This window comes from Hemiscyllium ocellatum, chromosome 28, assembly GCF_020745735.1.
Source record: "Hemiscyllium ocellatum isolate sHemOce1 chromosome 28, sHemOce1.pat.X.cur, whole genome shotgun sequence".
NCBI classification, from domain to species: domain Eukaryota; kingdom Metazoa; phylum Chordata; class Chondrichthyes; order Orectolobiformes; family Hemiscylliidae; genus Hemiscyllium; species Hemiscyllium ocellatum.
In genome coordinates this window covers 46,221,675-46,442,126 of record NC_083428.1, presented here as the reverse complement: position 1 = coordinate 46,442,126, position 220,452 = coordinate 46,221,675, and the positions used below count along the sequence as shown (strand labels likewise).

Below are 220,452 nucleotides of genomic sequence, written 5' to 3'. Positions count from 1 at the left end.
AGTGGGTTGAATCTTCTTCTAGGTGCATCAGTTTGCATTGCAGTTCCTTTGCTAGTCTATACGTCGGGTGTTTCGGGAGGTGAGACTATGGGTCTGAGGGGGGGCCCTTCTTTATATACCTTTGGTAATCCGTGGAAACAGGTATGTTGAATCCTTCAGGTTTCATTCTTTGGGAGGTCTGTCTTGTTATTTTCACCTGTCTTATGAAGTTTCCTCAGGGTATGCTGCAGTATAATTTTCTAGCTGTGGAGTTGGGTCCATCGCCACCTGTTGGTAGGTATCTACAAGTAATGTTTTGTATCGTGTTCTGTTCTGTTCAGGGTGACTGTCTTGCACACCCTTTGTCTGCTGGTAGGGTTCCGATATTTCGGTCTTTTGAGTCCTTCCTGGGTTTTCCTTTCCAGTGTGTAGAGGGTGTTTCCTGCTTTCTGCTTACGGTTGGTGCTACTGTCTGTCTAATGGCATGCTAGATTTCTTCCGGAAGTCCATTGTCTTTCAGGGTGGATTCCAGTGCTGCTCAGAAGTCCTTTTTGTCCATGTCCATGTCCATGTGGTTGAAATTTTTCCCTCGTATTAGGATGGCCTTTTCAGTGTCTGTGGGCGGTTGATCTGACAGGTTCTTAATCCAAGTCTCAAGTTGTCCATGTTATTGCTGTGTTTAAACTTGACCAGTTTTTCATGTAGGGCTAGTCTTTTCTTTGTCTTGGTGCATTGCTGTTTAGTGTTGGTGGCTCTTCCTAGCATATTTGTCCATTCATGGTCAGTTACATCAGAGTTTTTGGTGCAAAATTTCTTGTTTGTGTTTGTGAAGTCAATTATGGGCATCACTTATCATTTCTCATAGCATCCTGCAGCCATTCAGTTCTGCTGTTCTTCCGTTTTGTGGGGTGTTGAGAGGTGGTTTGTATTTGACGCATAATGGTAGTACCTGTTTCCTGAGGCATTCATGTACGAAGGTAAAAAAGGTATTCCTGATGAAGGGCTTTTGCCCGAAACGCCGATTTTACTGCTCCTTGGATGCTGCCTGACCTGAACTACCATGCTTTTCCACCACTAATCCAGTTCATGTATGAAGTAGTGGTTGGTGGGTGGCGCTCAATCGGATGGCATTGGTTTCCCATCTTTGGTCTAATTTGAGCGTGTTGTACTCGTAGGTGTTTACAATCTTGGAGAAGATTTGTAGCTCAGGTTGCAGATAAGGTTCTAAGTTTGCTCACCCAGGTTGCAGCATGGAAAATTCAGATATTTGGATAAAGAACCTGTCAGACCAATCACACTCAGATACAGAGAAAGTTGTCCTCAGCCACAGGCATGTGGACAAAAAGAACTTCCTAGCAGCACTGAAATCCACCCTGAAAGGCAACGGACTTCGGGAAGAAATCCAATAGGCCATTAGTCAGACAGTAGCTCCAACTGTAACCAGAAAGAAGGGAATACCCTCAACACACTGGAAAGAAAAATTCAGGAAGGACTCAGAAAAAGCAAATATCGTATCCTACCAGCAGACAAAAAGGCACATGAACAGAACACAATACATTGAAAAAACAAGCATTACTTTACAGATGGCGATACCTACCAACAAATGGTGATGGACTCGACTCCATAGCCAGAAAACCAGGAAACTTCACAAGATAGGTGAAACTAACAAGACAGACCCCCAAAGAATGAAAACCGAAGAATCCAGCACTCCTGTTTCTAAGGATTACTAAAAGGCATATAAACAAGGGCTCCACCCCCTAAGACCCATAGTCTCACCTCCCAGTACACAGACATACAGACTAGCAAAGGAACCACAATACAAACTGATGCACTAGACGACAACTCAATCCACTCTATGTCACGGTAGAACGTAAAGCCAATGGAGAGCTACAGACCATTTTCAGGAAAGCCATACACGCTTTCCATAACAAACTGTAACATTAATTTGGACCCAATTTACCAACCTCTGAGAAAAAGAACCGGAAGTGATATCACCCACCACAACAGACCAAAACGCTAACATGGTGACGAAACGTCCAAGAACAAATCTACCAGCTCAGCAAGCAAACTTACAACCTGATTCACAACCTGAGTCAGAAATCTTCTCAAATTGTAAAGAGTATTTTTAGATATATGTAGGACAAGAGAGAGACACGAGTGGACATTGGGCCACTGGAAAATCATGTTGGAGAGAAAGTGAGAAACAAAGAAATGGCTGAGGAACGGAATAATTACTTTGCGTCAGTTTTCATGGTGGAAGATACAAGTAATATCCCAAAAATTCAAGATAGTGAGGGGGCAGAGCTGAGTGTGGTGGCCATCACCAAGGAGAAAGTGCTCGAAAAACTGAATGGTCTGAAGGTGGATAAATCACTTGGACCAGATGGATTACAGCCCAGAGTTCAAAGGAAGATAGCTGAAGAGAGATCACCACAGAAGCATTTGTGGTGATCTTTCAGGAATTGCTAAAATCAGGAAAGGTCCCAGTGGACTGGAAAATCGCTAATGAGACACGTTGTATAAAAATGGAGCAAGACAAAAGACGAAAAATTACAGATCAGTTATAGCTTAACCTCAGTCATGGCTAAGATCCTGGAATCCATTGTGAAGGACAAGATTTTGGAATACTTGGAAGTATATAGTAAAATAGAGAAAAGTCAGCATGGTTTCATCAAGGGGAGATTAAGCCTAACAAATCTGCTAGAATTCTTTGAGGAAGTAATGAGCAGGTTAGAACAAGGAGAGCCAATGGGCGTTATCTATCTATCTGGACTTCATGAAGGCCTTTGAGAATGTGTCACACAGGTGACTATGAAGAAAGATAAGGGCCCATGGTGTCAGAGGCAAGGTGCTACCATGGATAGAAGATTGGCTGTCTGGCAGAAAGCAGAGAGTGGGGATAAAAGGTCCTTCTCACAATGGCAACCAATGACAAGTGGTGTTCCGCAAGGCTCAGAAATGGGACCACAACCTTTCACTTTACACAATCTAGATGAAGGAACTAGGCATTGTGGCTAGGTTTGCAGATGATACAAAGATAGGTAGAGGAACTGGTCGCATTGAAGAGGCAAGGAAGCTGCAGAAGGATTGGAATATAAAAACAGGTATATACTTCTGAGGCTAAAAGGCTCTGGTTAGACCACATTTGGAGTATTGTGCATAATCTTGGGGCCCTTCTCTCAGAAAAGATGTACTGGCCCTGGAGCTTGTTCAGAGGTGGTTCACGAGAATGATTGCAGGAATGAAAAACTGAACACACGAGGACCATTTGAGCACACTGGGTTTAAAGTTGATAGAGTTTAGAAGGATGGGGGGTGGGGGCGGGGGAAGAGATATCTAATAGAAACATTCAGAATACTGAATGGCCTGGACAGAGTAGATGTTGGGAAGTTGTTCCCATTGGTAGGAGAGACTTGGACCCGCAGACATGGCCTTAGAGTAAAGGGAAGACTTTTGGAATGGAGATAAGGAGAAACTTCTTAGCCAGAGTGGTGAATCTATGGAATTCATTGCCACAGAAGGCTTTGGAAGCCAAGGCATAGAGTACATTTGAGACAGAGACAGATAGGTTCTTGATTGTTAAGGGGATCAAAGGTTACGTGGAGAATGGGATTGAGAAACTTAGCAGCGATGATCGAATGGCAGAGCAGACTTGATGGGGTGACTAGCCTAATTTCTGCCCCTATGTCTTATGATGTCTTCCATCCACAACCTTGGCTTTTTTTAAAAACCTGATCACCAATGAAATATTGAACAGTTTTCTTGCTACCTTTGTCATGTATATTCCTCTATTATCATTAAGTTAAAAACCACAGCACCAGGTTATAGTCCAACAGGTTTATTTGAAAGCATTAGCTTTTGGAGGCCTGCTCCTTCATCAGGTTGTTGTGGAGCAGGACCATAGGACAGAATTTATAGCACGAGATTACAGTATCATGCAACTAAAATGATATATTGAACAAACTTCGATTGCTGTTAAGTCTTGCATCTTTTAGAATGAGTTGCAGGTTTCGGTTCATTAATATGTAAATCCCAGAACTTCTTTTCAGTCACATTCTCGAGATAACTCCAGGTTTTATGTAAAAAAATAACAGCTCAGGCAATACATGAAAGGTGAGAGGTTCGAGTCTGTCTGTATCTCAATCTTGAGTCAGACTGGTTCTATTTCCAAAGTGGAATTTATAAAATATTACGTGGATTGACTGCCTGCAGATTGTATGCTTTTTGAACAAAATAGATCGTATCTGCAAATATAATTCTGCAAATGCAAATTGACCCCATAGACTTGTGTGCACGTGCATGAGAGCGCGTGAGTGTGTGTTTGTATGCTTGGTAAAGTGTGTGCATACATGTGTGTGATGGAGTGAGATGTCACCTTTTATTTATAAAACCCTTAAGTTATCTCAAGAATGTGACTTAAAAGTAGTTCTGGGATTTACATATTAATGACGCGAAACCTGCAACCCATTCTAAAAGATGAGAGACTGAAGAGCATTCTAGGTTTGTTTAATATATCAGTTCAGTTGCTTGACACTGCAATCTTGGGCTATAAATTCCATGTCTTATGGTCCTGCGCCACAGCTAACTGATGAAGGAGCACTCCGAAAGCTAGTGCTCCCAAATAAGCCTGTTGGATTGTAACCTGGTGTTGAGAGATTTTTAATTGTGTCCACTCCATTCCAACACCGACTCTTTCACAGCATGTTATCCTTAAGTTCAACTCTTATTATGGGTTCATATTAGAGAAATTCTTCCTCTGATCCCTCTCAAACTTCTATAATCTTACTTTCAATCCATGCCCAAAGATACCCTGACACTACCAACTCACTTTATGCTTGTATCAAAGGTTCACAGCCAATCAATTCAAGAGGAATTGGGACAGATATATCCCTCAATCCAAAGAAGCTCAAATTCAAATGCAAAATACTGCAGTTGCTGTAGACCTGAAGTGAAATAATGTACAAGAGAAACTCAACATGCCTAGCAACTTCTGTGCAGAAAGGAGCAGATAACATTTCTTTGAAACTGGAGAGAAATCGAAACGTGATGCATTGTATGCTGTTTAAAAACTGATCGGGGGAGAAAACAAGTGGAATTGAAGGGAAGCTCAGAATGCCTAGAAGGGAAAGGAGATTAAAAATCAAAAATATTATACAAGCAGCAGCAAAAAGGAAGCAGTAATATTTACTGAGAAAAGTGATAATCCAAAGATGCAGAGTTATCATAAATAGCAGAATAAACAGTCAGATGTCTGAAATCATATTCATGAAATTAAGACACATACTCTTGTTGGCGAAGAAACAAAGTGTCAAAATTGACGTAGTTCAAGGTCTGATCTTGTTGGACTCCATGTTGAGTCCAGAAAGCTGCCAAACTGGAAAATGAGGTACACTGTTCCTCTAAAATGGGTTGGGATTCACTGGAACATTGCAATAGGTTTAAGATTGAAATGTGAGCATGACCTCAAGATGGTGTATATAAGCGGCAAGTGACCAGAATGTTGAAGTCAAGCTGTGCACTGAGCAGAGATATTCCACAAAGCAGTCACCAGCTCTACTTTTTGTTGATCCACTGACAGATTGCATGTGAGTAGTGAATGTAATGAAGTCACTGTAGCCCGATCAGACCATAGGGCACCTCTCTCTCTCTCTCTCTCTCTCTCTCGAGATGACTGATGATAATTTAACAGGAGGATTACCACAACTCGGGTGAGGGGAAAGGTTGTGAAGGAGTTGCCTTCATGGTAGCCTCAGTGGCATGGGAACATAGTAGACTAGACTGAAAATAGTACAAGTAAATTGTTGCTTCACCTGGAAGGTGAGTCTGAGGTCTTAGATAATGAGGAGAGAGCAAGAGGTAAAGATCACACCTCCAGCAATTGCATTGGAAGGCGATACAAGGATGGAGAGAAGTGTTGGAGACGATGGGGTGTTGGTGGGGGGGGGGGGGGGGGGGGGGGGAGAGACATGTTTGATAATAATCCCAAGATAGGAAGCAGTAAGTTCAGGACAACAGAATGGTTCTGAAGAAAGGTCACTAGACCTTAAAAGTGAACTTTACTTTTTCTTGATAAACACTGCTATATCTGCGGGATTTTTCCAGGAATTTCTGATTTTGACACTCAAATGATTGGTCTGTCAGAGAAGAGCTCCAGGTGAACTGTGAACATTGGAGATGGGTGAAAGAGGTGATGGCAATTAACTGTCATCTTTAACTGCAATCCATTTGGTGGAGGCAGACCCATAATGATGAGAGTTCCAGGATTTTGACGAAGTAAACCAATCCAGAAGCTTGTGCACAACAACATTTAAATGAATGTCACTAAAATTCTTCCAGGTTTGGGAAAGGATAAGCAAGCTCTCTGCTGGAAAGCACAAGAAAAGAGTTAAGTAACTGCCAGACTCTGGTTCGATAATTGCAAGTCAACTGAATTATTTGTATCTCTTAGTATAAGTAAAGGCTGGAGTGCAGCACTATTAAACAAGGGGTTTAGTAAAAGAGGGAGTGTTTCTGAAACTTTCAGCAGTTTGTCAAGTTCTAGGCAAGCAGATGGTTAAAACCTGCATGAGGTATGACAGAGCACCTTCTGGAAGTCAGCTGTGAAACCCTCTGATCACATTTCAAAAGATTAAAGGTGATCACAAGACAAAGTGATTGGTCGATGAATATTTTGCTGATATCTAGGAAATTCATTAATTATAAGCCTTTCTTTGCATTATTAGAGCACACTATTAATAATAGAGCTTGTTGGGAAAAGTAGGGTTTGATAATTATAAATTAATCAAAATAAAAGCACAAGAAAGATAGCAGAGCAAGTATTGTACTGCATTTGCAGGATTAGAGAGCTGAAAGACACCACTGTGATCCAAAACTAACACATTTGCAGCCCAAAGAACTTCAGCTCAGAGTTCATGAACTGGTAGCCAAGGCAGTGTACTTTGAATATATCAGGAGGGAAAAAGTTATCATTTATTCTAGAAGGTGGGCACATCCTTTAGAATAAAATCTTCTGATTTGCACATTTGTCAGAGACAAAAGTGTGAGACTGTGAACAAGGCAGATATGGGCCCCAAAATATGGAGATGTAGGGGACTCTGTCCAATAAGTTCAAGGTCCTTGCAGCCTGTATGGATGAAAGCAGTTGGATTATCAGAGCATTGAGAGACATGAAGCCATTCAAATAAAGGAACTTAATAGGAATTTAATGGTAGTAATGAACAGCATATTGTGACGATATTATGGTTTTAAGAGGTATATTTTGTTCTGTTTCTTTATGGAGAGGTTGAGACAGAGGTAACAAGCAGTTTGCTTCAAGCCAATAAGTGACAGCACGTGAAGCCTTGGGCTTTTAAAAAAAGTTGGAACAATAGCAGCAGCATGAATGGGTGGGGCCAAGCTCTCTCAGAACCAGGATCTTTAGCTTTCAGCACCAGCTGCTGGGCTCCTGAAGATGGATGTGGAACCTCTTTGTTATAGCTAAAAGTTCCAGTTCTTTATCTGCAGCTAGAACAGCATGAGAGACAATCCATGTTTCTGAATTTGCCTTTGCCAAGGATGTCCTTATGGGATATTACTGTAATAGAAGAGTTTGAGTAGTTTATTCTTCTCTTAATTATTTCAATTAAGCGAATTTTTAAAAATCTTAAGTATAGCATATAAAGTGTTTTGATTCAAACTTGATAGTTTGACCAATCAAACTGTATCTGGAATGCAATGCCTGGCACTTGCCTTTAGAATAAGAGAAAGTTGGGTCTAGGCTATCTCCTTGACATGTTTCGAGGGGGTTTGGTGTGGGCCGTAATATTCAATGAAATATAGCTCTCTGCAGCGAACAGAATTCAGATGGTTGTTTTGTCAGGTTTTAAGACCTCTTTCCCTGGGCTACAGAGGATCTCATAAATGGAAAGGGGAAGGATCTAGTTGTCAGGGTCCACATAGATACCAATGACATAGGTAAAATTATCACAGAGATTCTGAAGGAGCATGTACAGCTAAGGTCTTAAATTGAAGAATAAAATCTCAAAGATAATCTCTGGATTATTAACTGAACATGAGCAAATAGGTTTAGGAAAGAAGATTAGAGAAATACATAGATGGCTCAAAGACTGGTAGGAAAGAAAGTGTTAACGAGATATTGGGATGAGTACTCAGGCAAATGGGAGTTGCACCTTTGGGATGTATCAAGATCTCTGTTCCGAAAGATCATTTTATGAGGGCAGTAGAGAAGGTTTTAAATGTATTTGTTGAAGGGAGGTGTGGTGAAGTGAATAAAAGTAATGATTATCAGAGTGTGTCAGGAAGGGACAGAACATACACATATTGAAGTTCATTCCCACATTAAGATCAAAGATTGTAAAGATGGTTAAAAGATTTAGGGCTTGTAGAGAGATAAATATAACCTGGTAACTAAGAATCGATTCTTACAGAAGTATATTCTAAAGCCAACCAGGTCTAACCAAAATGTAGTATTGTATAATGAGACCGGAAGGAGTCTTAAGGTGACAGTGATCAAACAGAATCTCATGTTCAGGGTGAAAAGAAAACACCTGGGTCCAGGACTACTGTTTTAAATCAAAGTAGAAAATAATTGTAAGGATATTAAGGCAGAGCTGGCTAACATGAACTGGAAAGTCAAGTTAAAAAGTAGGACAATAGAGTTGCACTGGCAGACTTTTAAGGATATTTACTTGTACTCAATAACTATCTATCCCAATGGGGGGGAAAAAAGGCACTTTGAGGAAGATGCATTATCCATGACCAAATAAAGTAGTTAAGGATGGTATTAAATTGAAAGAAACACTGTATATATGTGTAAATATTACTGGTAAATCAAGAGTTTAGTCAGAATTTGTGATCTAACCAAGTATTAGGAGAAAGTGATGATTGCAGATGCTTGAGAGTCAGAGTCAAAAAGTGTGGCGCTGGAAAAAGTACAGGTCAGGCAGCATCCGAGGGGCAGGACAGTTGATGTTTCGAGCATTAGCCCTTCATCAGGGCTATTACTTGAAACGTCAACTCTCCTGCTCCTCGGATGCTGCCTGGTCTACTGTGCTTTCAGTGCCATGTTTTTCGATCCAATGAAGAATGTCTAACAAGATCAGAGGCAGAAGGAAGGGTATGAGAGAAAGCTAGCTCATAACATCATAACAGATCAAATTGAAACACTTGTTGAAAAGTTAAGTAAAGCTAGAGTTGGTTCTCTAGTCTGTCTGAGGAATCAATCATGGAACTCAAAAAAGATAGCAGAGGCTTTCACCAGATATGTTGTGTCCACCTTCACAGACTTAGAAAATCTTCCAAAGATAACTGAATGTTGGTTCATAGTGAAGGATGAACTTCGAACAATCACCAGGGAAAGAATGCTAGGAAAAATAGTGGACTGAAAGGCATGTGTCCCAAGATCTTTGATGTGGTGGCATCACAGATAGCATAGGCCATAATCTTCCAAAGTTCTTTCAATGCTGGAAGGGTACCAGTAAATTGGAAAAATAGCAAATCTAAAACCTTTATTCAAAAAGAGAGGCAGAAAGAAAAATAGGTTAGCCTAGCACCTGTCACGGAAAAAGCATCAGAATTCATTATTAAGGATGTTACAGTTAGGCACTGAAAACATCACAATGCGATCAGGCACAGCAAACATTATTGTGAAAAATCAGTGAAACTATTTCTCTATTAAAGTTTTACTGACAAACATCCCAGTAACATCCAACAGCACTAGTTGATACCTGGGAGCAGATACAGTCACAGAGATGTACAGCTTGGAAACAGACTCTTCAGTCCAACCCATCCATGCCGACCAGATATCCCAACTCAATCTAGTCCCACCTGCCAGCACCCAGCCCATTTCCCTCCAAACCCTTCTTATTCATATACCCATCCAAATGCCTCTTAAATGTCACAATTGTACCAGCCTCCACCATTTCCTCTGGCAGCTCATTCCATACACGTACCACTCTCAGAGAAACAGTTGCCCCTTAGGTCTATTTTGTATCTTTCCCCCTCACCCTAAACCTATACCCTGGACTCCCTGACCCCAGGGAAAAGGCTTTGCCTATTTACCCTATCCATGCACCTCAATTTTGTAAACCTCTACATGGTCATCCCTCAGCCTCCGACGCCCCAGGGAAAACAGCCCCAGCCTGTTCAGCCTCTCCCTATAGCTCAAATCCTCCAACTGTGGCAACACCCTTGTAAATCTTTTCTGAACCCTTTCAATTTTCACATCTTTCCGATAGGAAGGAGACCAGAATTGCACGCAATATTCCAACAGTGGACTAACCAATGTCCTATACAGCCGCAACATGACCTCCCAACTCCTGTACTCAATACTCTGACCAATAAAGGAAAGCATATCAAACGCCGCCTTCACTATCCTATCTACCTGCGATTCCACTTTCAAGGAGCTATGAACCTGCACTCCAAGGTCTCTTTGTTCAGCAACACTCCCGAGGACCTTACCATTAAGTCCTGCTAAGATTTGCTTTCCTGCCCATCCACAGATCATAATAGCTCAAGAAAACTCAAGTTTAAAACAGAAGATATCACAAAAAGAAAACCACCATACATCTTTATTCACACAGCACGAACTTTTCAGCTGCCTCAGTGTCATGCAGGACACACTTCCAATGGGTCTTTGGTGATTCACCTAAATTTTCTTTGTTAACAAACCTGGTCAGACAGCTTCTAACTGGGGAGTGAAACCAGATACACCAACAGACGTCAGTGGTGGGTAAGCTGTTGGAGGGGAACCTTAAGGATAGGATTCACATGCATTTGGAAAGGAGAGGACAGATGACATATAATCAACATGACTCTGTGCATGGAAAATCATGCCTCACTAACTTGATTGTCACTTCTTCAAAAAAAAAACTCAAAGAAAATTGATGAAGGCAGAGCAGTGGACATTGTCTATATGGACTTCAGCAAGGCACTCGCCAAGGTTGTGAATGTGAACTGGTCAGCAAGGTTGGATTGCATGGAATCAAGGGAAGCTAGCCACTTGGACATAAAATTGGCTTGAAGGTAGTAAAGGAGGGCTTTTTTGGGACTGGAGACCTGTGACCAGCGGTGTTCTCCAAGTATCAGTGCTGGGTCCACTGCTTTTTGTCATTTATACAAATGATTTCGATGTGAGTAGAGGAGGAATGGTTAGTAAGTTTGCAGATGACACTATTGTGTAGTGGATGTGAAGGAAGTTCTCTCAGAGTACAATGCGATCTTAATCGGATAGGCCAAGGAGTGGCTGATGGAGTTTAATTTAGATAATGTGAGGTGCTGTATTTTGGCAAGGCAAACCAGGGCAGGACATAATAGTTTTTGGTTGGGAATGTTGCCGAACAGAGATCTAGGGGTGCAGGTGCACAGTTCCTCAAAAGTGGTGTCACAGGTACATAGCATGATAAAGGTGGTGTTTGGCACGCTTCCCTTCATTGGCCAATGCACTGAGTATAGGAGTATGGGATGTTATGTTGCAGCTGTGCAAGAATTGGTGAGGCCACTTTTAGAATACCACGTTCAATTCTGATCTCCCTGCTATAAAAAAAATCTCTATGCAACATCTATAGAATGATAGGAAACAGCCATGGTAATTTTCCTAGAGTAGGGGTGTCCAAAACTAGAGGACATAGGTTTAAGGGGAGGGTGTGGCAGGATTTAAAAGGGACCTGAGGGACAATGCTTTCATGCAGATAGTGGTGGGTTTATGAAACGAGCTGCCAGAGGCTGATATAATTACAACATTTAATAAGGCATGTGGATGGGTACATGAATAGCAAGGATTTTGCTGGATTGGCTCAAATGCTAGCAAATGGGACTAGATCAGTTTAGGATATCTGGTTGGCAGAGATAGTTTGGACCAAAGGCTCTGTTTCCATGCTATATAACTCTTGACACTAAACAGAATTAAAATAGGTACCCAGTTCAATAAATCTCTGCCTTGCTCAAGGCCATAGGGACCAATCGTGCACTCACTGCCGATATTCCTTGATGGAAGAAAACTGCAAATTTCTGGCCAATCATTCAGCACCACTCAGGTCAGGGCACATATTTGTTGAACCAGCAAGTGGGATGTGATATATGAAAGTTTGAAACCAGAACAAGGGAAATGCAATTCTAATTCAAACCATATCAAAGTAAACTATTGTACTCATAACCATGGATGAATATACATGAATGGAGATCAGTGAAAGAATTCACTTCTGAATTAAATGTTAAAGGATCATTTCACTTGCAGTTTAAACATGTGATTTTGTACTAATTTCTAAGCCGTGCAATTGGTCAGACAATTAAAAGGGAAACAAATTCACTGTAGATGTTTCTTTTTGAATAAAAGGCAACAATTGTTTTGTGCAAATTTTTTATTGTTTCCACATTTATATCACAACGTGTCCACTTAAAAGGACCAAATAGCAAAGTCATTCCTTCTGCATTGTGAGAAACACAGAAGTCTAATTTCTGTACATTCACTAAGGCTTCTTGTTTTTGCGGTTGTGGTAATGATGGATTCCATAAGGCAAACAATATCTAAAGGAATGGTAACAAGTATATCTCCAGCATACAAACAGATTCCTTTTGAAATTTTTTTGAATTTTTTTTAAATCAACTTCTCACAGTACAAAGTTGCAAACTAGTAGCACCCTCTTTTTTTTTCCACTTTGGGATTTTGAGAAGTGAGAACGAATGTGGAGATCAAGCAAGAGAGCAAAGCAAAGAACAAAATTATCAAGTTAAAGTTTGAATTTTGACCGGTGGCAGGAAAAGAAAAAAAAAGCACAACCCAAATCTTTGACTTCCTAAAACAGCTTTTTAAACAGTTTTCAACCTAGATTATGAATACCCAAGGGTTTTATCTCCTGTTTAAGTAGAAGATGACAGTAACTCCCAACATGTGAAGACCTATGGAATGTTTGGTATGACATTGTGCTGTGCAAATGTTCACAGCCTGTCATGATTTCTTATTTTAAAATTATGTCCCAAAGAATAAGAGATGTGTGATGTAAATAAGAGAGAGATCTACAGTTTTTGCACATTTGTCTCACATATCTCATTGCCAAATTAAAGTTTTTTTTAAAAAAAAGAAATCAAATCAAATAAATAGATGCATACTTTTTGAAGTAACATTATTCATTTTGTTTTGATGCCACATAAAGCTCCTGTACCTGCCCTAAGACCATATCCAGCTGACTGTAAAGTGCTGGATCCTTTAATAAGCCTCGATTCTCTCCCACTGACAAACCGCTCTATGCCAGGCTTGATGACCCCCGGTTATGACCTGTAATCTGTGTGGCGAGTTGCTTATGTGACATAATCAAGCACCCCTCACTTTTATTTCCCACGGAACCTTTTTTTGTTCTCCTTTCCCTCCTTTGCAATTTTGATTGAAACACTGATAGCAGCAAACTGCAGAAGAGAGGGGTTTGGGTGGGGACCTACACAGATAGGCTGAGAAACAGAACCTTCAAACCTTAACCTGCATCTCAGAGGCTTTTGATCATTTCCAGTAAGTGGGAGCCACTTGTTTGCTGTCAGCTGACTTTAAACCTCAAAGCACACCAAAAGGACATTATCACTCAGTCTAAACAGACGTATGGCAGTATGTGCAATTGTCCCTGATCACCATGAGGGTCCAAAGATATGCCCTGCGTCCAATCATACCATTTGCCGTGGTTGTCCATGCAACCGTTCACACCTGCCCAATGTTCTTGGTGTATTCGGTGAACATCAGAGTCTCTGATCTCCCTAGTGACCCCAGGAAGTTCTGAGGGAGAGTCAGTAGGGACTAATATATGGACCTCACGGACTTCTGTGCTAGTGCTATACCTGTGGCTTTCATGCTGTAGAAACTCAACAATATGACCGCCTGGTGGCTGGACTCCCGAGGATGAAAGAAGGCAGCTTTGCCGTGATAAGTATGACTGAATAATTTCATTTTTGGATAACTCCTTCCAGTTTGTTTGATCTAAAGTACTTTGCAAGTTTACCCTCTGTTCCTGTACAATTTCAGTGGTTCGATGAGGCTCAGGTGGAACTGGGCTTTCAGCCTGAGATGAATCCTTGTGTGTTAAAGGTTTGATCTGCCCTGTAGCAGGATCAAATGTAATTCTACGCTCTTTCAATCGTACAGGTTTCACACTTTCATCAATAACTTGTCCGTCTAAGTTCACTTGATAGTCTCTAGACCTGTACTTTTTCTTAGATGACTTTTTACTATCGCAGCCAAAAGAGGCACACTCACTGGAGGACAACTCTCCCATTGCTGCATCCAACTCATGACTGTGTAAGGATTCTCCAAGATGTGAAACTGATGAATTGGGGCTGAGGGGAGGATATGGGGAGTCCTGCTGCTGTAGTGTTGTTGAAGAATGGTGCTGCACTTGGTTTTCACCAACAGTCTCTAAATTAGATACGTGTTCCAACCGATCGAACTGGTGTTCAGTCTCGGGTGGATGCAAGCCTTTTGCTTGGGTTGGTTGAGGTGATGTTGTGGCTAGCTGCAATGCAGGCACAGGGGATGGTACCTGTACATTGTTCTTAGGTAAGTGAGATGTCTTTTCTGAATCAGAAATTTCTTGAGCAGGTGTTCCTGTAAAGCTCTGAGATGGGCTAGATACGGAGCCTTTGGGTGCATATGTCATGGAGGGTTTCCATGTTGTTTCATGCTTAAGAGTTCTTGGGCTGAATGATTGACATCGGGGACTACTGGGTCGATAACGCACGCCAGTGTCATCTGTTTTGCCATGTTGCTGAAGAATAGCCGTCTTTAGTAATGAGGAAGTGCTTGGGTTTCTTACAAGTCCTGGAGAACTGGTATGAGGTTTCACAGCATTAACTGGTATCTTGCTGTGTTTATCATTTTCATATGGGGTCTGGTGCTCTGGTTTGCTTTTGCCTGGGATGGTGTGTATAGTTGTGGATGTCATGTCTGGAGGACTTGGGAAATTTTCAGGACTGCCACGGATTCCGTTGGAAGGTGGTGGTGTGGAGTTCTGCAGCTGTTCATTAGCTTTTGGGACTTTGGACGGCGGCCCTTTTGTACCGTCCCGAAGCTCTCCTTTCCTCTTCCGATTGCCCTGCTTGTCAGCAAGCAGAGAGAAGGAGTTATGCACGTCATTCTTGCTTTTCAGATCCAGGGCGGGCTTGCCTCCTCCAGCTCCAGTGCTGGTGGCCAGAGATGGCAAATCAAGCTTAAAGGCATGAGCTCCACCATTGGCTGAGCCAGGGGAAGTAGGCAACGCCCTGGGTACAGACTCAATTTGGCCAACTGGCTCGACCAGCAACTTTTGCCAACTCCGCAGAAGTTTTTTGGCGCGTTTTGCAAGTTCCTCATTCTTTGTTTTCTTCCGAACATCATTGATGAGCTTCCCGAGCCTCGTTTCCTGGAACGATAAAGAATGGAATGTTAGATACACTGGTTTTAAATAACTTTGTAGACAGGTGATTCTATCATCCCAATCCATAATCCCCATCTCTATCTTTTTCCCCCTAACCAGCCTTCCTAGCTTGCTGAATCAAGAATGGTCAGTATCAAATATCACAAGGCACTTAAGCAACATTTGCAGCACAAGGTCTCAATAATGTGCAATCATACAGCACTATTAATGCAGAAAATATTTCAGTTTCAAAAGTTAATCAAGAAAATAAAAATCTAATCTAGTCAGCTAGTCCTTGTGGTTAATCTTAGTCTCTCAAATTTATCATATGCTGATCTTGAATTTTGGTATCCTCTTAATTTATCTACCTGTTCAAAGACATTAACATGTAAAAACCAAAAGAACTGCAGATGCTGGAAATCAAAAGCATAAACAGAAACTGCTAGAAACACTCAGCAGGTCTGGCAGCATCTGTGGAGACAAATCGGAGTTAATGATTCGGGTTGAGTGACTCTGCCTTAGAACTTAAGGGTGAGGAAGGGTCACTCAAGCTGAAACATTAACTCTGATTCCTCTCCACAGATGCTGTAATATCTGCTGAGTGTCTCCTGCAATTAATGTTCTGTGATGATATCCCTGTAATCATTTTCTATTGAAAGATTAACACGTTTTACGTAAAACTTGACATTAAGGGGAGGTTGGACACATGTTTGAGGGAATAAATAGTCATGATAATAGATTGAGGAGGAGGAAAGGATATGAAGAGGCACAAAGAATATTGTATGTAATGCTGGTCTTCCTCATATAGGAAGGATATTGTCAAACGTGAATGGGTTCAGCAAAGATTTACAAGGATGTTGCCAGGGCTTGAGCTAGGGAAGAGGCAGAATAGGCTGGGATTGTTTTCCCAAGAGCATCAGAGGCTGAGGGGTGACTTTTCAAGGTTTTTAAAATAATGAGCAGAATGAATAGGATAAATAGACAAGGTATTTTCCCTGAGGTAGGGGGAGTCCAGAACTAGAGCGTATAGATTTGTGGTGGTGGTGGGGTGGGTGGGTAGAGAAGAGATTTAAAAGGGACCGAAGGGACAACTTTTTCACACAGTGGGCGGTGCATGGACGGAACAAGATGCCAGAGGAAGTGGTGGTGGCTGGTACAATTACAACATTTAGAGGCCAGTTGGATGGGTACATGAATGGGAAGGGTTTAGAGGGATATGGGCCAAGTGCTGGCAAATGGGACTAGATTAATTTAAGGTATCTGGTTGGCATGGATGAGTTGGACCGAAGGGTTTGTTTCCATGCTGTACATCTCTATGACTCCAAGTAGAGCATGAACGCTCGTATGGATTGGTTGTGCCTAGTAACTTGTTTCCATGCCTCAATCAGTTCTCAATTAAAATTGTGGCAGTGCCCCTAAGTGGACCTTGGATTTCACAAGGTGGACCCGGGTTCGATTCCAGCCTCAGGCGACTGTCTGTGTGGAGTTTGCAGATTCTCTCTATGTCTGCATGGGTTTCCTCCGGGTGCTCCAATTTCCTCCCACAATCCAAAGATGTGCAGGCCAGATGAATTGGGCCATGCTAAATTGTCCACAATGATAGGAGTGAATATAGGGTAGGGGAATGGCTCTGGGTGGGTTACTCTTCAGAAGGTCAGTGTGGACTTGTTGGACTGAAGGGCCTGTTTCCATACTGTAAGGAATCTATAAACTAATTCAACACTGCAGCCAGGGTTAGGCTCACCCTGAGAAACCATAGTACAGTATTTCAACTTGTACAATCATGAATAGCACTGCACATTACCTGCTGAAACAACTTGCACAATAAAACATGACACAAAATAACTCATTTATACTTTTAGATTGACCAGGCTCCAGCTCGTGATAGAAGTTCTGAGACTATCTATACTAATCAATTTCAGTCACTAGGTGGAGCCCAAGACTTAATGTGAGCTCAGCTTGGGAAGAATCAGCCAGGAGCAGACAAGACTTAAGAGGCTAAAATAAGAAGAGGGTAGGAGTGGAGCGATATTAGTCAAACAAAATTAAACAAACTTAATGTTAAATGGATATAAGGACACATGATGTTAAACTGAAATAATGTTGTGCATTGAGATGAAGTGAATATTTGTGACCCTTTTCATATAATCCTACACTTTGTTGCCATACTCAGCATCAATTGCATCGTGTCTGCATTTTTAGGTGAGTGGAAATGTCCCAAGGTACCAGAGCAATGCTTTTGTTAAACATAGCAAATTGCTATGGTGACACTAGATGATGTGTTGTTTTACACATTTTCATTCGTATAAGGGATTCTCACTTCAACGTTGAACAATTCTAATTCATGCTCCTGAAATTCATTTAGTTAAATGAAGTGTGTTCTGACAATTACTACATACTTTATTTCAAATACAATAGAAAGCAGTGCAAATTAACACTGTGATAGACATGAAATGTGCAATAACACATAGCATGCATTGGTATTAACACACATAAGAGGTCAATGCAAATCATCCACTGTACATCAGACAGTAAAACAGTTGACTTTCGGACACTTTTCAAGTGCCAAAGCCCACACAAAGCAGAAGACAATATTTCATGCATTTTCTCACTGTCTCTTAAAAGGGGTTGAAACTCCATTGCTGGAAATTTTATAAAAGGCAGCACCCTCATCCCATGAATGAATAAAGAAAAAAAATTCACAATTAACAAGCAGCAACAAATGATACCATTCACCTTGCAGTGGTTTTTTTATATTTAACTCCTCTGACTGAATTGCATAAAATGATTACATATCAAATGATAAAGAAACCCATCTTCACGGCTAACCTGTTCTGTTCATCATAGCTTTTAATGGCATTGGTCATTTAATTTATAAGTACAAAGGATAATACAGTTAAGCTCTCTTTAACAATGTAGAGAGAGATTTCTGAACTACCAGAAATAACTGTTGCACACTATACACTGAAAGCAGTGCTGGCATAATTCTTCTCTATGATGACGGAAATGGTTTGTGAATTGCTATGCGCCAGTTCTTTTGAAACATAACAGGAATAATCCACAATACATTGCATTTTGTTGTAAGTCTGGCCACAAAAACAAAAGGTGAAGTGACAGTGTTTATATACAAGTTGGTTAGAATTCTTATGACAGTCTATTGTTTAGTTTTTTTAAAAAAGCTATGGTGCAAATGGCTGCTTATTCTTTACTTTCTTTTAAAAAAAGATGTTTATATGTTAGGGTGCAGGTTCTCCAACTTGAGAGTTAAGCATTGACTTTAAAGATTCATGTGGTTTGCAACCTCATCTCTACAAAACAGTATTCTTGAGAAACTATTATTTGTAGGTATCCCTGGAAATCAAGATATGTGAACTGTTTGAGTTACTTCATCAGTTTTACTTGTGCTCCTTTATACCTTTGGCTTTTGATTACTGCCATCAGAATTCATAAGCTGAGAAATCCTCAGAGTTTCTCCCATTTTGCTGGTAATAATTTGCTAGATTTGTGACAGAACGTTTACTTATGTATTGAAATAAGGTACTGTGCAGTAGAAGCAGCACATGAAAAGCAGGAGCCTCCAAGCAACAACCACAGACAGTGTGGCAATGTAAGCAATTCCACTGACAGGAAACGATAAACCACTGTCTATGTGATGGGAGCGTTCCCACTGCAGGTGAACATATTGCTATAGCATGATCTGTAGCTGGTCCACAGTAAGATAATTTACGACAAGAACAAGGAAGAATCAATCATTGGAGATGAAATATGTTTATTTACTGTGAACATCAAGATGCCGTTATTAATTTATGACTCCAAGCTGGTTATTAAATCTAAGCAGGACAATATGAAGTTTGCAGAAAGGTGCGGTACACTGAGCAGAGTAATTATTGAAACAGCTTTGCTTTCTTAAAAGAAAACAAATGTCTACTTACCTAATTTGTTTCAATAGATCATGAGACCTTTGCTGCAGCAAATAACTCTCAAAAGAGCTGCAGCATTTAAAAAGGCAACAAACTTCTCTATTTCTCAATGGAAGCAGGGATTGGGGCTCATGTGCATTTCCAAAGAGGTAAAATTTCTTTGGATCGAGTGCAAATTCGGAGGAAGTAATTGTTGGGAGCAAACTGAATGCATGCAGTGCATAGTGTGCAAACAGTCCAGTTACAGAGTGTATTTTTCTAAGACAATCAGTAGACTGTGTTCGACCAGAAACACTCAGTTTCAACATCCATCAGCTTTCAAATAGACATGGATTTTTTTAAATTTCAAAAATATACTATATAGAAAATAAATCTTTGATATGTGAACAGTTAATTAACCCCTCAGATCTATACTCTTTTTACTTACAGATGACAAAGTCAGTCTTTGATGTCCACCATACTCTAGATTTACAGACAACCTCTTGACCAATAGCTTAAGTGACAGCGGGCCCCAAATACTGAACGGGCCCCCCCTTTATTCTTCAGCAAAGGGACCTTACACAGTGATCTTTGCCCACTGTGCCTTGAAGGCTGCTGCCCCAAGCTTTAGCGCGTCTCTTAGCATGTAGTCCTGGCCCTTGGAATGTGGCAGTTGCAACACTCAGTCGGGGACATGGGTACAAAAGCTAAAAGCTAGAGTACAAGACATGTTATAAGACAGGAGCTAAAGTACAGCGGGGCTCTTAAAACATGGTCAAGTGGAAATTCTGCCAATGACTGGAACCATATGGGCGGCACGGTGGCACAGTGGTTAGCACTGCTGCCTCACAGCACCTGAGACCCGGGTTCAATTCCCGACTCAGGTGACTGACTGTGTGGAGTTTGCACGTTCTCCCCGTGTCTGCGTGGGTTTCCTCCGGGTGCTCCGGTTTCCTCCCACAGTCCAAAGATGTGCGGGTCAGGTGAATTGGCCATGCTAAATTGCCCGTAGTGTTAGGTAAGGGGTAAATGTAGGGGTATGGGTGGGTTTCGCTTCGGCGGGTCGGTGTGGACTTGTTGGGCCGAAGGGCCTGTTTCCACACTGTAAGTCTAATCTAATCTAATCATATCTAATACACTAAATGGTTGCAATTGGTGGAAGTCAATAATTACAGCCCCAAGACATGGCTACCTGAGTTCCACAGGGCAGCACAAGTGGTCAAACTACTGTAACTTAGTTGATTACTATAGCCTTGAGTCAAGGTGTTAACACAAAAACCAAGGGTGACTCTTGTGCGGTACAGAAATTGTTACACCATGGGAGGTGCTGTCTCCTGAATGTGTACTAAACAGGCTGTCTGTGCTCTTAGGCAGATGTAAAAGAACCCACAACACTTTTCCACATACTGTAAGGGAATATTAGTTTCAATCATCACAAAAAGATGCTCTGGTAATTTTACTGTAACAGTGGTAACAGTTCAAAGTAACTTCATTTGGTTTCAGACACTTTTTGATAATGAAATACACAACAGAAATTAATGTCTTTCTTCTGAATTACTATTAAATGTGCATTACTATCTTTTCTGATTGTACTGGGGTTATTTGTGGCCTATTTCATCATATTAAACTCCATCTACAATTCCTGAAGTAATAAAATGAAATTTATCTGGCAGTACTTGGATAAAATTCAAGAGACAATAACATTTGCATTACAAGTGCCAGACATTGATTTTCTTGTTTAAGGTGGTAAACATCTTCAAAACCAGTGCCAGGACCACCACAATGAATATTTCTTTTACATTTGGGCACTGGTTTCATTGGTACATGGAAATAACAGGCTCACCACTGATTCTTCAAAACATCAACATCTACACGACTTCCAGTTGCAAGTAAGTATCCCATCTTCATCAGCAACCTTAATAGGATAATCAGAGCAGGATAGCAGATTGGACAGGGTTTTCTACTTAACTGTGCCTTGGCAAGATGAACTTCGTCTTCCTACATGACCAGCGTGGGACTGACTTTAGCTACAGTCTAAACTATATACAGATATACTGCAGTGACATACCATGGCTACCTTACAACACCATGACTTCTACCCTCTAGGAAGAGGAATCTCTCCTAATTTTCTACCAATTCACCAGCTGAAAAGGAACATAATTAAAAAAAAGGTCAAATTCCTGGTTTTCTCTATTATAGATATGTATAAATACTGCCTGTCCTTCATTCTTAAAATGTGGGAGGATTAAAAAAAGTCAAACATAATTAGTTCAATAACTAAACCTTTAGTTATGACCAAGATGAAACGCTCAAGAAATTTTGTACACAGTGGAAAAAAAACACCGGAATCAGAATCAATGAAATCTTTTAAACAAGTGGTTAACTATTTGGGGAGAAAGAAGTATAAATAAAGTTAGCTGGGCAACTGCTTGAGAACTGGCCTCTGCGCTACAAATTTATGACTAAGAAAAATTGATTCCAACAGTATGCATTTCTTCTTCCCAAACCCTTTCCTCCCAAATTATTATACTGTTTCTGGTTTTTTGTTGGCACTTTAACTGAAAATTTTGGGTGCATCTTTTCCGACTTTTATTTCGCACAGTTGCACAATAAGCCCATAATACATAGATGAAATTAGGCCATTCAGTCCATCAAGTTGTTCCACCATGCAATCATAACTGATAGGTTTAAAATCTGATTGAAGATTTGTAGCTCGGGTATCCATTGTTGTGGTTCTGCTCGCCGAGCTGGAAGTTTTTGCTGCAAACGTTTCGTTCCCTGGCTAGGGAACATCATCAGTGCTGTTGGAGCCTCGTGTGAAGCGCTGCTTTGATGATTCTTCCGGTATTTATATTGGTTTGTTCTTGCCGCTTCCGGGTGTCAGTTTCAGCTGCAGTGATTTGTATGTGGGGTCCAGGTCGATGTGTCTGTTGATGGATGTTCTTGCCGTTTCCAGGTGTCAGTTTCAGCTATAGTGGTTTGTATATGGTGTCCAGGTCACTGTGTCTGTTGATGGAGTTTGGGGATGAATGCCATGCTTCTAGGAATTCTCTGGCTGTTCTTGGTCTGGCTTGTCCTATGATAGTGGTGTTTTCCCAGTCAAATTCATGTTGCTGGTTGTCTGAGTGTATGGCTACTAGAGATAGCTGGTCGTGTCGTTTTGTGGCTAGCTGATGTTCATGGATGCGGATTGTTAGCTGTCTTCCTGTTTGTCCTATATAGTGTTTTGTGCAGTCCTTGCATGGTATTTTGTAAACTACGTTAGTTTGGCTCATGCTGGGTATTGGGTCCTTTGTTCTAGTGAGTTGTTGTCTGAGCGTTTCTCAACCTCATTCTCCCGCTTTCTCCCTGTAACCTTTGACAACTAAGAACCTATCTCAGTCTTAAATATACTCAACGACCTGTTCTCTGGCTGAAGTTTCTCCTGATCTCCATTCTAAAAGGCCATGCCTTCAGGTCCTAGTCTGTCCAACCAACGGAAACATCTTCCCAACATCTACTTGGTCCAGGCCAGGCCATTCAGTACTCTGTACTCTTCAATTAGATCATGCTACATCGTTCTAAACTCCATCAAGTATGAACCCAGAGTCCTCAAATGGTCCTCATGGCGTAAGCTTTTGATTCCTGGGACCATTCTTGTGAACCTCCTCTGAACATACTCCAGGACCAATACATCCTGCCAGAGGTATAGGGTCTAAAACTGCACCCAATACTCCAAATGTGGTCTGACCAGAGCCTTATGGAGTCTCAGGAGTACATCCTGCTTTTATATTCAAGTCCTCTCAAAATAAATGCCATCATTGCATTTGCCTTCCTAACTACTGACTCAACCTGTTTATTTTGACAGAATCCTGGACTAGAACTCCCAAGTCTCTTTGCACTTCAGACTTCTGAATTTTCTCCCCATTTAGAAAACAGCCATGCCTCTATTCTTCCTACCAAAGTCGAGTTAGATAACATCCATTGGCTCCTCTTCATCTAATCTGCTCATGGCTTCCTCAAAGGATTCTAGCAAACTTGTCAGGCTAGACGTTCCCTTGATGAATCCATGCTGATTTTGCCCTAATTTATCATATAATTCCATGTATTCAGAAATCTCATCCTTTACAATGGATTCCAGGATCTTACCCACAACTGAGGTTAGGCTAACTGGTATATAATTTTGCATCTTCTCCCTTCCTCCTTTTTAAACAGGGATATCATGTTTTCCAATTTTTCAGCGATTTTCCAGTCCTTTGGTACCCTGATTCCAGCAATTCCTGGAAGATCACCACTAATACCTGTGCTATCTCTTCAGCTATTTCCCCTTCGGACTGTGGGGTCTAGTCCATCTGGTCCAGGTGATCTATCCACCTTGAGACCATTGTGTTTCAAGCACCTTCTCCTTGGTCTTGGCTACCATAATCAAATCTGTCCCCTCACTCTTGATATTACTTATGTCTTCCACCATGAAGACTAATGCAAAGTAATTCTGTTCTTCAGCCATTTCTTTATTTCCCACTATCTCTCCAGCATCATTTTCCAGTGGCTCAACGTCCGCTTTTGCCTCTCTCATGCCCTTTATACATCTAAATAAACTCTTAGCCTTCCTTAACATTACTGGCATGCTTACCCTCATATTTAATCTTCTCCCTCCTTATTTCTTTTATCGCAACCCTCTATTGGTCTTTGTATGCTTTTGAGGAGCAGCAAAATCGACATTTCGGGCAAAAGCCCTTCATCAGAAATCCCCTCCTGTGAATCCTCTTGCAAGGATGCCTGCCTTAAAGAAGTTTTCCTCCTCTCTCTACATTAAATCCAGTATTGCCTGTTCCCGAATGGGCTCCACCTCAAGCTGCTCCAAAACGCCATCTTGTAGACATTCCACAAATTCCTGTTCTTGCAATCCACTTCCAATCTAGTTTTCCCTGTCCACCTGCACAATGAAATCCCCTATGATCACTGTAACCTTGCCTTTCCTACACATCTTTTATATCTCCTGTTGTATCTTGCGCCCCAGCTCCTGACTACTGTCTGAAGGTCTGTACACAACTCAACTATGGCTTTTTAAAAAAATCTTTTTGGTTTCTCAATTCTACACCATCTGACCTGCTTTGTTTCTTACTACTGATTTAATTTCATTTCTTACTAATAAGGTAGTCCCACCCCTCTGCCCACCCCCCTATCTTGTATATCCTTGCAGCCTCGTCTCTGTGGTGTCTAACCCACCATAACTGCCAATTTCTTTCTGCGCCATAAGCTCTTTTACCTTATTTCTTATACCGTGTGCTTTCAGATATAACACCTTCAGTCCTGTATTAACTGTCCCTTTTCTCATTGCCATTCATTTGTCCAGTGTGCGTCAAGTTTGTTGCTAACCCTTTCTATACACACTGTCTGTGCTGCAGATTTTGATAACCTCTCCCGAGTTTTGCGCTCTTACCTGCTCCTTTAATTCAGATGTTCTAATCGCCCCTATAACTGAATCTTCCCCCAACTATTTAGTTTAAAGTCCTATCTACAGCCCTGGTTATGTGATTCGCTAGGAATCTGGTGCCAGCATGGTTCAGATGAAAACTGTCCCTTCCCCAGTACTGGTGCCAACGTCCTATGAATTCAAACCTATTTCTCTCCCAATCTTTGAGACACGCAATTACCTGCTTAATCTTATTGACTCAAGTAAGAGAGATTACCACCTTTCTGGTTCTGCTTTTTAAATTCAGTTCCTAGCCCTTCATACTCCCTTAGCAGAACCTCTGCCTGAGTTTCATCTATATTGTTGGTATCTATGTGGACCACGACCACTGAATCTTATCCTCCCACTCCAAATTCCTCCGCAACACAGATGAGATACCCAAACCCAAGAATCCAAGGCAGGCAACACTCAATCCTGGTCACTGAGAACAATGTCTATGCCTCTAACTATACTATCCCCAATTACAACATATCTCTTCTCTCACCCCCCTACTTGGATGGCTCCCTGCACTACAGTGCTGTGGTCAGTTGGCTCATCTGCCCTGTAATCCCCATTCCTGTATATAGGGAGCAAAGCTCTTGAACCTGTTGGACAAGGACAGGGGTTGAGGTTCCTGCAAAACTACCACTTGGATCCTTCCACCTGCCTCACTCATAGCCACACCCTCCCGTGCCTGACCAGTGGCTGAATTCGAGTTAGTCTATCTAAAGGGTGTGACTGTCTCCTGAAACACAGCATCCAGTGACCATCCCTGATGTGTCAGTGTTTGAAGCTCACAATCCAGCTCATCGGCTCTGAGCCGGAGTTCTTCCAGCAACCAACATTTACTACAGACATGGTCGCTAGGAACCACAATTGGGTCCGCCAGCTCCCACATCATGCAGAAACAACTTGAATAATATCATGGGCTTGTGTGCAGCACCAATAACCAATGGTTTCATACTAAGGAAATGGTATCCTTGCTGGTGATTCCTACAGGTTCCTTCTCAAATTGTTTCATGAAGGTTCACAGAATCTTTCTGAGGCATCTTTCTACAGTGCATACTGTGTTCAGTATTCAGCTTTCCAAACCTTTTAAATAGTTTAGGATATGGGGGACAAGGAGATTGACACTAGGTAACACTGAAGAGCTGACAGAAGTATGACAGACTAAATGCCCTTTTTCTGAACTTTAATACTTCTGTGATTCAGTCCATTGGTGGTGGAAGAGACAGAATGCTCATTTGTCAAGTGAGTGTGTAAGGGAGATGTAAATGGTGGAAGGTGTATTTAAGAGAGAGCTATTTTGGGGATAGATATAGCTCTGATGTCACATGGACTTGTGAGCAGAATAGCTTAGAATCTTGAAGGACATAAGATCCTGAGGTGGTACTCAAAGTTTCTGTAAAAATGTGCAATGCAATAAAGCACCCTGTTAACTATAAGAGACTCTTCAGGTTAGACAACAGTGGTTTTTCTCTACAATACTAGATGCAGCATGGTCTTTAATTTTCTACACTTAAATAGAATGGAGACAGTAACATACTGTATAGTGAGCTAACATATCCATACAACAACGCTTAGTTTTGATGGACAAAACAATGCCCACAAGTGGATTGGGTCAGTAACAAGAGAATGCATTTAGATAAATCACTGAAAACAGGGGTGAGTTAATCCTTTTTGATAAATCAGTGAATAATAATAAATCAAGACTTCAGTGCTTGAAAGGGTTGTCAAAACAAAATCAAGAAACTTTCAAAAAGGTATTGGATCTCTCAAAAAAGATTGCAAGGAAACAAAACAGAAAAGTGAGAATATTTATAATTTTGGAACTAGTAAAGGGATCGAGTGAGATATTAAAGCGTTAATTTGCTCTACTGACCTGCAAGAAATTGAATGCCCCAGGGGTAAGAACATAGAACAATACAGCGTAGAACAGGCCCTTCGGTTCTCAAAGTTGCACTGACGTGTGAACTAATCTAAGCCCATCCCGCTACACTATCCCATCATCGGTGGCACAGTGGTTAGCACTGATACCTCAGCGCCGGAGACCGGAGTTCAATTCCCACCTCAAGCAACTGTCTGTGTGGAGTTTACACATTCTCCCCGTGTCTGCGTGCTCCTGTTTCCTCCCACAGTCCAAAGTTGTGCAGGTAAGGTGAATTGGCCATGCTAAACTGCCCGTAGTGTTAGGTGAAAGGGTAGATGTAGGGGTCTGGGTGGGTTGCTCTTCGGAGGGTTGGTGTGGACTTGTTGGGCCAAAGGGCCTGTTTCCACACTGAGTAATCTAAATAATCTAATCTAATCATCCATGTTCTTATCCAAGGACTGTTTAACTTCCCCTAATGTGGTTGAGTCAACTACGTTGGCAGGCAGGGCATTCCACACCCTTTCCACTCTGAGTAAAGAACCTGCCTCTGACATTTGTCTTAAATCTATCACCTCTCAATTTGCAACTATGCCTCCTCGCACAAGCTGACGGCGTCATCCTTGGGAAAAAAAGACTCTCACTGTCCACTCTCTCATCCTCTGATCATCTTGCATGCCTCGATTAAATCCCTTCTTAGCCTACTTCTCTCCAATGAGAACAGACCCGAGCCCCTCAGCCTTTCCTCCCTAAGACCTTCTCTCCAGACCAGGCAACATCCTGGTAAATTTTCTCTGCATCTTTTCCAATGCTTCCACATCCTCCCTGTAATGGGGCGACCACAAGTGAGGCTACACTCGCGTTTTCTACAGTTGCAGCATGACATCACAGTTCTGGAACTCAATCCCTCTACCAATAAAGCCTAATACACTGTATGCCTGAACAGCACTATCAACCTGGGTGGCAACTTTTAGGGATCCATATTCATGAACTCCAAGATCCCTCTGCACATCCACACTACCAAAAATCTTTCCATTGACCCAGCATTCTGCCTTCCTGTTATTTTTCCAAAGTGAATCACCTCACATTTATCTGCATTGAACTCCATTTGCCACTTCTCAGCCCAATTCTGCAGTTTATCCAAGTCCCCCTGCAACCTGCAACGTTCTTCCACACTGTCCACTATTCCACTAACTTTAGTGTCACCTGCAAACTTATTAACTCATCCACCTATGCCTGCGTCTAAGTCATTTATAAAAATGACAAATAGCAGTGGTCCGAAATCAGATCCTTGTGGCACACACTAGTAAATAGACTCCAGGCTGAATATTTTCCAATAACCGCCTTCTTACAGAAAGCCAGTTTCTAATCCAAATTGCTAAATCACCCTCGATCCCATGCCTCGGCATTTTCTCCAAAGGCCTACCATGTGGAACCTTATTGAATGCTTTACTGAAATCCATGTACACCACGTCAAATACCCTACCCTCATCTACGTGCTTGGTCACCTTCTCCAAAAACTCAGAGGTTTGAGAGACATAGAAATTATAGACCAGTTAGTCTGACCTCAGTGGTGGGAAAGATGAAGGATGAAATTACGACATCTGGATAGTAGTAACAGGATAGGTCAGAGTCAGCATGGATTTATGAAGGGGAAATCATGCTTGACTAATCTTCTGGAGTTTTTTGAGGATGTAACTCTGAAGATGGAGGGAGATCCAGTAGATGTAGTGTACCTGGACCTTCAGAAAGCTTTTGATAAAGTCCGGCATAGGAGGTTAGTGAGCAAAATTAGGGCACATGGTATTGGGGTCAAAGTACTAACTTGGATTGAAAGTTGGTTGGCTGACAGGAAACAAAGAGTAGTGATAAATGGCTCCATTTCGGAATGGCAGACGGTGACCAGTGGGGTATCACAGGGTTCAGTGCTGGGACGCAGCTTTTAACAATATATATTAATGATATAGAAGATGGTATTAATAATAACATTAGCAAATTTGCTGATGATACTAAGCTGGGTGGCAGGGTGAAATGTGATGAGGATGTTAGGAGATTACAGGGTGACCTGGACAGGTTAGGCGAGTGGTCAGATGTATGGCAGATGCAGTTTAACATGGATACATGTATGGTTATCCACTTTGGTGGAAAGAACAGGAAGGCAGATTACTATTCAATGGAATCAATTTAGGTAAAGGGCAATACAGAGAGATCTGGGTGTTCTTGTCCACCAGTCAATCAAGGTAAGCAGGTCGTGAAGCCGGCTAATAGCATGCTGGCCTTCATTACAAGAGGGATTGAGTATAGAAGCAAAGAGGTTCTTCTGCAGCTGTACAGGGCCCTGGGTGAGACCACACCTGGAGTACTGTGTGCAGTTCTGGTCTCCAAATTTGAGGATAGACATTCTGGGTATTGAGGGGGTGCAGCGTAGGTTCACGAGGTCAATTCCTGGAATGGCGGGACTACCTTACACTGAAAGACTGGAGCGACTGGACTTGTATACCCTTGTGTTTAGAAGACAGAGGGGATCTGATTGAGACATATACGATTATTAAAGGATTGGACAGTCTGGAGGCTGGAAACATGTTTCCGCTGATGGGTGAGTGCCGAACCAGAGGACACAGCTTAAAAATACGGGGTAGACCATTTAGGATAGAGATGAGGCGAAACTTCTTCAACCAGAGAGTGGTGGCTGTGTGGAATGCTCTGCCCCAGAGGGCAGTGGAGGCCCAGTCTCTGGATTCATTTAAGAAAGAGTTGGATAGTGCTTTCAAGGATAGTGGAATCAAGGGTTATGGAGATAAGGCAGGAACAGGATACTAATTAAGGATGATCAGCCATGATCATATTGAATGGTGGTGTAGACTTGAAGGGCAAAATGGCCTACTCCTGCACCTATTGTCTATTGACCTGTCCTTGACAAAACCATGTTGACTATCTCCAATCAAATTGTTGCTTGTTGGATGATAATAAATCCTCCCTCTCATAATCCTTTCCAAAACTTTTCCTAAGACTCACTGGTCTATAATTACATAAGCTGCCAGAGGATGTGGTGGAGGCTGGTACAACTGCAACATTTAAGAGGCGTTTGGATGGGTATATGAATGGGAAGGGTTTGGAGGAATATGGGCCATATGCTGGCAGGTGGGACTATATTGGGTTGGGATATCTGGTCGGCATGGACATGTTGGACCGAAGGGTCTGTTTCCATGCTGTACATCTCTATGACCTGGGTCATCTCTATTGCACTTCTTGAACAAGGGCACAACATGTGCAATCCTCCAGTCCTCTGGTACTAAACCTAAGACAATGACGACTCAAAGACCAAAAGCTCCGCCATTTCCTCCCTAGCTTCACAGAAAATCCTCAGACAAATCTCATTTTGCCCAGAGGACGTAGCTACTTACACACCTTCTAGAATTGATAACACTTCCTCCTTACTAACCTCAATCCTTTCTAGTCTAATGGCCCATATCTCAGTTTTCTCCTCGACAATATTCTCCCTTTTCCTGAGTGAAAAGGGATGAGAAATATTAATTTAGCATCTCTGATCTCCACAGGCTCCACACACAGCTTCCCACTTCGGTCTTTGACTGGCCCTATTCGTACCCTAGTTATCCTTTTATTCCTTACATACCTATAGAAAGCTTTTGGGTTCTCCTTTATTTTACCTGCTAAAGACTGCTTATGACCCCTCCTTGCTCTTCTTAACTCTCTCTTTAAATCCTAATATCTGTAACTCTCCATCGCCTCATCTGAACTTTCTCACCTAAACGGCACATAAGACTCCCTCTTCCGCTTAACAAGAGATACAATTTCTGTAATAAACCAGTTCCCTTACCTTATCACTTTCTCCTTGCCTGACAGGGTCGGACACACAACATCTGTTCCCTAAACCAGTTCCACATTTCAATTGTCCCCACCCCTGCATTTTGCTACCCCATTCCATGCCTCGTAAGTGTTGCCTAATTGCATCACAATTGCCCTTGCCCCATCGATAACTCTTGCCCTGTGGCATGTGCCTATCCTTTTCCATCACTAAACTAAACATAACCGAATTATGGTCACTCGCTCTAAAGTGCTCACTTATCACTAAATCAACACTTGGCCTGGCTCATTATCATGTACTGGATCTAGTGTGACCTCCCCTCATCAACCCTTTGACATACTTTGTCAGGAAACCCTCCTGCACACACTGGACAAAAACTGATCCATCCAACATACTAGAGTTATAGCATTTCCACAGTCAACATTAGGGAAGTTGCAGGCCCCCAATAATGACCACCCTGTTCCTTTCACTCCTACACAGAATAGTTTCACCAATCCACTCCTCCATATCCTTGCAACTTTGCGGAGGTCAATAAGAAACTCCCAGCAGTGTGACCTCTCCATTCCTGTTTCTAACCTCAGCCCACACCACCTCGGTAGACGAGTCCTCATCAAAAGTTCTTTCAACCACCGCTATACTGTCCTTGACTAACAAAGCCACACCTCCCCCTTTTTAAAACCAATATCCCTGATCTTAATGAAAGACCTAAACCCTGGAATCTGCACTATCCATTCCTGACCTTGCTCTATCCATGTCTCCAAAATGGCCATAACATTGAAGTCACAGGTACCTATCCATGCTACAAGCTTACCTACCTTATTCCGGATACGGAGCTGGTGTTAAAGTAAACACACTTCAAACTAGCTTGATATCTGCCAGCACAATCCTGTGACTGTAAAATCCTGTCCATGTCCTCTGTATTCACATCGCCCTGTGCGCTGGAACTACACCACAGGTTCCCATCCCCTGGCTGAGCTAGTTTAAACCCACCCAAATAGCATTAGCAAATTTCCCATTCAGGATATCAGTACCCCTCTGATTCAAGTGAAGACTGTCCCTGTTTGTAGAGGTCCAACCTTCCCCAGAATGAGTCCCTATTATCCATATACCTAAAACCCGCCCCCCTGCACCATCTCTGCAGCCAAATGTTCAGCTGATAACTCTCCCTGTTCCTCACCTCACTATCATGTGGCACAGGTAACAGACCAGAGTTGTTAACTCTGTTCCAACTCTCAGCTTTCACCCAAGCTCCCTGAAATCCTGCCTTACATCCCTAGCACTCTTTCTACCTATTTTGTTGATAGGTATGTGGACCACAACTTGATGTTGGTCACCATCTCCTTTCAGGACCCCAAAGACACAGTCCGAGACATCTCACACCTTGGCACCTGGGAGGCAACACACCAACCGTGAGTCTCTTTCCTTCCCTACAAATCTTCTATCTGACCCTCTAAGAATTGAGTTCCCAATGACTAACACTCTCCTCCTTTCCCACTTTCGACTCTGTGCCACAGGGACAGACTCTGTGCCACAGGGACAGACTCTGTGCCACAGGGACAGACTCTGTGCCACAGGGACAGACTCTGTGCCACAGGGACAGACTCTGTGCCACAGGGACAGACTCTGTGCCACAGGGACAGACTCTGTGCCACAGGGACAGACTCTGTGCCACAGGGACAGACTCTGTGCCACAGACCTGCATCTTAATGCATGCCCCTGGTAAGTCATCCTCACCAATAATATCCAAAATAGTATGCTTTTGTTTTGGGGAATGACCACAGAGGATCCCTGCACTGACTGTTTGTTTTCCCCCCTTCTAACAGTAATGCAGCTTTCTTCATGCTTGGAGTAACCACTTCCCTGTAACTCTTATCTATCACAGACTCTGCCTCCCAAATGATCCGGAGTTCATCCAGCTCCTGCCCCAGTTCCCTATTGTGCCTTGGAGGAGCAAAAATTGGGTGCACTTCTGCAGATGTACTTGGATGGAACACTAATGGTGTCCCTCACCTCAAACATCATGCAGGAGGAACCTTCCTCTCTCTGCACTGCCATCCCAGCTAGTCCCCTTATCAGAAAGTTAAAAAGGAAGAGAAGCTTACCTGATCTGTCCCTGGTATTTACAGTTAGAGGAGGTGGATGGGTGGGAGGCGCTACAAGGGTAGGGTCTCAGGTTTAGAAAACACTCACTTACATAGCTGAGGGAAAAAAAAACAAAGTCCCTCCTTTCCCAGAAACCTCTGCTCTCTGATGTCAGATGTAAAGATTTAAATTAGTGACTCACCTTTCCCGGCAGGTCCCTGGTCCAGGATCCCGCTCTTCCTGCTGCTGAAAACAGAAATGGAGGGCTCTGACGCTCGAGGTAAGTTTTTAAAGATTTAAATTAGTGACTCACTTTTCCTGGCAGACCCCAGGTCCAAGCTCCCACTCTTCCTGCTGCTAAATGTGCTGTGGTAAGCTGGTGTATCTTTGTCTTATAGATGGAATGTGGGAGGTTTACACAGCCATTTCCTTGCCATTCAGGGTTGATTTAGATTTTCATCCAGAAATCAAGAATAACATTGCAGTTGGAATTTGACAACTCCCTTAGTTACAAAAATCTATTTGCAACAGATTTGACCAATAAGGGATGATTTGCACTTCATTGTTTCTGGAGACACTGTGGTCACTGCATTGTATCTTGAGTGGCATGTGACTGTGAAGGAGTGGCTGGGGGTTGTCTTGTGAGCAGTACTAACTGTGATGTTGAGAGATTGGTATAAAGTAAAGACTGCTTCCTTTGTTCAGTGAGAGCTTTTGCCACGACCCCATAAACTCTGAGGCATGTGTTAAAGATTCCTCCAGAAGGCTTGTTCTGTACTGTGCTTAATAAATTTGGTTGCTTGTTCACAGAAGTTGATGTGTTGAAGTTGCATCAAATGTGTAAGAATCTCAAAAGTAAAAGAACCTAACATGAGCCAATAGGCCACCTTCTTCTTCACTGTATAATCCTACGGCAGCAGAGTTGCAAGATAGTGAACAGTTGAAGAGTGGATTCCATTTAACCTACCACCTTGGGAGGGGAGAAGTGTTGGTCAGGGAAGGAAATCAGGTGGTAACAGTAGAGCTTAATGTGATCAAGGGATCGGACTCATGGACAATGATTTGGAAAGGAAACCAGGGAGGACAGGATAGGAAATAGAGAAGGGTGAATATATCAGGGTAAGTAGATAGGATGAAACAATCTAAATTTGGTTATAAAGTTCTCAGCTATTCCCTTTCGTTGTTAAGACATGATGCACACTTGAGGGCAACATGAGCATCGAATCTTTCATGATTGACCCAGTAATTAATCAACAAGCAGTGTCAAAACATGACTTGCTGTGTTCTGGGCCACTGATGAACTGTGACTTTTTATTGCTTAAGGTCAAAGGAAAGAAAAAATAATCAATAAGTTCGGGTATTGTATTATAAGTACATACGGGAAAAGAAATAAGATTTAATTGAAGAGAGTGAACTAAACTGAAAACAGAAAGAGAAACAGGTAAGACAACCTTTGAGTAACAATAAAAATGTGTCAACGGCATTGGGTAAACTTCTTTGCTTTGATAAACAATTTTCTAACAGACAATTTAGAATTGAGTACATGGCACATTTCATTGATGAAAAAGAAAGTTGCCTTGCACCATAACAGCTACCAATACTAAATCAATGACAGGAAAATATAAAATATGAAACAAGTGCATCGGGGCAGTAATGAGTAATCTGAGTGACTCGAATACCAATGCAACTTGAAAGTATTCATCGCTGACTCTAAACTTCAAAGAACAGGATTTTAACAGACAACCTTACAGAAGAGTGGTTGGCCAGAACTGCCACAGACCTGACAGTTGACTACATCTCAAGTTCGAGATGGTCCCATTGCTGGACCAGGGTAGGCTGCAAAGGCACAAGCATCATTCCTAATGAAGGGCTTTTGCCCGGAATGTCGATTTACCTGCTCCTCAGATGCTGCCTGACCTGCTGTGCTTTTCCAGCACCACTCTAAACTAGATTCTGGTTTCCAGCATCTGCAGTCCTTGTTTTTACCTGCAAAGGCACAAGCAGTATACATGCATCCCAACCCTCCAGAAAGTTTCACAATTCTTTGCTGGGGTTACCTCAAGTTTGAAGATAAATACTTGAGTAATATTCAGCTTTAATGAAACCAGTATGTCTTTGGACATATGTTTCTAGTTTCAATCATCAGTCCAGTTGAAACATCAAAGGGGACTGCCCCAGAAATCCATTCAAGGCTTTGAAATTTGCAGACAGAAGTCCCAACCCATTTTCTGTCATTTGAATGATTTCCAACACTTAATCCCCTATCATTTCATTTACACCAGCTTTCTACTCCTTCATCCTTCAATGGGATAAGTGCCATGCCTTTTTTCTTCCTCAACAATGGTCAACCATGTCATATTCCTCCACTTTGTTGCATTTATCATCTTAGGAACTTCTGATTTGCTCTTACTTTCTCTGGGTTAAGAATGTCATGGGAACCTGTTCCAGCCTCAGCTATCTCTATGTTGCTAGATATCGTGTAAGGGTTTCATATTTAATGTTTCTCTAAGGTCTCAAGTTTTGAAGGGATTGTAGAAAAAAATCATTTATTTCAAACTCTGTGCACATTTTCTTAAAAAAAAAGACATAGTAATTGAAAACACATTGGAACTTTTTGAAAAGGGCTCAGGAAAATCTCATGACTTCAGCTAATTAGATCGGTTCACTTCACAGAAATCATCTGCCTATGTGTTTTGTAATTGCCTTGGTTGGAAGTTGCTTCGTTTCAGTTTTTATTCAGTTCCAGGGCAGCAATGCTAAGTCAGCATTTGTTGCCCATCCCTAACTGTCCAGAGAGCAGATAAGAGTTAACCACATTGCTGTGGATGGCAGATTTTCTTCCCTGAAACACATTGGTGGATGAGATGGGATTTTCCAACAGTTGAAGAAATGGGAATTCATGGTCACATTTAGACTTTGAGTTCCATATTTTTACTGAAAATAAATTCCACCACTCTACTCTGATTGGATTTGAATCCATGACCTGCGAATATTATCTGAGTCTCTAGATGAATAGTCCTGTGATAATACCACTATGCCATCACTTTTCTTATTTGGGACAACACTGCAAAGGGCTTCTCAGCTCATCTCTCCACCTTTCTGAAACATTCTGAATGTGAGTTTAGTGTGAAGTCTGATTTTCCTCTTAATGGAATGCTTGGAATACATTTTGATATTGTTTACTGAGCAAGCTGTATCTGCCAAAACCCCAGACTCCATTGTCCACATCTAGTGACGTGCCTGGGCATGAATAGATCACCAAATCAGCCATATTCCACAGCTTATCCTTTTTTCCTTCAAGAACTAATCTTTATTAACTAAAACAGCTCCCCCAATTCAGGAATTGCTGCAATAACAAAATGTCCTTCTCTAAACCTTGTTCCGCACATCTGTGTGGGTGGGAGTGCGTGCGCATTTTGGGTTGTTTAGAGGAATAACTATTGCTATAATTTGACTGTAAATTCCATATTTTTACTTAATTCAAATTCCATCAATCTGCTGTTATTATTAACCATAAACTTTAACCAGCTCTGCCTCTTTGAGATAACTGTATTACAGGTACACAATCCTTTAACCAAAATCCAAAAAGCTCCTAAATCTTAGAGTTTCTCGTGAAGTTTTCTTCGACATAACAAGGTTGTTTGGCGTACGAACAGGTGACCCAACTCCACACCCACTCAAACCACGTCACTCAGATGTGATGTTGCAGTGTGACCCAGCATTGGCAGGCATCAATTGTCTCTCAGCGCTTGTACTAGTCACATGTGGGCTTGCTGTTCGGTAACTTTTTTATTTCACTGTGAAAACTCCATTTGTCCTGAAATCTGAAAAATTCCAAATTCCGAAAAACAACTGGCCCAAAGGATTTCAGATAAAGGATTGTGTACCTGTACATTAAAAACAATAAGTATGCATATTTCTGGAAAATACATTTTACTAAAGCTTTTTATCTTGTAATCATCAGGACAATAATTTTGGGTCGCAACCCATGAAGCAGAGACAAAGTCCACTCCCCACTCCTCTACCCTAAAAATGCAGAACACAAAACTACTGGGCCTTGACAAGCCCTCTCAGTTGTTAATTGACTATGGTGCTGACCCTACACTTGCTCAGCCTGGATAATTGAATTAACAATGCACCTAATTACTCTCTCAATCATACATCAACCTTTCATAAGTCAGCCTCTTGATTATGCCTCATCTTGTCCAAACTCCACATGCTGTTTCCAAAATGTCCATCCAATTTCGCAGTCATAATTTCAGTGATTCACAAAAATAATTTCCCAGAAATCAAAACAAAAACACCACGAAATTTTTATCAGGTCACACAGCACCTGTGGAGAAAATGTCAATTAAGGTTCAGGTTTATGAGAGACTTTCATGAAAACTTAAAATTTCTACCTTTAGTTAAGATATGGATGAGCGGAAGGGGCAGGACAAACAAACAGGAGTTCCCATATGAAGAAAGATTAAACAACAAAGTGGTAGAAGCAGAGTACTTTTAAGGCAGAGGTGGATATATCATTGTTAAGTTTGGAGCCGGGTATGGGGGGGGGGGGGGGAAGAGGTCATCAGATGTTAATGCAAATTTGAGGTTACAATCAGATGAGCCATTATCATCTTAAATGGTAAAGTAAGTTCAAAAGGCTGAATGGCCATCCCTTGTTTTAAGTTAGTAAAAAATTTCATAATGCCACAACTAAGGACACTGCTAATGGATATAGTAAAGGAAGGAAGAAAGCAAGAAAGAAAGGTTGCTCTTAAATGACATATGAAAGGCTATACAACAAACATCTGAACATAACAAGAGATAAGACCAGACAAACACAGCCAAATAAAAATTAAAAGAAAACATCAAGCAGAGGCTAAACTCAGATGTTCTAGCCATAGAGCGGTGGTGTGTCAGGTTTAAAGATAAGGTGCTGCCCTCAAGTTTGTGTTGAGCTTGGCTGGTGCACTATAGTAAGTCAAATGCAGAAAGGTCAGCATGGGAGCAAGCTCCAGTGTTTTACTTCAGATTCCAGGCATAACAATTTTGCTTTTGCGTTAGTGCTCATTTTTCAGGACTCTGATGAGTAAGATTCAATACTCTACAATAAGGAAAGTCGAACAATGGTCTGTGCAGCATCTCATTGTGACATCTTTTAGAATAATGGAATGACTACAGCACATAAACAGCACACCCAGCCCTCTCGTCTCAACCCAGACCCCTCAAATCATTTTGCTGTTGGTTTCCAAGTACTTAATCTAAGTTCTAATTTCTTTTTAAAAGTCATGGAAAAGCTGTCTTTACCACCTTTTCAGATAGTATGCTCTAGGTCGTAACAATTCATGTAACTTTTGGTTCTTTCATCAATCACTTTAAAAAACATTCCAGGCTTCCACAACTGGAATAATTTCTCTACTGGCTACAGACTTCAAGATTTTAGACATCCCACCAATTTTTCTCTTAAAAACCGAAAGAACGGCAGATGCTGTAAATCAGACACAACAATAGAAATTGCTGGAAAATCTGAGGACAGTGTAACCTTTCCTCTGCTCCTCTGTTAGGCTTTGCTGCTCTAAAGACAACTGTAAATACTCAAATCTATACCCATGTAACAGAATTTTATTACCAGTAGAAACAATGATAACCTTTTCTGCATCCTCAGAAAGGCCTGTACATTTTTCCCAAAATGGGACATACTCCAGTTTTGGCCAAACCAGTCTTTGATTTCGTATTTATACATCTATTCAAAAAACCTTTCAACAAATGCTTTAACACATTTTTTAAACTTACCCTGCCATCTTCATGGATTTGAGCAAACACATCATTTTCTTGCATTCCCTTTACCATTGTAGTTTATATTTTCTTTTCTCATTTTGTCTATCATATCACTTTTCTAATTAGTGTACCCATTTTACTATCCTATCTTTTATAAGTTCACCTCAATGTTCACAACACTTTTGTGGTATCTTCAAATTTGAAATTGCGCCCTATACACCCGAGTCCAAGTCATTTATAGTATTAAAAAGCAGTGGTCCTAGCGCACAACACCAGGGAATCTGACTTGCTTTATCTAATGTGAAAAACAACCATGCACCACTGATATTTTCTCTGACTTAGCCAAATTTATAACCACACTGCCATCTCTCTCATTTCATAGCTTGCGCAAAGATTATTGTGCAACACCTCTTCAAATAAATGTAGGAAGTCCACACATACCGTACCAACAAATTGCCCTAACCAATCTCCTCTTGTCTCTTCAAAAACATTTTGCATTCACATTACAGAATTTGCATTTCAATGTTGGTATTTCCCAATCTGATTTGGGCCCCACATCTGAGGAAGGATGTACTGGGCATGGATGGGACCCACAGGAGATTTATAAAGATGATCTCAGGGATGAAGGGCTTGCCATATGAGGATTAGTCAAGGATTCAGATGTTCTCAAACTACTTTAGGGAGGCATTTCACCACTGCCATCTCAGGGCAACTTGAGATGCAGAGTAAATAGTGGCCTTGCTAATGGATCCACAACTCAAAAATGATAGGAAAAATATATTAATGGAACAGCATTACATTTGGTTTGCAGTATATGGAAATACATAAAGGAAGGTTGGGCCTAAATGTGGGAGGAAGTAAATGGACAGGTGTTACAGTGTGATATGAAATATGAGTATGTTCCTGTTAGGGTGAACGGCAAGGCTAGTAGGTGTAGGGAATGCTAGATGACTAGACAAAATGAAGTTTTGGTCAGGAAAAATAAAGCATATGTCAGGTATAGATAGCAGAGATTGAGTGAACCCTGACAAGATATAATGGCAGGAGGAGTATATTTAAGAGGAAAATCAGGGGGCCAAAAACCCAGATGTGACATAGCTTTGGCAAACAGGGTTAAGGGAAATCTAAAGGGATTTTATAAATACATTACGGACAAAAGGATAACTAAGGAGAGAATAGGCAGCCTATGCGTGGAGCCGCAGGAGATGGGGGAGATACTAAACAAGTATTTTGCATCAGTGTTTACTGTGGAGGAGGACATGGAAGATATGGAATGTGGGGAAATAGATGGTGACATCTTGAAAAATGTCTACATTATAGAGGTGGTGCTGCTGAATGTCTTAAATGCATAAAAGGAAAATAAATCCACAGGACCTGATCAGGTGTACCCTAGAACTCTGTGGGAAGCTAGGGAAGTGATTGCTGGGTCCCTTGCAGAGATATTTGTATCAATAGTCACAGGTGAAATGTTGGAGGACTGGAGGTTGGCTAATGTGTGCCACTGTTTAAGAAAGGTGGTAAGGAAAAGCCATGGATCTATAGACCACTGAGCCTGACATGAGCGGTAGGCAAGTTCTTGGAAAGAATCCTGAGGGACAGGAATTTACATGTATTTGGATAGACAAGGACTCTTTAGGGATAGCCAACATGGCTGTGTGGGGGAGAAATCATGTCGCAATAACTTGATTGTTACTTCTTCAAAAAAACTTGGATGATTGCTGAGGGCAGAGCAGTGTATGTGATCTTTAGTTAGGCATTCAACAAGGTGGAAGTGAGGATGGTAGACTGGTTAGCAAGGTTGGATCTCATGGGATACAGGGAGAACTAGCCACTTGGATACAGAACTGGCTTAAAAGTAGAGGACAGAAAGGGTGGTGAAACATTGCTTTTCAGACTGGAAGCCTGTTTTTCGTCATTTATATAAATGATTTTGATGTGAACATAGGAGTTATGGTTAGTAAGCTTGCAGATGACACCAAAATGGGAAGTGTCGGGGGGACAGTGAAGGTGGTTACCTCAGATTACAATGGCATCTTGATCAGATGGACCAATGGGCCCAAGATATGGCAGATGCAGTTTAATTTAGACCATTGTGAGGCACTGCATTTCAGTAGGGCAAATCAGGGCAGGACTTATACACTTAATGGTAGAGTCCTAGGGAGAGTTGCTGAACAAAGAGACCTTGTGGTGCAGGTTCATAGCTCCTTGCAGTGGAGTCACAGGTAGATAGGAATGAAGGTGTTTGGTATGCTTTGCCTTTATTGGTCAGAGTATTGAGTGCAGGAATTGGGCAGTAATGTTGCCACCATATGGGACATTGGTTAGGCGACTTTTGGAACACTGTGCAATTCTAGTCTCCTTCCTATCAGAAGGATGTTGTGAAACTTGAAAGGATTCAGAAAAGATTTACAAGGACATTGCCAGGATTGGACACGTTGAGCTATAGGGAGAGGCTGAATAGACTGGGGCTATTTTCCCTGGAGCGTCAGAGACTGAGGGTGACCTTAGAGAGATTTATAAAATCACGAGGCATGAATAGGGCTGGGTGAGGGAGTCCAAAATTGGAGGGCAAAGGCTTAAGATGAGAGGGGAAAGATTTAAAAGGGACCTAAGGGTCAACTTTTTCACACAAAGGATGGTGTTTGTATGGAATGAACTCCCAGAGGAAGTGGAGGAGACTAGTACAATTGCAATTGTTAAAAGGCATCTGGATGGTTATTTGAATAGGAAGGGTTTAAGATGGATATGAGCCAAATGCTAGCAATTGAAACTAGATTAATTTAAGATATCTAATCGACATGGATGAGTTGGACCAAAAGGGTCTGTTTCCATGCTGTACATCTCTACAATTCTATGTAATAAATATACGTATAAGTAATAGACCCTGGGAAGACAGCAGAGTAACTGGAAATATGATGATGATGTAGATGTGCTCGGCAAAACATTGCACTGTAGCTAAATGAATATGGTAAATGCTGGTGAGATGGCAGGTGAAGATAAGCAGGCAGAAGGGCTGGATTATCAAACTCAAAACTCAAAAAAACATTGAAGTGTAAGAAGAAGAAAAGGGGGACATATTTCAAATATTCATTTGATAATACAAATGAGAACCAAAAAGGGCATGGACAGCTCAGAGATCAAGTGAAAATGGAAATGAGAGAATCAACCAATAGCCAACATGAAATTAACCCACATGTCTATGATCATAGAGAGGGGAGACAATTTGAGAGAGGAGGCATTAGAACCAGAATCAATTTAGAACCAGAAGGGCTTTGCTGAAGTACTAAATGAGTACAGAGGAACCTTGATTACCCAGTATTCGATTAACCGAATATCAGATTATCCTGCAAGATCGCAAGGTCCTGATGCTTAGCTAAACTATGTTATCTGGCACTCAATTATCTGGAATTCGATTAACTGAACAAAAAACAATTCCCTGCCTGTGTCCAGCAGATACTCGAAATTCCTCTGTACTTGCCAAGGAAGTGGTTATGCCTGAAGTGAAAGAGGTGGTAACCGATAAAAACTGATAAAACGGTTAGTGGAAAGACTTGTCGTACTTAAAGTTGCCAAGTCACCAAATTCTGTTGGGATGCATCCTGAGGGAACTAATTACATAAATTTTGGATTAATGATCATCCTTGAATACGGAGGTGGTGTTAAAGATAAACCCAATGATTGCAGGGCTTTCAGTTTAACTTCTGTGATTGAAATGCTTTTAGAAATAAAATCCTTGGATAATATTAACAATCACTTGGACAAATGTAGACCACAAGACCATAAAATATAGGAGCAGAATCTGGCCATTCGGCCCATTTAGTCTGGCCCACCATTTGATGATGGCTGATATTCTCCTGCAATGTTTCATCACATTACTAATCAAGAACTTATCGCTGTTTTAAGTATACTCAGTGACTTGGCCTCCACAGCCTTCTGCAGCATTCAGTCCCACAGTTTAACCACTCTTTGGCTGAAGAAATCCCTCCTCACCTCAGGCTGTACCTTCATTTTCAAGTTGTGCCTACGGGTCCTCACTTCTCCTATTTATGGAAAAGTCTTCTCCACATGCACTCTATCCAGATCCTCCGTATTCTGAATTTCAAAAGGGTCTCGCCTCACCTTCTAAATTCCATTGAGTACAGAGTCCAATCATTCTCTTGGTCTTTGGATTATTTATTGTGTAACCTAACTGCCTAATTGTACCCTGCACATTGGCCTCCTCCACTGCCATTACCACCTGACACTGGGACGAGGAACGCCCCATATTCTGCCTTGGGACCCTGCAACCACATGGGATAAATGTGGATTTCAATAACTTTCTTATTTCCACACCCCCCCCCCCCGACACCACCACCACATTATCCTGGTCCAAAGCCTCCAACTCGGCACAGCCCTCCGGACCTGTCCATCACTGCCCCCTTTGACTTATCACCTTCTCCCTCACCTTCATCCACCTGCCACTTTCCCAGCTGCCTCCCCCCAAACCCTCCCATTTATCGCTCAGCTCCAACCCACAAGCCTCATTCTGAATGAAGGGCTTATGCCTGAAAGGCCAATTCTCCTGCTCTTGACCAGTTGGTCTTTTCCAGCACTATACTCTCGATTCTGATCTCCAGCATTTGCAGTTCTCACTTTCTCCTGCACCTTGTACATTGTGAGACATTGATTTTCCTGCAGCCTGCCACATTGAAGGGGTAACTGAAAAGCTCAATGAGGGTAACATTGTTGTGGCATACACAGATTTCCAGAAGGATACACTGCCACACAACAGACTCTAAGGAAAAGTTATAGATCATGGCACAAAAGGAACAATAGCAACAAGGATACAAAATTGGCTGAAAGGAAATTATAAAATATTGGTCAATGGATACTTTTCAGACTGGAGTAAGGTTTGTAATGGAGTTTCCCAAGCTTTGTTATTGGAACCACCATTGCTTTTCCTGATAACATATTCATGATTTGGATCTTGGTATGCAGGAGTCAATTTCAAAGTTGGCAGATAACACTAAACTTCGAAGAACTCAACTGTGGAATTCCAAAAGGATCTTGACAAGTTGGAGGAGTGGGTGGATAGGTGGCAGATAAGGTTCAATGCAGAGAAGTGAGAGGTGGTCCCCTGAGGTCAGAAGAACATTGAAAGATAACAAATCAAAACAAAGAGGGTATAATTCTAAAGGGGCAAGCAGCAGCAGTGAATGTATGCAGAGCACATGGAAAACAGGACAGGTAGCTGCAGCTCAGTGAACAGGGTTCTCTGCTTTTTGAACTGAGGCATAAAAGAGAATAGCAAAGAGGTGATGTTGAACCTGTAACCATTATTTGTAAAACCTCAGGTGGAATATTGTGTACATCTCCAGGCACCACATTATAGGAAATATGTAAAAGGAATTTGAGTGCACAAGTGATTCATAAGAATGGTGGCAGGACTGAGAAACTTCAGATAAGAGGTTAGACTGTTCAGCTTGGTGGTTCAGTGATTAGCACTGCTGCCTCAGTGCCAGGGACACAGGTTCAATTCCAGCCTCAGGGTCAGGGTGGATTACCTTTCGGAGGATCAATGTGGGCTTGTGGGGCTGAAGGGCCTGTTTCCATACTGCAGGGATTCTATTCTATTCCTAGAGAGAAAAGCGACTGAGCGCAGATTCAATGAAGATGATGAAGGCTTTCAAAATCGTGAGCCACCTGGGAAGAACAGATACGGAGAAGCTGCTCCTTCTTGAAAAAGAAAAACAGAATGAGGCGCCATGGATTTAAAGTAATGTGCAAATGAAGCAAGGCTAATGTGAGGGAAAAAACCTTTCCACAATGACATTAGAGTGTGGAATGCATGCCCGGAAGTGAGGGAGAGTCAGATTCAACAGAGGTATTTGAGGGGGCATTGAGTGATTACTGGGAAAGAATGGACATGTAGGGATATCAGGAAAAGGCAGGAGATTATTACGAAGTAATAGAATCAGTAATCATGATAGACCAAATGGCCTTGTTCACTGACAATTCTGCGATTTCATTTGCCACTTTCACTAAGCTCTTACTCCAGTGTTTCCAAAACTATTTCCATATGTGATTCCAGTTTGAGGTTTGAAAGTTGTTGACTCCTAATGAGAACTGACAGAAGTACAGCTGTTTTAACTTGGTCAGAGCTTTGCTGCAGCCCTTATTGCCTCTCAGCTCATGACCCTAAATAGAGGACAGTCATGATTTAGAGACACTGGTGTTTGACTGGGGTATACAGAGTTTCCCTAAAGGACCTTCATGATCGGATTGTTTTTGGCAGAAAAACCAAATGATAGTTTCATAGGGGTCATCATTACAGAGACTAGTTTTCAAATTTATATTATTCATTCATTCATTTTTCAATTCCACTAGTTGCCATGGACAACCACTTGATGAAGGAGCAGCGCTCCAGTAGCTATTGCTTCCAACTAAACCTGTTGGACTATAACCTGGTGTCGTGAGATTTTTAACTAAATCGAGGAAGCACCGTCTTCATTATTCGTCTCCAAACTTTGTTCTAATGAAACTCATTACAAGTTTCTGAAACCATATTTTATGTATCTCTTGCACAGTCCACAGTCCGGTGATATCAAAAAAATTGATGACTTCACATGGTGCATATACTCTCAACTTTGTTTAAGATATTGGACAGATGCATGGCCACTGGGGAAAAAGGTAAGTTGACTTTTAGAGCTTAGACCCTTTGCTAAATCACAGAACTGGAGGGAGTTCCAAGGCCACTTGTAACTGGTGTAACCATTGCACCTTGCTAACGTATTTTTGGTTTAAGTTCAATATTGCTGCACTTACAACTTCCATATCATTAATGTGTGCTATTTTCATACGATTTTGGTCTTTTCAGCTGACACTATTTACAATTTTTCATTTCATAAAAAAAAACTAGATCTTCCATTTGCCTCACTGATCACAGAATGCTATAGTACAGAAGAAAATTCAACCCAGAATTTTAATGTCTCTCCAAGATTCACAACGATGTTACCAGAGTTGGAGGATTTGAGCTATTGGGAGAGGCTGTATAGGCTGGGGCTGTTTTCCCTGGAGCATCGGAGGTGGAGGGGTGACCTTATAGAGGTGTATAAAATCATGAGGGGCATGAACAGGTGAATAGACAAGGTTGTTTCCCTGGTGTGGGAGAGTTCAGAACTAGAGGGCATAGGTTTAGGGTGAAAGGGGAGAGATTTAAAAAAGGGACCCAAGGGGCAACGTTTTCATGCAGAGGATGGTGAGTGTATGGAATGAGCTGTCAGAGGAAGTGGAGGAGGCTGGTACAATTACAACATTTAAAAGGCATCTGGATGGGTATATGAATAGGAAGGGTTTAGAAGGATATGGGCCAAGTGCCAGCAAATGGGACTAGATTATATTAGGATATCTGGTCAGCAGGGCTGAGTTGGACCAAAGCGTCTATTTCTGTTCTGTACATCTCTATGGCTCTGAAGCGCTATCCAACCAGTTCGCTATTTTGCTCTCTACCCTCAGTCTTGCAAATTAAATCCCTTCAAGATATGCATCCAATTCTGATGGAATCTATGAACGTAATGAATCTATGTCTAATACCGTTGCGACAAAGACATTTAAGATGAATTACCTGGTAAACATTGATTCAACATGCATCCTTTGTTCTTTTTAAAGCTGTATCCTTTGCTTACTTAAGGTTCTGGGATTGCAAATAGTCATTCACAGTTACTAAAAAAAAACTAGCTGTAAACTTGAATACCTATGAAAGCTCTCCAAAGTCTGCTGCAAGAACCCCTTCAACTTTGTCAACCCTTCCAAAAAGGTTAAAGCTTCACATCCCGAAAACCATTCTAGCTAATTTCTTTGCACCTTCTCCAAGGCCGTGAAATCATTTCTAAAACTGCGTCCAGCACAGAACACAATGTTCCATCTCATACATTACCAGATTTATAGAAGTTCAGCAGAACTTAATTGCTTTGTACTCTATACATTAAGTAAATTCCATTCTATCAATGGTAACTTTTTCTGTCAACTACAAACATTTGTGTAGATACACAGCAGGTTCACCTGATCCTGCATCACAATTAAGATGTCATCTTATACACTTAGTTTATATTGTGCCCCACTTCATACCAAAAGGAATTACTTCATTCTGATAGTAGTAAATTGTATCAGCCATTTGTCTACTCATTTTACCAACATATATCCACTTGAAATTTGTTATTACTCTCATCACCTATTACGTTTACAGATAAATTTTCTATGGATTGACACCTGATATGATGGAGAGGCTTGTGCACCCCAGCGATCCCTTGATCTATTCTTGTCGGGCCACCCATGGCAGAGGTCAAGAGAGGTACCAGGTGAAGGGAAGACCATAAGAACAGAAGCAGCGAAAGACTTACCAGTGGAAGAGGCTACAATGTCAAAGTGGTCCCAGTCATCATGGCACAATCTGGTGACCTAGATCTGACCCCTGACCTGCAAAACTTTTGTCGACAGCAATGGTACCTCAAAAGTTCAAAGAAAGTCACAAGGAGGCTTCTACCATGGTCCATTTACCAAATCCTTTTAAGAAAATTTGCCAAGAGGGCTGTTAACTTAATAGTGGCAAAAAAATGGGGAAGGTACTGGAAATGGTGCCTCAAAAATATAGACTTTTGTTATCTCCAGGCAAGGGAAATCACCATCTGTGACCAAGGAAACAGAGGATCATGAGACTTCTTTTTCCCTTCACTGGTGGGATGTGGGGATTACTGGCTGGAACAGCATTTATTGCCCATCCCTTGTTGCGCTCAGGAGGTCATCATTACAGCAAACACTGTACTCTACTAGCATAAACAAAACCACATCCTAAGCCAAAGCACTGGCACGTTTTCCATCATGTCATTGTTTGAGTCAAAATATTTAAGTGATGACTGCATCACTAGATCAGTGAGAGTTTGAGGCCTGCTGAGATCATCTTGTTCAATTGATGAACTTTCAATTCCACAAGGGCATTCAAAGAATCAAAAACTTAAAGCATGAGTAACATCTTAGTCCCAAAGCAGCCCAAATGAAAAGTGGAATTCCAAAAGCAATCTGGAAAATCTCCATGCACCAAATTCAATTCCTGAACAGAGGAATGAATTAAATTTAGCTGTACCAGAACCTGCATCCAACCACTGGGTTCAAGTATCACTGTCACTAAAACTATTCTCATGAAAACAACGCAGAACTCTATGTGGTCCCCTGGGGGAAAAAAAATCCAACTTTCACTGTTTGGCAGAAGAACAAAGTTGGAATTCAAGGAGGCAGTATACAATGGCTGAAGTAAAAACAATGACTGCAGATGCTGGAAACCAGGTTCTGGATTAGTGGTGCTGGAAGAGCACAGCAGTTCCTTGGATGCTGCCTGAATTGCAGTGTTCTTCCAGCACCACTAATCCAGTACAATGGCTGAAGACTCAGAGCATAGAACAGTACAGGCCCTTCGGCCTGCGTTGCTGTACCAAGCATTTATCTTAATCCAAGATCAACCTAAACTACACACACCTCAATTTACTGCCATCATGTGCTGGTTCAGCAGTCGCTTAAATATCCCTAATGTCTCTGACTCTACCACCATCACTGGCAGTGCATTCCAATCACCCACCACTCTGCATGAAGAACCGCCTCTGACATCTCCCCTATATCTTCCGCCAATCATCTTAAAATTATGGCCCCTCGTGACAGCCATTTCTGCCCTGGAGAAAAGTCTCTGGCTATCTGCACTACCCAAGCCTCTCATTACCTTGTAAACCTCTATCAGGTCATCTCTCTTCCTTCTTCTCTCCACTGTGAAAAGCCCTAGCTCACTCAGCCTCTCTTCACAAGACAAGCCCTCTAATCCAGGCAGCATCCTGGTAAATCTTCATTACATCCTCTCAAGCATCTACAATTCTTCCTATAATGAGGCGACCAGAACTGGACACTATATTCCAAGTGTGATCTAACCAAGGTTTTATAGAGCTGCAGCAAAACCTCATGGCTCTTAAACTCAATCCCCCTATTAATGAAAGCCAAAACACCATGTGTCTTCTTAACAACCTTACCAAGTTGGGCAGCAACTTTGAGGGATCTAAGCACATGGACCCTGCTGTTCCTCCAAACTGCCAAGAATCTTGTCTTTAACCCTGTACTCAGCATTCAAATTCAACCTTCCTCATGTCTAAGACAAATCTGGAACATAAAAGACCAAAGTGATAGATAGCCCAAGAAATCAAACAGTTTGAATGTTAAAGATGCCTTCAAAATTGGACCAGTGTCATGCAACACTGATCTGTCATGTTCCAAACTCTCGAATGATGAGGTACAGCAGCAGAGAAATAGAGAAGCAAGCAAGTCCTGCATTTTGGATGTCATTGTTGCCCCACTTGGCCCCTCAGTCTAAGTGAAACACTCAGAGACACAGTATAGTTTTATTTCTTTCATCTTTATTCCGGGCCCTGGAGGGAGAGAGAGATGCTCAGCTATATGCACAGAGACACAAGTTCATGTTCTTCTCTGGAACAGCAGTTTCTCACTGAACTACATAGTCATTTATGAGGAGGAGCATCCAGATAAAGCAACATTAATATTAATTGAGTGACTGTTACAATCAGTAAAAATTAAGCCATCTGCTGTTACACAATGAATAACTAGCTTTACATAATGAATACTTTTGCACCTTGTTAATCTGACCTCACATACTGAATGCTTCCAATATTGTTAAACAGCTCTACAGAATAACAGTTTTTAACCCATTACACTTGACAATGGAGTGCTGGAGGCAAGGGTAAGTTCTTATCTGAGTCATGCTCAGCTGAACCTCTTGTTTCACAAAACTCGGAACTTAAATCTTTCCCTACATGCTTATACCAGATACACATTCTCACCACGACCTCAGGAACATCCTATTGCATATAATCACACATATGCAGGTCAAGAATGAGCCTGTTCAGTCACGACGGAATATGTACGTGACACCAAGTGGACATAATTCTTTGATAGAGGACAAACAGTGACTCTACTCGTGCAACTGTTCACCATAAAAACTTTGAAAAGACATTGTAATTTCAAATCCAGGTTATTAATCTGTATTAAATGAGCAGTCTCAACGCTGACCCTAAACAGACCACTATACTTTCCTCCAAATGGCTCATCAACATACTTACTGACACTGGCTAGGAAGTAATATCATATCCATTTTGCACCGTCTCCTCAGTCTCAAGAAATTTAATTTAACTAAACAAATTTATTGGCACTTGGTCAAATGCAAGTCTATAGACACCTCCACATTAGCCTCAACCATCTATTCTTCCAAAGAAACCAAAATGTAAATATAAATTTTCATTTAACCAATACTTTCCCAAATGCCAATTAATGTATTTACAATCAATGCCTCAAAGTTTCTTCACCAACGACACTCGAGAATGATCTGACAGTTCATGAAGCTGCTTATATTTTGTCCATTCCGGAAATGCTAGTGTCACTGGCTCAGCCAACATTTATTGTCCATCCTAGCTGCTCGAGAAAATTATGGTGAGCTGCTTTCTTGAATGGCTGCAATCCATTTGGTGTCAGTTGAATCAAAATGCTTTTAGGGAGGAAATTCCAGTGTTTCAACACAGCAATATAAGTTAGGATGGTGAGGGGCTTGGAAGGGAACCTGCAGTGTATGACGTATATATCTGCTGTCCTTATTCTTTTGGATAGTAGTGGTGGTGGGGGGGGTTTGAAAGTTGCCTTGAATTTCTGTAGTTTATATACACTCTAGTGTTACTTATTGTACCTAGTATCAGTGGCAGGGGATTTAAATGCTTGCAGATGCAGCGACAATCAAGTCAGCAACTTTTCTTGGTTGGCATCAAGCTTTGAGTGCTGTTGAAGCTACATTTATCCAAGCATATGGGAAATATTCTAGACTTTTGTTGTGTATATGATGGGGAGACTTTAGAGATTCAAGTAGAGAGATAAGCATTACAGGATTCCTACTTTCCAACATGATCTTGTAGCAAGAATACTTGATTAGTCCATTAATTTTCGATGAATAGTAAACTCTAGATTGTTGATACTAGGGGATTCAGTGATGGTAATATGATGGGATAGTGGCTAGATACTCTTGTTAATTAACCTACGCTTCTGTGGTGTGAATACTACTTGCTAGTTGTCAGTCCAACCTGGATATTGTCCGCAGCACACAACATTTGGACACAGACTGCTGCAGTATTTGAGGAATCAAGAGTGGTGCTGAACAGGAATGATGTAATTATCAGTGAACACCCACACTTCTGACCTAATGTGATGAAATAGAGATTTGTGTGTATTTAATATTGTTTACTGCAGTTTGGATTCTTGGAATTCCAAGTAAACACATGGGTTTGTCTATGCTGGGAGCTAACATTAGTTTTTAAAAACATAACACCATAATTCCAACTGAGGGGACATTGTCCAGAACTCCCATGTAATTACGCAGTGGGCTGAGGGGAATAATTTTCCGGACAGACTTTCATTTTCAGCCTGTGCTGAAAATTGTTTGGTTGGGAGGGGTCTTGCGGTTCAGTTACAGATTTTCTTCTAACTGTAACAATGCTTGTAAGCTGTACCTGCATGCACTCATTTAGAAATAAAGCAGTTGCTTCTGTTCAATCTATAGTGTGAGATTGTTCAGAAATCTTTGATGAAAGGGAATAGAGTTTTTTCTTTGTTTATTTTTATTTCCATCAATAAACTTTTGCCCTTTTTTGTTAAAACAAAGACTGCAACACTGAGCAACAAAAAATCAGTTTAGTATCAAATAGAAAATATCAATGATTTATCCACCCAGGTTTCTGTCAGAACTTGAATTGCCTGGTACCAACAAGGGCAATTTGGACATTACCCCAATACATTGGAGCATTGGCCCCAACTGTTATCATAATGATCGAAAGGTCATTTAATGAAACAGCTGAAGTCGGTTGGGCACTGGACACTACCTTTAGGAACACTTGGACTTTTGTGGTACAGTAGTGGTCTCCCTATCTATAAGCTAAGAAACGCGGGCTCAAGTCCAATCTACTCCGGGGTGTGTAATAACATCTCAGAACAGGTTGATTCGAAAATATCTACCCTTCAGAACTCATGCACATGTTCTTCAGCTGAATTAACTAACCTCCAACAAACACAACCATGTCCCTATGTGCCAGGAGTCTGACCAGCTTTCCTTATTCCTATAGACTCCAGTTATGCTAGAGCTCCTGATGTCATACTTGGTCAAATGCTGTCTTAATATCAAAATAAATATCAAAAGCAACCACTCTCACCTCAACTCTGGAAATCAACTCTTTTCTCCATGTGTGAACCAAAGCTGTATTGAGGTCAGTGGCTGAGTGGCCCTGGCAGAACTTTGATGACATATTCCATCACTTGAAAAGCATTCAGCCCATTACTCAGAGTCAGATGTACAGCATGGAAATAGACCCTTCAGTTCAACCCGTCCATGCCGATCAGATATTCCAACCCAATCTAGTTCCACCTGCCAGCAACCGGTCCATATCCGTCCAAACCCTTGCTATTCATAAACCACTCCTTGTGAATTGTACAGCTATTAATTCCTTTCTTTTCTATTAAGACGAGGAAAGAATCCAGAAGAGATTTACGAGAATGGTATCAGGGACTAATGAATCTGGGACAATTTTCCTGACAGAAAGTCAAAGTGAAATTTAATAGAGATCTTAAAATTAAAAGATTTTGCATAAGTACATAGGGGTTCTATTTTTCCATAGACTGAAGGGGAGGTAAATCAAGGAAGAATGTTTAAGGTCTGAATTTAAGGAGATTAGAGAAAAAATATGTAATAAGCTGTGATGATCTGGATTGCACCACTTGAAAAAGCATGGACAAAGTCAATTCAATTGGAACTTTGTTGTGGCACAGTGGTTAGTACTGCTGCCGCACAACACAAAGGACCCAGATTCAATTCCAGCCTCCGCACTGTGTGGCTTTTGCACGTTCTTCTCATGTATGCATGATTTTCTCTGGGTAAACTGGTTCCCTCTCTCAATCCAAAGACAGCAGGTTAGGTGGATTGGCCAGGGTAAATCGTCTATGGTATCCAGGCATGTGCAGGCTAGATGGACTGGCCATGGGAAACATAGGGTGACAGGTTGGTTGGGTTTGAGGTGGGAAGTTCTTCAGGACTACTGAGTAAAGGATACTCTAACCACGAAGCACTTGCTCAGCACCACGATGGACTATCATCCTATTTTGTGAGCTTAAGCCAGAGAGTGGAACTTGAACCTAGATCTTGCGACTGAGGTGAGAATGATAAACTGAGTCAGTGGAATACCATTGTCATAGGTAACTGTGATTTCAGAACATATCATCTACCTTTCAGTTATGCTGGGTATTGACTTTGAAACACCAATACTGAGTTACCTATGCCGATTTACACACCAACATTTTCTAATAGCAACTGAGGCTGAGAAATAAGTACCTTGCCAGATTCAAGACATGCTGAATTTTTTTAGTGAAGAGAATAATGTTTGGTACAGGAAACAGCTAACCTTTGAATGGATTACATATTGTCCATGTCTCTTTTATCTTCTCTATTATTGAACACAAATGTAACTGCATCCTTAGTAGTATGTTATCATTCAACTTTAAGTGAGGGATTGTGAATGTCACACTGTTTGCCAGTCAACACACTACAACTAGAGTTGCTAAGCCATAACTTGGTAATTTAGGTTTGGAGGAGCAAAGTAGGTACTTTATTTTATTTTTGCTTCTACCCCACAGTACCTGGGGTTATGATGTTATTGCCATTACGGAGACTTGGTTGAGGGAAGGGCAAGATTGCTAACGAAATATCCCAGGACATAGATGCTTCAGGTGGGACAGAGAGGGAGGTAAAAGGGGTGAAGGAGTTGCATTACTGGTCAGAGGATATCACAGCTGTGCTGAAGGAGGGCACTATGGAACACTCAAGCAATGAGGCAGTATGGGCAGAGCTCAGAAATAGGAAGGGTGCGGTAACAATGCTGGGCTATACTACAGGCCTCCCAACAGCATGAGAGAGATATAGGTACAAATATGCTGACAGTTTATGGAAAGATGTAGGAGCAACAGGTGGTGGTGATGGGAGACTTTAGTTTTCCCAACATTGATTACGATTCACTTTGTGTTGGATTTTTAGAGGGAGCAGAATTTGGAAGGAGCATCCAGGAGAGTTTTCTACAGCAGTATGTAAATTGTCCAATTCGGGAAGGGGCCATACTGGACAAGGTGCTGGGGAATGAATCGGCCATGTGGTTGCAGTAGAGGATTACTTTGGGAATAGTGATCACAGTTCCCTAAGTTTTAGAATACTCATTGACAAAAGATGAGAGTGGTCCTAAAGGGAGAGTGCTAAAATGTGGGAAGGCCAACGACAGCAAAATTCGGTGGGAGCTAGGGAATGTAGACTGGGAAGAGCTGTTTGAGGGTAAATACACATTTGATATGTGGGAGGCTTTTAAAAAAAGAGGTTCATTAGAGTGCAGGACAAACATGTCCCTGAATAAAAGAGGGATATAAATGGCAAGATTAGGGAACCACGGACGACAGGTGAAATTGAGAGACTAGCTAAGAGGAAAAGGAAGCATACATAAGGACTAAGCGATTGAAAACAAAGTTTTGGAAGAATAATGGGAAATAGGACCAATCTGAAATGAGGAATTAAGAAGGCTAAAAGGGGTCTTGAAATATCTTTAACAAATAGAGCTAAGGAAAATCCCAAAGCCTTTTATTCGTATATAAGGAACAAGATAACTAGAAAAAGGGTGGACCATTCAAGGACAAAGGAAGAGAAAATGGGCGAGATTCTTAAATGAATACTTAGCGTCAGTATTCACCGAGGACAGGAATAGAATGGATGTTGGGGTTCAGGATAGATATTTGATTACTCTTGGTCAAGTTAGCATAAGAAGAGAGGCATGAAGGTGGACAAGTCCCCAGGCCCTGATGGGACCTACCCAGGTTACTGAAGGTAGCAGGACAGGAAATAGGTGGGGCCTTAACAGATATCTTTGCAGCATCCTTGAACACAGGTGAGGTTTCAGACGACTGGAGAATTGCTCATGTTGTCCCCTTGTTTGAGGAGGATAGCAGGGATAATCCAGGTAATTATCAACCAGTGCACCTTACGCCAGTGGTAGGGAAGGGGCTGGAGAAGATACGGAGGGATAGAATCTATTTATGTTTGGAAGAAAATGGGCTTATCAATGATAGGTAGAGTGGTTTTGAGCAGGGAATGCATGTATTACCAACTTAATAGAATTCTTTGAGGAAGTGACAAAGTTGACTGATGAGGGCAAGGCTGTAGATGCCATATACATGGACTTTAGAAAGGTAGGAACCTAATCAAACACCATGGTAGGGTGATGGAGAAAGTGAAGTTGCATGGGGTACAAGTTGTACTCGCTAGATGGATAGAGAACTGGCTGGGCAGCAGGAGACAGAGTTGCAGTGGAAGGGAGTTCCTTAAAATGGAGAACAGTGACAGTGAATCTATGTTGGAACCACTGATGTTTGTGATATATATATAAATGATCTGGAGAAAGGTATAGGTGGTCTGATCTGTAAGTTTGCAATATGCGGAATACAGGGTTAACGGTAGGGTTCTTAGTCAGGTGGAGGAACAGAGGGATCTTGGGGTCTATGTACATAGATCTTTGAAAGTTGCCACTCAGGTGGATAGAGCTTGTAAGAAGGCCTATGGTGTATTAGCGTTCATTAGCAGAGGGATTGAATTCAAGAGTCGTGAAGTGATGTTGCAGCTGTACAGGACTTTGGTTAGGCCACATTTGGAGTACTGTGTGCAGTTCTGGTCGCCTCACTTTAGGAAAGATGTGGAAGCTTTGGAGAGGGTGCAGAGAAGATTTACCAGGATGTTGCCTGGAATGCAGAATAGGTCGTACGAGGATAGGTTGAGTGTTTTCGGCCTTTTCTCATTGGAATGGCGAAGGATGAGGGGTGACTTGATAGAGGTTTATAAGATGATCAGAGGAATAGATAGAGTAGACAGTCAGAAACTTTTTCCCCGGGTACAACAGAGTGTTACAAGGGGACATAAATTTAAGGTGAACGGTGGAAGGTATAGGGGAGATGTCAGGGGTGGGTTCTTTACCCAGAGTGTGGTGGGGGCATGGAATGCGCTGCCCATGGGAGTGGTAGAGTCAGAATCATTGGCGACCTTTAAGCGGCAATTGGATAGGTACATGGATGGGTGCTTAATCTAGGATAGATGTTCGGCACAACATCGTGAGCCGAAGGGCCTGTTCTGTGCTGTATTGTTCTATGTTCTATGCTAAGATTGGTGGAGTAGCAGATAGTGAAGGGGGCTGCCAGAGAATACAACAGAAAATAGATTGGAGAGTTGGGCAGAGAAATGGCAGATGGAGTTCAATCCAGGCAAATGCGAGGTAATGCATTTTGGAAGATCCAATTCAAGAGCGAACGATAACAAATGGAAAAGCCCTGGTGAAAATTGATGTACAGGAAGATATGAGTGTTCAGTTCCACTGTACCTGAAGGTGGCAACACAGGGCGATAGAGTGGTCAAGGCGGTATGTGGCACGCTTTCCTTCATCAGGCAGGGTACTGAATACAAGAGTTGGCAGGTCAGCTGTTATATAGGACTTTGGTTTGGCCACATTTGGAATACTGCGTACAGTTCTGGTCGCCACATTACCAGGAGGATGTGGATGCTTTGGAGAGGGTATAGAGGAGGTTAACCAGGATGTTGCCTGGTATGGAGCGTGCTAGTGAGGAACAGAGGTTAAGTAGATTAGAACTATTTTCAGTAGAACGTTGGAGGTTGAGGGGGGAACCTGACTGAAGTCTACAAAATCATGAGGGGTGAATGGCAAGAAGCTTTTTCCCCCAGGGTGGGGGACTCAATTACATGGGGTCATGAGTCAAAGTGAGAGGGGAAACGTTTTGGGGAGATATGCGTGGAAAGTTCTTTACGCAGAGGGTGGTGGGTGCCTGGAACGCGTTGCCAGTGAAGGCGATAGAGGTGGGCACGATAGTGTCATTTAAGATGTATCTAGACAGTTACAGGAAGGGGCACGGAGCAGAGCGTTACAGATCCTGGAAAAATAGGTGACAGATTTGGAGGATCTGGATTGGCGCAAGTTCAGTGGGCCGAATGGCCTGTTCCTATCCTGTAATTTTCTTTGTTCATTGCCCATGATAAGTCCCACCTCTCTTGCAGGAAAAGGATATCCCCATAACAAAATGAACTGCCGATGCTGGAAGCTTGAAATAAAAATACAAGTTGCTGGAGAAACAGCAGCTTGTGTAGAGAAAGCAGAGTTAATGCTTCAGGACCAGTGAACTATAATCAGAATTGAATGAGGATTACTCGGCCCAAAACATTAACTCTGCTAGACCAGAGTTTCTCCAGTGATTTCTCTTTTTGTTAAAGAATATTCCTAGGTAGACAACTCTACATAAATGTTGGTACAGCAGTTTTGATAATTTAGAGGAGCAAAGTAAAATGCATTCTGATATTTACTCCATTCTAATTACTGAAAATTGTGTCATCCAACTGGTAAGTGAGGAGCCATGCGTTTCAACATGAACAGGTGCTTTTCGTTTTTTTAAAAAAAAGATTTCAACTAAAACCAGGCCAGGACAGCAAGCAATATACACTCGTGATTCTGCCAATACAGTGCTCAGAAACCTCATCAATTTGCTGTCCTGCTCCAGACAGGCAGTAGCATTGGAATATAATATTTAGACACATTAGCCCAACTGCCACAAAGCAAATGCGCATCTAGGGAACTGCCCTAATGTTTCTGATCATTGGATGCCAAAGATGGCACATGTAAGCAACCATTTCGGCATTTGGGTTAGCTCTGCTCCTTAAGCGCTGATGATAAATGGCCTGATTACCATCTGTACAAGACACTATATTTTTGACACTATAGCCGATAGATCTTTGAGAATAGACACAGCAGCACCAACTGCACAGTTCAGTGCATTTGCAATTATTCCAAATTTAAAATGACATGGAAGATCTATGTTTGCATGAACCCAACACATTCAGTTATTCTTGCTGAATCTACCCCACAGTATAAACAGTAAGAGCAGTAATGAACTACATCAAAGTTGGTCACCACTTCTTGAGCTTAAATCAAGGTTGTTAATGTAAGTGTAAACTTTATAAATTGAAAACTCATTTACAAAGACATTGAGGAAAAACCTTAACCCATGATTTTAGCCATTTGGTGTTTAGCAGTTAAGACGAAATGCTTAGAATTACAATAGGCCATTTTAAATTGAATACTGTAGCATAATAGTGTTGAAAGCTCTTTACCTCAAGGGCCTCTTTGGTAATGGGATACTTCTCCAAACTGGAGATTACCTCCAGCACTGCCACCATGTTACGGATCTGGAAGAGAGAAAGTGAAAACATTAGTGTTGTTGGTGAACAACAGCTGACGTTCAGGCTTCAAAGACATTGTTCAAAGGTTAAAATGTGAACATAGCAAACAGAAAAGTAGTGTTCTGATTTACTAGTTAGTTTTCAAATTATGAGCAAATACTTTGCAAAATTTTAAACCATCAACCATACAGCAGCTTTGGCACAATAAAATTCTGAGGCACTTGACAGGACTGTTACCTTCAGTTCCCCTATTTGCCCACTTAGCAGACTTTCCAAGAATGCAGTAATAGCCTTCGTACTGCAGATAATCGATCATGGTGAAGCAGACACGCCACTATCCATAGGAGACTATATTTATTCAAGCTGACAATCACAGGTGATTGACAGAGATACAAGTTAGTGCTCAAAACCAGGAAGCTCAAACAGTTACTGGAATTCCAATTTAGAAGTCCAAGTTAGTGATCATCAGTCAAATACCACCATGGCAACTCGTGGAATTTAAAAATGAATAATATAGATTTGAAAACTAGTCTCAGTAATGATGACCATGAAACTATCATTGTTTTAGGCAGAAAAACAATCCGATCACTAAGATTCTTTAGGGAAACAAATCAGCTGGTCTAGCCTAAAAGTGACTTCAGATGCACTCTAACAGCCCTCTGATACAGCTCAGCAAACCACTCAGTTCCAAGAACAATCACAGATGGGTTAAAAAAAAATGTTGGCTTTGCCAGTGACACACAGACATCTCTTAAAAGAAAATGAAAATAATTTTCAAATGGTAATTGATTGAATGTGAAGCCCTTTGGATAATATCTCAAGGTGATACAAAATTTTTCCTTGTGTCCCATTTTCTAATAATTAGGACTGTATATTTTAACAAAGAAAAAAAGGAAATTTTAGGAATTCATTTGTGGGACTTGGGTGTTGTCTATTTATTGCCCATCTGAGCAGTCCTCGAGAAGGTGGGGAGCTGCCTTTTTTAATGATTGCAGTCCATGCTTTTTGCAGATTCACAATGCCCTTAGGGAGGGAATTAATTTAAAACACTTCCCAATCCCTGTAAAATCCAGCTCAACACTGATACAAGCTTATCCTGTTCCATGGTTATTCTTACTTTCCTGATCTTAGGGTCTGACTTGGCCTCCTTTTACTTCTTTGAAAATCTGGGATAACTGTTACTTCTCCACACATAGGGTGTAAAGTATTGAAAGATTGAGAAAGAACAGACTTCTATGGCATCTCAGCTAATGGTCAAAGAGTACTGAATGAATGAAGCTTTTGTTTCTTCTGGGACCTAGGTTCCAAAGCAGTGACTGCAAGAATCAGTTGGATAGCTATTGGCATGCCAAGGCAAACAGATGGAACTTTCCTCCTTGGTATACCTGATGTAGAAGTCTTTAATGTGCATTCCATTTTCTTACATCAATATCTCTCTTTATTTTTGTTGGACTTTCTTTGGTAATGATATCAAAATTACTACAATAAAGAGATTACTTAAGACCAACCTACTTCATACAGAATTCTCTCAGGCATTCATATTCATGTTGCCTCAGGTTTTAATTCGGGGTTCTTAAAAAAAATTGCAAGTCACCCAATGCAAACCCCAATTAATTTGCATGAACAGTAATTAATATGCGGATGACACAAAAGTAGCAGAATCCATAAAAAGACCTCAAGCAGCTTTGGAAGCCACTGCACGGTACACTCAGTTTGCAGAAATCTATACACAGACACTAGATTCCTGCATATACCATGAGGAGTTGCCTCTGCAGCCTGTTATCAATATTGATTTATCTGAACCAGAGATTTGTAAGCAACAAATATCTCTACACATGGACATTATTTAATTCAATGAAATAGCCAGATGCCATGATTTCCAAAGATTAGCACTCAAAGGGCATCGCCATGAGTAATCTAGAGTCAGTTCTCCTCACTCCCAAATTACTATTTCAATATCCTGAAAGTAGCTCTTTGGTACAAAAGGCATTCCAGTATCTTGCCTACATGTTCATCCTTCACAAACTTGGAAGCCAACATCAAAAAGTTGTAGAGAAGCCGTTCCCTTCTCTACCAAGCAGCTACAGATTCACACTTTGGTAGGTGTCATGCAATGACACAAATGAGCAGGAGTTCCTTTTGATCGCGCTTCTTTTATCCCCACTAGTTTGGGAGATTGAGACCACTCTATCATGTTGGTTGAGGTTGTTAGATTAACGCATAATCTGATTCTGAACTAGGTTTCTTCATTTGAAAGACCAAGTCTTCCAGACTGGTATTGAGAACTGAATTCTACAACAGTCTTGACATTAAATATGGATGATGGCTAATGATAAAACTACAAATCTCCAAAACCTGTTCCTTGCATTACCTGATGTAACACCAGTTTCTAAATGTCCAGCTCAAAAATTCACAGGTTACTCAGAGCTCAAGGTGCCAACATTCCAACTGGCATGCTCCGAGACCAAAACACTCAATTTCGAGACCCAGTTAATCACCTCTGTGCCAAGCTACAGCAAGGGAAGAAAAATAATTCTGAGAACAATAAACCCCACCCCAACTCAGCTGCACCTTTCTGCATGCAAGTAAAAGTAAAATCACCATCATCTCATCAGAGAGAGAAGACACAAGGCCATAAGATATGGGAACAGAATTGGGCCATTTTATCCATCAGGTTTGATCACCCATTTGATCATGGCTGAAATGTTCCTCATCTCCCATTCTCCTGCCTTCTCCCTGTAACATTTGATCCCTTACTAATGAAGAACCTATCTTGGTCTTAAAGACACTCAATGGCTTGGCGTACACAGCCTTCTGCATGCAGTGATTTCCACAGCCACCCTCTGGCTGAAGACATTCCTCATCTCAGTTCTAAAAGGTCACTCCTTTGGAAGCTGTCTCCTTGGGTTCTAGTCTCTTGATAATAGAAACATAATTTCATGTGAATTTAGCTTGAGGGTCAGGCAAGGACCAAGACTGTAAAGATAGAAACAAGTGACCCCAAAATGTAGGAGCAGAATTAGGCTATTTAGCCCATCAAGTCTGTTCCAAACATTCATTGCGAACCTACACTGTTGACATAACTTTGCATTGCAAACCAGCCAGTCAGTTGAGTTAACAGAGAAGAATAATTGTAAGTAATAAGGACGGCAGATGCTGGAAATCAGTGGAGCTAGAAAAGCACAGCAGGTCAGACAGCATCAGAGGAATAGGAAAGTCGACGTTCAGGTCAGGACTCTATCAGGAATAACTGTCTCCACCCAGATAGCAATACCTCCCTTGAACAAACTGAATTGCGATAATGCAGATGATTGGGATAATATGCAGCTAATCCCTACTGTTCAGTTTGTCATTTAAACAAATGATTTGAATGAAAATATAATCAGTTTGCTCATGACACCAAAATGGATGGCGTAGTGGACAGTGAAGGTGGTTATCTAAGATTACACAGGGATCTCGATCAATTGGGCCAATGGGCTGACTGGCAGATGGAGTTTAGTTTAGATAAATGTGAGGTGCTGCATTTTGTTAAGATTAACAAGGACTTACACAGTTAAATGGTAGGACCTTGGGTGTGGTATTGAACAGAGAGATCTGGAGGCTGAGGTACATAGTTCCTTGAAAGTTGCATCACAGGTAGGCAGGTTAGAGAAGGTGGTGTGGGGCACGCTTGTATTCATTGTTTAGACGACTGAGTATAGGAGTTGGGATGTTGCGTTGTGGTAGTACAGTATGTTGGTGAGGCCACTTCTGGCATACCATGTACAGTTCTGGTTGCCCTCCTATAGGAAGGAGAATGTTATTAAACTGGAAAGGTTGCAGAAAAGATTTATGAAGGATGTTACCAGGACTGGAGAGTTTGAGTTTTAACAAAAGACTGGAACTTTTCTTCACTGGAGATAGAGGCGGCTGAGGGATGAACTTGTAGAGTCTATAAAATCATGAGGGGCATAGGTAAGGGTAATAGTAAAAGTCTTTCAGTGGCTGGAGAGTACAAGTCTTTTTTTTTTAAGGTGAGCGTGGAAAGACTTAAGTAATCTGAGTGGCAACCTTTTCATGCAGAGGGTGGTTTGAATGAACTGTTCGAGGAACTGACAGATTCAGGTACAGTTACAACATCTTTAAATATTGCATTGGTACATGAGTAGGATCAGTTTAGAGGGATATATGCCAAATGCAAGAAAATGGGACTACTTTTGTTTGGGAAACTTGGTCAAGTTGGACCGAAAACTCTATATGGCTCAATGACAGATTACAGACTCTTGCGAATATTTAATCTGGTAATATTTACAGCGAGTTTCTAATCTGTGCATGCCTGCATAACCTACTCTCTAAACACTTCAATTCAATGCTCTAGTCAAATTTTAAGGAAAACAATGAAAAAAAATACCCAAATCAGTCCTGACTAGCCTTTCAAATTTTAATAGGAAAATTTTATAAAGGTTAAGATACAGATAATTAGGCGGTTTCCCAGTACTGTGTCAACAGTAGTGGCAGGTCGATCGAAGGGAGTGCCAAGGTTCAGATGACAATCTGCCTGGACATTTGGTGTCTCATTGTTTTGAGTGACCTACATCAGGATATTGATCCATGAAATAATTTTTTTGCTTATTCTTGCTTATAAAGAAATCTAATTAGGTACGTGCTTATCTCTAGTTAACTACAAACCTAGAAATGTTATCGAAAGTAAAAGGAACACAGTCACAATTTGTTTCATGGACATTCCATGACAGAGATACAACGTGAAATATCATTCAAGGTGCAAATGAAATCACGACGATGCTTTATATTTAGGATTTTATTAATTCTGAATTCATTTCCCTTCTAAATGATTTGCTCAGCTACAGCTAATTGCCAAAGTTGCAAGCTCCCACCTGAGTGGGGCTTGATGGCTTTGCATACTTGCAAACACTTTGCAAAAGATAACTAACTTGAAGAGCTAGACATGCAGGAAAGTTAGTCTGGCCAGAATCCAAGAACATGGAACAGATGTCATTAAGTTAAAACAAAATTAGAACTCTTAAATCCTTAATTTGGCTTTAAGAGAAAAGCAAATTTTGCAAAACAGTGGAGCATTACAGAATTCTCTAACTCAATCCCAGATTGCTTTTCCTGGGATCAGTTTTATGTGGTGGAAGTGCTCATGTTCAATGTTTACCCAAGTTGCTGTGGGAAATCTACAAGTGTAAATTTCAGCATGGTACGTGATTGGTGTCTCTCACAAAAAAACACTACGATGATGCTGCCTATCAACTGGGGAAAGCATTGTTTGAATTGCATCCTACTGGAATACTACGCCATCCGGGAATGAGGGTGTTTACTTTACAAGCATTGGGGAGTGGGTGTTGGAATACCCGAATCCCTTAAAAATTTCTGATTTTAATTTTAGGCTGATTCCCTTTTCTAATTCATGACTGAGGGTCTTAAGAAGAGTAACACAGGAGCAGGAGCAGGCCACTGAGCCTGTTCTACTGTTCAACCAGATCATGGCTGATCTGTCCCAAAACTCCATACAGCTGCCTTTGGTCCATGCCCCTTCATATGTGATTAACGAAAACTTCGTAGATTTAAAATTAACAATTAATCTAGCATCCATTGTCATTTGTGGAAGACAGTTCCAAACATTGACCATCCTGTGTGACTAAGTGCTTCCTCATATCACTCCTGAACAGTCTGGTTCTAACTTTCAATGTCCCCTAGTTCTAGAATCTCCAATCAATGAAAGTAGTTCATCTACTCTATCTTTTCCTGTTAATTTCTTGGAAGACTCTGATCAGATCACCACTTGAATCTTAAAGGTGTACATGGTGCTGTGTTGGTTTCACTGGTGCAAGTGACCTGACAATTTCTATTCACTATGATTCAATGTGAAGAATAGAACATTAAAATGTCAAGAGCCTGATGTAAGTTAGACTTTATGCAGGAGGGTAAATTTTGCCACAAGAGAGCAAAGCTTGATGTGAATCTCCAAGTCTTAGCAAATGCTGGGTGCAGTGATCATAACTGATGATTAAGTGAAATGAAGACCAGGTATGATACCTTGTGGTTGAAAATGCCACCAGCAGCAGTTTGGACACATATTAACCAGACAGATTACCTCAAAGCATAGAAGCAGATTTTATAGACACTTTCAAAAGGGAATTGAATAAATACCTGAAGGAGTCAAAATTGCAGAGTCATAGCCAAAAAAAAGGGGAACCAACAACTATGACATCACTTTCAAAGAGCAAATATATAGATGAATGGCCTTTAATAAGATTGTATGATTCACAGGCAAAATCCTAGAACAAACAATAAGGAATGGAAATTAATACACCTTGCATGCAGGTACTATAAACCAGGGAGGCGCAAGTCATGTTAGTTGAAGGTGTCTATTTGACTGTAGTGACAGCAAAGTGAACAAGTAATAGCTTTTATTTACAAAACAATCTATTTTTATTCAGCATCAGCAATAAAGAGCTGGTCAGCCTTCAAGGTCAGGCCCAAATGTTACCGGCTAGGATTCCTTTGGAGCTTGGATGCCACTAATTGCTGATGTCAACCACTGGTTGCTGTAAAATAGTCTCAGCTGCCAGAGAACTGGACAAAATGGAACAAGTCTACTCATACTCATTACCAAAATACAAATTAATACAAATTTACTTCTAGTTACAACCACCCGATTATCAAAGCAGCTCAGTGGCAAACTAAATATTAGAAAGTGTTTCTCATTTTTGTCAATTGCCAAGTTACATTTTAAACTAAAGCTGATCAATTACTTGATAGTTTTGTTTATTGTGCCATTTTGAAATTCCTCAAGTCCTTAATGCATGGACCACAGTATTGTTTAGTCATTATAGCAATGTATAACCTGCATCTATCTCATCTGGAACATGTTCATAATTAACATAAATGGCCACGACAAATTTGCATTTTTACACAAGATTAGTTCACATCAACTAAAAGACCAGAGTTCAAACTCACCAGTGAGATGCTGTGGAAAGAGCTGTAAGTGTTCCTACACTTACTGACAGGAAAATGTTCTCAAAGAATTAAAAAAGGGATATTTCCAATTTGCCCAGGGCAGGGATATTGAATCAAACCAAATATATCCAGATACACATTGGAGAGTTGATCTGAATACAAACATACAAAAGCAGAAAACCAACTTTGCTTTTTTTAAAAAAAAAAGGAGAAAGGATGTAAAGCTATCATTCATGGGCATCACAAAAGTCAGCATTTAGTGCTTGTGAGATGGTGGTGAGCAGTTGTATTGACTTTGGTATAGTATTCTTATAGTGTCTTTACTTAGGAAGTCTACAATTTTGTACCAGAGGGATGGTGATATTTCCAAGTCATAACGGTAGGAGATTCAGTTGGTAACTTAGAGGTTACAGCACTCCTCTGTGCTCGTTTCTTCCAAGTGATAGAGATGGATGTCTTGGGAAGTGAGGAGAGTTGCTGCTCACACTGCAGGCAAGTACCATGATGCTGAAACATTTAAGTTGGTGTATAGGTTTCTAATCTAGCAAGATTGATCAAGGATCATTGGTTTTGAAAGACTAATTGGTTTTCTCTCCAGATGCAACCAGACCTGCTGAATCTTTGTTTCAGCATCCACGGTTATTTGTTTATTCTAGTCCAGCAGACTGCTTTATCCTAAATGGGGTTGAGATTCTTGGATATTGTTGAAATTGCACATATCTAATTAGTGAAGTATTCCTTCATGTCCCCAATTTCTGCCTTGCAGATGTTGGGGAAAAAAGTGAGCAACATGAGGGGAGTTAACTCACCACAGAATACCCAGCCAACGGTTTTCCCTTGTTGCCACAGTATTTATATATCTTCTAATCCATTTGCTCAGAGATGTTATTATACATCTCTGGAACTGGTGATACTTGAATCTCGGCCTCATCGCCCAAAGGTATAAGCACAAAAACGGCAGCCCAAGAGCCAAAGTATTTATGTATGGTTACTCCATTTGAATGTCTGATCAATGGAAACCTTTCCCACCATTCTGGATGCTGGAGGCAGAGAAATTTGACGATAATGTTTTTAATGATGAAGATAAAATTTAAATTTTTGTTGAAGTTGATCAATACCTAATACCTACGTGGCATAAATGTTAAATTGCAGTTCGTCAGCTCAACCAGTTCCAGTCTTCAGTATCTAAGTAATCACAAAGCACGTTCCACAATGTGTATTCAGTAAAACACACCCATTTTTGGGCTTATGATGTTGGGGAAGTCAAAGGTAGAGCAGCTAACAATGGTAGACCACAGGGCAATAACTTGAGCTCTTTCAAAAATGATCTAAGATGACAGGTTTCTAACAATCAGAATCCTTCTGTTGACACAGTCTTAACATTGAAATGGCAAGTGGCATAACTTCAGTATTACTAACAGAGCAAGGAGGAATCTGGAAAACCCAGAAGTTGCTTAAACAATGTTTTGCCAGACAGATTTAATAAAGCTGACAATGGCATGAAATTGAAGGAGAAATTGGTTAAATATTTGAAAAAAGGAAACAATAAGACTGTGGGAACAGTGAAGTAGTGAGACTAGTCATGATTGCTTCAAAGAATCATGACAGACAAGATTGGCTAAACAAGAGTGTTCCTCAGCACAGAGCAGTTCTAACCAGACAATGAACACATTAGCCAAAACCCAGATTTAACTTCTCTCTTTCTAGAATCTCACTTACCAGATTTCCTTTTTGCCTGCATTCTAGCAGCCTTATTTTCAACATTTCCCTAGCTTGCAGATTTAAACTACACCCAACATCCCAGCTTTACTGATTAGATTAGATTAGATTACAGTGTGGAAACAGGCCCTTCGGCTCCACACTGACCCGCCAAAGTACAACCCACCCAGACCCATTCCCCTACATTTATCCCTTCACTTAACACTATAGGCAATTTAGCATGGCCAATTCACCTAACCTGCACATTTTTGGACTGTGGGAGGAAACTGGAGCACCCGGAGGAAACCCACGCAGACATGGGGAGAATATACAAACTCCACACAGTCAGTCGCACCTGAGGCAGGAATTGAACCTGGGTCTCTGGCGTTGAGAGGCAATAGTGCTAACCACTGAACCACCGTGTCACCCACATCCTTCAATCTCAATTTACAAAGTGTCAGTCACAGAGGCCAGGTCAACTTAGATAAAATGAATTTACATTATCCCCCACAAATAAACCAATATAGCTAGTCCCTTCCTTGCCTTATCCTCAGCCAGTAAACAATACCTCAGGCAAACATGCATTACTTGAAGAAAATAATGTTGTAAGTTGAGCATGCAGCAAAATGTATTCCTGATGAAGGGCTTATGCCCGAAAATGTTAATTCTCTTATTCAGATGCTGCCTGACCTGCTGCGCTTTTCCAGCAACACACTCGACTCTGATCTCCAGCATATGCAGTCCTCACTTTCTCCTAGCCTATTGTATCTATTACATACCAGGTTAACATAGAAGATTTGACAAGAATAATGAAAGTTTAAAACTACCTCAAGCACACATTTACAACCATTTTCTGAAACTCTTAGCAGAAATACAACTCCTCAATTCAACATGCTACATTTTAATTCAATGTCAATAATACTGCCAAATCTTGTCAATGCAATCAAGGGCCATCCACAGAAACAAACTTCATTTTGGTCACCAGAAAAATTTTGAAACTGGAAGAGTAATTTAACAGTTAGTAACTTTAGATAAGAATTCTGATAGGTACAATTCTGCTATTTTACCATTCGTACTTTAAAAGATTTTTGGGAATTTCCATTTTAAAAGTCACCAACATGCTGCGGAAACCACCAACCAACCCTGTCAAAATATTTTAAAAGTCAAGTGAAATTAATTTTAAAATACTCAACCAATATAGGAAGAAATTGTAAACAGAAAAGACAGTTGATGAACAATAGCAGATGTAAGAAAACAGTTCATGGCTCACAAGTGAGGAGTGAAGATTTTAGGAAGGGGATAATCGAACCATGATTAACTAAGGGTTAAAGTAAAGGGTAACATCAAATGAATATAGTTACCAATATTATTGGTAAGCCAGAGGATTGAGAAAATTTAAGACTAATAAAATATGGTCAAGAAAAAGGGAAAAACAAATTCAAAATCAGAGAGAGTAAAGTACCAAATAATATCAAAATGAGCTTCTTTACATATATAAAAGGTGGAAAGATAAAAAAATTGAACATACAGTCCTCAAAGAATGAGGCTGGTAAAACTAATGGGGAAACCAGGAAATGGCAGAGGAATTTAATAACTACTTTGCATCAGTTTTCAGTGATTAATAATATTCTAAAAATACTAAATTAAAAGGCAAAAGGGAGGACAGGAAATAAATGTTCAGTATCTGCAAAATCATGAGTTGCGAACGCCGCTATCTGTACTGAAAAAAGGTATCAAAGAAATCAACAACTGTGGGCAAAAATCATATCTGTGATTTTTAAACTTATTTTTAGACAAGCTCCGCTCTTGCAAATTTCCTCATTCATAAGGAAGGTCCTCAGGAATAGAACCCTCGCAGATATGGAGGAATGACTAATAACTATAACTTGAGAAAAGGTATGAGGAAAACTAATGGGGCTAAAGGTCAATAAGTCCACTGGATCGAATAGATCACATTCTGGGATTTTAAAGAAAATAGCTGCAGAGATCGTGGTAATAATTTTCCAAGAGTCTTAAGATTTCTGGAGAAGTCCTGAAGGATTAAAAAGCCATTAATGCAATATCCATAAAACATAGAACATAACAGCACAGTCCAGGCCCTTCAGTCCTCAATATTGCGCCGACCTGTGGAACCAATCTGAAGCCTATCTATCCAACACTATTCCATTTTCATCCATATGTTGATACAATGACCATTTAAATGCCCTTAAAATTGGCAAATCTACTATTGTTGTAGACAGAGCCTTCCATGCCCCTACATACAAAATCAAGTCAGCAGGGCTATACAGAAGGGTATTATGCCTGACAAATTCACTAGAATTCTTTGCAGCAATAACGAGCAGGATAAAGAATCGATGGATACAACAATATTTGAAATTCCGAAAGATGTTTAAGAATTAGTGCTGGGACAGCATTTATTGCCCATCCCTAATTGCTGCTTCAACTGACTGCTTTGTTAGTGTCAGTTCAGAGGGCAATCAAGAATCGACTGTTTTGTTTACACGCAAGGCCAGAGTAGGTAAGGATGACATATTTCCTTCTCTCAAGATTAGTGAATTACATGGGGTTTTACACCATCTACAGTGGTTGCTACAACGTTCGGTTTTAATTTTCAATTATTCAAATTTCACCTTTTATGATTGCAGGATTTGAAACCATATTCCCACAGTATTAGCCTAAATCTCTGGATTACTAGTTCAGTGACAATACCACTATGCCACAATCTCCATCTTAGTCTAAAGCTAAATTCCAGAGAATAAAAGTTCAATTTACTCAGCCCTTCATCACAGGACAAGTTATTCATTCCAAAGAATAAACCTAGGAGTTTCTCTGATGCCAATATACCTTCCTTAACTGGAAGTACATAATTGTAGCAAGACTTCTTTATTCCTACAGTCTAATTCCTTTGCCATGAGAGTGGACCAGTTATTGCAATAAATGCAAGTCTTGTTCACAGATTGAACAGAATGATATTTCAGCAAAAGATGCCTTCACTTTGGTTTAATGAATACTGGACACTACCTCATCCAGGTGATACAAATAATTAATATGGATCTCAAGAGTGCAGATATCTCTAATTTCATGTTCATTGTACCAAATAGTTAGTCAAAACCTGTTACGGCTAACTGAATAGTATGGCCCTTGCTCCCAGGTGCACAACTCTGGCATTGTGGGAACCTCTCTTTTCAGGGTTTCTTTATAGGACCTTGAATCAACAATTCCAACAGATCAAGCTTGTTCCTTTTCCCTCTAAGTTACTGCATGGTTTGTGACACAGGGGAAATCTCAGGTTACCTCTCAACAAAGATGTAATGCCAGCTTCACTGAACAATATTTTGCATATTCTTAAAATATCTCTTCAAAAACAATTAAGGTGAAGAACCTATAAGCAGTTCTCCAGAGTATCAGAAACTTGTGTCTTTGGCAGTTCACAAATCAAAAGCTGACACAGAAATAGCATTTTGTGCCTGGATAAAGATTTTCTGGCAAGATCCAAAATGAAACATTCTGCTCTGTTGAAGGTGCTAGACAAATGCAAATCAATACTCCACAGTATCGTGAAATATACATTGGTTTGATAAGATAGGGAACCTCCACAATGCTGCATAGAATAATGCTATGTATGGTATACCTGCAAATTTCAGAAGTAATGCAGTTTTGTTTCCCCACATATAAATACTGTACTATATTTCACGGAGATTATTATGGCAAGGAGAAATCTGCACTGTAAACACAATTAGATTACATGGGACAGCTGTTATTGCTGTGTTAAGATTAGATTAGATTACTTAGTGTGGAAACAGGCCCTTCGGCCTAACGTGTCCACACCGACCCGCCGAAGCGTAACCCACCCAGACCCATTCCCCTACATTTACCCCTTCACCTAACACTACGGGCAATTTAGCATGGCCAATTCACCTAATCTGCACATTTTTGGATTGCGGGAGGAAACCGGAACACGGGGAGAATGTGCAAACTCCACGCAGACAGTTGCCTGAGGTGGGAATTGAACCCGGGTCTCTGGCGCTGTGAGGCAACAGTGGTAAGCACTGTGCCACTGTGCCGCCCGAAATGAACTTACGTTAATTTCAACAACCCCACGGGAAAATGTCAGAAATTCAGCTAACATTATTTGCTGTGCTTAAAGTCAAGGCCACATCTGATATTTTCCATGAAACTAAATTCTGGGACTGATTATTTGATTGCAGGTGTGCAGAATTCACTACAAAGCAAATGGCAAAAACCATTTCCACCCATAGTGACCGCATGAAAATCCATGTTGCATGAAAGCCTGTGTACAGACTATGTTGCAGAACTAAAAGTTTGCACATTCAGGAAGATCCAGAAATTGTACACCACAAAGTTTCTAGAGATTGTTTTTATCTTATTTTGTATGTTTCATATATATTAATCATATTGTCCTACCTCCCATCATCTTTCTTCTCCATCCTCTCCTGAAGCAAAAGTCAGCAGTCTTCCATTATCTTGCCTGCTTCATTAGCTATTCTGGAAAGACATCACAGCCAACCCCAAGTCTATCCTTCATGACATTTGTGACATGTCCACTTTCAGGAATGCGTCTCAAACCAGAGTCATAATCTCAAGCCAAGAATTGATATTTTGGGTTCATGAATACCAAGGCAGAAATAGCTGCTGCGCAGACCCAATTGATTCCTGACAGCAGTCAGGTCCAGTCTGAAAAGGTTGCCTGTTTTTTCCAAAAAGCAATTGTTCTAATGGACTGTAAGGTCCAATTGCTGCTCCCCAAGAAAGGCAACTGTTTGTTTTATAGAAACACTCATCAACTCCTCCAATGCTCAACTGATGCTCCACCATCAACCCTGCTCAACAACTGAAGCTTTTACTTATCAATGCCCCATTGAAGATGTTCATATTCCCCACAAGTTTCATTCCAGGGTCCCAAGAAGTCAGGCATTAAAATTGAGTCATGCCAGAGAAAGCTTACAGCGAGGTGGGTCAATGGTTATGAATCACCAATAGGACACCTGACTAATTTTACCCAAGTCTAGGAAAGAAATCTGATGACGGGATGTGAGCATTCAACTGTATGAAATAGAATTAATTGAGAACAGCAATGGCAGGAGTTTCTAGGAGTAATTCAAGAGGCACAGCAGAGATTCATCCTGGGGAAGATGAAGCATGGTACAGGGAGGATGAGGAAACCATGGCTGACTAGAGAAGTCAGGGTTAGCATAAAAGCAAAAGAGAAAATATATCGTCACGTGGCAAAGGGCAGTGGGAAACCAGAGGATTGGGAAGCTGAGAAAGACAAACAGAGGACAACAAAAAAAAGAAATGAGGGAGTAGATTAAATAGGAGGGTAAACTAGTCAGTAATATAAAGGAAGACTGTAAGAGTTTCTTTAGATTATATAAAGGATAAAAGAGAAGTAAAAGCAGACAAGCCACTGGATAGTAATGGGAAACAAATAAATGGCGGAGAAACTGAACAAATACTTTCCATCAGTCTTCACAGTGGTAGACATGAGCAGTATTCCAAAATGCAGGTGTTCGCGGCAGGGGGGGCAGTGACGGAAGCTGAATATGGTGGCCATAATCAAGGAGCATGTGCAAGAAACACCTAATGGCCAGAAGGTGGAAAAATCACCTGGTCCAGATGGACTAACCCCAGAATTTGAAAGGAGGTTGTGAATATTAAAAAGTTAATTTGCTCTGCTGACCTGCAAGAAATTGGACGTCCCAAGGCTAGGGTAGGATGCCTGAGTTACAGGTAGATTGCAAGGACATCATGTTCCCATCTCTTGGTATTCAAAGCCATTTGCATGGCCATTTCCTAGTTATTCAAAAGCCTATTTTCATTTTCATCAGTTCCTATTCAGAAACCAACAATAACATTATAGTTGAAATTCTGACTACTCTCTGTAGTTACAAACCACATTCACTGTATGAAAAGACAAGAAATTGCAACTCAAAAGATATGATTTATTTCAAATAAAACAGTATGACAACACAATGTCGAAGTTTGAGTGCATTTATGGTTGATTGTCAATGAGGATAAGTAAGCTGAGCACCTACAACAAGTTTACAATTATTCCTAACTATCACAGGTGTCTATAGATAAAGGCTTGAATACCTGTGAGAAAAAAAAGTGTAGTGGGTCAAGTCAAAGGTTCATTGGCAGGAGCGCCACCAATATAGATAGTCTAGTAAGGACTAGATAACTGAAAAAAAACATCAAGTTAGACACTGACTTTAAAAATGTGTTAAGTATTTTAATCCTTATGAACTTGACAGGCAGTATTTGGTGAGGAGGAATTTCAGTCACAGAGAAAAATATCTTGGTTGCCTTTAACACCCAAATCTGAAATATGATGTTCTGATTACAAACATATTCCTCATTAAAAACAATCTTGGGCTAATCCGTGAGAGTACAATTCTTTAAAACGTAGGCTGGCAAATCTGAGAAATCAACTTCCAAGTATCCTTTCTTTCAACCTGGAATTTGTCCAATTTTCTCCTTACGCAGCTCCACAGCAATGATTCATGAAACAATGAAAACTCTTGAGTCAACTTCAATTATACAGTGCTGAAACTTAAAAAAAGCAAATTTGTGCTTTGTGACAGATTCAGTACACTCAGGTGCTCCTGAAAAAACAACAAATGGTCATACTCAGGAATTTCAGTAAGGCAATCAGAGTCTTTGCCTCAGTTAAGCAGAACATGTGGCTGGAATTCAATACCATAACTAACTTTATGAATATAGGCTCTGATTGAGAGGCTGCAACTCCTATTTTTGTTTGGTGGCCATAAATGGCATCAATAACAGACCATGTATCAGCATATTAGGACCACAAAGAAATGCTTGTATTGGTCTCAGCAACTTAAATATAAGAGTGATACTGCAAAAAACAGATCTCTGACAAGTGTCATGTCTCTGGTACAAGTAGATTTAAGAGCGGGTGGGAGGGAAGTTTCCATTTGCTTTTATATTGAGCTTAACTGTGCTTCAGGTTGATTTTGGACAAAACTAGAGAGCCTGACACAGCTACTCTTGAGATGGAACAAAGGAGAAAATCTTGGAATTCATAAGAGAGCTAGTAGATAAACCTTTAGAAAACTGACTTAATAATCAGCAACCAGTTTAAAGCGTTCTCAAATTACGTTGAATATACTATAGAATGAAAATGTAGCTGAAACAACAGAATCTTAAAGTTTTTCAAACAGAGTGCATAGTAAAGAATTTATGATCAAAGTCATACATTGGCAATAAAATATTTCCTCAAATTAACAATGAGCATGATGACAGTTACAAAAGAAACTTTAAATAGCAATTTTTCACCAGGAAAGAAGTGATGCAGCAACTCGCATTGGTAGTTTAGAAAAAACACACAAACCCTATCCATCAGGGTCGGCAATGCTTAAAAATGTCAAGTTTGCAGATCCCAAAAGAGGAAACAGCACAACTTAAAGTATGGATTATTGAACCAACTGACCTACTAGGTACAAAGTTAACATTCAGTGCAGATTACAAATGAACAAGCAGCACATGAATCTCAAAAAGGTGAGTGTTAAAAAGGTCAAAAAATTTTGGGGCTACAGACACATCCACAAAAATGTCAGCACAGTACTTAAGTTGCAATAACCTGTTGCATAAGACAATTGCTACAATGTCATGTTAACAGAACCCTGCCTAGTTACTACATGCAGATTTAACAGCAGAACTGTACAAAACAACTGAGAAGCAAAAGTCTAATCGTGCTCCTGGTCCATTCTAGAAACTACTAAACAGAGGGTGCAAAATACAGAAGCAAAAGAGCAGATACGATAGAAGGATGACATTGGCAGACTCATATTTATATTTAGATAATTATGTTGGAGTAAAACTATGGGAAAATGCCCTACATGAGGATTTCTTTCATTGCTGTGCTCACAGTTCAACTAGGAAGGCAGCATGCTGGGTCTGGTGCTAGGAAATGGTTCAGTGAATTGGATAAGTGAATTAAGTGGAATTTCTGGTAAGGTTTAGATTAGCAATGTGGGCGGCACAGTGGCTGGCACTGCTGCCTCAGAGCCAGAGACCCGGGTACAATTCCCACCTCAGGCGACTGACTGTGTGGAGTTTGCACATTCTCCCCACGTCTGCGTGGGTTTCCTCCGGGTACTCCGGTTTCCACCCACAACCCAAAAATGTGCAGGTTAGGTGGAATTGGCCATGCTAATTTGCCCGTAGTGTTAGGTGAAGGGGTAAATGTAGGGAAATGGGTCTGGGTGGGTTGCTCTTTGGCGGGTCGGTGTGGACTTGTTGGGCCAAAGGGCCTGTTTCCACACTCTAAGTAATCTAATCTAAAAGCACAAGTAAATCTAGAAATTGGAAGAAGGACAAGAACACTTAGGGGTAACTGCAACGGAGACAGTAAACTAATTTTTCAGGGAATATTTCAGGTACGGGCAAGGTACATTTTCTAGCAAGCATGAAGGGAAGGGAACTAAATCAATTCTCCTGTAATACTGGCAGGATGAAGAGTTTACGATAAGTCAGGTGATTATTTGAGTGAGAACCATATTAAATACAATAAACCGTAAGGGGATAATCAAGAGGATTTGCAAAAAGATACAAGTGGTTAGAAAGGCTGTTAACATAAAAGGGAACCCTAAACTTCTATCAATTATAAGTGGTGATTAAGAAATGGGCTTGGGCTTATTATCAGGGAAAAAGTGGTGGTGATATAGCTAGAATACTTGAGCATACATTGCATCTGCATAGACAGGAAGAGGATACCAATTAAAGTATTGGTAGAAGTAGAAAATGTAAAGATGAAGCAGAGGATGCAAATTTATAGTCAGGTAAATTGCAAAGACAAACTATGCTTCGATAAAAGTAAAGTATCGTGGATGCAGAAATCCTAAAACAAAAGCTGAAAGTACAGGAAAAACTGAGCAAGTACGGCAGCATCTGTAGGGAGTGAAAAGCAGCTTAACATTTCAAGTTAAATTTTTCTTTGCACTAGAATAGATAAAATTCATTGGATTTATATTGTTGAAAAAGGTGCAAAGATCAGGTAGAACAAAAAGAACAGTTTAGAGGGTGGGAGAGATTGTCAGATATCACTCAGGTGGGCTGCTTTAAATAAAAAAAGCAGCCAACCCCACTTCCAACAGTACTCTATCTAATTTACATTGCTACATAGCCATCATTTACAGCTACACTAAACAAAAAGCAAAACACTACAAAAACTGTAGAATGTATACAATAAAAACCAACCAGCTTATGAATTTATCTAGGTTTTACCATAGTTTAATCATTAAAGATTGATTATGTTTCTTAATTCAGTACTGCCATTTCTATTCTCCAATCATGTCTCATTAGGAGTAGACAATTGGACAAATCCACTTCTATTTCTTTTACCTAGATTATTCATTAATATGTTTTGACTAAATAATACCAAATCAGTAGCTAAGATACAAGCTAAATTGATAAGTTTGAGCTGTTGTGAAAAAAAACCAACAGCATATTTCTTTAACACTGAAGAGGCCATCTAGCCCTTTAAGTGAGTAATTTTGTAAAAGTTCCCAAAGAACTCAATGACACTGCTCTTTCCTGATTTTCTTTTAAGTCAACTTAGACCTATCACGACAATGTGGCAGTTGGGACTTGAAACAAGGACTTCTGCCTCAGAGGTAGGGCCAATAACAATGCATAAGACAATTTTGTAGATTTCTTTCTTTTCAGCACTTATGACAAGTGGCCATCTCAAAATACTTTGCAGCAAATGGAGTACCTATAACTCAAAGAACTGTTTTAATGTATGAAACAATTTCACACAGTATGTCCGCACAAACAGCAGTGTGTGAATGGCCAATCAGCTTTTGTGATGCTGATCAATAGATAAATATTCATCAGGACACTAGAGATAACTTCTCTGCTCAAAATATGTTTCACATCTCATCTGGCAGATGGGACCTCCAACAGTGCAGAACTCCTTCAATGATGTACTGAAATGTCAGCTTAGACTTTCATGCTCAAGTCTTGGAAAGATGGACATGAACTGTAAACTGGTAATTCGGAGCACTACCAATTGAACCACAACTTCAGATATACAGCAATTTGTAGTGTCAAAGAAATTTGCTCACATTTCTTCCATCTTTCTTAGGTTTTGCTTTTATTTTGAATACATCTATCAAATCGCCTCTACTTTGAGGAGGAAAAACTCTAGTTTCACTCACCCTTGGTAACAACCTACAAGGTCTCTTCTGTACTCCACAGTCGGACATCTTGTCAAAATGAAACCCTTGAATAATGAACACAGTCATCTAACTGGAACTGATCCGATGCTTTAAGTCAGTGTCCTTGCTTTTGTACTCTGTGGATCTATTAGTAACAAAAAAGTCACCCATTTTTTGAACCTTCTCAACTTCATTTGACCATCTTCAAAGATTTGTGCGGATAAGCTGTCCCAGGTCTCTGTTCATTTGCTCTAAACCATAATACTGAGCTCATATTGCCTCCCCTCATGATTCCTACCAAAGTACATTACTGCACACAGCTCTGCATTACAACTTACTTGCCTACTTCTTCAGCTTGCACAGGCTCTCCTGCAGTGTCCCTTTTCTCTTGACTTTTTACACATTTCCAAGTTTCTAATCATTTGTAAATTGACATTTTGCATACCTAAGTCAATAACATTAATATTCCTACACCCATTCCGAAGAAAACATTCAAGAGGAGCGGATGAGGTGAGGACATTGACAGCTCACCGAGAAGAACAGGCATGGTGAGGACTTTTGCAGAGCAGAAAAACTGACAGCTGACCTGAGTGGAGGTTGGGACATAAACGCAAGATTTTTCCATTTTATATTTCAGTCGGAATAAGAGTAAAATAAAAGCACATGACAATCTCCTTAGTATGTCTAGGAACTTAGCATCATGGTTTGCACAAATTGCACTATATGGAAAATTCTAGATGCTCTTAGCAGTCTGGATGACCAACTGTGCAGGAGGTGCCTCCAGCTGGTGCAATTCCAGGTTTTTGAACTTGAGGGCCAGTTGAGACACTGTTGTGCATTCAGAAAGCTAAGACATTGTGGAAAAAACAATAGTATTCCAGGATGTGGCCACCCTGTAATTTAAGTGTAGGCAAGAGGAATGGGTAGAAGATAGGGGTCATGTAGGTATTGAGGGCATACCTTATTGCACCTTGTTTGCACACCATTTCTTTTGGGCTTGGAAAATGCGGAATGTGATGTTTCCCCTGTGGAGGAGTAAAGCCATAACACTGTGGTTGGTTCAGTTACTTGGAAGCAGAAGATTAGGAGATTGTAGAAAGGGAATAGTGTTAGCAAGAGATAGGTAGGTAGGTAGGTGCTTTTCCAGTTGTAGACAACTCCAGGATAGTATGCTGCTTCCTGGGGATCAAGGATGTCATGGAACAGTTGCAGAGCATACTCAAGGGGGAGGATGAACAGGCAGAGACCATGGAAATTAGGTCCTGCAAAAAGACTTCAGGGAGCTAGGTGGGAAATCAAAAAGTTTGACTTCAAAAGGTAATTGTTGCCAAATTACTCCTGGTGTCCTATATAACACAAGCCCAAAAGGATAGAACAGATGAATGCGAAACATGGTGCAGGAGGAAAGGCTATACACATTAAGACTTTCTGGGAATTGTATAAATTTGACAGATTACATCTGAACAAGAATGAAACCAACGTAGCAAATGACACAAAAATTGGTAGAGTGAGAAAAGTAGCCATAAACTGTTGGAGGATATCAAAAGACTGGTCATTGGGCACAGCAGTGGCAAATGGTATTCCTGGGAAGTGAAAGGAAATGAACAAGGTAAGGTATTACACAATGAAGAGTAGGACCTTACAAGTGCTAAAAATCAGCTGACAGATCCGCAGTTTCGAAGAGCATGGTGCTGGAAAAGCACAGCCGGTCAGGCAGCATTCGAGAAGCAGGAGAATCGACATTGAGCATAAGCTCTTCATCAGGAATGGCCACAGTTTCTCAATTTCTCAATTTCTCTCTAGTTTACTTTTCAAAACGTAGCACATTTGTGAAATACCATCCGCCCTCACCAACCACTCTTTCCCCCAACTTCTATGCCTAAAAGGATTGGAAGAACATGGACAGTGCTGCTGAATTTCCAGACTGTTGCCTCCACCTTCGGAATTATGTTGACAGCATCCTCCTCTCTGACATGAATTTCTTCAGTAACTCAATAATATCCTCTGCCTCCAAAAGATTGGTTTTTTAGACAGATTTGTTAGACTTTCCTTTCATTGCCAAAATACAAACACCGATTTTTGGGGTAGCTTTTACGTTCACTACTAATTTATCACTGCATTTGTTTTTTGTTCACTACGGTCTATCAACCTCCTAAATTATACACATGGAGCAGGTTTGAGGGTTGAATGGCCTATTGCTATTCCTATTTCTTAAAGTCATGACTTCTACTGTACTATGACTTTATGTCTGTTTTTTTAAAAGAGTGTTTCTAAGTTAATCTCAAACTAGTTCACGCATATTAAACTAAGTTTAGGAGTGACTGATCAGGTATCAAAATTCACTACTCCTCTGCAGATTTAACTAGTTCATATTCTAGACTGTAGTCCTCTTCCCCTTTATAGTTAGAAGCGTTAAAAATATTCACTGTTGTTTGGATTTTAAAAAATGGGTCTTCCGTTGCTCGATCTTCACTTACCTGATTAAGCAAAAATAGACATAACACGTTAACATACTCAAGCTCCAGCACACACTATAAGCCGAATGACCCATTTCTGTGCTGTGAAAGGTCATCTATATTGATGGGCAAAACAATTTTCAAGGATAATGAATGTTTTAGCTGTTGTATGGTGCATTCAACGCTAAGATCCAAAAACTTGACAGCACCTTAACACTTAGAGCAAACTACTCAATTTTAGTGACTTTATATGCTAACCTTGAATATGTAAACTGGAAGGTAGCCCTCTCGCAAACGGAATTTAAGTTTACAGTAATATAACAAGGGTTCTTGTGGCACAGAAATAGTGTGGCTCTCTCTGGGTCAGAAGTTCCAAGTTCAAGTCACACCAGCTCTAGAGATGCATCTCTGAATAGGTTGATTAGAAAATATCTGTGATAAAAGACAAAACTCCTATAGACCACTGAGACACAAAAAAAAAATGAAGAATGTGAACTAAAAGCACAACAAAATTTCCAGACGTAACTCAAAACTGTAAGGATTTATCTAATTACAAGTGGGGAAGCAGTTCAGCATAACAAAGGGCTTTAGGTACTCCAACCTTTGATAAGTATCAAGAAAGATGGGTCACTACTCCTGATTAGTAAGGATTTGGAGATGCCAGTGTTGGACTGGGGTATACAAAGTAAAAAATCACAACACCAGGTTATAGTCCAACAGGTTTAATTGGAAGCACACTAGCTTTCGGAGCGTCGCTCCTTCATCAGGTGGTAGTGGAGGATTCAATCCTAACACAGAATTTATAACAAAAATTTACAGCGTGATGTAACTGAAATTATCCATTGAAAAATTGATTTCTGTTAAGCCTTTCATCTGTTAGAATACCATAATAGTTTCACTTCTTTCATGTGTAAATCACAAAGCCTTTTTTTTTTAAAAAGTTGCATTCTCAAGTTAGCTGTTAACAATGGTGATAGCTAGACAATATGTTGAAGGAAGAGAGAGAGAAAAGGAATGCACAAGTTAGCTTAAGAATATCTTAAGTTAGCTCAGGAATGTGACTTGAGAAAAGTTCTACGACTTACGCATTTATGAATCCAAACCTCCAAACCATAACCTGGTGTCATGCTTTTTTAAAAAAATGACGAAGAGCTAAGACTCAACTATGATACAGTCTATGCATGATGTCTTGTTTCTGAGTTTATGGTTCACATGGCTGCTTTGAAGAAATATTAGAAAGCTGCAGTACTATGCCACAAGTATCAGCACCTTAGAGAACAAAATGCCAGCTATAGCTAGATACACGGGTCATAAAATCGCTTAAAATTTATTGGTAGAAAATTTTACAAGCTATAATAGCTATGTATTCCTTTTACAGCTACAATGCACAAAGTTGAAGTGCATGGAAAACTTGTGAAAACTGATTGGATCATTTCTTCCCATAATAGCATTGACAAAGGCATAGAGGTATGAAGTTGAAGACATGTACTGTACCTTTAAGAGAGAGTTAAAGCTGAAAGCTGGCAAGCACTTATCATAGAGTTTTGGAAAATTGAAAGAAAGATGTAACATTTGGCTGTAACCTAGATATCTCAGTTGCTTTTACACAAGTTCAATTTTAGCCAGTTAAATTATGCTCTAAGATACTAAAATCCAACTGAATTTGAATTTTACTGTTTTGACAACATTAAACTAATGAGACGATCCGATGCTTGGGGTATAAAAGAAGCAGGCATTCTTGACAATTAGCCAAAAAGAGCAACTGCCACTGAAAAACTGCTATGCACCACACACTCTGTCAAAAGGTACTTTTCATATGGTACATCTTTGCAACAGAAGACCAAAGACAACCCAGGGAGATCTACAAACAGAGGAAGATTGACACTGCACATGACTGCTGGTGTCTGGTTTGAAAAAAGAAGTTGCTGTAAATTTAACAGGGGCTTTATTGGATCAGTATATTGTAATAGAATGGGAGGTAGATAAATTTTTAAGCAAAAGGAGGCTTAGAGTTGTAAATAAAGTTTAATGCTCACTTTTAAAGAATAAATTGGTATTTTTGTTAAATTGTGGAATTTGGGTAGTTCTCGGTCCGTCATTCATACTTTAACAGATTACGAGGCAAGGTGAGCTTTTGAGAGTTTGATGTAATTAGAAGGTTTACTGTCGTAACAGTATGCTCACTGAATCATCCTTACAGCTATGACTGGATTTGAATTGCATGTGTCTATCTAGCTCTCACCTCCACATCAAAAACAACTTTCTCTACAGGCTTATAATATTAGGTATCTTTGTAAGAGGATGACTACATTCTAGTTCAAGGTTTTATGGTTGAAAAATGTACGGCTCTCTCTCATTTAAATGTTTCTTTTTGAAATGGTTCAATAGGACATGGCTCTAGAAAACTCTGGGCCAAACAGCAAAGGTTACAAACTGTGCCAAAACCCCGCCACAAATTAACCGATGACTGTACCATCTTAAATAGGCAACAAGGAAAATGACAACATACTGCCTTTGTGCAATCTCTTTAACATGGCATTAAGCTGTTCATCACTATTTGAACAACCACGCCAACTTCTGCAAGTTCCAATTAATAGGCAGACAAGCAAACAAGTTTTTTTTGTTATTACCTCAATAGATAGAAGGCCAATCTGGCTTATAATTCTTTTAGCTCTTATGACCATGATGATCAATATTTGTTCTGAAAGTTGTATGAACCAAACTATTAAATTTAAACTAGATGATTTAAACTAGGATATGCATGGTTTAAACTGACTGCTTTTGGGCTCAGATATGCAGTATTCACTGATCTTTGAAGTACCATCCAGTATCACTAGGCAACTCACTGATCCCACGAGATTGGCAGGATGTGACATTTTGCTACAGATATATTAAAGTCTGTCCAATCGTGATAAATTCAGCTGAGCAAGTCATTCAGTGACTGGTATGAGGGCCCTCTTGTGGTGCAGTGGTGTTCCTATTCCAGATACTGATTTAAATCTCACCTGCCCCAGAGGTTTATTAGAAAAACCAAGTTAAATAAAACAAAATACAATCATGTAAAGTATGCATGTTGGACCAACAGGTGTTTACTGAGTACAAGGTTACAAATTCAATTTTGGAGAAATGAAGCGACAAATTTATTATTTTTTTACACACACACATCTTCCTTGCTCCAGTGAGATATTTTAAAATAATCCTGAACACACATGTCCAAATTTGCCGTAAAATATAGATTGAAAGCCAATCTGTACAGCTCAAGAGTAGCAACTTAAGACTGCCCACAGCCCCTCAGGGATGTCCCATCAACAACAGTAATTTATTCAACCCATCCGCATTATTTGACATATTCTCCAATCCATCATTGCTGTCAAGCCAGGGTATCAAGCCTACTTCAGTGAAGAGTGCAGGACAGCAACCAGGAGCAGCAGCATGCATACTAAAAAGAACTGTCAAACTCCTATAGCTAACAAAACTGGAATATTTGCATGCCAACTAATAAAGCAGACAAAGCTAAGCAATCCCACACTAATTGATCAGATGCAAGTTTTCTAGTCCAGTTGCAAATGGCAGAGATGGAACCAACTTATTGGATCAATCCTCAATGACAGGGGAGGCCAGCACATCAATGCAAAAGACAATGCTGAAGAGATATCAATCTTCAACCTCCAAAGGAGATTCCCAGCATCACAGACACCAGTCTTCAGACAATTTGATTCACTCCATGTGATGGCAAGAAACTGCTGAACTCAATGAATACCGACAAGGCTACAAGCACTGATAACATTCCAGCATTATTATTGGATAACTGTGTTCCCAAATTTGCTGTGTCCTTAACCAGACTGTTTCAGTGAAGCTACAATCCTGGCAATACAGAAAATTGCCAAGGTACTCGTGCTATCTGCCTTCCTAAGTATGATCCCATGACACTAATTTAATGATCAGAGGACTTTCTCCCTGGTGTTCTGGCCAATTTTCAGGGGCTCTTGTACATCGTGGTATTGTTCCTATCCCAGGACCAGAAGACACAGGCACAAGTCCTATCTGTTCCAGAGATGTGTTAGGTCTTATCCATTTAGACTGACTACAAATATCTCAAGTAGCACTTGCTTAGCACTAATCTGCACACTGACACTCTGGGTATAACAAAGTTCATCCAACACCAGTGTCTCTAAATCATGACTCTGGTTACTCAGCTCCTAACCTCATGACAGCCATGGTTCAAACATGGACAAAAGTTGAGCTCCAGATGCAAGGTGATGGGGGATTATGGAAAGGGTCAGGAATCTAACTCCAGGACAAATGTGAGAAGAGAGGCAGTCAACGCAGGACAGAGTGTGTTGTACGGACATGCGCATAGTACACAAAATAAAGGTAAATGAGGCTTTGTCACTGATCGAAAATGGCAAGCATGTTGTTGTGGGCATTGCAGAGACTTGGCTGCAAAGGGCTCAGGGCTGGAAAATAAATATTCAATGATAAGCATCCCTTACTAAAAAGGGCAGAGGGTGGCCCCGTTAGTGTAAAATTAAATCAACAGAAATTGTAGAATCTGGGTGGATAGAGTTGAGGAACTGCAAAGGAAATATCCTAAAAGGGGAAGACAAGGCAACTATAGGTGACAAGATAAGTTAGGGACAACATAAAAGCAAAAGAGAAAGCATACAATGTGATTAAGGTTAGTAGGAAGCCAGAGGATTGGGAAGCCTTCGAAAATTAGCAGAGAACAACTGAAAAAGTAGTGGGGGATGATGATGATGATGATAAAATAGGAGGGTAAAGGTAGCTGTAATATAAAAGATTGCACAAGTTCTTTAAGATATGTAAAAGATGAGAGAGATGGGTTTGGTTTATTATAAGAGTAGACATTGGGCCAAGGGAAAATGAGGAACAAAGAATTGGAAGAAACAAATGGGCACTTGGTATCAGTCTTAACAGCTGTTGCATACCAGAATTTCAGGAGTGTCAGAGGATTAAGAGGAATGGAGTCAGCATCACGAAGGCTGGGTAAGCTAAAGGTCTGAAGATGGATAAATCACCCAGACCAAATGGACTTGAACCTAGGGTTCTGAAGGCAGCTGAAGAGATCATGTTGACAGTGATGATCATCTTTCAGGAATCAATGGAGCCAGCAAGGAGGTCAGGTCTTGAAAATGGTACGGAACATCCTCCTTTAAGGAAACAGGGAGGTAGTAGATGGGAAATTATAGGTTGGTTAGCTTGACCCTAGTTGTTACTAAGATTTTAAAGTCCATACTTAAAGATGAGATCTCAGAGTACTTGGAAGTGTATAGTAAAATTAGACTGAGTAAGCATGGTTTCATCAAGGGGAGGTCATGCATGACAATTGTTAGAATTCTTTGAGGAGCTAATGAGAAAGTCAGACTAAGAAGAATCACTGGCTGAGATCTATCTGGATTTTCAGAAGGCTTTTGACAAAATGCTACACAGCAACACTAAGAGTCCATGGCATTTGGGGCAATATGCTGGTATGCAGAGAGGATTGGCTGACTGCAGAAGGCAGAGAGTGGGGATGATGGGGTGTTTTGCAGGATGACAGCCAGTAACCAGACAAGTTCCAAAGGAATGAGTGTTGGGACCACAAGTATTATTATTATATATTAACCATCTAGTTGAAGAAATTGCTAAGTTTACATATGGCACAAAAATAGCAGGTCATATTAAGGAACTTAAGGAGGTTGCAGAAGAACTTTGACAGGGTAAGAGTGTGGACAAAGAAGGGACAGATGGAATACAATGTGTGAAAATGAGAGGTTATGCATTTCGTAGGAAGAAGAGAGGCATAGACTATATGCTAAATGGGGAAACACTTTCAAAATCTGACGCACAACGGGACTTAGGAATTTGACTTTAGGATTCTCTTCAAATATAGTTCAGTTAGCAGTAAGGAAAGACAAACGCAATGGTAGCATTCATTTCAAGAGTGCTAGAATACAACAGCAGGGATGTCATGCTGAGTCTCTAGTCAGACCACATTAGCAATACCGAGAGCAGTTTTGGGCCTCATATTAAAGGAGGATGTTCTGCACTTGGATAGGGTCCATAGGTGATTTACAAGAATGATCCTTGGAATAAGGGTTTGTCATGTGAGGGAAAGTACTTGATAGAATTCAGAAGGATGGGGAATAGTGGGTCTCATTGAACCTTACAGAGTATTGATAGACCTGGATAGAGAGAATGCGAAGAAACTATTTCTACTTGGACAGATTAGGATCAGAGGGCACAGTCTCAAAATGAAGGAATAATCTTTTAGAACTGAGACAAGGAGGAATTTCTTCAGCCAGAGGGTGCTGGATCTACGGAAGTCACTGCCACAGGAGGTTGAGGAGGCCAAGTCATTGAATATCTTTAAAACATAATTAAGTGGACAAGGATTACTGGGAGAAGGCAGGACAATGGGATTCAGCAAAATATCTATGATTGAATGGTGGAGCAGACTGAATGGGACATACAGCCTAATTCTACTCCTATATTTTACAGCCTAAGCAAAACTGGAATCAATGGGAACCAGTGGGGAAAAATCTCCAATTTTTGGGAATCATAGCTACCACAAAAGAAGTTGGTTGTAGCTCATGGAGGTCAACCAACTTAAGCTGCAAGACATCACTGCAAGTCAGAAATGAGGATGGTTACTGATGATTGCACATGGTTCAGCACAGTTTGCAACTCCTTCTGAAGCTGTCCACGTCCAAATGTAGCCAGACCTGGATAATATACAGATTTGGGCTGACAAGTAGCAAGTAACATCTGTGTCACACGAGTGCCAGGCATCAACAAGGGAGCCACTGATATTCAATGGTATTATCATCACTGAATCCCCCACGAGCACCATCATGGGAGTTACCATTGACCACAATGTCAAGAGGGCCAGCCATACAAATACTATGGCTGCAAGAACAAGTCAGAGGTTAAGAATCTTAAAGCTAGTAACTCACATTCTGACCCCAAAGGTTGCCCACTACCTGCAAGACACAAGTTAAAGTGATGGAATACTCCCACTTGTCTGGATGAGGTGTAGCTGCAACATTACAGAATCTTGACATCATTCAGGACAAAGCAACCTGGTTGACTGTCACTGCATTCACAAATACTCACTCCATGCACTGGCACAAGTGGTAGTAGTGTGCACCATCTCAAGAATCATTGCAGATATTCACCAAGGGTCCTTAGACGGTACTGTTGATTAGGGAAAAAAAAACGGAAGGTCTAAACCCACAACCACTTCCATCTAGGAGGAAAGGGCAGTACTAGGTAAATCTGTACAATTTAAACAGAACTCCACATGTGCATGCATCTTTCGCAACTGTTTAAATTAAAACAGACTCAAGACATTCTAATTGAATAGCAGAACCAGCTTAAAAGACGACTGAATGATCTACTCCTTTCCATCAAGTGAAAATTTGATACATTCCAGCTAAGTAAAAGCTTGATAATTTACACTATTTAGGACTAATTCTTCATGGAGACTGGCACGATGTCTTCCTGAACCAAAAACAAAACACCAGAAAGCATGTCACTAAATCCATTAAAAAGACAAGCAAAAAAAATGAGTAATTCTTATTGGGAAGTGAAGCAAAATTCCAAACATTATGGTGTCCAGTTTTTTTTAAAAATAGCCATACATGCTCTTTCTTCCTTATGCTCATTGTCAGACAAGACATCAACATTCGGCAATTAGCTAAAACTAACAATGCACTTTTGGAGGGGAAGTAAACTTGAAGATTCTAGAAAAAAGACATTATAACAAGGAAAAGAGATTTGAAAAGGAGTTGATAAAAAATTTAAAAGTTGTGAATTCTTAAACTTTCTGTGTAAGACGATTTCATGTATCATTGGAAATAATACAAAAGATGCGCTTCATAAAATACTATGACAAAATATGAATTCTGTATTGGTCTGCAACAAATAGTGCAATTTGTACATCTAAGTTCAAGCTTGCCTCAAAACTACCTGCAATGTTTACTTTCTGTACATCAGTTGGTTCTTTACTTTCATATTTAAAACAAAAATCCCTCTATGTTGAAAGTGCAGCAATAGCTCAATCAAGTACATCAGCACTGGAAAGAGTGGAATCTGGATTTCTCAATACTGTGCTAAATGCCACTTATGTCCCTGTTGCCACTGTACATGTCACAAGATTTCATTGCATACAGTTGAGACACAACCACAAGTATATGTCATTAATTTGTGGCATTCCCCAAATAGAATACAGGTCGTTTCTCTATAATGCACGTTTTGTTAACAGAAATTGACTGTAACATGATCGGCAGATTGGAGGTATGGTTTCTAAAGCGCTACAGTTTTGAAGCGAAGTTTGTTGGTTATAACATGATCCCAGCCCCATTAGTTTAAACGGTGCTGCTATTTTACAATTTTCTTATCACACAGGATTGCACAAGAACAGTACTACCGGGTTATATCATAAGGAGAAATGCACGTACAAAAACACTCAGATGAACTAAAATTCTTGGCTGTTACTGATGAATTTTATTTCCCCTTCTGTGCTTTCCCTACTTGGCAACAGACAATTTCTTTCTTGTATTCTCTCATGGCATGTAGGTGCCACTGCCAAGGCCTCCTCTGTTACACATCGCTAATTGTCCTTGAGAAGACGCGTTTGTTAGGCCATTTTAAAGGGTATTTAAATCTAAATTACTGAAGTAGGCTTGTAGTCACATGGAAACTAGACTGTTTAAAGATAGCAGCATTCTTTCCTAAAGGACATTTGTGAACTATTATCAATTGTGAATTGTTATGGTCACCATTACTGAGACTAATGTCCAATTCCAGAATTTATTAATTAACAACACAAATTCTACCACCTGTTTGAATTTAAACTAATTTCGCCAGGACATTATCCAAGATCTACCTCTGGTTTGCTACGACCACAATGCCACCATCTCCCCTGCTTTAAGGCTGAGCTATTGCAATTTAAATAGCTCTCCATGATATATGGGTTCCATACAGGGCAACACTTAAGAACAGGACATTGAGTATAAAACAAATGCAGTAAAATACTGAGGCCTTCACGAGGTAGCTAATGATTTTGTGCTCAGCACGGTGGCTCAGTGGTTAGCACCGTTGCCTCACATCACCAGGGACCCAGGTTCGATTCCAGCCTTGGGAGACTGTGCAAACTCTACACAGACATTCTCCCCATGTCTGCGTGGGTTTCCTCCGGGCGTTCCTGTTTCCTGCCACAGTCCAAAGATGTGCAGGTCAGGTGAATTGGCTGTGCTAAACTGCCCATAGTGGTAGGTGTATTAGTCAGAGGGAAATGGGTCTGGGCGAGTTACTCTTCAGAGTGTCGGTGTGGACTTGTTGGACCGAGGGGCCTGTTTCCACACTGTAGGGAATCTAAATCTAAATCTTCACCTCACAGTCATGACTTGGAGATGCCGGTGTTGGTTATAGTCCAACAGGTTTAATTGGAAGCACACTAGCTTTCAGAGCGACGCTCCTTCATCAGGTGACTCTCACCTGATGGAGTGCTGCTCCGAAAGCTAGTGTGCTTCCAATTAAACTTGTTGGACTATAACCTGGTGTTGTGAGATTTTTAACTTCATCTAACTGAGCAGGATTAGGATCCCCTTGGTAGGATGTTGCCATTCCAATGGCTTCAGCTTGGTCAAAGTTTGGTGCACAAAGAGAGAGAGACAGGCAGCTATTGAGCAATGCATCCAAGGTAACATGCTGAAACTTGAACAAGCCAGCAACAGTTCAGAAAGTGGCACTGACATCTTTGGCAAAGTGGGAAGATAACTATTAGTTTTCTGGGAAGAGATCAATCATATTTCTGGATGCTCAACATCAATTTTCAGAGCCGACATGCACATGGTCTCTTTTGTGAGGTTTATTTCAAGATCTCATTACTTGTATGGATTGAAAAATGTTTTATTTCTACGTACTGAGTGTAAAATTAATATGAAAATGAATGACATTATTGTGATCCAGCTAATGGCAATACTGAGCAAGCCAGTTCCCAGAGAGAAATCTGACTTCGAAGTCCACAAGTTTTAATTTTGCAGTTTGGTTACTATGGCAGTCAATGGACAAGTTCACCGAACACTGTCAACGTATGCTTAAGTAACAAGTTAAACTACACAAAAGGAAAAATACTAGAAAATTTGGGAAAATGAAAGATTCAACCCTTCACCCAGCAATATCCTTCATAGATACTCAACCGAAGTCTCTCACTGTACCTCAAAATTGAAAAATTCCTTTTCCATAACTTCTTGCGTGTGTGTGTGTGTGTGTATGTATATAATATATATATATATATATATATATATATCAGATGTGATTTTCTCAATTAGTCTCTCCCCAAGACACAGCCAATTTAACTCTGATCTTTCTTTACTGAACTTCAAGTGAAAATAAAGGGCTTAAAGACTTCTTCCCATTTCTGCTGGCTTGAAGACTTCAACAAACTCAAAGCCATTGGAACGGATCCTTGCTTATGAATTTGACCCCTTATGACCTATACAATAGACAAAGCCGGGGCCAAAAGAGTTCCATTTAGTAAACATTCCAGCAATTTTTTGTCCCTGGGTAGCTTATGAGCTATTTAACTTGTATCCTGCACTCTTTCAAAAACTGTTCAAAGTTTCTTTCTGATCCTGTCTTAAAAGAAGTAAGAAAACTTTAGTTGAGAAACAAACTCCTAAATAACAGTAGCTATTTTATAAACTCTTCTTTGGTTAGAAACAAACTGAGAACACACCAGGCCATCAATACTAACCACTTGTATTTGTACTCAATTAAAAAAAGCTCCAAGACAGGGGAACACCAAAAAAGTTATCCCTTATCTATACCAACAAGGTTGGTCAAAATCAGTAAATTTTCAAGCCTGTAAAAAAGGAGAGAGATTGATAGAGACAAAGTTTACGGATGACTGAAAATCCAGACACCAGGTGGTATGGTGACCAATGTTGGACAAAAAGAAATCGGTGTTGTGCTAGAAATGACATTTGTAATAGCACACAAATAATTCAGATAATTGTGGGAGGTGATCACGGATATGGGTAGGACTGAAGCCATGGAGAGATGTAAAGCAAGGACAAACATCTTAAATTCAGCTCCTGAACAGATTCAAAGTCAACCTAAGTCAGTGAGTATTAGGGTAATGGGTGAGCAGCACTTCGTATGCGTATTAGGAGGGTTTGATGAGCTCAAGCTTTTGATGAAGGAAAAATGACAGAAGTAGTCAAATTTACAAAAGTATAATTCCCCACAATATTCTGTTCAATGATTCTTTGCTTCATCATATAAATGTTGCAACTCAAGTCCTTGCAATTCAGTACCATTGTAATGTCCATGCTCATGCAGCCTCTTTTTCCTAAAAGCTTCACAACTCAAATGCTTGAAACAAATGGGGTGAGAGGCTTACTGAAACTTCAAACTAGAGTGCATTGTTCACAAGACTGGTACAGAAAACTAAATTACCAGAACAAATTGAATGTGGCAAACTCTCTCTCCAGTAGATGTGAGAATTAAAATTCACTACGTAGCAGTCACACATGATTAAATGGCTTGTAACTTGCCATATTATACTTGGAGGTGGGATAGAGCAGATTTATTTACCATGCTGCTCATCTTTTTTTTTAAAAAGTAATTCATTTGCGAGATGTGGACATCATTGGCTAGGCCAGTATTTAATGCCCATCGTTGCTTGCCCTGTTGGAGATGGGGGTAAGCTGCCTTCTTGAACTGTTGTAGCCCATTTGCTGTGGGAAGACCCACTGCTATTATGGAGTGAATTCCAGGATTTGATCCAGTGGCACTGAAGGAACAGTAATATATTTAAGTCAGGATAATAAAGTGGTTTAGAGGGGTACTTGGATGTGGTGGGGTTCCCATGTATCTCCTACCCTTGTTCTTTTAGATATAGAGTGGCTTTGGGTTTGGAAGGTGCTAAGGAGTCTTGCTACAGCTCATCTTGCAGATGGTACATAGAGCTCCTACTGGGCGGTGATGATCGAAGTAGTTATTGTTTGTGGACATGGTACCCATCAAGCAATCTGTTTAGCTCTGGCTGATGTCAAACTTTGAGTGTTGCTGGCCCTGCACTCACCCAGGCAAGTAGAAGGTATTCCATTACACTCCTGACTTATGCCTTGCAGTTCATGGACAGGGTCTGGGGAGTAAGGCCAATTACTCATTGCAGGATTCTTAAGCCTCTAACCTGCTCCAGTAGCTACACTATTTATGTGGCTTGTCCAGTTCAGTGTCTGGTCAACAGTAACCCTCAGAATGTTGATCGTGGGGTTTTAATTGATAGCAATTCCACTGCGAGTCAAAAGGCAGTGGTTAGATTCTCTCTTACAACGGATGATCAATGCCTGAAACTCGAGTGTAGATTTTATTTGCCATGTCATCCAAACCAGGTAGTTGACCAGCTATTGCTGCATTCACAAATGAAATGCTTCAATATGTGAGTTGCCATGAATGAGTAACATCCCCACTTCTTACTTCATTGATGAAGCAGAAGCTGGTTGAGTCAAGGACACTACCCTGAGGAGCTGGCCAAAAGACCTGGGTTCAAACCCCACCTACTCTAGGTGGGTCAAAATGTCTCAATAGGTTATTGAAAACATCAACCAGAGAAACTCCTGCATTGATGCTCTGGAGCCAAGATAACCCTGGTCAACAAGCGCGACCATCTTTCTTTGCCACAGATGTGACTTCACCCAGCAAATATTTCCAGATCCTCATTCATTCTGGTTTGATATGGCTCCTTGACATCAAGGGTTAGTCACTCTCACCTCAAGGCCCTTTCGCATGCTATCAGACATCTCTCAAAAAAAAACCTTTATGAAAATTTTCACAATTATTTGATATATTGGTCACGTACCAAAGTACAGTGAGAAGCTTTGTTTTGCATGCAGTACAGGCAGATTAGATTAGATTAATTAGTGTGGAAGTCCACACCGTACCACCGAAGCGCAACCCGCCCATACCCCTACATTTGTCCCTTACCTAACACTACGGGCAATTTAGCGTGGCCAATTCACCTAACCTGCACATCTTTGGACTGTGGGAGGAAACTGGAGCACCCGGAGGAAACCCACGCAGACACGGAATGTGCAAACTCCACACAGTCAGTCGCCTGAGGCAGGAATTGAACCCGGGTCTCTGGCGCTGTGAGGCAGCAGTGCTAACCACTGTGCCACCCATATCAAACAAACTGTCTAAGGGTAACAGAACAGAGCAAGGAATACAAGGCTGCAGAGAGGGTGTGCAGAAGATAGAAATCAACATTAAATTTGAAATTTCAGGTACATTCAGAAGTTTAATAACAACAGGAAAAAGCTGTTCTTGAATCTGTTGGTACCTGTTAAGCTTTTGTATCTTCTGTCTGATGGAACAGATTAGCTGAGATTACAACCAGGGTGGGAGGGCTCTTTTGATTACGTTGGCTGCCTTTGAGGTAGACAGAAGTATAGACGGGGTCGATTAATGGACATTGGCTTGTAGGATGGAGTGGGCTGTGTTCACAACACTCTGTAGTTTCTTATGGTCCTGAATAGAGTAGCTGCCATATCAAGCTGTAATGCACCCGGATAGAATGCTTTCTGTGGCGCATCTATAAAAATTGCCCAGAGTCTTTACAGACATGCCTAATTTCCTTAGCCTCCTGAGGAAGTAGAGGAGCTGTTGTGCTTTCTTGACTGTTGTATCAACATGCAACATTAACAAATTATTTAGTGCAAATACTCAACTGCAGCTGCACTCTCCTGATTATGGTATGAAAGTTAACATTTGAAACTTGCTACACAAATGGTAACTAATGCTTTCAGTGGATATAAAAAAAACTGCAAATGATTCATATCAAACAGAAGATTCTGCAAAACAAAAGCCATGTTCTGGTTGCAGTCACAACAGAACTAAAGAAACTGAAAATAAACAAGAATTTAATAAATCCAAACGAAGGGTAGAAGTAGCAAAAGGTATTGATTGAATGACTTACAATTAAAAAACAGGAAGCAAAAAGATGGCATGATTTTATTTTGAAATGATGAAACATTTTACATTAAGTTCCAAGAGAAACAAAGCTGATTGGATAAAGCAACTCAAAGTCAGAATTACAACTGAAGCTGCCAGACTTGTCTAAAGAATAAAGGTGAAAGATGCATATTATTGTCCCACCTACCCCACATTTTACATCTAATGGACTCTGAAGACGGATGTCTAGTCCAAAATTTAACCACACAACCAGTATGCTCCATTGACAGACTGATCAGGTTCATTGCGATCACTGCGGTTAGAGTGGGAATCGGCATCATACAATGCAGGACAATTTGCTGAATGAGTGAAAATCTGGGTGACGTAAAATACGCAAACAAAATATATTGTGTAAGCAGTTTGTTGAGTACCTGGATTGGACCTGGAAGCTCGTCCCGTGGCTTCCAGTTGCACGGTCTCTCTATTCCATTGCTTTTGAGAGTTCTGTTCTCGACCTCCTACACTGTTCCAACAAAATCCAATGTACACTCGAGGAACTAAACCACATCTTGGTTAAGTGCTTTATAGTTTATTTGAGGAACTGGGAGTTCAAAAATTTCAGATTGCAGCCACTGCCTTTTATATGTACAAACAAGTTCTGGTATTGATTTTCACACTTCCACGACATGTATCCGTTGCTTCCTGTCTCTTTACCATCTTGATTTGCCTTGTACCGTTATACCTTTCTTTAAAATTATTCTTGCCAACCAACAAATTCACACACCTGAGAATTCCTTCCTTGCCACCTTTGCTTCCCTAAAACCAGTCATGAACTAGAAACTTCAATTGTGTTTCTCTCCACAGCTATGTGGTCTGTTCAGTATGTTTGTTTATGTTGCAATAGTGGCTACTTTAGATTAAATTACAGAAATGTTCCAAGACCAGCCTTTTTCTCTAATTTGAGCAATTACCTACCAGGCGCTGTTACTTGTTCCTTCTTTTTCCATACTGCCCTCAACTCATTCTCATTTCTGGCAAGATTCTCTGGGCTAAGAATTTTACACAGTAACAAGACAAATTCATGATTTTCCAGCGCAGAGCACTGGATGGCTCAATTACTCTATGTCCAACAAGACAAAGCTTCTAAAGCAACATGTTATTTAACTTCACCTGTCTAACATATCACCTTTGTGTAGTCAGAAATCTTCCAAACCACAAAGATTGATTTTTGGACAGTAATTACACAAATACAAAAAAAATTCTGCAGCCAAATGATACGAGAAAAGAGGAAAGTTGAGATTTGAGTGAAGGCACAACATTTCCGGTGTACAAAGCCTTGGTAAATATTTAATTACATCTGTAAACAGGTACACAGAATGTCTCTAGTTTTACTACAAGGTGTGAAACAATGTGCTCATGCTAAATTAATGTGCTTCTGTAATCTAAAAAAAAACTATAACCGAAAGAGAAAGGAAAAGTTGATTAAAAAGTTAGCGTGCTAATAAAACTTAGGAAGTTAGCCAGGCTATGTTTACATTGCAAAATCTCAGGCATTCAACTTGAATTTAGTCATTTGTAACTATTTTCTGGTCGTTAAACATATTCTCCAATGCTCAGGAAGGTCCATAAATGGGAAATGATCACATAAACATGTTGCTCACTTGTACAGGCAGGGCTCCCAATTCCCAACAGCCCACAGGCTGAAACAACAGTTCTAACCGCTGAAGGCAATATTTAAATTGCTTCTATGGCAGCACTTGACTTTATAAGCAGTTGTGGAAAACATCCTATAAAGGTGATTTTTGTGGCCCAAGAGACGTAGCAATGTTTTACATGTCTTCAAACTGAAGGTGGTGTTTGTGAGGGAACTGTGAAAGATTCTACCTAATCACCAGAATTGAAATTGCAGAACTCTAGGGCATAGGTTTAGGGTGAGGGGGGAAAGGATTTAAAAGGGACCTAAGGGGCAACACTTTCATGCAGAGGGTGGTGCGTGTATGGAATGAGCTGCCAGAGGACGTGGTGGAGGCAAAGACAATTACATTTGAAATGCATCTGGTTAGGTATATAAACAGGAAGGGTTTAGAGGGATCTGGGGCAATTGATGGCAAATGGGACTAGATTAGTTGAGGATAACTAGTCGGCATAGACGATTTGGAGCTAAGGATCTGTTTCGATGCTGTATATCTCTATGACTCTAAGTGATCTGGGACACAGGAGAAAAGAAAAGAAATCTCACAATCAGGAAGGCAGTGAAGTAGCTGTATCTAATCTTGTTTAATTTTTTCTTTCATGGGAAGTGGTAGTCACTGATAGGGCCAATATTTGTTGACCATGCCCAACTCCACTTGAGTTCAATGGCTTGCTAGTGGTACTTCACCACCTTCCTGAAGCAAGTATTCAAGAGGTCCAGGTATGAAGTAACACTTCAGTATGATAGTCTCAGTTAACCTGGCATTCTCTTTTTGGACACTCAACATCTCAATTGGCTTCATTAGTGGCTGGACAGTTGGGTGCAGAAGGGTCAATGATTATTATCACTCCTTGAATTTATCAGCTTTTTGGTGTACAATCTGTATCCATGTCTGCAACATTAATCTCCACTACAATTTAAAAATCAGTTTGAGTTCAAACTATTCTTTCAGATGATGACAATCTAAGTATATTAACTGAACACAAGTCCAATAGGGCTTCATTTCTAAAATCCTTTCCATCAGGATAACCACTTAATCTGATCAATTCCAACTTATTGTAATTATTAGTTTCAAATTGTTTCAGAAATTAATTGCTGCAGTCATTCCACCCTATTCAGCACCTCTACTAATAACTAACATTTACACAAAAATTATAAAAAGCAAGTCGAATAGTTTGGAAGAAGAGTGGAGAAAGGGGAAATATTTTAGTTCATAATAGGCATGCAATTATGCAGTAGTGACATTAGCTCCTAGCTTGCAATACTAACAGCTGGCAAGTCATGTACAAATCAAATAAAAACCACTACTCTTACCACAACTAAAAACAGACACTACGCCTTGCTATACACAGGTGTGCAACTACTGGATAACTTCTAAGAAGCCTGCACAAGCTTCTTTCTGCACAAGGAAAGGATACAGCAGAAGCGAGTGTTGTGCATTAGCAAAATGCTCCAAGAGTGAAAATCTGAAGCATTCATGTGAAAATAGAGACATAAAGCACATTAAACAGACCCTTTTGTCCAACTAGTCTGTGCTGACCATAATCCCAAACTAAACTAGCATACCTGCCTGTGTTTGGCCAACATCCCTCCAAAGATCTTTTGTTCATATACTTATTCAAATACCTTTTGAATGTTCTAACTGTACTTGCATTCACCACTTCCTCTGGAAGGTCATTCCACACAGTGTTTAAGAAAAATTGCCCTTCACTTCTTTTTTACAATCTCTCTCCTCACCTTAAAAATATGTCCCCTAGTCTTGAAATTCACCACCCTGGGGAAAAAAGACACCTACTATTCACCTTATCTATACCCCTCATGATTTTATAAACCTCTCTAAAAGGTCACCCCCTCAACCTCCTATGCTCCAACGAGAAGAGTCCCAGCCTCTCCTTGCAACTCAAATCCTCCATTCCTGGCTAAGTTAAAAATCACACAACATCAGGCTTCATCTAACAGGTTTATTTGGAAGCACTAGCTTTCGGAGCACCGAACCACCTGATGAAGCAGCATTGCAAAAGCTAGTGCTTCCAAATAAACCTGCTGGACTATGACATGGCGTTGCAAGATTTTTAACTTTGTACACCTCAGTTCAACACCGGCACCTCCAAATCATGTCATCCATTCCTGGCAACATCCTGGTAAATCTCTTCAGCACTCTCTCCAGCCTAATAATATCTTCCTGTAACAGGAAGGCCAGAACTGGACACAGCACTCTGGAAAAGGTCTCAGCAATGTCCTGTACAACCTTAACATAATGTTTCAACTTCTATACTCAACGATCTGAGCAATAAAAGCAAGCGTGCTAAATTCTTTATTAACCACCTTATCCACCTGTGATGCAAATTTCGAAGAATTACGTATTTCCATTATTAGATTAGATTACTTAGTGTGGAAACAGGCCCTCCGGCCCAACAAGTCCACACCGACCTGCCAAAGTGCAACTCACCCATACCCCTACATTTACCCCTTACCTAACATTACGGGCAATTTAGCATGGCCAATTCACCTGACCTGCACATCTTTGGACTGTGGGAGGAAACCGGAGCACCCGGAGGAAACCCACACAGACACGGGGAGAACGTGCAAAGTCCACACAGTCAGTTGCTGGAGGCGGGAATTGAACCCAGATCTCTGGCACTGTGAGGCAGCAGTGCTAACCACTGTGCTGCCGTGCCGCCACCGTATCTGAACCCCTAGGCTCTCTGTTCTGCAACACTACCAAGGCCCTACTTTTAATCGTTATAAGTCTTGTCCTTGTTTGTTTTATCAAAATGCAATACCTCACATTTATCCAAATTAAACTCTGTCTGCCACTCTTCAGCCCATTGATCCAATAGATCAAGACCTCTTTGTAAACTTAGATAACCTTCTTCACTGTCCACTACATCACTAATCTTGGTGTCATCTGCATACTTACTGTTGGGACCCATTATTAAGGTTAGGTAGTGTAAGAAACTTTATTGTTAGGTAGCGCTCACGTAAGGTAGTATTAGCAAGTCTGGAACTTGTTAGCTTCACTAGACAACAGTAAGCCATTATGTTACACTAAGAACAGACTGAAAAGCTGATGGCATAGCCTGAAGAGGCCCCAGGGAGGGTGAGAGATAACAGGACATTGGAGCAGTGTATAAATGCACGTAGCTCAAACTGAGGTAATAGAATGTTATCAGGTGAGAACCAATGACATACCAAAATTCTGCATTTTACCAAATAAGGATGTAACTCTGGAATGTGAGAGGACAAAAGGATAAACAAATTAAAAATATAGTCAGAACGCGCCTTCTCCAGTGAGCTAGACACCTAACTGTACTGTGTACGATTCTCTCTCATTAAACCGGTTTATACTTTTAATCAGACCCGGTGTGTCTCTTCTCCAAACGAACACGGGGACAGAAGTCCTGTCCCAACAGAGACGGTGACCCCGCCGCGGGAGGGAGTAGAGACACGCCTGTTGGCAGGGATTGAGCGCTCGCCGGACGGCCGGCCACTCCTAATCGGGCTTGGAGACGCCCTTTATACAAAAGATCTCCAGTAGGTGTTTGAATACACTAAATTCTTATTTTGTTTGGCGTCTCACAACTCTTTGCCAACCGAAATTCTGGGCTTGTCAGCCCGAGAGAGAATCGAACCGTTTTGTTTTATAGTAACGAAAGTCTCTGGGTCAAGGATTGAAAGTCCTAGAGATGAGTAAGTAGAGTGAACCGGTGATCAAGAGTGGTGAGTCATTTTTGGATGCAGCGATGCGAAGTTTTGGTGAAGAGATAGTTTTGGGGTAAAGCGTATGCTTCCCCTTGCGCTGACGAATTTGGGTAAAGCGTATGCTTCCCCCCGCGCTGACGAATTTGGGTAAAGCGCATACTTACCCCCGCGTGACCAATTTGGGTAAAGCGTATGCTTCCCCCCGCGCTGACGAATTTGGGGTAAAGTGTATACTTCCCCTGACCAGAGGACAGTGTCGACTGGAACAGGCTTTGTCAGGAGTCGAATTACAAGGATTTGAGAACCCGATTTCTGGACCGTATTTCAGTAGCCGGCCCGTCCCGCAATATAATGGAAGTATTTAATAGGGGCTCACGAACCCCGACGCACATAAGTTGAATTCCTAGAGTAGGGGGGCATTGGGCAAGGAGAGAGAGACAAAGACAGAGGACAGGGGACAGAGACAGACACAGAGTTACGGACAGAGCGACTGTGTGTGTGTGAGAGGGAGTCTGTTTATGAGAAAGATAGAGTCTCTGGGTGTGTAAAAATCTGTGTGTGTATAAGTATTTCTGTGTTTGTAAAAGTCTGTGTGAGAAAAAGAGTTTCTATGTGTGAAAAAGTCTGTATTGTTGCCGAGAGAGAGAGAGAGAGAGGGGAGAGAGGGAGAGAGAGAGAGAGAGAGAGGGAGGGAGAGACTTGCAAAAGGCTGCTCAACTAACAGGCAGTTTAACACTGTGTGCTCTGGCTTGAATTCATCTGTTTGATAGTGATTGAATGTTTAAGTCTTGTCACCTAGGGCGTAAGTCCCGGGACTGTTTTGGATGTGATTGTTATGGTTGTTTAACATGATTTAGATGCATCCGTTTGTTTGGTGATTGAATTCTTGTTTTTGTTTCTACAGCTTGAGTTCCGGGACTGCTGTTTAAAGTGATTTCTTTTTATGTGAACTTAACATGATTTTTTAAGGCTAATAACTCCTGTTCTTTTATGAGTCACGACTCCCTAACTACTTTTCTTACTAACCTCTTATTTTTACATAAAAGCAATATATGAAGGACAGTCGAAGTTTTGTTCGACAGTGGGTAGTTGTAAAAATGAAAATTTCCATGGTTATTATCTGTGACCTTGGATTCGACCATTGTGCATGCGTTAGAAGTTTTTAAGTTGAATTGACAAATTGTTGTAAGACAGCTCTGATTATTTTTATGACCTAAAGGATTGTAATTGAGAAATGATTGGTAAGGAGTACATAAGAAAACTAATTTTGGATCTAAATTAGGGTACTAAATCTGGACGATTACAGTGGATTTCAAAATTGGGAACTGTATGCATTTTACATTTTAAATATTAAACACTGAATAAATGGACGTAAATATATAAATACGTTTACAAGTTAGGAACAGGCCTTAAAGTTAGTCAAGCACGAATTGATAAATTGGTGTTTGAGCATATGGGAAGATAGGAACATTGGAAAATTTCTTAAAAGAAAGAAACAGGGAAGAACATAACGACTTGTCCCCTTCGGGAAGTGTTGATAGGGGACAAGGAGATTGGGTTTGTGTGTGACCCCCTCACCAGGTGGGGAGGTTGGAACATTTAAAAGGAAATGATGGTCCTGGTTGAGAATCCGATAGGATTGTCAGAACAAGTTAATTTATTTTTGAGGCCCAGTCTGTATTTGTGGGCTGAGTTAATGTCTATTTTGAATATACTATTTACTGCGGGAGAAAGGAGACTTATATGGGGATGCTAGATAGGGAAAGATACGGAAGATAGAAGGGTGAAGTGGGATAAAACCATTAAATGAATTGTTAGGAAGGGCACAGAAAGTGTTTGTAAAGAGAGAAAGGACGAGTGACAGGAGCAGTACGCGTAAATGATGGTAGCTGCAGTTGATGAGGTAATTAGGAGAAGAATGCAACCAAAAGTGAGCAACCGGAGCAGTGAGTGATAGAATGTATGGCAGAGAAGAAAGGGGATAGGGAGAGACAAGGAGGAGCATTTGATAGAGAGTTTGAGCGACAGGGGAGAGACGAAGGTTTCCACAGGCAGGATGCCATTACTGTGGAAGGACATTTGATACTGAAACAAGATTGGTGGCTCAGGATTTTGAAGGGAGGCGCGCACAGGGAGACAGTGTTAGAGAGGCCACGGAAGAAGGGATAACGGATGGACAGAGGACACCACATGGGAATGAGCGCGATGTGGGCAGCCCGGTCAGCCGGGAGGATGCCATTATGCACCTTATTGAGTTACAAGACCGCGCAAGTGCGGCCGAGAAAGGTGAGTGGGAGAGCAAGGGGGCGGTGGCCCAGACGATTTGTGTGGGGACGTCGCAGCATCAACTATGGAGATCGGCAGGCGGAGAGGTAGTGGCGCCCCGGTCCCTGCTCCCTACACTATTTGCTGAACTCCATGGGCCGATGCATGTGGCACTGACTAAGGTCCTCCTGGCAGTGCGGGTTCATTGGTGGGCTCCCAAGCTACGGGAACAATTGGAAAATCTGAGAGCAAAGTGTAAGATTTGCAATGAGCATAACGCTCGCAGAGCTCTCCCTCACCCACTACTTACTTTCCCAACGCCCCTCGGCCCATGGCAGGAAATTTGCATTGACTTCACTGACATGGGGGCCAAGTGGCGCACGCCAGACCACTATAGGTTCCTCCTGGTGATTGTGGACCATTTTTCCCGGTGGGTGGAGGCGACGCCAACAAAGAAGGAGGATGGGGAGGTAGTGGCCAACTGGCTGCGAAATGAGTTGATCCCCAGACATGGGGTGCCCAGACTCGTTTGTACCGATAACGGCACCCACTTTAAGAACGAACACCTAGCCCGTGTGGAGGCGGCGCTGGGAACAAGCCATAGGTTTGGCAGTGTATACCATCCGGAAAGCCAGGGCTTAGTTGAGCGGGCGAATAGGACCCTGAAGGACAAGATAGCGAAGGTCCTGGCGGGGACCTCCATGACTTGGGTACAAGCACTGCCCCTGGCTCTTATGTCCATGCGCCAGGAGAAGTGCGGAGACACCTTCCTTTCCCCTCATGAGATTCTGACCGGTAGACCCATGCCCGGACCTCGCTTATCACCCTGGTGGGAGGACACCTGGGACTTCATGAACCAGGGCATGACCCAGTACATGCAGGTCTTGCACGAGATGGTTAGGCTAGTCAGGCAACAGGTGATCGATGCTCGGGAAAAGGAGACTGGTTCGACGGCACCGCTCTCGGTGGGGGAGGAAGTTTACCTCCGACACCCAGGCAGGACGTCCTGGAGTGAGCAGAGGTGGCAAGGGCCATTCCGAGTCACCGAAGTGGCTAACAACACCCTGAGGGTGGACAGGGAGGGGGACAATAACTGGCACCACTTTTCACACTGTTCCAGCTCTCCAAAAGGACAATCACTGGCGGAGGGCGCTCCCTGAGAGGAGACGGAGAGTGGTGGTGATGATGTCTGAACCAAGGCGGACTGGTCATCTTCTCATAGGGCTGGGTCTGTGCTTTGCGGTACAACTCTCCGTGCAGGACCCTTGTAACTCGAACTATCGACCGAGCCCTTACAGGCAAGGATGACCACCTTTCTTCGCCCCCACCTTATCAAGCTGTACAGCAGGAATGCGCAGGCGCTCCTTGTGCGACAGTTGGCATGGCCGAATTTGAGATGGAGGGGGACCTCCCACCTCCATGTTACGACTTTTGAGTGCTTTTTTTTAGATTAGATTACTTACAGTGTGGAAACAGGCCCTTCGGCCCAACAAGTCCACACCGACCCGCCGAAGCGCAACCCACCCATACCCCTACCTATACCCCTTACCTAACACTATGGGCAATTTAGCATGGCCAATTCACCTGACCCGCACATTTTTGGACTGTGGGAGGAAACCGGAGCACCCGGAGGAAACCCACGCAGACACGGGGAGAACGTACAAACTCCACACAGTCAGTCGCCTGAGGTGGGAATTGAACCCAGGTCCCTGGCGCTGTGAGGCAGCAGTGCTAACCACTGTGCCACCGTGCCGCCTAAAAATATGAGATTCCCTAAAGTGTAGAAACAGGCCGGGCCCAACCAATCCACACCGACCGATTTCCCCTCTGACTAATGCACCTGACCTGCATATCTTGAACTGTGGGAGGAAACCCACGCAGACACGGGAGAACATGCAACCGCCACACAGGCTGGAATCGAACCTGTGGCCTTGGGTGCTATAAGGCAGCAGCGATAACCACTGCGCCACTATACGGCCCTTAAGTCTGCTTATGTCTGTTATGTATTATTTCACTGCTTCTCGTGCCGTAACGATTGTATACGAACTGGAGAGGCACCTAGAGTAGGGATTTTTTGCAACGCGGATTGCTTTGTGAAGTTGTATGCTGCTTAGGGACTCCTATCCCCTATAACTATGTCTCCCTAGAGTCAGACAAGCCGGCTTAAGCTAATTGGTCGGTCTTGCAAAGGAGCGACGCTCACCGACCATCCGGGTCCTGACTGCTGCGCGCGAACTGCTGTATTTTTTGTGGCCTCTTTCGAGGCCAAGGGAGGGAGTGTTGGGATCCATTATTAAGGTTAGGTAGTGTAAGAAACTTTATTGTTAGGTAGTGCTCACGTAAGGTAGTATTAGCAAGTCTGGAACTTGTTAGCTTCACTAGACAACAGTAAGCCATTATGTTACACTAAGAACAGACTGAAAAGCTGATGGCATAGCCTGAAGAGGCCCCAGGGAGGGTGAGAGATAACAGGACATTGGAGCCGTGTCTAAATGCACGTAGCTCAAACGGAGGTAATAGAATGTTATCAGGTGAGAACCAATGACATACCAAAATTCTGCATTTTACCAAATAAGGATGTAACTCTGGAATGAGAGAGGACAAAAGGATAGACAAATTAAAAATATAGTCAGAACGTGCCTTCTCCAGTGAGCTAGACACCTAACTGTACTGTGTACAATTCTCTCTCATTAAACCGGTTTATACTTTTAATCAGACCCGGTGTCTCTCTCCTCCAAACGAACACGGGGACAGAAGTCCTGTCCCAACATTACTAACCATGTTTTCTACATTGTCATCTAAACCATTGGTGTAAATGAACAAAAGTGGACCCACCACTGATTCCGGTGACATACCACTGGCCACAGACCACTCTGCCCAAGCCTGTTCCACCATTCAAAAAGATGACAGATCTCCATATTCCAGCCAACCCCAATAATTTTTCATCCTTTTGCTCAAGAATCTAATTCTGCATTAAAAATATTCAGAGAGTCTGATTCCATTGCCTTTTGGAGGAAGAAGCGTTTCAAAGGCTCAACTCAAAACATGGTCTTAAATAAGTACCACCTTATTTTTAAATAACGATCTCTCGTTGAAGATTCTTCCAAATGAAGAAACATCCTTTCCCTATTCACCCTGTGAAGATGGCAGCATCGCTTCACTGGAGTAGCATGCTGAAAATCATGCAAATCTCAAAAATTCAAGACTTAACAAATTCAAGACTGCACAGATGTCCCCAACTTAGTTCTTTCACTCCCTGGTTGACAGAAAAAATTATAATTCAGAATATATTCTAAGTATATAGACTGGGGCTGCAGAAAAACAGTTATGACCAGCAGCATTCAACTCGCCAAGTAAAATGCTAACTCCCATCTTATCCCCCTAACATACACAAACAAATAGATACAAAAACAGGGCAATAGTATGAATGTTATGACCAAAAGGACAATCGGGAAAGCAGCTCAGTGGTCTCTGTTCATAGAATTAGCTGAAGTGGTTTTTGTGCTGGTCAGAACACTCTTTCTTCCTTCTCCAGAAGCTTTCACTGGTTTGCAGGCACACGATGGCTGAATCATGCTTATAAAAATATCTCTGCCCTATTTATTGAAAGTCATAGCTAATAGCAACTGAAGAAAAAATAAAATTTTCAAGAGTGTTCCTGAACAGGAGGACATTGGACAGTTTCTAACCATTTTGTTCACAATGCCAAGATGTTGTGCTTCTGGAAATCAATTATCTAGCTGCTTGCATGCAGAGAGCCTTGGTCATTGATTACTGGTCCACGCAAGTCAGCCACTTCTTGGCTGAACTCATTTGTACACACCTTTGGCTCCAGATCTTCTGCACCTTCTACTGCTTGAACCAGTAGCTGTGCAATGAGCACAATGAGTGTTGAGTTACTTAGTTTCAAAGAGGACGAAGCACTCCAATTATAGTTAGTTTTTAAAACAGCTTTTTAAAAAAAAATCTGTCCACAATTAAAAATACAGAAAAATAAAAAAAATTATCTTTAAATTGAATTTCAATCAAATTGCTTCCTGTCCAAAGTTTTAGTGGACGCAAGCCTAGCCTGTCCAACCTTTCCTGACGAGCAACCAGTCCAACCCAGTCTCAGTAAAGTAAATCTTCTCTTTCAATGCCTTACATCCTTGTTTAAATAAGGAACAAACACTATATAGAATACTCAAGATATGATCTCACCAATGTTTCACATAGCTGAAACACAAGTTCACTATTTTTGTATTCAATTCCCCTGCTGGAAAGAGGGGAGTTAACATTCCTTATTAATTGATCCTTTGTTGAAAAAGCAAGTAGGTAAGAATCAGTTTCAGTGAAGAGACAGGAGTTGGGGTTTCAACTTTCCAGACTGAACAACACCCTCAACATATTTAACTCAAACACTTCCCTCATTCATATTCCTGTCAACAGGAATGGTCCTGCTATTACTATTTACAATGTCTTCAAACCATCTTTTATTTCTTTAAACGCCCCATCACCCGCATCATTTATGACTGGTTCCTTTTGTCATGGAATTACACCTGACAACTATTAGATTATAGACCTATCCTCCTACATACCTCTTTCAGTCCCTTTCCCTGATACTACATAGTACTTGCAGAAAAACTTTTGCATTAAATCTTCTTTTAGTTCTAACAATAAGCCTCCAACTGGCTTGCTGAGTATTTCCAGCACTTTCTGGTTTTACCATGACTCTGACAGAATCCCGTGTATTAATATGCAGCCTCCCAACAGGTGCAAGTGAGCCATATGACAATCCCAACTGGTTATTCTGAATTGGCGATACCAAGTTATAGATTCTACAACCCAAATGCTGACAAATAATATCCATTTGACCAGTCACAACAAGTAAAGATACTAACTGTATCCACACTTATGAAACTCACCCAATGCCCAACACTACATGGGATTTTGCCATTGGATAATATTTGCTGGATATTCCAGGGCATGCTAAGAATTTTTCCAACAGCTAATTTAACATTGCCAGTCACATTTATAGCGTCGATATGAATAATAATGATGTTGATGCAGTGAATGTCAAGAGAGATTGTTAGATACACTCTTGCTGGAGCTCATGATCGGTTGGAAATTGTGTGGCGTAATTACAGGGCAGCTATTTGGATAGCAGAGTTGAACAGGAACAGTGTACAAACTTGGAAAAACAAGCAAGAGTCAAGGAGGGGACAAACAGTAAAAAGACAAAATAAATGTCGCGACCTTCATAACAAAATGACTGAATTAACTACACAGAGGTTGATAGGTATAATATGGTTACAAGGAGATCAAAGGTAGAAAGGGATTAGCCTGGAATCATGGAATAGCCAGGAATATGAAACTCTTTGAAAGAAAAGAAAGGAAAGGGTGGTATGGCAGCTTTGTTAGCATGGAATGAAGTAAGTACAATAGCAAGAAATGAGACTGCAGCATGCATACAAGTGGAGATAAAAAACAAGAGGAAGATGACACTGGTAGAAGGTGTCTATAGTTACCTATATGTAGGGCAGTACACTAATTATGGATGACTTGAATCTTCATGAAGATTGGGAAAAGTCACAAAGGTAGTGACAAGGAATAATTCAATGTGTATTCAGGAGTTTCCTATAATATGTTGGATCAAGTTGCTTTAGATCTGGCAATGTGTAATCAGATAGGTTTAATAAATGATCTAAGTAAAACAGTGACCAAATCATGAAAGAATTCAGTTCGAGGGGAGAAATCTGGGTTGGAAACAACTGGGCCAAATTTACATAATGGTAATTACCAAGAAATGAGGGCAAAGCTTGCTGGAGTGGACTAGGAGAGGAGTTTAGCAGTAAAGGCAGCTGGGAAACAATGACAGACATTTAAAATAGTTCAAGGCTCACAGCAAAATATTTCACAAAAGGATTCAAAAGAAATTAATAATTCAACAATGGGTTTATCAGGGAAGTTGAGAAAAATACTGTTGAAAGAAAAAAATTTACAATATGAGCAAGAAGTAGTGCTAAGATTGGGAAATGTAAATAAAAATTCCCAAAGAATCACCAAAAAAACTGAATCATGTTTCAACATGAACTCAACTTCATAACACAATACAGCTGTAAACCCTTCTCCAAATCACACATCACCCTGGCTTAGAAATATACCACTGTCCTTTTTCCTGCCACTCAGAATTCTGCAACTCCCAACTAACAGCGTAGCATTGCACCAATCCTTCTCAGAAGTAAACAATAATCTGGCCAGTGTTGTACACATCCAAAAGATAATTTTTCTTTGTGCATGTTTGCATTCCTGCATGGACTGTGTCTTTTTATTTTAGGTTTTTAAAAACTGGAGACTGAATAAGAGTGAGCTGTTTTGTAATTCAGTGTATGAAAAGGTGGCAACAATTGTTTGAACAACCAGCAATTGCAAAGTCCTGGATAATTTGGGGCTGAGGATGTACAGATAAAGTTTTTTTTAATGGATTAGTGACTAGTTACTGAAGGCAAACAATTTTGTCTGCCAACAACTGATTTGTTCTCAGGTTTAAAAAAAAGCCTTGGAACTGTGAACAAGTTAGAGAGAAAGACAAGTGTTTGGTTCTTCCCCAGCTCACTGGTCTCTACAGTCACAATTCACTATAAACTTGAAATAAATCAGTTCATCTTTCATGTAACAGTTATCACAAGCTGGGACTTAACTGATGAGTCACTTTTTTTCTTAAACAAGGGAATCAGCCACCTTTCTCTTTTACCAGTGAACGTATCTGGAGAAAGATGACTGAAGCAATCCAGCTAGAAGTGTCATAAGGGCCATCTTCAGAACACAATTTACAGTCAGTATGTAAGCAATGGCAAGGGAGAAACTGCATATGTGATTCAAGTTTTAATTAGTCAAGTTATATGCTGATACTTTGTAACTTTACCTATCACTAGAGTCTAATTAGAATAAATAGTAATTCTCATTCTGTTCAGAAATTTGGTTCATTCTTTTTTAAAAAGAACACAACCTGGGACTGAAAGTCAGGTGAATTATGAAACTTTACTTACTTAATAAAATCTTTACCTTGTCCAAAAAGTACGCAAAGTTTCACAAGTTTCCAGGAACAGCAGGGCTCAATATCCAGTGCACCATCCCAGTGAGTCAGACCATTTTATAGTTTGACTCCTTTGAAATCCTGCTAGCCCTGTCACAATTGCACAGCGAGCTTGTTCAGAGCCTCTAGTTCCAGTTCTAAAGGCAAATCTGGAGTGGTCCAATACCATGGCTGTGACTGCAATTTCAACTCCACAGCACATATCCCCCAAGTTTCTGTGGACAGACTCCACAGATTAACAGTGACCCATCTCCTTGACCAACATAACCAGCTAGCCCTGGGCAAAACAAGTTCACAACCCTGACTGGTTCTTGTACATCTCCCAACCCCCTACCCCCTGAAAATCATGATGGAGTCAATGGATTAACTGTTACCTACTCCCTGCGGTGCAGAAACCCTAACCCCTGAAAGGTTTGACCACAGTCAGGCATCCAATTTGCTCTTTTTTCTTTGAATGTCAATCCAAGTTGAGCTTTACCAAAAAACATTCTGATGCAGATATTTGACCTAAATCACTGAATCAGGTCTTGTACTTTGTTCAGAACAAGTATTGTGCACTTACTAAACACAGAATATTTGTATCTAAGCATCTAATCCAAATTGTCAAAAGCTCAAAAGGAAACAGGATATCAAATGACCCCTTCACACCAAATAATTCCCAAAACCTGAGGTTTGAAGACATGACTTATTCAATAATTCTTATACTTGGATACACAGGTCCACCAAAAACATACTTGTTAAAATTGAACAAGGATCATGGAGAAATTAAGACATTTTTTAGATGACAAGGGTTGGTAAGCTTTTGCAGAAGGGTTAGTAAACAACCAATTTGAACACGTTAAGACTATGACAAGTGGGTCTTGAACTCAGACCTTCTCGTCCAGAGGTAGGGATACCACCACTGCGCAACAAGAGATGCTCAGCACTGTGAACACTGGCTAGTCAAAAATATGGTTTAAACAGCTGGAAGAAATAAATTTGAATGAACAGGGCTCAAAAATGAGCTGGAAAGAGACATCGACATTTTTACATGCTACAGTTAACTGTGCATCGGTTCTGATAGAGGCAGCATTGACCATTATGACAAATGTGTTGCAATTGTAGGTTTTCATAGACATTTTTGAAATTTGAGGCAAGTCCTAAAATATTAATTGCATGCTTCATTTATTTTCACTACAACATTTAATCATGAGGCAAAATTATAATGGCCCTGGTATCCTGGGGGAGGGGGGTGGGGGTGTCAGTAGCTGGAGAGCTCATCACTCCCCTTTCATTATAACAGGTCACTTCTAAAAGATGACCAGTTTGGCCTGAAGTCTCACCTGTTTACATATAAACAAAAAGGCCTCAACATTCTTTTCATCTCTGGACCATACCAGACTGATCGGAGCCCAGCCCGGTTTATTGTCCCTCTGGGGGAAAAAAAATCAAGGAGTCTCCTTGAGCCAAGGAACAGCTTTTAGGGGGGGGAAAAAAGGGACTAACTTTGTGACACAAATTCCTAACTCGACAATTATTGCTGACTCTGGTGCTCTGGATTTATTTTATGTAGCTCTTCCCACAATTAATGACAGGCAAGGGCTCAGTGTCAAGTTGAATAAAATAATCTGTTGAAAATTTGTATTAGTCACAAAACATAGCTCAGTCACTTGCTGTTCCTCCTCATTAAGATCGAGACACCCAGGGTGAAAATATGCTCGATCTTACTTGCCAAAAACTGTAACAAAACTGAAATCTTCTAAATCCATTGCCTGTTATTATAGTCATAGAGATGTAAAGCATGGAAACAGACTCTTTGATCCATGCCGACCAGATATCCCAATCCAATCTATTCCCACCTGCCAGCACTTGGCCCATATCCCTCCAAACCCTTCCTATTCATATACCAAGCCAAATACCTCTAATGTTGCAATTGTACCAGCCTCCACCACTTCCTCTGGCAGCTCATTCCATATCCATACCCCTCTCTGGATGTAGTAGTTGTCCCTTAGGTCTCTTTTATATCTTTCCCCTCTCACCCCAAACCTATGCCCTCTAGTTCTGGACTCCCCCGACCCCAGGGAAAAGACTTTGCCTATTTATCCTATCCATGCCCCTCAATTTTGTAACCTCTATAAAAGGTCACCCCTCAGCCTCCAACGCTCCAGGGAAAAACAGCCCCAGCCCGTTCAGCCTCTCCCTATAGCTCAAATCCTCCAACTCTAGCAACATCCCTGTAAATCCTTTCTGAACCCTTTCAAGTTTCACAACATCTTTCCTGTGCTTCTAATCTGACAGATTCAAATGTGGTTTTTTTTGTAATTTATTTACAGGATATGGACAACACGGGCCATTCTAATTACAGAGGAAAGCAGAAAGTCTGGAGTCACATGAAGGCCATACACGAGGAAAAATCTGCCATCCTTACCTGAAGGACATTAGTGAACGAGATGGGTTTTCCCTGCCAATCAAGTGGTTTCCTAGTGATCAGATTTGTTAATGAATTCAAAATCCACGTGCCATGGCTGGAATTGGACCTAGGCCCCCTGGGCACTACCACTATATTATTAATCCAAAGACCTATGTAATATCACTAGGCCATCACCTCCTGAGAGACAGCGACCCAGGCTTCTGTACGTATTGTGATGTGATTGTATTACTTACCTACTCTTCAGATCTGTTAAATGTGTGTAGTTAGTTCTGTGCCTATGCATTATTATGTGATCACTCAAATGTACAGAACTAGCAATGCTAATTCTCTTCCGACTTTAAAAACTAAACCCATTAAATTTTCAATTCATGCTGAACAACCAATTTTGATTGTTACATTTCAGTGTTTGCAATACTATTAAGAGTTTTAGTGGTTCCCGGTCACCTTGGCTTATTTCTGCCCGCAGCTAAGCAGAATCTATGCTCTCTATACTCTCTATATTACTGTAGATTATAACACCAGTGTTCTCCACAGATAATAGTCTTCTGTTCCACGAAAGGGCTTCCAAAACGATTGATAGGGGAGCCATATGAGATTGGAATTTAAAGTTGGCAAAAGGGGCAGGCAAGTAATTGTTGATGCATAATCAAAAATTAGAACTTGGTTGCCATAGTGAATCTAGAACATTTATTCCAGTGACTGCATAACAGGAATATCCATTATGTGCAACATGAGCCTTAACAATAACCAATAAATCTGAGCAAAATAACTTTGTGGGCCTACGGTTTTGTGAGGCTATTCATAATGCTCTTCATTGGTAGATCTATTCTAAATACCAATATCTTTCAAGTAAATAGCTATTGATAGACAAAGCCAATGAAAACAGATGTCAAAACTACATACGCCCCTTAAGGCTCCACAACATACAGAAGAAATGAATCACAAAAAGAAATGAATACCTCTGTCAAGGAATGTTCTAAAACAATGCACACACACAGTCACCCAGATAAGAATGAATAATAGAAATTAGCGTCACAAAAGCTAAATTTTAAAAATGAGACGAAGTCTAGTATATGTTATGCCATAAGCCAAAAGCAGATACTTCAATACAGTAAATATTTTTTTTTGATTTACACAACATTGCTCAAATTAACAACATGAAGGACAGGAACTCTTCAAAAACAGAAAACTGGCACTGTCCTTATTGCTAAATATTTCTGCTGTTAGGAATAGAAGAAATACATAAATTAGCAAGAAATATTTCACACACACTGCAATTACAGCTGTAGGCCAAGGATGTCTTTTTCACGTTGCCAGTGCTTTTTAAATGACAATTTACTTCTCAAATACAACCAATTACAATTACTCTAACCTGAGTCACATATGCAAGTAAGGACAATTAACGATGAAACTAACTACAGTGCTGGAGTCTTAAAACTATATCAGGTTCTCCGAAATTCCAACCTTATATTAAAACATTCTGCATTTTACAGCAAGTGCGCGAGATTACCACAATTAGTTACAACACACTGCAGGTGCAGACAGATGATCAATGAAACAAAGTATAATATAAAAACAAGAAAATATTCCAAATCAAACAGTTCATTCAAGAATTGCCAGAGAAATTCAGGTCTGGCAGCAGGTCAATGGAGTTGAAACATCAACTCTACTTTCTCTCCACAGACAGTGCCAGACCTGTTGCCTTTCTTCAGCAATTCCTGTTTTTGTTTAAAATTCCCAACATTTGCAGCTCAATTTTGTTTAGTTTGTTTCATAATATCAGCATTGTTCTGATTTTTTAAAACCATTTTAGAGAAACTTCATCCACATTTTGTGGTCAACAGCCAAGTAACAGTACTTGCTGTCACCTTTGAATAAAGATCTAACAACTTCTCGTGCATGGATTTCACCTTCCTGGGTGTGAATTTAATTCTGATGCAGCTATGGAAGATCTGTGCCACCAACAGTAATATCATCAAGTAAGGAATGCAGCTAATTACAGAAGAACTCCCAGAAGTAGTGAACCAGGAAGTAAAAAGCAGGGTTACTTAAGTTATACACAAACCAAAGATGGAGATATACATGAGATTAAGTTATAAGCTAAAATAGTGAACTTGTCACAATTGTTTGACAAACCCTGCACACATGTCTTAAGCACAGAATGATAAACTTTGATCTTTCTCAGACAACTGCATTTAGAGTGAGAAAGTTTCCTTTGTGATTACAAAGGTGTGCAAATAGTAACGTAAAAACTGGATGCTCAAGATTGTGTCAGTTCACTGATTTCGAATTGATTTTCATCTGTAAACAAATGGGGGCAAGAACTGACAACTACGTGAGCATACACCAGTAACTGCTGTCCATTCCCTTGCATGGTGATAGCAAATTATAGTAGAAAATTACAGCACAGGAACAAGCCTGCGCCAATCCAGATCCTCTATTCTGAACCTGTCGTTTATTTTCCAAGGATCTTTATCCTTCTGCTCCTTGACCATTCATGCATCATCAAATACATTTTAAATGACGCTATCGTGTGCGCCTCTACCATCTCCACCGGCAACGTGTTCCAGGCACCCATCACCCTCCTCGTAAAGACTTTTCCACACATCTCCCATAAACTTTTCCCCTCTCACCTTGAACTCATGACCCCTAGTAACTGAGTCCTCCACTCTTTGGGAAAAAGCTTCTTGCTATTTACCCTGTCTATACCTCATGATTTTGTAGACCTCAAATCAGGTTCCCCCACAACCTCCATCTTTCTAATGAAAAGAATTCTAATCCACTGAATGTCTATCCAGATCTAGCACACTCCATACCAGATATCCTGGTTAACCTCCTCTGCACCCTCTCCAAAGCATCCACATCCTTCTGGTAGTGTGGTGACCAGAACTGTACACAGTATTCCAAATGTGGCCGAACCAAAGTCCTATATAACTGTAACATGACCTGCCAACTCTTGTACTCAGTATCCTGTCCATGAAGGAAAGCATGCTCATTGCCTTCTTGACCATTCTATCATCCTGCATTGCCACCTTCAGGATACAATGGAATTGAACACCCAGATTTCTCTGCACATGAATTTTCCCCAGGGCTTTTCCATTTACTATATAGTTTGCTCTTGAATTGAATCTTCCAGTCCCCTTCACTATCTGCTACTCCACCAATCTTAGTGTCATCTGGAAAATTGCTAATCAGACCACCTTTACCTTCCCCCAGATCATTTACGTACATCACAAACAACAACAGTGGTTCCAGCATGGATTCACTGGTCACAGTTCTCCATTTTGAGAAGCTCCCTTCCACTGCAACTGTCTCCTGCTGCCCAGCCAGTTCTCTATCCATCTAGCTAGTACAGCCTGTACCACATGTGACTTCACTTTCTCCATCACCCTACCATGGGGAACCCTATCAAACACCTTACTAAAGTCCATGTATAGGACATCTATAGACCTTCCCTCAATCAACTTTGTCACTTCCTCAAAAAATTCTATTAAGTTGCTAAGATATGACCTTCCTTACACAAAACCATGCTGCCTATCACTGATAAGCCCATTTTCTTCCAACTGCAAATAGATCCCTATCCCTCAGTATCTTCTCCAGCTACTTTCCTACCACTAACATCAGGCTCACTGGTCGATAATTACCTGGATTATCCTTGCTACCTTTGTAAACATGGGGACGTGAACAATTCTCCAGTTCTCCAGGACCTCACCTGTGTTCAAGGATGTTGCAAAAATATCTGTTCAGGCCCCAGCTATTTCCCTCTCTCTTCCCACAGTAACCTGGGATAGATCCCATCAGGACCTGAGGACTTGTTGACCTTAATGCCTTTTCAAATACCAACATTTGGCTTTCTCCTCATGCTGACTTGACCTAGAGTAATCAAACATTTATCCCTAACCTCAACATCCATTAAATCCCTCTCCTCAGTGAACACTGATGCAAAGTACCCATTAAGAATCTCAGCCATTTTCTCTGACTCCACAGATAACTTTCCTCCTTTATTCTTGAATGGTCACCCTTTCTCTAGTTAACCTCTTGCTCCTTATATACGAATTAAAAGGCTTTGGGATTTTCCTTAACCCTATTTGCTAAAGATATTTCAATACCCCCTTTCAGCCCTCTTAATTCCTGGTTTCAGATTGGTCCTACTTTCCAGATATTCTTCCAAAGCTTCGTGTTTTCAGTAGCCTAGTCCTTATTTTTGCTTCCTTTTTCCTCTTAGCTAGTCTCTCAATTTCACCGGTCATCCGTGTTTCCCTAATCTTGCTATTTCTATCCCTCTTTTACTCAGGGACGTATCTGTCCTGTACTCTAATGAACCTCTTTTTAAAAGCCTCCCACATATCAAATGTGGATTGACCCTCAAACAGCTCCTCCCAATCCACATTCCCTAGCTCCAACCGAATTTTGCTACAGTTAGTCTTCACTCAATTTAGCATTCTTCCTTTAGGACAACTTTTATCTTTGTCCACGAGTATTCTAAAACTTATGGAATTGTGATCACTATTCCCAAAGTAATTCCGTACTGAAGCTTCAACCACCTGACCAAGCTCATTCCCCAACTCCAGGTCCAGTACTACCCCTTCTCAAGTTAGAAGATTTATAAAGCCTTCCTGGATGCACCTTCCAAGTTCTGCTCGATGTGAACCCTTAACACTAAGTAAATTCCAGTTAATGTGGAGAAAATTAAAATCTTCCATCACCAGTACCCTGCTGCTCCTACATCTTTCCATAACTATCTCACACTTGTTGTTAGGAGACTGGTAGAATAGCCCAACATTGTTACTGCAGCCTTCCTATTTGAGCTCTGCCCATATCGCCTCACTGCTTGAAACCTCCATAGTGTCCTTTTTCAGCACAGTTGTGATACCCTCTCTGACCAGTAATGCAAATTCTCAACCCCTTTTAACTCCCTCTCTACCCCACCTGTAGGATCTATATCCTGGGATATTTTGTTGGCAATCTTGCCTTTCCCTCAACCAAGTCTCAGTAATAGCAATATCATACTCCCACGAATTAATCCAAGCACTAATTCATCTACCTTACCTACTATACTTCATGCATTACAAGAAATGCACCTCAAACCACCCATCCTTTTGCAATTATCTGCTCCCTTTCCACTCTTCCTCTTAACCTGTAAGGAACTAGTTAATGAAGTCAGCATGTCTATCTCCTTACTGTCCACTAACCTCATTTGGTTCCCAACACATTGCGATATTAGTTTAAATCCTCCCCAACAGCGTTAGTAAAAGCACCCCCAAGGACATTGGTTCCAATCCGGTCCAGGTGTAGACCGTCTGATTCGTTATAGCCCCATCTCCCAAAGAACCAGTCCCAATATCCTAAAAATCTGAACCCCTCCCTCCTGCACCATTTCTTAAAGCACTCATTCAGCCTACCTATTCTTTCATTTTTAGTGTCGAGCACATGGCAGTGGTAGCAACCCTGAGATTCCTACCTCTGAGGTCTTACTTTTTAAACTTGGCTATCTCCCTAAATTCTTCATGAAATTCTTCAACTTGTGGACCTCATCCTGTTTTTTACTTATATCATTGGTGCGTACATGCACCACAACAGCTGGCTGTTCAGACAGCCCTGCAACCGGTCAGAGGCATCCCAAACTCCTGCACCTGGAAGGCAAACACCATTTGGGAGTCTCGTTTTTGACCAAAGAGCCACCTACCTACTCCTCTTACTCTTTTTACCACCCTTCTGTATATCAGAGCCAGCCACAATGCCATGAACCGGGCTACTGCTGCCTTCCCTGAGTGAACCATCTCCCCCAACAGTAGAGTCATAGAGGTGTACAGCATGGAAACAGACCCTTCGGTCCAACCCGTCCATGCGACCAGATATCCTAACCCAATCTAGTCCCGCCTGCCAGCACCTGGCCTATATCCTCCAAACCTTTCCTATTCATATACCCATTCACATGCCTCTTAAGTGTTGCAATTGTACCAGCCTCCACCATTTCCTCTGATAGGTCATTCCATACACATACCTCCCTCTGTGTGGAAAAGTTGCCCCTTAGGTCTCTTGTATCTCTTTCCACTCTCACCCTTGGAGGGAGATGACTGCAGGGGACATCTGCACTGCCTTCCGGTCACCCATTCCCTTTCTCCCTGAGCAATCCTAATCTGCAGTGTGACCAATTCGCTAAATGTGCTATCCACAACTTCAACATCGCAATTGCTCCATCTGCAGCTCCAGAGCCATCATGCGGTCTGACAAGAGGTGCAGCTGGACATATTTCCTGCATTGAGCAAGCAAAGCATAACAAATCTGGGGTTTTCTGCCATATTTATTCAAGTTTAACTTACTCCTAGTGAGTTTTGAGAAGATTTAGCATAAAATTCACTGAAGAGGAGGAAAACAACAACAAGCTGCCCCATTCCTAGATGTCACAGTAGAGAGAACAGCCAATGGGGAACTTCAAACCAGCATCTACAGGAAAACACATAGGGACCAAATACTGAACTACAGAAGCAATCACCCCAACACCCACAAACGAAGCTGCATCAGAACATTATTTCACTGAGTCAACACACACTGCTGCACAGAGGAACACTGCTGCACAGAGGAACAATGCAGAGCAGAGGAAAGTCACTTATACACTGTATTCAAAAAGACTGGGTACGAATGAACACAGTCTACTGATTTCTCAGCAACAAATCCAAACAAATAAAACAGGTCCAGAAACCCAAGCCACTTGCCCTTACGTCAAAGACATCTCAGAAATGACTGCCAGACTACTCACCCCTTGGCATCATGGTACTCCACAAACCCACCAACACACTAAAATAGCAGCTAATGAACTTGAAAGACCCCATACAGATAAGCAAAACTAAATTTACAGTCAGTCATCTACAAAATACTGTGCAAGGACTGTAACCAACACTACATTGGACAAACAGGCAGAAAACTGGCCACCAGGATACATGAACACCAACCAGTCACAAAAAGACATGACCCCCTCTCACTAGTATCCTTACACATGGGATGAGGAAGGACACCACTTCGACTGGGACAACACACCCATCCTAGGGTAAGCCAAATAAAGACACGCACAAGGAATTCCTAGAAGCATGGCATTCCAACCGGAACTCTATCAACACACACCGAGTTAGACCCCATCTACCACCCCCTGAGAAAAAGAACAGCAGATGACTTCACCATAGGAAATGACATCACCAACCCAAAGAACCCCAAACATAAACAGAAAGCAGGAATTATCAGCAATGCTTTGCCTGAGGCCCACTGAAGATGTTATCTAGTAGGGTGACGAAACATCTGGAAATGAACCTTCCATCTCAGCAAGCAAACCTACAACCACACCCTTAACTTAGCCCAACTGTAATATCAAATAATAGATAAGTGAAATATTTTTTAAAAAATCACACTACTGACCAACACACAAAAACCTTTACTTTATCAAAACATCAGAGGTTCCAACATATTACAGACAAGATTTTTTCCCCACTTTGCCCTTCTTTCTTTTATTGGTGGTAATCATAGTTATCTAAAAATGCATTGCATCCATTTTGATGGAGAGTTCACAGTGAAATCACACGATGTGCTACCACCAACATTAGAATTGTCACAGCATCACTGCTGTGACATCATTCATCTTATTGGTACACTAAGTTGCAAGTAATTGGTCAAACCTTAGAATAATTCCACATTTGCAAGAGCAAGGTATGAGCAAAGCAATCAGAAAGGAGTTGAAGCAAGATCACAGACTTATATCAGCTATGGATAGATTTGAAGATAACTATACTGCAATCAGACATAGCATGGAAAAGGGGGAAGAATAGAACAAAAGGCTATTTGTTCGACCATTAAACATATAATTGTGACCATCAAGTTTGTTTTACTAGATATACCATTTATAATACTTCAGCTCAACAAAGCATTTCATATAAAATTGTAGATGAAAGCCTTAAACATTTCCCCAGATGTGTACTTCATTAGCAGCCAACATTTGGTTCTTAAGTCCTGGATCAGAGTTCATCCCATAAGAGACAAAACCAAACTGGCAGACATGATCAGAATATGAATGGGCAGGAGGGCATAGAGTTCCTCTTATTTACTTGTGGGGAGCATTCAACGGCAACAAATAGTACATTTCCTTGCTTGATCTCCTTTAAATGTACTAAAATCTTACTTTGCTGTTCCTTCATAAAATCTTGTTCACACCTGCTTTGTTTCATTCTGAAGTCACATTGATTGGTACAGAGTAAACAGATCCACTAATTCGGTACAGATGTGTACCAATATTGCTACCAGCAAACAATGACCACCAACACCTTGTCAATACCAATGATTGTCACGTTGCCTCCAGTATGTTACGACAAGAACTAGTTGCAATCTATACTGCACTCCGTGAAAGAGGCGGATCAAATGATTAGAAAAATGTCATTTGTCTATCGCTGGACATAAATTGTTTAACTGTTACATCAGTCCAACAAAACTCCACTGTGTTTAAAAAGCAGCAAAACAATTAATAGTCCACATTCTTGGTAAGAAAATGATAAAGACAATAGTATTTACATGCAAAGCTATAGTATTGTACCTTTGCAATAGTTGCTTAAGTCTGTATCAGCATAGAACACAGCACTAAGTAACTTGTTGCATATTATTGGGACAATGAAATGAATTGTACTAGTGACTGTACAGCACAATACACAGGCCATTTCTACATTAATAATAACCAGGTACAGCCAATGGTGTAACATTGCTGCTAGGACGCCAGCAGAGCTCAACTGTGGCTACGAATAACATTCCCAGTCTGCCTGAACTGTATATACAGCAACCTATACATATTTTGACCATATACAGTCCACATTTAAGAGGATACAGTAGTTTGAATTATAGACTAGTTATATAATAGAGAATCAACAGGTAAATGGCAAAGTGAATGAAGTTAAATTTCTCTGTTCAACTTTATCTCCTTGTTGCTCCCCATCACATTCAACACCAAAATTTCTACCATAGATCCTTGTACCATTTTAACCAAAGCCATGAGAAACGTGACCTGTTTCCTCTGAAATCTGGTCAACTATATACTTTGGTTCCTTCCAGTGATTACAATTCTCTTTTGCACAATTGTCTTTAGTCACTTTTTAATTCTTCCAATACCTTGGCTGCAAAAGCTACAACTGTGACACTTTAAAATGCTCCAACTTTTTAAAAATCCATAGATCACCAAGGCCAAATGATTGCTCAGTTATAGGAGGAATAAAAACTCTCTTCCCCTCCCCTAATTTTTTTTTGATTTATAAAAGGACTCTCCTGCTTTCTGAACCTAACAAAAACATCGCATCAAAACGTCATCACCCCATAGGAAGTCAAGGATACAAAATGATTATGCAAGTCAAAATGTATACCCTTAGCAATTCTTGAAAATTGTCATAACCCCTTGATGTGCAATAGAAAGGCAAGACGATCATGTACAACAGTGGGAAGGAGGGTCAGCTATTGTGCCTCAAAGCTTGGTGACCCCCACAAAAGATCTAATATCATCACTGCATCATTCACATGCATCAGTTTAACTCTGTTCGTACAGCATACTTATTTTCGAATGAAAATGTTGTTGGCTCAAGCCTCATTTTAAACTGAGCATAAAAAATAGCGATACTTCCAAGTTTGTTTTCCTCAACCATTACTTGTAAAGAAAGAAACACTATTAACCAATCACTGCTGCTTGGTTTTTTTTTGGTAACACATTGGTGACCAAATTTCACCTGTGAATATAATTCTTCATTTTAAGCAAGTTCATATATTTCAAATATGTCCAAAGGTAGCGCAAGATTCAAATTCTTTTTTACCCCACTGTTTTGTGTTCATTAACCAGGCCAGATGTATAGGAGAAACGATGCATAGGAAATCAAAATTACCTGTCTCTCAAAATTAAGCAAACGGTTCGACATTGGAAAAGTCTGTTTGCCACGTATAAAGTGCTCTCACTCAACCCGTGCATCAAAACATGCCAACACACTCCCAAAGCGTGCACAGGGATAACTGCTGGAATGGAGCCAATAAAATTCTATTTAAGTGGCAAGCTGCCATTTGTCTGTCCTGTAAAGACCATCCTAGAAACTAAACACAGAGAAATAAGTCCACCCCTCGAGTATCCGGGAATCAGCCAAGCACAGCTGGCAATACATAAATGCCTCAGAATTCAGTGCCCTGGCTTACTTCTAATTTTGCATGGTCAAATTTGACATCTTAAGTCCCTTTAAATCAAAGATATCCTGCCTGTGCAGTCACCACTGGCCAATTTTCTCTACAAATGCACTGACAATTTTGTTTTAATGATTCCACATTTGTAGCACTCTCCCCATTCCATCCAGTACAAACCAGCTGCCTAACTTGCATGTCAGAATATTTATCAGTTACATGCTCAAGGTAACATAAGAATATGCTAGGGAGAATATGAATTGTTAGGATTGTGCTGAGTGATCGTAAGAGGGGCGTTGACATGATTAGCTAAATGGACAGACACCGAGCAGATGAAATTCAATACAGAGAAATGAAAACAACACATTTTGGTAGAAGAAACAGACAACAAAGTCAAAAGGTACAACGTTGAGGGGAATACAGGAGCAGAGGACAGTGGAGGCTCACGTACATGATTTTCTGAAGGTTGTCAGGCATATTGCAGAGTGTGGCGCTGGAAAAGCACAGCCAGTGAGGCAGCATCTGAGGAGCAGGACAGTTGACATTTTGAGCATAAGCTCTTCATTAGGAGCTTATGCTTGAAACGTCGACTCTCCTGCTCCTCTGATACTGCCTAACAAGCTGTACCTTTACAGCACCACACTCTGACTCTCATCTCCACCATCTGCAGTCCTCATTTTCTTCTATATTGAAACAATCAGTCAGCTTATAGGATCTTTATAAATAGAGGCATATAGTATAAAAGTAAGGAAGTGGTATTAAACATCAACAAATCATTGGGCTGACCACATTTAGACTATTGTGTACAGTTCTGGACACATTATTTAAGGAAAAATGTTAAAGCCTGGACAGAGTTCAAGACAGATTTACTAGAATTGAGAAAGTGTACAAGGTAATAGCAGGTAGGGAAAGAGTTAAGTTTGGGTTGTGTAACAAAGGCTCAGCTAGCATGACGCTGACCAGATAAGAACTTGCAGTAAACAATGAGGTGCTGGAGGCAAGGGTAGTGGGTTAACAAGGTGAAAAGCATCCATTATGTAATGGCAATTAACGAGGCTCCTAACATCTGTTGTATAATGCCAGATGGTTTAATCTTTACCAATAATGCTCACCTAATCAATATAGATGTTGCCTTATTTGGATGCTGTTCCCTGTAAGTGATGACATAATTCCTTAAGAGTCTGCTGTTCGAGAGAAGACCAAGAACTGATGTCCCTGTGCATATGGACAATCGTTCTCTCCCCCTCCAGGGTTTGAAATAAAGATGAAGGAGGTAAGGTCACACACTGTCCGAGTGTTTGCTTCGACTGATATGGGGACAGGGAAATGGGATGACAGAATGATACAGCTCATTTTGCTATAACGTGTTTTGTTAATCCAAATTCACTGGAATGTGACTAATGAACTGGGGACACTTTCTAAAGTGTGAACTTTTAAAACATGTCGGCTGTAATGCAATTACATTACCAACACTTTAAATATTTTCTAAAGAACAATTTTTCTATAATGTGGGGTTGTACAACAGCACAACCATCGTGTTATGAACTACCTGTACATGAAAAGTTGAGGGAGATTAGGCTCGTTTTCCTGGGAGCAGAGATGAAGGAGGAGTGACCTTATTGAGGTATTCAAAAGTATGAACAATTTTGACAAGGTATACATTTACACAAACCAGTAACCTGAATTCTTATCTAAATTCTCAGAGATAAGAGAAACTTGAGAATTCCTTCTGTAAACCTCATTTAGTTGATGAGTTTGATATTTGGCGGCTGCTAATGCCTTTACTATCAAGTATGGAGCAAGTCCAAACAGCTGCATTTCAGAATCGGATCATCCCCCAACAAACAGACAAATAAAGGGAAGCTCGAACTCAAGAGTATACTCAAAATGCACAATTAAATGATAACTTTTTCAACTGGAGTTCTCCACACAAGTTTCGATAGAATCCATGAAATGACATGAACCACTGGTCCTAAGATTAAGCAAAACAGAAGCCTAAATTATATAACAACATTTACCTGTGCATCGTAACTTTTGCAAGTGATAGGGAAAGGAACAAAGAGAGAGAACATCAAACCCATATCTGGCCCATCTTGTTTCCACTGATTTCTGGGAAAAGTGATCCAACTAGTTCCATTTCTCTACTTCTGCCACATCTTACTTTTAAAAATATTTACTCAATTTTCTTCCCAGAGCTACCATAGATTTTGCATTCACCATTTCTGCCAGTCTACAACTTTTCATAATAAACAGACTACTCAATTTCCAAACATGAACTTAAGCACAAGCTAATCTTAACATTTTTAGCCTGCTTTCTTCTCAGTTTTTCTACACTAGTCCTACTCAAGAACCAAATGTCAACTCATTTTTCAATCCCATTCCAAATGCATGGACTATGCACGAACACCATCTCAAAGCCCTTGATAAGAACCAACACCACCAAGATGGATTCTCTGCATTAGGTAGACGATAGGCATACTAACACCATTGTCCCTGCAGTTAATAGTGCCAGCAACAAGGCCATCTCCAATGGGCTGAAGATGCCAGAGTTCCAACTGGCAAAGCAAATCATTTTCACCCAGCTCAAAGGAGGCACTTGGAGCCACACACATACAGCATGGAACCAGATCCTTTGATCCAATTCATCCATGGCAACCAGATATCTTACATTAATCTAGTCCCATTTGCCAGCATTTGGCCCATATCCCTGTAAATTCTTCCTCTTCATTTACTCACCAAATGCCTTTTAAACGTTGCAATTGCACCAACTTCCAGCATTCCTCTGGCAGCTCATTCCATACATGCACCACACGATGAAATATTTGCGCCACAGGTCCGTTTATTAAATCTTTTCCCTCTCACCTTAAACCTATGCCCTCTAGCTCTGGATTCCCCCATCCCGGAGGAAAAACTGTCTATTTACACTATCCATGCCCCTCATGATTTTATAAATCTCTATAAGGTCATCCCTCAGCCTCCGACACTTTAGGGAAAAAAGCCCCAGCCTATTCAACCTCTCCTTGTAGCTCAAATCCTCCAACCCTGGCAACACCCTTGTAAAACTTTTCTGAACCCAAGTTTCACAATTTACTTCCATAGGCGGGAGACCAGAACTGTACACAATATTTCAAAACTGGGCTAACCAACATCCTGTACAGCTGCAAAATGACCTCCCAATTCCCATACTCTGACCAATAAAGGAAAGCATACCAAACACCATCTTCACTATCTACTTCCAACTCCACTTTCAAAGGAGCTATGAACCTGCACTCCAAGGTTTCTTTATTCAGCAACACTCCCTACAGCCTTACCATTAAGTATGGATGAGGGAACAACAAAGGAAATGTTTCAAAGACTCCCTTGAAGCTTTCCATCAAGAAATGCACCACAGGTGTGAGTGCACCAGAGAACACAGTTCAGAAGAAACAAACTTAAGGAGAAAACTCCTGTACGAAGGAACAGAATTCTTTGAGAACATCCACCAAGAGGACGTGTAAAAAAAGGAACAAGAGAAAGGGATTCTAGTGCTTTCAAGGACCAATTCCACCTCTTGGAAATAACTGCCAAATGTGAGGTCACAGATGCAGCTGTAGGATCTGGGTTATCAACCACACAAGGATTCACAGAACCCATGACCAGTTACGTTGAATTGCTGAAATGGACAACAATTACATGTGATCACCGATGATTTTATTTTCATCAGGCTGAGTGTATTACCATTTTAATACAAACCCAATTCACCAGTAGCCATACAAAATCTCCTCTACACTGGCTCCAATGCTATCACATCCCTGCTATAACATGGATTCCAGAATTGCACAACACTTTAGCTGGCCTAACCAATATTTTAAAAGAGATCCAACATCACTTCCCTGTTTTTAATCTCTATGCCTTGGCTAATAAAAGAAAGTATACTGGTAAAGTTATCATAGTCTTATGAGATCATAGGGCTGCATTTTCAGACTGAACAATTAGTGATGATTTACCTCGAGAGTCACTACACCTCACACAAGGAGAGGGATTGAGAAGGAGAGCCCTTAACAGTAACCTCAGACATTGCACAACCTGAACCCATGGTGTTGGTATTACACTACATCGCAAACCACCCATCGAGCCAAATGACCCACCACCATTGCCTTCTTATCCACTTTATCTATCTGCCTTGATATCTTAAGGGACCAGTGACATCAGCACACACACACCAAAATCCTCTGACCCTCTGTACTCAAAACACAAACATAGATAAATCCCTAGGACCTGATCAAGTGTATGTTGTGGGTCTGTTCGCCGAGCTGGGAGTTTTTGTTACAAACGTTTCGTCCCCTTTCTAGGTGACATCCTCAATGCTTGGGAGCCTCCTGTGAAGTGCTTCTGTGATGTTTCCTCTGGCATTTATAGTGGCTTGTCTCTGCCGCTTCCGGTTTTCAGCTGCTGTCCGCTGCAGTGGCCGGTATATTGGGTCAAGATCGATATTTTTGTTGATAGAATCAGTGGATGAGTGCCATGCCTCTAGGAATTCCCTGGTTGTTCTTTGTTTGGCTTGTCCTATAATAGTAGTGTTGTCCCAGTCGAATTCATGTTGTTTGTCATCTGTGTGTGTGGCTACTAAGGATAGCTGGTCGTGTCATTTCGTGGCTAGTTGGTATCCTTAGTATATGTCCAAACAATATCAACTGAAATCAATTTCTATTCTCACTCATTGATACAATTAAAAAGCAGGCTCGGGATCACATATCCACAAATGACAGATTGAAATTGAATCTAAAATGTTGCAATGCCAAAATGCCTATTCACTCATCACAGAAATGGACCCTGACTCAAGTCACAAGTCAAGGAATTTTCTCAAAAATTGTACATTCCAATTGTTTCATGACATGATTCCATAGAGACAAAGGCATTTAATGGTAAAGTCCTAGGGACTGTTGCTGAACAAAGAGACCTTAGAGTGCAGGTTCATAGCTCCTTGACAGTGGAGTTGCAAGTAGATAGGATAGTGAAGCATTTGCTATGCTTTCCTTTATTGTTCAGAATATGGAGTATATGAGTTGTGGAGGTCATATTGCAGCTGTACAATTCATTGGTGAGGCCACTTTTGAAATATTGTGTGCACTTCTGGTCGCCTTCCTATCTGAAGAATGTTGTGAAACTTGAAAGGGTTCAGAAAAGATTTACAAGGATGTTGCCACACTTGGAGGATTTGAGCTATAGGGAAAGGCTGAACAAGCTAGGGCTGTTTTCCCTGAAGGATCGGAGGCCGAAGGGTGACTTTACATAAATTTATAAAATCATAAGGGGCATGGATAGGATAAATAGACAAAGTCTCTTCCCTGGGGTGGGTGAGTCCAGAACTAGAGGGCATAGGTTTAGGGTGAGAGGGGAAGATATAAAGGAGAGGTAACGGGCAACTTTTTCACAGAGTGGTATGTATATGGAATGAGCTGCCAGAGGAAGTGGAGGAGACTGGTACAATTTAAAAGGCATCTGGACGGTATATGAATAGGAAGGGTTTGGAGGAATTGGGCCGGATGCTGGCAGGTGGGACTAGATTCGGTTGGGATATCTAAGTCGGCATGGACAAGTTGAACCAAAGGGTCTGTTTCCATGCTGTACATTTCTATGACTATGACATGACAGACTTAATCTAACACATCACAACTGGAAAATCTGGGATCATGCGGAGTGCTAGAGAGTTGTACGAATTTCTAAGTACATCTTTATACACAAGGAAATATTTAAAAAATAGAAGCATTGCCACATAAAGCATCAACTTCAAGCAGTCAGACATTTGTATAGAAGGCAGAACATACTGTGCAATATAAAAGGAACTGTTTATAAGGAGAATTTTCTGTACTATGTCAGATCTTTAAAAAAACATTTCTGCATGAGATGGTGTTCGAAGGTACAAGCATTCATAAATTGGATGTTCTAGATCAAGGACCCCCGTACCTAAAATTGGCTACAAAAACCAGGTCTTTGGGATAGGTACTAGAAATTGGAAGAAAACAGCAGTTGATCAAAAAAAACTGGAGAATGAAACTTTCACTCCATATTTTACACTGAACAAAAAATATCACATTCTAACACATTAACTGAAATTAATTTGTTCATCAGTTTTGCTGAACAGTACTTAAATTCAGTTCTGATCATTTGTATCTGGTCAGCAGTAGCAAATTGCAAGTCCCAGGTGATTTACGATACAAATGCAGTTTTCTGACAGTTCCAGTTAGAAATGTATTTTTTGTGACCAAGTTTTCTCAGACGATTTCAAACAGTATCCCAAACTACTTCATACAGAATCTCATGTAAAGAATACATGCAAAACCCACAACACTTGAGCAGAAATTCAGCACAACAGGAGACAAACAGCTTTCACAATTGCGGTGTCTTGCAATGTTATCTCCAAATACAATTAAACTAGTCAACTCCTTTACTCTCAATCAGGAATGTTATCAGATTTTCCTGTTCAAAATCCCAATAGTGCAAAATGTATTCACAGATATTACAAAATGGAAACCTTAAGCGTGCTCCAGGGAGAATCTATGCAACATTTTGAGCAGAAGTGAATCACGTTGCCAAGCTAATGAGAGTTCAGTGCTCTATACAAGTGCTACCATGCATAACAGATACTAGAAACGCAACAGCAGTTACAGTGACAAATCAGTATTAAGCGCAAAATTGTTTCAGAATAAATAGCTCTGTTGTATTTGGAAAGACATTACACAGATCTACCCATTCTTTTGAGAGATTGTGTCTAGCCTTCACTCATTAACTGTCCAGTCACCATCAATAACTTGGGGAATCACCAACATTAAACTAATCTCAGATATCATTGTACACAGTAAAATTCATGTTTATGCAGCTTTTACATGATAAAAATAGATGCTGCATACAGCAAGCTGTAATTTCTTCAGTTATGTATATACAAATTAGCGTGCAAATGACAAGCTTACAATGTTTGAACGGCTGATGTCAAAAATATACCAATGTTTACTCCATTGCAACTTCAAAATGATACTGTACATTCTACACATTATTGGATACTTGTGATTCTTTATTTAATACAAATTTGATAAAAACACAAATCAGTTGCAAATCAAGTGAGGCATAAAATAAACATTCTCAAAAGAAACAAAATATTCAATTTTTACAAACTATATTAAAAGATAGTAATGTCAAACACCATCTACCCCACGATACCTTGTCCCACTGAACTTCTGACATGGATTCATCATGCAGATAGCAAACATACTTTTATGTGGATCATGTCCATCAGTAGAGTGATAAAGCACTGCCTAATGATGACATTGAATGGAAAGTTCAAAATCAGATTGGATGTGAATATTGGAATGGCACAGGCATTAGGAGTACGTACTTCTTCTGAGATGTCATTCTCTCGAAAGAATTTTAAAACTCAACTACCTTTTCTTAAGGAACTCATGTTACAAAGCAGAGACTTTAACAGCTAGATAGGCATCAGTAACTGATGATTATCAACTGAGCTACAAAAAGTTTTTTCCATCAATACCGTAGACTGGAGAAGGGTGGAAGTTGGAAGAGCATGAAAGGAAGTGAAAAGAAAGGAATCAGCCAGCAGAGAAAGGGCACTGGGAACGCCCCAACGTCTGCTTCCTCTGATCAAAGAGATAGGTGCTGAGGGTGGAGGTGAACATCTTCAAATCATGCAGCTAAACCTTTAACCCTAATAAAGTTACACAGATGCGATCATAAGAGATACAGTTAGTAAGTTTGCAGATTACACCAAAATTGGAGGTGTAGTGGACAGCGAAGAGGGTTACCTCAGATTACAACAGGATCTGGACCAGATGGGCCAATGGGCTGAGAAGTGGCAGATGGAGTTGAATTCAAATAAATGCGAGGTGCTGCATTTTGGGAAAGCAAATCTTAGCAGGACTTATACACTTAATGGTAAGGTCCTAGGGAGTGTTGCTGAACAAAGAGACTTTGGAGTGCAGGTTCATAGCTCCTTGAAAGTGGAGTCGCAGGTAGATAGGATAGTGAAGGCAGCATTTGGCATTCTTTCCTTTATTGGTCAGAGTATTAAGTACAGGAGTTGGAAGGTCATGTTGCGGCTGTACAGGACATTGGTTAGGCCAGTGTTGGAATATTGCGTTCAATTCTGGTCTCCTTCCTATTGGAAAGATGTTGTGAAACTTGAAAGGGTTCAGAAAAGATTTACAAGAATGTTGCCAGGGTTGGAGGATCTGAGCTACAGGGAGAGGCTGAACAGGCTAGGGCTGTTTTCCCTGGATCGTCAGAGGCTGAGGGGTGACCTTATAGAGGTTAACAAAACCATGAGGGACATGGATAGGATTAATAGACAAAGGCTTTTCCTTGGGGAGTCCAGAACTACAGGGCATAGGTTTAGGGTGAGAGAGGAAAGATATAAAAGTGACCTAAGAGGCAACTTTTTCAAACAGAGAGTAGTACTTGTATGGAATGAGCTGCCAGAGGATGCGTTGGAGGCTGGTACAATTGCAACATTGAAGAGGCATTTGGATCGGTATATGAATAGGAAGGGTTTGGAGGGATGTGGGCCGGGTGCTGGCAGGTGGGACTAGATTGGTTGGGATGTCTGGTAGGCATGGACGGGTTGGACTGAAGGGTCTGTTTCCATGCTGTACATCTCTATGACTCTACTCAAACTCCCTTGAAGATATAGTCTTCCCTGCAGAGTGCACAATGAAAGTAAGTGTTAGCGAAGTAAGCTTGCCATTGTCCCAGAGGTCAATGGCTACGCTCTGAGAGACAAAACTGGTGGTGGTGGTTCAGCCCAAGGAGCACCACACCTCTGGTGAGGGAAGACATTGAGAAGGAGACACCTTCATGGTAACCTCGACTAGAATTGGAATTGAACCTGCGCTGTTGGTATCATTCTGCATTCCCAACCAGCTGTTCAGCTAACTGACCCCATTACAGCTTCACCTGCGATCACTGGAAGTTTGGATATGGTTAAAGAGACAGTACAGTTACAGCAACAAACTACAGACATTTTCTATCCTGTGTTTAGCCACTGGCAGATACAAAGTCCATCACCTGGATTAACACTTGCTCATTGTCTTTATTATTTAAAGAGATAATTCAAAAGAAATATTTGCCGTGTTTTCATTAACTGTGGCCAAGAAAGCAGATCTTCAATTAATTAAGTTAGCACAGATAGTTCACATCAAAGCTGAAGTGGTTCGAAAGAGCTATGACATTAAATATTGAGTTCTGGTGAGAAAGTGGTGACACCTTCATAGACGTGCGGCTGAGAACTGCACATACAGTGGTATATGATCAGATAGTGGCCATGTCCAAATATCATAAGATATGGAAATTAGGATGTAGTGCTGTTCTGTAAAATATGTCCAATGTTAAGGAAATAGAAACCCTCAATGTGTTATCAAATCAGTACATTAATATCCTTTCCAGTTTTAAAACGACGATTTAGTCCTAGGTTAGTAGATCATGAATTAGTATTACCAAAAGCAAAAGCAGGATCAGTCTTTCCTAATAAATTATGGAGAAGACAATCCAATTTCCACAGCTTATTTCCTTGAGGACAACTGCAGCTAAGGTAGTTGTGTAAAAATTAACTCAGTTTTTAAACTCATTATAGACTATCAATTGAAGCCAGAACTTTGGTCAGATTCCATCTAAAATTTTTTGTTAAGGACATAAGCAGCAATCTGAATATAAAACAGTTGCAGCCCTCTGTATATCATCCACAAACAACAAGGAGTTTTGATGGGATACTATCAGATTTTCAAAACCATGACTACAATCAATTGTCATGAACACCCAGAGAACTGGAGCAAACAATTAGATTTCTTAGTCTATCCTACTAGATTCTCCGCAAATGAATTCACTTGATGTAGTCTAGTTGAATTAATCAATGGTTATGAGATAAAGAGGTCTATTAAATTGATTGAAATGGTGGTCAGACAAGATGAAACCTCTTTCTAGAGAGACATGCAAAAGAGCATGCAAAGTCAATAACTTTCTTGAACTTGAATTATTTTTAGTTCTGGGATATTCTAGCTATTAATATCCACTACAAACCAACATCCACAGTTACCTTTACTATCCATCCTCACCTGCATACTGCAATAACTAATCCATTCTCTCAGTTCCTCCATCTCTATTGTATCTGTTCTGATGATGCCAACTTCAACAAGGGGGTATTGATCACCTTCTTCCTCAACTGAGGATTCCCCAGCACCATAGTTGGTAGTGCTCTCAGCTGGGTCCAACCCATGTCCCACACTTCAGCTCACCCTCTCTATTCTCTCGCACAATAGTAATAGGGTCCCCCTTGTCCTCAACCTACTATTCTACCAGCAGCCACATCCAGAGGATCATTAGCTGCTGTTTCCACCACCTTAAGTGGGATGCGACCATCAGACATATTCCTTCTCCCTCCACTGTCAGTCTTCTGCAAAGACAGTTCACTCCAGAATATCCTGGTCCACTCCTCTTTCACTCCCAACATCCCTCCAGAGCTGCATGGCACCTTTCCCTGCAACCTCAGAAAGTGTAACACCTGCCTGTTTACTTCCTCCCTCCTCAGTATCCAAGGGGCCAAAAACACGTTGTAGGTAAAGCAGCATTTAACTTGCACTTCAAACAATTTAGTTTACTGCATTCGCTGCTCACCATGTAGTCTCCGCTGCATTGGGAAAATGAAGCAGAGACTGGGTGCCTGCTTCACAGAACACAAGTTCTACCCTGAGTTTCCAGTTGCCTGCTACTTCAACGACACATGCCAATATGTCTCAGACTAGCTGCAGTACTCCAGCACAGTTCAGCACAAGCTGGAAGAACAGCTCCCTATTTTCCACTTGCTAACTGTACAGTCTTCTGGGCTCAACACAGTTCAACAATTTTAGGGCTTTCTCCCATATCCTTAGCCCAACATACACACAGCCAGCCTTGTCACAAAAGACAAAAACAGAAATTGCTGGAAAAGCTCAGCAGGTCTTGCAGCATGTGACATCAGATCAAAAGACAATCTCCTACATTAAGGGGCAGCATGGTGGCCCAGTGGTTAGGGACTCTGGTTCAATTCCATCCTCTGGCGACTGTCTGCATGGAGTTTACATATTCTCCTCTTTTCTGAATGGGTTTCCTCCCACAGTCCAAAAATTTGCAGATTAGGTGAATTGGCTGTGCTAAATTGTCCATTATGTTCAGCGACGTGTAGGTTAGGTGCATTAGTCAGGGGTAAATGTTGAGTAATAGGGTAGGGGAATGGGTTTAGGCAGGATACAGAGTCGATGTGGACTTGTTGGATTGAAGGGTCTATTTCCACAATGTAGAAATTCTATAATCTATTCTAATGTTTCAGGTTGAGGGACTAATCCTCAAAATTTGGGCCTTGTTATCACATGGTCTATTGCACACAATCCATTGTCAGCTATTAACTATCCTCATTAGCAGTTATTCATTCACCTAAATTGATCCTTTATCTGTCCAATGTTATTCTCTCTCTCTTCAGACTCAATCTTAACCTTTTATTTACTCCTTATCCCCTCCACCCACCCTACCTTCTGCATTAAAACCAGTATTTTCCTAGCTACCAGCAGTTCTAAGGAAGGGTTAACATTAACTCTGACTTTTGTCCATAGATGCTGACAGGGTGGCTGAGCTTTTCCAGCAATTTCTGTTTTTGTTTCTGATTTCTGACATCTGGAGTACTTTGCTTTCAATTTTAGTTTTGCTTGTACCAGAGTATTTTACCCTCTTCCTTGATTGAGGAACAAAAACATTTATCATAAATATTTACTCACCCTGAAAAATAAATAAATGGTGCGCGAAAGAGGGAAGACTACAATTGATCATTTCTCCATCAATTTAATTATCCATCCCAAACCAAAACTGATCTCTGCAAAGGCAGCACTAAGTAGAATAAAACCAATGCAACTTCAAAACACAGCTGTCAGATTTAAGGATCAATCTGAGACATCATAAGAGGTTGGAAGAGTTTTTTTTTAATATACCAATCAAATTTAAAGCAGATAAAAATCACAGGTACAGATAAATTGTAACCACAAGTTAGGAAGAGATAGCAAAGTCACTATAACATGAACATTCATTATGCCAGAGATGATGGCATGGTGGAACTGTCACTGATCCACAGACCCAGCAAAGACGATGGCATTTGAATTAAAGTCTCCAATTAAAAATCTTGAGATGACCACAAAACCACTGCCAATAGAAGTCAAATTCATTAACTTGCTTTCGGGAAGGCCTGGCCTATGTGCGACTCAAGACACACTGTTTTCTGAGATGGCCTATGAAGCCATTCAGTTCTACAATTGAGAAAAGAAAAAAAGCAATGAAAGTGGATGGACACCTAGCATTGACTTAGACACCAGAAATGTCACTCAACACAGTCATACTCATAGAAACGCACCTTATTGACAACACCATCACCTTGCCTGGTTATGCCCTGTCCCACCAAAACACAGCAAGAAAGATGATGGCACACAGAGCTATACAGACAGAAGGGAGTTACCTCAGGAGACTTAAACATTGACTCAGGACCCTATGAAGTCTCATGGCATCTCAACAAACGAAGGATTTGCACGTACTGCAGCCCCCTCAATTTGCACCACGTCAAACTTGCAGCTGAAAACTTGAGCACCATTGTTGAGAGCACTAAGGACAGCGAGGGCATAATGCTTTGAATTTGGGACTTCAATGTACTCTGGGGCTATTTTCCCTGGAGCAAAAGCTGAGGAGTGACCTCAGGAGGTTTATAAATTCATGAGAGTCATGGATAGGGTAAATTGACAAGGTCTTTTCTCTGGGGTGGGCGAGTCCAGAACTAGAGGGCATAGGTTTAGGGCAAGAGGGGAAGATATAAAAAGGGACCCAAGGGGCAACTTTAACGTAGAGGGTGGTGTGTGTATGGAATCAGCTGCAAGAAGTGGGAGGAGGGTGGGGCAATTACAACATTTAAAAGGCGCCTGGGTATATGAATTGGAAGGGTTTAGAGAGATATAGGCAAAGTGCTGGCAAATGGGACTAGATTAATATAGGATATCTATATGGTCAGCATGGATAAGTTGGAGCCAAAGATCTGTTTCTGTGCTGTACATCTCTAACTCTACTGACCTAACTGGCCAAGTCATAATGGGTATAGCTGCTGGACATGGTCTGCAGCAGGTCCAGAAACTAACATGACCTAATCCCCACCAACTTATCTACCACAGAATCATCTATCCATGACAGTATCAAAAAAACGTGACCACCACAGACCAGTGATAAAGGCCCATCTTCACTGTCCAGTGCACAAAATGGAATTTAATTTTAAAAATATCTACCAACTTAAGACTGGGCATCCATGAAGTGTTGTGGGTCATCAGCAGCTGAAATGTATTCCAAAACGCTGTACTACAACCTTGTTATCTAGCAATATGCTTGGTCATTGCCATCAAGTCAGGGATAACTTTGGTTCAAAGAAAAGCACTGAACAGCATATCAGGAGCAAGATCAGGTATATCTAAAAAATAAGGCAATAACTTACTGAAGCTACAACACAATTACAAACAGTATAAACAATTCCACAATCACATCAGTTGCAAGTCCTGCAGCTTTGTCACATCCAATTGCGAATAACAGTGGTCAATTAAACTGACTGGAGGTGACACCACAAATTTCCTCAAAAGATAAGACTGAAGCATTTGCAACAAATCTTCAGCCAGAAGTGCTGACTGGACAATCCATCTCAGTCTCCAAGAAAACTCTAAAGATGCTAGTTTTCAGTCGACTCAATTCATTCCATATGACAAGGTAGTGGATAATGCAACTACTATGGGCCCTGACAACACTCAGGCAGTAGTCCTGAAGACTTTTGCTCCATGAATTGGCACACCTGTGCCAAACCGTTCCAGTACAGCTACTGCACTGAATGTATCAACAATGTGGAAAACTGTCCAGCTATATCCTATGCACAGAAAACAGCTCAAATCCAACTCAGCTAATTAATGCTCCAGTCTATACTCATTCATTAGTAACGGACAATGTCATCAACACTGCTATTAAACAGCGATCACTTACCAATATCTAGCTCATAGACATTCAAGGCCATTCAACGCTTAACCTCATTACAGTCTTGGTCCAAACATGGAGACAAGAGCTGAATTCCGTAGATGAGACTGACCGCCTTTGAAATCAAAGTCACATTTGACCAACTGTAGCGTTACCAGCAGCCGTAGAATAATTAAAGTTAATGGGAATTGGGGGAAATTTCTCAGCTGGTAGACTCACACCTTGCACAAAGATGATTACAGTTTTGAAAATCAGTCACCTCATATTCAGAACATCATTGCAAAGGCTCCTCAGGGTAGCGATTTAGCTCAAACATCTTCAGCTGCTTCGTCAATGACCTTCCTTCCATCACATGTTCAAAAGTGGGGATCTTCAGCAACGATTGCAAAATATACAGTATCATTCACAGCTCCTCAGTTACTGAAGTAATTTTAAAAAATTTATTGTTGCATCCCCACTTTTGAACATGTGATGGAAGGAATGTCATTGACGAAGCAGCTGAAGATGTTTGAGCTAAATTGCTACCCTAAGGAGCCGGTGCAATGATGTTCTGAATGAGGTGACTGATCTTCAAAACTATAAGCATCTTTGTGCAAGGTGTGAGTCTACCAGCTGAGAAATTTCCCCCAATTCCCATTAACTTTAGTTATTCTACGGCTGCTGATAACGCTGCAGTCAGTCAATTGTCATTGTATTTTGTAACAAAATACAAGCGTTGTATAGTGTCGCCACTCTCCAACACCATCTTAAAACACAAAAATAAATCAAAATATAGAACATAAAGGCAGAAAAATGAAGAAATAAAGAAGTGTTCAACTTTATCATCCTTCTTGTTCAATGCTCTACCATGAGCCTGGTGGCCAGGCACAAGATCCTGTCACCTGTTGCAATGCTGCTGAAATAAAAGTAGTCACTCTTCTGGACCGACTCACCTCCAACATCCTGGTCACTATTAGTCCTCGATAGGTCTTGCCAACACAGGCACCACTGATGCCGCCAGGTGTCATATTGGGCCTAAACTCTGATGAAGCATGATCGATAGTCCAACAACATTCAAGCAGCTTAACACTACCCCGTAGAAAAGAGTCCACTTGATTAGCACCACATCTACAAACATTCACAATTTCTCATTACAGAAAGATGCTGAAACTGGGTCATAAAGAATATTCAAAGCAGAGATAAAATCAGGAAGAGAATTGTGTGGAATCAATAAAAGACAGAAAAGTGAAGTTGAGAGCGGTCAGATCAGCCATGATCTTATGGTGAAGCAGATCTGATAGGCTGAATGGTGTATTTCTGCTCATATGCCGAATGATCCTAAACATTTTATGGAGAACAGCAGTACTTCGTACCAGTATTGTCTCAGGTGCAGAAGTTCATGAGCAGTTGATGATTGGTATACCAAGTTCTAGTCCTGTTCTGAGCCATCTTTGCTAAAATGTGACTTTAAAACTATAATATAGTTAGCCTCAGTACATTACTTAACAATGGGGAAGCAACAAAATCTACAGCCTACCAGATTACACCAGTTTGTGGACGCGAACTATACAAATATTTAAAATCAATAGGAATCAAGATCAGTAAATCACCAAGAATGAAAAAACACGTCAAAATGACAGGTCTACTTACACGATAAACAAATTTATACATCTCAGCTTCAATTAGATTACTTTGCATTTTGACATTCAAAAGAATTTTATGCTCCATTTTATCACTTTCTTCCCTAGTTCCCTGCCTAAGGTCAGAAGTAGATTGCTCAACAATGATTGCACAATGCTCAGCACCAGTTCACCACTCCTCAGATACTGCAGCAGTCCATGTTCGAATGCAACAAGATCCAGACAATATCCAGACATAGGCCGACAACATTCACATGACTGAAGTGCCATAAAAGACTATTTAACTACTATCCCTTGATTGCCAATGGTAATACCATCATTGAATCCTTTACTGTCAACATCCCTGGAAATACCACTGATCCAAAACTGAACTGATTTTACCACAAATGCAGTGGCTACAACAATAGGTCAGAGGTCAGGAATACTGGGGAGCAACTCACCTCCCAACTCCCCAAAGCCTTTTCCACCATCTACATGGCACAAGTCACAAGTGTGATGGAATACTTCCCACTTGCCTATTTGGGGTTCAACAGAAACCTACACAGGGCAGGAAAGAATAAAAGGGGAGAATTAATTGAATCAGGGAAACTTCATTAGATCAGAATCAAAGTTTCCAGTAGCAACAATAGTGATTAAAAAGGGAACGAAAGAGATCAGGTAGGTGTGACCATTTAACATAGTAAAAGCCATTCAGCAAAAAGCTGGCGGTGACCACAGAGTTTACATTTGGTCTAAACCACTTAACTAAACAGACAATTCTCAAGTAACTGCCTGAATATACCGGTCAGTTTCAAGTACTTTTCAATGAATTGATAACTGCACTCTGTAGTTGCTAGACATGTTAGTGAACTGATAACTGCATCCTGTAAATGTTAAACCTATTGATACCTGTATCCTGAAAATGTTCATCATACTAATGGGTTGTCTGTTATGACATGGTATAAGAAAACCACTTCCACTCAATGCTGTAGCTCCAATTCAGAAATATGTAACAGCAAGTTCTCTGAGTAAAGACATCGGAGTAAGAAAGTGAACTCTCACTACAGTTCATGGTCTAATAAAGAACATGGATGAGTGCAGCTCCAACACACAAGAACTCGACACCATCTGGGTCAAAGCTGCCCACTTGATTGGCACATCCATACCCTCCACCGAAACTCAGTAGCTGCATGTTCTGTCTACAAGTTGCACTGCAGAAATTCACCAAAGATCCTTAGATTGCATCTTCCCAACCCAGTATCACTTCCACCTAGAAGGACAAGGAGAGCAGACACTACCCACTGCAAGTCTCTTGAGTAAGTCAACACCCTGACTTGGAAATAGATCACCAATCTTTCATTATCACTGGGTTGGAATCTTGGAATTCCCTCCCCAAGGGCACTATGGGTCAATCAACTGCACTTTGGACTGCAGCAGTTCAAAAAAGCCACTCACCACCATAACGGCAACTAGGGATGGGCAAAAAATTCCCATGTTCTACGTGATTAAAAAAAGTAACCACACTTTTGTATTAAATGTATTTATGTAGAAAATGCTGGTCATAGAAATAAAATTTTAAGTTAAATAGTTAGATTTAATCAACTGACACTTGAAATGTTAGTGCTGTACTTTGTTTTGGACTCTTCCCAGTGGCACAGTGGTTTTCTACAGTACAGCATCAAGCTGCAGAGCAGATTTCTAAACAAAAAATTATGGAATGTTGGAATCATTGGCAATAATAACATTTGTAGATCATTTTTCAGAATGGAGAATGTAATATTGAGCTGCCTGTTATCAATGCCTTGCTCAAGCCCTTGCTGTGGTTAGCCCAAAGCACTGTCGTGGAAGTAGTTCTATATTTCTGACCATACAGCTGGAATAGAATTGCTCCACGTGAGAATGTATGGCTGAGTCCAATTTACACATAGCAATCGCAGAGTTTGAGTTATTTACATTATGCCAACTATGAACTACACTATGTTCATTGAGAAATTCAGTCACTCACTCCTGATTCCCATAGCTCTTAAATGTTTGTTTCGTTTTGATGCCCATCTAATTTCATTTTGAAATCATTGTTAATTTCCATTTTCAACATCCCAAGTTACATGTTACACTTTTCCTGTAAAAATGTTCTTTCAATATTTCCCTACAGCAATTAGCTAAAATCTGAAATCTTGTACTCACATTTAAGGTGAAGTTTTCATTGTCTACCTTTACAAAGCCAACCTGTACTTTGTACACCTATTTTAACCTCTCAACCTCTTTCCCTCCTAGGAGAGCAACCCATGCTTCCCAACTAATTTTGCAGCCAAAATCTCCAATCATGTGATCATTCTCACAAATCTGTCCTGCACCCACACAAGGACACTCACATATTTAAAGTGTGGTGACCAGAATTGACTCATTCTGTAACTAGGTGCTCAAAGCTTTAAAAAGGCTCACCATAACTTCCTTGCTTCTAGACTCTATTTAGAAGTCCAGGAGCACAACCTTTCCATCAATGCTAACCTCTCTCGGTCTATCCTGAGACTTCCAACAAAAATAGATGCTCCTATGTACACTGGAAACGCTTTGTATTTGGTGAATTTCTGCCCAAGATACATACACAATTTATTGAGGAAGTGTCAGCAGTTAACCTGAGAAAATATCAGTACTTTTTCCAGCACTGTCTATCGGAACTGCTAAAATGCTCAGAGCTTTATTTCTAACTGATTGCCGGCACGTGGCTGAAACTCTCCAGCTGGTATGGATTTTTTTCTCTCCAAACTGAACCTGCTTACAGGCCCTCTCCTGTTTGTAGAAGCTTAACTTGAAATTCTCTCACCAGGTAATTACCTAGTGATCTAGCTCAAGCCATGTGGTCTCTTGAAAACATGGTTGTGATCCACTACTAAAAAAGCAAGTTTTAATAATAGGATACCTTCACAGAATTAAAACATCATCTACCTCAACCTGATAGCAGTGCTCTGAAACTCAGGCTCTGAAAGCTAGTACTTGGAAAGAGGCCTGTTGGTCTGTAACTTGATATTGAGAGATTTTTAACTTTGTCCACGCCATCCCAAGGAGAAAGTGAGGACCGCAGATGCTGGAGATCAGAGCTGAAAAATGTGTTGCTGGAAAAGCACCGCAGGTCAGGCAGCATCCAAGGAGCAGGAGATTTGACATTTAGGATTAAGCCCTTCTTCAGGAATGACCAACCCAATACTGGCATCTCAACATCTAAGCTAGAAGCACAATTAGTTTGACTACAAGCATTCAGGTGTTTGAGCTGGCATATATTCAGGGCCCACTGTCTGTGCTTTTTCAGTACCTTCAACCCTTTCTTGATCTTTCATGCACAGAACAGAATTCCTGAAAACTGGCAGGTTTCAGTTCGAGGACTCGAGTGTGGCGGAATCTTTGGCTGAAGATGGCCACAAATGCTTCGGCCTTGTCCTGTATGGACTGGGCCTTCCATCATTTAAGACGGGAACATTTTGCAGCTTCCTTCACTAGTTAACTGTTGAACTGTCCACCACCATTTATGGTGGTATGGCCCCAAACCAGACTCCAATTTATGTTTTGATCTAACTAGGGACCAGTCACATTTATTTCTAGAGTACACAGAGACACATCCAGGGCCTAACAGAACATAGGTCCAAAGTTCTGTGGTTTTGAACAGTAATATATGTACAATATTGTAAAGCTTACTTCTCGTAATCAGAATAATGGCTCATCAAACACTCCCACAATACACAAATAGCAAAGGCAATCAAGAGGGGTCCCACTGATTCCTCAACAATAGCAGCAAGGAGGAGAGTAGGTTTAAGGAAAATATGTCAGAACCTAAGGTTCGGGGCAACTGAAGGCACTACTCATGATGGATTGAATCAAATTCAGGATGGTCAAGAGGACATAACTGAAACAGCACACAAACGAGAGTTGTAAAGATGATGGCCAAGACCATGGATTTGTTTTAAAACATGGAAAAATATTTTTAAGTGGTCACATTGCTTTTGTGGGACCCAATATAGATGAGTTAGCACAAGTACAAAGCAGAAGGAGGGTGCAAAGATGTTGTAGCTGTAGTATATGGCAGCCAGTAGACAAATTATGATCCACTGCAACCACATATGCAGTAGATATCTGTAGTTTGAGGAACTTCAGTCAGTTGATGAGCTGGAATATGAGTTTTAGACAGTACAATGCATTAAGAAACAGCCAAGTTATCCAGAGGCAGTCACAGGATTAGATGCTTCGGATTTGATTTAAGGGAGAGGCAATTATGACTGGAGCTGGTGTGGACATAGAAGGCAGCAATATATGATCTTCAGTTCTTTCGCTCGTCCAACATGTGAGATGCTTTTGTAATGTGCATGGACGGGAGCAGGGAGGATGCGCGAGGTGATCATATAGTATCATGTTGCAGAAATCTATTCAAGTAAAATGGAAATGTCTAGCACAACACATTCTGGAGAAATCTTAAAAAGTTCGAAAGGGTGAGCTTCAAAAGCGCACAGCCTGCCTGATGTCATGGTTAGCGAGCTTCTTGAGGTTAGTAAATAATTTGGAGTAGGAGGGGAAGTCATCATAGTCATAATCAATGTGGGCTCCAATGATATAAGTAGGACTAAGGAAGTAAGTCTGAAAGAACGGGGCATAAGCAATAGTTGGCAAATTAAAAAGTAGATGCACAGATAATAAGCAATGAATTATAATTGAAACAAGTATAAAATAAACAGGTCAGAGCATGGCTGAAAATGTGTTGCTGGTTAAAGCGCAGCAGGTCAGGCAGCATCCAAGGAACAGGAAATTCGACGTTTCGGGCAAAAGCCCTTCATTCCTTTAACCAGCAACACGTTTTCAGCTCTGATCTCCAGCATCTGCAGACCTCACTTTTTACTCACAGATCAGAGCATGGCTCAAAGACAGGTTAGATTAGATTAAATTAAATTCCCTACAGTGTGGAAACAGACCATTTGGCCCAACAAGTCCACACTGACCCTCCACACCCACCCAGCCCCATTCCTCTACCCTATTACCCTACATTTGCCCCTGACTAATGGAGGTAACACGATGGGCAATTTAGCATGGCCAATTCACCTGACCTGCACATCTTTGGAACGTGGGAGGGAACCGGAGCACTCCAAGAACCCACACAGACACAGGGAGAGCATATAAACTCCACGCAATGGCTAGAGGCGGGAATCGAACCAGGCCCCTGGTGCTGTGAGGCAGCAGTGCTAACCACTGAGCCACCATGCCGCCTTCAGTGATGTGGGAAAAATGGCCAACTTTCCAACTGGGAAAAGGAGGGAACAGTACCATGAAACAATGCTCAAAAACTATGCTGAGATGTAACACCATAAGAAATAGGCACAGGAGTAGGCCGTTTCAGCACTCAAGCCTGCTTCGTCTTTCAATGGGATCATAGCTGACTTGACAATCATCTCCATTTTCTAGCCATATCCCCTTATTCCTCGATTCATCAACTGATCAAGAATCTATCTCTGCCTTAAATATACACACGGACTCAATTCCCATAGCTCACTGCAGTAAGCAGCTCAACTCTCGAAAAGCCAACATTTTTCCTTATCTCAGTATTAAATTGGTGCTCCCTTTATCCTGAGACTGTGCCCTCTGGTGTTGGGCACTGAGGAATCATATCCTTTCAGCATTTAGCCTATTAAGCTCAAGAATCCTGTGTTTCACAATGAGACCATTTCTCAATTCTTATGAATTCCAATGAGTATGAGTCCCAACCTGTTTAACCTTTGATCAGAAGACAACTCCTCCAATGTCCTGTTGAGCACAGGACAAAAAGCTTAGGCAAACCATGTCTTTGCTCAGCAATACTTAAGCTTTGCACTACCAAATTAAGAATGGCAAAGAAAAATTTTAAAAAGGCATAAGACGCTGTGAAGATTAATGGTTTCAAAGAGAATCGGGAAAATTTTAGAAACCAAAAGGACTACAAAGTAGTGAAGGAGAAATTACAGGAGGAAGCAAAACCTAGCATAAAATACAAAAACAGATTGTAAACCACTAAACATAAAGGAAAAGTGTGGCCAAAAGCAAGCAGTGGTTCCTCAGAGGATGAGACTAGGGAATTAATAAACAGAAAACATGGAAATGACAGAGACTTCAAACAAATATTTTGTAACTGTGTTCATGGTAAACATCCAAACAAAGTAGAAACCAAGAGGCAAAAGGGAGGAACTTGAAACAATGATTGCGAAGGAAAATGGACGAGGAAAATGGCCACAAGGATAATGAATGTATTGACTGCAATCCTTCTAAATCATTAGGTTACGGAACGATCAATCTTGGAAAACTACAAATATAACATCTTTTTCTTGAGGGAAGCAAATCAAGAAACTACAGGTAAGTTTCTTCAACATCCGCAACTGAGATAATGCAGGGTCCAAAGAGGTAACAGCACATTTACAAAATTACAATACAATAGGGCAAATCATTTTTTCAAAAGATGGGTGGATAAAGAGGAACCAGCCCTTAATGTACCTGGATTACCAGAAGGATGCAACAAGGCACCACATAAAAGATCATAATGCAAATAGCTCATGGTGTTAGGATTAGCCAGTCCTCTGTCCGGGCTACAAGGAAGCAGAGTTGAAGTAAATGGCTTATTTTTAAATTGATAAACTATCAAAATAGATTTCCATGGAGATCAGTACCAGAGTCTCAACTATCTACACTTTATATGAATCAGTGAAATGAAGTGACCAAATATGTGGTAATTTAAATTGGTTGAAAATGTAATGACAAGTAAGAAAACAAGTTTTGACAAGGATAAAGAGAGTCTGCAAAGTGATATAAATGGATTGAGTAAAATTTTACATGAAATATTAAATTGGAAAATGTGAAGTTATTCATCTAGGCAAGAAAAACAGAAATGAAAAGGAGAATTTTATTGCAAAAGAACAGACACACTAATAAATATTATGGCACACAGGGATCAGGGAATCCTCGCACATAAACCACAAAATGTTAACATGCAGGCACAGCAAGTAATTAAAGCAGCAAACTGAGTGCTGGCTTTTATTATAAGGGAAATGGTGTCTCCAAGCAAGGAAATCATAACTGTATGGAGTATCAGTGAGATCACACCTAGAGAACTATATTCAGCTCTGGTCTCCTGAAGCAATCTGCTTACTATTAACAGTATTTGGAGAAAGTTCACTAGACAGATTCTGACAAATGAGGGGCCATCAAGCATTAATCAAAATTAGAGAATAATGAGAGGTGACCAGATTGAAGCATAAAATTCTGAAGGCGGCTTGAAGGAACAGATCCAAAAATAAACAAAGAACTGCTGGTACTAGAAATCTGAAACAGAAACAAAAACACAGCAGGTCTGGCAGCAAGTGTAAATAGAAACGTTTTCTCAAAAAAATAGGGGTACGGTGGAATCTAGCTTCAGGGGCATGGTCTAAATGCAAAATTTCTCACTTATGGTGATGGGGAAGAATGAGAGTTACAACAGATTTTTAATTGACAAGGCAGCATTACAAGGGGCCAAGGTGGAATTAAGACAATGAGAAAACAGGGTTGAAGAGATAAAAAGCCTTTTCCAGATTCTATTTCTCTTGATTTTATTATTTAAGGGAAAAGAAGACACCTTTGATGCTGCCTGACCTGCTGCTCTTTTCCAGCAACACATTTTTCAGCTCTGATCTCCAGCATCTGCAGTTCTCACTTTCTTCTAGTGTGAGAATTGTTAAAAGGCATCACTTAACTGGAATACAATGTAGGAGAGTGAAAACGTAACAAGTGTGTCTTAAAGCATGCACTAATCAGGCTAAAATATTAACTCCCATTTAGCATATTTCCATAACTAGTGTACCCAAGAGTTGCATTCTTAACTTTTTGCCAGAAGGTTACAGGTCTAAGTTTCATGCTACAGATTTGTAGAGAATGTGCACTAGTGATCCAGAGCAATTCTGATTGCTGCATTATCAGAAGTGCTGTCCTTTGGATGTCCTGGTGGAGGCAGACATGCAGAAAGTTATGAAGCCATGAATTCAATGTTCTCCCCAATAGGGGCAAGATGATGTTTTCAAGACATCATTAGAAATCAGTGATTTTTTTTTTTAAAAAAAAAGGTATTTGTAAAACTTTGAAAAGTTGAAGACTTTTAACCAACATCTGGTACTGACTATACAGAAATTAGTCCATTTAAACACTAGGAAGCACTTATTTTGTCAATTCCTAGTCAAAATTTCACTTCTGAGCTACCAATTCCATTCTATTCCCTGGCAACATTGATAATAAAAAATCTATTTGCGCTACCTGTCTACATATTCACAACATTTCTAAGACCAATAACATTGCCAGAATTTGCAATGTATGTTGAAACACTCATTCATACCTTTGTTAATCTAGATTAGAGTATTCCACAACACACCTGGTTTCTCTCTTTCGCTAAGCTTGAAACTATCCAACAATTTGCTGCTTGCACTTAACTTTGCATCAGAACCTGCCCATACATCAGCCCTTCACTTGCTGGCTTACAATAATCCATCCATGACCTTGCCTATTTCAATCTCTATAACCAATACCAGCTACATAACCCAAAAGCTACTCAATCCATAGAAAATAGGGACAAATGTCCCCTAAGCCTGCTTCACCGTTTGATACAATCATGGTATCAAATGCAGATTCCTGTCTATTACTCTCTAAAATCTGATTCCCTTGTCAATCTGTAATCTAACTCAGCATTAAAAACTTTTAATTAATGTGCTTACCTGGAGCAATGAATTCCATAGTCGAATGACCTTTAGAAAATATGTTTCCCCTCATTTCTGTCTTAAATGCAAGAACCTTTATATTAAAATTGCGTTTCTTAGTTCTCATTTCTTCGACAAGATGAAACATCCTGTCAGCATTTATCTTTCCAAATTCCCTCAGGATCCTACACATTTCAAATACTTCCTCTTGATCTAATAAACTTAATGGCTGTAGGTCCAAATTGTAAACCTTTGTTACCTAACTTCTGCATCCAAGGGATCTGCCAACTTGTAAACATTAACTCTGCTGTGTTCCCACAGATGCTGCCAGATCTGCGGAGATTCACCAATCTGTTGTTGCTTCACTTTCCTGCGTTTTCCCTATAACCTGGATTCTCCTCTTTATTAAAAAGTCTCTACCTCCAGACTTAAAACACTCAACTACTTTAGTTTAAAAAAATCCACAGATTTATTACCCTCATAAGAAATTCCTCATCTCAATGTAAATGCATGGCTCCTTATTCTGAAATTATACGTACTGATTCTAGATTCTTCCACAAAGGGAACCTATCTCTCTGCACCTACCCTGTCATGTAAGAATCATGTATTGAAATCCAATGAGTATATCTTTTCTTAGATAATGGGCCCAAAGCTGTTTGCAGCATTCCAGCGGTTGTCTGACCATTGCCTTGTACAGTTTTAGCAAAACCACACTCCATTCCCTTAGTTCCTTTTATGGATGTGACATACCTGAATAAATTTACATAACGACCACTTGTGCAGCTTTTTCTGAAGCACAAGTCTTCATTATCACAGACAGGACCTTATCAGATTTAAAAGCCTTTGGTTGCATCTAGTGCCTTTGCCATTTTCTGAAATCAGAGTGAATCAATTTTGCTAAATACTGACTTCTCAACCCAAGGAATCTTAAAGAGATCAAGGTACATCACCCACTCAACATTTTTGGCTAAAGAGAAATTCAAATTGGATTTTAAAGCTTTGACTTTTGTACTCATGTGCTGGCCTCCACCAACATGGAGGATAAGGATGTCTGTGCAATCTCTTGTTTCTTGTTAATTGCCCATGACCTTTCATAATTGTGTGCAGAGATTCTAACTGCGTGACACTTAGCTCTACCTATAGCATACTGATTCTGTATACTATGGCTGTACCTTCAGCTGGGTGGCATCTGCACGGCATGCTAGGTGTTGTTCCTTGTTGAAATGGAATTGGCCTCTTTGCTCACTCCACAATTAACATCAAGCAATGTGCCAGACCAATAGTTTGCAAAGTGAGGCTGTTGAATAATCCAGAATGCACTACATCTATATTAACAACTAATTTAAGATAACCAATTGAGATTGTAACATGACTTATTTAGATTTGAGAGACGCAACATACATTCGCACGCAGGGACCAGTTCTTTGAAAATAAAAAAGTTTTGTTTTTTTTTGCCTGTAGTTGGAGTGTCCATAGTTCCCTCACTGCTTCATGATGACACCATGTCTAGATTAAACTTGTCAAACAAAATCCTTTTCTCTTATCGCATAAATTGTGATTAATTGAAATTTGAAGTTCTTCTGCTTGCCCCAATGAGTGCAAGATGAAAAGCTTTGGCAGCAATATTCAAATTCTGCACCACCAAGGACATGTTTACGAAAAGTACTTGAAGATATGGCTAGCACTAGTGTAGACAGCAGCAATTAAAAGGTGAAATCAGAGCAAAAAAGAAAATGAATCAGTTACTGTGCACGCATATTGAATATCTGGGATATAGTAAAGTTGGAGTTACAAGTATAGATTGCCATATGGAAATATGATATAGTGATGATAAGAGGCCAGGCTCAAGGATGGGCAACATCCAAGTGTAAAATATTCTTGGATAGAGATGATCCAAATATTCAGGACAGATAAAAGGAAGGAAGGGGACTGTATTGATTAAGGAAAGCACTGCAGTGCTGGAGAAAGGTGTTACTGCAGACAGTTCGAGGACAGAACTTCATTCGGCAAGAACTAAAAAAAAGAGTAAAATTACATTGCTTGGTAAAATCTATAGACCAACTTGGGGACAAGGTGTAGATCGGCCAATCTGCAAAGAAATTCCAGAGCGATATAAGTATTACAGTAGTCAGTGGGGAATTTCAATTTCCAAAATATAGACTGGGAAACTGTAGTGTAAAGGGACAGAAGGGATCAAATGTTCCTGGATTGCATGCAGAGGAGCTTCCTACAGCACCATCTCTAGTCAAACAAGAAGAAATGGAATATGAGAAAAAACCTGTACAGTATATAGCTATGGTACAGAATGCACTGCTTGAAGTGTGGAGGAGGCAGGTCCAGTTGAGGTATTTAAGACAGCACTGGGTGATTTCTTTGGATTGAAATAATGTCAAAGGCATGGGAAAAGGAGACAGTCAACAAAACGCTCACATGATGAGCTGGTGCAGATGCAATGGGCCGAACGGCCTCCTGCTGGCTGCAGCAATTGAGAAATTCTGTGAAATTACGACAATAAGGAATCAATATAGAACATAGAACATTACAGCACAGTACAGGCCCTTCGGCCCTCAATGTTGCACCGACCTGTGGAACCAATCTGAAGCCCACCTAACCTACACTATTCTATTTTCATCCATATGTTTAGCCAGTGACATTGGCCCTTAAAGTTGGCAAGTCTACTACTGTTGCAGGCAGTGTATTCATACCCCTACTACTCTGAGTAAAGAATCTATTTGCAGCAAACGTTTGCAGCAAAAACTTCCAGCTCGGCGAACAGAACCACAACAATAAAGAACCTATCTCTGACAAACAACAAAGAAAATTTACAGCGCAGTAACAGGCCCTTCGGCCCTCCAAGCCTGAGCCGATCCAAATGTACTGTCTAAACCTGCTGGTCAATTCCTAAGCATCTGTATCCCTCTGCTCCCCACCTACTCATGCATCTGTCCAGACACATCTTAAATGAATCTACCGTGCCTGCCTCTACCACCTCTGCTGGCATCGAATTCCAGGCACCTACCACCCTCTGTGTGAAGTACTTGCCACGTGTATCCCCCTTAAACTTTCCACCTCTCACCTTGAAAGCGTGACCTCTCGTTAATGAATCCTTCACTCTGGGAAAAAGCTTACCTCTGTCTACCCTGTCTATACCCTTCATGATTTTGTAAACGTCAATCAGGTCCCCCCCTCTATCTCCTTTTTTCTAATGAAAACAATCCTAACCTACTCAGCCTCACTTCATAGCTAGCACCTTCCATACCAGGTAATATCCTCGTAAACCTTCTCTGCACCCTCTCCAAAGCGTCCACATCCTTTTGGTAATGTGGTGACCAGAACTGTACACAGTATTCTGAATACGGCCAAACCAATGTCTTGTACAATTTTAACATGACCTGTCAGCTCTTATATTCAACACCCCTTCCAGTGAAGGCAAGCATACTATATGCCCTCTTGACCACTCTATCCACCTGTGCAGCAACCTTCAGGGTACAATGGACCTGCACTCCCAGATCTCTCTGCCCATCAACTTTTCCCAAGGATCTTCCATTCATTGTATTGCCTCAATGCATCACCTCACATTTTTCTGGATTGAAACCATCTGCCACTTTTCCGCCCACCTCTCCAGTCTATCTTTATCCTCCTGTAATCTCTGACAGTCCCTTATGCTTTCTGTTACTCCACCAATCTTCGTGTCATCTGCAAACTTGCTGATCATACCAACAGTGCCTTTTTCCAGATCATTCCTGTACATTACAAACAACAGCGGCCCCAACACTGACCCCTGTGGAACACCACTGGTCACCTTTCTCCATTTCGAGAAACTCCCTTCAACTACTACTCTCTGTCTCCTGTTGCTCAACCAGTTCTTTACCCACCTATGTACAGGACGGAAACAGATTCTTTGGTCCAACTCACCCATGCAAATCAGATATCCCAACCTAATCAAGTCCCACCTGCCAGACTCACTCCATGTCACTCCCATTCATTTAGCCAACCAGATGCCTTTTAAATGGTGCAATTGTATTAGCCTCCACCACTTCCTCTGGCAGCTCATTCCATACTCATACATACACATCCCACCCTCTGCGTGAAAAAGTTGCCCCTTAGGTGTCATTCATATCTTTCTCCTCTCACCCTAAACCTACGCCCTCACCCCTCAGCCTCTGACACTCCAAGGAAAACTGCCCCAGCCTATTCAGCCTCTCCCAATAACTCAAATCCTCCAATCCTGGCAACATCTTTCAAGTTTCACAACATACTTCCGATAGAAAGGAGACCAGAATTATACACAATATTTCAAAAGTGGCCAAACCAACATACTAAACTGCTTTAACTGCTTTGATGGGCAGCACGGTGGCACAGTGGTTAGCACTGCTGCCTCACAGCGCCCGAGACCCGGGTTCAATTACCGACTCAGGCGACTGACTGTGTGGAGTTTGCACGTTCTCCCCGTGGCTGCGTGGGTTTCCTCCGGTTTCCTCCCACAGTCCAAAGATATGCGGGTCAGGTGAATTGGCCATGTTAAATTGCCCGTAGTGTTAGGTAAGGGGTAAATGTAGGGGTATGGGTGGGTTGCGCTTCGGCGGGTCGGTGTGGACTTGTTGGGCCGAAGGGCCTGTTTCCACACTAAGTCTAATCTAAAGAAAAACATGCCCTCCCAACTCCTGTACTCAATACTCTGACCAATAAAGGAAAGCTACCAAATACCTTCTTCACTATCCTATCTACCTGCGACTCACTTTCAAGGAGCTAAGAACCTGCACTCCAAGGTCTCTTTGTTCAGCAACATTCCCTAGGATCTGACCATTAAGTGTATAAGTCCTGCTAAGATTTGCTTTCCCAAAATGCAGTACCTCACATTTATCTACATTAAACTCCATCTGCTCCTCTCCAGTTCATTGGCCCATCTGATCTAATCCATTGTAACCTGAGGTAACCTCCTTCATTATCCACTACACCTCCAATTTTGGAGTCATCTGCAAACTTACTAATATACCGCTTATGCTCACATCTAAATCATTTATATAAATGACGAAAAGTAGTGGACCCAGGACCGATCCTTGTGGCACTCCACTGGTCACAGACCTCCAGTCCAAAAAACAACCGACCACCACCCTCCTGTCTTCTACCTTTGAGCCAGTTCTGTATCCAAATGGCTAGTTCTCCCTATGTTCCATGAAAGCTAACCTTTCTAACCAGTCTTCCGTAGGGAACCTTGTCGAAGTCTTACTGAAGTCCATATAGATCATTGCCTCCAATCTGCCCTCATCAATCATGTTTGTTACTTCTTCAAAAAAAACTCAAATCAAGTTTGTAAGTCTTGAATTCCCATGCACAAAGCCACATTGATAATCCCTAATCAGTTCTTGCCCTTCCAAATACATGTGCATTCTGTCCCTCAAGATTCCCTCTAACAACTTGCCAAGTACCGATGTCAGAGATGTCACTACACACCACTGGATCAGGTGGTCAGGTTTTTAATTCAAATTAGATTCCACTCAAATCAACAATTCTATGCAAGTTAATCCTTTAAGAGTCAACAACATTTCAACTTGTAGACAAACCAAAGTTCTTATCAACTTCTTGACACATGCTACTGATTCAACAAAAGTGGTTTAGAACGTAAAATATATTGAACTGATTCTTTAAGAAAAATCAGATTTCGGGACTTGGGGCAACTGAAAGTGTAGATGTGAAATATCATTTAGGTCACAGAGCAAATTTAAAAATTGGAGCCAGTCACAAAATGATGTGTATTTTTATTCCAGATTAATGGATTGAATACAAGGAGAACAAACATTATATTCCACCTTACTAAAATCTGCAGTACATAAAAACTTAGCAAGGAAACTGACCACCTCAAAAGTTATGAATGAGAAAATACAACTGGTAGATTTCAACTAAACCAGTATATAGTGGTGGTATGGTAATAAACAAGAAATCTTAATACCTGAACTTGATTCAAGAAATTTGTTGAATTATGGACTCAGAACAACTCACCATTGACAATCCTACCAAGTCTTGCTTACAGAATCATTGACGTGTTAAGATGCAGAGGATGGTCATTTGGTCCATCGTTTTTGCATTTTGGCTTAATGTTAAATTCCTGCTTTTTCTCCATACACACTGTCAATTACTAGAACAGGCCCATCGGCCCTCCAAGCCTGCACCGATCCAGATTCTCCATCTGGACCTGCCACCTATTTTCCAAGGATCTGTATCCCTCCACACCTGCCCATTCATGTATCTGTCTAGATACATCTTAAATGATGCTATTGTGCCCACCTCTCCCACCTCCACTGGCAACACATGCCAGGCACCCAGCACCCTCTGCATAAAGAACTTACCATGCATACTCCCTTAAACTTTTCCCATCTCACCTTGAACTTGTGACACCTAGTAACTGATTCGCCCACTCTGGGAAAACGTTTCTTGCCCTCAACCTCAAGTCTTTCTAATGAAAATAATCCTGATCTACTGAACCTCTCTTCATAGCTAGCCACCCTCCATTCCAGGCAACATCCCAGTGAACCTCCTCTGCACCCTCATCCTTCTGGTAACAAGGCAGCCAGAATTCTAGCCTTGGGCAACACTGTGTGGAGTTTGCACATTCTCTCCGTGCCTGCGTGGGTTTCCTCCCACAATCCAAAGATGTGCAGGTTAGGTGAATTGGCCATGCTAAATTGCCCGTGGTGTTAGGTGAAGGGGTAAATGTAGGGGAATGAGTCTGGGTGGGTTGCGCTTTGGCGGGTCGGTGTAGACTGGTTGGGCAAAGGGCCTGTTTCCACACTGCAGGGAATCTAATTTAATCTCACTGTATGCAGTATTCCAAACGTGGCCAAACCAAAGTCTTACACAACTCTAAGATGACCTACCAACTCTTGTACTCCGTCCAATGAAGGAAAGCATGCCACATGCTTATTGACGACTCTACTGACCTGCATTGCCACCTTCAGGGTACAACAGACTTGAATACCCAAATCTCTCTGTACATCAATTTTCTCCAGGGATTTTCTGTTTACATTATAGCTCACTGTTGAACTGGATCTTCCAAAATGCATCACCTTGCATTTGCCCTGATTGAACTCCATCTGCCACTTCTCTGCCCACCGCTCTAATCTACCTATATTCTGTTGCATTCTGTGGCAGTGCCCTTCAGTATCTGGGACTCCACCAATCTTTGTGTCATCTGCAAACTTGGTAATCCCCCGACCACAGATCACAGACAGTAGTCCCAACATGGATCCCTGTGGAACACCATTGGTCACAGTTCTCCATTTTGAGAAATTCCGACCACTACACACTGTCTCCTGTTACTCAGCCAGTTCTCTATTTATTTAGTTAGTGCACTCTGGACTCCATGCAACTTCACTTTCTCAATCAGCCTACCATGGGGAACCTTATCAAACACCTGACCGAAGTCCATGTACATGACATCTACAGCGCTTCCCTACAATCAACTTTGTCACACAGTCAAAGAATTCTATTAAGTTGGAAGGCATGACCTTCCTTGCACAAAACCATGCTGTCTATCACTGATAAGCCCATTTTCTTCCAAATGTAAGTAGATCCTATCCCTCAGTATCTTCTCCAGCAGTTTTTCAACCACTTACGTCAGGATCACCGGTCAATAATTACCTGGATTATCGCTGCTCCTCCCTTCTTAAACAAGGAGATCATATTCGCAATTCTCCTGCCATCCAGGATTCACCTGGGTTCAAGGATGCTGCAAAGATCTCTCAAGTCTCCAGCTATTTTCCCCCTCGCTTCCCTCAGTAACCTGGGATAGATCCCACCCAGACCTGGAGACTGCCAGGAAGGTACGTTTTCCTCTAAAAGGACTTATCTCAGTTTGTATTTAAATAATTATCTAAAGCAAATCTTGAATATCCCAACTGAACCCTCCTCCACCACACTTTCAAACAGTGCATTCCAGACCCCAAGTACTCACTGTGTGAAACAGTTTTTTCCTCACCTTGGATTTAATTCAAAGGAGAGTTTGTTTTTACTCAGAGGGTCATACATGATTCCGGGTGGTGGTAGATATGATAGTAATGTTTCAGACAGACAGATGGCAGGCAGAGAATAGAGGGATACATACCACACAGGGAAATCGATGTTTCAGGCATAAGCCCTTCATCAGGAATGAGACTTGTGATTCGGGGCTGAGAGATAAAGTGGGGTGGGGGTGGGGGTGAGGGTGGGGAGGGGGGAGAGGAGGAGAGAAGAGAGGTAGCTGGGAAAACGATAGATGGATGAAGGTGAAGGAGAAGGTGATAGGTCAGAGGGGTCAGAGATGGACATGTCTGGAGGGCAGTGGGGTGTTAGAGGCTTGGGACTGGGATAATGTGGGGGGGAGGGGACATTAGGAAGCTGTTGAAATCCACATTTATCCAGTTTGTTGCAGGGTCCCAAGGCGGAATAGGTGGTGTGCCTCCTCCAGGCGTTGGGTGGTAATGGTTTGGCGGTGGTGGCGGCCTAAGACCTGCATGTCCTTGATGGAATGGGATGGGGAGTTGAACTGACCAGCCACGGGGCAGTAGGTTTGGTGGGTGCGGGTATCCCCGAGATGTTCTATGAAACAATCCGCTAGGCGGCGTCTTATCTCCACAATGTAGAGGAAATCATACCAGATGCAACGGATGCAATTGAGGACATTGGCAGAGGTACAGATTAATTTCTGATGAACGTGCAAGGATCCTGTGAGGCCTTAGACGAAGGTGAGGGGAGTGGTGTGGGTGCAGGTTTTGCAATTCCTGCGGTGGCAGGGAAAGGTGCCAGGAATGGGGGTGTAGGCTGGTGGTGGGCGTGGACCTGATTAGGGAGTCGCAGATGGAATGGTCTTTTCTGAACACTGATAAGGGTAGTGAGGGAAATACAGCTCTGGTGGTGGGGACCATTTGGAGATGGCGGATGATGATGCATTGTGTGCGGAGGTTGGTGGGGTGGAAGGTGAGGACTGGGGCTTCTGTCCTTGTTGCATTGGGAGGGGTGGGGTTCAAGGGCTGTGCTGCGTGAAATGAAGGAGATGTGCAGGACGGCATAGTCAACCACGTGGGAAGGGAAGCCGCATCTGTTCCCAGGATGACCAATTCCACCTCAAAGTAAACCCAGATAGCCTCCTTCTTCCACATTCGCAACTACCCGTGCCACATGGTTGACCACGCCCTCCAGCATAAAGAAGAGAGGAAACATACAACCCGATCAACAATATGTTGACAGGCATAAAATTCACAAAAGAGAAGAACGACAACAAACTCCCATTCCTAGATATAACAGTTGAATGCATAGTTAACAGAGAGCTTCAAACCAGTGTCTACAGAAAAACACCAAATACTTAACTTCAGATGCAATCATCCCAACACCCACAAATGGAGTTGTATCAAGACATTATTTCAATGAGCTACATCACACAGCAGCACCCAAGAACTGCAAAAAGCCTAAGAAAAATATCTATACAATGTTTTCAAGAAAAACGGGTACCCAATAAACATAATCCACCTATTCCTCAGAAACAAACCCAACAAGCAGACACAGCGCAACCAAAAACTATAGCCACATTACTTTGCATCGAAGACGGATCAGAAATGACTTCCAGACTACTCCGACCCCCTTGGCAACACGGCAGCCCACAAACCTACCAACACGCTTAAATAGTGACTAATGAACCTAAGTATCTAATAGATACCAGCGAAACTAAAGTCAATTACAAGATACCATGCAAGAACTGTAATAAACAGATCGGACAAACTAGCAGAAAATTTGCCACCAGTATAGGTGAACATCAACTGACCACCAAAAGACATGACCCACTATCACTAGTTTCTATACACACAGACAAAGGAGGACATCCCTTTGACTGGGACAACACACACATCCTAGGACAGGTGAAACAAAGACACGCATGAGAACTCAGACATGGCATTCTAACCAGGACTCCATCAATAAACATATCAACTTAAATCTTATCTACCTTCCTTTTGGAAAAAAAAGCCAGAAATGACATCACCCACCTTAAGAAACCAAGGTCTAAAAATAGAAAGGCGGGACATACCACCAGCACTTCTTCAGAGACTCTCACTGATGATGTCACCTAGTATGATGACGAAACTACTCAAAACAAACCTTCAAGCTCAGCAAGCTAACTTACATATTTATGTCAATAACGTTGCTCAGCTGTTAGATAATATTGAGTGGAATATAAGCTTAATAATGGGTATGCATTAAAAACAAAATTGTGTTATGAGCTTTACAGCAGCCCATTAAATAGACCAACAATTGCAGTGTTGGAAAGCAAGTCTCAAAATTAAATCTTCAGAATCAAAAGCTGACAAAGGTTGCAGTCATAAAAATATTTATTGTTTGCCAGAAGTAATTAATCAACTTTTTTAATCCAACTTCACAAGAGACTGAGAATCTCCACACTAATAACAGACATGTCAGAAAAGGGAATTGAAAAACTGCTGGAAGTTATATTTTCTAGTCTTCACTATTGGTACTACTGTTTTTCATTTTAGGTCTAAATTTTCTAGAAGCACCTTTGCAACTTTGTCATGCAGAGTGTTCTAGTAGCAGTATGGAACCTCTACTTTCTCGATTGTAATTTATTCATGTCTCTTTTGTCTTGAGCCAAAGTTTTAAATGGAATGAAACATTTCTAGGACTTCTGCACTCAGGATAATGATGTTGTTCTTCATTATGTAAAACTCTACTTGCCTCATCATATTAGAAGACAAAGCCATGTTAAAATTTGCTGTCAAAAGCTGGAAACCTCTCAGCATCTCTCAAGCCAGATAAGGCTGCTAGACGCCAAACACTGCAAAAGCTGCTCCACACCAAAGCATACTACATTTGATTATTTTGTACCGCTCATATCCCAATTATCTGTTACATCCTTGATTTTTAAAGTGATGAGAGAGAGAGAGAGAGAGAGAGCGCGAGAAAGAATGACCATCCATGTGCAAAGACATGAGGTTACTGCCTTTGTCGGAACAGCAGTTTCTCAAAGAATTATATAGTCATTTTACAGGGAGGAACATCCAGATAAGGCAACATATGCATTAATTGGGTGGCCGTTAAAATAGAGTATCAATAACAGAAACCAAGCCCTCTACTGTTAACAAGATTAAGAACCTGGATAGTTTAAGTGGTTTCATATAATGGATACCTTACATCTTGCTAATCTGATCTCATATACGAATGCTTTCAATATGGTTAAATGACATTACGTAATGGCTGCTTTTCCACCTTGTCAACTCAGTACCCTTGCCTCCAGCACCCCATTGTTAACTAAGTTTTTATCTGATCAGAGTCATGCTCAGCTGAACCTCATTTCACAAAACTCAGAACTTAACTCTTTCCCTGCCTACTTATACCTTATACACTTTATCAACACAACACCAAATGTCCAATTGTTTTACCTGAAAACGCTAGCCTTCAGAGGACTGCTCTTTCATCAGGTGTTTGCTCGTGTTTTCAAATAAACCCATTAGACTATAACCTGGTGTCGTGATTTTTGACCTGAACTCAAACAGGCAGAGTCATATCCAACTCTTGCATACGCCAGAACAAGTGGAAAACTAAACAATCCAAAAATATTAACTTCAACAAATATATGTCAAGTAAGTAAACTTGCATCACATGCAAAACTGATATTTTAATCACTGTCTTGTTACCGCACTTTTTGTAACACCTTCAAAATTCTATGCTTACAAGGGAATTCAACACAAAATTCAAAGATGAAATATCACGTAACACAAAGACTGATAACCCTTTAACAAAATTTCATATTTGTACTATGCTATATTTTCAGGTTTTTAAAGAAAAAAGGACTCCTGATGTCCAGCAACTAACTTCAGTGCTTTCTGATTATGAAACAGGGCATTCACAAAACAAAATTTAAAGAGGCGAAATAAAGTGAAAATGTTTTCATTTTATAATAAATATATGTGAAATTACTTAGTTAATGGCATGCATAAATAATGAATGACTGAGTTTTATCTTGCTACATTTTACGTATTTATATATCAGAACCAAGATTCTATAGGACAACTATCGAGGATGTAACCTGATTAAGAAGACAAAGTTTTTCCCTTTTGGCAAGTACATGGGTTACCGTTGTAACTCATCACTCTAAAGCAGAAGAAAACAGCAATATAATAGTCTGAAAACTAGTTTGTTGGGTCAGCAGAATGACTTGATTTACAACAAATCCATTACACTAAGTCCTGCACCTTAGCCATTCTTTTTACGTTAAGTTACTTATGTAATTGGATACGCTCATAACAAAAGGGGCATTTCATGAAGCTATGTAAAGTTCCAAAAATATAGGCTGGAAGTACCTTCACGACCAGCCTGATGATGTGTCTCTTTACTTATAAGTAATTTGTGAACAATAAGAAAAGAGTAGCACGCTCTTATTTTAACTAATGAACTGAAACACAAAACTTCACAACTAAAGACTTGAAATAAGCCAATAAAATCTTGGTGATCAAAGTTTTAAACACAAGATATCCTCAGAGCGATAGGTCTATCATATTTGTCTTCCACCTCAACTATTTACAAGATCAAGTGTCACTTATGAGTCATACAGCAAGGAAACAAACCCTTCAGTCTAACCAGTCCATGCCAACCATAAGCCCAAACTAAACTGGTCCCATCTGCCTGCGCTTAGCCCATATCCCTCCAAAGATTTCTTACTGATGTACTTATCCAAATGACTTTTAAAACATTGCAACTGTACCCACATCCACCACTTCATCTGGAAGTTCATTCCACATGGGAACAACTATGTTAAAAAAAATGCCCTTTGTGTCTTTTCTTTAAACTGTTAAAAATATGATCCCTAGCTTTGAAATCAACCAACCTAGGGAAAAAGACTGCCATTGACTTTATCTATACCCCGCATGATTTTATAAACCTCTGTAGAGTCACATCTCCACCTAGGAAAAACTCCATTCCTCTCAGACAGTCTAAAGTTTTAAATGGAATCATTCCTATATTTAGACAAGAAGGGAGAGTCAAAAGCATATAGTCTGAACACTTAATGATTCTGTACCCAAGAAATGAGGAGTAGGCCATTTAGTTTTTCACGCTTGCTCCGTTGTTCTGCAATCCCAATTTAGACAAGGGGGAATAAAATATTTCAAAACCTCAGTCCAAAGTGAAACACAACCATTTCTCTGGCAGTGTCAAGGTTATTTTATGAAGTCACAAATATGATGGAGCCAAACATCGCAAACTTTAAAATGAATTGTACTTCTTACCTTTTGTTACTTCGGTTTTTAACCTGTTAAAAATATGCTTCCTAGCTTTGAAATCAACCAACCTAGGGAAAAAGACTGCCATGTTTGGTGACATTTTGTTTAGTTTCACTCACCCAATCTTTCTCACAGGGGGCTCATACCTACGTTGCGTCAGTGGAAAATGGATACGATCTCTCAATAGCCCCTCTCTCCAAGCAACAGAAGAAGTCAGAATTGGAACCCAGAATCATTAAAAAATATCAAATGTTTGACAGTTTCATTTTTGATTGAGGCTATTATGGTCCAAACAAAAATAAATCTGGATTTAGATGGGAACATTGAAAATAGTGAAAAGTAAAAAAAAACGTATGGAATGGAAATCATTGAATTTATTCCCTGTCTCGTTCAATTAAAATCATAGTTTTGCTTAGGTGAGCTACTTCTGTTTCTTCCAAAAATGTGTCACAATGGAAAAATATTATCTATCAATTACACAAAAATATTTCAATACTTTTTCAACTAGCAATTAAGATCCCCAAACAGCAGTCAACACAATCAGTCATGCATGATTCACATTTCTTTAAATTTAGTGAAAAAGGTTTCATACAAACATCTAAAAATCACCTAATCGATCAATACATTGATAATACTTGACAAACACAATAGAATGATGAAAACCTAATGAAGGCACAAGCAAGAGCTTAAAAAGAAAATCAGAAAGTAAGATGACCTACCTTGCAAAGTGTTTCTTCTAGGAAAGATCTTATGCAACGCTGAAATGAGCTGGACCATAGTAGGTTTGTGGGGAAAATCACATCAAGGAATAATATTTAGGATATTGAGAAATTTCAGAGGTGCTGTCAGGATAACTGTTTACCAGGCCTGACCTGGAGCACTAATTTACTTTTGCCTAAATCAATTCCCTTTTTGAAGGCCTGAGGCTCCAGTCAGATGGATTCTGTATACAGGGAGTACCCCTATTGGATACAATCACCTGATCTATAGTCTCTCTTTCCCCAAATATTATTGAACATTACATAAACATTACTCAGAACATGCACAGAATAGCTGTTTAAAATTTCCATCATCTGTACTAACAAGAAAAGCATCACCCACAATTTCCAAACATTTGATGTAGATGATATTGGAATAGTGTAGGTTAGATGAACTTCAGATTGGTTTCACAGGCCAATGCAACATTAAAGGCCAAAGGGCTTCTACGTTCTATGGTGAAAACATGGTTATGCCAGACAAGAGGCATTACATATATTTACAGACTTTAGGGCGCTTCAAGAGAGAAATCATCAAAGCTATGAATATCACTTTTCACAAAGATTTTACATTGAGAAATTAACAGCCAAGTTTTATTTTAATGATGGCTTACTATCTGATTTAAGAAATGTTTTGGTATAAAACTTTGGCAAGGGTTGCTGGGTATGCTCACATAATCTACTTTATGAACAAATTGGACAAGATTAATTTATATCTAAGGACTGGACCACAAGTGACAGAAATACCCATTTTGAGAGAGGAGTTTTGAAGACTGACTGGAGTTTAGTACCAGATTCATATTCACACTCGGGACAAATCTTGCCAACTGAGACATCAGAGAACATTCTCTATACTGAAGCCAGAGCAAAAGGATTTAAGTGCAAACTGGCAGCAGCTAATGGAATAGTCCACATCTTAACATCAGACATAATACAAGAAAGAACGTTACTTTTTGGAGCTAAATGAAAGAAAGTTTTGAGCATTCAGAAATACCCAAAAGAATTATACAGAAAATATACTGCACAGTACTGGTAACTATCCAATTCATTTGGATTTTCTTTTTACATAAGCAGGCAACCGTAACTGTACTAGGCTCAAGCATGAAACCTAACAGCTTTTCTTATGGTGTAGCAAGACCAAATAACACTCAACACTGGGACTTCCAAGAACCTTAACTGTGATGTTAACAAAAATTTCCATTTCTCCACCTTGACCTTCAATAATTTCCCCCTGGAGTCAAGAAGTGCAAATATATTTGCTTCCATTAAAACATGGTTTATGTAACACAAACAAGGTTTAATACATTGACAAAAAGGTAGCGTGGGTCATGTTTGTTGATATACTGGATAATCATACCCAGAGATTATAACGTGAAATATGAACAGAAAAGACCAAACTGTCCATCAAGCCTGCTCTATTATTCAATATGATCATGACTTTCAACATTTTCTTGTCTACTACACATCGCCCTTATTTCCCTGACAGAACACAAGCCTGTCCATCTCAACCTTAAAGCTAGTCAATTATGGTGCATCGACAAAGCTCTGGATTAGAGAATTCCCAACTTTCAGAACCTTTTGAGAAAGACTCTCTCATCGCAGGCCGAAAGAATCAGCCCATGGCATCTTGTTTTAGATTCCACAGCCAGGGTAAACATCTCAGTGCCTTTCCTAACACATTTACTCACTCACTCCCCACACCACTAACAAACTGTAGAAGTGCACCATCTGCAAATTGGTGTCATAGAAATGTAAAGCATGAAAAAAGACCAATTCGACCAGGCCAACATATCTTAAATTAATCTAATCCCATTTACCAGCATCTGGCCCATATCCCTCTAAACCCTTCCTATTCACATACCCACCCAGATGCCTTTTAAATGTTATAATTGTACCAGCCTCCAACAATTCTGGCAGTTCATTCCACTTTCCTCTGCATGAAGTAGTTGCCCCTTAGGTCTCTTTTATATCTTTCCCCTCTCACCATAAACCTATGCCCTCTAATTCTGGAATCCCTATCTGATGGAAAAGGTTTTATTTGTTTATCCTATTCATGCCCCTTATAGTTTTACCAACCTCCTCAGCCTCTGATGCTCCAGGGAAAACAGCCCCAGCCTATTCAGCTCTCCTTATCGTTCAGGTCCTCCAACCCTGGCAACATCCTTGAAAGGGTTCAGAAAAGATTTACAAGTTTCACAACATCCTTCCGATAGGAAGGAGACCAGAACGGCACACAATATCCTACTGAAATTCGCCATTGCTTCTGGACACCTATAATCGTTCCTATTTCAAAAACAAGGGCAGATGTATGGGAAACCCCCATTTGTAAATTCTCCTCCAAGACACTCACCATCCTGACTTGGAAACATATTGCCACTCCCTAATTAACACTGAATCAAAATCCTAGATGGGCTCCCGACTGACATTGTTGGTCTGCCTACACCAAATGGACTGCGGTGGTTCAAGGCTTACAGTCGCTATCAGCTTCTCAAGGTCAACGAGCGATGGGCAGACAATGCTGACCCAACAAGCAGCACCAACATCCAAAGTATGAATCTTAAAAAAGCGTCTCAGGATCTCAAATGTTTCAATTAGATCACCATTCATTCTTCTGAATTCCAGGGATTACAGATTCAATTTACTCAGGTTCACAAGGACAACTCTCAGATGAGGTTCATTGAACTTTTGTTGCACTACCTCTAACGCGAGTATATCCCTTCCAGGTGTGATGGCACCAAACCCATGTGCAACTATAGCAAGACCTCATTAGATCTGTGCTCAAATACCCTTGGCAACCAAACGTATGCCTGAAAATTGCAATATAACACCTACAAGTGATAGGATGGACATTTTATCAGAGGTTGATGACAATGAGTAAAGCCTGGCAAACATACATCACTGACTTTGGAGGAAAAACTTTCCCAATGACAGTCAACGATAATCCCAATAGGGAATAAAAACTAAGCACTGGAAATAGTCAACAGGCCGGGCACCAGTGAAGAAGGAAACAGTCAATCTTTTGACCATTTCGAAAGTTCTGAAGCAGCATTTTCAACTCAAAATCTTGACTCTGCTTCTCTCCCCACAGTTGCATTCAGCATTTTTTGTTGAAATAAAAACATCCAGCATCCATAATAGTTTGCTTTTTCTATTAATGGACCAAAATAGTTCCTTTAAGTTTCTTTCTCTTAAAAAAAATTATTCAACTGGAAAGAATACAGAAAATTTACAAGGATGCTGCTTGGGCTCAATGGTCTGAGTTGTAAGGAGGGATTGGACAAGCTAGGACATTTTTCTTGAGAGCATAGAAAACTGGGGGGGGGAATCTAGCACAAGTGCATAAGATCATGAAAGACATGAATACAATGAATGCACTCAGTATTTTTCCCAGGTTTGGGGTATAGAGGACAAGAGGGCATCAGATTAGAGGGGAAAGAATAAAAGGGAACCTGACAGACAATATTTTTACACAGAGGGTGGCACATACATGGAATTAGCTGCCAGCATAAGTGGTACATTAATAATACTTAAAATGCATTTGGACAAATACACGAATAGAAAAGGTTTAGATGGACATGGGCCAAGTGCACGGAAATGAGGTTAACATTGATGGACATTTTGGTCGGCGTAGACCCCTTGCTGTAGGACTCAATGATCAATCTTGGTGCAATCAAATGAAGGAGAACAGGATCCATTGCTTCAAATTCTACCAGACGGAAATCAAAAAAGTGGTAGGGTATGGTCAATTGAGCTGTGGCCTTAACTCCACTTTCCTGCCTCCCCTCCCCACAGATTAAAAACCATATAAACTTCAATCCATATTAAAGGAACACAACATAGAAAATGTAATTCTTGCTTGTGCCAATGTTGGTGATTGGTACTACTCCTTGGAACACCATTGGGCTTAATTCTTCAATCCCAGTTTGTCCTCTGTGGCTGCAGCCACAGGTCTGGTCAGTTCCAAAATGTTTTCTATCTTTTTGTGGACCATGTCAAGTTTCACACTGGATAGCTGCTTTTGAAAGTTTGAAAATTAATGATGTCTGACAATTCCTGGTGAAAACTGATTGGTGAAAATATATGGGCCTAAACAACAGTGACAATGAAGAGAAAAAAAAACAGCCATAAAATAAACCTACTCATGAGTGATGGCAAAAATGAAATATTTTAGTCTAAAGAATTCAAATAAATTCAAGAAAAATGTTAGGACATAAAAGATTATTTAAAGTTAGTCACCACACATTAAAGCGTAAAATCAATAGGAAATAGGCAATATTTTTCCAGCGTTGGTGAAAGCGAACATTCCAATGTAGGACACTTGCATTCAACCAATAGTGATATCACCAGTAGACCATCTTGAAAGAAAGGTATTCCTTGCATAGGAGCAAAGAGATGACAACATATTGATTGTCAAATTTCAAAAGCATGTACTAATAACAGTACACAATGAGAAGATTTGAATTACCCCAATACAGACTGGGCAGGTTCTAAGGGCACAAAAGAAGAATTTCTAATACAGGTATAAGCACACAAGAGCTTCCATGATAGTGCCACTATAACAAGCAATGAAGAAATCTGGATCTGGGAAATAAACAGTGGAGAGCACAACAATGAATTAACTAAGATTGACGACAAAGGAACTGCTGAAAGGGATCAAAAAACAAAAATAGAAACGCTCAACTGAGAAAGGGCCAATTTCAATTATTTAAGAAGGGACTTGTACAGTTAAGACTGGTGAAACAGTAGCATACGAACTGATAGCAAATCAGGAGAGAAAATGTTCAGTTAGACACAGAAAGTACTTCTCTGATGGGAAAAGGAGAGGATCTAACTGTAATGCATCTTGGAAGTCAAAAATAAAACAAAGGGAGATTCATAACCAATGTCAGAGGCAAGATTCTGATAATAACCAGAAATAATACAGACAAAGTACAGGATGAAACTGAAAAATCTAACAATAAAGGCAATCAGAGGGAATGAGACAATATTAAATGGAACACAAAATGAGAGTAGCTTGCTAGATAAAAGATTGAAGGATGAAAATCTTTACAGAGGCAGAAGGCATGACTCAGCACAGGTAAAGGGATGGCTGGAAAATGGGAAGCCTTCAGAAATGAGATAATGAGAGTTCAGAGATAGTATATTCCTGTGAGGGTGAAAGGAAAGGCTGGTAGGTGTAGGGAATGCTGGATGACTAAAGAGATTGAGGGTTTGGCTAAGACAAGGAAGGAAGCATATGTCAGGTGTAGACAGGATAGATTGAGTCAATTCTTAGAAGAGTATAAAGGCAATAGGAGTGTACTTGAGAGAGAAATCAGGAGGGTAAAAAGGGGACATGAGATAGTTTTGGATTCTCCTTAATTCTATTTGCCAAAGGGTTTTTACAAATACATTAAGGACCAAAGGGTAACTAGGGAGAGAACAGATCCCCTCAAAAGATCAGCAAGGAGGCCTGTGTGTGGAGGGGAGGAGGATAAGTCAATAAACTACACAGTCCACAGAATCAGTGTTGGGAAAGATACCGGAAACCAGTGGACTAAAAAAAACTTTATTTGGAAAAGTCTGAGTTAACCTTAAAAAAAAGCCAGAATAGACGTCATAAAGGCAAATTATGTCTGACCAAGTTAGTTGAATTATTTAATAAAATTTGACAATATTGATCAAAGTAATGAAACAACCATTGCAAACATGGACTTTTGGAAGACAAAGGTGCCACACTTGGGGCTTATTCAGAAGGTGGAACTCCATAGAATAAGTAGAGAATGTTCTCATGGATACAAAACTACCTCAATGACAGAAAATAATAGGTGCTGGCAGTGGAAACACATTTTCCAGACTCTGGGGAATTTTAGAGTGATTTGCACAAAGCAGCAGTTACTCACTGACCATGCTTTACAATGACAAATGACAAATTATTAGAAAATTTACAGATACTATGAAACCATACAAACTCGTCAATCATGCTGAGCACACTTTATAGCCTTCAGATTGGCACAGGATGGTGAAATGGGTTGTAGCACAAGAAATCAAACTCAACTGAAGCAAAGAATTTGCACAACTAACAGAAATCAAATATACTATTAATAGCACAATTTGAAAAGTGTACATGAGTAAAGATACTGATGTTCACATACACAAATTCTTAAAGATTGCACAGCAATTAAATCATGTAGTTAAAGCATGTGGAATATTCAAGTTTATGAACACAGGAACCAATTATAAAAGCAGAGAGATTATGGTAGAACTTTGTAATTCACAGGTTAAGGCCTCACCGTGAGGAATTCTGGGCATCACATTTCAGGAAAGATACAAAGGCATAAGAAAGAGTGCAGAGGAAATTTACAAGCATGCTACCATTGATGAAGTCCTTCTTTCTCTATGGAACAAAGATTTAAATGTTACCTAATAGATACATGCAAGATTAAATGAAAGGTGAAAACATTCACTCTAGTGGGTCAATAACTGGAGGTTACAAATTCGAAGTCATTGGCAAAAAGCTGAAAGTGTATCAAAATTTGGATCTTGTACTCAAGAAGGTGGAATCTGATTTCATGAATAACTTGGAAAGTGAGCTGAACAGGTACTGACAATAAAGAACTCAGTGAAACAGTCAAAAAGCAGAGATGGAGGAATCTCCCAACTGTTTTTTCAGAGTACAGATGCAAGCATGGATGTATTGCAAGATTTTAAGATTGTGCAATTTTCTTCAACATTCTCTGATGTTAGATAACAGAGGTGACTCTGGGACCAGGACATTGCCAGGAAGGTAAGGACTTAGTATATATTTGGGCAGGGACTAAACCAGAGATACTACACATGCAGTATCTCCCTCCCACTCCCCCTCCTCTAACCAGAAGAGAAGGACTCAAAGATAAATATATAAAAGAAAAGAAAAAAAACCTTAAGTGCATTGTTTAGTATTAGTTAGTTGAGTTAAAGCTAAGGCTTACAATGATGGGGACCTCTGACCTGCGGCATGTGCCTCCTGCTTGATTTGGGAGCTCATGGACGTCCCTGACTCTTACACTTGCAGGAAGTGTGCCCAGCTGTAGCTCTTGTTGACCGCATGACAGCTCTGGAGCTGCAAACAGACTCACTGTGGAGCATTCGTGATGCTGAGGAAGTCGTGGATACCACATTTAGTGAATCAGTCACACCGCAGATTAGAATTGCTGAGGGAGACAGTGAATGGGTGACCAAAAGGCAAAGAAAATACAAAGTCAATATAGTGTTCCCCCTCCGTGGTCATCTCCCTCCAAAACAGGTATACCGTTTTAGATACTGTTGGGGTAGATGGCTCACCATGGGACGGGAGCAGTTGCCAGGATCATGGCACCATGGCGGGCACTGCTTTTCAGAAAGGCAGGAAAGGGACTTGTCGGGCTATAGCCATAGGGGATTCTATTGTAAGGGGAGTAGATAGGTGAAAAAGATATTCCCAGACGCCATGTTGCCTTCCAAGTGTTTGGGTCAGGGATCTCACTGATCGGCTGCAGAGCATTTTGAAAGGGGAGGGTGAATAGCCAGTTGTTGTGTGCATATAGGCACCAACGATAAGTATAAAATGAGAGGAGGCCCTGAAAGCAGAATTCAGGGAGCTAGGAAAGAAGTTAACGGAGGAGGACTCAAAGGTAGTGATCTCAGGATTGCCACCAGTGCCACGTGCTAGCCAACGTAGAAGTGAAAGAATAGGGAGGATGAACATGTGGCTTTAGGGATCATATAGGAGGGAGGGGTTCAGATTTGTGGGACATTAGGATCGATTCTAGGGAAGGTGGGACTATTACAAATTGGGCTGTCTACCTGAACCAGACTGGAACTAATGTCCTTGGGGGAGTTTTTGCTACTGCTGTTGTGGAGGATTTAAACTAATGTGACAGGGAACCAGAACAGAAGGCTAGTAGACAGTGAGGGGGAAACTGGAGACTAAGGAATAGAATCATGAAGTTAGCATTACCAAGGGGAAGAATAGGCAGAGAACAGATGAACGCAAAGGAGTTGGCGTTCGGAAGTGCATATGCTTTAATGCAAGGAGTATAGTGGGTAAGTCAAACGATTGGGCTTGGATTGTGCTTGGGAGTATGGCGTTATTGCGATCACAGACTTGATTGAAGGGCATGATTGGCAACTGAATGTTTCAGGATATAGATGCTTCAGACAAGATAGGGAGGGAAGTAGAAGCAGGGGGACGAGTTGCATTGCTGGTAAGGGATGATATCACGGATGTGCTAAAGGAGGACACTATAGAGGGCTTCAGTAGTGAGGCATTATGGCTGGCGCTGAGAAATAAGAAGGGTGCTGTTACATTGTTGGGGCTGTACTACAGGCCTCCCAAGTGAGCTTGAGGTAGAAGAACAAATAGGTATTTTATGGAAAGAGGTAGAGGCAACAGGGTGGTGGTGGAGATTTTAATTTTCCCAACATTAACTGGGATACACTTAGTGTCAGAGGTCTGGATGGGGCAGAATTTGTAGGCATCCAGGAATGTTTTCTAGAGCAATATGTCAATAGCCCAACTAGGGAAGGGGCCATCTTGGACCTGGTGTTGGGAAAGGAGTCGGGCCAGATGGTAAAATTTGCAGTGGGGGATTTCTTTGGAAATAGTGACCACAATTCTGTAAGTTTTAGAATACTGGTAGACAAAAATGACAGTGGTCCTAATGGAAGAGTACTAAACTGGGCCAAGGCCAATTATATCAAAATTTGGCAGGAGCTGAGAGATGTGGAATGGAGGCAGCTATTTGAAGGGAAGCCCACATTTGATATGTGGGAAGCTTTCAAAGATAGGTTGAATATGGAGCAGGATAAGCATGCCCCTTTGAAAACAATGGATAGGAAAGGCAAGATTCGTGAAGTGTGGATGACAGGAGAAATTGTGCGTCCAGTCAAGAGGAAAAGGGGAATGTATATAATGTCCAGGCAGCTAAGAACAGAACAGGCTTTGGAGGAATATCAGGAGAGTAGGACCAATCAAACAAGAAATCAAGCGGGCTAAAAGGGATCATGAAATAAGTTTAGCATGCAGAATTAAGAATCATCCCAAGGCTTTTATTTATATATAAGAGGCAAGAGGGTAACAAGAGAAATGGTTGCTCCCCTAAAGAATAAGGAAGGAAGGAAAGTTGTGTGTCCAACCTGAGAAAATGGATGAGATTCACAATGATTACTTTGCATGTGTTCAAAGAGAGGAACATGATGAATGTTGAGATTAGAGATAGAAGTGTATTTACTTTGGAGCACGTTGACATAAGGAGGGAGGACATGTTGGGTAGACTAAAGGTTATTAAAGTGGACAAATCCCCAGGACTCGATGGGATCTATGCCAGGTTGCTGAGGGAAGCAAGAAAGAAAGTAGCTGGGGCCCTGACATATCTTTGTAGCATCCTTAAACACAGGTTAAGTGCCGGAGGACTGAAGAGTTGCGAATGCTGTCCCCCTGTTCAAGAAGGATAGTGAGGACATTCCAGGTAACTACAGACCAGTGAGCCTGTCTTCAGTGGTGGGAAAGTTGCTGGAGAAGGTACTGAAGGATAGGACCTATTTATATTTGGAAGAGAATGGGCTTATCAGTGATAGGCAGCCTGATTTTATGTGGTAGATTGTGCCATACCAACTCAATGGAGTTCTTCGAGGAAGTGGCCAAGTTGATAGATGAAGGAAGGGCTGTAGTTGTCACATACATGGAATTTAGTAAGGTGTTTGATAAGTTTCCCCATGGTAAACTAATGGAGAAAGTGAAGTCACATGGTGTGCAGGGCGTTCTAGCTAGATGGATAAAGAATGGTTGAGCAAAAAGAGACAGTAGTAGTTGAAGGGAGTTTTTTGAATTGGAGAAAGGTGATCAGTACTGGGGCCACTGTTGTTTGTGATATACATAAATGATCTGGAAGAGGACATTGGTGGTCTGATCAGCAAGTTGCAAATGACACAAAGATTGATGGAATAGCAGAAAGCATAGGGGACTGTTGAAGAATACAGGAGAATATAGATAGACTGGAGAGCTGGGCGGAGAAGTGGCAGATGGAGTTCAATCTGGGCAAATGTGAGATGATGTATTTTAGAAGGTCTAATTCTAGACCGAACTATACAATAAATGGAAGAGCTTTGTGAAAAGTTGACGAGTAGAGAGATCTGGGAGTTCAGATCCATTGTACCCTGAAGGTGGCTGCACAGGTGGACAGAGTGGTCAAGGAGGAATATGGTATGCTTGCCTTCATCAGACAGGTATGGAGTATAAAAGCTGGCAGGTCATGTTAAAATTGTCCAGGACATTGATTCAGCTGCATTTAGAATACTGTGTACAGTTCTGGTTGCCACATTACCAAAAGGATGTGGACGCTTTGGAGAGGATGTTGCCTGATACGGAAGGTGCTAGCTATGAAGACAGGTCGAGTAGGTTGAGTGTTTTCATTAGAAAAAAGGAGATTGAGGGGGGAACCTGACTGAGGTCAACAAAATCATTAATGGTACAGACAGGGTGGATGGAGATAAGCTTTATCCCCAGGGTGAGGGATTCAATAACGAGAGGTAATGCGCTCAAGGTGAGAGAAGAAACGTCTAAGAGGTATTCACGCAGAAAGTACTTTACATAGAAGGTGCCTGGAACTCATTGCCAGCAGAGGTTGTAGAGGCAGTTACAGTAGATTCATTTCAGGTGCGTCTGGACAGATGCATGAATACATGGGGAACACAGGGATGCAGATCTTAAAAATTGGGCAATAGGTTTTGACAGTGGATTTGGATTGGCACAGGCTTGAAGAGCCGAGGGTCTGTTCCTGGGCTGTAAATTTTCTTTGTTCATAACAAACTGTACACAGATTTAAATTGGACTTAGATGCAAAACTGCAGAACTGGACCGAAATTAATTAAGAGCCAATTCAACATTTGAAACAAAAATCTTCTTCAGCAAATCTGAGTCTGAACTAAACTGCAAATTTTGCCCTTTTGTAAAAAAAAATTTTTTAAAACTTTATACTATGAGCAGCAAGAAATTTGATTTTGAAAATCGACTGTTTCCAAAATTCTGATTTAAAAAAAAATCTTAGTGATACTAACATATTTGTTGAACTAGTTTTCAGGTTTAAAGCTATTCAGTTATCACAAGTTTGCATAGATTATCAAGGAATAACGAATAACCTTCATGTCCACAAACAACTTTGGTAAGAGATAAAAAGTCACATTTGTCAAATATAACGAATTCCTCTGAAATTTAGCTGCAACTTCACCACACAAAGTACAATAAATCATGGAAGCTGGGAAGATTCATGCAAAAAATACCAGCAAGTTTTACAAATTAAACTAAAATTATCCTAAAATTCTGTACTTCCACCACACAGATTTGCTCTGTTGCTAGTGTTAGACGGGAGCTCCAAGTTACCCATCATTCCAGCAGCCACTTCCTGTTTGCCTATTTTATCTGCTCTCCCGTATGTACTTCCCGGACACTAAACTTCAACATGAAAATATTAATTTCAATCCCCTCCTGATCTAACGTTAGCCACAGTATGAACTCATTCCAACTCCCACTGTTTTCGATTTAGGGCTAAGAGTTGCAGAAAGAAAATATTAATTTTATATCTCTTCCAATTTAATCAAATGATTTTTGCTTAACAAATAGTTGTTATAATAAATACTGAATAAACTTCCCATTTCAGGCAATGTGTTCAGTGTCATCGCATAAGGACCGTGTACAGTTAACTTTTAAAAATATGGCAGCAAGGAGTACAACAGTTGGTCACCATTTTTAATGGGAGCAACTTCCCAACGATTTGGATGACCACAAACATTTGCAGTTGCTTGAACACTTTATATGTGTTGGGACGAATCATTGTGTGATTGAAATGTTAGATGCACCAGAGTGTGTTGTAAAGCCCTTTGGAAGCTAGGAGTTGAAATGATTTAGAGGAATCCTACTGCTACTCCACGCTAGGAGGTTAATTCCCCCATGCCTTAAAACAGCACAGACGCTTCCCATTCCAACCACCTCACTCCAATCCTCTCCTCACGCACTCATCGTGGGCCTGGGGGTCGAAGCCTGTCCCGTTAGGCCGCGTTCACTCTCTCCAATGCACACACACGCTCTCTCACATAGACCAACCCCAGACCGCCACGGGCCCGAGCCAGGAGCTTGCGTGCAGACATTCGGCCTGGTTCTTACATTGGCATCCTTGTCTATGGCCTGGAGCAGCTGGTCCTTGATCTGCTGCGGGGTGGGTGTCATTTGGCGGCAGTGTGGCGGCGGCGGCGCAACGTTGGAGGGGACCGGGTAGGGGCTCGGAGGGGAGAAAGGAGAGGGGGATAGAAGGAGATGGGGAGGGAAGAGGGAGAGAGGGACAGGGAGGGAGGCCCCGCTAACAAGAAGCGCAGAGTCTGAGGAAGTGGCTGCGAAGAGCGGCGGCGGCGGCGGCTGCAGCAGGGCCGCTCGGAACCGTCATATTCCGCCGCGGCGCTCTCGGGTGGCTCCGTGTGTCCAGTATGTGCCTCACTTTCTCCGACTGTCTGTCAGCTGCCTGAAAGGAACCGGCACCGCCGCAGCAGCAGCCACCGAACAGAGAACAGCTCAGAGCAGAACGAAGATAACACTCACTCTCCACCGAGTCTAACTGAGGAGCCGCGCGCTGCACCACGGGAAGTCTGAGCTCCGGCTGCGCGCACGTCACAATCCGCGCTCGCGCATCACACGCGTGCGCGGGAGACGGAATAACGGCGCGCTAAGTGCGCGTCCCTGTACGTTCGCCCCGCTCCGTTTCCACCGTCGTTTTCGCGCGCATCCTCCGCCGTCACTCGCGATCCTGACGTCAGCATGCTCCGCGTACGCAGACGCAGGTTGTTGGTGGTCGCCGGCCTTGCGAGGGTGTAGAGCACGTGGATGGTTTGCTGGCGGGCGGTTGTTGCCATGGTGATGAACCGTTCGGAAGGTGTCCCACGAGAGTTTCTGAAGTGAGTTTGAGAGCGGGAGAAGATTCGCCAGAAGTTAATTCGGAGGTGATCTTTTCTTTATAAAAGAAAAGGGGTAAAGACAGCGTGCAGACGGGAAGCGCGTGATCTTTCGGTGTCTTGTCTGAGTGTGAGATTGCGGAGAGGGTGACAGAACGAGCCCAAGGCCGCACTGACTGATTACCGGCGGATTAATGTGGAGGCTGGAAATCTGAAACAGATACCGAATGCTGGAGAAGGTCAGCAGTATAGCTGTATGTGTGGCAGAGAAACATAGTTAACATTTTCAGTCTGATATTGTTTCTGCAAAGCACTTTGAATATGATTCAGCCCCAAGTGTAAGCAAATGTATTCTCTTAGTATGGAGTGTGTTGATTAATTACAAAATGAACGATCTGCATTATATACAGTGCTTTCTGTAACCACTGGACTTTTTTGTTTTGCTGCTGAAATGAGGATATTGCCAGAAAATATTGTTGGAAATCTCAGGTCAGAGAGTATCTGTAGACAGAAAGGATGATAACAATTCAAATCAATGGACTTTTCAAGTCAATAACTTTCCATCAAGTAAAAGTTTTTTGATTAAACACTGACTCTTGTTTCTCTCTCCTTAGCCTGACTTGCTGAATGTTTTCAATCCTTTATATATTTATTTTATCTCTGATTTCTAGCATCCATTTTTTTGCTTTTCTTCAGTTTGAGAGAAGAGTCATATGGACTCAAAATATTAATTCTTTGTTTCCTTCTCTACAGATATCGGATTAGAAGAACTGACATGCAGATTATTTTCTGAATGAGGACAGGCTTTGGAAATCTTAAGCACAAAAGGACTTGGGAGTCCTAGTTCAGGAGTGTTAAAATTAACATGCACATTTGGTTGGCAATTAAGACAATGCAATGTTAGTGTTAATTTCAAGAGGGCTAGACTACTTGGGTCTCCCACCCGTCCTCCTCCTCTAACCTTTAAAAAAAGTTGTGGGTGCCAGATTGCCAAGGTAAGTAGGAGAAAGTGAGGACTGCAGATGCTGGAGATCAGAGCTGTAAATGTGTTGCTGGAAAAGCACAGCAGATCAGGCAGCATCCAAGGAGCAGGAGAGTTGATGTTTCGGGCATGAGTCCTTCTTCAGGAATGAGCATGCCCAAAACGTCAACTCTCCTGCTCCTTGGATGCTGCCTGATCTGCTGTGCTTTTTCAGCTCACCACTAGTGTCCCTGCTGACTACATCTGTGGGAAGTGCACCCAACACCTGCTGCTCAAACCAGTGTTAGGGAACTGGAGCTAGAGTTGGATGAACTTCGGATCATTCAGGAGGCAGAGGGGGTTATTGACAGGACTTAGAGGTAGTCACTCCCCACATAAAAGAAAAAGACAGATGGGTGACCGTTAGGGGACAGAAAGGGAACTGGCAGGCAGTGCAGGAATCCCCTGTGGCCATTCCCCTCAACAACAAGTATAGGGTTTTGGATACTGTTGGGATGACTTACCAAGGGAAAACTGTGGGGCATCTGCTGCTCAGAAGGGGAAGAGGAGCAGAGCAGTAATCATTGGGGACTCGATAGTTAGGTTCTGTGGGGACAAGAGAGACTCACGGTAGGTGTGTTGCCTCCTGGGTGCCAGGGTTTGTGATGTCTCTGATCGTGTTTTTGGCATCCTTCAGGGGGAGGGAGAGCAGCCCCAAGTCGTGGTCCACGTTGGCACCAACGACATAGGTTGGAAGAGAGATGGGGACTTGAGGCAGATATACAGGGAGCTAGGTTGGAAGCTTAGATTTAGGACAAACAGTAGTTTTCTCTGATTTGTTGCCTGTGCCATGTGCTAGTGAGGTGAGGAATAGGGAGAGAAAGGTGTTAAATACGTGGCTACAGGGATGATGCAGGAGGGAGGGTTTTGGGTCTTTAGATAATTGGAGCTCTTTCTGAGGTATGTAGGACCTCTACAAACAGGGTGGTCTTCATCTAAACCAGTGGGGTATCAATATCCTGGGTGGGAAATTCGCTAAAGCTATTAAGGTGGATTTAAACTAATACAGCAGGGGGATGGGAACCAAAATTGTAGGGAGGCACAGAAAAGGATGAGAGTAGGGAGTTCCCAAATCAAGTATCTGACACTGGCAAGTGAGAACCTGGTTTGAAGTGTGTGTACTTCAACGCGAGGAGCATCCGAAATAAAGTGGGTGAACTGGCAGCGTGGGTTGGTATCTGGGACTTTGATGTTGTGGCCATTATGGAAACATGGATAGAGCAAGGACCAAAATGGCTGTTACAGATTCCAGGATTCAGATCTTTCAGTAAGAACAGAGAAGATGGTAAAAGAGGTGGAGGTATGGCATTGTTGATCAGGGACAATATTATAGTTGTAGAAAGGATGTTTGGGGACTCATTAACTGAGGTAGTATGGGCTGAGGTTAGAAACCGGAAAGAAGTCACCATGCTTGGAGTTTTCTATAGGCCTCCGAATAGTCCCAGAGATGTAGAGGAAAGGATAGCAAAGATGATTCTCGATCGGAGTGAGAGAGGCAGGGTAGTTGTCATGGGGGACTTACTATCCAAATATTGACTGGGATCACGATGAGTACTATAGATGGGTCAGTTTTTGTCCAGTGTGTGCAGGAGGGCTTCCTGACAGTATGTAGACAGGCCTACAAGGGGCGAAGCCACTTTAGATTTAGTACTGGGTAATGAGCCTGGCCAGGTGTTAGATTTGGAAGTAGGTGAGCACTTTGGAGATAGTGATCACAATTTCTGTCAGGTTTACTTTAGTGATGGAAAGGGATGGGTGTACTCCACCAAGTAGGAGTTACACTTGGGGGAAGGGAAATTACGATGCAATTAGGAAAGATTTAGGAAGTGTAGAATGGGAAAGGAAATGCAGGGGATGATCACATTAAGAATGTGGAGCTTTTTCAAGGAATGGCTCCTGTGTCCTAGATAAGTATGTCCCTGTCAGGCAGGGAGGAAGATATAGAACCCGTGAGCTGTGGTTTACCAAGGAAGTGGAATCCCTCTTCTTGAAGAAGAAGGCTTACGTTAGGATAAAATGTGAAAACTCAGGTGCTTGAGGATTACAAGGAAGTCAGGAAGAGAGCTCAGAAGAGCCAGGAGGGGACATGAGAAGTTGTTGGTGGATAGAATCCAGGTTAACCCTAAGGCTTTCCATGTATATGTCAGGAATAAAAGAATGATGAGAGTTAAATTAGGGCCAATCAAGGATAATAGTGGGAAGTTGTGTGTGGAGTCAGGAGATAGGGGAAGCACTAAATAAATATTTTTCAGTGTTCGCTATAGAAAATTGGTGAGGAAGATACAGAGATACTTGCATCTAGATTAGAAGAGATTGAGGGTTCACAAGGAAGAGATATTAGAAATACTGCAGAGTGTGAAAATAGACAAGTCCCCTGGGCCAGATGGGATCTATCCTAGGATCTTCTGGGAAGCAAGGGAAGAGATTGCTGAGCCTTTGGCATTGATCTTCAAATCATCATTGTCTACAGGAATAGTGCCTGAGGACTGGAGGATAGCAAACGTGGTTCCCTGGTTCAAAAAGGGTAGGAGAGCCAACCCTGGTAATTACAGACCAATGAGTCCCGCTTCACTTGTTGGTAAAGTGTTGGAAAAGGTTTTGAGAGGATTTATAACCATCTAGAAAAGAATAATCCGATCAGGGACAATCAGCGTGGTTTTGTGAAGAGTAGGTCGTGCCTAACAAATTTTATTGAGCTTTTTGACAAAGTGACCAAACGGTAGATGAGAGTAAACCAGTTGACTTGGTGTATATGGATTTCAGCAAGGTGTTCAATACGGTTCCCCACAGTAGGCCATTATACAAAATGTGGAGGAATAGCAGTTTGTGGAAGACCTGCAGTTTGGATCAGTAATTGGCTTGCTGAAAGAAAACAGAGGGTTGTAGTTGATGGAACATGTTCATTTTGGTGTCCAGTTACTAGTGGCGTACCGCAAAGGTCAGTGTTGGGTCCACTGCTGTTGGTCATTTTTATAAATGACCTGAATGAGGGCTTAGAAGGGTGGGTTAGTAAATTTGCGGACAACACTAAGGTCGGTGGAGTTGTGGATAGTGACGAAGGATGTAATAGGTTGCAGAGAGACATAGGATGCAGAGCTGGGCTGAGAGGTGGCAAATGGAGTTCAGTGTGGACAAGTGTGAGGTGATACACTTTGGCTGGAGTAATTGGAATGCAAAGTACTGGGCTAATGGTAGGATTCTTGGGAATGCAGATGAGCAGAGATCTTGGTGTCCATTTACACAGATCCCTGAAAGTTACCACCCAGATTGACCAGGTTGTTAAGAAGGCATACAGTGTTCTGGCCTTTATTAATCGAGGGATCGAGTTCCGGAACCAGGAGGTTATGCTGCAGCTGTATGAAGCTCAGTATGGCCACACTTGGAGTATGGTCACCGCATTATAAGAAGGATGTGGAAGCTTTGGAAAGGGTACAGAGGAGATTTACTAGGATGTTGCCTGGTATGGAAGGAATGTCTTATGAGGAAAGGCTGAGGGCCTTGAGGCTGTTCTTGTTAGAGAAGAAGATTGAGAGGTGATTTAATAGAGACATACAATCTAATCAGAAGGTTAGATAAAGTGGACAGGGCGAGCCTTTTTCCAAGTATGGGAACGGCAAACATGAGAGGACACAACTTTAAAGTGAGGGGAGATAGTTATGAGACAGATGCCAGAGGTTTCTTTACTCCGATTACTGCATCGGTCGTAGTTTGGCCAAGTTTAAGTCGTCATTGGACAGGCAAATGAATGTACATGGAATAGTGTAGGTGGGATGGGCTTCCAATTAGTATGACAGGGCAGTGCAACATTGAGGGCCGAAGAACACTAAGCGCGTACAGGCTCTATGTTCTAATACAAGAACAGAGCTGTGTTGCTGAAGCTGTATTAGGCTCTGGTCAGAATACACTTGGAATATTGTGAGCAGCTTTGGGTCCACTGTGGAAGGATGTTCTTGCATTGCTTGGTCCAGAAGAGGTTTGCAAGAGGTTTTCATATGAGGATCGTTGAGGATTCTCTCTGGATTTTAGAAGATATGGGGACTCACTGAAATTTAGAGTACTGAGAGGCCTGGATAGAGTGCACATGGAGAAGCTGTTTTCATTAGTAGCAGAGACTAGAATCCAAGGCAGAGCATTAGAATGAAGGGATGACCCTTCAAATGAAGGGGAATTTCTTGAGCCAGAGAGTGGTTAATCTGTTCAACTCACTTGTCACAGAAGGAAGTGGAAACCAAGTCATTAATGTATTTGAGGCAAAGGTGGTTTCTTGATTGATAAGGGGATCAAGTGTTACAGGGAGAAGGCAGGCAAATGGGGCTGAGAAACTGATTTTAAAATTTAGAATTATCTTTTTTTATTGTCACATACTCATGAGTACTGTCACTAAAGATGACCTCTTCGGTGCCAAGATTCTCAAGTACAAATTCCTTCAGGAGGAAAAAGGTCAGCAAAACAAAGTCATAAAAAATCCAGCAATAAACCAGAGAAATTAGTTCAGAACAACAGTTCTTCCAATCCAGGCTGTGCCAGGAGTTCAGCCCACACAGGTGTCATTAGTTGAAGACCACAATGAGGCTGGAAATCTGAGTCCACCCTGGGGCTGTGTGTTCGCACAGTGTCGATGTAGCCAGAGGATGGGAGGCAAGAAAGTAAAACATGAAGCGGGAAAGAAAGAAAAGAGACAGATGGAGTGGATGACCTCTGGCTCAGGAATCCTACTGTGCCTCATATCAGTCATGATCAAATGGCAGAGCAGTCTCTCGGCCTAATTCTGCTCCTATATCCCTTTGGTTTGCTGAGTTTCTCCAATGCTTTTCATTTTGCTTTTGTGCTTTGGGGTCTAGGACTGCTTAGAAGCAAATGTGATGCAGACTGTGGCCACAATTTAGTGTAATTGCAGTAACTGAAATGAAAATGTGATAATGCTGGAATAGTAATCCAGAGGCAAAACTAATATTCTGACATAAATTCAAATTCTACCACAGTGGAATTTGAATTTAATTAATTAATTAATATGTATAGATTAAAACATTTGTGTGAGTAATTGTTGCGAGGTTGGTTAGAGTAATTGTAGTTTGGGAGACAGTTAGATTTGTGGAAACAGACCCTTTGGCCCAACAAGTCCACACCAACCTGTTGAAGCACAACCCACCCAGACCCATTCCCCTACATTTACCCCTGCCCCTAACACAATGGGCAATTTAACATGCCAATTTGCCTAACCTGCACATTTTTGGACTGTGGGAGGAAACTCTTGTGTATATGGGGAGAATTTGCAAACTCCACGCTGTCAGTCACCTGAGGTGGTAATTGAACCCAGGTACTCTGTAAAATGGGGGAAAGCATTGCGTGGTCCCTTTCAAATATTTTTTTTCCCCCAGTGCTTAGAGTTAAAATGGATGTCTATGAGCAGCTTTAAAGTTTGCAGGAACAGAGAGCACCTGAACTGAAACATTTGTATCAAAGACTGTACAGTTAGCAGACCAGGCAGAAGTTTTTATCAAGACAAGATTTTGAATTTACCCAAACAATTTGAGCCAGGCGTCTAGATACAAAAACCTAGTTTTGACAATTTTAATATCAGATTAATGTAAGAGCAATCCTATTGAAAAAAAATTGATTTGTCATCCAGGATATAAAGGAAGGGAGCAGTTAGACAAAGACCCCAGAATAACTTCTACCCACCAGAGAGACGAATTGGCTGTCACAGTCATCTGTGTATTAGGGAAAGCATCATTTCTAAAAAAATATCAGTACCAATGATAGAAAACCGGTGTTCCTGACAGAAGAATGGCAGGAGGAGGTACAGAACATTCCGGAAGACACATACCTAGCTGTAATTTTGAGAAGAGTAAATTTTTTTGTGCATGAGTGAGATTTGTATTTATTTCTATATACCATTAGAATCATGTCTTATTCCAGAATAGTTAGTGATTTATTTGGTTTGTTAATCGTTTAGTTGATTTTGTTTGCTGTTAGAGTTAAATATATTGTTACGTATTGATTTTAAAGTGTGTGTCAGGTGTTTATTTTTATTTCACCACTAAAGTTGTTGTTGAGCAGGTTACACCACTTTTCATGTTCTTTTTACAGATTATAGGGCAAGGCCCTGAGTGTTTTAGTTTTATTTCTCAGGGCAGGGGTCAACCTTCACTTCACAATATGATGATTAAGCTACTGGATTGTCATACAAACAAACGCAGTTGGCTCACAGTTATCTTTCAGGGAAGAAATCTGCTGACTTTCTGCTCTGGCAGGTACCATCTAGATCTCATCCATGTCATTAACTCTTAACTGATATTTCAAATGGTGTAGTAAACAACTTCTATCAAGTTGAACAAGAATACAAACAAATGGACCACCTGACTTTGACCAATGCACTAGAAACAATTCTGGCTAGACAGCCATGCAGCATCCTCGATACTAATGTCCAGGCTAGTATGTCTGCCCTTGAAATCGGTAACCAGGTGGCATTAGATGTACCACAAAGGCAGTGGAAAAAGGAAGGAAGGAAGGATGGGGGGGGAGGAATGTGCCACTGGTTAGTCAAAGAAAGATGGTCGTGCTTGTTGGTCAACTATCTCAACCCTAGGACATCAATTCAGGAGTTTACAGGAAAGTATCCTGGATTCAATAATCTTCAATCAATGACCTTCCCTCCATCAGCCGTGTATGCTTGCTGTTAGTACAGTATTCAACACCATTTGCAACTCATACCAAAGCAACCCATGTCCAGACTCAGCAAAATCTGAATGGTGTTCATGTTTGGTCTGGTGAACAATAAGTAACATTCATGTCGCACAAATACCATGGAACCCCTACAGATTGGGAACAGTTCATTTAGACCAATAAGCCCACACCAACCCTCTGAAGAGTAACCCACCCAGACCTGTTTCTCTACCCTACATTTACACCTGACTAATGCACCTAACCCACACATCCCTGAGTGCAACAGGCAATGTAGCATTGCCAGTTCACCTAATCTGCACTCTTTGGATTGTAAGAGGAAACTGGAGCACCAGAAGGAAACCCACGCAGATGCTGGGAAAATGTGCAAACTACACACACAGGCAGTCTCCCAAGGCTAGAATAAAACCTGGGTCCCTGGTGCTGAGAGACACCACTGACCTATCGTGCTGCCCAGCAATCCACATTTTTCAGGAAGATCAAATCTATTTTCTGGCTCACCTAATGTCACACATGCTGCCTTGATGGCAATGGTATTCATGTGACATACCATTCTGGATGTGAATGTGGAGGACTGCATAGCTGGCATAAGAGCGTCATGTCCTTTTGCAGGAATAATAGAAAAACTAAATATTATTTAAATGGAGAAAGACTGCAAAAGGTTACAGTAGAAGGGATTTGTGAATACTTGTCCATAAATCACAAAAAAATGAGCATACAAGTTTGGGTGACTAATAGGAAAGAAGAATGGAATGTTAGCCGTTATTTCAGTGGGAATGGAGCATAAATATAGGAAAGTCTTGCTAGAACTATACAAAGTGGTGGTTAGAGCATGCCAGGAATACTGTGAATACTTTGGTTCTCTTAACTAAGGAAGGATATACTGACATTGGAGACAGTCCAGAGAAAGTTTGCAAAGTTGGTTCTGAGGATGGAAGGACTATCTCATGAGGAGAAATTGATTAGGTTGAATATGTGCTCACTGAAGTTTTGAAGTATGAGAGGCAACTGAATTGAAACATACTTGGAGGATAGATATGGAAATGTTGTTTTGATGGACAGTCCACAATCAGAGGGTGTAATCTCAGAGTAAGTAGTTGCCCATTTAAAACACAGATGAAAAATTTCTTCTGAGGTTAAGAATCTGGAATTCATTTCTGCAAAGGTCTGTAAAGGCTTGGTCAATCAGGCTTAGATAGACTTTTTTTTTAATCAGTCAGGGAATCCAGGGTAATGGAGATAAATGGCATTACTGTTGCTAAACCCTCACTTTCTAGATTTTAGGCATTGCCATTCACTACAAAATTAATTGGACCTAGAGCAGATGAGACAACTAGAAGATCTGCAACCAGTAACTCACATCCTGACTCCTCAAAACCTGCCCACCGTCTTCAAATCAGGTGTGCCATGGAATACAATGAGTGGCTTCAACAATAATCAAGAAGCTCAGCGAAATCCAGGACAAAGGAGCCCACTTGTTTGGCATCCATCTTTCACGGTTCACTTCCTCCAAAATCAGTGTACAGTTGTGACAGTGTGTGCTATCTGCAAGATGGACTGCAGCAACTCATTAAGGGTCCTTGATCAACATTTTCCAAATCTGTGACCTCTACCATTAAATGTAGAAAACCAGCAGATGAATGGGCACACCACCACCTACAAGATCCCTATTAAGCCACAAACCAGCCTGATTTTTTTTTTCATGATTTTGGAGATCCAGTGTTGGACTGGGTTGTATAAAGTTAAAAATCACAACACCAGGGTTATAGTCCAACAGGTTTAATTGGAAACACTAGCGTTCGGAGCGCTGCTCAACCACCTGATGAAGGAGCAGCGCTCTGGCAGCTAGTGCTTCCAATTAAACCTGTTGGACTATAACCTGGTGTTGTGTGATTTTTAAATGTTTTTATTCATTTGGGATATGGAGCTTTGCTGGTTAGACCAGCATTGATTGTGTATACCTAATTGCCTTTGAGAAGGTAATGGTGAGCTGGCTTTTTAGACTGCTACAGTCTGGTATGGTTACAGTTACAATGGTGCTAGGGAGGGAGTTCCAGAATTTTAGCTTGGAACGATGCCATTGTTCCTTCACTTTCGTTTGGCCAAATTCCTGGAAATCCTATCTTGACTGCACTGAGTGTATCAGCAGGCACACTGCCAATTTCTCCAGGGCAAATAGGGATGAGCAACAAAGACTGTCTACATCCCAAGACAGATTTTTTTTTTTAAAAAAATCACATCCGCCTTGCTCTATCTTAGAGACTATCTTATCGACATACCGTTCTTGTTCTTTCTTGCTTTTCCTGCCTTTGTACTTGTTTGAAAACTATTACATCCCTAAGTGTTTGTAGTTCTAACAAAAATCATTGACCTGTAACATTTAACTGTTTTTCTCTCTCTCTCCTTAGACACTTTCTGACCTACTGATTTATTTTCAGCATTTTTACTTTTATTTGTTTCCTTTGTAAATGTAATTGAGGGAAGTTATAATCATTGAGTTATGTGTCACCTAATAGGGACCATTTGGCCCACCATATCACGACTTACTTTTTTAACGAATTAGCCAATCAATCCTATTACCCTGCCTTCTTCCATGACAGTGGAACTTTGACCCATCCAGAATTTGTCCAATTCTTCTTTGCATCCCCCAAAATCAGATACAGCAGGTCATAATTGCAGGTTAAAACACATTTTCTTATTGTTGTGGTTCTGTTCACCGAGCTGGGAGTTTTTCTTGCAAACGTTTAGTCCCCTTTCTAGGTGACATCTTCAGTGCTTGGGAGCCTCCTGTGAAGCGCTTCTGTGCTGATTCCTCCGGCATTTATACTGGTTTGAATCTGCCGCTTCCGGTTGTCAGATGCTGTCCACTGCAGTGGCCGGTATATAGGGTCTATGTCGGTGTGTCTGTTGATCGAATTCGTGGATGAGTGAATTCATCCACGAATTCGATCAACAGACACACCGACATAGACCCTATATACTGGCCACTGCAGCGGACAGCTACTGACAACCGGAAGCGGCAGATTCAAACCAGTATAAATGCCGGAGGAATCAGCACAGAAGCGCTTCACAGGAGGCTTCCAAGCACTGAAGATGTCACCTAGAAAGGGGACGAAACGTTAGCAAGTAAAACTCCCAGCTCGGCGAACAGAACCACAACGAGCACCCGAGCTACAAATCTTCTCACAAACTTTGAACATTTTCTTATGTCCTCATAACAGGAAAGTTAGCACAATTGAGTTTCTTGGAATGGAGGAAGGTGACCAGTGGTGTTCCACAGGGATCAGTGTTGGGGCCACTGTTTGTGACTTATTTAAATGATCGGGAAGAGGGCATTGTTGGTCTGATCAGCAAGTTTGCAGATGAATGAAGATTGGTGGAGTAGCAGAAAGCATATGGGACTGTCAAAGAATTCAGGAGAATGTAGATAGTCTGAAGAGTTGGGCGGAGAAGTGGCAGATGGAGTTCAATCTGGGCAAATGTGAGGTGATGCGTTTTGGGAAGTCTAATTCTAGAGTAAACTATACTGTAAACAGAAGAGCCTTGGGAAATGTTGATGGGTAGAGAGATCTGGAAGTTCAGATCCATTGTACCCTGAAGGTGGCTGCACAGTTGGATAGTGGTCAAGAAGGCATATGGTGTGCTTTCCTTCATCTGACAGGTATTATGTATAAGAGTGACAGGTCATATTAAAACTGTACAAGACTTTGGTTTGGCCACAATTAGAATACTGTGTGCAGTTCTGATTGTCACATAACCAAAAGGATGTGGACTCTTTGGAGAGGGTGCAGAGAAGGTTTACGAGGATGTTGCCTGATATGGAAGGTGCAAGCTATGAAGAGAGGTTGAGTAGGTTAGGATTGTTTTCATTAGAAAAATGGAGATTGAGGGGGGACCTGACTGAGATTGACAAAATCATGAAGGGTATGGACAGGGTAGATAGAGATAAGCTTTTTCCCAGGGTGAGGGTTTTCAGTAACGAAAGGTCACACGTTCAAGATGAGAGGTGCAAAATTTATGGGGATACACTCAAAGTACTTAGAGTGGTTGGTATCTGGAACATGTTGCCAGTAGATGCAGGCATGGTAGATTCATTTAGGGTGCGTCTGGACAAATTCATGAGTAAGTGGGGAGCAGAGGGAGACATGCTTAGGACAAAAGGATTAGACAGCGAATTCGGATCGGCTCAGGCTTGGAGGGTTGAAGGGCCTGTTCCTGGCCTTTGTTCTTATTCTATTTGAAGTATTCTGTAAGACAACATCCTCCACGCATTGGAATATCACCTTCAGGAGGTGCATTGTCTTCTCGACCATCACTGGTTGAATGAGCGGCAATTTGAGAACTCATTGTCTAGTGTTGGCTTTGGAGGTTAATGTGATTTCTATGTTGATTACAAACCCAAAATGAACACCAGCAGAACGTATAAGGTTCAAAAAACAACTCAGCAACCCCTTTGAATACCACAATATACATTGATCCTATTGTTGGCTTTGATAATTCTTCCAAACTTTTCTCAGTGGTGGCTTTGGCTGCTGCATTGTCTGAGCCATGGACTAGCACTGCTACAATTGATGGACTTTCCAGATATTTCAAAAACTGCTGGTATCAATGGATAATAAGAAACTCTTGACTAATATCCCAATTGATGCAGGATTTGACTCAGTATGTTTTTTCCACATCATATTTCCAAGTTTGACATCAGATAAGGTAAATAATTTTAATTGTTATTCCAAGAACCTATGATTCAAATTTGCTCCAGTAATGAATGAACCTTGTGTGTCCAATATCCAAGAATCTGCTGTTTTCTCTTGATTTATTGATGGTCTTTGAAGAGGAAGACTATTGTTAAATTTGTAATATCTGCCATCTTGCTATGAAACATTCAAATAGTTCATATTGAGTTGTGATGTATAACTGGGTTTAGTATAATTCTAGAAAGGAAAGCAAGTGCCTAATGTATTTCATTGGTGTTTTGAATATTCTAATGAATCATTTTGCCTGTCTATTCGGACTGTGCTAATAAAAAGTCCGAAAATATGACTATTGCATTGCCGTTTACAAATTCTGTCAGTTTCCCGAATGTAAACTATCTGAAATCAGTTATCCTGCTAAATGACAACATTAAAAGTCAATTCTGAATGAATTAATTGTCTAGCATTAGTGGTTAGAGATTGTGTTTGAATTCTCAACCTATCCCTCTTTTCTAATGTTCTTTCGTCATCTTGTTCATTTTAAAAACTCCAATACCCCTGTATAAACCTTCAATTATTTTCCAAAATAGGAAATTTCACAATTACAAAATTGATACAAACATTAATTCTGTGAGATATTGTGTTATAAGTCTTTTCATGAACCCACTCACAAGCACTTTGTATTTTCCACACACTATTTTTCATTCATAACTCATTTACTAACCCACTCACAAGCGAACACTCTGTTCCCATTTCATTCACTCATAATTCCCTACTATAACACTTTCACTCATTTAATTTACAAAACTGCGGTTCTGTAGTATATTTTACTATTATAAGATAGACCAAATTAAAAACACCCTTTTCTAATCAAAACAATCCCATTAATGCGTTTTCATATCTTATCAGCCCTTGCTACCCCTGAATAAGTGTATGGTCCAGAATAATACCATCCATGCAATCCTGTCTCCATAAATCATTATAATATTAATCAGCCCTTGCCAACCATCTCCCAGACCTGAATAGATTTCAGAACACCAAACAGTTTTCCCAATTAGTATGTACTTGTTAAGTACTTTATTTAAGGCAGTTAGTTGATAGTTTCTGAAAGGGATAATAGAAACGAACTAACTGTCAAAACAGTGCTTGAGTGAAATTGCATGAACCGACAAAATCACACCGGCAACTAGTAAGCAAATCTCTCGATCCAGCTGTGGTAATCGGTGTAATATTCTCTTAAAAAGTACAAGGTCAATTTCTAACTTAGAGCATCTAGGCCCTGTTTTTTTTTACTAGCGTTTACTGTTTTAAAAGAGAAACAGACTAACAACATCTTAATTATGGAAGGATACTGGACAGACGCTCTTAATCTCAACAGAAGTAGCAGCCAGCACTTAGCACGTTTTAACCCATCTCCTGCCTCTCAGGACAGAAGCCATCAAACTTTTGTGTACTATAGATTAAAAAATATATCTCCATTGTAATGGAATTTTAGTGTATGTAAGAACTGTATAAAGGGGCTCTAGTAAGAACTGTATTTTGAGATTGCAATTCTGCCTCAAGCTTGTGCTACTTGCAGTGCTGAATCAAGGAGTAAAAAATGAGGTCTGCAGATGCTGGAGATCACAGCTGCAAATGTGTTGCTGGTCAAAGCACAGCAGGCCAGGCAGCATCTCAGGAATAGAGAATTCGACGTTTCGAGCATAAGCCCTTCATCAGGAATCCTGATGAAGGGCTTATGCTCGAAACGTCGAATTCTCTATTCCTGAGGTGCTGCCTGGCCTGCTGTGCTTTGACCAGCAACACATTTGCAGTGCTGAATCAAGGAGGCTATTTTCGGCAGTCACCGATTTCTGTTGTTATTTGAACACAATCGCACACTTCTGAGGCAGAGCACATAATAAGCTTGAACAGTATCCACAAGGGACATAGAGTACATAATGTAATTAAATACACTTTATAACTCAACATACTAGACATAACATCCTTTACCTCATTGCTTTCATTTGGGAATTTGCTTTTTGTCAATAAGCTGTAGTGTTTGTGTACAAATTGGCTATAAAGATACTAGAGTCACACAGCATGGAATCAGACACTTTGGTCCAATTCATCCACACTGACCATGTTCCCAAACTAAATTAGTCCTACTTGCCTGTGTTTGTTTCATGCCCCTCCAAATCTTCCCTACTTATCCAAATGTATTTTAAATGTTGTAACTGTACCTGTATTCACCACTTCCTCTGGCAGTCCACTTTTTCTGTATGAAGAAGTTGTTTCTCCTGTCCTTTTTTAAAATTTTTCTCCTCTCATTGTAAAAGTATGGTCCCTAGTTTTGAACTTGCCTACCTCCAGGAAAAGACCCTTGCTATTCACCTTTATCCATGCCTCTCATTGATTTTATAAACTCTAAGGTCACCCTTCAACCTGTAAATCTATACTAAACAGTGCAACATATATAAATAGAAGCTTTATTTTCTCAATGTGATGGCTCTGAGGAGAGTAACAGCAAATTAAATTTCTCCACCATCATGACTTTCAAAAAACAGCTATATTCATATAGACAGATGTTAATGCTTTGTCACTCGTGTCAGTTCAATCTCAGTAATAATTCAATTTTCTTCTATTTCAAACTTTTGAATGGACCGCTTAAATGTTAATGCTGAACTCTCTCAGCAGCTGTAATGCTGTACTCTGCACTCTATTCTATTACCCTGATGCATTTGTATAGTACAATCTACCTGTAAAGCATGTAAGACAACATTTTTCATTGTATCTCAGTACATGTGACAGTAAAAAAAACAAATCAAATCATTTGTATAGAAACAATTCACTTTTATATAACACATTTTGCCTCATGTCCTTTAGGGAAGGAAGCTACTGTCCTTACTGATCTGTCCCATATGTGTTTGACTCTTAAGTTACTTATGAAATGGCCTCGCAAGCCACTTAGTTGCATCAACTGCTACAGAGTTGAAAGAATGAAATGAAACTGGGACCAGCTGGACTCAACTACGGTACCAGAACCGATAATGGCACACACAGCCCTGTCTACCTGCAAAGTCTTCCATATGAACATCTGGGACTAGTGCTATAACTCAGAACTGTCCTAGATAGGCAACCAACAACCTGACATAATCATATTCATACAAGTATGCTGTACAAACAGTGTCCCAGGAAATACCATCACGATCCCTGAGTATGTTCTGTACCATCACCAGGACAGTGGTATATAATCAGGAGGAAGTTGAATCTTAAACATTCACTCCAGATCCCATGAAGTCTCCATGGCATTAGATCAAGAATGGGTAAGAAAACCACATGCTGATCACTACACAAACCTTCCCCACCCCCACCCCTGCTAATCTCCTAGCTGGTGGATTAGTGATCCAACATGTTAATGGAAGTACTGAGCGATGCAAGGGTGCTGAAAGCACTCCAGGTAGGGCACTTCCTCACCAAGAGTGGCTTGGTAGCACCACTACTGACTGAGCTGGTCAAGTCTGATTAATTACTTTACCTCATTCTCATCAATCTACCTGCTGCAGATGCATTTGTCCATGACAGTCTCAGTAAGACTAACCATTGAACAGTCCTTGTGAAGACAAATTCCCAAATTCATAATAATACCTTCTATCATGTTATGTGACACTATACTTTGCTAAATGATATAGACTTTGAATAGATGTAGCAATTCAAGACAAGACAACCATGAGGTGCTGTGGGCCATCAACAACAGAAGTACACTCTGAACACAATCTAATCTCATGGCACAGTATAGCTACCATCCTAACATTACCAATCATCTGGAGTCAATCTTTGATTGATAAAGAATGCAAGAAAGGATGCCAGGAGCAACACCTGGCATACCTAAAAGTGTCAACCTGATAAAGCTACAAAGCAGGACTACCTGTGTACCAAATCGCATAACCAGCTCGCAAATGCAAATCTAAGCATTCACATCTAAGCTCTGGAGGGCTGCCACATCCAGTTATAAATGGTGATGGACATTTAAACAACTCCATGAAGGAGAGTACTCCACAAAGCTCCCATCCTGAGTGGTCATCTGTGCAAAAGGCTGAAGCATTTGTAGCAGTCTTAGAAACAAATAGATTATTCATCTTGGCCTCTTCTTGAAGTCCCCAGCATCACATAGTGCTTAGCCAATTCATTTCACATGATATCAAGATACAACTGAAGGGCAGGAGATACTGCCAAGTTCATGGTTTAGCAGGACTTATACATTTAATGATAAGGTCCTAGGGAGTATTGCTGAACAAAGAGACCTTGGAATGCAGGTTCGTAGCTCCTTGAAAATGGATTCATAGGTAGATAGGATAGTGAAGAAGACGTTTAGTATGCTTTCCTTTTATTGGTCAGAGTATTGAGTACAGGAGTTGGGAGCTGAAAATGTGTTGCTGGAAAAGCGCAGCAGGTCAGGCAGCATCCAAGGAGCAGGCGAATCGACGTTTCACGATTCTTCACGATTCCTGAAGAAGGGCTCATGCCCGAAATGTCGACTCTCCTGTTACTTGGATGCTGCCTGACCTGCTGCACTTTTCCAGCAATACATTTTCAGCTCTGATCTCCAGCATCTGCAGTCCTCACTTTCTCCTACAGGAGTTGGGAGGTCATGGCGCGTCTGTACAGGACATTGGTTAGGCCACTGTTGGAATATTGCGAGCAATTCTGGTCTCCTTCCTATCAGAAAGATGTTGTGAAACTTGCGAGGGTTCAGAAAAGATTTACAAGGATGTTACCAGGTTTGGAGGATTTGAGCTCCAGGGAGAGGCTGAACAGGCTGGGTCTGTTTTCCCTGGAACATCGAAGGCTGAGGGGTGACCTTATAGAGGTCTATAAGATCATGGGGCAACTTTTTCACTCAGCGGGTGGTACGTCTATGGAATGAGTTGCCAGAGGAAGTGGTGGAGGCTAGTATAATTGCAACATTTAAAAGGCATCTGGACGGGTATACGAATAGGAAGGGTTTGGAGGAATATGGGCCGGATGCTGGCAGGTGGGACTAGATTGGGTTGGGATATCTGGTTGGCATGGACGAGTTAAACAAAGGGTCTTTTTCCGTGCTGTACATCCCTATGACTCTATAACATTCTGCCCAACAGTCTTGAAGCCTTGTGTTCCCGAACTTGCCATGCCCATGCCAAACTATTCTAGTCCAGCTATAACACTGCCATCTACCTGGCAATGTGGAAAATTATCCAGCTATGCTCAGTACACAAAAAGTAGGACAAATCCAACCTGGCCAGTTACCACCTCATCAGTCTACTCTTGATCATCAGTAAAATAATGGCAGGTGTCATCAATAGTGTGATCAAGTAGCTTTTACTTCCAAATAACTTGCTCTCTGATGCTCAGTTTGGATTCTGCCAGGGCTATTTGGTTCCGACCTATCATCACCCCACCTCTATCTACCTATTGCACTCTCAGCTACCTTCCCCCCAGCCTCACTCCCCTCCCATTTATCTCTCCACCCGCTTGTTTCACAGCCCCATTACTGATGAAGGGCTTTTGCCCGAAACATCAATTCTCCTGCTCCTCAGATGCCGCCTGACCTGCTGTGCTTTTCCAGCACCACACTCTCGACTCATTACGGGTGCAGAGGAGGTTTACCAGGATGTTGCCTGGTATGGTAGGAAGATCATATGAGGAAAGGCTGAGGCACTTGGGGCTGTTTTCATTGGAGAAAAGAAGGTTTAGCGGTGACTTGATAGAGGTGTACAAGATAATTAGGGGTTTAGATAGGGTTGACAATGAGAACCTTTTTCCACGTATGAAGTCAGCTATTATGAGGGAGCACAGCTTTAAATTAAGGGGAGGTACGTATAGGACAGATGTTAGGGGTAGATTCTTTACTCAGCGAGTTGTGAGTTCATGGAATGCCCTGCCAGTAGCAGTGGTGGATTCTTCCTCTTTATGGGTATTTAAACGGGCATTGGATAGGTATATGGAGGATAGTGGGCTAGTGTAGGTTAGGTGGGCTTGGGTTGGTGCAGCATCGAGGGCCAAAGGGCCTGTACTGCGTTGTATTTTCCTATGTTCTATGTTCATTACAGCCTTGGTCTACATGTGGACCAAAGAGCTCAATTCCAGAGGTGAGAGTAAAGTGACATCAAGGCCATATTTAACCAAGTGTGACATAAAGGAATCCTAACAAAGCAACTCAGTGTGAATCAGTTAGAAAAAACTCCTCTGGTTCGATTCATATCTAGGACAAAGAAGGATGATCGTGATATTTAGAGGTCAGTCATCTCATCTGCAGGACATGTATGCATGGACGAGTTTTAACAAGGATAGGGTCTCTCTTGTTCTCACCTTTCACCCCACCAGCCTTCACATGCAAAGAATAATCCTCCGCTATTTTCGCCAACTCCAACATGACACCACCACTAAACACATCTTCCCTTCCCTCACCCTGTCTGCATTCCACAGAGATCGTTCCCTCCGGGACAACCTAGTCCACTCCTCCATCACACCTAACACCTCTCCCATCACACACGGCACCTTCCCATCACACCTAACACCTCTCCCATCACACATGGCACCTTCCCATGCAATCGCAAAAGGTGCAACACCTGCCCCTTTACCTCTTCCATGCTCACCATTCAAGGCCCCAGACACTTATTTCAGATTAAGCAGCGTTTCACTTGTACCTCTTTCAATTTGGTCTATTGCATTTGTTGCTCTCAAGGTGGTCTCCTCTATATCGGAGAGATAAAACGCCGACTGGGTGATCGTTTTGCTGAGCACCTTCGGTCTGTACACAATCAGTACCTGGACCTTCCTAAGGCTTGCCACTTCAACACACGATCCTGCCCCCATGCCCACATGTCTGTCCTTGGCCTGCTGCAATGTTCCAGTGAAGCTCAACGCAAACTGGAGGAACAGCATCTCATCTTCCGATTAGGCACATTGCAGCCTCCCGGTCTCAACATTGAATTCAACAACTTCAGATAATTTTATTTCATTTATTTTATTTATCTTTTTAAAAATTTTTTCACTGTTCTGTACCTCTTATTTCTTGATTGTCTCTCTCTCTCTCACTCCCCACTCTCTCATCACCTTTTTCCTCTCCTCTTCCCCCTTTGCCACCCTTCTCCCCTGTTTTCCATTTTGTCTCTGCTTCACCCATCCCCCACATATTTTGTCACATAGCACTGGCTTCAGCCTAGGTCATTCACAGCTCCTAATCTCCCTATAATCTCTCTGTACACTGTCATTATCAACTCTTTATTGCTACCCTTGCTTCTGGAGCCATGACTCACCTTCTCTCAGCCTTGTATAAATACCTCCTATTTCTCCCCTTTTTTTAGCTTTGACAAAGGGTCAATTAGACTCGAAACATCAGCTCTTTTCTCTCCTTACAGATGCTGCCAGACCTGCTGAGATTTTCCAGCATTTTCTCTTTTGGTTTTATTACATGTATGCAAGACTTTCACAGGATAGTAACCTAGGCCCAAATATTTTTGAAAATCTCATCAATGAGCTTCACTCCATAATAAGTTCAAAAGTAGAGGCAATGACCCAGTGGTATTACTGCTAGAATTAGCTATTAATCCAGAGAACCAGGTAATTCTGAGGATGTGGATTCAAATACACCATGATAGATAATGGTATTTGAAACCAATAAAAATCTGGAATTCAGGGTCTTATGGTAACTATGAAACTGTTCTTGATTGTTGTAAAAAACCTTGTGGTTCTTTAGGGAGGGAAATCTGTCTTTAGCTGGTCTGACCAACATGTGACGTCAGATCCATAGCATTGTGGTAGACTCTTAACTGACCTCTGGGCAATTTGGGATGGGCAAGAAATACTGATCTAGTGTTTGCTGATACATGTACAATGATTCCTCAGATACTGAAGCAGTCCATGTTCAAATGCGACAAGTTCTGGACAATATCTAGGCTTGGGCTGACAAATGACATTCATACCACACCAATGGCAGACACTGGTCATTTCTAACCATCATGCTTTGACTTTGATGATCTGTTTCTTATTAGTGATGTTGGTTAAAAGATAAACAGTGACCAAGATTATGGGGAGAAATTCCTGCTCTTTCTATTCCAGAATCCCAGTTGTTGTAAGATAGAACTGGAGTCATCCCCTATATGTATTTTATATATATCTACATAGGTACACATTGCAATCATGCAACTCCTAATCCAATAGTCCGTTTTAGTGTAACTTTTCTTATCCAACCAGATTGTTGCTAATGAAATGGAACTAAAAGCCCCTTCTCTCAATGCACAGTAACAAAAAACAGACACTTTGAAGAAAATCCATTAATTCTGTCTATATTTCCCACTGTTTCAGGAAAGCATCCAAAATAATTAAACACCTCCCACCCTCTTCCATTAGGTAGAAGATATAAAAGTTTGAAAACGTATGCCAACAGATTCAAGAACAGCTTCTTTTGAACTGTTATAGATTTTTGAACAGACCTCACATATTAAAGTTGATACTTCTCTGCAGCTGTAACACTATATTCTGTATTCTATTCTATTACCTGATGTACTTATGGATAATATGATTTGCCTGGATAGCACATAAAACAATATTTTTCAATGTATCTCAGGACATATGACAATAATAAAATCAAATCAAATTGAAACTTAGCTAATCAGGTAAAAATGATCCCATTTGTGGATCTCCTTCCCACAGCCTCCCAGCTCATGCTACCCCATCTCTGTACTATCTGCTTCTATCTTCTTTCCAAAACCCATAAACAAGACTACCCAGGCAGACCCATTGTTTCTGCAAGTTCCTGCCCCATGAAACTTATTTCCTCCTACCTTAACTTGATTATTTATTCCCCTTGTCCATCCCCTTCCCACTTAGATCCATAATTCACCTGATGTTTCCTGCCAGTTTCAAAATTTCCACTTTTGCCGACCAGCCACCTCCTCTACACCATGGACATGCAATCGCTCTACATGTTTATCCACTGACAGCTTGAACTTAGGCTTCACCGTTCTGCGATATTAAAGAGTTAATTTGCTCTGCTGACCTGCAGGAAATTGAATGCCCCGGGGTAAGGTGGTGTGTCTTTATCTTATAGATGTAATGTGGGAGGTTTACATTCCCATCCCTTGCCATTCAGGGATGATATACATTGTTTTTATCCCCTATTCAGAAACCAATAAAAACAATATAGTTGGAATTCTAACTACTCCCTGTAGGTAAATAAAAATGCAATTCACCCAGATCTGCCCAATAAGGGATGATTTACATGATATTGATTCTGGAGGTGAGGTGGTCAGTGCATTGTATCTTGAGGAGCATGTGACTGGGGGGAGGGGGGAATGGCTTGGGGTTGTGTTGTGGGCATTACTAACTGTGACATAAAGATTTTATAAAAAGGAAGAACTGTTTTCTTTGTTCAGAGAGCTTCTCCGGACATGCCTCACAAGCATAGTGAGGAGTGTTCAGGGTTTCTCCAAAGCTTGTACAGTACTGTGCTTAATAAATTTGGATATTGTTCACAGAGGTTGGTGTGTTGCAGTTGCATCACGTGCGTAGGAATCTCAGGAGAAAAAGAACTTAACATTTCCTGGAAAGAAGGCCTGAACCATCCACCTGCAACACCGCCCTCCTCTGCCTGGCCATGCTCATCCTCGCTTTGAACAATGTACCCTTTAACTTCTCTCACTTTCTTCAGATCTAAGGTATGGCTATGGATCATCCTTATGCTGGACTCTTTGTGGGATTTGTGGAACTTTTCTTGTTCCGGTCCTACTCAGGTCCCTCCTCACAACTCTTTCTCCAGTATATCGATGACATTGTTTGTGCTGCTTTCCTCTGTCATCAGGAATTGGCAAAATTTATCAATTTTGCTTCCATTTTCCATTCGTCCCTTACCTCCACCTTCATTTCTGACTCATCTTTTCCCTTGCTCAATAGCTGTGTTTCCATTTCTGGGGATAAATCTGCTTGGCAATGAACCAAGACAGGTGTCAGGTCTCTCAGTGGGAGAGCATTTTGGTGATAGTGATCACAACTCCCTGACCTTTACCATAGTCATGAGAGGAATGGCAGTAGACAGTATGAGAAAGTATTTAATTGGGGAAGGAGGAATTACAATGCTATTAGGCAGGAACTGTGGAGCATAAATTGAGAACAGATGTTTTCAGGGAAATGTACAACAGAAATGTGCAAATTGTTGAGGGAATACTTGCTGCGAGTGCTGAATAGGTTTGTCCCACTGAGACAAGGAAGGAATGGTATGGTTAAGGAGCCTTGGATGACGAGAGATGTGGAACATCTAGTCAAGAGGAAGAAGGAAGCTTATTTAAGGTTGAGGTAGCAAGGATCAAAGAGGGCTCTGGAGGGTTACAAGGTAGCCAGGGAGGAACTGAACAACGGACTTAGAAGAACTAGAAGAGGGCATGAAAAAGCCTTGGTGGATAGGACTAAGGTAAACCCCAAGACATTCTCCACTTACATAAGCAACAAGAGGATTGCCAGAGTGAGGGTAGAGCCAATCAGGGATAATGGAGGGAACCTGTGCCTGGAATCAGAGGAGGTATGGGAAGTCCTTAATGAATACTTTGTTTCAGTATTCACTAGTGAAAGGGACCTGGTTGTTTGTGAAGACAGCATGAAAGAGGCTGATATGCTCATAAAGATTGATGTTCAGAAAGAGGATGGGCTGGAAATTTTGAAAAACATGAGGATAGTTAAGTCTCCTGGGCCAGATGGGATATACCTAAGGTTACTAAGGGAAGCGAGGGAAAAGATTCCTGCGGCTTTGGCAATGACCTTTGTGTCTTCACTGTCCACTGGAGTAGTAACAGATGACTGGAGGGTGGCAAATGTTATTCCCTTGTTCAAGAAAGGGAATAGGGATAACCCTGGAATTATAGACCAGTCAGTCTTACGTCGATGGTGGACAATTTTATTGCAGAGGGTTCTGAGAGACAGGATTTATGATTATTTGGAAAGCATAGCTTGACTAGAAATAGTCAGCATGGCTTTATGAAGGGCAGGTCATGCCTTACATGCCTCATTGAATTCTTTGAGGATGTGACAAAACACATTGATGAAGGTAGAGCAGTGGATGTGGTGTATATGGATTTTAGCAAGGTGTTTAATAAGTCTCCCCTTGGTAGGCTCATCAGAAAGTAAGGAGGCATGGGATACAGGGAAATTTGGCTGTCTGCACACAGAATTAGCTGGCCCATGGAAGACAGAGAAGGTGGTAGTTGATGGAAAGCTAGTGGTGTTCCACAGGGATCTGTTCTGGGACCTCTGCTCTTTGTGATTTTTTTTAAAAGACTAAGATGAGAAAGTGGAAGGTTAATAAGTCTGCCGACGACACAAAGGAGTTGTGGATAGTGTGGGGGGTTGTTGCAGGTTGCCACAGGACATTGACAGAATGCAGAGCCGGGCTGAGAAGTGGCAGATGGAGTTCAACCTGGAAAAGTGTGAAGTGTTTCATTTTCGAAGGTCAAATTTGAATGCAGATTACAGGGTTAAAGGCAGGATTCTTGGCAGTATGGAGGTACAGAAGGATCCTGGAGTCCACTTCCATAGATATGTCAAAGTTGCCACCCAAATTGAGTGGCAGAGTTGTTAAGAAGGCTTATGTTGTGTTGGCTTTCATTAGCAAGAGGATTGAGTTTAAAAGCTATGAGATTATGCTGCAGCTTTATAAAGCCCTGGTTAGACCACACAGAATATTGTGTTCAGTTCTGGTCACCTCATTATAAGAAGGATGTGGAAGATCTTGAGAGGGCGCAGAGGAGATTTACCAGGATGCTGCCTGCACTGGAGGACAGATCTTATAAAGAAAGGTTGGGGGAGCTAGGGCTGTTCTCACTGGAGCGAAGAAGGAGGAGAGGTGACTTGATAGAGGTGTACAAGGTGATAGATTGGATAGCCAGAGATTTTTTTTCAGGGTGGAAATGGCCTTCACGAGGAGAGTGATGGGTGCATGGAATGCACTGCCAGTAGTGGTAGTAGAGTCAGATATATTAGGGACATTTGAGTGACTCTTGGATAGGCACATGGATGATTGTAAAATGAAGGGCATGTAGGTTAGTTTGATCTTAGAATAGGGTAAAAGGTCGTCACAAAATTGAGGGCTGAAAGTCTGCACCATGCTGTACTATTCTATGTTCTGTGTTCTAAATAACCATTTACAAGCCTACCAACTCCCACAGTTACTTTGGCGATGCAACCTGCTTCCTGTAACAACTCCATTCCATTCTTTCAGTTTCTCCATCTCCATTGCATCTTTTCTGATGATGCCATCTTCCATATGGGGACCTCAAAATGTCTACATATTTACTCAACGGCGGCACAGTGGCACAGTGGTTAGCACTGCTGTCTCACAGCGCCTGAGACCCGGGTTCAATTCCCGACTCAGGCGACTGACTGTGTGGAGTTTGCACGTTCTCCCCGTGTCTGCGTGGGTTTCCTCCGGGTGCTCCGGTTTCCTCCCACAGTCCAAAGATGTGCGGGTCAGGTGAATTGGCCATGCTAAATTGCCCATACTGTTAGGTAAGGGGTAAATGTAGGGGTATGGGTGGGTTGCGCTTTGGCGGGTCGGTATGGACTTGTTGGGCCGAAGGGCCTGTTTCCACACTGTAAGTAATCTAATCTAATCTAATCAACCAAGCTTTCTTGTGGTCGACTGGGCCTTTAATCATGTCAGATCCATTTCCTGCACTTCTGCCCTCACAGCAACAACAATAAGGTCCACTGGTCCTTGCTTTCCATCCTACCCGCTTCCACATTCAAAAGATCATAATTTGCAAATTCTGTCACCTTTAATGGGATTCCATCACCATACACACATTCCCCTCCATCCTTCATCAGCGGTACTAGCTACAATCAGTTCTGAAGAGGGGTCACTGGATCCAAAATATTGACTCTGCTTTTTCTCCATGAGTGCAGGGAGACCTACTGAATTTCTCCAGCTATTTCTGTTTTTGTTTCAGATTTCCAGCATTTGGGGTTCTATGCTTTTTTCACCAAACGTTATTTATTCTTTAAACATTCTGATTGGTTGAATTTTGTGATTCTAATTGGGGTCAAGCAAAAAATGTCATTTATTTTGGCATGCACATTCACTTGACTATAATTCAGGTACTGAATGCTGCTAATCCCAAACCAGGTCTGATGTAAAGCTCCTTCCATTATGCTCTCGCTGCAGTTCCACAAGGAAATCCAACTTGACCATTGTACATCCATTTTAGTTCTCTCCTCCTCCTCCATGAAACAGGAAAGAAACAAGAATTTATGATTAAAAAATATAATTTCAGTGGCACAAAGTGCAAAGGTATTAAAAAACACTGGTGGAATTTTAAGTTGGTTGACTAACTGAATGTAGAAAGATTTTGTGAATTCCTTGTTTCTATGTTAACAAGCATTGATTTATCATCAGAGGGGTTTGGAATGTGAAGGGAAAGGATGTTCAAGAACAACAATGTCAAATCCGACACCAAGCTCATGGTTTACAGAGCTGCAATGGTCCTACCCGCCTATAGTCCTCTAAGATGTGGACTGTCTACAGCAGACACCTCAAGGTCTAGAGCAGTACCATCAATACTGCTTGCACAAGATCCTGTGAATCTGCTGAAAAGAAAGATGGACCAACACCAGCATCTTTGACCAGCCCAACATCCCTAGCGTTAAGGCTGGTTGGGCACGTCGTCTCCATGACCAACACGTGACTCTCCAAGCAGGGGCTCCACCCCCAGCTCTGAAATGGCAGACGAGCACCAGAGGGACAGAAGAAGTGCTTCAGTGATACCCTCAAGGCCTCACTGGTGAAGTGCAGCATTCCCATTGACATCTGGATATCACTGGCTCAAGAGTGTCCAGAGTGAAGGAGGAGCATCTCAAGGCTTTCCGTCAGGGAAAAGCAGAAGCCAGGTGAAAACAGCATAAGGAGTGTGCGGCCACACCAATGCACCACCCACCCCCTCCCACAACAACAACCTGTCGCTAGTGTAACAGAGCCTGCAGTAGCTGTATCAGCATGTATAGCTGCCAAAAGACTCACCCTCAGAGTGGAAGTGAATTATTCTCATCTGAGACAGCCAATGATGCTAATGGGATGTTAATGATTCATGCATTTAAAGAGAGCACAGTGTTACAATGTTGTTCACTCTGCATCTCTCCTTCCTTAACTGATTCAAACAAAACTTCATCAAATCTTTCAGGAGTGGCTTAAGATGTTTTTATTAACAGTTGATTGATCAGATCTCTGTGTTGGGTGGGTCTTAACTGGAATGATGAGAAAGAGTTACAGTTGATTTCTGTTTAAGGGTAAAGACAAGTGGGAAAAAAATCAGACAGAATTCCTCTCCTTATTCTTAAACACCAAGAAGGAATGAGAATCGACTGTAACAAAGTTCATAGTTGGATAAATTGTCCTTTATAATTTGACACTGATTGAACGTTGCTCATGTGCATGAGGTGCAACTATTCAACCAGGGATGAGAAGGGATTAAATAGAAATTTTAGTAAGCTCCTGTTTCAATACATGTTCCATTTTCTTTGAGAATGTGTGGTAGCGAGACAGGGAAAGATCTGACACCATTAACATACTTCTAAATACAATTGACACCTGTTTTTTTTTATTTCATTCATTCACAAAATTCATTCACTGCCAAGACCAGCATTAATTGACCATCTATAATTGGCCTCAGTTACTATGTGAACTGATATGTGGTGAAGTTAGTCTCTCAGTGGTGTTACGTTGGCAGTTCTATGGTTTAAACAGCAACATAAATCCAACTTGAGATATTGTCGAGAAGAAATTGCAGCTGTTATTCTAGGTGGCACAAGTTATAAGTTTAGAAGTAACTGTTGAAGTAGCCTTGGTAAGTTAACACACTGCATTATGTGGATGATGTTGAGAATATGTATGTATATTTAAGGACCATGAGGAACTGGATCAAGGAACTGTTTGGAGATTCTGGATTAAAAGAGTTTACCAAGGTTTTGAAGGGATGTGTCATTTCTTGTAATGATTCAATAGTAATGTAAGCTTCGATTCACCAGCTCATTAAGGAAAAGGCAAGTAACTGGAAAGGAGACACAGAAAGCTTTTGAGACGTAAGACATGAGGTTCAATCCTTTAATTGCTGGTTAAACTTGGTTTTAAGAAATGGGGCATAAGTGCTGAAGATTACCTAGCAACATTTTTCGGAAGTTGGTTTCTATAGACCAGTTCAGTAGAAGATTAATCACTCCAAAGCTTGCAGTAATCAAAACTGTCTCTCCCTCCTGAAAATGTGAGACCCATATCCTCAGTGAAATATTTGAGAACCTGAGATCAATCTCTCTGGAGATTCAAGATGGCAGCAATCTAAAAAGTCTGCAATGTTGGGCTCTGTGCAAGACCCCAGGCAAGGTGGCTCTAACACCTCCTCCCCATTAGCCACCCCTGAAAAAACTTTTCAGTATAAACAGGCAGAGCACCTAGAACCCTTTAAATTTGGCTTTGGCTGTTTTGGAATCGAAATAAAGACACTTAAAGGTAAGGCAGCTAGGGGAGTGCAGCAGGCTGAGCACTCCCCTGCTGTGTCAGGTGCATCCTTAGCTGCTGCTTCGACTCCTGTCACAGTGCCTTTAACCTTGGTGGGAGCAGGAGCACCTACACACAAAGTTCTCAAAAATCTGTGAAAAAAATTGAAACATGCTGCAACCGATTACTGCCATGCTAACAAAGCATGAACAGTAGATTCGGGCATTGGATCAACGCATGGAAGTGGTCAAGCAAAGGACTGCGGCTTCGGAGACCGTGACGGAGAACTCTGAGGGGTAGGTCCAAACCTTGGAAGGCCAAGTTCGAGCCTTGCTGGAACAGTTCGACAATCTCGAAAATCGATTTTGGAGAAAAAAGCTTCCATGTTGTTGGTCTCCCAGGGCGTAAGGAGGGCGAGAACCTGGCTGTGTTCCTTAAGAGGTGGCTCTCAGGGTTGCTGTTCTGTTTGTCTGGCTGACGGGTGATTACATCTTTGGTGTGGGGTTGAGATATGGAAAGGGAATGTGTCCATTGTTGTAACTTGCAGGAGTGTAAATAACATTTTTTCCCCCATTGCCTGGGTTTGGGGCGCAGCCTTAACTGAAAGGTGCCAGGACGGTTGTAAGGTTGGGGGTGAATGCCCCCTATGGGCAAGGGGGGAAATCTCTGGAGAATTGTGGTTTTTGTATTTATTTGTTCAAGTTAAGAGTAGTGGTTAGTTTTAATAGTTTTAAGATTTGATAAAGTCTGTGTTTTTTTCCATTTGCCACACATTGAACTGTACATTCAATGGGCTTCTTCCTCTCGTGGTGGGGGGGTGGGGGGGGGGGGGGAGTCCACGGACTGTAGTGGGCAGTCATATAATTTAATACTATTTCATTTAATTTGAGTTTATTTTAACTTGGGTTAAGGAAAGTAAATATGAGATGATTGTATCTCGAAGAGTAGTAGGTAGTTTATTGTTAACATTATCTTAATATAATAAAGTCGTATTTCTATTTTTCTGTATTTTGTACTTTTATAACTTTTTTGTTTTTGTTTGTAAAAGAGTATATAAGAAAAATCAATCTCTCTGACTACCTCATGATCCATGATAGCAAGCACCAAAGTCTAACTTTCTTCAAATCTCAGCTGAAGATTTTCCTCAGTATTTTGATCTGGTCAACAAGAACCTTAGGAAAACTTGAGAAGTTATTCTGTTTTGTCCTTTGAGTTTAGACTTTTTGTTTCCTCTTTTTTAACACCATAGCAGCTCTGTGTAACTGTAATTTGTTTGTCCTGTGAATGTGTTTGGGATTAATGGAACACAGTTTAATTTTGGAATATAGCTTCATTGATATCCAGTTTTTCCTTTTTTTTAGAACATTGAAGGTACAGGCCCTTCAGCCCTCGATGTTGCGCTGACCTGTCATACCAATCTGAAGCCCATCTAACCTATACTATTCCATGTACATCCAAAAGAAGAATGACGAAAGAAATTGAGGGTTGGGTTAAGAAAACAAAGGAAGCATATGTCAGGTATAGACAGGATAGATCAAGTGAATCCTTAGAAGAATATAAAGGAAGTAGGAGTATCCTTAAGAGGGAAATCAGGAGGGCAAAAAGGGGACATGAGAAAGCTTTGGCACATAGAATTAAGGAGAATCCAAAGAATTTTTACAAATGCGTTCAGGACAAAAGGATAACTAGGGAGAGAATAGGACCCCTCAGAGATCAGCAAGGTGGCCTTTGTGTGGAGCCACAGAAAATGGGGGAGATACTAAATGAGTATTTTGCATCAGTATTTACTGTGGAAAAAGATATGGAAGATATAGATTGTAGGGAAATAGATGGTGACATCTTGCAAAATGTCCATATTACAGAGGAGGAAGTGTCTTGAAACGCATAAAAGTGGATAAGGCCCCAGGACCTGATCAGGTGTACCCGAGAACTCTGTGGGAAGCCAGAGAAGTGATTGCTGGGCCTCTTGCTGAGATATTTGTATCATCGATAGTCACTGGGGAGGTGCCGGAGGACTGGAGGTTGGCTAACGTGGTGCCACTATTTAAGAAGGGTGGTAAGGACAAGCCAGAGAACTCTAGGCCAGTGAGCCTGACGTCGATAGTGGGCAAGTTGTTGGAGGGAATCCTGAGGGACAGAATATACATGTACTTGGAAAGGCAAGGACTGATTAGGGATAGTCAACATGGCTTTGTGCTTGGGAAATCATGTCTCACAAACTTGATTGAGTTGTTTTGAAGAAGTAACAAAGAGGATTGATGAGGACAGAGCGGTAGATGTGATCTATGTGGACTTCAGTAAGGAGTTCTACAAGGTTCTCCATGGGAGACTGATTAGCAAGGTTAGATCTCATGGAATACTGGGAGAATTAGCCATTTGGATACAGCACTGGCTCAAAGATGACCAGTGGAGTGCCACAAGGATCGGTGCTGGGTCCTCTACTTTTTGTCATTTATATAAATGATTTGGATGTGAGCATAAGAGGTACACTTAGTAAGTTTGCGGATGACACCAAAATTGGAGGTGTAGTGGACAGCGAAGAAGGTTACCTCAGATTACAACAGGATCTTGACCGGATGGGCCAATGGGCTGAGAAGTGGCAGATGGAGTTTAATTCAGATAAATGCGAGGTGCTGCATTTTTGGGAAAGCAATTCTTAGCAGGACTTATACATTTAATGGTAAGGTCCTGGGGAGTGTTTCTGAACAAAGAGACCTTGGAGTGCAAATTCATAGGTCCTTGAAAGTGGAGTCGCAGGTAGATAGGATAGTGAAGGCGGCGTTCGGTATGCTTTCCTTATTCATTAGAATATTGATTACAGGACTTGGAAGGTCATGTTACGGCTGTACAGGACATTGGTTAGACCACTGTTGGAATATTGCGTGTAATTTTGGTCTCCTTCCTATCGGAAAGATGTTGTGAAACTTAAAAGGTTTCAGAAAAGATTTACAAGAATGTTGCCAGAGTTGGAGGATTTGAGCTATAGGGAGAGGCTGAACAAGCTGGAGCTGTTTTCCCTGGAGCATCGGAGGCTGAGGGGTGACCTTGTCGAGGTTTACAAAATTATGAAGGGCATGGATTGGGTAAATAGACAAAATCTTTTCCCTGGAGTCAGGGAGTTCAGAACTAGAGGGCATAGATTTAAAGTGAGAGGGAAAGAAATAAAAGATACCTAAGGGGCAACTTTTTCACACAGAGGGTGGTATGTGTCTAAAATGAGCTGCCAAAGGAAGTGGTGGAGGCTGGTACAATTGCAACATTTAAGAGGCATTTGGATGGGTATATGGATAGGAAGGGTTTAGAGGTATATCTCGCCAGGTGCTGGCAGATGGGACTAGTTTGGGTTGGGATATCTGGTCGGCATGGACGGGTTGGACGTAAGGGTTTGTTTCCATGTTGTACATCTCTATGACTCTAATAAGTTTTCTTTATGATAGATAAGTTATTTTTGAGTTTATTAAAGAAATCTGATAGTCTCTTTTATTCTAAATAATAATAATAAAAATAATTTGGTTATTTTTGATATTGACTAAAAATATTTGCACAAATGGCACAGCTTGTGGAGATCGGGGCTTGATTACCAGAACGTTCCTTCCATTGGAGTCTTTTTAACACTAGCCATGTTAGGGGAGATGGAGATGGTTATTGTCTGGCAGTTGTGTGTTGTGAATGTTACTTGTCAGTTAACAACTTGGATGTAGCATAAAGATCGAGGAAACTTCTTCAGATAACCATGAGTGACTTTAATCTACATAAAAGTAACATGATGGTTCAGTGGTTAGCACCTTCTGCCTCTCAGTGTCAGGGACTCGGGTTCAATTCCCCTCGAGCGTAGTTTCCACATTCTCCCCTTGTGTTTCTTCCCCCAGTCCAAAATCGTGCAGGTTTGGCGGATTGACCATGGGAAGGAGTGGCTGGGAAGTTCTTCAGAAGATCCTTGTGGACTCCATGACTTGCTTCCACACTGTAGGGATTCTGTGATTCCTAGTTCTCCCAAATCTCTATCCCAAAAATCCCTAGGCCATAAAATCCTCACCAACCTTAAATTCCAAGCACATGAAGTGACTCCAAAATACACTCCACCCCAGCCATCACCCACAGACATGCAAATAGCCCTGTAAAATATCCATCCCTAAAAACTCTATCCAAAGGCCATTTCCCAAGACTTTCACTCCCAAAAAACCCATCTGAATTTTGTGTAGCCAAAAGATGATACTGGAAAATCTCAGCAGGTCTGGCAGCATCTGTAAGGAGAGAAAAAAGCTGACATTTTGAGTCTAACTGACCCTTTGTCAAAGCTCAAAAAAGGGAGAAATAGGGAGATATTTATACTAAACTGAGAGAAGGTGAGTCATGGCTCCAGAAGCAAAGGTAGCAAGAAAGAGGTGATAATGACAGTGCGCAGAGAGATTATAGGGAGATTAGGAGCTGTGAATGATCAAGTGCTATGAAGCCAGTGCTACGTGACAAAATATGGGGGGGATGGGTGAGGCAGAGGCAAAATGAAAAACAGTGGAGAAGGGTGGCAAAGGGGGAAGAGGAGAGGAAAGGGTGATGAGAGAGTGGGGAGTGAGAGAGAGAGAGACAATCAAGAAATAAGAGGTACAGAACAGTGAAAAAAAAATAAATGAAATAAAATCACGGAACAGAATGAAAACAGAGGGGTCGAGATGGGATTATCATCTAAAGTTGTTGAATTCAATGTTGAGACCGGGAGGCTGTAACGTGCCTAGTTGGAAGATGAGGTGCTGTTCCTCCAGTTTGCGTTGAGCTTCACTGGAACATTGCAGCAGGCCAAGGACAGACATGTGGGCAGGGGAGCAGGATTGTGTGTTGAAGTGGCAAGCCACAGGAAGGTCCGGGACCTGATTGCGTACAGATCGATGGTGCTCAGCAAAGCGATCACCCAATCCGTGTTTAATCTCTCCGATAGAGAGGAGACCACATTGGGACCAATGAATGCAATAGACCAAATTGAAAGAGGTACAAGTGAAACGCTGCTTAATCTGAAATGAGTGTCTGGGGCCTTGGATGGTGAGCATGGAAGAGGTAAAGGGGCAGGTGTTGCATCTTCTGAGATTGCATGGGAAGGTGCTGTGTGTGATGGGAGAGGTGTTAGGTGGGATGGAGGAGTGGACTAGGTTGTCCTGGAGGGAACGATCTCTGTGAAATGCAGACAGGGGGAGGGAAGAGAAGATGTGTTTAGCGGTGGCGTTGTGTTGGAGTTGGCGAAAATGATGGAGGATTATTCTTTGCATGTGAAGGCTGATGGGGTGAAAGGTGAGAACAAGACAGACCCTATCCTTGTTCTGAGAGGGGAGGGAGGGGGTGAGGGTCATGACGCGGGAGATGGACCGCACGCTGTCAAAAACCTGTCAACATGTGTAGGTGGGAAGCCACGGTTGGAGAAGAAGGAACACACATTAAGAGCACCACTTTGGAAAGTGGCCTCATCGGAACAAATGCGGCAGAGGCGAAGGAGCTGAAAGGGATAGAGTCCTTACAGGACGTAGGGTGAGAATAGCTGTGGGAGTCAGTGGGCTTGTAATGGATATTAGTGGATAGACTATTGCCGGAAATGGAGACAGAAAGGTCAAGGAAAGGAAGGCAAGTGTCGGAGATGGACCAGGTGAAGGTGGTGGAAACTGGAAGCAAAATTTATGAATTTTTCCAGGTCAGGACAAGAGCATGAAGCTGCACCGAAAAAGTCATCGATGTATTGATAAAGCAGTTGAGGGAGAGGGCCTGCGTAGGCCTGGAACAAGACATGTCCCATGAAAAGGCAGGCATAGCTAGGACCCATGTGGGTACCCATTGCTACACCTTTGATTTGGAGAAAATGGGATGAGTTGAAGGAAAAGTTGTTGAGAGAAAGAACAAGTTCAGCCAGATTCCAGCATCCACAGTAATTTGCTTTTATCCTGAATTTTGTGTAGACAGGCCAACAAGGGGCGCAGCCAGATTAGATTTGGTACTGGGTAATGAACCCAGCCAGGTGTGAGATTTGGAGGTAGGTGAGCACTTTGATGATAGCGACCACAATTCAGTTATGTTTACTGATGAAAAAGGATATGTATGTACCACAGGGCAAATGTTAGAGCTGGGGGAAAAGCAATTATGATGCGATTAGGCAAGATTTAGGATGCATATGTCAGGGAAGGAAACTGCAGGGGATGGGCATTTTCTTTAAAGGGAATAAAAGAGACTATCATCAGCTTTCGTTAATAAACTTGAAATGTGGAGCTTATTCAAGGAATAGTTACTGTGGATTCTTGATAAGTATGTACTGGTTGGGCAGGGAGGAGTTTGTCGAGTGCGGGAGCCGTGGTTTACTATGAAAGTTGAATCTCTTGTCAAGATGAAGAAGAAGGCTTATTTAAGGATGAGATGTGAAGGCTCAGTTAGGGCACTTGAGAGTTACAAGTTAACCAGGAAAGACCTAAAGAGAGAGCCAAGAAGAACCAGGAGGGGACATGAGAAGTCATTGGTGGTTCAGATCAAGGAAAACCCTAAGGCTTTCTACAATCAGGAATAAAAGATTGATGAGATAGGATTAAGGCAATCAAACATAGTAGTGGGAAGGTGTGCGTGGAGTCAGAGGGGATGGGGAAGCACTAAATGAATACTTTTCGTCAATATTCACACAAGAAAAGGACAGTCTGGTTGAGGAGAATACAGAGATACAGGTTACTAGACTAGTTGGGATTGAGGTGCATGAGGAGGAGGTGTTAGCAATTCTGGAAAGTGTAAAAATACATAAGTCCCCTGGGCTGGATGGGATTTATCCCAGGATTCTCTGGGAAGCCAAGGAGGAGATTGCTGAGCCTTTTGCTTTGAACTTTATGTTGTCATTGCCTACAGGAATAGTGCCCGAAGACTGGAGGATAGCAAATGCTCCCTTGTTCAAGAAGGGAAGAAGAGACAACTCTGGGAATTATAAACCTGTAAGCCTTACTTCAGTTGTGGGTAAAAGAGTTTGACATGGTTATAAGAGATAGGATTTATAATCATCTAGAAAGGAATAAGTTGATTAGGGATCATCAACACAATTTTGTGAAAGGTAGGTCACAAACTTTATTGAGTTCTATGAGAAGGTGATCAAATAAGTGGATGAGGGCAAAGTGGTTGATGTGGTGTATATGGATTTCAATAAGGCGTTTGATAAGGTTCTCCATGGTAGGCTATTGCACAAAATATGGAGGCATGGGGTTGAGGGTGATTTAGCGGTTTGGACCAGAAATTGACTAGCTGTAAGAAGACAGGAGATGGTACTTGATGGGAAATATTCATCCTGGAGTTCAGTTGCTAGTCGGTTACCGCAAAGGTCTGTTTTGAGTCCACTGTTGATTGTCATTTTTATAAATGACCTGGCTGAGGGCATAGATGGATGGGTTAATAAATTTGCGAATGACACTAAGGTTGGTAGAGTTGTAGATAGTGATGAAGGATGTTGTAGGTTCCAGAGACATAGATAAGCTGCAGAGCTGGGTTGAGAGATGGAAAATGGAATTTAACGCGGAAAAGTGTGAGGTGATTCACTTTGAAAGGAGTAACAGGAATGCAGAGTACTGGGCTAATGGTACAATTCTTGTTGTATGGATGAGCAGAGAGATCTTGGTGTCCAGATACATAGAGTGAAAGTTGCCACCGAGGTTGATAGGGTTGTAAAGACGGCATACGGTGTGTTAGCTTTTATTAGTAGAGGAAACCATGAGATCATGCTGCAGCTATACAAAACTCTGGTGTGGCCATATTTGGAGTACTGTGTAAAGTTCTGGTCAGCACATTATAGGGAGAATGTGGAAGCTTTAGAAAGGGTTCAGAGGAGAATTACTAGGATGTTGCCTGATATGGAGGGAAGGTCTTACGAGGAAAGGCTGAGGGACCTGAGGCTGTTTCCGTGAGAGAGAAGAAGGTTGAGAGGTGATTTTATTGAAACATGCAAGATAATCAGAGGGTTAGATAGGTTGGACAGTGAGAGCCTTTTTCCTTGGATGGCGATGGCTATCTTTAAATTGAGGAGTGATATATATAGGACGGATATCAGAGGTAGTTTCTTTACCCAGAGTAGTAAGGGCGTGGAATGCACTGCCTGCAACAATAGGTAGACTTGACAACGCTAAGGGCATTTAAATGACCATTGGATAGGCATATGGACGAGAATGGAATACTGTAGGTTAGATGGGCTTCAGATCGGTTTCACAGGTTGGCGCAACATTGAGAGCTGAAGGACCTGTACTGTGCTGTACTGTTCGATGTTCTATGTTATAAAACTGGAAAAAATCAGATTGGCAATGATAGCCTGAATGAGGAATTCACAGAATGTTTTTGAGATAGTTTCTTAGAGATACACATCTGATGGCATCCAGAGAAATGGATTTTATGAGACTAGAATCAGACTGCATTAATTAATGATCTCAGAGTAAAAACATTTTGGGGCAGCAGTGACAACAATATGACTGAATCTTACATCCAGTTTGAAATCAAGACGTGTGTCTCTCGATTAGTTGGGTGGATTGGCCATGCTAAAAAATAGCCCACAGAGTCTAAGAATGTGCAGGCTAGGCTAACCATGGGAAATGCAGGGTTACAGGAGTGAGGTAGGGTCTGGGTCTGGGTGGGATGCACTTCAGAAGGCCAGTGTGGACTCAATGGCCTGAATGGCTTTTTTTTCACTCTGTAGGGATTCTATGATCTGATGATTTGCAAATGCAATTGAACAATTTATGACACAGAGTCATAGAGATGTACAGCACGGAAACAGACCCTTTGGTCCAATTCATCCATGCTAACAAAATGTCTTAAATTAATCTCGTCCCATTTGGCAGCACTTGGCCCATATCCTTCTCAACCCTTCCTATTCATATACCCATAGAGATGCCTTTTAAATGTTGTAACTGTACCAGCCTCCACCATTCCCTCTGGCAGTTCATTCTATATACATACCACCCTTTGCATGAAGAAATTGCCCCTTAGGTCCCTTTTAAATATTTCCCCTCTCACTCTAAACCTATACCCTTTAGTTCTGGTCTCACTGACCTCAGGGAAAAGACCTTGTCTACTTACCCTATTTATGCCCCTCATGATTTTATAAACCTCTATGAGGTCCCCTCTCAGCCTCCAATGTTCAAAAGAAAACAGTCTCTCCCTACAGCTCCCTCCAACCCTGGCAACATCCTTGTAAATTTCACAACATCCTTCCGATAGGAAGGAGACCAGAACTGCACACAATATTCCAAAAGTGGCTTAACCAAAGACCTTTACAGCTGCAACATGTCCTCCCAACTCCTATATCAATGCTCTGACCGACAAAGGAAAGCATACCAAATGCCTTCACTATCCTATGTATTTGTGACTCCACTTTCAAGGAACTATGAACCTGCACTCCAAGGTATCTTTGCTCAGCAACACTCTCCAGGACCTTACCATTTATTCTATAAGTCCTGTCTTGATTTGCCTTTCCAAATGCACCACCTCACATTTATCTAAATTAAACTCCATCTGCCACTATTCAGCCCAATGGCCCATCTGATCAAGATCTTGTAATCTGAGGTAACTTTCTTCACTGTCCACTACACCTCCAATTTTGGTGTCATCTGCAAACTTACTAACTATACCTCCTATGTTCACATCCAAATCATTTATATAAATGATGAAAAGCAGTGGACCCAACACCAATCCTTGTGGCACACTACTGATCACACGCCTTTGGTCTGAAAGAAAACCCTCCACCACCTCTTTCTCCTACCTTTGAGCCAGTTAATTCTTCTTGTGTTCCATGTGATCTAACTTTGCTAACCTGCCTACCACGAGGAACCTCGTCGAACACCTTACTGAAATCCATGTAGGTTATGTCCACTGCTCTGCCCTCATCAATCCTCTTCATTACTTGTTACAAAAAACTTAAGTTAGTGAGAATGATTTCCCATGCACAAAGCCATGTTGACTATCCTTAATCAATCCTTGTCTTTCCAAATATATGTAAATTCTGTTCTTCAGGATTCTGTCCAACAACTTGCTTACCATTGATGTCAGGCTCGCTGGTCTGTTCTTCCCTGGGTTTTCCTTCCCATCTTTCTTAAATAGTGGTATTACATTAGTCCAGTCTTCCAGCACCTCACCTGTGACTGTCGATGATACAAATATCTCAGCAAGGGGCCCAGCAATCACTCCCCTAGCTTCCCACAGAGTTCTAGGGTACACCTGATCAGCTCCTGGGGATGTATCCACCTTTGTGTTTTAAAACATCCAGCACCTCCTCCTCAGTAATATGGACATTTTCAAGATGTCACCATCTATATCCCACATTCTATATCTTCCTTATCCTTCTCCACAGTGAACACTGAAGCAAAATACTTGTTTAGTATCTCCCCCATCTCCTGTTGTTCCATACATATTCTACACAGGAATTCCCAATGAGGGTTTATGCCCAAGCCATCAACTCGCCTGCTCCTCGGATGCTGCCTGACCTGCTGTGCTTTTCCAGTGCCACATTTTTGAACTCTCTCTAGCATCTGCAATCCTCACTTTGTCCTAATCTACTAACTTGTCCTACCTTCAGGGATTAAAGGCAAGCAGCCTGCAATCTCTCTGTTCCTCTGAGCTTCCTAGTGAGCTGCCATTCATTGCGTACTTCCTTGTCTTGTTCCTTCTTCCAAAGTGCAACACATCTGCCAATATGAACAATGTGTTTATATCCTCCTGCAATTCTTCCTGTCAACCACCCAACCAATCTTCATGTTTTCTGCAAACTTACTTATCATTTCCAACCCACAAATTCTCATCTACATCATTTATATAGATTATGAACAATATCCAGCATCTAAACCCATCCAATCACATAAACAGGCTTTCCACCACCCTCTCTCTGTCTCCCGCCAGTTTGGATCAAACCTCCAGGTTACCAGAGATCAGGTGGTTTTACCATCTTTACCAGTCTCCCATGTGGGATCTTGTCAAAAACTTTGCTGAAATCTATATAAACAACATTAACCGCCGTACCCCCATTTTAGAAAAATAGCAAACGAACGTGGAAGGCAGCAGAAAAAAAATGCCAACATTAAATAGAATCAACAGTTGGAATAATGTTAACAAGGCAGAATTGAAGGCAGTCTGTCTGAGTGTATATAGAGTATCACAAGTAAAAGTAAATGGGTGTGATCTAATTATACTTACTAAGGTGTGACTAAAGGTAGACCAAAGTCTGGATCCAATTATTCAAGGATATTCAACCTTTAGGAAGGGCAAGATGAAACAATTTGGGATGGGATCAGTGTACAGGGTTATTCTGGTGTGACATGACAGTTATGTTACTCTTTAACCTCATGCTATAGAAAATCACACTTTGAGAAACCACTATGAAAAATTGCTATACCCATTCAGTAGAACATTTGCATTATCCAAACAGCGTCCACAATTTGTCAATTGCATTATAGCCAATTTTCGTTGAAGAAATGCATGTAATACTGGAACGATTTGTATTAGTGAGAGAGGATCTTAGATTGGAAGAACATAATGTAGTGTCAGTTTAGGAAAACATCATTCCTGCATTTGATCTGTCCAGCCCTGTTAGAATTTTATACTTTTCAACCAGATCTCTCATCATACTAAGCCATCCTTGGTGCCTCATCTTCCGCCTAGACCATAGCAACACGACAGCTGGAGGAAGAGCGCCTCATTTTCCGCCCAGACCATAGCACCACGACAGCTGGAGAAAGAACACATCATCTTCCGCCCTCCACCGCATCTCCTCCACTTCCCGCTCCCCCGCCCTTGAGCCCTGCCCCTCCAATCGCCACCGGGACAGAACCCCACTGGTCCTCACCTACCACCCCAACAACCTCCATATACATCACATCATCCGTTGTCATTTCCGCCACCTTCAAACGGACCCCACCACCAGGGATATATTTCCCTCCCCATCCCTATCAGCATTCTGAAAAGACCACTACCTCCGTGACTCCCTCGTCAGGTCCACACCCCCCACCAACCCAACCTCCACTCCCAGCACCTTCCCCTGCAACCGCAACAAATGCAAAACTTGCGCCCACACCTCCCTCCTTACTTCCCTCCAAGGACACAAGGGATCCTTCTATATCCGCCACAAATTCACCTGTACCTCCATACACATCATTTACTGCATCCGCTGCACCCGATGTGGCCTCCTCTATATTGGGGAGACAGGCCGCCTACTTGCGGAACGTTTCAGAGAACACTTCTGGGACACCCATACCAACCATCCCAACCACCCCGTGGCTCAACACTTCAACTCCCCCTCCCACTCCACCAAGGACCTGCAGGTCCTTGGACTCCTCCATCGCCAGACCATAGCAACACGATGGTTGGAGGAAGAGCGCCTCATCTTCTGCCTAGGAACCCATCCCTGGTATCAGCCTAATGAACTGCATTCCGTTCATGAAAAGTATATCCTTTCTTAGGGAGGAAAAATAAAACTACACACAATACACCAGGTATGGTCTCAGCAAAGTTCTGTTTCATTGTAGTAGGACCTTGTTACTTCGACCATGTGGTGGTGAAAGTGAAAAAGTATGAGTGGGGACAATCGTTTGTGATCAATGGAATTCTTTATGTCCAATGTTTGACCTGATTCAATGAGGCTTCCTGGAGTCCAGAGGCAATGTTGAGAACTGCCAAGGTTACTCCTTCCTTTACCACCTGTCACCTCTAGTGATTCTGTCCTGCACATGAGACATGACTTACCCAAGCAGAGTAATGAAGCAGGACTGAAATGAAGATTTTTTAAAAAATTGTTCATGGGATGTGGGCTTTGTTGGCTAGGCTACTCCATCTTTAATATCCTAGAGAGCAGTTAAGAGTCAACCATGTATCTGTAAGTCTGCAGTCACATATAGGTTAGACCAAGTATGGATAGCAGTTTCCTTTCCTAAAGGGCGTTAGTGAACCAGGTGGGTTTTTTCCAACAATTGGTAATGATTACAATCCCTACAGTGTGGAAACAGGCCCTTCTGCACACTGACCCTCTGAAAAGTAACCCACCCAGACCCATTCCCCTACATTTACTCCTGACTAATGCACCTAACACTTTGGGCAGTTTAGCATGGCCAATTCACCTGACCTGCACATCTTTGGATTGTGGGAGGAAACCCACACAGACATGGGGAGAATGTGCAAACTCCACATAGACAGTGGCCTGAGGCGGGAATTGAACCTTGGTCCCTGGCGCCGTGAGGCAGCAGTGTGAACCATTGAGCCACTGTGCTGCCCCACAGTAATGGTAATCATTGGAGTCTTCATTCCAGATTTTTATAGAATTCAAAGTTCTCCATCTGCTATTGGTGGGATTCATGGTCAGTATTAGACTCTTAGTTCCAGGTGGGATTCAAACCTGGATCCCCAGAACGTTACTTGAGTTTCTGAATTAATAGTCTAGCAATACTACCACTGGGCCAATGCCTCCCTTGTCAGGGCTGTGTGGGCTGGGTGTACCTACCTGTGATAGCCAGGTCCAACAGTTAGGTCAATGCTCAGTAGTTTTGTTTTGTAGAAATGTGATTAAACTGAGTGGCTCACTGGACAATTTCAGAGAACATTTGAGAGCCCAGATCTGGAAGGACACATGGGCCAGACTGGATAACGAAGGTGTGTTCCTTTCCTCAAAAAAGCACTTGAGTTTTGTGACATAGCAAAAGGGATTTAATGTTACACCTCCAAATTATTAGTTAATTAACAGAACACCATAAGCAATTCAAGAATTTGACCAGCCACAAGACTCATCAACTCAACAAACATATCTGTTCCATCACTTGAGCGACCGGGCATTCAATATCCAGTTGGTTTTGGGAATAGCAGGCAACAAAACTAAAGTCCACATTTAGAACTTTTGTACCAGTGTCAACCAAGAGCATGTGATGGACTTTGTCTTAATTTTACTTTTAAAAATTATGATGTATGACTTCTGACATTAATATAGTCACTGTGGTAAAGTGACTGATAAAACTTTTCAGTGTATTTTTCATATACATGTGACAATAATTTTTTATTGTAGAACATCTAAAGAAACTACATATTCAAAAATACAAGATCATTCTCTAGCAATCACTAGATAATGTTGCAAAGTTGGAATGGAAGCTTTTCTCTTCTGAACTTGGCAGAAATAGCAAACAAACAGAAACATCCCGGTCTGAATTTGCAGAACCAAAAGTGTGGTCCAAAAGTCGTTTACCTGGATACACAGATAGTGAATCAGCAATGTCAGCATGGACAGCAGGCAGGCTATTTGACCATGACACTATTCTCATCTAAACCTGAGACTATTAGATTGAGGAACAGAATTGGGCCATTTGGCCCATCTAATCTGCTCTGCCATTTGATCACAGCTGATATGTTTCTTAATCCATTCTCTTGCTTGCTTCCTTACTTAGATTCCTGATTAGTAAGGGGATCAATCTCTGACTTAAATACGCTCAATGATTTGGCATCCACAGCAAAGAGTTCGACAGATTCACCTCTGGCTAAAGAAATCCCTCCTCATCTCAGTTTGAAAAGGCTGTCCCTTTAGTTTGAGGCTGTGCTCTCAGATCCCAGTCTCTCTTACTGGTGGAAACATCTTTTCCATTTCCACTTTATTCAGGTCAGTCAGTATTCTGTAAGTTTCAGTCCGGTTCCTCCCCCACCTAATCCTTCTAAACTCCATTGATTACAGATCCAGAGTCCTCAACTGCTCTTCATATGACACGGGATCAATCTTTTAAACCTCCTCTAGATCACCTCCAAGGTCAGCTCATCCTTCCTTCAATATGGAGCCCAACATTCAAAATGCTGTCTGGCCAGCTTTATACAGCAGTACATCCCCACTCTTGTATTCCAGCTCTCTTGAAATGATGCTAATATTTCAGTTGTCTTCCTAACTGCATATTAACCTTAAGAGAATCTTGAACTAGGACTCCCAAGTCCTTTTGTGTTTCAGATTTCAGAAGCCTTTCTCCATTTACAAATAGTCTTTGTCTCTATTTTTCTTACCAAAGTGCATAACCTCACATTTTCCCACACTGGATTCAATCTGACTCTTCTCTGCTACTCTTCTAGCAAGTTCTTCTGCAATCTTCATGCTTCTTCAACATTACCTGTCCTCCACCGATCTTTGTGTGATCTGCAAACTTAGCTTGGTTTCTTCCTCCTGATCATTCATCTATGTTTAATGTGACGACACTGACCCCTGTGAAACTTCACTGGTCACCAACTGACATCTTGAAAAAGACTCCTTCATTCCCATTCGCTGCCTTCTGCCAGTCAGCTCATCCTCGATCCATGCCAGTATCCTGCTCCTAACACCTTGGGCTCTCATCTTATTTAGCAGCCACCTGTTTGGCACCTTGTCAGAGGCCTTCAGGAGATCGCATCCTCCTCAAAGCGCCCTAACAGATTTGTCAGGCACAACTTCCCTTTGGTGAAGCTGTACTGACTCAGACCTATTTTATCATGCACTTCCAAGTAGATTAGATTCCCTACAGTGTGGAAACAGGGCCTTCGGCCCAACCAGTCCACACCGACCCTCTGAAGAGTAACCCACCCAGACCCATTTCCCTCTGACTAATGCACCTAACACCATGGGGAGAATGTGCAAACTCTACACAGACAGTTGCCCAAGGTCTGGAATCGAACCTAGGACCCTGGTGCTGTGAGGCAGCAGTGATAACCACTGAGCTACCATGCCACCTAATCTCCTAATCTCATCCTTAATAATCAACTCTAAAATCTTACCAACAACTGAGGTCATCATCCTATAATTTTCTGTCTTTTACCTTCCTCCCTTCTTAAAAATGTGACATTAGTCATTTTTCCAATCCTCTGCGACACTGTTTGACTCCAGTGATTCCTGAAAGATCACCACCAATGCTTCCACAATCTCCTCAACTATCTCCTGCAAAATCTAGGGGTTTAGCCATCTGATCTGGGTGATTTATCCACCTTCAGATCTTTCAACTTCCCCAGCACCTTCTCCTTAGTGATGGTCACCAAACTCCCCTCTGTCCCCTGACTCTTGAAGTTCATGTATGCTATTGGTATTTTCCACTATGAATCTCTCATTTTTCAGGAGCTGAGACGACTGAGGTGAGACATAGCAGGGAAACAAACTACAGCACCTTAACTAACAAAACTCTGCATTTGAAACCTTCTTGCCTATTGAGAGTTTTGGAAGACACTGATGTAGGAAGTTTATTTTTATTGGAGAGAAATGTGGAATAGAGATAATTATTTATGAAATCTTCAAAAAATATCTCTGAAGGTTGTTGTATGATGAGTTCAATTGTAAGAGACACATAAATTTAATCTCAATCTCAATGATACTAAAGTCTGCACTGGTTAGTGTTTAAATAATCACAGATTCCCTCTTGACTGTTATAAGTTGCCATCATTTCAAGGGATTAAAACATTTCTCAAACTTCATTAGTGCTTCAGACAGAGTGAATTATTTTGTTTTGAATTTTAAGTAAGTTAATTGCACTAGAAAAAAGGTTGTACATCTCGTTACAGGATCCCAGTGTTTATATTTTTCTATCTCTTTGTCATTGAGCAATACCTACTCTCACCTTTGTGACAATGCTCCACTGGGAACTGTTTCAGAGCAAGATATATTAGCTCACCCCATGACTCTGTCCCCCTTGGGCATCTGATCAATTGACTCAATTTCCTTGCTGACATGGAATATCACGTTCAAACTCATATGACTGTATGACACAATTAATTGATATACCAACACGTCACTTCAAGGAACAATTTATCAATTGCTGGATTATGAGCTGTTTTTAACAGACGTTTCCTTTTCATCTTGAGAAATCAATGCAGAAATTTTAAAGTTAATGTAAAATTAGCCACCTCTAATTAAGATTCCTCGCCAATAAATTATATTTTGGGATTGGAGCTAAATTTCCTGAATATGCGGAGATAGCAAAGTTGTCAAGAGGGTGTAAATCATTTAAATTACACTGTAGATTATTTGAGTGGGCAATATCTTGGCAGATGGAATATAACATGGGAAAATGTGACTTGTCCACTTTGCTAGGAAGATTTGAAAAGCAATATGTTATTTAAATAGATGGAGACTGCAGAATTCCATGGTACAGAGGGATCTGGGTGTCCCAGTACACAAATCTTAAAAAGTCAGTTTTCAGGTACAAGTGATTAAGAAGAGAAATGGAACATGAGCACTTTTTTGACAGTGGAATCGAGTATCAAGGTAGGGAAGTGTTGCTGCAGCTGCACAGGACCTTAGTGAGACTGCATTTTGGCACTCTGAACAGTTTTGGTCTCCTGACTTAAAAATGGATATAATTCCATTAGAAACAAATAAGAGAAGGTTCACTCAACCGATTCCTAGCATAGAGAAGTTAGCATATGAGGAAAGACTGGATAGGTGAAACCTATACTAATTAGTTTTAGAAGAATGAGGTGGTCTTATTGAAACATAAAAGATCTTGAAGAGATTTGACAGGGTGGATGTCAAGAGGGCTGTGGGGTGGGGTGCTGAATCTAAGGAGTAGAGTTTAAAAATTAGGAGTCTTCCCCTTGAGACTGAGAGGAGGAAGAATGTTTTTCTCTCAGAGGATTATTACTCTGTAGAATTCTCCTCCCCAGAGAACAGAGGAAGTTGGATCCTTGAATATAATTAAGGCCAAGTCAGACAGATTTTTGTCAGACTAGCAAGTCAAAGAGTTACAAGGACAGACAGAAAAGTATTGAGCTGAAAAATGTGTTGCTGGAAAAGCGCAGCATCCAAGGAGCAGGAGAATCGACGTTTTGGGCATAAGCCCTTCTTCAGGAATGAGGAGGGTGTGCCAAGCAGGCTAAGATAAAAGGTAGGGAGGAGGGACTTGGGGAGGGGCGTTGGGAATGCGATAGGTGGAAGGAGGTTAAGATGAGAGTGATAGGCCGGAGAGGGGGTGAGGGCGGAGAGGTCAGGAAGAAGATTGCAGGGCAAAAAAGGCGGTGCTGAGTACGAGGGTTGGGACTGAAATAAGGTGGGGGGAGGGGAAATGAGGAAGCTGGAGAAATCTGTATTCATCCCTTGTGGTTGGAGGATTCCTAGGCGAAAGATGAGGCACTCTTCCTCCAGGCGTCGTGATTTTAGTATTAAAATGTTACATTTACTGTACTATTTCATTCAAATATATGATTTAAAGATTTGCTTAGACTGTACTATCATTTGTGTTAGGCTATTACTTTTGTTTCCATTTTTACTGATTGTTTGGTGGTTTGCCCCTACCCTGTTTTTTTCCATTATTTATATTGTGTGATTTTCTATCACATCTGAACGCAACTATCATGTTGTAGGAGAACTGCCTGTATTTGTGAAGAATTACATTCATTACAGAAAATATAAATAATAGTCATTCAATATTGAAATTTAAACTTGCATACTGGAAACACCATCAATTTTATGATGATTAAGAAATATGTTCCATCATTGGACATTTCATTTCAGTTGTCATTGAGAAAATTCATGTTATGTTGGATTTTTGCAGCTATAGAAAATTCAAAGCCAGATTTTAATAAGTCCTGTTGAGGCTAAGGTGATAGCACTACTGTGCTTTCCTGACCAGCAGATTATATTGCTAAGGCTCCAGAAGGACACTGAGATGTTGTGTGGTAAACGAGCTTGTCTGCATTGAAGGAAATTCTAACTTCCTCTTCAACACCTCAGAATTACCTCCCAGTTATCCAGAGATTTGGTCAAACGAACAAATACACTTGGCCAGGTAGATATTTGGAAAGTTGGCAATTTTGTTTTCCAGTAGTTGTTAAACTCAGAGTCACAGAGATGTACAGCATGGAAACAGACCCTTCGGTCCAACCATCCATGCCAACCAGATATCCCAACCCAATCTAGTCCCGCCTGCCAGCACCTGGCCCATATCCCTCCAAACCCTTCCTATTCATATACCCATCCAGATGCCTTTTAAATGTTGCAATTGTACCAGCCTCCACCACTTCCTTTGGCAGGTCATTCCACCCTCTGTGTGAAAATGTTGCCCCTTAGGTCTTTTTTATATCTTTCCCCTCTCACCCTAAACCTAGTTCTGGACTCCCCCACCCCAGGAAAAAGACTGTCTATTTATCCTATCCATGCCCCTCATAATTTTGTAAACCTCGACAAGTTCACCCCTCAGTCTCCGACACTCCAGGAAAACAGCCCAGGCCTGTTCAGCCTCTCCCTAGAACTCAAATCCTCCAACCCTGGCAACATTCTTGTAAATCTTTTCTGAACGCTTTCAAGTTGCACATCCTTCCGATAGGAAGGAGACCAGAATTGCATGTAATATTCCAAAAGTGGCCTAATTAATGTCCTGTACAGCCGCAACATGACCTCCCAACTCCTATACTCAATACTCTGACCAATAAAGGAAAGCATACCAAATGCCTTCTTCACTATCATGTCTACCTGTGACTCCACTTTCAAGGAACTATGAACCTGCACTCCAAGGTCTCTTTGTTCAGCAACACTTCCTAGGACCTTACCATTAAGTGTATAAGTCCTGCTAAGATTTGCTTTCCCAAAGTGCAGCACCTTGTATTTATCTGAATTAAACTCCATCTGCCACTTCTCAGTCCATTGGCCCATCGGCCCATCTGATCGATCCTGTTGTAATCTGAGGTAACCTTCTTCACTGTCTACTACACCTCCAATTTTGGTGTCATCTGCAAACTTACTAACTTTACCTTATATGCTCACATACAAATCATTTATATAAATGACAAAAAGTAGAGCACCCAGCGCCGATCCTTGTGGCACTCCACTGGTCACAGGCTGTAAGGAGATCTCAGCTATCTGTAATAATAATAGGGTGGTTATGGTAGAAGATTTTAACTTTCCAAACATAGACCGCGACTGCATTAGTGTTAAAGGTTTAGGTGGAGAGGAATTTGTTTAGTATGTACAAGAAAATGTTCTGATTCAGTATGTGGATGTACTTACTAGAGAAGGTGCAAAATCTGACCTTCTTTTGGGAAATAAGGCAGGGCAGTTGACTGAAGTGTCAGTGGGGGAGTGCTTTGGGGCCAGCGACCATAATTCTATTAGTTTTATAATAGTGAGGGAAAAGGATAGACCAGATCTAAAAGTTGAAGTTCTAAATTGGAGAAAGGCTAATTTTGACAGTATTAGGCAAGAACTTTCAAAAGCTGATTGGGGGCAGATGTTCGCAGGTAAAGGGACAGCTGGAAAATGGGAAGCCTTCAGAAATGAGATAACAAGAATCCAGAGAAAGTATATTCCTATTAGGGTGAAAGGAAAGGCTGGTAGGTGCAGGGACTGCTGGATGACTAAAGAAATTGAGGGTTTGGTTAAGAAAAAGAAGGAAGGGTATAGACAGGATAGACTGACTGAATCCTTAGAAGAGTATAAAGGCTGTAGGAGTATACGTAAGAGTGAAATCAGGAGGGCAAAAATGGGACATGAGATAGCTTTGGAAAACAGAATTAAGGAGAATCCAAAGGGTTTTACAAATACATTAAGGACAGTGGGAGAGAATAGGGCCCCTCAAAGATCAGCAAGGCAGCCTTTGTGCGAAGCCGCAGAAAATGGGGGAGATACTAAATGAATATTTTGCATCAGTATTTACTATGGAAAAGAACTTGGAAGATGTAGAATGTAGGGAAACAGATGTTGACATCTTGAAAAATGTCCATATTACAGAGGATGGAGTGCTGGATGTCTTGAAACGCTGAGACTCAATTGGTTACAATTATTGTTTTTGCCATTGCTGAACTAATTGGATTAGAAAGATGACTGACTCCATATAGAGCCAAGGGATTCAATAAAAATTATCTAAGAAGAAAAATTGAGTGTTGCAGTGTAATAGTTTTAAACCATTGAAACAAGAAACAACAGAGATGCAGCTATAACGTATTGAGAGTTCAGGCTATACACATGGTCTGAACATTTAGCTACATTCAATGTACAAACTAATGTATTCCAATTAACCTGTTTCATGGGCAGCATGGCGGCACAGTGGTTAGCACTGCTGCCTCACAGTGCCAGAG

The 220,452-nt window shown here is 41.2% G+C and overlaps 1 protein-coding gene across 2 annotated transcripts; it reads right to left on the bottom strand.

The window, feature by feature from the left end:
* Nucleotides 1-12,350: 12,350 nt before the first annotated feature.
* On the bottom strand, nucleotides 12,351-171,200 carry crsp7 (cofactor required for Sp1 transcriptional activation, subunit 7). Of its 2 annotated transcripts, none has more exons than XM_060846082.1 (3): nucleotides 170,764-171,200; nucleotides 57,531-57,605; nucleotides 12,351-15,353 (listed from the first exon to the last, which is right to left on the bottom strand). In XM_060846082.1, exons 1-3 carry the CDS (start codon nucleotides 170,824-170,826, stop codon nucleotides 13,548-13,550), a joined length of 1,944 nt encoding a protein of 647 aa, XP_060702065.1. In that variant the 5' UTR covers nucleotides 170,827-171,200; the 3' UTR covers nucleotides 12,351-13,547. The 2 variants fall into 2 exon arrangements, with proteins under 2 accessions (XP_060702065.1, XP_060702066.1); XM_060846083.1 differs by lacking the exon at nucleotides 170,764-171,200 and adding an exon at nucleotides 158,571-158,584.
* Nucleotides 171,201-220,452: the final 49,252 nt, after the last annotated feature.

Excerpts from the sequence above, each read along its gene's own strand:
- crsp7 (XM_060846082.1), bottom strand. The coding sequence starts at position 170,826 with ATGACACCCACCCCGCAGCAGATCAAGGACCAGCTGCTCCAGGCCATA. Across the intron at positions 57,606-170,763 it reads CCATAGACAAGGATGCCAAT|ATCCGTAACATGGTGGCAGT; the intron begins GTAAGAACCAGG and ends TCTCTCTTCCAG. Across the intron at positions 15,354-57,530 it reads TTACCAAAGAGGCCCTTGAG|GAAACGAGGCTCGGGAAGCT; the intron begins GTAAAGAGCTTT and ends TTATCGTTCCAG.